Below are 288,358 nucleotides of genomic sequence, written 5' to 3' on the forward strand. Positions count from 1 at the left end.
AAAAGAAGGGAGAAAAATACAATAAGAAGTTTCGTAAGCCACTATATAAAATGCTTATCAAACATAAAATTTTTCAATTTTCTTCCCTATCTAAAAAACTACGACCCCTTTTATATATATATAAACTCTCAGCTTAGAAATAATAATAATAATAATAGGAAAAAAAATATTAATAATTATTTATCAAGGAAAAGATATGTTTAAATTTATAAATTTATCTTTTAAAATATTTTATAATGTATTTTTTTTTTATTCTAAAATGTGTAAGGAACTCAGACATATCGAATTTTAAAGGAATTTCCAGTAAGAGCTAAGCAAACTCTCCTCGCTCTAACATGATTGTGGAAATGGAAATTCGTGAGCAAGCATTCGTTTGACCTGTTATTAACAATATATCATAAGTGTTCTACTTAAATATGAACTTGTGCACATCTCCAAACAAGCTTGAATTTTATTTATATATACAACATCAAAATCAGAATTATATCTTTCGTATATAAAAAAACACACACAGACACACATACAGACACTCACATACACACACACACACATATATATATATCTGACATCATAAATAAACTGAATAAGGATGAATCTTAGATAAAAATTTGAAATTCTAACCCTCAAAATATATTCCTGGAGTCAGTTTATGTTATGGTAAATTTATTATAGCAAGCATTCAATTTTTTCCTCCTTTTAATAATTATAAAATATACAGAAATAAAAATTTTACAAGTTGGATAGTCCGTCTGTATGCTGATACGTTTCCTATATATATATATATATATATATATGTCTTTTTTAATTATAAATTAATGATGCCAATTTTTTATGTTAACAGAAAGATTTTCTTATCTATACAATATTAAACCACGATAAAATTTTAAAATTTATTTAATAATTCTAAAATTATGGTTTGAAATTATTATATAATATCAAGTTAATATATAAGCCCTACTACAGATTAATTTCCTGCAAATATAATAAATTATAAAGAGAATTTAGCTTATAAAAATAATATTTTTTTATAGATTTTTAAGCAGGAGAAAGTAATTATAGATTGAAATTTTTTAAATAAAAGATTCTTATTAAAATTAAAAATTTTATGACGTAAAAAGCTTAAAATTTCAACAAATATAAATACTTTTAAGCTTAAATACGAGATGTATAACATCCAAATTATTCAATAATTCTAAATATATATATATTATATATATTAATTATAATAATAATTAGTATATGTTTGCTTAATTCTAATTAATTCTATAATTCTAGTTAATTCTATATGGGTTATATAAGCCTGTTTGAGACTACGTATGGTATTATTATTATTATTAAAGGTTCATGTAAGAAGGATATTTGAGAATCGTTGTCTTATTGACCATAATCAATCTTAATAAGGTTATAAAAATTTAATTTTCTTCAATAAAATTTTATCTGGTGGCAATTAATTATGTAAAAATAATATAATCTTCCTGGTATTTTATTATGTTGATGAAGAGTAGTTTGTTATGAAACTTCAATGTAAAATTTATAGGAAACGATTCTGTTTGTTGGAATTAATGTTGATGAAGATAAATCAGAAATAAATTAGTAAATAACTCGGGTTGATCGATAAATGAGTTATTCATCACTCATCTTTACACTCGAATCAATTAAATCGTTACAGAGAAGAGGGGAAAAAATAATAATAATACATTTTTTTACTGAATTATGTCGTTAATTATGATTAATCTTTACCAAGTTTAATTGTAATTAAACTTTAAAACGCATTAAATAAACTTATATATTTTATAAGGCGAAAGGAGCACCAATTTAATATATTATTAATAAAATTTTACAAGGTTTTAATTATATAATTGCATCTGATTAAGTTCATCTTGATCCTAACTCATAACAAAATAATATAATTACAATTAAAACTCAGAATTTTGCATATAAGAAAGGGGAATTTAATCAAGTTTATAACATATATGAATGTCCACATGCATAGTTTTATTTATGCATAAAATTTTATAGATTTTAATTATAATTACACCTCATTAAGTTTAATTTAATTACAATTAACTCTTACATACTTTAATTAGAATTGAACTGTAAAAGGTTAATTACATATTACACATAGGTTATAATAAATTAAAGCACTATTTTAGGGTTTAATTATAATTAAAACTTGTAAAATCTCACGAATGAAAACGAATGAATTTATATTAATTTTATACGTTATAATGTTAATTACAATTAAGTTCCTGTCAAGTTTAATTATAATAGATTCCTTGCTTGAAAAATATTGCAAACACTAGTTATAAAATTTATATAAAAGTTATATTGTAGACGTTAAAAGAGAAAAATTTATTATATTTATAAACGTTACGTAATCGTTATTTATAACGGTAATCTTACCCCTTCATCTTGATTAATATCGCATCTTCATTGTGTTTTCTATAAGCCACTCACGGAAAAAGTTTTTATCAAAAAATAATAATAATAAAATAAGTTAAAAATCTTTATCATTGCTGTTAAGAAACTTTTTATGATAAATAAATAAAAAACGAGCTGAAATTTTTAATCATATTTTTAATTTATTTAATTTAAAATATATGCTCTCCATCTCAAATTGTGCCTTGCCCCTGTACATCATACTTTTCCTGATAACAACAGAGTCGTGCCGGTCATTTATGTAATTCCGTTCTGGGAAGTCTCTCGAGTTGAAAATCTCGTGACTTTCGGTCTAGACCAGAAGTTAGTATACAGTTAATTGGGGCCTCATGCCCCTAAAATTTCTATATCCGATCTCGACTTTCATTTATCTAACATCAATCTCGAGATTAAGGAAGGACAGACAAACAGTCAGACAGACGACAGTGGGAATTTACGTCTGCAATTTTTTCAAATTGAGGCTCAATAATTTTTTAAAATAATGAATATAAATTTTTAACGTAAACGTCACCCGTTATTAAGCTTATAAATATTTTATTCGAGTGAAAAATATTAAATTAATTTATTCTAATTACTTAAATTTATATCACATTAAAGAATTTTTATCATCATCTAAATTTAGAAACTTAAATCTTCATTCTCCCTTCTTTCTGCTCCTTATTTAAATATTAGAATTAATTTATAACATAAATAAAGATAAATTAGAAAATATAATTTATTCATCTGAATATATTTATTTTTTACTGCTTTTAAATATATTATATATGAGCAACAAGTTTATAAAATATATAACGTTATACAGGTTATTTATAATTGATACGAGTATAAAACGTTATATCCTGTTAAATTCTCATTAATAAAATATTTAAACGTAATAAAGTATTAAAGAAAATGAACTAATTTTAATTAATTAGCAATAATTTTTAAGTCATAAACGATCAACTTGCATAAATTACAATAATTTCTTAATGAGGATTCCTTGATAATGTATGGATTTTGGTGAATGTCAACAGAAGAAATTATTTCGTATATTTTGATAAAAATATTTAAATTATCCTAAAATTAACTATTCCTGTGTTTGTTTCTGTTTTAATTTAATTTCTGGTATTTTCCAGCTCATTAATAAACAAATTAATATAAATTCGTTTTTAAAAATCTTAATAAAAGTTATACGAAATATTTGCCTTATGGAATTTCCTCGTTACAATTGAGATTCTGAAGCTTGGAAATCTCATTGGCCACGTGTATAATTACTAGAAAAATTTCAAGTTTTAATATTCTATAACTTATAATTGATTTATAATTATTTTAAAGTGCTTTTTTTATCGCTCATCTTTAATTTAAACGGATATTTACGGTATAATTTCTAAATTGTTCTCATGTTTAAATTCCTTATGAAAATTTAATACATTTTTAAATAATTAGCGATGCTAATTAAAGAAATAAAAGAAAAATCGATTTTCACCGAATATGGAAATTTTTACCAAATATAGAAAAAATGACGTAGAAATGATGCAATAATGGTTTTCGATTTTTTTTTTCGAAATTTAAACTAATTAATCGATTTCAAAGTTAATCAATCAGTTTCAAATATAGAAGAAAAAGTGACGTAGAAATGACGCAACAATAGTAATCGATTTTTTCGAAATTTAAATTAATTAATCGATTTCAAATTAATTAATCAGTTTCGTAAGCAAGGTTTGTAAATGAAATATATTAAATTAATCTATTTATAGAAACTTTTAACGTATGTGTAATACGATATCACGAAAGGTTTACATTACTCTATAGAATTTATTAAAGTTATAAATTACTTATTTAGAATTTTAAATAGAAAGATAATGCTTTATATATATATATAAGGCATTAAGTGAAGGGAACAAAGAATAAAAATCTGAAACACGATCACGATGAAAATATAAAAATCTCTACAACAAAAGCCATTCTTATAATCATATCATTGAACACGCCCCATTCTAAAAAACACTAAACTTCCCACCTCCGATCGTGTAGTCGCACGTGCGGAACACTAAAGGTGTGAAAGGGGGGACGGAATGAGCTGACAAATGCGCATGCGTTATAGTTTCGATCAATGTTATCCCTTGGGGAAGTTTACCAGAAACATTAAGTAACTTCTTTTATTCATGTGCTGAGGTTACCATTGATTTGATGCTAGCGTTAACAAAACCGGGTTTAAAGGTTAAAGAAAGAGTTCCCTCTTTTTGTTTTTTCTTTCTCTTTTTTTGTAATTTGATTCAATCTAATTGTTAAAAGTTCTCTCTATTTTTGTATGATTGTATCTTCTTTTATTTATTTATTTTTTTAAATTGTGCAGTTTAGTAAGGGAGGAAGGAAGGAAGAAGAGAAAAAATTCAATTTGAGCTCTTTATAATCATTAGAGTGTTTGTCTACAATGAAAATTAATGATTACTAAATAAACATTTTATAAAGATGTTTATGTACTTAGCAAGACGATAGAATTTTTCCTAACAACTACAGTTTATATTGTGTAACGATTAACAAGGAAGATGCACTAAGAACTACATAATAATGGAAAGCAAATTAGACTATTCGAGGATATTATACATTTATATAATTAGAGAGAGCAAATGTATAACATAATTATAACAGTATAATTTATTATAATAGGTATAAGGTAAGTTCTTAATGAATTAAATTTCAAGCCGCGTATTAATTTATGTTTAAATTCCTGTTTAAACGCCTTTAAAATGCGATGTTTTCCCTGGAATTAAAAGAAAATTATATAATTAGAATTAGATTTAAGAGAAAAAAAAATTATGCATGAAAGGTTGCCAGGAAACTATTTTTCTACGCGTTAAGTAGTAAATTTATTTATAATGGTTAGTCGTAATAACATTGTGTAAATTAGAACGAATTTTAAAATAATAATAATAATAATTCTTTTTTAAATTAGTATTTTTACGACGAAAGGAATGTTAAAAGTGGCATTCACGTCCGAGATGATGTAAGCGTTTACATGTAATTAAGAAAGGGTTTTAAATGGGAAAACCGTTTGTGTTTGCCCTCTACAGGGTTAACTGTAGTTGAATAATAATGAAACAATCTCTATTGGTAAAAATAACATAGCCTATTTAACTTCTGGTGCGTAGAAAGTTTTATGTCGTTAAGTGAATGGATACCAGTCAAGCGTTATATTCCATCAACTCATCTCTTCTATTCGCTACTGAATTCGTTATAAGAATTTCATGTTTACAGAAGTCCCCCTCTTTCAGTTTTGACTTAGAAATTCTAATTATTAAATCGCTGATTCTAGAGATTCTTTTCAATTGATGAGAAAACTGTTTATTTTGTCACAGTGGAAAAGTCTTCTTTAAAGATTACATGTTGCAAATTTGTAATTGTGACTAAACAAAGAAACAATGCATAGCCATAGCCAGTCAAATAATCGCTTAGTTTTCTTTTTCTCTTTCTCTACCCATTTCCCAGAGGATCAATACCTGCTTCATGTTGGTAGTTCATGTGTCATCAGTTTAGCGGTATTTCTTCTCTTTCACCGCTTTCTCGATCATTCCCTATTCCTTAGTTATATTACGACCAGGTTTTTGGTATTATCAGCTTGTTTATCTGCTGTATCGGCTTGTTTATCACACCCTCTCATCTGCCTTTTGTAGCAAAACTTTCTTAAATAGCGGAAGATCTTAAAAGTTACTCAATGGAGAAGGGGAAGACATTAAAAATTATACAAGATCCCTGATAGATATTAATTAATTAAGCAGTGTTTTTTCCTTTGTTTAGCATAAGATTTTTCGGTTTTTTAACGGAATTACATTCGAGTTTTTGACTTTTACGGCGAGTTATTTTAATTTTTTCTTCGACGAATAAGTTGTTAAAATCTTTATAAATTAGATACACCCTCTTAATCGGCGTATAGAATTAATACTACATCACTCCACGCTAACATAATTACGAAAAAAATCGCGCAAGAAGTGTCAAAATCTGATAGAAACTACCTCCAGAGTCTTATACATTAAAATTCTAACGTATAATGCGCAGTCGAAGGAGTGTATATAACTCCATAATGGATAACCAGTAAAGAATTATATGACGATAAATATTTAAATAGACACAGAAAATTTCCGAATATAACAGTTTTAAATATTAAGAAAACGGTTTATAATAATTTAAAACAGGCCGGAGAAAACACGAGAAAAACTTTCTCAAATGTATGAGTAAATATGGTAATATAGACACTTCTAGGTCAGTTCTGCTGATACTGATGCAATGAAAACTTTCTCCTGTCACTTTCTCTTTCTGACACCAGACGGTTATTTGATAAATTGGCTTGCACATGAGCTATCCTCCTTGGCGCACAAAGAGGACAGAGTTGCATGCTGGGAGGAATATCACCATTATACTTACTGGGGTATGGGAGGTTGAAAACTGATCCATGTCAGCTTTTCACGGGGTCATAACTATATAGAAATGTTGTATTGAACTCGTAACAGTTGTCGGGATGTAACGTTATGGTTCCTAAAGCCTCTTTGACTTTACCTTATATGTATTGATAAGCTCCATATTGGATAAAACACGTCTTGTCATTGGTTTCCGTTCGAAGGCGTATCAACAATATGTTGATCAAAGGGATAAATTCTTAATACTTCCAACTGAGAGATACGTTTCTAGTGGTTATATAAGTGTGGATAATCTATCAATTTATCGATTTTTCTTAATAAATCTTTGCTCAAGCTATTAATGGCTACGGATAGAGTTGATTTTCTCTTCGTAATAATATAATAGCCTTAAGCTCTTTATTGTTGCGATCAATGTTTCAATACCGTATCCAAATATCGTCATTAATAATCTCTATGGTCAATAATTGCTTAACTCGGAATTTTATTCCTGGAATATTACAACGTTTGTAATATTTTTCAATCAAACGGCCAATCCGAATAAAGCTTCGACGTGCTATTTATATTTTCGATGAAGTTCATTCCGGTGGTGTCGATTAGCTATATGGCGCTCGAGGTAAAATTAATTGAAATAATCTTAAATTTTTTTTAAAAAATCAAATGTGTAAGGGAGGAAGAATGATATTTTAAAGAAGTTTTCCGCGCTTAATAATAAATTCCGGAATTAAACGTAAAAGTATAGGAGGGAAGAAAAAGTTTATTGTTATACGTGTAATTAATAGATGAGACGAATTTTGTACTTACGTTCGTATTATTAATTAAATTTAGTTTCTTTTTTTAAAAAATACATTCATCTCAATTTCTTTTTATCATTCGTTCAATCGTTATTACTGCAGAAAATCGTCTCATTATCTTTTAAAAAAATTTTTACATTCTTTCAGCATTGGTAATCGAGCACGAAATAAAAGGAAGATTAAAGATTTACAGTTAAAAATTGAAATTAAAAAAAATAATAAAAATAATAATAATTAAAAAACAAATTTTATATATATTTATATATATAATTAAATTCAGGAAATGACGAATACTCATGCGTCATCTAATGACGTTGTAATTATACGTCACTTCCTGAACAAGTTTAAATTAGTTGGAATATAAATTAAAGATTTTTGTTCATGAAATTTTTTTTATGAAATTCTATTCTTTATTTTTGTGTTACGTAAACTATTTTTTTTAATGGGATGATAATTTAATGTAAAAATAGATCATTTTTTCTCCTCTTCCTCCTCCTCCTCCTCCTCCTTTTCTTCTTGTTCTATGATTTTTTTTTAATATCTAATTCTTCAAAAGCTTTTACGAAATTGCTTTTATTTAGTATAAAAACGGGTTTCACTTTATGTTATTGCTTCTGCCATCAAATAATATTGTTAAAGGCGGATTTTAAATACAACGTAAGCTTAATCAGGATTTTCTTAAGAGGGGAAAAATCCCTTTTCTCCCCAATTTTTCTAATTTTAAAAAATTTCCAGTAGAACCACGTGATAATAACGTTTTTTACCCTCTCCACAAAAGAAAGGGCCGACTTAAGGTGATTAAAACGCATTCAGTAACACGTCGATGAGTATTAAATCCCGTCACGTGACTACATTACCCGTTTAAATGCGCTTTTTTTTCATTATTACCCGGTTTAGGGAATTTTTTTTCCCTCCCCTTCGGTTTAGATAATATCGAGATTTAATTAAAGTAGCAGCAACAATGCATATGTAAATCCGTCTGATTGACGTTGCAAAAGTTTTAAACAAACTAAGTCGTTACTTAATTATTCGTACACTAATAGGATACTATTAATTACTGCGATCACGTGAACCCCACTGTCGAAGTGGTCAACGTTACTTTTACTGAAAAGTTGAATTTAGTTAGAAGAATTTACAATTCCGAAAACGTCAATTGATGATGTCTCCTTAATCACCCGACACCAATATCATTATTCATTTAAACTCCTTTTGAACCATTTTAAAAGAAAATGGAGTTGAAAATCGGGAAGAAAGGAAGAAAGAAAGGGGAAGGAGACAGAGACAGAGAGGAAAGGAAATAAATAAAAAATAAAAAAATAAAATCAATTTTTACAGAACTTTTCTACTCGTCACGTGAGTCTAAATCATTATAACCTAACACCGTGTGATTGTTGACCCTTTATAATTTAAAAAAAAATGGCGAGAATTCATTCGTGATAAATCCGAAAATGGTTAATTCTCACGCAAAAAAATAGAATAAAATAAAAATTAAATTAAAAAAGTCCAAAGCGCCCGCATCACTCGAAAATGCCTTTTAATTGTCTCGTTCGTTTGATTAATTAACGCGAATAAAAATTTTCGTAAAGCATAAAAGAATCGGGTGAAGAGAGATGTGAACCCGTTTCACACTTTATTTCCTGCCTAATCACGTGACAAGAAATTATCCTCTCGACCAAGTGATCGGGTAGCGGTTACGAGACCGCAAATAAGAAGCAATCTACAAAAGAAAAGTAAGCAAAGAAAGTTAAAAAATATATATATATATATAAAAGTCAGACAAAAGATTACAACTAGTAAAAAAAATAGAGAGAGAGAAAAGGGGTGGTTAGTTTTAGAAGTGTTTACACATCTTCCTAACCGAAACCAGTGATTTTTTTAAGAAAATCGACGGTGGAAAATGCCAGAGAGATGATAGAATCTTTAACTTTTCATAATATTAAATATTATTTTGGCGAAGTGGCAAAAATAAATAAAATCTCCCCCCCCGCTCCCCGACAATCTTCTCTAAACATGGCAACTTGTTTTCATTAGGCAATTGCTTTTAATTAAACGAAGTGATTCTAATTAAAACAAACTCATTTAGAACGATTGAAGTAGCTTAATTATTATAAAGAAAACTTTTATGTATGATTAAAACATAATATTTCTACCCTTTAATGCTGCTTAACTTTACATAATTTAAACTTTGATTTACTATTTTCACATTTGCTTTGACGTTCATGCATCGAGATTTTTCAAATATTTCATTCGAAAACTTCCCCCTCCTTTCTGTAACAGTCCAGTGAACATTTCAACTATGTTTTCAACATTTTGAAATCGCATTAAATATTTATCCCAACGTTCGTATGTTCTTAACCATTCAAAGATGGCGATGGACTATTTTTCATATTTTTTCCTAAATATTCAATTTTCTCTAAGAGTTTCGGAATTAGTTATTAGAAAAACATTGAAACATTTAATTTTTAATCGTTTAGTTTAAAAAAAATTTCGGAAATTTTAATAATTATTTAAATAAATCGTTCGAGTTTTAAAACACACCACTGAATTTAATTTTTGCGGTAGTATTTAAATTAAGCGCGAGCTAAATTCTGTTTCGTCTTTTATAGATCGTTTATTGTGTAGGAAATTTCTTCACTTATCTTTTTTTTAATGTAATTTAAGTTTAAAATAATGTAAAATTAACGATAAATTGTATTAAAAGTGAGTAACTTTTGGAATATTTTACGATTTGATGCATTTATTACGGAATGATAATATATATAAAAATTCATTATTATTCATTTATAATTAAAATATATATTCGAATTATTAAGAAAAACGTTGGAGAATTTAATTTAAAATTGTTTAATTATGAAAACTTTTATTAAACTTCTTAATTTATTAAAATAACGTGAATAATTTATAAGAACACCATTGATATTATTATACACTACACTATTTAAACATAGCTCGAGCTTGCATCTGTTTCCTCTTTTTTTTTTTTTTTTAAATTTTTTGTTGAAAAATGCTAGAACCTCCAATAACGGCAACCTGTAAATGGCGACCATCTTTCCAGTAAGACTTCTTTTTGGAATGCACACAGAACAATCTCCGAAAAACGGACGATTTTTATGTTTCTATCAGTGGCCGTTGTTCACAGGTTTAACGTATAAAGAAAGCGTTTTTCTTCTTAAAATTTTTTTTCCTTTCTTTTGTAGACACTTGGTTTATGTATACAGTTAAACCTCTGATCAACGGACACTAACGAAAACATAAAAAAGGTCGCTGTTTACAGGTTATTTCTTATGCATTTATGCAAAAAAAGATGGCAGTTGTTTGGAGGTTATTTTGTTTAAAAAAGAAGATATTGAATAAATGGCTATTACTCGAACTAGCCGTTTTTGGGGGGTCAATTAATGTAGAAATAAATTAGATGACGAATTATAAAGGTCACGAAACGATGACGTCTGATTAAATACGGGACCTTTAAGGTCGACATGTACAATAGAAAGCCTTCAGAAACGTGATATAAATGCAAAAATATATATTTTTGTTGATTTCATTTAAAGAAACACAAGAAAATATGTGTTATTTACAGGTGAAAAGAATCAAATTTTTAGATAAATTTATGAAAATTTCATCCCAATAGCCTGGAAGTTTGGAGAGAAAAATCAAAAAATAAACCCCATTATTTTTAATATTATAAGACATATAACTTTAAAATACTACCGCAGAGTGGAATTTTTACTTTATTTATTATTATTATTTTTTATGTATTTAAAGGAATAATAATCCTAAACTTAAATTATATTTTAAGAGAACGGCATCTCCATTTGCTCCAAGATATTAAATTCACTTTCTCCAATCACCAGATATTAATCTGAGAGAATATCTTTGATATCTTAGCTACCATTCGCGTGTTTTCCGATGTAATTGCATCCGAAAACACACGCATACTAATCAGAATGAATTTAAACGAACGTATTAGTATAAAAATAAAAGGAAATTGTAGAAGAATTTCGTTAAAACATAGAGAAATCCATGCCAAAAATATTTAAAAATGCTTTTCTGTAAAAAAATGGATATGGAACCAAATACTTGTCTTTATAATATTTAATTCTAACATTTCTATTTTTATGAGATGAGGAGGAGGAGAAGAAGAAGGAGAAGGAAAGAGGAAGGGGAAGAGGAGGAGGATGAAATGGAAAAGGAAGGTGAAGAGGAGAAGAAAAAGAAAGAGGAGGAGGAGAAGAAGAGATGAAATTTTATACATCTGTATTTAAAAGCATTTTGTAATTTATTTTATAATATATTTTAAATTAAATTTTATATTAACTATTTTTTAAAAAAATGTTTAAAAATACATCAAAACTAAAATAAGTTTAATAATAAAATAATATCTATCATGAATAAATTTATATTTTGTTTCATTTCTTTCTAGAAACTAACTATAAATGAACTTTCTCTGTACAAATATTTATAAATACGTTTAAATATTAAAATTTAGAAAAATAATGAAAATTTTTAAATATTTTAATGTAAAGACAGCAAAAATTATTGTGACATCTTAAATTTTTAATCACATTTTAATTTTATTTAATTTAAAATATATGCTATCTATCTGAAATTAGTAGTGTCTTGCCCCTGTACATCATACTTTTCCTGATAACTGCAGAGTCGTGCCGGTCATCTATGTAACTCTGTTTTGGAGGAATTTTTATAATTATAATTACGTGATTTCCGGTCGATACCGGAAGATCGTACATAATAATCTGGGGTCTCTTGCCCCTAATTTTTCCATATCTGATCTCAACTAATACCGTTCTCAAGCTCAAGGAAAGACAGACAGAGGGAATTTTGTAGATCGAAATTTTTTTCAAATTGTAGATTTATAAATTTTAAACAATACCAAACCGTTAATAAGACAAATAAAAGCATAAAATAAAATAAAAATTATTCACGTAATAAGTACATTAAATTATTATTATTTTCTTCCACGATCATACCTTAACAATACAGTGTATGATAACATTTGCAATCACCGAAAGAAAAAAAAAAAATCCGATTAAAAAAACGAAAATCCCCACCGAACATCCTTAATAAATATATGTTAACACCACCCCAGACTATCACAAAAAGCAATAAGATAAATTTAAGACGGTGGTGTATATTTTTAAAGCTGGGAATTGATTTGAAGAGATATTTTTTCTTGGCCATCATAAAAAATAACCATCCTTGACGTGTAATTAATTTTATGTTCTCGACTAAATGTGTCTTGGGGTTGAAATTTTATGCGAAAGTCGAAAGCCAGATACAGGAACAATGTTCTTCTCTCTGCAACTAGTTTTCTGCTCCAAAGAAACTTCTTGCACTTATCTGTTCCCAATTAGAATTCCAGAGTTTCTATTCTCGATCGAAAAACTATTCTTCACCCCCCTTCTTCTATCCCCAGACCGTTGCTTCCTTCCTATTTTTTTTTAGTTTATTTTATTTTTTTTTTATTTTATTTCCTCTGCTGCCATCCCATTCACAAATTGGAATCGGACATACTTCAACGATTTATTGTATTGCTTTGGGTTAATGCAAGAGCAACTTAGTCGGGTAATGTGGATCGTAATTTTGTACGATATCCTGTCGTGAATATGGCATCCTATCAGGATCGTTGGAGATAGCCAGATATTACCAGAAAAATCCAGGATTTGTCAATCACGGTAACTCGCATTGACTAGACAAGGGTTTAAGGATGGATAGTTGCATTCTCTTCTTCTTACTGATGCAGCTGCGAGGGAAAGTTTTTTCTTTTTTTTTCCTCCTCTTTCTCTCAATGATTACATTAAGAAGGAAAGTCGTAAAAATGAGCCAAATTATATATATATATATATTTTCTTCTTACCCGAAAATTCCACTTTGATTGGCTGGTTGAACATTTGTAAGCCGGAATATTCTTCGTTTTTTTATTGTTTTCTTATATTATTTGACAGTATTTTGATATATTAAATGCCTTAAGACTTTATAAAATAGATCCTAATCCCTATATAGCGACTCCTTAAATAACACCAACCTCGTAAAGAGCGAACGGATCTTCCTCGTGAGTAATACAGAACCATTGAGTATCTGCGAATTACTAAATTTTTTTGCATTGTTATCACCTAATTTGAGGTACTTCGATTTAGCGTCACACTCGATTTAACGCCAGTTTCAGACGGGAATAAATGGTGTCGCCGAATCGAAGCTCGACTGTGACAGACAGATAAGCAGACAGACTAGCGAGTGTAAATTATATATATAAAGGAGGTAATATATATTTTAAATTAAAATTACGAATTATATTTAAGGTTAAAATATAACTTGAATATAAGGTTATATTTTAAAAAATATATCTTCCAAATAAATAAATAAATAAAATGGATTTAGTGTCTTTCTACTAGGACATTTGATGCAGTCTTCGAGAGATCGAACTTAAATCCGTGGATTTGTTTTATTCACTTACTGTAAATCCACTATTAGTTACTTACACCTTTCACAAAAAAACTTTTAGCGGGATTTCCTACATCTTTACTGCCAACATTTTAGGCAGGTAATGTCCGAATTACCTAGAATATCTATAAAACTTTTTAGAGACACCCGTTCTTTTCCGTTTCAACAAGTAAAAATCGTGCTTAAAATAAAATCGATGCCGCTCATAATTTCGTATATAAACCAAGAAACGTTTTTTATATATATAGAACTTAAATAATGCTTTAAGTTTATGGATTTTTTTATAAAATATCACTTTGAAATGGAGCGAGACGAATGCGAACTGCTTCTTCGCATCCTTCGAAAGTTTCCTTTCTCTCTCCTTTCCCCCATTTTTAGGTAAAATTATACTGCATTTTAGTCTATTACGCCCATTTCTAGTGTTGTTTAGTATTATCTGGAACGTGCACACACGGGGTGGTACATAAAAGACATTTTTTAAACTTTGAAGTGCTCATTTGATACTTCAGGAAAACTCTTCTCTTTTGACATTTTATCAGTAAAAAACCAAAGCAAATTCGTGGGATAAAACCAGATAGAGTAATTCTTTTTATTTCTATCGTCAAATCAGACAATTCTGTCGACAGATTTGGGAAAAGCAAAGGTGAAAGAGGGGTAGAGAAGAGAGGAAGAAAAAAACTTGATACTCCTGGGAATCTCTAACGCCAGCACTCGTGGCTTTGCTCACACAAATCAAGAAAACTCTTCCCTGAGATGACAAATCAAGAGAATTTAGAAACTTACTACATCATTACATGGCTTCGACTTCATGTTTTATCACTTACTCTATCAAAGACCACAAAAGAGACAAGTAAATTAATCTTATAAGACTATTTTTGAACCATTTTAACAATTAAAACGTTTATTAAACGATGTAGAAAATGGTCTAGACTTAAATTATATTAAAAATAAATCTCTGAGACAGAATAAATTGATTAAAATAAGTTAAATTATCCCAAAGCATCCTTTGAATTCGAAATGATTAAATAAGATTACGTTACACAATAAATTACAAATTGTCTATCGTAGACGAATATATCCCTTTAAGAAATTAAATTTTTAAGTTATTTTCCGTGTTTTATTTAAAAATTCGATTTAAAATCGGCAACAATTGCTATAAAACGATAAAGTCGTATCCGTTTCCTCTGCTTAATCAACAAGATTCACCACTTTATACTAATTATCACACGTCACACGATACCTCATCCATCATAAATTGAATAAGCATGGCTTGAAGCTGGTAAGAATTAAAAGAACTTTTGTCTAACATATAAAGTGGGCGTTTTATGAGCCGAATAATCGCCTAATGATATCAACTCTAAATGAATATTGCTGATAAACATCGAAGAAATATCTCCCTTCCTTCTTCTCTTCTATAAAACGATTTACTGTATATTTTCCCTATTTTAATTATAATAGCATCGTTCTTTAGATTAGACATATAAAAAATAAATTTCCGTTTTTATTCCTTCCTAACAAAAGCAGTATTTTTTTTTTACTTTATTCCCTAATATCTCTAAACGAAAAAAGTTATTTTTACTATTTTATCCCTTAAGAAAAATTTCAATCCCTATTCGATTCTCAATAAAGATCATGTTATCCGTAAAAGAAAACCAATCTCACTATTTTATTCCTAAACAAAAAATATTATCTTCAATTTTTCCCTAAAGAAAATATATTTCTTTCTTTTATTCCGATGGAAAACGTCATTTTTTGCATTATCCCTAAATAATAAGTTAATTACTTTAAATTACCATTTTAACCAAAATAACTTCCATAACGTAACATTTTTCCTGTTTTATCCTTAATGAAAAAATATCCCTATTTCATTACAATTTCTCACTTTATCCCCCTCCCCCAAAAAGAGTAAAATTTCCCTATTTCGTTTCTAAACCAAGGATTAAATCTCTCATTTTATCCCTAAGAAAACAGTGTAATTTCCCTTTCAGGCGATTTTACGCCACATGAGAATACGTTCGAACAAATTTAGCAATTAGAAGGCTCTAAACAAACATCAAAGTAACTTAACTCTTTCACGCAACATATTCTAAAGGACAAATAGGCCTTTGAGGGAAGATTCGACCTCTTTGACGACTAACAAATTCTCATTCCAACTGATGAATCTTCCTTTATTCTCAGTTAAAATTCCCATTCCTAACATCCTCCAATACAATTAAAACCCTTAAACACCACCTTCCTACGACAAAATTCGGTCCCAATATCGTATAAACATATCCTAAACCATTAAGTTTCGTCGAACTTATTTATTATCTTACCAACAAATATTCTAATTTAAATTTAATTTCTGAATTAACCGAGTAGAGTAGACTTTCAAAACTAATAATTAAACAACAGGGCTACCAATTTGGAGTTGTTAAATTTGTAATTCTCCAGGTGGAAGCCGTGATCTTAATTAATAATTAAACTTGAAGATGTTATATGGTGGATTGTTATTGCTGCGAAAGGGGGGACTTACAATTCCTTAAAATGGGATTTTATTCTTGTTTTTTATATAAGAATTTTTTTCCTGACAATCCCCTTTTTCAAGAATGACAAGCTGCCTTAAAGAAGTTTGTAAGTTGCGTGGAGTTTTTGAAACATTTGTCCAATCAATCTTCCAATCTGGAATGGTACAGAGTAAGGACTCTATTCCTCTTGTTGTTACCGATCATTCTCTAACGTTATTGAGTGATAGACATTTTTTATATTCTAACAGAAAAAGGGGAATCACTCTCTTACTCTATACAACCAAAGAAATCTTCAAAGAATAAAGAAGATGGCGGCGAAAGAAGAAGAAGAAGAAGAAGAAAGGGTGATACGTATGAATTATTTAGTGATTTTATAACTATAAACGTTTCTTTTTCTCTACGTTAATTTATCTATTTACCACGAAGATATTGTAATTAATTAATTTTTTTTTTCTTCTGACTTCATTCCCCAATTCCCTGATGTGATTTCGTAGAAATCCCCGAATGGTCCCCCAGGAGATTTTTTTGTTTATCCCTGTATTACCGGTTGCTTTTCGTTGATGTTTAGGTAATATCCCCCGTATCAGGGAATTAGCACGTGTAGAATTATTAAGCACAGTTTCCCTTGAGCTTATTTAAATCTCTATTTTGGGGTTTATTATTTCTAATCTCGAAATAACGGGATATCTGCTCGTAATAGTAGACCTAATAATTCATCCGTGACTTTTTCTTTTTCGTATAGAGTATGCTACTAACAAAGAATTACTTTATCAGAACAGGGAGAAAATTCCCCGTTTTGTCTGTAATGAAGAGGAAATTTTCTGTTTTATCCCTGACTAAAAGTTCCCTAGTTGTCTCTAGTAAGGAAAATAATTTCTCAATTTAATCAGCAATTAAAATTCTCAATTTAATTCTTAATTAAAAACTTAAATTACCTACTTGATTATTAATAAAAATAAAACATAATTTACTTATTTAATCCCTAAGAAAAACATACAGTCTTCGAAGAAAAACATTTTCCCTAGTTAATCCTTACCAAAGTATAATTTCCCTATTCTATCTGAATAAAATAAAAAATACACTTCCAAACACGAAAAATCCGTAAAATTTACTAAATTAAATTAAAATTTTAAATCATTTAATTATCAATCCTAAAATTATTAATACAATATCAAAAGACTTAACACTACATCACATCCCTTGACTCCGCTCTGTAGGGAAAAATCCCTACAGAAGGATAAAAACCCCTATTTAACTTAAAACATAATTTTTAACTTTAAAAAACATTTCCTTAAATACGCTTTCAAGAAAATCTATAGTTTAAGTTAGCTTATAACTAATATTTGCTCTCCTTTGTTTGTAACACACGCTCTTACAAATAAAGATAAATTCCTCAGATTTAGTAGATATTAAGAGTTTTTTTTCCCCTCTTTCCCCGGATATTTAAATAAATCCCTATATTACTTAATGTTACGGTACGTAATTTGAGGATATTGGAAATGTCCATAAGAGGTCGGCAGTTTCCCTACAGATCATGTAAATCCCTAAACCACTATCTAAAGTATGGCATTACGCTTATTACTGGAAGGCTTTGAATTTTTTATTTATTTATTTACATTTATTCTAGAATTTTAAGTAGAAAAGAGTAAGAAATTATCTATAATTTGAGAGGGAATTTTTATCATATTATTTATTTATTTTATTTTTTCCATGTTATTTATATTTATCTTTCTATGACTTTTTAATGCAAGTTTCTGCAGTTTTAGATTAGAATAAGGTAAAATATGATGTTTAAATTTTTAAAAATGGTATACGAGATAACTTAAAATAGGGAAATATGATTTAAATATTAATTTTAAATGAATTTTCTCGATGACAGATTCTTTGTATGTATATATAAATGCATTTATCTTCCTTTAAAATTCGTGACATTTCTCACTTTCAAATGTTGAATTTTTATGGAATTTTTAGGGAAAATCAAAGCTTATTTTTTTGGATTATTTTATTAAAAAATTAATTAAATTTAACTTAAAAAATTTTTAATTTAACGAAAACTAATTTACAGTTTAAAAATTGTAAAAACGTACAGATCGACGGACGTATTTTCTACATTAGAAAGTAGATTATTTAGTTTAATATTTATAAAAATATCATCGATTAAAATAAATAAGAAATATTCTTTCCTTGTTTTTATGAGATTAAAGAAATAAATAAATAATAATAATAATAATAATGATAATATTTATTAAAATTTCTGTAAAAGATTCTTTCTTTTATATTTTAGTTGATTAAGTTATAAAAAAATTATGCCTAAATTAAAGTAACTTTTTTAAATTTTACAGTAGATTTCCCTAAATTTACTAAATAAATTTATAATTCAGTACAGTTTTTAGGGATTTTTTTTCGTTTAGGGAAATTAAATGAAACAGAAAAATAAATCTTTGGTTGATGGCATTAAAAAATATTTTTTTAAGGATTAATTAGGGAAAATATGCTTTTTTTTATATTAGAGATAGAGTAGGAAAATTGATTTTCTTCAAGGATCAAATAGGAAATATATATATATATTTAAATTAGGAATTAAATAAATAAGGAAATTAAGTTTCAGTGATCAAATTGAGAAATATATAATTGTAATTATATAAAAATTAAGGGGAGAAATCAAAGAAAATATCTAAGTTTACAGCATTTTCATTTCGTAATACTCAAAAAACTTAATTAAAAATTTTAATATTAATTTTTAATTATTTCTACAGTTTAAATATATATATATATGTATGTATATAAAAAAGCATGACTCTACGCAAGATGGCGAACGAATTTTTGCTGTTTTGAACTTTTTATTTTATTGGGGAAAAAATGCATATACATGCAGAGAACATCAGTCACAACTTGTATTAAAAAATATCAGAAAATAGAGAAATCCTAGCTGCAGAATGCGGGGAAAAAAGAGTAAGAATTTCAATTTGAAACCGAAAGAACCCGAATGTATCAAAGTTAAGAAATAAATATTTGTTCTAGTAGTTCCGAAAATGGCAAAATATTCAGTAAACGAATAATGGCTGTAAGCGATGAGAAGGAACAAGTAAAGTAAAATCGATACAAAGACCAATCGACATATACAATTACTAACTCAACGTATATGAGGTTTTGCATGACATTTTACATGAAATATCCCTAAGAACAGGGAAATAAGGATGGGCCATCGCAAGATGAAACGGCTATTTTACGTCATAAATATATTTTTTAAAAGAAAAAGTGAACGGAAATTTTATCTATAATCCATTTTACTTCTTTGATCGCGGATGAGGATGCTTTAATTCGATCTGCAACGTCTTTGAAACATAATAAAATATAACCTCCCGAGAATGTTTAATGCAATAAGAATAATAAAATATGAAATTCTGTTCATATAAAATGAGGTTTTATTATATTTTTTTCGGTTTTTTCCCTCTCTTCTTCGTACGGATGCACTCTTAGTTTGCTAGGATAGAGAGAAGGAAGAGGAGGGAGAGGAAAGTTGCTCGTTACGCGCATTATGCACCAGTTTAATTATTTTGTCGCTTTAATTAGGTATGTTTAATCACTAATTAATAGTTAAGAATGTTTATTTAAGATATTACACCTTGGGACATTAAAATTAGCCGGTTGGTTGTACTTTTCGGAGGATGCATCAAAATCTTCTCCTCCATAATGGTGGCAATTTTATGAGTACTAAAAACAAGAAGAAATAAAAAAACGGGCAAAAATATTTTCCCTTTCTTCACTTTTCTTTGTATTATCTACATTGCAAAGAACAATAACTTAAATTTAATTAAAGAGCATTTGCTTTCATAGTTTTTTCCTCCCCCTTCTAAATTCGTCTCTCTCTATAATTAGAAACACTAAGTAAATTTTTTTCTGTAAAAGAAATCCTGCTTATAAATTAATTATTACATTTTCTAATCGATCATTTTTTGAAATTTTCGGGCAAAAATTAATTTTTAATTTTCTCTTAATTATATTTAAACTTAACAGGTTTTCATGGTAGAAGTTAAGGGACAAAAAAGAGAAGAGAGAGAGAGAGAAGAGAGAGAGACATTCTTTATGAATGGAACATCGAGGTATTATTAAAGATTTTCTTTTCTTTTGAAAAAAATTCTTACTCTGCATGAAAGGAATAAAAGTTTTGATCGAAGAATAAAGTTTTATGATATCCATCGCTTTTTGGTGCAGATATGTGGATTGCATGGCTTTTGGCCCTTTGCGCTCCTGCAATTTGGCTTTCCAATGGACAATTGCTGCCGCTAACCACAGCCATACAATGTCAAATCCAAAGGATTTTATCGATATTTCTGTGGAATACTGTGCGTTCCCAACATTGTCACGCATTTCTCCTCTTTCTCCGGACATCTCCCCGGAGATTGCTAGGAATTTGATACGACCCGTCTAGCAAACTACGATCGCCTTCGTGCAACTAAACGTTCCAAGCATTTCTGGAAATTTATTCACAAACAAACACCAACAATCTACAGATTAATCTCATCGAGATAAGATAGCATCATCGCATCTTTAACTTACTTATGAATTAGCTCGAGCGGGACTCGTAAAAAAAACCCCGTTAACGTACTTAACTAATCCAATTTTATGGAAACCGAAATTCATTACCAAGAGCAACGCGTATGCAGGGGCGAGGAAAGAAAATTAACTTATCCGCGGGATACAAAACGTCGGAAAAAATCCGTTATCTTGGACTATTCATCTATCTGAGTCGCGAGCATCTGTTTTTCTGGCGAAAATCCATGGAAAATCCTAGCGATCAGCTAAACATATGCTGCCTCGGTAATAAACCATTTACAAACTATAGCTTATATTGATGATCTTACCTGCCTCCTCACAAAGAGAACCGAAGATAGACACTGAGTGAGGTCTCAGCATGGTCGGCAGGCACACTCGCCTCTCTATGTCCCGGATGTTCTGCTATCCCTGTGTCGTCTGGACTCCTGGCGTCTTTTAACGTGGCGCCAACGACGGACCACCGACTCGCTACCAAACCAATCCAATAAACAAAGCTCGGCCACCAGAACTCTTCTATATACGGAGGTGCCGGTGCTCCGTTCCACCCGACAAGATGGCAAAGTCCGAAAAGGTGTCGAGTGAGAGAGGGCCAGGACCATTCCCTGTCACGTGTTTCTAAAGCAGGCGGGTTCTCCTCTCCATCACCGTTCGAGTGGTACGTTATCAGAAAACCTACCGGAAAATCGGTTAGCCTGTGCTCCTCTTTGAAGTTACGGCTTGAAAAGACACCGTTTAAGTTTTATTCCTACTCCAAATATCTTGCGCCTTTTTAACTTATTCCTCTATGTGCATAATTATATTATTATTATTTTTTAATTTTTATTTTAAATAATAATAATTTCAAAGATTAAAAATAATCAAAATCTGATACACACCAACTCGCTCGTGTAATATTTTGATAAGTTTCTCCATTGCTGCAGATTACAACGATTTCCATTTGTCACTTTGCCATCTGAAAATGTCAAAATAGCTATGTAATGATTATTAATACCATTCCGTCGCTGAAAATTATAACTTATACAAACTTGACAACTAATACTACATTCAGAAACAAACGTTTGATACATAACCGGATGGTAACAGTTTCGGAGATGGTATCGATCTCTGAAAAATTGGCGCTCGATGGCTTTAACATATACGTCAATATACCAATAATACGAAGCGTGACGCTTCAATATTTTAAGATACGCATCGATATGGCAGCAGAACGTGGCTTTGCTTTTCGGTATCTTAATAAATCGGCGCGTTGTGCCTTATCGTCATCACGCATCTCGATAATGGGCATCAATAGTGATGCGCAAGGGATGCAAATGCGCTACTGGTGCATATGTTGCGCCATTGTTGGCATATTGAGCTAGCAATATCGATAACCCGAGAGCCTTTGCCTTGTTTCAATATTGTAACAAGTATATCATTATCAATCGGAGCGTTATGCGCCAATATTGATATCGAATCTTCAATTATCGCCCGTGTTGCAATCGATATCGGCTCGCTTAAAAAAAAAAAAGAAAAAAGATTTCAGTGAAGAAATAAGCAAATTATCCAATTAAATATGTTAAATTTATTCGTATAATCTGCATCTTTATAGTTTAAAACATATACACAAGTATCGATCATGCCTCAATTAACCGTTCAACATCTCCATTAATTGGCATTCGACATTATCAATTAGTACTCGATATCCTGGTTGTTTGAAGTCGATATTTCAATCAACAGAGTTTAGTTTTAGTTGAAGAATAAAGAAAATCGGTGTCGGACTTTAAAAAAAGAGAATTAAAAAAGAGAGAGAGAATTATTTAAATAATTTCTCGATAAAAAAAAAATAAAAAAACTAAGTAAAATACGTCGATCAATATAGATTGGAGCAGCGGTGTAATTCTGCAAGTGGATATGACAGTAACTGGTCTTTGACGTAGCAAGTGATGACATGAATCCTGTATCTCTTCTGTGATTGGTTGTCAGAGGGGTTCTTTTCTGAACTCTGAAGCTTTCAGATGACTGACAATATCTCCATTACTTGGCTGCAATGGATAGGGTATCTTTGCCGAACATGTGAACTCGCAGGTGGATCTTACTCTGTCATATCAATAGATATTTGAATATACATCAGAGATTTTTCTTAATATTTTTAAAGTTTAAAAAAGTTCTTTTTCTATTCGAAATCAAGTTTCAATTATTTAAAAAAGAAAGAAAAATCGTTTTTTCTCTTTTTGAATTTTTAAATATTCTTCTCTGATTGGTTACTTATAACGATGACGATTTTCAAAAAATGTACACTCATAGATTCGGTATAATTAAAGAGGTTTAATTATAATTATTTTTGGTTTATGTATGTGGCGAATTAAATTTACTTAACTGGCTTACATGTTGCAGTTAAGAGACTTTTCTAGAGGAAGAAGGGGGAAAAAAATCTCATTTTTAAAGCTGTTTCCATGCTTCTATTATATTAGGGCTGTTACTACATCATGCTAGACAGGGATGCTTCCTTATCAGTTTTCCTTATCTTTAAGAAGAATGGCTGACGTTGCCTTGCCAATCCTACCGCTTCCTAACAAAATACAGAAAATAGATAATACCAGAAATTCTACATTTAGATTAGGATAACGAAAGGGGAAAAAAAGAAAAAAATTATCGAATAAAATATTAATTAACATTAAAATATATCCCTTTTATATTATTAATATTCGTAATTAAATAAGTATTAAATTATAAATGTACAATTATAACTAAAAATAAAAGTAAATATTTAATCAATATTATTCAATAATCATTTTTAATAAATATTATACCCCTGATGATGTCACCATCTGGTGCTAATAATGAGAAACAACATCGGATTATCTTTTAAAATTAATTTCATAATTTATTAAAAATTATATTAATTATAATTAATTTAGATAAATTTTAATCTTTATTTTACATTATAATTTTTAGTAGTAGTAATAATAATAATAAAAATACAGGTAAAATTTTTTAAAAAACGAAATTCTACACATCACGTGTTTTCTCGTAACCAATCATAAAGCTGAAATTTTTTTTAAATTTTTAAAAAGTACCTTTAAATTGTTTAAGATGTAATTTATTATTGTTAAAGGAAACTGTTGTGGTTGATAGATTAATATTTTAATAACTAAAATAAGTACTTACCTGATAAATAAATCGTGACTTTAAAAAATGTTATTATTATTTTTTAAAGACATTAATTTTAAAATTACATCGACGACATTTTTAATTTTTTAAGTATTTTTTTCTTATACTGTATACTTTATTATTTAAATAATAAATCAAGGACGGGATAAAATATTAAAAAAAACAATAAATTAAAGTCGAATGTAATAATTTAATATTATTTAATTAAATTTATTTATTTAAATTATTATTATTTTTTTATGCATATTTATGGATGATGTGCCACAAAAATTGAAAATATATAATGCTCATAAATTAAATATAATAGGCAATAAAAGAATTTCACTTAAAATATGTTTATTAGAATTCTATTAAGCCCTACATTTAAATAGGTTCTTACTAAATTAAATTATGATTGAAGTTTAGTAAATCATATAAATTATAAGCTATACCTTTATATATTTATCCCTACCTCCTAACTTTTATAATAATAATCTTAAATATATATATATATAGAAAAAAATTCAAATGAAAGAACCTTCACATAAATGATAAAATATGATGCGAGAGCAATTTTAAAATTATAATCAAGGAGGAGAAGTGGATAAATATATTATATACACAGCATAAAAGCTTTGCCGATGTTTATAAAGAGAAATAAATTTTTTTTTAGCCTTTATTTAAAGAGTTATTAAATTAAAAATTTGATTTATGTGAAGCTACGTATACTGCCGAACCTGCGAATAACGGACACTGACGGAGACGTAAAGAAGATCGGTGTCCGAACAATGTATGGCAAATAACAATTGTTTGCTACGCATTTTCGTTCGGCTTTCCTGAAAAATGGCCGCCGTTTAGAGGTGGCCGTTGTTGAGAGGTTTTACTGTGTGTATATATATATAAGAGAACAAAATACAAAGAAAAAAAAACTTTTACAGGAAGCCATCTAGGGATTAAAAGCGTTAATAGCTTCGAATGCTTCTTTGAAACAATTGTTAAGTATAGAAGACAAAGAAAAAGATTAAAGGAAACGTCAGTTCTGAGTGGTTTCGCTTTTAGGTTTACAATTGCAACAATTTATTGGCACCAATTATATCATTGACAATTTAATTTTTATCAGAACTCGTGGAAGTTTTTAAAAGTTTAAGCATGTAAGCTATAATAAAAGTGGTAAAAACCAACTATTTTTTTTTTAAATTATACTCTAAAAAGATTAAACAGAAACTAAAAATAACGCGAATAAATCGCTTAATTTATACAGATTTTAAAGCTGGAAAACTCATTAAAACGCATCTTAAAAAAAAAGAAAACCTGAAACACCATTTTAATTAAATTTCGAGAAATCAAAATAATAGTTAATTATAATTAAATGATTAATTAAAATTAATATCAAGGTTATTTTTAAATTCGGTTTCTTACGAGGATTAACGTGATTTACTGTGAGGGAGGAAGTCTGTAACAGAAGAAAGAGGGGAAGTCTGTAAATAATAAAAGATATTTGCTATTTTTAAACATGTCTTAACACTGAACCTTTCAATATTTTCAGATTGAACAGATCAAGTAAATTAATATGGTGGCCAGTCACGAAAATTAACAGATATGCTGAATGCGCAAGATATAACCTTATTGTAATTATTAATAGAAACATTATTTCTACTGGAATATTGATTTGACTAACAATCAATATGGAGTTCATCAGATAATGTAAATCTGCAGGGATATCAAATTTCATACTATTTCTAACAGAGGATACAATGAAAACAATTGATTATCATACGAGTTATATTGTTAATATCCGATAATACTCTGAAATGTAAAGGATACTTTCATTGAAATTCCGTTCGAAAATGAAGCAGTGAGGTAATTCCCACCATGAATAAAAATCAATTTGTAAAAATAAAATATTACTTACTGTTGCGAAACTTTCTGGAGTAAAAGTCATAAATATATCATGAAGTTGGAATGTGAATTTTGTATAAAACAAGCTTTCAAACTTCACTCAATTGAGGGGAGGGGGAATTCTTTTCTATATGAAGATAAAGATGAAAGATTTCAATGCGGTAAAAGTGTAGTTTCATTACGCGATAGAACGTTGTTGGTTGCAATTTAAAAAGAAAATTGTGATCCATAAATTCCCACTGTTGTCCGGCTGTCTGTCTGTCCTTCCTTAATCTCGAGAACAGTGTTAGATAGATAAAACTCGATACCGGATTTAAAAAGCGTAAGAATAGGAAGCCCCGATTAATTATATATGTGATTTTAATTCGAAAATTTTATCCGGAACATGGATAACCGGCATGACTCTGCTGTTATCGGGAAAAGTATGATGTACAGGGGTAAAACACTACTAATTTGAGATGGAGAGCATATATTTTAAATTAAATAAATTAAAAATATGATTAAAAATCGTTATATATAAAGGGGGTGAGTTTTCCTGTATAAACAGCGCGTGCATCAGATAATACCCTACGTCATATATTCTGATGAGGGTTGATGCTTACTAAAATCAATTATTATAGTTTACTTTTTCTTAACCTTTAAAAAACCGAGGGGGGGAGGGGTAAGGTTTAAATTCTCGATCCGGAAACGTGCACGCGGGGGTTGACACGTGCGCAAATCTGTATTCAATTTTCTCATTAAGATTTTATAGCTTACTATGGAATAAAATTTATTAGTTAAGCACCCATACAAGCGTCACCTTTACGACTAATGATCCTTCTGCCTTTTACATCCTTTTTTTTATTATTAAGTGTTTCTGAAATCACAGAATATGCAAATTAACCATTAAAAATATTTATCGCATCGTCATCTCGGGAATTTTCATCAAGAACGGACATACGTTCAGCCGCATTAAAAAAAATATTCGTTTGTGTGTTTATAGCTGTAAACATATAATTAATTAGGAATAATTTTAATATTTTTTTTACATTTTTTAATTTTTTTTTCGCGAGGAAAACACAAATTAAAACTGAATTTCTCAATCGAAGCGGCTTGACATATCGCCACTAGTGAATAATGTAATGATTAATAAAAATTAACGAAATAAATTTTCGTTGGAATTAATTGAGAATGTTTAATTAACAATTTAAATAACTTAGATATATTATTATTTTCTTTTTTCTTCGTCATTAAAAACAATTTATTTAGAAATTTGACGAAACTCGAGCATCCTTCCCCAGAATCTTAAGTAGAATCGACGCAATACTCAATAAGGGTGTCCAAACTTTAAAGCGAATTTACTCGAATTCGGTGGAGAATTTTTATAAATTATTCGGTAAATTTATAAAAAGTACTATAAAATTTAAAATTGTTTAAAGAAATTTACAGTATTTTTAATTATTTTGTATATTAAAATGTTTTAAAATATTCACTCCGCCATCTACTGTAGGAAGGTGATACTAACATTAAAAATTAGTTATATAAGTTGTAAATTTTGCGCAAATGGAAAGTTTTTAATAGCCGAATCACGTTGTAAAATGGTAGAAATAGTTTGTTAAATAAAAAATTAAAACTCGGCGTACAAATTTTTAAACTCACACTTCAATAACTTTGATCGCTCTCCATTCTATATGCTTCGATACACAACCATCGTAGCGTATTTTAGAGACTTAATGTATAAAAATATCATGAAAAATTAGGAGAAAGGTGCATAAAGGGGAGAGGAAGAAGAAGAAGAAGAAGGGCCGCGAATAGTTTTTGGTGAAATTATTTTTCACCATTTGAAAGAGAGAAAGAGTGAAAGTGATGCTAAATTCCTACTGTTCCGCATCAATCGGAAAGAGTGATACATGGAAGCTAAATTCGGCAATAACGCTTGACACGTCATCTTCTGATCGCTGGAGCGAAAATAAAATTAGCGCCAACGAATCCCAAAGAGAGGTTCACTAACTCCATTGATGCAACCAAATCTCTATATTTTCGTTTCTTGTTAAGTTAAATATACTCAATAATTAACTTTATCCTTATTGCATTAACCATTATTATTCTATATCGTTATCCATAATAGAAATGCCACCATGAGGTTGTTGCCAAGATGAAAAATGAGAAGTACATCGAGCATTTTCTTCTTCCTTTTTTTTGGGAATTTTGTATTGTTTTTTTATATTATTATTTTTGTTAATTCCTGAAGAACCTTACTTTGCACTTTCTTTCTTCGTAGGGGTATATTGTCGTTTTGGGTATTTTGTGAAGTATCTAAGACACGAGTACAGTACATTTTTAATTTGTACTTTTATCATTGATTAATTTGTACTTTTTATCATCTAAAGAACTGTAATTTTGTACTTTATACCTTTAGAGAAGAGTAGTTTTGTTTTAAATACTTTAAAGAGTGGCCAAAAACGAAAGAATTTATTTCGAATTTTACCTTTTATAAATCTTCTGTAGCCGGACAAGAGAAGAGTGAGCGAGAATATTTTAAATACTTTAAACTATTTTAATTGATAAAGTTTAAAGAGGGGTTTAACCAACAGGATTTGCAAGCTTGTTGAAACATCCTGATGTCATTGAGCTGCGCTCTATCTACTTGTGTATTGGTTCATTAAATTTTAGTTGAGCGTTTCGTCGCTGAGGGAAGAGACAACATTAATCATTCCACTTCATTCCTGTTGAGAGACACTTGCTAGTCGTCCGTACATATATTTGTAGTGAGGCAACGGCAATTAAGCTTTGGAGACGTAAGCTCTAGAAGTATAAAAATCAATTTTTTTTTTAATATTTTAAAAAATCGACCGAATATTTCCTTTTAAAATATACTTGTTTAAATATGTGTAATTTTAAATAATATAATTATCGAATATGTAAAGAATTTTATCGAGCGGAAACTTTGATATATTCGGTTCGTTAGCGTGCATGGATGCCATTTTATTTACTGAAAATTGCATGGGATCTGTTAACTAAATTTTATTTTTACTTTGTAGATAAAATATTTACAATTTTCTTCGTATTTAAAGTAAGCTTACAGAATATTTTAGCGCTTAATTTTTTTTAAAGAATTTATAAAAGTACTCTACACAATTCAAATACTTTTCAGTGAAAGTAGAACACCCCCTCCCAATTATAATTCTCTACCTTTCCCATTCTTTAATAGAGAAGACAAATGGAACCAATTTGTTAGGTAAGAGGCATGCAAATCTATTCTTCTACTAAAACGAAAGTTTTTCCTGCAATTTTAATTACACTCTTTAAGAATTATCCTTCTGTTGATGCAAATTCTCCAATGACGTCTAAAGAGAATCCCCGGAGACCCCAACTAACGTTCCTTATTTGAATTTATCTTTAGGTGTACTCAGGTCAATAAAAGCTCGTCAGATGTTCTTAATTAGTTCATCAATTATCTTCTGAGTAGTCGTTCCACCTTTACTTTTTAAATATAATTAATGCTTAATTTAAAATGATTATTTCCTACGGTATATATCTTATGGTAATTATTAATTCCACGGTTTTCTGTAATATTTAAATAACTTTTCATGATTATATCTTTTCGAAAGTTTGTAGTTCTTCACTAACTTTAAAGTTCAAGTCTCAATATAATTAGGCCTTCGTGAGGGATTTTTTTCCTCTTCTTTCTTTTTCTCTTAGTAAATAAAGTAAAATAAACGAAGGCTATTACTTTTTTGTTTTGATTTTAATGGTTATTACTTTCGTTTTTAGTTCAGTAAGTGAAAGAATTCGTCGTAAGAAGAATTCTTAGTAAGAAATTGTAAGTTTCAATAAAACATTTTTTTTTTGGATTTTGCAAATTTATTACAAATACCCAAGTCTAAAATTTATATTGAAACACATAATATGAATGCCAACAATCGTTAGAACGTCACTGAAGTTCCTTCGATATAAGGGTACAATTTACATGATGAGACTGGAAAAGATTTTGTTTAAACATTAGAAAATCCCCCCATTTTTTAAGTATAAAAAAATTAAAGTTCATATTTATTTTGTGCGTATAATACATCAGATATCTGTCTGGTAGATTTCCCAGAAAGTAGTTAGAGAATTGAAATTGTACTAATTGTGATGAGGGCAGCCTCTCCATAGAGTTTGATAGGAGCCTCACTTATGTCTTCCAAATACTTCTAAACACAAAATTTACATTTTCCTGCAAAGTAAAAAGATTAGAAATTATTTCGTGTGCAACATTTTCACATTTATCTACAAGATTTTTCGAAAATTAAAACAATTGATAGTGATATTATCAGCATGGGTATGTGCTTAAAGTCTATGGATAAAGAACCAGAATTTTAATTATGTATATAAATTTTTCCACCCGAATCACTTATTGTTATAGGAAATTGTCATACTATAGACATAATTTTATAATATACCTTTCAATTAATTGAATAATTATTAAATTGCACTGAAAATATGAGTCCAGGAAGACACGAAGCCCATACCAGAAACTGGATAAACTTAAACACCCAAATCAAAAATCCTATTAAACTTGAAAATTTTAAATCACTTATCTTCTGTATAGAGGGGAGGGATGAGAAATCTCACAATTTCTTAAATTAAAATTAAATCGAAGCATAAATAATCTCTTCCATCGGTAAGAAGAAGAAGAACTTTATTAAGATTCTTTAAAATTATTTTGGAAATATCATTATCGATAATTCTGATGATAATTAAATCGTTTAACATGTTGATATCATAATGAATATATTTAAAGACATTAACCAATCGCATAAGGTTTAAATTAATTGAAAAATCTCTGTGAGAGAAATATTGGAGTTAACTCTGCTTCTACTTAAAGATACTGATGATGATTGTAATAAAGATGGACGAGGTTCATGACGTTGGTTTGATAAATGTGAGAAATGAAAACTTACTCTTTTATCTTTCACACCCTCTCACAAACGGTGTAATTATGGTAATGGATTCTTAACGATTTATCTGGGAGCTGGGAATCTCTCTTTGCATTTTTTTTCACCTATTTTTCTAATATTTTTAAAACAGGGATGCATACAAACCATTCTCCTATCGTTCTGCCTTTTTGCAAGTTTCAAATCATTACTCTTACCTCTGATAATAGCAAGAAATATATATATACTGCATACACACGTGAAATTTCTGTGTTTTAATCAATTCTTATAAACTATACAGTCCTAGAAATATTCCTGGCAAATCCGATATTTAGCTTTAAATATAAACAGTGAGTCAAATAAGTAAAAACCGATATCACACGTGGTTTTGTTTCTTTTTTAATTTGAAATTTAAATCAACCAATTAATATCTAGATTTGTCATTACGTAAACTGTGATTTCGGATATAAAAATTTAAAACCTAGCGTAAATGCAATCATAACTTGAAACGCCGTTTATTTGAAATTTGAATTCAGATATCGACCAATGAACAGTTCTTATCTGTCAGTTTCACTGATTTGAATTTGAAACTATCCAATTAGAGTGTTCGAGTGTTTAATTATCGTTTTTTTTCGGTTGAATATATCTTTCAATCAAGGAAGAGCTTTTAAATATCTAATTGCATAAAAATATTGATAAGATATACGCAATATTAAGTTTTTCGGGCTTTAAAATAACCATTTAGAGTAGTTTATAACTTTAAACACAAGTAAATTTAGTATCACTTATGGTAGTTTCTCTATGCAAAATTCACTAAGCACATCTTTTTTTATTATAAAATAGAGGTTAGCTTTAGGTTATTAATAACATCTGTCAAGTGGTATTCTAGCAAAAAAAGTCCCAAATCACTTTTGATATTTTGAATTGATCCATTATATTTCTAAAACTGAAAATCTCTTTTAAATGGAGAGACTCTGATTTGAAAATATAGGGTTAGAAAAATCAATTCTTGATGTATTTTCGATATTGGATTTAAAATATTGTAAAGAAATTCAGAAAAAATATCTAGAGGTCTCTCTCTTTCTTTCTCTCTTTTTTTTTTTTCCTCCATCTTTAGATTATTTGGCATGCATTGAACTATTTTGTAAAGCATTAGTAAAGCCGATATATTATTTACTTGATATTTCAAATAGAAAAAATTTAAATTTTACTTCTTCGAAATCTGTAATTAACTTGATAAACAGCCCACACAGAAAACACTATGCAGCATTTATTTATCTTCCTCTACACGAGGAAAAAAAAAAACATATACATAATCAATCTTAGTTGTAACTAAGTGCGAAATTTCTCTCAAAACAACTTGCAAGATTTAATTTTCAGTATTAATCCCGTAAAAAAGAGCATGTGGATTTGTCACACCACTCTTCTCTAGCTCACATCTAAACAAAATTAAGGAAAATAAGCTGTCTTAACCTAGATTAATACCCATCGATCGGATGAATACCTTCTTCCCCCCCTCTGAAATGACGTAGAACACATATGTTGGACCGCAACTTAAAGCATAATTATCCTTATACTTACGATCAAAAATATCGTCCTGTAAATTTTCAAAGCCATTTTGTGGCTCCGTTAATTATATTGAAGTTATCTCGGAAACTGCTACAGTAACACTGTGTAAAGAGAACCTATAACCCTCCCATTATCCTCATAGCTCTTTTTTCTATCACACGATAAAAGTAGATTGTTCAAACAATCGGTTTAGATCGAACTTTTTCTTAAGAAAACATAGCTATATTTTACACCCACTATTCAGTGTTTTCCGCATCCCACAGAATCGAAGAGGTATCTTCCGTTGCTATAGTTACCACACGTTTTCCACCATCCCATCTTCGGTTGAAGGTCTACAAGAAAATCAAACTAGAAAAAAAAAAAAAATATATATATATATATATATATATATAATAATAATAATAATAAAAAATTCCATTTCTCCAAGACTAGTGGACTTTGATCTTTCTCCCCCTTCTTCTTTTTTGCTGTTCTGACCCCAGGAACACTTCCGCATTTTCAAAATTTATGTGGAAGTTAAACGAAAATTCTAGATTTATAGCTTTACTTGTTCCACTGTGTCATAGTCTGATTTTGAAGAGATTTTAAATATATTTCCAGATTTTTATTGAGGAGAAGACACTGTAGACAGGATATTTTGAGTCTGAAGTGCTCTTACGTGTTGTATAATATTTGTCAGGATAGACAGTAACATTACTTATCGCCACGTTTATGTTTTTTGTTTACTTTATCTTTCAAGGTACATTAGTCCCGAAAATTAAATTGTAAACAATAAAATTTTATGTATATATATTATTAAATTAAAGGGCAAAGTCTTGATTATGTACTGTGAGAAATTTAAGTGTAGTAAGTACGCACAGATTATAAAATATCGAATGAAAATTTATGTTTCAATATAATATTTTTCCACAAAATTCTTAATTTCCAAGGCGAATTTAATAACAATAACGATAAAAAATCATAACCTCTTTTACAACGTCGCTTATTCTACTTGTATACCAAGAAAATATTCATAAAAAATGTAATTTTTGATCGAAGGAAGTAGATCACTGTCGTAAACTGAAGCAGAAATGGTGTCATTCTAGATCCGAATTACCAGAAAAAAGATGAATTCATGATTTCACGGAGATAACTTAAGTGAATTTTAACAGAATAAATAAAAAAAAGAGGAGACGTTTATACATTTTCACGATAGCTTGTATAATATTCTTCGCACACATCTTGTCTGGAAAGGTGTATTAAAAGGGTGAATTCGCTGCTAGAAAACTAAGGAATTTCATTCGGAAGGATGAAATTTCTAATAATTTCACTCTTAGGAATCAATCACGCTCAAAACAACACTTCCAGAACCAATCGCAAATAGAAAAGGGGGGAGCAGAAAGGGGAAAAAAGAAAATAGAGATGGCAAAGACGAGTTTTGAAAAGAAGGCTAAATTACCATTTAAATCAGTTGGCAAAGAAGGGAGAGGAACGGTGTTGTGTCCCTGACGGATGAAGTTTGATGATTGCTTCCTACCTTTAAAGGTCCAATTGTCTGCCTCCGATTCTTCTTCGATATTTTCCTCTTTTTATATATATTTTTCCTCCTTATTTTCAATTCCGAAATGATAGAAACCTTTGAGAAACCTTATTCATAATTTCTGTTTACAATATATGACATTTTAAAATGTTATTTATAATTAAAGAAGGGGGGAGAAAATTGGAAAAAAACACCGAGGAAACCTCTCAAGAACGTCGTGCCATTAATAGCCTTCAGACTTAACTGGCAGTATTAAACTTGTGTAGTAGTTACGTAATTGGTGGAACTTTCCGAAAAGTCGATAAGATTGATCTTCATTAGGAATTGGACGAAGATAGGATGGAAGAAAGTGGACCAAACACTTAAAAATCTCGAGTTTAACGACTCTAGACTATTCAGAATGCTTTACTTCTTGTATAAACAGTCCTAAATGGGGTCTAGAAGGATGGAAAGCCAATCATGTAAGCAAAAATTTTCTCCAGAATGGAACCAGACGTAAAAAAAATAAATTTGGTAAATGACGAAAACTAAATAGAAGAGCCAGAAAAGGGGGAGGAGGATTAATAATTTTGTAAGTGACTACGTTAGGATAGAAGTAAGGAGGACACTTTTCTACATTGTACTTGTCGACATGTGGGGTGAGTATCGTAAAAGTCGCTGCCCCATGTGGTACTTAATGATGGAGTGGGAAGCAAAGTACAAATATATAGTGACACACTGTCATATTGTGATTTATAGTAACATTCGGTATTACAATAAAGTTTGACGTATAATAACAAGAAAAGACATCAATTGCTTACAGTGGCATCCAGAACGGTTTCAATAAAACAAAACTAAAAATAAAAAATATATATATATTACATCCCTCTACATTTCCCAGTAGAAAAATAGAAAAATAAGTAGTTTATTCGTTTTTATTCAACTTTTGAAACAAGAATTTTTGAAATTTTCTTTATTTTTTTAAAAAAAATATCTTCTTTATATATATATATATATATATATATATATATATATACAGTAACAATAGATATTGTGAATTGTACAATCGATACAGAGATTGATTTTCTTTCGCTCTCTCGCTTATAAAGCTCAGTTCCAACCGACAGACTTTGAATACAGAATTGATGCATGTCGCTAAAGATTCGGCTAAAGTTCGGCTTGGTTCGGCACAGAACTTTATTTACTTTCACTTTTTTTTTTTTCAAATTATATCCAGGGAATGGAGATTTTAGTTCTAGATGGTTGCTACTTTATACGTTCTCTTTCTCTTCTTCCATCCTCCGCATCACTTTCTCCTCCTCGTTTCTCCCACTAAAGAAAAAAAAATGCATTTTAATGCAAAATTTCGAGACGAAAATAATTATTATTAAATATATTTTCGAGTTTAATTTCTTGTAGTTCGAGTGGACGACTGAAGATGTCACTTTCGAACATTTACGGCGCCATATTTATGTTGGCTACGTCAGCCATTTTGTTGTGTTAGGTCGTTGGTGACAGATGCTCAAAAGAAAGTGCATCTATCTCTTAGCCTGTGTCAGCAAAAATTACTCTATTCTACAATAAATCCTTCCAAATAGAATTTCCTATCGGTATTGAGATGAAAATCTTTTATAAATGCGTCGTATATATTGCATAGTCACGGTGTAGCCCCCCTACGAAATTCTTGGAATTTATACTCGATACGCTTCCCGACTTATAATTTATACTTAAAAATTTTGCTGAAAATCGTACTTCTAACTTATAGCCCAACGGTGAATTTTAAAGGATTGATGCAACTCAAAAAAAAAAAAAAAAAACCAAAATATATATGCTCTCCTCCCTCATCTGCATCTTCATAAATGGCCGATGCGGGATGTAATTCTCAAGAATCAAAGCAAAGTTCTAAAGAGTCAAAAATAACAATAAAAAATTCCCGAAATATATTTAATAACGCCTAAAAAATAGACCATACTTTCCTGTTTTTTCGAATTACTTTAGCGTCATAACAGTTGTTATTTGAATATCATGTCTCTTAAATCATCGATGTGATGCATATTTTATGTATCTTTTATGCAAAGACACTTACTCCAGGGCTGTAGAACTTACATAGATCGATAATAGTAAAAGAAAAAGCAGGGGGAAGGGAAGAAGAAAAAAAAAATGAAAAATAAAATAATAGCAGAAAGACTAAGAAAATTGTACAAACCTCCACCATAAAAAACAGCAAACAATAATGGTTTTTTGATTATGTTGTAAGATAATCTAAAATCATTTATTATTATTATTTCCTTGTACGAATCTAGTTTTATTATATTCTTATATGTAAAGGAAACAAAAATGTCAACAGAGAATCTATATAGGACTCGGACCATTTCAGTCACGTTTATTTTAAAATATTATAATATTTTCTGTACATTACTACTGGAAAAAATAAAGCTTACTGAATATTTCAAGAATTTAGAAAACTAAATTGAAGAAGAAGAAGAAAATATCATTTTATGTTTTAAGAATAAATGTTTTATTTATTTATTTATTTATTTTTCTAACTTTCCCTTTTTTTTATGTGGAAAACAATTGATAAACAATACATATATTTATTTTTTTTATTATAAAAATTCGAGTTTAAAATTGAATTTTTTAAAGTTAAAATTAACGTTAATTATAATTACTTAGCACGTAATTAACTCGTTAAAAAATCCCCTTAATATTCAGAAATTGTAATAAATTTATTATTTTATTAAATGAAAATAATACGCTCGAACCTGTAATTACACCACACCTAAATGGCGGCCATTTCTAGGAACGTTTCTTTTCAAATCCATACAAAATAACCTCCATATAACGGCCTTTCTTGTGTATCTTTCAGTGGCCGTTATTTAGAGGTTTGACATTTTAATAAACATTAAAAATAATTAATTTACCGTGCATAATTTCTGCATTTTTAATGCTAGTTATAGGCTGATCTTTATTTATTTATACCATGCATCAGCTATGATATAATTTATGGTACAATCTGTTATAATGTAATTTTCTCCTTAATATATATTCTTATTTTTAACTATTAATTTAGATATATATATATATATTTTACATAATCATATTCTGGAATGGCTTCAATCCCTGCTCTGGCTCTTCATCATGGCTGACAAAAACAAACAAAAAGTGTTTTTTATATGGAAGAATCTTCAGAAGGAAGAGAAAGATGGCATAATTCTTTATACAAGAACTGAGTGTGGTGTAATATATTATTAAATTATTTGAAATATGAAGAATATTTATATATACTTTCATTTTAAAAACATGCTTTAAGCTTCTGGATCTCTGTCTGTATGCTGTAAGCGAGAGGACACGTAGCCTGATTTTCTACAGTTAAAAATGATCAAAAATTTGAGAAATTACATGCAAATTAAAGAATATTTTATGTAAAAACATATTTAGCTCTATATGGGTTATGTATGCATACACTGCTTATAAAGACACCACCTATAAAAGCCATAACCAGAGTTACACAAAATTCTACCATTAAATAGACATTATTTTTTATTTAATATGAAGGCCATGATAGGAGGGCCTTAGCGATCGGGCCCAGCATAAAGAACACTCCCAAAACTTAGTGTTTTATGTAAAAATAACCTGTTTTTTGTTTGTTTTATTCATACGTTTTTCTGTCTTCCGGAGAAGGGCCCACATTTATGACTGGCTGGGGCCTCATCTCATCTATCTTAGGTCTCGTTTGTGCGTATATATAACAGTAATTCTTATTTAATGTTGAAACTTGAAAGTTAGAATAAATATAAACACGAAAATAATAATTTTCATTAAATTCATTACATTTAAAACACGTAACTACTAACTAAGTCACTGCATCTGATACGTTTATAAGGCCTTATAAATTTAATTCCAGGGTACAGTAGTCACATACGTATTTATATTTTATTAGCACACTCAAAAATCCAGTTTAAATCCCTTCTTTTTAATTAAAATTACCTTTATTGGGGGTGTTAACAGCCCTTATATCCTCTACTACTGTACGAATAAACAGGCTTCTTCAAGCATATTTTAAATAAAAACAAAAGCAAATAAATTAAGAAATTTCGAAGATTTATTCTCCTTAAAATCTTATAAATCATTTTTAATAAATCAATAACTACAAAAATATTAAAATTAAAAAAAAAATAAAATAAAATAATAATAACAACAAATTTTAACAGGGAGGAGGAAGAGGAGAATCTTCTTCACGCTCGCTTCCGTTTAAGAAAATATTAAACTTAGCTTATTAAATTAATTTTTAAATTTAATAAAAGAGAGAGAGAGAGAGAGAGAGAGAAGGGGGAAGTAAAAGATAAAATTCTCCATAATTTATAATATAATAATCTATCCAAACTAATTAATTAACCCGAAGAATATTCATGAGAAGGAAATTATAAATCAGAAATTTCTGGGTGGGTATAGAAGGATAACAAGGTTTAAATTCATTATAAACACAGGATATGTCGTAGTGTTTTGTATTATTAGGAAGAAATGATGTCAACAATAAGTTATATGATGTGGTCAATACTTTTCTTTCTTGTTATTGTTCGTTTTTCTCTTAATGGACTGGTCATCCATCTCTCAGGATATCGTCTCGTCGCCCTATCAAGCTTGAAACCAATCTGTCGCTATAGATAGGGCAGTGTTTATGAGTTGCATGCCTACCACCCGTTGGTTAGGAGAGTTTACTGTAAAACCGAGATATTACGGGTCCATAAAATGAGTAGAAAAACAACGCTTTTACAATCTCTATAGCCTAGATTCTAGATAATTTAGATCGTCTCTTCTTCCCCTTCTCGTCCCTCTTCCACAGTAATAAAATTCGACATTTTCTCACCCTACACATTTAGACTTTTATAAAACCCGTATTATCTGCCAGGATCCTTTAAGTACAGAGGGATGGAGTGAGATAATTGATGTGACAAATTGGTTAGAATTCTTTTTTTTTTATATATATATATTTTTCTAAATTTTATAAAATATTTAAATGGCAATTAAACATTTAAAAAAAAATTTGCAGTTTTAACCCACTTTCTTAATTTCGGCCCTTTTTTCGTGTGGTGCCATCTAGTAGTGATATTTAGTACTGTTTTTAAAAAAGTAAAAAAAAAAAAAATTAGCTTTAAAAAGTATATAAATTGGTGTAAATTTAATATACTGAACGTTTTAAATTATTTTATTTAATTTTTTTTTAATTATAACGAGTGTGATTTATATTAAATGGTAATTAAATTCAGTTAAAATTATGTGAAAAAATTATTATAAAGTAGTTTAATAAAGAAATAAACGTATAATATGCGTACATTCACTTCTATATGATTTATATAAAGCTTGAGGCTGTTAATATATTTTATATATTTTGAAAGGAAGAAGAAAGTCCTTATTATCATTATTTATCACGCAATTTATTTTATTTTTTTTATTTTTATATAAAAAAATCGTCTTTTTGAAATATTGTTTAACGAACTTTCGAGTTTCTCTTAAATATATAAGTATCCGTGCACTTGAATATTTATTTATTTATTTATATTTTATAAAAATGGAATATTTTTATTTAATATTTAAAACGTAATAAAGTTATATTTATGTATATATATTTTTTTTCTTGTAAAAATTTGAAATTTTAATATCTGGGAGATTATTCCACAACGGACACCTCTATATGGCGGCCGTTTTTCGGACACTATGTAAAAAAGATTTTTTTAAAACAGAAATGTATACAAAATAACCTGTAAACAACGGCTCGTTTCTTTCTTTTAACAAAACTGCATACAAAATAACCTCTAAACAACGGCATTTTCTTTCTTTCTTTTAACAAAACTGCATACAAAATAACCTGTAAACAACGGCATTTTCTTTCTTTCTTTTAACAAAACTGCATACAAAATAACCTGTAAACAACGGCATTTTCTTTCTTTCTTTTAACAAAACTGCATACAAAATAACCTGTAAACAACGGCATTTTCTTTCTTTCTTTTAACAAAACTGCATACAAAATAACCTGTAAACAACGGCATTTTCTTTCTTTCTTTTAACAAAACTGCATACAAAATAACCTGTAAACAACGGCCGTGTTCGTTCTTTTAACAAAAATACATACAAAATAACCTGTAAACAACGGCCGTGTTCTTTCTTTTAACAAAAATACATACAAAATAACCTGTAAACAACGGCCGTGTTCTTTCTTTTAACAAAACTGCATACAAAATAACCTGTAAACAACGGCATTTTCTTTCTTTCTTTTAACAAAACTGCATACAAAATAACCTGTAAACAACGGCATTTTCTTTCTTTCTTTTAACAAAACTGCATACAAAATAACCTGTAAACAACGGCATTTTCTTTCTTTCTTTTAACAAAACTGCATACAAAATAACCTGTAAACAACGGCCGTGTTCTTTCTTTTAACAAAACTGCATACAAAATAACCTGTAAACAACGGCCGTGTTCTTTCTTTTAACAAAAATACATACAAAATAACCTGTAAACAACGGCCGTGTTCTTTCTTTTAACAAAACTGCATACAAAATAACCTGTAAACAACGGCCGTGTTCTTTCTTTTAACAAAACTGCATACAAAATAACCTGTAAACAACGGCCGTGTTCTTTCTTTTAACAAAAATACATACAAAATAACCTGTAAACAACGGCCGTGTTCTTTCTTTTAACAAAACTGCATACAAAATAACCTGTAAACAACGGCCGTGTTCTTTCTTTTAACAAAACTACATACAAAATAACCTGTAAACAACGGCCGTGTTCTTTCTTTTAACAAAAATACATACAAAATAACCTGTAAACAACGGCCGTGTTCTTTCTTTTAACAAAACTGCATACAAAATAACCTGTAAACAACGGCCGTGTTCTTTCTTTTAACAAAACTGCATACAAAATAACCTGTAAACAACGGCCGTGTTCGTTCTTTTAACAAAAATACATACAAAATAACCTGTAAACAACGGCCGTGTTCTTTCTTTTAACAAAAATACATACAAAATAACCTGTAAACAACGGCCGTGTTCTTTCTTTTAACAAAACTGCATACAAAATAACCTGTAAACAACGGCCATATTTCAAAAAACTTTTTTAAAACAAATATGCATACAAAACAATCTCCAAACAATAACCACCTAAATGGCCATATTTTTTTGGTGTTACCTCAGTGGCCGTTACTCAGAGGTTCGACTGTACTGTACATAAATTATAAATTTACTTAATTATAAAGAGGCCAAAAATCCCATTTGAAAGTTAGTGTGAGTTTATTTTTATATCTTGAAATCAATCAATCCTTATTGTTATAAGTAGTAATAACTCTTAAACAAGTTATACTATAACAGAATATATATATAATTAATTTTGCTAAAGTATTTTCTAAATATTCCCCCTTTACATTAATTTATTTTTAAAACGTAGTTTTGTGTTATATAAATGAATGCTCGCAGAGAGAGACAAGCTAAGGAAGTATTAATGGCATAGGGGCCCTGATCTACAGAGGGCCTCATTCCGGAATCTGTGTAATAAAGTTTTAATCATTATTAATTAATTACATTACAGTTTAATTATAATTAAGTTTAGAATATCAATTTATGTAGTTTCAAACGCGTAAAGGGAGAGGAAAAATGTAATAAACGAGAAGGATAGGTATTGGAGGACCTAATCTCGGGACCTTTGATGACTCTCCAAGGCCGCGTGCCCCTAATGCACACACCCTTCCCTGCACGTGAGTTATTAAGCTTCAAAGTAGGTCCCCCCACACGAACACCTTTAGACATACACACACAAAAAAAAATAATCCAAATTTTTTTGAATTTCTCGACGTTTCAAGTATAATATAAAAACCTTGTTGAGGGGTGATTTTTTTGACCGATGGCCATACTTCCCCTTTGTTATAGGGCCTACAAAACTGCCGGGAAAATGAAAAAGAATTAATTCTCAATAATAAAAAGACAAGAATGTTTTCCAAAACACGATGACAAAGCCTAAACATCCCTCCTTTCCAGACATAATTCCAAAATATCGTGTTACTACAATTGTTATGAGATAATTTATATTTTAAAGTTCCCATGAGTCGTAAAGTGTGTGTTACCAACATTATCCTGAGATAGTTTGACATTACCCCTTTAACATTAAACTAGCCCATTGACTGCCAGATGTTTATTGTTTTAAACGTCTTTATCTATAATTGCTTATTATTATTTATTTTTTTATTACTTAAATATTTTAGATTCGACCAAATTTATACTCTGATAAAAGGGTTATTTTGAAAGCACAACTTAATAATGAGTGCTGCGCTTATACGAAGAAATCAATGCCCTCTGGCGTTTCGATAAAGAATTATCAGATTAGAATTTACATCCAGACACACGCATCGATTACGATTTTTTTGTTTTTTTTGGAATAAAAGCAGAATTTTTTAATATGCCGAACAATTGTTATTTTTTTTTGTTGTTTTTAATATGTTTAATATTAATTTAGCTCTTACAATTTTTAAATAGATAAAATATTCTTTTTAAAATCCAGCAATCAGTTGCGTAATTTTCCTGGAAAAGAACAAGATAAAATTGTGTATGGCGCCATCTGTTATGAGTTTTATTTAAAATTTGTTATTATTATTTTAAAAGTGTAATTTTGAGGGTGGAGACGAGTTATATATATATATATATATATATGAGTAAAATCTTCATTAAGTCCGACCCCACTCAAGCTATGACATAAGACCACCTGTACTCCTCTACCCCTAGATCTTTAACCTCCAAAATTTAGTGGCATTAATCCCCCTAAAACAGAAACCTCCCTGAAAAATTTCAGAAATTTTTGGAAGAAGGTACGTGAGTTATTAAGTTTCAAAGTGAGTGAGCAAAATCCTGTCCTCCCCATACACACTAACATCCATACATATAGGGAAAAAACCCCAAATTTTCTTGAATTTCTCGAAGTTTCGAGGTCCCCGAGTTCAAAAATGTATAAAATCTTGGGGAGGATCAGTTTTTATATAACAGAGGCCGTAATTTTCCCCTTGTTATACATACTAGACAGAAAATAATTAAACAATATCGCCTATAATATAATAAAACAATATAACGAGAATAATAGATCTATTCATAGATTCTTAACGCATAGTAATCTTTATAAACATGAAAAGCTGATACTGGGAATAGAATCTACTGGGAAATTTTCGTTACTTTTAGTGACAAAGAAAAGATTAAATGTAAACAGCGTCTAAAATCAAACAAGCAATATTTAAGAAGCGCATTATCCGAGTGAGAAGAAAAGCCAGATAAGTTGTAGAAACTAATAAAATATCTTACCGTCTTGTGAGATCATCCAGTAAGAATGACATCTAAATTTAAAAGAAAATGATTTAATCTTTAAAAATTGAAATATATAATCTTTATAAACTATATTATTTAATTTAATTCCTTTCGGAATATATAAACAATTCCAAATACCACAAATTTTCTATTCTATCCAACCTACGAGAACTATTAGGGCCTCTTTTCAGCAATCCCATTATGGGTTCTGCCAGGCCCACAATAGAGTGGTGAGGGACGGGGCATATCCGAAGAATAAGTCCCGGGGATTTTTTGACCCGTCGGATTCGAACCCGGTTCCTCACAGCCACCTCAAATGTGTGGGCCCTCTTTTCTAAAGCCATAAAAATCAATAAAACAAATGTAAAATAGATTTTTCTCTATCAATAGAAATCAGGCAAGAATTTTTCGGGTCCGTTCTTCACCCGGCTACCCCATTGTGGGCCAGACCCAACCCGTAATGGACTCGATAAAAACGTCCTCTATTTAAATTTTATTTTCAGAGTTCGGGGATTTCACTCATCTAATCCCCACATAAATAACAAAATAAAATACAGGCCCAAATATAACGATAAAATAACCAACCATTTATAAAAATAGAAAAGAAAAATAATCGATACAACAATTTCAATGTATTTTTTCACTACTTTACGAATTAAAATAATAATAAAATTATGTTCTATTACCTCTTTTTTATATGTAAAATTCCTGCAGTGTTGAAATATTTAAGTATTGTGCAGTCTCTTCGCATAATTTTCTATCGAACAGTAGAAATAGAGTGGCATTTGTATGTACTACGCACTTCCACGTCTCTGAATGTAAAACTTTATCTTTCTCGGAAAGTAAAAGAGCTAAAGGTGATATTTTGTATTCACTTTCGTGATGTGCCTTTCATGAACGACCCGTTTTCTTGAATGCATCCCCCCTTCTTTTTTTGTGAATTGTGAACGATTCGGGGTTCTTCTACAAATGCCTTTAACTCCTTTTTAGCACGACTTTCCATTACAATTTTCTCTAAAATATTTTAAAATTTCGACTAAATTAACGGACAAAATACGTTTTATTGGTAAATTTTCCAAATATTTCATTGGCCTAAAAGTATGTTAATTGTTATAAAGACTAAATTGCTGGTTTACTCAAGCATAAAAAGTGAGTTCTTCGTGATCGATACACATATTATAATGGTTTTTATAGTGATAAACACGGTTAACTGGGGCCACTCTTCCGAGCCGTATTAAGAAAAATTTTAAAGATAAGACATTAATATACTGTATCATAATACTGAAAAAGTTATTTTACTGCACTATTTTAAATTTTTTTATTACAGATTCCATATAAATAATTACAGTTTCGAACATATGTAAATACACATCAGTGTATACAAATACATAAACTTATATTTACTTCATTAGCCTACACGCGAATGTTACCAATACAAAAAAGTAACACAAATATTCATTGTAATAAAGTTTATAGACGAAAATATCTTGATAAAAGATTGCTGTAAATTTAATTTAAACGTAATGGCATTACACGTTAATTTGAAGGCGTAAATCAAAGGATATTAATAGATTTGTAGTGTTTGATGTGAAACGGTGTAAAGTTTTCGTCGTATTGTCTATCCAATTTCCGCGGACTATCGGACAGAACTTTACATCCGGTGATACGTATAAGCGGATATAGAGATAAAAGGGCCTTAAGACGAACAATAGCTAGAGTCGTATGATGTGTAATTGAAAATTGTCTATACAATTATGAGAATATTTTCCTGTACTCTATCATTAATATTATTATTTCTTTCTATTTTTTCTTCTTTTCGTTCTGTGGGCACTTAGAGGGCCTTTTACAGACCTATTATGGGTTTGGTAAAGCCCACAAAGGAGTCGCATCCCGTTGTAGATTTGGTTAGGGCCCGAAATATCCGAGAGAGATATTCAATGAAGACTTCTTCGAGTTCCAGTAAATGCAGATTCTTGAGAGCTCGAACCATTTACTAGGACGGCCTCGACAATCTGGCTGTCCTAGTAAATGGTTTTCAATCTCTAATGCTATAAAAGATCCTATATTCGGTCTATTTATTAATAGTTCTACTTTATTCACCCGTTCTGGTCGATCCCATGGCAGTTCAGTCCATAATAAATAAACTCACCAGTGGCCAAGTGTATAAAATCACTAAACACTGGTAGTTGGTCGTGGGTTTGCGCCTGGCCAATAGGCTGGCCACATGGAGTTTTTTGGGCTTTTTTTTACGTTAGTAATACCTAAAATAGGGGCCAGTTTCCCGTAAAAGTCCTCTCGAGAGGATCCCATTTTGGGCAGATCGCCCACGTATAGCGTTGTCATAAGCAAATACACCAAAACCATAATGAATCAGTCCAGCCAAGTCCATGACACGCAGATTCTTGCAACAAAAATCGGATTCAACAATAATTCAGTTATATAGAAATACAACCATATTAATATTTCCTGTATGAATTGAAAGACGCTCCTTTGAAATTGATTTATTTCTCGTTGAGAATATAAAATGCAATCGACTCGAGTTTTAGTTAATTTTTTTTTCATATTCTTAACTAGGATAGCCTTAAATAGAATATAAGTTAGTATTATCCCGAAATTATCTTCGAAAAAATCTTAAGAACACCAATTGGACTGAATTTTACCACAAGACAGCACACCAGATAAACGATTAATTTCAATTTTTTCCATTGCAACACGCCAAACCTACAATAAGGTCATTCAGCATGAATGAAGGACCAAGTAAAACGGTTTTATTCCAAGTAAAGATCAAAACAGGTTGGAAGTCTAGAACTCAGTTTCCTTAAGCAGGAATATTTTAATGTATTGGGATTCAGGGCCGGCGCTAGGGTGCTTGGCACCCTTGGCATCAAGCGCCCCTAAATCTTCCGCCGGCCCTGTTGGAATTTATGCATGAAAATAGAGTTGATATACACAAGATAGGATTAACATATGTCTAAAACATAGAATTTATTAATAAAGGACAAAATACTATGTATATACTCGGATCTACTTGTCTTGTTTAGATTAAAAAACATTTAAAAAGTATTAATACTACTAGGATCCAACTTTAATTTTCCTCATCCATGCCAGAATTTGGATTGATATACAAGGATAAGCATATGTCTGTATCACCATCGCTGTTACTACATTGAAAAATAAAAATAATGGACATAAAACATCCTTTCTTGTTTTAATAAAGGACAAGGACTTAGGTAAAATGAAACATAGAATCCTGTCTAGGTACGAAGTCACGTTAGAAACAACTCTCGGCTATCTGCCCACCAGTGGCCAAGCGGTTCCGACCCCTGAATACTGGGAGTTCGGTTCGTGGGTTCGCGCCTCGCCAGGACGGGCTGGCCACGTGGAGTTTTCCGGGTTTTCTCCATGTTTGTAACGCCTAGATAGGGGCCAGTTACCCTTAAAAAACCTCCCAGAAAGCACTCCCCTAGGCAGATCGCCCAAATGTTGCGTTGTCATAACTTAACTAAACAAACAAACTTGGCTATCTGTTGAGGCTATTAAGTCATCGAGAATTTTGTCCTTAATTATTTCTGAGGACAGACTCTATTAACATTCTTAACTTGATAATTATGCTATCGTTGGAAACTTCCCATATTGTTCTTATTTATTTTTACTAATTTACACAAAATGTGTAAAGCCATAGGTATCTCCATGAGTGCAATGAAAATTACACTACACACATATAACTAGGACAGTGGCAATTGCGCTTGCATTTCCTTGAAATTGTTAGTTATATCACACATGCTGATCTCCTGTTTATTCGGGTTCCATGTGTGTACAGTAGTACATTTCAGCACGCCGAATTATTCGCCCGCCTGTCTCCAAAAAAGAATATTACCGAATGGCGACAGGCCACGCCAGCCGTAGCCTTCAGACAGGCTTTAGGCCTACACACTCTCCGTAATCCGGTACTCTCAATAATCTGGCAACCTTTCTGTGCTTAGAATCGCCAAATTAGCGAGAGTCGTGTATTTCATTTTCTACAGATCTAGATTTTGACTTTAATACGGGCCCTCATAGTTACATCGATATTTCTAGTTTTTCTCTAGTTAATAGTTCTTTGTTTCGTTCAAAAAGTTAATATTATCAATAGTTTTGTAATAATTTATTTTAACAAGAAATAGCCAATAATATAACATAATGCACACACTTGTACTGTACACGAATAGAGAGAACTGTAGATAAATGCAGACAAATATGGCAAGAACTGAATTACTCGACGTCTAACACAGGGTAATAATACATTTGGTGAAAAAGATACATACAGCAGTTGAACATAGGTGAACGATGGAAAGTGTTTACCAATACCAGGCAGAAGGACTTGTCAGTATGGAATATGTCCAATTCGAATCGAGATGCTGCACTCCTAACGTCATGGCAGGCTCGTCAGCAAATGATTCGGGTATTCTTGGAGCCAGGGCCGGCCATCGGGGGGGTGCAGCGGATGCTACGCACCGGGGCCCCGCGATTGAGGGGGCCCCAACATTATCAAGAATGCAGTATTTTTAGTAATTTTTCTGAAGTAATTAATGTATTAGCAAGAACAAAATCACGCTTTAAATAAACATGCATTAATATATGTTCGTGTTTGTAAATTTTTTTTATTTTAAAAAAACATTTGGGCCCAAATAGTTTCTTGCACCCGGGCCCCTTTATCGAGAAGGCCGGCCCTGCTTGGAGCAGATGGGTCCACTTTTCTATCAGAGCAATTGTGTTGGTCTCTACGTTTTGGACACTTGTGTATAACAGTGAAGTTATTTTTCTAATTTATAATTGAAACAGTTATAAATTTGGTATACAAATAATGCATTATTGATCAAATTTATTATTCTTTATTGAGAAAATGAAATTTTATTTGTAATTTGTTATAAATTATAGTATCAATAATGATGAATATATTGAACTTTTGTTTAAATATAGAGTAATTAAGCTTAGAAATGTAAAGAATGAGAAAATATTTTTTATTATAAGAAATTTAAGCTAATGCATTACTGCATGAGACTACTTTCTCCTTTAACAAATCCCATAATTAGACGAAGTATCATTATCGTAATCTGCTTATAGATTATAATAAATAAATTTCAAATTTTATTTACATTATAAAGAATCATATGTATAAACAGGTTAGTTTGTGCAGTATGTTTAAAAGGAAAGTTTACTCAGATACTGATATAACTATGTGATTAAAACTACTTTAACCACAATGTTTTAAATATTTATAACTTCTTAAATCTATTAATAACTTGACAGTTATAAATTACAGGTTTTTTTTTTACTTAAATATAATTTCAGTAGATTTACTGTACTTTATCAATCAGTACTGCTCTGTTTTCTATCCTGGAATAATTGAATATAGAGTTGAAGTTTCTGCAAATTTATTAAATAAAATTCTGGTTATAATTATTCATTTCTTTATTATTATATTACAAGTTTTGTCTGTTTGTTTATAAAGATGAAATTTGAGAATATTTGAGGGTGAATAATCACTGCAATAAATTTTTTCTATATAGGCCTACATGTTTCTATTCTTTTCTATGTGTTTGTATGAGTCAATATGAAGATTTATAAAAGAAAAATCAAGAGTTTAAAAAGTAAATAAATAATTTTGTATAAATTTTTAGTATTTTTACTGTAATTCTGAAAGTTTATATTCAGAAAATAAACAAATAAAAATAATAGAATGACATATTATCTTACTTGTTAGATGCAATAGAACATAATTTTCCAAATCAAATTAAGGATGAAACAGATACAAAGGCCATATTTTATGCTTATAATTAAATGAAGTGAAGCACAGAAAGGAAGAAATGAAAGCAATTGAAGAGTAAATGTAAAGTTGCACAGTAAGACAATCATGACATTTAGAGAAACAAGTCAAAATACAGGAAAATTGGATCTACTTTAAAACTAAGATTAAAAAAAATAATAATAGAAAGAAAAAAAAATTTCCCTTTTATACTCTGTACTAATACGAGAGTAATTGGATGGTTTAGACAACCATGTGGCCCTACAATCAACCAATTATCTTAGGATTGTATTTTCTAAAGATTTCTCCTTTTTATCCACCGGTAGGATGAAAGGAGAATTCCGTTGCTATGAACGTAATAAATATTTAATAAGAGGAAAAAAAAAGCTTTAAAACTAGAATTTAAAAACCCCAATATAGTTGTTTCTATTTGAGAACCTGTCGAATAAAAGCCAATAAGTTATAAGCTGAAATTAATACAAAAATTCCTTTCTGACACTCTAATAGCTCCAAAATATTCTGAAAATTTTAATAAATAAAATTAATTTATAATAGAGAGCATGGGAATAATAAATAAATGCAAAGAATATTTAGAAAATTCTTTGAAGAAGGACAAAGAGAGAAAAACTTTTCAATATTGAATAGCTGTCTATTGTTAAATCAAAAACAGCATGCCATCACAATAATATTTGAAAGGCTTCTGGTAAACATCTGGAATTTATAGAATATCATTGGCTTCTTGGACAATGATTGTTAAATATAAAATTAAAAAAAAAAAAAAAAATTGTTTATGAAGATTTTCTTTATAAACAGACTGACATTTAAAGTGGTTGGCATTAAATAAACTTCCTTTAAATATATTTCATATTTTAAATTAAATATTTACTTAAGAATATTTCCTCTCCACAAACACTGATTTTAATTATAATTAAACACATTTATTTTCCAGAACATTTAATTGTATTTAATATACTTAATTTATATATATAGGAGAAATCATACGCTCTTTATATATTAATACAGTCGAACCTCCAATAACGGACACCTCTAAACAGAGGAAATTTTTCAGAAAAATACATATAAAATAACCTCCAAATGACGGCTAATATTTGTTTCCGCCAGTGGCCTTCATTTAGAGATTTGACTGCATACTAATTTTCTCGAAGCTTCCCCCCATAAAGGTAGTTTTTTTTCCCCATCTTGAAGTCATAAGAAATTAAAAAAAACTCATAAATTATTATAGATTTTAGAAAATACACGAAAAAATAATGATGCAAACATGCAGTAATCATGAGTCGGAACTGAACAATATCATAATAGTTTTCTTGGCGTGAAGATGGAATTCAATAAAAATTGATTACGTTGGATAGATCTCAAGAAACGAAAGAAAAAACACGAATCATACGAAAGTTAGATCATTTATAAGCGTTTCAAAGTAAATAAATCTATATAAGTGACGTATATTGCAATTTAAACTCACAAAATTAAAAAAATAAACCAAGAAAAGAAATTATAAATGAGAAATGTCATTACTTTCCCGGCTGTTATATACAGTATAATAGAGGAAAAGTATGGCGATCGGTTTAAAAAAATGACCCCCCCCCTTTAATAGTTTTACATTTTTGGACTCAGGACACCTTGAAACGACGAGAAATATAAAAAAAAATTCGGGGGTCATTTCTACATGTATGGATGTTAGTGTGTGTGTGTGTGTGTGTGGGACAAAATTTTGTTCACCCTGTTTGAAGCTTAATAAGTCCTGTGTCTTTTGTCGAAAATTTCTGAAATTTTTCAAGGAGGTTTGTTTATTAGGGGGATAGATGCTATTAAATTTTGGTGGTTAAAGGTCGAGGAATGGGGAGATAAGGGTCGTGTGTATCTCCAGTAGGATCGGACTTAATGACGATTTTACTCGTTATTTTAACATTTACAATTTTTTTTTATATGTATATATAAAACTCATCCCTACCCACAAAATTAAGGTTTTTGCTATTTTATAATAGTTAAAACTATAAAAAGTTTTTTAATAAAATATGATAACAGATGGCGCCACCAATAAATGTTGCTGGAAAAGTTGAGCAACTCGTTGCTGGTATATTCTTCATTCTGATTGTAGTTTTTAGATCATCCTCCCAGATCACCTCAGAACAAAATCTTAGTTGCGCCACTGAATCCATAAAGGACTCGAGTTTGTATCTGGTTCGAATGCTCGTGAATTCTTTCTTATAAGTGACTCATTGTGACTTTCATATAAGTTTAATTTTCACCTACACCCATATTAATCTATTACCCTGTGGTACTTTGGCATTTTAATAATTTTACCCGTTAAAGGGTAAAATTAAAACCTACAGCCAAAGCACATTTTAGTATCGCCATTTGTTTGCCTCCGAAGTTTTCACTAAATCGAATATGGCGCTGAACGGAAGTACGGTACCTCAAATGATAATAGTGCGAGGGCTTGTAAGTCACGTGATTTGGTTTACAATATAAAATTGTACATTTAGTAATTCGTTCAGTATATGCTGAAGAGTTTTCTCTTTAATATCTACGGGAAAGATTCGTTCAGAAGGATCCATTCAAGATTTACGTGTGATGCTATTAGAACGGCACTAATTCGAGGCTTGACTGTATAGGTATAGGTTCACTTTCGTAACAAAAATTATATAATTCGTTAAAATTCCTGAATCATGTAAAATTTTTACCGATTGTCATACTTTCCCTTTGTAATATAACAGCCGGAAAAGTAAAAATTATTTTCATACGTAATGTATCATAGTAACAGATTACATAAACGGAAATTTCTAATAATTACAGATATTTTATTCGGAAAAACCATTGTACATTAATTATGAAAGGAAATTGTTTTAAAATAACTTCCTATTACACAACTTTCCTAATAAAATTTTAAAATTAACATGTGCAGGATTGGATTGATATAAAACAACGCAACGTTTGGGCGATCCTCCCTGGAGGAAATTCTATGGGAAATTGACCCAAATACGTGAAGTCAGCTCGTTCTTTTGGTAGTTTTATCCACTGTGCCGTTGGTGGGCACATTTTAAGGGATGAATGCTTGACGCTTCTTTTATTTATAGTATAATCCGTTTATTGTATCCGTTGGTTCTATATGCTGATAACATTAAGCAGAAACAATGAAATAAGATTGGAATTAATAAAATTCTGGTTTCATTAACTCATTAAAACATTTAAAAATTGTTTTAAAGATTTATTAATAGTAATTCGCCAATGCCGTTTGCTGGATATTTACAATTCATTATTAATAAAGCGTTCGTATCTGTATTCTTGATTCTGTTACCGGATGAAATTTTTAAAGCATTAATAAAAGTGTTAACGAGAAGTAAACACTGATAACGTTGCCAATTATCAACAATATGTTGAGGTTAATGGATAGCTAAAGTACCTATCTACTTTATGATAACGTTAACTATAGGGTGGTCTATGAGTTTGCTATTACAGTATGTGTTTTTAAATTTTTGTTTCAAATTTTGTTTCCCGGAAATTAATTATGAAAAAATTCATGACGGAGCAATGCATAAAAATCTTTGAGTTTTATTTCCAAAATCTGTGTTCCAAATGAAAAAGATTAGGCCCACATACGCTCGCCCGATCTGATAGCACCAGAGTTTCTTATCTGAAATTAGGAAGGTCCGATTGTATGTCAATAAATCCGTAACCATCTGACAACTTGATGCTATTAGGGAAGAAATTCAGACCCTGGGACCAAACATGTTAAAAGCTGTTATGGAAAATCATACAGAAAGAACCAATGCTCGCGAAGCAAAAACAGAGGCAGAGGCAGACGACCACCATTTTCCATAGTTTAAAATTTCCGTTTTCTGTACTTTATTATACATTATATGTGTAATTAACAAACAAAAATATAACCAATTTTTAAACGGTAAAACGATTTATAGGTTTGTATAACTGAAACTCTGATTACAATACCGAAATTTTTGTCTTTTATATTTTGGAACGTATTAATTCTGATAACGTTAAATGACTGAAAACAATAACCGTGAATACAATACGATGATTCTACAGTGGAATCCGTTATGATCGCTGGAATTTGTAACTTTTGTTAACAATAACTGTACACATTATAAACAATAACATTAAACAGAGGATAAAAAATTTTCATTATTGAACTAAATTTGTTAGAAATGATTACAGTATAAATGTGCATAATCTATATTTACCACAAACTGTATACTAATACACATTACACATTTATATATGCTACATTTCTTATAAACAGATCTGTTTTTACTCAACAGATCACAAAAATAAACTAGAAAAGTAGCAACAGAAATGGTCATTCCCAAAGATACGCTTGATGTAAAGATCTACAGTATAGGTATTTTCTAAGAATTCATGTCGTGCCCTTACGGTATGATAAAGATAAAAGGTATACTTCGATTAAAAGTAAGTTTTGAAAAGAGGTCCATTTAGTATTTTCTAAGAATTCTTATCGTTTGTCCCTAAAGGCAATTATCACAACTAATAACAATAGCCGATTGATAACATTATCTGTGATTATAGTGACCGGATTCCACTGCATAAGACAAGACATCGAAGAAAAAATGCTTTCTTTCTTGCTAGGCTAATAAAGAATGAATCACTCATAGTACATTTAATCAGTCCTAATTAATCTCTTGATGATTAATCCTCTAACGTCTTCAGGAAAAACAGCTGAAATCCTTCAGGCAGAATTATTAATTCTAGACAATCATGTTCACAATATCCTATGGGACACTAAAAAGATAAAAAGAAAAATTTATTCGCATTCTATACCTTTTCTGTAATTATGGGTCATGTTAGCGTTGCAATTTTGCAATATGATAGATGTCGAAGTTCTTACAGAGTATGCATTTACTAGCAAGTTTGACAATTATCATCTCGTAAGGTTCTACATTACTGGATCTAATTTTCGTCTGATAATTTCACGTTTATTTTCTAACCAGACCTTCTTTTAGATAATCTTTAGAATGAATTCTAGCATCTTTCTTATTCCTTTTATGAGAGAATACGGTGTCATTCAACGCTAATTTTTTGCATTTTCCAAGTTTAGAAACGCATACTTGAACCATGGATGAAATGATAAATGCTGTACAGATGAAATTCTGGCTAAATTTCGTTACATCGTAAGAAATAATGCTGCGTTCTTTTTTCTTCCGAGGTCAATTCTTGTAAAATCCTATCGACTTGCACGACACTGAAGAAATGGCTTTCCTATTTACTAGTCTAACAAAGAATAAATCCTCCGTAGTCCGTTTGACCAGTTCTAACCAGTTTTCAATTCCCTGCTAATCAGTTCTCTCGCCGTCAAACAAAACAGATAAAATCAGCTCTGGACAATGATGGTGAGGAACAAATTGATTTACGTTCTCTGTAGGTGCAAATACACTTTCTTTCCTTTTTTTAAAAAATTTTATTACAAGTTTATTCGCCTTAAAATTATTCCTAAAAACACTATTGAAAACCATTAACGAAATTTTAAAATTTTACATTAATTAATTTTGAAAATTTGAAGAAAAAGTTGAAATCTGAAGAATTCGCAGTTTGATTTCTCTGAAGTGACACATTTTGGTACAGAGCGAAATCATGTTTTATGTAAACAGAATCGCTTACATAATTTAATTAAATCGTGATTTTATAGAAGTAGCTCCATAAAAACTAAAACTCAATATTTATTTAATTTTGCAGGATTATAACAAAATCAAAACATTTAAGTCCTTCTTATTTTAAGAAAACATTTCGCTCCCTTTGCCATGTTTTGATCTTAACCACGTGATGTGACCTATATAGATGCACGTTTTTCATTTTTGACTCTACTGGTTTCGCCTCTGGTTACGCAGCAGCGTAAACAGAATGGAGCCCGGGGTCACTCATATCTTTGTAAATAAATAAAGAAGACATAGATAAGTACAGGTAAAATATTTGAATGTGACAAATGCACTTATTCACAGGGACATGCAATGTATAAGTTTACTCTTCATCCAAGCGCTAATGGCTACATCCACAGTGGTACAGTACATATAAGTACTAATTTAGACACACCAATATTAATTCTAGTTACGCTATGGCTTCATTGTATAGAAACTGGTAATATTAAACGAAAAAATTTTACGAAGTAAATAAGTTTAAATAAAAAAATTGATAAACTTTTATTTCTGAATTTATTATTTTTATTTATTATGAGCCTTTGCGCGTCGCAACGAAAGGTAACGCGTCGCGCAAAGGCTCAAATATATGCTTTCAAATGGCATTTAACCAGTTAAAAATAATTAATTTTATCCTAATTTATTTAACAATAAACAATTAACAAGCCTATTTCAAACAACAATAAGCAAAACAATTCTATTTTTACTTCATTATATTGAATAAAAGTAATGTGAAAGGTGACATGATAAACCAATTACCTCGTATAATCTATTTTAGAATTGTCTTCTCATTTTAAATAGTATAATAAATCATTAATTCATTATTTTTAATAAACTGATATTTCAAACTCCGGACTAAATTTATAGTCTATATAACTGATAAATCATGATAAACAGTAAAAATTAATTTCAAATATCACCTAAATCTTATAATAAATTTAGTATGGCCAAGCGGTTAAGGTGAAAGCTTATTGCTCTGGGCGAGCTGCCCATGAAAAATTCCTGGGGTTGCTCGCCCTGATCAACCACAAAAATTTTTCATGGCGGTAAATCCCGGATATTTCGGCCCCAGTTCTCTCAATCCAGTGTCCCCCATTGTGGGCCTTTTTTTTTTTTTTTTTTTTTTTTTTGTAACTCTTTCCGCCCGGTGGGCACTAAGAGGGCCTCTTATAGCAAGCCCATTATGGGTTCGGCCAGGCCCACAATGGGGCGGTCGGGTGGTGAGGGACGGGGACCGACATATCCGGACGGACCTCCCCCCGAAAAATTCCTGGGGATTTTTCGACCCGTCCGGATTCGATCCCGGGTCCCCCAGGGCGGCAGGCTGCTAACCTTGCCCATTGTAGGCCCATTGTGGGCCTGGCCGAATTCACGATGGGTTCGAAAAAATAGGCCTCTTAGCGCCCACAGGGAAGATCGCTAATAATGAAAAATTTGCATCTGTGTAGAACATATAAAGCATGGTTACTTTGACACACACACCTTACGCTTCTGAGAACCAATATTTATTTTCTTTCAAACGTTTTCAACTTGATCTACCAGTCATCGTCAGGTGCTTTGAATTTTTCTAGAACGTTTTTGTATTGGTTCCTGGTTCGAACGATTATGTGAAAAAAATTCAAATTTTCATATCCGTTCGAACAATTCGTTTAAATAACAAATATACAGTTGAGTCCGCATAAGTCGACACCCCAAGGGGAAGTGGAAATGTGTCGAGTTATCCGATGTGTCGACTAATGCGAAGTTGGAAAAAAAAAAAAAAAACACAAAACTACAATTAATAAAATACAGTAGTGCTTTATACAGTAACATAGACTTACAAAACATTGTGTTCTCCATTTACAATTATTCTGTAGATGATAAACTGAAAAGTTCGTTTAGTGTTGTTTGTTTTGAGCACTTAACTATCTCGACTTTCTTTTTCAACGAACATAAATGCCTTGAAAACATCATCTTCGCAATTGTCAATTGTTGGCAAGTAACGTCTAAGGATTCTTAATGCCTCTGGCATGAGAAAATGCAAAATTGGATTCCGGTGTGACGTTGATGTAGATTGTATATTTTCTATTTATCTGTTATTATTTTATACATAAAAATACATAAAATGTTAAGGCATTTTTATTAATATGTATATATATTAATAATATTAATGTATTATTATATTATTAAATATATTAATTATATATTAATAAATAATCGACTCTCCCTCCTGAAAAAAATGAGTTCGCACCACACGTGCGGAGTGAATTCATTTTTTTCAGGAGGGGTGTCGACTTATCGGAGTGTGGGACAGCAAAAGTATGTCGACTTATCCGGTGGTGTCGAGTTAAACGGTGTCGAGTAAACCGGAGTTTTTTTTTAACATTAATGCCTATGTAAGTCGGCCGGGACCACAGAAAACTGACTACTTAACCGAGGGTGTCGAGTTATCCGGGTGTCGACTTATCGCGATTCGACTGTATATAAAAATGTTAAATTAAATTAATTAGTATACATGTATTCAAGAAAAGTAAAATAAAATAAATAAAATACTGTATAAATGTATCAATACAATATACTTAGGCCTAATTATATCGACCGAGTGCGTGCTATATATTATACTGGGTTATTATTGATCATATATGTCCATGCTGATGGTAAACTTGTGGCATCTTTGTGGTTCAAACATTTACCAGTAAGACTGGATCTATATATTTCAAATTTTTTTGCAGTCATTGCTAAAGATGGTGAGCACACCTGTTTAACAATCTCAGCCTCATTCCATTCAACAGCCGAATCTTCTGCGTTACTCTGGATAGTGCCGTATTATAGTGCCCTTTATTTATAGCGTATACATGCTCTTTAAGCTTCTTGCTCAAATTCCTGGTGGTGACACCTATATAGAGTATTCTTTATTCATGTCTAGTTGATCATTTTTATATGGTATCCTGTACACACCAGATTGTTCCTCCTTCTTGACCTTATCCTTGTCGTTTCTAAGTAGACTATAAACCGTGGGAGCCCGGTTTGTATATTAGTCTTGTCTTCTTGTAGTTGGCAATTTCTTTCATGATATTGGACATTCCTCTGCTGTACGTGAATTTAGTAATTTCTTTGTTCATATTCTCCTTTGTCTTCTTTTTGTTAGGATCCGAGTATGATCTTAACTCCTCAACGATTTTTGCTCTAAATCCAAAGGATCTAGCAACGGTTCTGATCCTATTTAATTCTTGCCACCTGTCGTACACGTTGGAGAAATAAGTAAATGCCCTTCTAATAAGAGCTCTAAATGCCGACAGCTTATACGTGTGAGGATCATTGGATGAGGAAGGAATGTATAGTGGGTCGTGGGTGGGCTTGATATATACTTTTGTGCTTTTGGTTTAATCATGGACGTTGAAAATCTATATCAGTCCATAAAACTGGATTCATGTTATAACGCGTTAATTGACACCTTACGCACATTAAACCCAGACGTGACGGCTAAAAATTTTTGTGGCTTTTTTTAATTAAATAACTATAGGCCCAATGTAAATTCTTTCCAGCTTGAAAGCACTAAGAGCGGTGTTTATACACCGCATAAAAAGGTCCTCATGATGCACACAAAGCTGGAAAGAATTAAAAAAAAGTCGTGGAATAATCCAATCCAATAGAAAATTCGCGTGAAAGAATTTTAATCAATTTATATTAAAACTGACTTTAAAAAAAGCAATAGTACAAACTTAAAACATAGTGTTCATTTCCAAAATTGCTTTATTTATTATTTATAATACAACAGATACACTTTCTTCAAAATACTTTATCTGAAAATAAAGAACTATTCGGTTACGAATAAACAAGACGTTATGTAATATATATACAGTATATATTATAGTGTTTTCATACCTTTCGAAATACTGACAATAAAATTACAGACAATAGATGACGAATGTATTTTATTATACACATTGAAAAGATATCCATCATGTTTGCAATAAAATTCTAGAGATGCCTTAACAAAATGTAAAGCTATACATTTATTTTTCTATTGTATATTGTATTAAATATTTCATTTAATATTTAGATATCAAAACTACTCTTGCACATTTCCATCTAGTTTAATTATTGTTAATGCAATATCAGTGTTAAATGTCAGAAAGAAAAGTTTTCTCAAGCTCTAAATTATTAATAAAGTAAAAACTTTATACTCTAATATTTTAATATGTTTTAAAATTATTTTTTAAATCTAAACTTGTGTAAAATTTAATTATTTTTAACACAAGGAAATTGTTATTCATTTTTTTTTTATTTTTACAATAACAGAACTAGAGGATAGAATGGTTCTATATTTGAAAATAACTTTTGTGAAATTTTAGCTAATTTAAAGGAATTTTTAAGAATTTATGATGATAAAAATATACTCAACTCTTACTAAATGTCGTACTTAGTTTAGTAAATCAAATTTCCTTAAAATTTAAATCAAGAAAAAGTCACGTAAAATTAAGACTTGTCAAAAAATCTTTCGGAATTTTTACAAAATTAATATGCATTTAGAATTGTTAAATTTGAAAATATTTGAATAATTTAAACTGTTATGACGTAGTTAACGTTAATTATTATCCTATTCGATAACTCGAGATCAATATTGCGTGAGGAAAAGCCTCAAGGTCATCCAGAACATCTGGCAGATTTCCATTGATTTCGTATCACATGACTGATATGGAACATCATAGTTTGACAAAGTCCTTCTCTAAAAAATATTTATATCTACTTAAATTCATACGCAACCGAGTAAACCTGTTGCTGAATTCACTTTTATTACTTAAAAAAATTCATTCCTTATTTAGAATCTGCATCATTTTAGTAATTAGATGGCAGGTTTTTTGCTACTTGTCCTATTTTTTTGTTAGCATTCGACTGGTATAATTATATGTTAAGCTGTTTCTGTAATGTTAATTGTGCTATTACTTGACGTAATACGTATCATTTTATAATAAATAGAAATTTTTTAAAATCAATTCTTTATTGCGTTGTGTAAAACAATCAACAACCATTAAAGCAACCCTTCTGCATACTTTCTTCATTTTTCCTTGATCTAAATAAACTATTCATAATCAGATATGTAAAAATAATAAGGTTGTTTATCTATTCATGTGACCAGAATGATAAATTAATATTTACTCGTTAAAGTTTTATGACAATTTATTATTGTGATGGAAATTCTACATGTTTTTGCTACGGGCAACGACAAAACACTGTTAATGCTAACTAAACATAAAAAAAAAGAGGATGATTAAATTGTGTTATAGTTAGACATTATAACACAGTAGCCCAGATCAATATCATTAATTTTTCATCCAGTTTCTTGGTCATTAATGAACATAAAACAAAATACTTTTATTTTATTAACTGGTAACATTTTTCAATAACCAGAAAGAAAGAATAGAAAATAATTTATCAAAAAGAATTTTATTTTTCTAAAATGTAAATTTAGAAACATTAGAAAAACTGTGCAATATAAATGATGATTTTATTCACATCATAATGAAGAAAAACTTAAAAATGTTAAAAGCAGAATTTAATTTTTATTATCTACATTACTTTTTTCCCCCTTTCAATAACAATATTCCCTCAGTGATAATCATAAAGTGATTCCATCATTCTTGATAGTAGTAGTTTAACAGAAAAATCAATATGAAAGTCCAATGATTGATTAGACATATTATCAACTTAAACATATTAAGTAGTTCAGAGAAGTACAGAGAATGTTATTCTTTATAATTTCAATAAAAAAAAAAATTTAATAGATTTTTTGCTATCAAATTTATCTTATTCTGGATGAAAAAAAATTTAAACAGCTATTACAAAATGATCAAGGTAAATAATAAAGCTTATTATCTATTAACAATGTTGATAATTATGATTTAGATGTTTTAAAAACAAAGAATTTTTATTAATTTTGATGGAGTGGTGTAATGAATTCTGTGCTGAAATAAATATATTTTTAGCTCTTATTTGTGTATATATATATTTTTAAATTTATAAACGTTTAAATAAAAAAATGATGTAATGTAATTTACAGGTTTATAACATATTAAGTTGTGTATTAAAAAGGTTATAAATATAAATTATTAATGATTTACATTAAAAAAAATTATTTAATATTTTGTATATTTCTTTAATCTTTTAGAATTATAAACAGATTTTAATCAAGCAAGATTAGAATGTTGTAAACATTCACCAATACTCATGAATAGAAATTATAATTAATTATCATCAATTAATGCAAATTCATATAGCCTATAACCATTTGTAATATTAATTATGTTCAATGTTTGCTTTTCTTAAAGTAAAAATGTCATTTTAAGTATGAAGAATGATAAATGAACTTGTGTGCCTGTTCTATTGAGTACAGGAGCTTATTAAATTACTTGATATTGCATAGCTCCATGTTTCATTTGGTTTCATCCAGAAAGATTCTTACTAAAATAGCTTATACGAGTAACATTATACAGTTACCTTTTAGATAGGGTTGATTGATATAAAGCTAGTTGTAACGGCGTCATATACGTGATTTCATCATCTAATGATGGAAATGTTGTATAAATTACGTCAATCGTTAAATAAATAACGTTATCAAATGTAATCCGTATTATATTTCTACTTACCACTTTTAATTAGAAGAATTAGCGTATTAAATCTAACAGTAAATTAAAGTACAAATTTATTTACTTAACTTACAAGCTAGTGAAATCATATACCAATTTTATATTGTGATTTAATATAACGAAATTCAAATCGGTCACGTGATCGATTTAAAAATTCAAATTATTGTTGTTATTATTTTATTTTTAGTCATATTTTATATAAAAACTAATAAATTATTAATTTTTATAGAATTTTTGAATTTAGAAATTTATTATTTTTTACTTTTGTTACAAAATTTTATTAAACATAAATTATTAATTATTGTTATATTTTTATAATTGTATAAATATATCTTTAATTTGCGTTTAGTAAATATTTTATGAAATAGATAAATAAAAGTTAAATAAATATTTAGCAGACTATATGTAAACGTTAAATTAATTTCGAGATTTACGTTAACATAAAAAGAAAATTAATGTTATGGTGACGCTGTTTAGCCTACAGAGTTATGACGTCATTGAACTGGTTTACTGACGTAAATGATTGTTGAATCTGATTAAATTTTTTGCTTATTTTTACAAATACGCCATAAATAATACATTATAATTTTTTTCCGGAATTGTATATAATACTATCATTGCGGAACGATTTACCTCTGTAGTATAATATTTAAAATAGAAAACATTGTTCGGTATTTGTATTAAAATTATTGCCTCATTAAATAAAAGCGAAGTACTGCGTGCAAAATGTTTATTTGTCATAATATATGAAAAAATTGCATAATTATAGATTTTTTACATAAAAATTCAATTGTGATTAATTATTCTTATAAAACATTCTGTCTGGATGCTATACATAGTTTTTATGATACACATTTACACGGCCATTTTTATTACGGAGTGATGTTCTTATATTTCGCATTATCTTTCGTTGATTGCTTCATTAAATGCCTATTCAACGGATATTTTAACTATGTTTGTTTTACTTTTGTAATAATAATTATAGTTATTACTTTTTTCTTTTTTTTCCTTCACTTTTTCAATATAAAATTTTATTTATTTATTTATTTTAAGCAAGTTTAACGAAATTGTACATCAATTTTAAAAGAAAATTTAATAAATTCTTAAATTAAATATATATTTTAAACTTTTACACACTTTAAAATATATTTTGAAATCGATTTTAATACATTTTAAACATATTAAAATAGTACAACAAATTTAATATCCAGATTTCAACTCGCCATTTTAAACAATTTGAAAACAAAGCAATATTAAATTAGATCTGAAAACAACTGAGAGGAGCCTCTTATTATGAGGAAAAATCGTCTCTCAACCTATTACCGTTTTGCCTTTGGCTTTACTTTCTTTAAGTTAAGATTAAGCAACTATTGCCCTGTCCACATTCATGACCTGTTTTGTCAAGGTTGCTTACATAACTATCATTACACCCGATTAAATAATACATATATATTATATGTATAGTTTTTTTCCTTGTCTAGTATCTATTTTAATATAGATATTCCTTTTATTTGTTACATAAAAGTCAAAAATGTGGATTAATCTTTAGTTGGAAAGACTTTTTTTTAATGTTTCGGAGCATATCCATTTATCAATATCACTACTTTTTTCGCACATTAATGTTCTTTTGTTTATTAAAGTATCATCTTTTAGAAATTGTTCGGTAGTAATTTAATACATTTTTTTCCCCCATCCTCCTTTCTTACCATTTATTTTTAGTCGAGGAATTCATTTTCTCTATTTATAACCATTATCATTTTATGTCAGTTGTCACTTTTATCTGTTTAGCGGTGTTTTATATTATTACTTATTGAAACATTCGATGTTTTGTTGATAAAGAAAATAATTTTTCCTGGGTGCTCTTCATTGGTTTCATATATCACACTCATTTAATTTCACTATTAAACATTTAATAATACAAAAAAAAGGTGACACAACTTAATCAGAAGATGATACAGTGGCATAAAATTTTTATTTCCTAATTATTAAGCAAAATTCTAAATCATAATTCGGTATTAACGTCATAAAAATTGATAAATTGATATTTTTATGACGTCATATTGTAATTACTGTATTCAAGTTCTGTATATAAAATAGTAATAATAATATAAATATAATAACTTTTAAATTTAATTAAACAAACAACTTTTGATGTTTAACTATTACAAAATTTGTCCCAATTATATAATTTTAAACATGAGTCACGTGATCACATAAATTATTATTATATTGTGGACCTTATACCTTTACATTAATATTAGTCTCACATAATTAGCACAGGAAAAGTAGAAAAAATTATCTGATGGTTTATAAGTAAGCGCATATTATTTTTATTTTATTTCTTTTTTTTTCTTCAAAAATTACATCCTGTCTGTTGATATGAAATGAAAGGCAAATCATATATTTAGAAATAAAGTTATGAAATCTTAAATATTATATATACAATCTTCTTAATAATAATATGTAGTGTATTAAAATTATTTTTTTGTACTGAACATAAAAATTTCATTATCATTTTTAAATGATTAAAGTGATCACGTGACTTTGTTATTAATTGCTGTTTTATAATTATGAAAATAAAGGTATGAAATGATTTATATTTTACTTATTATTTAAAGAAATAAAAATTTAAAACAATACATTAAAATAGTTAAAGTTGATTTACGAAACTAATTATTTAAAATTCCAATTAAATTTAATTGCAATAAATTACTTTTCAAAGAAAGTTTTTAAAAATGAAAAATTTAATTAAGTATTATTTCATAGCGTTTATTGATTTAAAATAATAAAAAGTAAAAATAGTTTAAAACACTAATATTAACAAATTAATTTTCAATTTATATTACGCATAAAATATTATTACATTACGTCATAAATAGTGAAAAACGTTTATTAAATTTAACAATAAATTAACACACACACACACAAGAAAAAAATATATTATAAATTTATTATAAAATTTAAAAATACATTTATTCAAATTTATATTTTTAGTCTTTATAAAATGAAAATTTTTAAAGACCAATCGGCGATTGGAATTATGGGTGGAAACGGAAAAACGGAATTTACTAGAAAGAGTGCATGCGCACTTCGATGATAGTCGGTCATCCGGTTGGAACTGGCTGGAGTTCCATAGGCTTAGCGTTGTTGGTCGTACAGGTAAGTCAACTCATTCATTCTATATACAATATATACCGGAGGCGTTATTAAAACTAATAAAAAGCATTTATGCTTATGTACGAGCTTATTTATCGCGTTTATACATTATATAATACACTGTTAAGTGTTATTGTGTCTATGAACAATAGGATTTACACAGCTTTGTGTTTTTTTCCTGTGTGTTTTCCATATTATACTGTACTTTCTGACATAAACAAAAAAATATAAAAAAATAATCATAATTACTGTGATTTAATCAAAAATTACATCACATTACACTTTATATATATAAAGATGTTATATATTTAAACCTGTTAAACCAATCTTGCAAGGTTTTTGACCTGTTTTTAAGGTCATTGTATTAAAAAAGAATCATTTTAACTGTTAATAATACAAAAAAAAATTCACTTGGAAATTTTTTATGGGTGTTTTTGATTGTAAAAAATTGTTTTGCAATTAAAATTTTTAATGTGTTACTTAAATGTCCCATGTTTTTATATTGTTATTGCTTGGAGAATTGCATAATTTGATTGTAATTTGGAAGGATTTGATCTGGTTTTAATGTTTGAAATGCTCTTTTTTTTGTTTGTTTGCTGATGTAACTTAATGAACAGGGTTATGAAAGTTTTTGAATTATTTCAGATTTGTATTATATAAAATACAGATAAGGCACCCTTTTTTTAATTTTAAAAATTGAAACTTCGTTTCGGTGATGCTCGATACAGGGGCATCCTTAAATTTCGGCCGTAACGTATATCTGAATTTTATGATTAATATGAGATATATATTTTGTTATTCTTATACAAACTATAACAAAAAAGCTAGATAATTCCTATTGACATTTCTTAAGCAATTTATTAATTATTATTGAATTGTAAAGTATAGTCAATTGTATCTTTATTTCATGTATTTATAACATATAAAACCTCTTTATTAGGTCAATCAGGAAAATATATTTGAACATATTTTTATGATAGGTTAAGGAATACTTATTTAGTAATTCCTTTTAAGGAAAATTGCATGAAATGTGATGTCAGTTTTATAAATTCTGTGTTTAAATAACAACCACCTTTTCGTATTAATTATTATTATTATGCCATCAATTAAAACTGTGTCAGAGAATGTTTCAGATTGTTTTGATATTAAGTTTATATTTCATTTATCTGATGATATTTTAAGAAAATTACAGGATTTGATTTCACAAATTCATATTTTTATCTGTTCAATATATTTATTATATTTATATTTTTTATTTATATTCAAATTATAAAGCATTTTATTTGTTTAGTAATTTCTAGTATAATATACTGTACAGGACATATAATTGTAATTTTTTCTTTACTAATTATTTTTGTAATATAAATTTAATTTATATTTTTCATTAAAATTTGAAGGCATTTTGCTTATTAGTTTCTCATTTTATTAAACTAATTATTAAATTTTTAATTGAAAATTTCAAGCATTTCAGATAGATATAAATGAAAAATAAATAGATCTTGTAGAATGCTGATTAGATTTAAATGATTTCTGTATAAATGTTATCAGACATTCTTCTTGTAGTTCTAGATTTGTTACATATAGAAAGAATTGCATGCATTCAGAAATCTATTTAATTTGAAATACTACTATATGCTTAAAATCAATTTTTAAAATTTATTTTTACATAAATTATAGAAATATATAAATAATAAATTTTTTAAATATAAATATTTGAGTTTAAAAATATAAAAACAATTTCATATTTATTTAAATTAATTCTATAAAATAAATATTTTCAAACATGAGTGAAAGAATGTTTTGTTTTTACAATGTGTTTTATATACTTTTGAATAATTTAAAAATACACAAATATATTTAAATTTCTTGTGTGTGTGTGTGTATTAACTGTGATGATAACGACTGCTTACAAATAAGCATTTGTAATGTTAACTGGAAGAAGTAGAAATGACTTTACACACAGTTCCTAAAATAAAATGGAAAAATAATAGTTATTGTTCTTGACTATTGAAATGGTATTAAATTTAAAATGAATGTTATTGCTAGGAAATTTTATTTAATGCAACATCTAATGCTAGAACAAAAATAAAAAAAAATTCTCAGATAATGTAAAACTATTCCAAGCTTTCTGAGAAGGATGTTTAAGTTGATTTAATTATTCTTTTTCAAATCTTTAGTTGAGTAAAGGTTTATATATATGTTAATTGGTAAATTTATTTTATATAGTAAGGTATTAAAATAATTAATGGGAAAATATTCTTATGTTAAAATGAAGTATTTTAAAGTTTTATTTTCAAATCTTCTTTTGAATTATTGCAATAATAATAATAGAGGAAAATTTAATCCCATTTTATTGAATTTTGTTTCTTCTCATTTTAACAAATTTAATTTTGTACGCTTTCGAAATATAATTTATCCAAAAAATAAACTTAAATATTTCGGCGGATGTGATAAAAATTATTCTATTTGTCTAATGATTCGTTAACTCTCAAAAAGAAAAAAGTTTGTTTGAATCTTTCAAAAATTAATGCATAAAATATTAAAAACAGAGTTATTTAAAAACCTGTTTTCATTATTCATGTGCTTCATGAAAATTTTATAAATTTCAAGAGAAACTTATGAAATTTTTAAAAACTGAGTTTGCTCTAGTAACAATTGTTTCGGAAAATTTTTATTATAGTCCAATAAAGATGTATTTGTAGAAAATGCCATAGAATATTTCGTTTTATTCGATAAAATATACATATTACTAGAGAACTTCTTGGAAAATTTGCATATTGTATTTACAAACATCTCGTCCAATTGAATTATTCAAACCGAATTTTAATATGTTGAAGTTTCTGAGTTTGCATCTTATGGATAATAATAATAGTTTTAAATGTATAAATTTAGTTGAGTTTTTTAATGAAATATATCAAATTTTGACAAGAATAAAAATTATAAAGTTTAATGATTAAGCTTAGTCGTTGTTTTTAAAGTATAATAGTTTCTTTAAGGTATATTGATTACTTTGTTTTTATAAAAAGAAGTACTATCAAGTATTGTAGCCAGAATTAAATTTTTAATTATGGACAGCTTAATTTGCATAGTATACTTAAAGAATTTAATTCAATTTAATTCACTTTAGAAAAAAGTTCTTCCATTTTATATGGAGATGTAGTTTTGTAACTTAAGGATTAGTTAATTTCTTAATTTTAAGTTCAGATGATAATGAAATTTTAAGCAATACTTTCTAGAACAATCATCATTCTAACAAAATTAGAAGTTTAATTGTATTTCAAAGCATTATCTTTTTCTGTTAGCTTCCTGATGATGATTTGATTCCATGCAAAATGATTGATTTATTCTAATCCAATATATTCATTCTGTTAATGCCTTGGAACATGAAAACTAAATTAGAATTGTGAATATAACAATTTGACCATTTAATTCTGCTTTTATGAATAATGATAGAATGACTCATTCCCTCAAATGTGAATTTTGTGATTAGAAATGCTGTAGATCGTGTTTCTTAGTAACAATATTTTGCAGTTTCATGCAAATTAAATTTGCCTACTAATGCATATACTTGACGATTTTCTCTTCTAAATTACTACTGATTTTTATTTCCTCTACCCTTTCCTCAGCGTAGGATTAAGGTAGCAAACTATAAATTAAAGAATTAAATGCATTTTTATCGCATAATACTGAAGAAAGGGAGATGAGATAGAAAAATCGTTTAGGCGGGACAATGGGCGTTATCAGTTTCACAACAAATTATTTTTAAATCCAATTTTTGCATTACATTCAACCGGATTTCTGCTGATTGATATAAATTTCATACGTAAGCCTCGGTAATTCTCCTAGTTAATTTAGTGATCTACACGTCAAGAATTACCGGCATCGGTTATTGGATAAACTAGTAATGGAATGACGTCACGAAATCGTACGTCTTACGTAATCCAACATATACACGATCCCAACTCTAGACGATATTTCGTAAGTCGATTTTTCTCGGATTAAACGGCTTTTAAGTTTAGAAAGGTGAGTCTAAATTGTGTTAAACTGTCTCGGTGGTACCTTGTTTCCCAAAAGATCACGTGCAGCTGTCACTTGTTGGTAAGTTGCTAAGCAACCTTGTGCAGCTACGCGGGTTTACACGTGGATGAAATATCGAGCGGTACAAAAGAAAGCCGAAGAAGCCCGAGAAAATGCGTTTGATCGTTTGCACGGCTTCAACTTTCGATTGGGTTTGCACAATTACTAATCGAGCTGAGTAACGCAATTTATTTTCGCGCGTGTTTGTTGTTTTTTTTCCGTTTCCCCTCTGCATCTTTCAGGTCAGACGGTTGCAGGGGCTAGGTCGCTAGCTCGTCTGGGTTATCATGGCGCCCGAGGTCGAATGTATGGTGACTAGTGTCTAGGTCGTTTTCGGCTGTGTAAGCCATCCGTTAAAAAAGGCGCACTTGAAACTTCTTGACAGCAGCGACCGCATCCGAAGTCCTTCAGAGTAGTCCAAAACGAAGGTCAAAGCGAAAAGACAAATGGATCACAGAAGCGTTACATATTTTGGCGCCCTTTCAGGGGTTGATAAACGCTTAAAAAATTCTTTTTAATTTGGACTAGTCATCGATCGACCTTTACGTAGAAAGACGTGCGGTAGAGTACAGTACATCACACGTGTTCTTTTAAAACTGGTATTCTGCCAAATTGTTACATCACAATAATGCATTCCTTATTCGGAAAAGACATCGGGCTTAAAATTTGATGGTATGGATACGAATTCGTTTGCTTGCAGTTTATATATACATATATAAATAAATATATACGGTTTTTTTGCCTTTACTATTCCGGATTTGTAACCATTATGCGTGACTGATATCAGTGCCTTATTTATGAAAATTATCTAAACGGAAGTAGTCACTCGGTTTGTCCCAAATGAAGAGGTGAAAGACCTTTGTTAACTTTCAGAAAAATCTGTCATCGGATCTGTTCTACCCGTTTTTCCCATTGCCAAGTCTTCACCATCCTGCATTAGCGTTAATTAGTATATTATTTGTTAACCAAAAAAACACAAGCTTTCTTCGCGTAACTTAAATAAACTTAGATTCGTTTTAAGAATTACAATAGAAAGTTTGAGACTTTTTTTTTAAAATCTAAATTTAGAAGCACTCGCGATACTTAAGTTATAGATAACTCGCCTGTCTCCTCTTATTAAGACACTGCGATGAAGTATAACGTTAACGTTATCAGGTAAGCTTTTCAGTTTTCGGGATCAAGAATTGTACTTTAGTCCAGATTTTAGTAAACGAAGAGGGGGGAAAAAGATTTAATGTCTAAAAGGAGGACGTGCAATTTGTAGTTAATGAGTATTGATCTGCAGTTTGTGTCGATTCACTTGTAATTTCACCTTGTCTGGGGAAGTGGAAAGGTTACCTTGCTTGTTCCAAATTTCATAATTTAAAAGTAAGTTTAAAGATAGGCAAGGAAAATTTTTATTTTTCCTTGATAGGAGAAGCGTATTCGAAATTTTTATTAATTCTGTAAAGATATTCCATAAAACCCAATATTCTGTATATTGTAGACATTCAAGAAGGAATCTATTTTTTTTAATAGAATCCCCGAAGAAAATGAAGTCAATTTATCTAATAATAAAAAAAAAGAGGAAATGTTTTGGGGCAGTTGGAATTTCATTTCTAGGAAAGCTTACCAATTCCAATAATTTCGTTGAGTGCATCCTCCATATCACCCGAAACCGAAATTTTTGTGTGTATGATAGCTTAATATAATTTTTGCTTTTCAGAAATACCACTTTATAATATTAAGCTCTTAAAGTATCCTTTGATCATATACTTAACTAGTAAAAAAAAAAAGGAGTTGATTTGCCTAACAAGCAAATGAATTATTTTAAGTAAATTCCGGCGGGAATAAATGAAATTACATTTAACAAATTAACAAGACGAATCCTCCGACTTGGCAGATGTGCCTTGAGTGAAATGTTTGATGGCCTTTTGTGTTTACTTCTGTTCATCTGATTGCTAAGGGTCACGGGTTCAGTAATTTGAAAGTTATCCGAGTGTATGATGGAATGATTCAGTTAATTTCCTCCGTAAGAATTGCCAATTTTTTAAAACGCTTTTATCGCCCTAAAGTGCAAATTTATCCAAAACTAATTATACACTGTGTCGCCGAAAACGGAGATTATAAATCAAGGCTATTAGTTTAATCCCTAATGATGGGACGAATTACTTCAGGAAATTTAATTGAAAATTATTTATAAACATACGTTGCTAATCTTCTAATTTCTCCGCCCTATTTTAAAAGTGATATCGAAGAAACAATGATGTCACCTATACTCAGGAACAGAATTAAAACGGTTCTTAGAAAACAATACTTTATCTCATGGCTTTCATTTTTTTTTTTAAATTTCGCATTGTTTGGGAACTTTTCAAAACATTAAAATAGTATGAAATCGTAGTTGTTGCTATGAGATTTATAGCAATCGATTTGTACTATGTTCTTTTAGATTGCATGAGATATAACGAAATAGCGATTGAATTGATAATCACTCTTGCGAAACTTCTTACACATAATAATAATCATACATACGGACGCCACTGCTTTTTTTGTGTCTTTCTGACGTTCAGTAAACTCGGATTAATCAGTTCATAATTCATAATTAATATATACATTTTAGTTTTGATTTTTGTTGTAGTAATTCAGTCGTTTTTTTAGTTTTTGTATTTTTCCGTTCTGGTTGAAATGTTTGCCAGAAAATTACGCTGTTCTTAGTATTGTAAGAGAGCAGACTGCTTGTTCCATTAAAAATAGCTGATTCGAATAGAGAGAAGGGGGGGAAAAACTGTGACAAATGCAAGATGTCTTGTGTACAAATGTAAGTTAGGATTCGTACAGGGAAAGGGGGATATTTTCAACACTACAGTTGTCTTTTGTGTAAAAAAACATTCCGTCTTGAATTTTGTATCTTATCTTTCTGCTAAAGCCCGAGGAAGTTTTAACTTTGGCATTCTTTCCTAATTGTTTAGTTGATTCGAATATCAGCTTAGCCTCTACCTGATTGGACATGAAAGGATTTATTTAACAATGAAAATGTTACTATCTGCGCAAACGGTCTACTGATTAAAATCGAACTCTGGTCCACTTTTTTTCTCTTCTCTTTCAGGATAACCTCGTGGTTGGACGTGCAATTCTACGCAGTCCGAAAAGACAGTCAAGGTATACAATTTTTTCACTTTTTTTATTTCTCTACGTAGTTCTAATGTCGAAATGCGATCAATACTAATCGAACAAAGACGTGTCTGTACTTTTTTTTTCTTTATTTTATTAGTTGGAATTGCCAATTGCTGAAAGTTTCGATCGTTCTTTATAAGAACTGGAACGCGAAACTTTCCGATGTTTCGGTTCTGTGAAAAAACTTTTCCACTCATTGCTCGTGTGTGACTTCATTAAAGCTGATGCTATCATTAACTTGAATTTTACCAGTATATGCTATTTTTGTATAACTTTTAATAAGTTTCCAGCGTATATATATATATTTTTTTTTAACTCTTTCCGCCCTGTGGCACTAAGAGGGCCTCTTTTAGAAGGCCCATTATGGGTTCGGCCAGGCCCACAATGGGGCGACCGGGTGGTGAGGGACGGGGCCCGACATATCCGAACGGACCACCCCCCGAAAAATTCCTGGGGATTATTCGACCCGTTCGGATTCGATCCCGGGTCCCCCAGAGTGGTAGGCTGCCACCTTGACCGCTCGGCCATCCGGCCACTTCCAGCGTATATTAGCAGTGGATTTGTTAGAATCCTGCGTAGGTTAGTCTATTGTAACCACTCTGTTTTTTGGTCGAACAGAAGTAATTGGCAGGTTTTAAAAAATATTTTTTCCAATTTTTCAGCATTTAAGAGTTATTACAATTATTAATCGCGTATTTATAGCGTTAGATTTTCAAAAGATTTGGAATTTTATTGTTATATTTAACCAGTTTAACATTAATTAATATTGATAAATTCTTTTTAATATAATTTGTAATTTCAATTGTAAAAAGTTATTTTATTTTTAAAAATAAATATTTCGTTTTTAAAAATATTCTTATTTATAAAACCACAAGTAGTATGACCTATAATAGTTGCTTCCTTTGTTCAGCTTAATTTAAATTTTAAGAGAGTTTTCCAAAATTATCTCTGTCTAGTCTATAAACTTTTGTTTGTGTGCCACATTTTACCTTCGGTTGTGCTTTAGTCTGAGAAAATTGAAGTCGTATGTATGTATATGATTTTAATAATATTTATATATATATTTCCGAACAATATTTACACCAAAGTTTTAAATGTTAGAAGTAGTCAATAGACAAAAGTCAATGTATTATCTATAATTATAGAATAAATAATTTCAAATATTGATTTTAATAGAATATAAGTAGTATATTTGTTTGACTAACAAATAAGAAAATAATCTAAATTTTAAGAAATACGAATCGATTTCAGTAGAGGTCAAACACGTGTTAAGGACCGGTTATACCACGTGTTTGACCATTGTCAGCCATTAAGTGTTCAGCTAGTGTTAAGTGTAACTTCGAAATAATAACGAAGTATTTTTGGTGCTTGTCTCGTGCTCCAACTAAACACGTGAAATATCGCATTTAAAAAAAAAATCTTTGTCTCAGTTAAATATCTAAATCAGAATGAATAAATTAGAAATAATAAGCCGTAACTTTAATAGTTTTAAGTTTAAAAATATTCCTGAAAGAATATCTGATCAGATCGATTATCTTGCAACTTGTCACAAATTACCATATTCGAAAAAAGTACGATATTTTATTAAATTGAAATACGTAAGGTTATCTTAAAGGTAATACAGTGATTTTATAGAAAGACGTTAATAAGATATTTTTTTTATTATAAAAAATCGAAAATATCGATCCTTTTCGGAAGTCGGCTGTAATAAAAATACAGTGTACGGTGTGTATTAAATTTAATACTGTTTATAACTTACGGAATAAACAACTTAAGTAATGGATTGAGAAAATGTGACGTTAATTAAACGATTTATTCCGTAATTATTCTTTCAAATTGTGCAAATATCACACACCTACAACTACATATACAGTGGGTGTTAACAGCTTCGTTGAAAATAATTTATTTTGAATATTTTCCATTCTTATAAAGGAAATATTGCATAAGAAGGAACTTAACAATTTCCCAAACTTTTTATTAAATATTAATTATAATAATTTAAATATGACGTAAAAATTAACGTATTTTAACTTGAAAACCTATCATATTCAACAGAATTAAATTGCTGCAATACAATTAACATCATTAAAAAACTGTACCAGAATTTAAAGGTTCCCCCCTCGAGTGAACGGATTTTATGCATATTGGTAAATTTCAATTACAAATATTTATTGAATTAAATATAATTAGGGAAGTTTTTGAATTATATTGCAATTATTGCATTTTTTATATTAGGATTTCATACAGTGAAAGATATGTTTATAGAATAGTAATTGGTGGTGGTTTGCATAATATACCTGTGCGACATAATTGTTATGTTATGTATTATACCTTACAATGTGATTTCTTGATCTACAGTATTTCTTTTAAGGAAATATCTTAGATAAAACATTTTTCTTAACTAGAAAAGAATTACTAAGTAGTAATAATTTGTGGTAGATTTTTACAATTAGATCTAAAATAAAAATTACTTGTATTAAAGTAATTTGTAAGTAAAATAAAGACTAATACAAAGTATACGATAGAAACATTATTTCTAAATGTTCTGTTTTTGTAGTTGGAATGTAGCCTGTTTGAAGCTTTTATGGCAGATTTTTATCTTAAATGAACTTGCTAAAAGGAAAAGGTGAAATTTAATATTATTGTTTCTCTAATTACTCAGTTCAGATGCCAAGTCAGGAAATATATTGAAGCTATCATATAAACATTTAAATTTTTGAATATTGTTATATAAAAATGGAGACAGTTTTATATTTCCTTCACATTGTAGGCATTTCAGTGCAATTAAGCCAAATATTGACACATTAATTCTTTATATGACTATGGTATTTTTCTTTTGATAAATATAATTGTTTACTTATATCTAGAATATTCTTGTATTAAATTAAAGCATTTGGCTAATACAACACTTTTCAATTGTATCAACGTTTATTTTTGGTGCTTGTCTTGCTTTTAAGGGTTTTTCTAGCTCTATTGCACATGTAATAAATATTTTTAGACTTTTATGTCATTTACAAGTGGAGGGAGAAAGGTAGTTTTACATTATGGTTTTGGTCAAGAATCTAACATGCCTCGTTAGCAAAGTATGTCTGTATTTTCTTCTTTAAATTCACAGCACATCTTAATAAAATTTAATTATCTTTTTTAAATGTGAAATGTTTCTATTGTGATACTTTTAATATTAAAGTAAATTGAATTTAAGATTAATTTTTGATTAATTTCAAAGATAACAAATATATCATATACTGTAACAGATTATCATTGCATAGTTTAATTATTATTGAATTAATTTTGAAGAGATTCCTATGCTATAATTGTATATTCTCTTATGGAAAACTAAGTTATTTTCATGTTTAACAATGTTCTTTAAGATACTGAAAGAATTTTTTTAGAAAAAGAAAAAAGATTGCTACTTATTCCTTTTTACTTTAACATTTCTCTCCTGTCAGATTGAATTATTAATTATAAATGTAGTATTTATAAAAAATAAAAAAAAATGCCAGACATGCAATTTTTCTGTTCAGATCTATATTGCAGATATGCTATTACATTTGTGTTTGTTGAAAGGTTTTAAAGTAATGCAGTAGAATTCTAGCAATAATTTGAGATTTATAATCTTTAAAACTGATTAAGTTTTTTACATATAAATTTTCTCCAGAAATTTATTATTAGATGAAACCAAAAATTTTCATTTTCACACTTTTCTCAAGACTAAAATTTAGTTTACATTAGCTTATGATATTTTTAAAATGAACAGAATTTCAAGTTTCTGCATTTCTCAAAACTTAAATTTTGTCAATAAAGATAAATGTACTACAGGCATACTTTGTAAATATAGTAGGCTAGGTTCTAGACCATTGCTGTACAGCAAATATTGCCTTAAAACAAATCACAGCTGTTTTCATTCGCTAGTGAATATAAGAAGCCTAAGCACATATTTACACTGTCATTAAGTGTACAGTAGTGCTAGACAAGAAACTTTATTCAAGAAGCAATAATAGTAAATAAAAACATCCCTGAAAACTCCCTTAACAGCAAGATAATTGTTGAAAGTAATAAATATGGTGTAGTTTTTTAAAATTATATTCATATTAGCAAAGAGCTTTAAAGCAAATCATCTTAAAGTGAGGTATACCTGTACATTAATCATAATTACTTTTCAGAAGCTTTCCTTTATTCATTTAAAAAAACTCAATATTTTTTATTTAAATATTTTACTGTGTTTCAATCTTACAATAAATATTTTGTATTTAGAGTAATAAACACCAACTTTACCAGAAAACTGGAACTGTATATGTAGAGAATCACACCAAAATTGCTGGAAATTTTGTATTTAGAGTATTAAATTGTTTAACTATCATGCACATTTAACAAATAATAAAGTTTAATCTTTATATGCTCTGTAGTATGTAAACAATTAAAATTTTACATCATGTACATCAATACATTAGAAAACAATTTTTTAAAACCTTTTATAACAAATGTTATGGAATGTGTTGTTCTGAAGATATTTTTAATAAGAAGTTTGTGTAATATGATTGGTTGAAACTGAGCGTGGCTAAATAGCCAAAAACTGTTTTGATAAGATTAATGATTTGGCTTCCAAAAAAAGTGGTATTGGAAATTATTAAATCTGGTGTCAAGCTTTCTGAAACATGAAGATTAGTGCCATAATTCTGAGCAAGATATAGAAAACTAGAAAACAAACTTTTCTATAAAGAGAAACAATGTATATTTCCGAATCATGTGAAATAAATGTGGCTTTTTCCAATGAGGTGTTTGTTTTCCAAACAGCTGTGCCTAAAGACTGCTAATATATTGAAAGGCAGATTAAGAAGAATGTTTAAATGCTTCACTTTTGTGGCACAAGTATCTTTAGAACAAAGATACAATTACAAAAATCATAGCAGAATTAAGAGTACATGTGATAGAAGCCTTTGAATTTCTTGTAGTTGATATTACTTTGAAATGTTCATCATAACAAAGCATTAAATAAAATTAAGCAGAAATATATCAACAAACTAAAATGGATAATTAAAAAGCAAGTGCCAAAAAAAGGATGATAATCTACCTGCAGTGAAATAGGTAGTATGGGAAGGCATAACACTGAGGGAAGATGTTACTTGTGTCTTAAATCTAGAGCATCTTTGTTCTGAAATGGAATAGGAAAATGTCAGAAGTAGCTGTTAGAATATATTTGTTCCAAACTGTCATCAGCAGAAGCAGAAACTGGTAGGATAACATTAGCCTTTAAGATTTCAGCTGAAAAGATTGTAGACATTAATAAAACTATGTTAACATTGTCATATAAAGCAGGAAATTAGTGGAAGGATGATGATAATATTTCTGTTCAGATAAAACCAACATTCCATCATTCATTAGAAAAGAATCCTACAATAAGAAAATAAGCATTTATATAGACAATATGGTTTATGCAATTTCCTTATTGATATATAAATCTTTATTTAAGACATAAACTTATTATTTTGAAAAATAAAATTTTTCTAATTTTAAAATATTGAATTTTAGAAAAATTCTTTCAGAGGACACTAGTATTGGAAAAAAATCCATCCCAGAAAATATTTTTTTGAAAGTGTTTGTATATTTTGTTTCTTAAAAATAAAACCATTGATGTATACAACATGCTTATAGATAAATTCTTATCAAGTAGAAGTGCATTTGTTATTGACAAAACTTTTATAAAATATATTGGCCAGTATTGGCAAATAATCAAATGTTAAAATGTGAAAAAATTAAATATTCAATAGGAAAATCAATACTAGTAATAATTCAAAATTAATGTAATGCAGTAATTATATAATGTAAAATGTATATGCTGACTTTTATTTAGAAAGTATTGTTTTTAAAAATATTTAAAATGGAAATGTAAATTCAAAATTATATTTTTAAATTTACATTTCATTATTATCACTATCACTAAAGTATTATTATATTTGCATTTAGTTTGTTTTCTGACAAAGGTCACCAAAGATAAATTTATTTTTAATTTTACTTAAATTACCGTTGGCCATGTTAAAAATATTTTATGTTTAATAATAATTATTATATTATGATATTTGTTGCAGTTGATATTTGATTCAAAAAGTTATGTAAATATTTCTAGAATGGTTTAACAGTTTTTAGGAAGAAATATTTAGTATATTAAAAAGAATAAGATATTTTGAAAAAGTTGTTTTAATGCTTAGAATATAAAACATCTAAAAATAAAATAGGAGTCTTGAATCTTCATTTACTGTGTTCCATATTGTATTCTGAATTCATCACACTGATAAACACTGTGTATATTATACTTAGTTGAGTATTCTGCTTGAGCTATAAATTTGAATAGAATATTTTTAAAGAAACACACTATTATTATTATTATTATTATTATTTTCAGATTTTTACATTAATGCTTATATTAAATTTTCAAAATATTGTAAGAATGATGCATTATAAACAACAGTATACTGCTTTATCTCTGTAGGAACTGATAAAATTTAATGTTTTGATGAGAAAAATTAATACTTAACTGGTGAACCTGAGTTAGTTGAATGGCTTTTACTGATTCAAAATACAATATATTTGTGATTTATGCTTGGATTGAATTCTTAGAGTATTGCGTAAATGATAATTTATGTGAATTAAGACCAATAATCTTATAAAAATTATATTGAAATTTGGTGGGGTATGGATCTATAAATATGTAGTCACTAATAATTTTTAAAAAACAAGATGTAAAGATAAATTTTAAAATTTTATTTAATTTTTTTGACATATAGTATGAGAAATTTTCAAGAAAATGTAACCAGAAGTTACCTGTACAATACCGTATAGGTACAGTACCTATAATTTATAGATACCATTCATTGTAATCTTTTGATCTCTGGAAGTAAGTAATTGATTTTGTTAGGATGTTGTTTTGCATGATCTTACAATATGTTATTCAATATTTTATATACAAAATTTATATGAAATTTGTATTTAAGGTCATACTATTTCAAAGTTTTGTCATCATGTATATTTTTATTGATAATTATTTGTACTGTGTTTATTACTGTTCAATTTTAAATTGAAACATGATTATTTTCTTTAATTTAACAGCAAAATGATTTGTTTTTGAAATTGTGCAAATTTTTTTTTGACAATTTTATGACTTTGGTTGCTTTGTTTTATAATTCAACTGATTTTATTGTCATAGAATTGGGTTTCAACCATTATTTTCATATTGATCTTGTATTGCTGCAGATCAAATATAACTAACAGTATATCTTATTCATTATATAATATGGTATTATTTAGTAGATGTATTAAATGGCATATGGTTTTTCTTATTGTAAAGCATAAAAGTTATCAAAGAAATATCTTATATTCATAAAAGATAATTTTCTTCTCTTTATAACAAGGAATATACAAGGTAATTAGATTATTTAAAAATTTGTTTCTAAAAGGAGGAGTTTTTAAAAATGTTTAATATTTCTGACTAAGAAAAGTAGATGGCCTATTTCATTATGATTACAGTTAAATTATCTTATTTTCTAGATATACAGTAGAGCATCGATTATCCGACCCCCAATTAACTGACTGCGTTCTAGTCGGCAAGTTCAAATGTCCGCTAGTGATGTGGTGCTACAATATTTGGCTATGTCTTGGCTACTTTAATATTATTTTTGTTAAATTTTTGCATGTTTTAGCTGGCAACACTGGCTCAACCATGAAAAGGAGGCTAGTATTTAAACCAGGCCTAATACACTATACTAATAATGTATTTTTTCATACTTTTCGGTTATCCGACTTTTCAGTCATCCGACCAACCCCAGTCCCCAATTAAGTCGGATAATCGATGCTCTACTGTATTTTATTAATACAGTAAACCCTTAACTCTGACCCCACTAGTTTGGTTTTTTTTGAACAATAATTTAAAGTTTCTTAAAAATGTAGAAAAATAATGAGTATTTTTGATGTCTGGAAGTCTTTGATACCGGCTATAGTAATACAATGCACAGTAAGTTACTGGACTGTACAGTACATTGTATATTGTACTGTTAGATTTTTTGAGCTCCTTTCTTGTAATGATGAATTTGGAACTATAAGGTCAATTCATTAAGACTCTTGTGCAAATTTCATTGTAATGTGTGTTCTTGTTTTCACATTGCAGAAAACACCCTACTAATGCTGACTTTCATGAACTCTGACCACCTTTACCCCCCTATTAGTCTGATTTAACAGGGGTTTACTGTGTAATCTGAATATTTATTTAAATTTCTAATTTTGTTAATAAAGATTTTTTTAAATTTCAAGTTCAATAACTAATGTTTAGACATTGATATTTGTCAGCTTTTAATGAATATTTTCAGAAAGCCAAAATCTGAAACTCAATTTAAATGAATGTTATTTACTTTTTAATTTGATTTTTGTATTTTTAATACTGTTCAAGATGGTTGTTTTTTTTTTCTATTTTATATATATATATATATATATATATATAATTGAATGTATGTTAAGATATGAAATGAAATAATTTTTGATTTGGATACTAAAACTTCACTAAAATATATAAAAATGGATTTGATAATATCTTAATTAATGAACTCCAGGATTTACTTCCCGTTTATACTAAATATTACAGGTACAGAAAAAATAAAGTAAAAAGCAAGAAGAAAGTGACAATTGGATAATTGGGAATAAAATTAGCTTATGAGTTCATAAAAAATTTACATCTTTATAAATCCAGCAAGGAATTTAATAAAAATTAAGAATGTTTTTGACCAGATTCACTGATCTTCCTCAGAGCATAATGTAATGGAAGAATAAAAGAACATAAATACAAATTTAAAAGAACAAGATTTGAATTTAAGGATGTTATGTTAAAAATAAATTACAAATACAAATGTATTTTTATTATTATTATTATTATTATTATTATTATTATTTGTAATGTATTTTTAACATAACATCCTTAAATTCAAATCCTTGTTCTTTTAAATTTGTATTTGTTTTTATTCTTCCTTTATATTATGCTCTGAGGAAGATAAGTGATTCTGGTTGAAAATGTTCTTAATTTTTATTAAATTCGTTGCTGGATCCATAAAGGTGTAAGTTTTTTATGAACTATTTACCTCCCAGTTATTTTTAATTTCATGGTTAGTTTTATTGTCTTTAAAAATAGTCATCTTAGTTTAAGCTTTTTAAATGTTTTATTCCCAATTGTGTGATATACAATTATTGCTGTAATAAGATTATTAATTTGTTTGATATTTGAAATTTAATGTTAACTTTTATATAATAGAAATTTAAAAATTTAGTTATTGTATTATCTAATTTTTAAAGATAAAAATGCCTCCAAGTTTAATTGTATGTAAAATCAATTCTTAAAATTTATTTTATCATTTTATATAACTACAAGTTTTATAAGTTTTTGTTTCTTACTGTTTAAATGTGTTTTTATAACATTTTAAATTTTAAAAATACTCCATCGTCATCATTCTAGCTAAAAAAGTTTTCTGAGCAAATAAATTTTGAAGTCATGAAAATGACTTTACATTTTATTGATGATGATGATGATAGAAATCAAAACTATATATGAAAAATTTTTATAAAAGGTTAAGACAGTAATGGCAGAAAATAACAACTGTTTACTGTTGAATATAGTATTTATTATTACATTTCTACATATATGAGAATGCATTACTGTGTTATTAACCTTTTGGGAAATTTTATGGTAGATTGGGTGCAGTGAATATATTTGATTGATGTTAAAAAAATTTTTTTTAATAACATCATCGATTTTTGAAAATTATTAAAATTATGTAAATATCTTCGTTTACTGAATATTAAAATATGACTGCTCATTTTATGTGCTTTTGTAGAAATAATGCATAGTTTATTAATAAAACATTAATATAATGTCACTAGTAAAATATTTTAGATTTAATATTTGCTTTTTTAATTTTCTACTAATGCAAATTTTTGTGTACTGGTAATAATTGTTAATTGCTGGACATTAAAGTTAACAAAGATTTTTTTTAATTACAGTTTTCTTTGCAATTGCTATTATTATTTATTTAAAATTTGAGAAATTCTTAAAAATTTCTTCTCGTCGTAAATTGGATGATAATTAAATATTTTAAAATAATGTTGTTTAATTTCTCTCTATCTCTAATTTTCTATTTTTGTTCTTCCTTCCTCTTCTAAGACTGATAATTTTAAAATGTAGCATTATTATAGGAATATTTTCCTTTTAGTAAAATGATAATTAAAATATAATTGTTTTGATATAGTATAAAATTAAAATAAGCATCTGTAGTTTGGTCTCAGTATTTTTTATATAATATCAAATTATAATTGTTTCAGTATAATATTAAGTAAATAAGATTGCATATTAAAAAAATATTTAGTTTAATGTCCGTATCAAATGTTTGAATATTACATGATATAATGATCTATATTTAAGCTGCTTCATGTATATAAATGTAATTAATAACAAAATTTTGGTTTAATATTCTTTTATATATAATATATTTATTCATAGAATTTAAAATGCAATTTAATTATTTATAGTTTAATAATATACTGTAACGGCTAGAATGTGGTGAAATTTATTGATTGTAACATTTCTGTATTTAAACAAAGTGTGTCAAATGCCAAATTCTTTAAATTCTTTACAGAAAAGTTTAATGTAATAGCAATATTCTAAAATTGAATATAAAAAAGTACATGCAATTAGTGTATTTATACCAATGCTTAGATTTTCGAACAAATTAATTGCAGTTACAGTCAATATTAATGCTATGTAAATAATTAGTAATTATACAAAAAATACAAAGTATATTTGACAGCTTATTTATAATTTATATTAAATTTCTTACATAAAAATTAAATTATTATAATATTAATTGTTAGATGTAAGGAAATAATTACTTAATAAATAATGTCTTGGCATTTACATTAAACATTACTATATTTCACTTCTCAATTTATGAAAATAAAAAATTGAATGATTTTGTATTCAGTAATTTAATTAGAGGAGAGGACCTATGATAAATCACAAAATAATTAAATTATTTAAGTAAATGAATTAAGATTCTAAACTTTTTTTAAATTAAATATTAAAATATTATTTAAAAATTTATATTCTTAATTTATATTTATAAGACTAAATTTTTTAAAAATGTGGATAATTTTAATATTTTTGAGTTTTGTTTGGTAAAAATTAGGAAGTTTTGTTATGTATAAAGATTAATCAAAGCTTAAAAAAATTTTTAGATTAAATTTATCATCACACAGTTACTTACATTCTATCCAATTACATATGCTTTTCTAATCGTAACAAATTGAAAAGATTAGATTAGATTATTTCCATATTAAATTGTATAATCTATAAATTTTAGTAAACAGTAGATAAATAGAAAATTTTTATTAAAGTTTTTCTTTAAATTTTTATAATGTTAAAGAAGCATTTGTTCTTAGAGATTTGTGAAATTGTGCAATTACTTTGCAATTTCTACTAAAGATTACAATTTTGTTTTCCTTAAGAGACAAGTTAATACTATAAATAATAGTTTATAATAGATGCTTACTATGCAATTGAAATTCTTGTTTCTAACAGTCTTAAAGAAATATTACAAAAGATCTTGTATTCTTGAAGATTTATGCTTGTTAAAGAATTTTCTTATATTGAGTTTCAAGTAGAATGTGGTCATTGAAAGAATAAAGTTTTACCCCCCTCTCTCTTTTTTATTCTTGAATTTAGTTTATCTTTAAACAGTTTTGAAATAAATTTTAATGTTATTTTTTTCAATATTATAATAAAACTTATTTTATATTGGAAATAATTGATTAATTTCTCAACTTTCTATGATTCAAGTGATTATTTATACTGTGTTTTATATATTGTATTTCTTATAAATGCTTCTGATTATTTTCTTTGTGAAAATAACTTAATATACAGGGGAAAAGCTTAAAACTTTACCATATTGTATACCGATTATATTTCCAACTAATTCCTTAAATATAACTACTTTTCATATAAAATTAGTGTAATATGTAAGCAGATCTGCATATTTTTAAGTTTTAGATTAGTTTCTACAATTTTAGATAAATTACATAACTTATATTGTATCTTGTTTAATTTAATTGATAAATTAAATGGAAAACAAGATTATGATTTTCTCATAAGCAAGGTGTTGAGTGAAACTGTAAGAGCATTTGAATTCAACATAAATTATTGCATATTTTTTTTATTTTGCATTATGCAAGGTTTTTGAGTGATATTCTATTACTATTTAAAACATTGTATATTTCTGTAGAAATATACAAGTGTGTATTTCATAAAATGGTATACATCAGAGATGGGAAACCTTTTGATTGGAAGGCTATATCCTATTTTAGAAAGAATTCATTAGTGTGCATATTGTATTGCAGGTTGCTTAAGTACTTTATTTTCTTGATTAAACTCTGGTCTTCAAATAAACCCTGGAGATATTTGTTTTAAAAATAACACCTTGGTTATTTTTTAAGGAATCAAGGAAATATAGTATATATATTTAGTATGCAAGCACCAATAATACATATAAATTGTCCTTAGATAAATGCCTTTTTATTGGAAGAGAACCAAAAATAGTTTTAGATTAAATTAAATTTTGTTGCCATATGTTTTACTGTTTTATATTTTAGTTAGTTTTCTATTATGTTTACTACCAAAAGATGTTCAAGTAAATAAGCTAATATACAGTACAGTGTATCTTATTTGCCCAGTATCATTTTCTGAGAGATTTCCTGAAGGAGCATTGTTTTTGTTGCTGGTGGCACTAAGATTCTCAGGAAAGAATTTTAAATGAGGGTTTAAAAAATACTTTTAAGGATTTAAGAACCTTGTCCCAATACTTAAAGCATTGGGACAAGGTTAAATATAAAAATTTCAATATTAATTAGGTGCCTTTCAGAAAGATTATGCACTATTTTATGGTATTTACTTTGAGTTTCCAAAAAATTTTGTAGTATTTTTGAAAGATTGGATGAATGAAATGAATATTCAAATATGACAATCTTGAAATTGTTTCTTTATTAAGAACCTACAAATATAATCTTTGATTCTTGCATCAGTCAGTTTCCAAAATTATTTTTCAAGTACATTCATACTGATGATACATTTGTTTCATTGCCTTGACAGAATTTTTCGTAAGCTTTATGTGAAAGTAGATAATTTTTGAGGATTAACAAATGGCTTATGCATTTTTCTTTTCTTTTCTGGGTTGAGTGATTCTAATTTTGGCTAATGTTTTTGCGCACACTTTTTTTTTCTCTTGTCTGTGTTATTCCACTTGCATAGAAAATAATACTTTGCTATTTTATTCAGCTTTGAATTTGATTACATTATCGTGCTGTTTCACAAATATGTCAAGAGGCACTTCTTATTTTCATATGACTCCTTTAGATTACTCGTGTAATTTAAAAGCAGCAGTGTCTATTTCTGCTACAGATAGGCAAGCTTTTCAGCTAATTTTGGTTGATTTAATGAACAGGTGCCATTTGTGTGTAGCATGTTGATGTCTAATGACCTCCCTGAGAGAATCACAAAAAAATAGTTTGATGATAATGAATGTGTATTTAAAATTCATCAAATCTTGAATCTAAAACAACACTTTACTGATTTTAAAAAATGCTAAAATTTTGTTTGAATTGAAGTTAGCTTATTGTAAACATGGCAGAAACATGGCATTTACAGTATATATTTTTTTATGGTATAATCAAAGCCTAATGAATAGTTATGAATCTAGACAATAATGCACTTCCCAGATCAACAATGAGTATTATTAAATGCCCACAAAAAAATGTCTTGAATACAGTTGGCAAAACATTATCCTTTAGATTAGAGGCATATCTGGATGTGACAACATGAATCAATTTGTCTTGATTTATAGCGTACAGTTGATTAGGATGTCAGTTGTGTTGTAATTAAACTGTTAGAAATTAATTTAACTTCCTTAAAAGTATAATATAAGTTAATCTAGATCTGTCAGCTGTCCTGTAACTTGCAGATTGCCATGCATTTTACTTTACTGTCCCACCTTCCCTTTGTATTGACAGTCCTGCAAAATAAGATTTTTTTTTTTCGTTGTTACATATACATATTTATAAACTTATTTGAATTCAAGATCTTACCACTCTAAAAAGATAGATTTATATGTATCTTTCATATAAATCTAATTTTTGCAATGAAATGGCAGTTTAATGAAGGGCCCACCTCTTGTATCTAAAAGTCTAACCTGCAAATTTTCAATTTGGCTTTCTAACTTGTGATTTTTGGTTCTCTAACATATTTTTTTATTTAGAGAGAAATAATTTGAAAAACCATGAGTAGTTCTGATCATGATGATAAATACAGCACACTGTCTGAGCAGTTGAAGTCTACAAAAAAAGCAAAAATGGAAGCAAGGAAAATTAAATTTTAATAATTCTTTGTGTAAAACACATCTATGTATAAAATCAATTAATGATGACTGTGATACAGCTGTTATAAGCAAACCAGTGAATTTTCTAATGAAACAGTTGTCCATTGGTTTACTTATTCAGCTGTATTTATTAGGTATTGCATTTGATGTTTTTTTTTGATTTTATTGTATATGTGCATTATAGTATACTATAATGCACATATACCATAAAATAAAAAAAAATTGGAAAATAATATATATATGTATTGTAATATGTTTGTTAATGATTTTAAATATTAAGATTGTTCCTTGAAATAGTTTGTCCTTCATTTCAAGCATCCTTGCCCTCATTATTAAAAAATTTTGTTGACAGGTCTAAATCCTGATATAAATATTTTGCATTAAATTATTTATTAGACTATAATTTGTACTGTTATATATTTTCAAATGCCTCAGATGTCACAGAAAACAAAGGATGTTAGAAAAATTCTGATTAAATTTTTGGTTTCATTATAAAATTGCTGGAAACACTAAAAATGTTAAACACAATTAAAGTTATATTTAAGTGGTGGTATTATTTGAATATTTATCTGAAATGGTACATAACACATTATAAGCTATCACAAATCAGTTTCTGGTGTAAATTTTATATAAACCTATAATAAAACTCACTCTTCATTTCATGGCAAGAAGATTGAATTATAGCTGTTCTCGGTGCATAAAATTAATGTTTGAAAATGTATCTCAGTTACAGTGTATGTTCAAATTAGTTTTGATGGCAAACAATTTGCGTAATAGGACTTTTATTTAATAAAGATTGTCTAGATTAACTATGTTGTTTTTATAATCAGTATTTATTTTATTGATATATTTAAAGCTTACCCAAGACAAATTTAATTACATTTAATGTTTTGTTCTGATAGGATTAGGCTGAACAACTCTTTATATGAAAATTTTGAATTAATAAAAATATGTAAAAATACAGATAGGTTCTTAATTTAATGGACAAAAAATTTGTCCTAAAGGAAGAATATGGAACTTTTTTTTTTTCTCAAATTAGACATGGTAAAAGGCTAGGTCAGTCAGCATTAATGGTGAAAACATCTACTGTTAGTTATATTGTATAGTTTTTGTCGTGTTTAAAGTTTGACTCCTTCTGTAAGCCTGTTATATAATTTTTAACATTTTACTAAAACATGTATAAATTACACAATGTGTGTTATTTTATTCATACTTATGTCAAAACAACATTTTAACACATTTTTATACATAAAATGCATTTAAAAAATATTAATAATGAAGTTAAGTCTTGGCAAAAGTGGACACACCTTCTCATTAGCTGTTTGATCTGAAGGCCTACTGTATTGCAAATGTAGTGTATTGTAGTTATGATTTGAGTCTGTTTTCCTGTGACAAAAGGACATTTACATATTTAATATTTTTTATTTATAATATAAATTGATGATATAAGTAATAAAAATCATGGTTGACTAAATTAAAATATATTTTGTAGTGTAAACACAATACCCAAAAACTGCAGGAATAGGCAAACAGATTTAAACATTCCCTCCAATAACAGAACTTTAATAGCATCTTCAAATATTTTAAAAATTATTGTCAAGTATTTTATCTTTAGTTTTTAAGTTTGCTTTGTAAATAATATGAAATTTAAATATTTAAAGAAAAATGAATTGTTTTGAAACTTGTTCATTAAAATTTTATTTATAATACTTAAATGTAAATTACTCTAATTAATACTAAACAGATGGATGAATAATTTTTGTTAATCTATTGTGTAAACTTGTAATTTCATTTGTAAATTAATTAAGGCTTAAAGAAGGTTTTTTAATATTTTAAACAACATATTTATTATTATTGCTATTAATTAAAGTTTCTCAAATAATCCTCACTAAAATTTAAGTCATATCAAGTATGTTTAAATGAATTAATTTATAATTTAAACCAGTTGTTCTTTTTAGGTGAGATTATTGTGTTGATTTTACTCTAAAAAATATGTATTTGTGCAAATTGAAAAATTTATTTGGAAAGTTTTATAAGAAAATAGCTAATTTGTACATTTTTTATAGATAATTTATATAAATACTTGTTCTGACTGAAGTTTTATATAATATAAAATTGGCCCCTATTTAGGTGTTAGACATGTGAAGAAAACCACAGAAAATTCCAAATGATGACCTGCAACCAACTACCAGTATTCAGTTATTGTTTTATCCAAATATAAAATTCTTTCTATAATTGTCATTGTGATTGAAAATAGTTTTCATTACAGTTAAAAATTAATCTTTCTCTGTATTTGATGTTAGCAATGTCATGTACAGTACAGCCTGTTTGTTTATGGTGAAATTTGTCAGAAAGATCTTCATGACTTGAAAAGACTCGATGGCCTTGCACTGCACTTGGATCAGCACCGGTTCCAAGTGGCTCCTCCTCAATTGTATTACCCTGATTTTTTTTGTACAGTTTTTCAATTGTACATATCCCAGATGTAACAAGTGCATCGTCAAGCTCTACAAATTCCTGGGAACACCAAAATATTAGCTATATGTTGAAAAATCATGAAGTTTACAATAGATGGGTCTAGAAAAAAAATGTGAGTTATAGATTGCTTAAAGAAGGTAAAACCACATTGATTTGGTGGGATCTGGGAAAAAAAACTGTCCTGAGAAAGTTGTTGTTCTACAATTGGTTAAAACAAGATTTTACTGTATATACATTTTATCATTAACGTCTTAATTCGAAAAATTTAAATTTACAGTAATATCTTGGTTTTCGTTGACTTTGGTTATCGTTGGTTTCGGTTTTCATGGATTTTTTTTTGCAAAAAATTTTTCTTGGTTTTTGTCAGTTGCCTTGGATTTCATCGGCGTGCCCATGTGACCTCCTGCTAATTTTGCAAAAACAACGCCACACTGAACAGGAAAATGCGACCCTTTTCTGCTCAGTGTGGTGTTGTTACCCTGTGTGTGTCGTAGCCAAACAATTCCATTCCTTTTAGCTCTATCATGTGACCAAAGAAAGCCAGCAGCCCTTTGAATGACATGTTAAATGTTCATTTATATTTCACATTCTTTTATATTCATTTCTTATTGTTTTTAGTATTAAACACACTATTTATGCTTTATGAAATGTTTTTCATATGCATTTGGAGTGTCTAGAACAAATTAACTGGATTTTAATTGGATTTGATTCATATGGAAATAATTGCCTTGGTTTTCGTCGGTTTCAGATTTTGCCAATTGTTTTCAGACAATTATTGACGAAAACCGAGGTATCACTGTATTTATTAATTAATACTGATTTGCCATTCAATACAAAGTGCTGTACATTACATGAAAATTTGAAAATACTCTTGAGCTTTAAAATAATTCAAACTGTACATTTTTGCTTTTGATAGGTGTTAATTCTGTTAAAGAATGTTTGTGTTTTATAGACTGTTTTTTTTTTTTCTTTTTAGAGAAAAAAATTTTATCAAGAGTAAATTACGGATATGAGATAGTTTAAAAACACATTTACATAAATATCTGTGCAAATTTTAATTGTAAAGAAAAACAAATAAATTATAAACTTAATTTTTTAGTAATAGATTATAATTGATAAAAAGTCTTTAAACAACATATCCTACGAACCAATGACCAGTGTGTGATGAAAAAAACAGGAGAAAGTTCACCACGTGGTGAACTTTCTCTTGTTTTTTACTACACCCTGGTGTTGTGTGTTGTTGTTTACTAAAAAGTACTTTAAAAAAAGCTTGTTTTACAGTCAGTCCAGTTAAAATAAAGTTTAGTGTCAACTTGAGCTTCATTGGATTAATGTCAAAATTACAAACTCTACGAGTATAAATAAGTAATTTAAATATGTAGAACATGATACAATAAATTGTTGTCTTCTAAAATATTCGATGGTTTATTATTTGTTCTTTTGCTTGCAATGGTGTACTTACCTACTTTCAGTTAATTTCTGATATAATGAACATCTATGTAATGTGGTGCCACACTTACTTGGTTTTTCCAAAGTTGATTTTAAAGTATTTGTGCATTGTTAATTTTCTTCTATTTAATCCAGATTTGTTTGTTTGAAATTATTCAAAATAAATTTTTCTTTTTCTTTTTGTATTCATTATTTGAAGCTTATAAGATAAGATTTTACTGTTTTTAAGATTGTGTTTACTAGATTTCAATAGAGATACTCATTTGCCAATAAAAAATAAAATAAGAATGTATTAAATATACAATAATTAATGTTTTAATTTCTATAAAATATAATACTGAACTGTTTGAATTGTTTGCTATTTATATAAATATTATGGGTACAAATAATTTTTCCTAAATAAAATTTCTTTAAGATAATTTTAAAAAGTTTTTTGAAAATTAATAGATTTTTTTTTATTTTTATTTTATTAGGTTTTCATTAGTTATATATGGAATAATATTAACTCGGAGGGACAGAAGTTTGGTCTGTCAGAACAATGAATAGTATGAAGAAACAAGCTGAAAAGGATTTTCTGTTTGAAGATAATGACTACTTAGCAAAGACATTGGAGAGCCTGAACAAGTTGCGACGTAACAGGCAGTTTTGTGATGTCATTCTGCTAGTAAGTTGTGGACATCATTGCCTTGAAACAGTGGTATTTAGGAAGTGATTGAAAGTGTAATAACTTTCCAATCATACATTAATCAGACTTAATAATTATAGGTAAATATATTATAAATTAGTCTGTTTTTAATAAGATCCATGGCATGCGGAGGGCATTCAGATAAGAAAGTTCTTGACCCCTTTTCAAAATTTCTAATATTCAGGATATATTATACAATATAATAATCTCTTTCATTAGATAGCATAGACAAAGCTGATGTAAAAAATGTAGGTTATGATGAGATTTTTAGGTAGTAGTAATATTAATTTTTATTTTTTGTAATTTTATCAAGATTTAAAATTTGCTTTTTTGTTTTTTTTTCTTTTTCTCTTATAGGTTGGATCAGAACCTGACATACATGCAATCCATGCACACAGAGCTGTTCTAGCCAGTGCGAGCCCTTATCTACTGGAATTATTTTCCAGTGAACCTCAGGTTGGACCGACTCACAAATATAAGTTGAATGGCGATCTCAATGTGGAAGCATTTGAATGTCTTGTTGATTATGCTTATACTGCCAGGTTAGTATATATCCATTTAGTCTCAAAAACTTATTGGTTATATTAGAAGTCAAAGCAAGAATATAACCTGTTCTCACTTGTGGTATAATTGGTTAAAATACATGTTATAAAAAATAATAATAAAAAATTTCACTAAGCCTTTTACTTTTTTCTTAAGATTGGAAGCACCTCGGGATAAAGTGAGAGATATATTTATGACTGCAAAGAAACTGCGAATGTCATCTGCAGCAAGTAACTGTGGAAGATTTCTGGCTAAGAATTTGAATCCTGAAAATTGCATAAGTAATACATATATTGTTTTTTTATGAATAAATTTGAAAATTTATTTTAGCGTTTAAAGTCACTATGCCCATTATTGAAACAGTTTTAACAAGGTTTACTATTAATTAAAAGATTTCTAAATTTTACATAGAATTCATTTACAATTTTTTTTCAATTTTGAGGAACACAGATTAAAAATTTAATGTTTGAGGCAATGTTGTTATTGGAACATTTGTAAATCACTTTAAATAATTATATTTATTAATCATTACTTCATTATAAAATATAGTTATTGTTTGATGTACTGATTAAATTTGATTTCAAAATGTTTTTGCTTTTGTGTAGATGTGCGTTGTATTCCTGGTATAACAACTGATATTGAATTGGTAAAACAAGTTGATTTATATATAAAAGAAAATGTAAGTTGCATTGTTTCATTATTTAGAAATGTATTTTATGAAATTTTGAAAATTAGATATGTAAATATGTTACTTTTTATTTAATAATTTGTTTTCTTTATAGATGGATAAGCTTGTTAACAGTAAGGTATTAAGATCTTTGCCATTGGTACAAGTAGAATTACTTCAAAACAGCAACAAAGAAATTGAAGCCACTAATACCAAACATTTATGTAACATGGTTTTGGATTGGATAAAGCAAATGTTTGAAACTGGAGAAAATTTTAGCATTTCGAGATTAAGTGAAAAGGTAATTGAAATTTATTAATTACTTGTAAATCATTATTTATTTTTATTCTTTTCATTACATGGGCTTTTTATCAGGCCTGTTATGGGTTCAGCAGGTTACAATTAGGTCCAGGTGGTGCAAGGAATGGGGCTTCCAATTTATTCTTGGAGTTTGACTGCCTGGATTCTATTTTGGTCCCCAGAGCAGTGTGATGATACTTCAACTGCTTCTGGTCATCTGACTGGCAAAAAATAGAAATTTATTTATTACTGTTGACTATTTATTTGTAAAGTGATAAACTTTAAATTCTAGGTTCATATGTTGTATTTAAATCTGGATCACACACTTCACGACTGCAGTGATATTGAAAGTGGTGATAGTAAAGATTCTGAATTGATTCAAGACTATAAGAAAATGTCACGTAAGATATCACCAACAATGCATAGAGCTGGAAGTAAAAAATCCATTCCTATTCCAGCAAAACCAGCAGAATTTTTATATACTAAAGATGAAATTATAATTGGCTCACCATCTGATCTGGAAAGTAGAGAGGAGAAGGATTGGAAAGTTATTGCAACTGTTCAAAATGGTGGTAAGCTTTGTATTTTTTTAAATATCTTATTTTTTATTTTAAAAATAATAAAAATTACAATTTTTTAATTTATAAATTACTTTACAGAACATGTGATTACTGGTTTAGCTGTTGTAGCTAGTAAGTTGATTGTTTTATCAGTTGTTCAACGTCTCAACACTCCTTGTAGTAGCCCACCAACTTCAAGAAATACATCAGTTGAAAAGGCTGATACATATTCTTTACTTCCACCAATGAGTTCTGCAAGATGTGCTGGTGGAACAGCTGAATTAGAAGGAAAATTACTTGTGTGTGGTAAGTTTTTTAAAGAAGTAAAAAGTGAGATTTGAAGATTCATCATGTTTATCATCTCGTATATTTTTTAAAGGTGGATATAATCGTGTAGAATGCTTGAGAACTGTTGAATTGTATGATCTAGAAAAAAATACATGGTCTTTACTTCAAGCAATGAATATTCCTCGTGGAAGATTTAATATTGCTGTTGTTTCTAATAAAGTTTATGCTATTGGAGGATGTGATGGTACAAAAGATTTGAATTCTGCAGAGATTTATGATCCTATTAATATGAAATGGAAGTTAGTTCCATATTTGCCAATGGCAAGATCAAATGCTGGTAAATAATTTAGTTAATTAAATTTATGAAATTAATAAATCATCAAAACTTGTTTATTAATTACAAAAATTTCAGGTGTGTGTAGTTTGGATGGTAAAATATATTTAATAGGGGGTATAAATGGTCAGAAAGGAGTCACAGAATGTAATGTGTTTGATTCTGCCACAGAAACATGGAATACTGTTGCTTCCCTTCTTGTGGGTGAGTATCTTTTCTATCAATATAATTTTTAAAAAAATTTATTTAACACACTATTATTTTATCAGGGAGATATCAACCTGGTGTTACGGCTCTGAATGGACAAATTTATGCTATTGGCGGTTGTGAATCTTGGAGTTGTTTAAATTCTGTTGAAAAATATAATCCCGACACAGATACCTGGACTATGGTTAGCAACATGCATACTGCTCGCCGTGGTTGTGGAGTGGCTGTCTTCAATGGTTAGTGTGTTTTCTTTAGGTGGTGTTCACTTGTTATTTCAGTTGTTTACTTAAAATTTAATACTTCCAGTGCATATGGTAAATTTCATTTTAGAACTTTGAAGAATTCCTTAAAGTAAATAATTGTTGATAGTTTTAACAATTTTTATTTGCTTTAATTTTTTCCAACATAATTTTAAATTTCAGATAGTTTAACTAGCGTTACATTTCTTAAAAATGAAAACAAACCATTGAAACGAGAAAAGAACACAGCCAGAAAATAACTGGTTAATTTTAGTTGTATGAGGTCATTCCAGTTAATTGATTAATGCAATTTTTTTTTAGCACAATCATTTATCTTATCATGAGGAACCAAGTTTCACAAATTTAGGACCCTCATAATTTATCTTTGAGAACAATAATCCTGAACTAAACTATTCATTATTTATATTGGCTAATCCTTTACATATCTATCTGCCTGTAATGGATACAACTGTGCATAACCACATACCACATACTGAAAGTATTGGTATCTTGTTTTATTTAACCGGTTATTTCTTGTAGGGCAGATGATGCGCAAAATCTCAATTTTTTTTGGATAGCTTTTTTTTCTAAATTGATGAACTGCTTTTAGTTTGGTCTTTTTTGTAGTGTTTAATATTTTAATTTAAATCTGTGTTTGGAATTACATTAATTATAAAGTTAAGATTATGATATTTAAGTATCAATACATTGTAATTTGAAAATACATTAAAATAATTTTCCATAATCTCTAATTATTTAGGACTAAGGAAACAAACTATTATTTCGCTGATATTGCACAATAGAAAGTTAAGTTGGAAATGGATGTTGGATTTTTGTGTAAAAAGTTATCACCCTTTTTTTGTTGTGGACAGTGAGCTTTGTGTATTTGTATTAAGTAACGTATAACTTTTAAAAACATTTAACACTCAAATTTTAAAGAATTAATTAAAAACTTTATTATTAAAATATTATTAATGATGATTTCTAAATATGAGCAATATAAGAAGGAAAACAACATTCAAACAAAATTCAGATTTTATTAAATTAATGACAGATTAATTAAAATTTCGTTATTGACTATAATAATCAAATTCATGCTTGAAAGCATTACAATTATATAACGATCTAATATATGTGACCTTAATAATCGTTCATTTCAGAAAAAAAAATTGTAATTAACATTAATATTTGTATACATTGATGTGTATATAGTTTATAGGGTAGCTATAGTGATGAATTGAATGACTGGCTGAATTAAATGGAGGAAAAAAAATATATATATTGTAAATCTCCTCTATTTTTATAATTTCAGCAGGAATTTTATTTTAAGCTGTAAAGATAATTTAATTTTTGAAATTAGGTTTTCTTCTTACTGATGGATTTTTTTGAATAAAAAATATTTAAGAAAACAGGAAGTTATTAGCTATGAATTGTCATTACCACTTAATTTATATTTTTCATTCCTAATCTGTTTTAATGGTAATGACTGTTAGTCTCCATTCCTTCACTTGTAACAATGGACACAGAACCAATTGCCATTGCATATAATACACTATATACATAAAGAGCTGTAGATGTTCTGGCATGTTGCACATCTGAGATATGCTCTTGTATTCTCCTTCTCATAATGTTTAGTGGACCTGATGTACAGAAGGTCCCTATTCCATCTGGTGTGTCTGATAGGGACACCATATATACTGGGAAGTCTGATAGGGTTCTGAGGGTCCTTTCCATTTTGAAAAGTGGTGAAAATAGATGGGCACCTCTAAAAAGTGATACTAATTGCATGTTTTCTGGCAATTTTTGCAAATAATAAACTGGAATGGGTTGAAGGTAACAAACACCCATTTCACCTTCCCACCATGATGTCTAGGGGCTTAGGTATGGATTCTGGTAAAATTGATCCACTAATCAATGTACTACTGTTCAGTAACCATGAACAATGACTAATTCTTCTATTTGCACTAATTCAACATCAAGTGCTTGGGGGTAGAGGAGTGGGTGAAAGCCCTCCTAACCAATGCTTTGTAGGCTGTGATCTTGTAGTGGTGAGGATCACATGACACCACTGGGATGTATGAAGACATAGAACCTAGCTTGTGAAATACTGAGGTGCAAATCTCCAACCCGTTTATAGTGATATTGATGTTCAAGTTGTGCACTTTTGAGGAGCTAGATTGTTCTGCTGCAAGGACCAACCTGTATGGGTTGTTATTGACTGAACTGACAGACCCTCAAATTCAGAACAGTCTTACAAAAAGTAACATCATTGATGTACCTTCCACAAAGAAAAATGTTGGAGAGGAGCTTATTCTCTGTCGGATCTCCATCTTGCATAGGTTTCTCAATATTGGGCTACCCATTGGGACTTCCTTCCCTGATGGTACACTCTTATTAAATTGAAAGATTGAATTATAACAAATAAAGTGGGCCAATTCTAGAACATGCTGATGAAGACTGTCATCATTTCATCATTGATGAGGTGAAATAACATTCCACAAAGCACACAAAATATGGTGGAAGTTTTGAGAGGTATAGAGATTTAAAGTCTCAGTGATGTACTGGGTAGGGAAAACCTCCCCAGTACCTCACTGAGACTTTAAATCTCCTGAGTATATCACTGTTTGAGATGAAATCTCTATACCCCTCCATCAAATTCTTCGTTGGTGTATGAGCTCCATTGAACTTGTAATCATGAAAGGATACCATTCTAATTGAGCTGCAAGAAGGGTGTGGGTGGCTTTCTCCACTACTGGATGGAGTTGTTGCCCTTATTTGTGCATCTTGGCAAATGCAAACAACCTGGAGACGTCTGGGAGTCAAGAACAACGTTACATAGAACCATGTGTCCAGCTAGCTTAATACAGGTGAAATGTTTAACTCTAGATTGAAATTTATCAATGAATCCATCATCAACTCTTTCACATTATATTTGTTCAATGTATTCTTGCAAGCACTGTGTATGTGTGTTTCATTTCATGACAGCCAAAGCTTTGGTTTTGTTGGCCCTGACAAGAGTAACCTTGTTTTCTCGCATCCCACAAATGGTACATTGAAGTTTGTCCCTTAGCTTCAACATTTTGGAGCTCTCTTGCTTTTTTAATCTTCATAGTCACCATCCAATAGTTATACTCTATTGTCTATCCAGGAGATCTTGAAGGAGGATCTTCAAGTCTGGGATGAAGCAGAGAGTATCTGCCTTGGGAGAGGATGCAAATGTGGGTCCATATTTCAAGATCTTCATCACAGTCTGGAAGTACTATATCATTTCATACCAAAAAAGGGAAAGAGGGGATGGTTATGACCCTTCAGAATTTGAAAACATAATATCCATTTGAATTTCACCTTGTATTGTGCTTTCAGGTTGAATCTCAATCTATCTTGCATATTAACAAGTTTGGTGTTTTCAACAGTGTCACTGGGTCCTGGTGGAACATGTAGTTTTCAATTTCCACAACCCTTGTCAGTTTAGAATACATCTTCCTAGTTGAACAAATGGCCCTGTTAAAACACTTTAGCATCCTTTTTTTTGCAAGAAGTGGTTTACATCCAAATGGAAGATGAGTATGAGAAATCAACATAGACAACATACTGTTTCTTTTACAGTCCATCAGGAATTTGAATCGATCTTTGGCCTTAGACCTAACAGTTTTATGGTATACCTTAACCAGCATCACTAAAGAAGAATTATATACACACACGTGCACATGTGTGCACACTACTCCATACCAGAATATGTAACAAGACACAGAACCAATTTCCTGTGTGTATAATATAAAAAACAAACATGGCACAAAAGTTTTCCAACTTCTGAGTTCTTCTTCAGGCATGACAGGAGGAAATGGTTTGTCCGAAATGGTATCCAATGGAGGAAATGGTTTGTCGATGGCCTGGCAGGCCCTGTTTGACAAAACATTATAGTCGTCAATTGAATGAGTGTTATACGTATGACAATGCCAATATAGCATTAAATTTATATTTATAGTTTCAAAAGGTCATTTAAATTACATTGTTTTAAAAATTTTTTACAAATAGATGTTTGTTCTGAAAATGTTCCATCAGGTAACTGTTCTGATGTGCCTGAAGAACAACTCAGGAGTTAACAAACACTGCACAAACATTTTCTTTTTGTATTATATGCACTGGAAATTGGTTCTGTGTCTGTTGCTTATATCCCAGTGTAGAGTGGTATACATGCTATGGACCAAGTTGTCCATTATGAAAAATGACTAACATGGCTGTGCAGCCTGATAAATATTAATTTATTAAATTGACCAGACATTATGAATACAGCTACATTCCCTTTGGGCAATTTGATTTTAAAAAAAAATCAAAATTATTAATTCATAAAAACTACACTTTTTTTATTATTTCCAAGTACTTTAAAAACAGCATGATCTTTTTAAAAGTATTATTAACTGTATTAATTAAACTAATGTTAACAAAAAGTATTATTAACAAATTTATACTTCAATCGAAAAATCAACTTAATCGAAACTTCTGTCATTTTTGGTATGAATTATATAAAAAATTCATTGTCTTTAGTTTTGAAGAGAGTATCTAAATCGTCCTCTGTATTATATTTCTTCACTTGTTTTTTAAATTGACAGAAGTTCATATATTTTCTTAGGATAACATTAAAAAATAGCCACAATTTAGGAAATTTAATTTAAATTCTGAAGCTACAAAGAAAAATTAGACAAATTATTTAATTTGAAAAATTGTTACAAAAAGTTTAGCACTTTCTCCTTTTATATTTTATGTCCTGAAACAAGATACCAAATTAAATTTTCTTAATTAAATTATGTAAGTCTAGACAGAAGTTAATAAATTTTAATACTCTCAAATATTGTTAGTTATATATCATCTTCACATGAAAATTTACATTTTAATGAGTAATAAATCATGTGAAAGCATTAGTTCTGTTGAAAGTAAACATATGAATTTTTATTGCTGATTGCTTTATAGAAGAAATTCACTCTCTAAATGTACTTGTATTGAGTAAAATAGATATTCAGAAATGTAAGTAGTTAAGTTTTTTTGCCTCTCTTCTGAAGGTTTGTTCTAGTAATTTAAGTAAAATATTGTGTCTTTGTCTTAAGCATTCGTTCTTCTTCAGTGTGTTATTGTGTCGTTCTATTCGATTAACTGTTCTTATTATATAAACTCTCTAGGCTTTTGCATTCTAATATACATAGTAACACCATTTACAAATTATGGGTTGTTTTGAAATTTGTTTAGAAAAATTAGCCCAAAGAAATAATTTGAAGAGAAATGTTTTAAAGAATATTAATGCGATTTACATTTTAAAGTATATGTAATTTTTTGGACAAATCTGTTTTAATTATGACAGAATTATACATTAGTTTTTATAAACTCATAAAATATAATTATTACTTTAAAAGGTTTATTATATTTTATGGTTGGATATGATAGTCCAAACTAACATTATATCCACCGAAACAAATCATGCCGTGCATTTAAGATGTAAGTAATGAAATGAGATTTTATAGTAATAAATATTATTTAAATATTAATATTTGAAAATATTTGGATTTAGAAAGCATTTAAATTTTCTTTTATGTATAATACAAATTATTAGTTATTGAATTCTTAATTATTCAAAACTATGCTTTATACTGGTGACGATAACCAACAGATAACATCAAATGGGAGTAAGTAGACTGAAATTAGTGAAAATTCTGGTTTTATTGACTGACTACAAGAATATAAAATAGTTTAATAAATTTTTAACTTGATTTAATTAATAATTGCGTTGACTAAGCAAAGTAATAAAAATAGAAGAGGTATGTAATATCGCATTTCAATAGTTTGGCATCAATAATGGTTGTGTGCACCAGATTAATTTTTTTATAGTGAAGATTTGGTTACTGTACATTTATTTTCCATTTTACAGAAACAGTTTAAATTTAATTTGATATAATACAGCAGAAGTGTGTTAATCTGGCAACCATGTGAACACAGTGGTGCTGAATTATCAAAAACGTTGGATTACAGGACATTTTGAAATTTTTACAAGGTTTGATAAGTTATGTAAAGTCTTTTCGGAATCCTCAAACTTCAGATGATCCTTAAGGGTCCAATTCCCAAAAACCATTTGCATGGATTGGGTTCAACAATTGTGGTATAAACGCATGTTAAGCACAGGAAAGCACCATTTGAAAGCATCTAACAAGCTACTATAACGGGAGTAGTTTTTCTTGATCACACCACTTTTGATCCTGCAGTTGACCTCCTGATGTATAACAGTATGCAGGACTACGTCTTCACCATTGTCTTGATTTCTCTCCGGGGACTTTGGCACACATCAAAACAAATTCCGACCTGTGGAACACTTGCATACCAGATTATCGATGCTGAATTAACCAACTTCTATTGTAAATGCACAACTTTTTATAATTCTGGAATAGTTAAGAATTATTCTTGACAGTTGTGTATTCCATTCCAGTGTATATTTTTGAAGAATTTAGATGGTTTGTTTTGCTAAGTTTTTTTTAACTAATAGAGCATGCAGGTGAAAACTAACATCAAATTTTGTAGTGAAACATTTTTTCCCCATTATTTAGATAAGTTTTTTTGCTTGCTTTATACTAAAATTTATTAGCAGCAGCTAGCTATTCCATGGAGCTGGTAGTTGTTGCCTTTTTATATTAGTATCATGATTTTTCCATCACTGGGAAGTATGATAATTCAATATTTTTCCACCTTCCCCTACTTGTAATTTTGTTTTTTATTGACACCCCTTCTTTATGAACATAATTATTGCTGATGATGTATTTTCAATAATACATAAGTATTTTGGCACTGCTTGACACTATATTTTTGCAGCATCCAACTTGAAAACTGATCTAGTTAAAGGAAGAATTCTTTGTAGTAAATGGTAAATCAAATCCATTGACTTTTACATTTAAGTCAATGTAAAAATCAATGGATTTGATTTACCATTACCAAGTTGTTAATTGATAAATATCACAAGCTGAAATTTTTGTAAGAATGACTTTGCTATAATTTTATAGAGCTCAAGTTATAAACTTTTATTAAAATTGTATTTTCTAAAATGTCTTTAAATTTAATGTGAATGTTGTATATGCATATGTATGTGTATGTGAATGTTGAATGTTTAATATGCAAAAAATTTTGAAATGTCATCATCATATAATGGAATTTTCATTGACAGGAATTTAAATACGGAATTAAGATTGTCGTATTGTTCTTGTACAGTACCATGCACTTGTTTATGGGGGGAATATTTAAATTACAGATTCTACCTCTACTCGATTGATGCATTTTTAAATTCAAATGTTCTGTTCTTTCAGGAAAGATATATGCTGTCGGAGGACACGACGGAATCCATTCTCTGTGCTCCGTGGAAGTGTACGACCCTGAGACCAACACCTGGAGCGCGGGACCGTCTCTCACCAGCTGTCGCGCCAACGTGGGAGTGTGTGTGGTTGGAAACCGTCTCTTTGCCATAGGCGGCTTCAACGGTAAAGCATTTTTGAACACTGTCGAATTTCTCGACAGTAGGACAAACGAGTGGACCACTTTTGTTTCCAAAGAGTTTCCTGATCAAAACAGTACAAAGGTCAAAGAACAAAACCAGAATGGTGTATATGAATATGAGAAGAGGCAGACAAACGGATTCATCCCTCCCAATTCCCATCAAATAATCTAAACGACCGGAAAGCGGAATTACTGTTTGGCCGAAATATCTTAAAAGTTGTGCCACTTGTCCTTTCCTGTTCATCTTTTTAGATCAAAATATTTTATGTATAGAGTAATATTGTGCAAAAAAAAAAAAAAAGACAAGAATTCCTTCCTCACATTCTAGAGTAGCATTTACTCTGCGATTCATTTAAATGACAATAGTATTGATAACTTAAGCTTGTTTTTATGTAGTCTGGTGACTTCTGTCAAATTTCTTTTCGTTTTACAGTATAACAGAATAATTCCACACCCTAATCAAAACTGGTCTATATATTATATTATATTATATATATACATATATATATCCATTGGCCCGTGTGAATTTTTCAAAAGTTTTGCATAATACTCTAGTGTTAGGAATAGGAACTGGGCTTTAGGGAAGTATGACGTTTCTTTTCTCCGATAGTTTTTTTTTTTGTTTTGTTTAGTTAACCTCCCAATGTGACAACATTCTGTTGGAGACCTCTGTGATATACATAAATTTGACAGCTGAATTGTTCTAAAGGGGCCATCCAAGAATCTTATCCTTGTTGTTGTAGTATATTGAGCTGTCCTCGACTGATTCTGGAATAGTTAAATTGTCTTGTTAAGAAAAATAACAGAATGGGAATTTAGAACTTAGTGAAACGAACATTCCAGTTTTAGTCAGTTTTTTATATATAAATAAATAGATGGGAAAAAAGAATCATTAAAAAAACCTAGTCATGAGTTCATTGTTCTTTGAGAATTTAGTGCCATTTGAAACTAAGATTTAGCAGCAGATAAACCAAAAGTTCGGCGTGTTAAAGGGTATAAAAAAATAATTATTACATATTCAAACTTTTAAGTCCGTGCATTTAATAAACAGATGTTTTAATGATTTTTACGCTGGGATTTATTTGGGAAGAAATATTTATATTTAAAAATAAAATGAATTTTAAAAGACACTTCAAACAAAACTTAACTCAGAGGAGATGCTACTCTTAAAAATTAAAATTAGCTTTTGTGAAAACTTTTTTTTATTTATTTGATTTTTTTTTTAAATCCATTTTTATAGTAGTAATTTCCATTCAGTATATTGTTGAGACCCGCAATTTATTTTCTGTATATTAGTCTACTCGACAGTAATCGACTCGGATCATTCCAAATTTCTCTTCTAGGTGTACAAGAAGAGTATACCTCGTAATTTTGTAGTATTAAGATTGAATTGTAAATAACTGAATTCCACTTCTTTTTTTTTGTTTTCACCATAGGTTTTAATGGGCACTTGAAAAGATTCAGTGTAAAAAAAAAATTTAAGGAATATTGTTTTGTAACTTTGTGTTTTGCAAAAGTAAGCAAACTCAGATGCAGTTTAAAACAACAACAACAACAAAAATTGCATTGTCTGTAATTCTAAGTTGAACTTTTAAATATTCAGAAGAAAATTATTCTGAAAATGGACCAATTAGAGTTGTGATTACATCAATAAGGAAAAGTTTCCGTGGTTTTAAAATGTATAATTTTGTAACGAGTATACCAAGAATGAATTTTTATTTGTATTTGAAATTCTACCTACTATAAAAAAAAAGAAAAAAATTTGCTTGGATGAAATGGATGTGTTTTTTCCATTTAACTTTTATACAAATTCCTACATATGAACTTTATTCTTCAGTTTTTATTCATGCTTGCTGATCTTAGTTCTCTGCACGATTATATACATATATATATATTATATATATTGTATAAAATTTGTGACAATAAAGGTTTAAGTACCACAAAATATTGCAAAACTGTATCAAAAAGTATGTAATTTATTAATCGTTACACTTTGTTCCTACACTCAAACGTACATCCGGCTTCGACATTCTCGTCTACGAGTTTATTATCGAGCCTTCACTTGTTTGGAGAAGTCGTCGAAAGTGTCGATTTTATTTTTAAAAAAAATCGAGTTTTATTCCAAGTGTTCTCTCAAAAATTCTTCCACGGTATCAGTGTCCCATTTCTGGATGCTTAGTTCCTCCTGTACATTACCCTCGTCGTCCATCATCTTTATGACTGGATCCGCTCCCCTGACATACTGTATTGTCAGTCCGGGAAATTGATCCGGGCGATCACTTTTTACAAACGCTGATGAAAAAAAAATTAAATGTGCTATACATAGAACTTGTAGAGAGTAGTGTTTTACTTTTTATTACTACTTACCCTGGATCTGAGGGTAATGTCCAATTTTTCATCCACACACCTCGAGTCTAGCCGAAGGATACTTCTAAAAAGAAAAGAAAGTGGCTTCTTATCATCATAATTAAAATGAATGGCACCAATAAAATTTTCACTCACTTTTATAGGTTGTTTGGAACCACTTTGTTGACAACATAAATCACAATTAGTTTTAATAACATCTAAATTAAATTTAGGTAGTAAATCGCAAGACGTGCACAAGAGATCCGCTCGACGGAATCCCAACTGTAAACATTCTTCCGTGGATAATTCGCTTTTCACGAAAGTAATCTGTAAAATTAAAAATTAACACTTTTGTTACAAAATATAGCACATAGGGTAGATGTACCAGTTTTGGCCAGAAAACAAATTTAACTTAAAAATATAATCACAAATGAAACAAACTTTTATTGTTAACTGTGTGAACAGCTAACAATAAAAGTTTGTTTCATTTGTGATTATATTTTTAAGTTAAATTTGTTTTCTGGCCAGAACAGGTACTACACTGGCCAAAACTGGTACATCTACTCTATACATTGTACATTTTCCATTTTAGTAATGAATTAGTTTCCTAGTATAACTTTAATTTTATAGAATACAGGTACTCCTCCTCACTTTACGACCAAGTTCTGTTCCGACAACTACGTCGTTAAGAGAATTGGTCGATAAACGACGAGCTTGCATCGGGACTATAGTATCATTGTAAAATTATGCAACAAACTTCAAATTTATTCATAAAAAGACTATTATAGTATGCTATCAGCCTATTACAGCATTATAAGACTATTATAGTACACTTAGTGTGCATGTCACCATCTGCCCATGACCGGACACTCAAGCTGAGAAAGGGGATTCCCCGAATTGCAGATCGAAACTTGAGTGGTTGTAAAGCGAGGAGTACTGTACCTGTAGTGAAATTCACTTCATTTTCCATCATTATCTTAAATGACTAGTTCTCTAGTCTTTTCTGGCAAATATTTTGTTAAATGTTTTCAGCTGACTGGGCAACCATTTTTGGGATTGGTTATTGATTTGATCCAAGGATGGTCAAAAACATCCAATTTAATAAAATATTTCCACTGGAAAATGTAATTCAATAATAATCAAAATAACAGTAAATACCAAATAAAATTGATGTTAGTATTAAAGTACCGGTAGATGACTAGATATTTATTTACCCTCTTCACTGTTACAAAAGAACTAGAAATTTTTAGCCTCATCTTCTGATAGACAGAGAATATTTTTTCCTTCTAGAAAAATAATTGTATAGCTTATTCACAAATCTTGAAGTGTGTAAGAGAGTGCTGTGGCAGGGACTAAGATTCATCAAACAATCCATTCCCTTCCCTTCACTGTGACAAATTTTCATGAAAAGTTAATGCATCATAAAATGGTCCAAATGCTCCAAAGTACTGCTGCTATGGTAAATATTTGCATACAAGCAAATATTTGAACAAAAACATTAAACAGGGCATATAACATGTTTTAATTTAAACTTTGTCGTATTTAATTAGGAAATCTCCGACGACAAACCAGGAGGCTTGAAAGTGCTTTGATCCTGTTATTTTTACCGACGTAAGTTTTTCCATAAAGGAAGCATTTTATGGAATAAAAAGAATAAAAACTTTGAATTTAAAAAAATTAAATTTTCTTGTCTAAGTTTTTTAAATAAATTAAAAATTCAGAAAAAACATCACATGTAGCATTTAAATTTCATGAATTAGCTACTACTGTAATATGTGTAAATCACTAAAATCAGCTATAAATTTTAATTAATATGCAATCAAAAACAAGGACATATAATTATCAGATTTTAACTTATAACTTTAAACAGGCATTAGTTCAAATTATCTCTAAGATTCTATCATTTGCCAAAAAATTTCTTGTATAAATCCATTATCTCAATAGGACGTGGCACATTTCAGCCTTATAAACTCTTGTCGGACAGGACAAAAGGTAACAGAATAAAAATTAATGAACTGTTTGTTTTTAAGGGTGAACATGTCATGCAAAGTCTGGTACAGATTTACCCTTTATATGAATTTTTCTGCAAATGTTTGAACTGTGTTAACGAAATATGTCTGTTAAATGAAAGCTAGTTGATGCACGAAAATACCCTCAATACAGTAAGTTCATATTCTTGGTACATTTTTCTGCAAAAAAGTAATGTTGGAAACAAATTATTGCATCTTTAGTCAGTCATTCAAAAAGCTCTGACAAACTGAAAGATTACCTTATTTCTTCAACTATATCTAATTGTAAAATACAATTCAGTTTAGGTGGAAGTTAGACAGCTAGCAAGAATGTTTATCGTTGGTCAAGATGTGCAACTTGAAAGACTATATTCACACCAAATGCCTTTTTATACCTTCATTTTCCAATTTTTTAAATTTTATGTGAAATGTGTATCCATTGTATATTTATATTAACAAGTTTTGATGATTTTTTAAAATTATTTTTTGCCGATCTCTCAATAATTTATAAGAAAAATTAAATTAGACTAGCAAATTTGTAATGCAAGAAGAATACACCATATTTTCTAATACAAATTCAAGGTGCACTTGAGTTCAATGTTCCCTCTAAGCTGCAGGTGAGCATGCACACTGATTTGAATTATTGTTTACTTATTTCTCACTTTGTCTGCAACATGATTATTGCTATGTATATTTCAATTAAAGACATTAAATCATTGACAAAAGATAATATTTTGTATGGAAGTATGTTTTAAAATGAATTTTAATCTCTACTTTATAATTATTTTAATTTTTATAGGAAAAAAATATTATATATATATATATGCTCAGCAAAAATTTTTTTTGCTCAGAGAATTATGTTCTACTCATCTACAAAAACAATTAGAGGGAACATTGCTTGAGTTACCATTTTATTTCCCTTTACAGTCAAATCTTTTTTATGACAGCAATACTAATAAATTTTACATTCAAACTATATGACTATCAAACTAAATCCAATTCTGAGAGACATTATTATACAGCATATTTAAATAAATTTAGAATATCTATAATAATAAATTTTAGAATTGCAAAGTAAATCCACCAATTCTAATCCTAGAGATTTTTGGCAAAGTTATTACTATTGTCATGCCAGCTCCAGGGGAGACTAGCGCCATGGTGCAGAGAGTGGCAAAACGGAAAAGAAAACGCAATGAAAAGGAAAAAAGAACGTTGGAGAATTTTTTTTTCTTTTAATGAGTTACACTAACAACAAAAACCTTATATATCTAAAAAGTGTAACTTTTGGTAAACTGTGCTGTCAATTTATATCCCAAGCCCCACAGCTCGTAACACTATTAAGATAACTTCATTGATTCAATTCAGTAAGAATTCATTTATATAAAATTTTCCTTTATTTAATTATCATTTGACAATTAGTCTACTTCTATTTGTTTACATATGTTAATTTTTTTTTACTTTTTGATTTTCCACCCCAAGGGCACTAAGAGGACCATAATTATAATAGGTTTGGCCAGCAATAAGAGATGGGAGCCAATATATCTAGGATAGGATAGGCCATTCTTTGAAAAATTTGAGAAATGCTCGCTCGGATTTGATCTCGGGTTCTACGGAGCACGCGGCCGACACCTTAACCGTTTCGGCCCCCTCAGAAATTAAAAACTCTACTCGCAAGTTGGAATTACCAAATTTCAAATTCAGTTTCGACTCACCTTTGGAGAGGGTTTGCCGTACCGGCCTACCGCTCCGGGAGACTTGGGATCGAATCCGGGTAAGCTAATCCGGGAATTTTTTGCGGGAGATCCATCCCAGATATGCAGTTAATCTCCCACGATCCCGCCGACATCACCGTGGATTGAGCAAACTGAAATTATCTGCACATTTGTCTTTTCCCTTCTAATAATTCAACTAAGCTAGGGTGACCGGATGCCCTCCGATTTTGCCTGTTTTTAATATTCGACTGTAAAATCAATCTTTGAACGGAGCAATTTTATTTAACATGTCAATATATCATCATCAGTTTAAAAAATACCCAAAGTTCAATCAGTTTTAGATGCCATTTTCACCTATTCTGAAATGCGTCCCCAGTTGGATCTTTAAATGATAGTCCAACTAATTAAACATAGACATAAATAAACTTATGTTCTAGAACATAAGATTCATTATTGGGCATTCTAGAATTGAAAAAATTCTAGAATGTTTGTAATGTTAAAATGGTTTGTAGAATTGATTCTACAAACCATAATTATGCCAATGTAAATTTGACACATGATCTTATTATAAGATGACTAGAAAACAAAATTTCATATTATATTTTTGTTTAAATAAATATATGTCATTACTTTTTGATCTGGTTAATGCTTTTATGTAATTTAAATGTACATAAAGCATTGAGAGGGCCAATCCAAGGGAGCCACATCAACTTTCCTGCTTAATATTCACAGTAAGAACATAAATTATAATTAAAAGTTCTCTACTTTGACCAAACTGTATAACACTATGTGAAGATTGAATTTTAAGTTTATTCTATATTTTCATATTCTGTTAAGAATAATACGCAAATAATGTTTATAAAGTTGTATAAGCCTATAAAAAGTTACAAACTACATTCTCACCAAAGTTGCCCATAGAGGAAGCAACAACTCCGTCACGTCCACCATTTTCTACTGCTACTCGCAGCGACTCGTGAGTCATCACTACTTTTTTCTTTTTAATAAATTTTTAAAGCTTTAAAATAATAAATATATTTTTTTATTTCCTAAAATCGATTGAAATGTAATAAAATAATATAAAACGTAGGCATTATAAACATTTAATATTAAAAGTTACGGAAACGTGATTGTGTACTTTTTTTTTTTTTTTTTTAACTCTTTCCGCCCTGTGGGCACTAAGAGGGCCTCTTTTAGTAGGCCCATTATGGGTTCGGCCAGGCCCACAATGGGGCGACCGGGTGGTGAGGGACGGGGCCCGACATATCCGAACGGACCACCCCCCGAAAAATTCCTGGGGATTTTTCGACCCGTTCGGATTCGATCCCGGGTCCCCCAGAGCGGTAGGCTACCACCTTGACCGCTCGGCCATCCGGCCTCCGTGATTGTGTACTGTACTGTACTGTACATTGCCATTTTTTTTCCAATTTTCTCTTTCCGCCTTAAGCACTAACGAGGCCTTATTATTATTATTTGTCGTGGGTTCGGCCAGACCCACAATGGGTGGCAGGATGTTGAGGAACGAGGCCCGACACATCCGGGATAGGCCACTCCTAAAAATTTACCGGGTTTTTTTGGTCAAATTCTACTGAATACTTTTTTCATTCCCGAAATTACAGGAATTTTAATAAAATGACTTTAAAATCTTTTAAAGCGAAAACTGTAACAAAAGATAAAGCAAAGCTACTAATAAAGTAAATAGTTTTATAGTTATACAATTTAGTATAAAATAAATTATATGGGATCCGTCAGAAAACATGTTATTTACATTGTTTTTGAATGCTGCCAATTTATGTGTAAATCACGTAAGCCAAGCTTCAACACTTATATAATTTTAAACGTACATTTTGCAAGAAGAGTAATGACCGAGAAGGCACAACAAAAATATATATTGCTAAAATTGTGTAGTATTTACTAATTTTGATAGCGCGTTTGAATGACGGTATAGCTCCAAGGTGGTTCATCCGATCTCCCTTGACAGATTTCAATAAAATTACAGTAATACCTTCATGTATACCAGTAGTGTAGCTAGCATGGGTGACACCCGGTGCGGATATCGTGGTGTCATCCTTTTTAACTCTTTTATAAAACACTGTTGAATTGTAATATCTTCGCACTCGAGCAACTTGAACGCTATTTTGAGTATGCGATGACGCGACGTATAAGTTTAGATTTATAAAATAAATCATAGTAAGATTTTCAGCTGGTGCGAGCTCTCGTGGCGTCTCCTCATAGCGAAGAAACTGTCATGGGAGGCGAGCCGTTGACCTTTTTTTTAGGTACAGGCCTACCTGGTGTCACCTGGGGCGGGCCCCCCCTAGCTACGCCTCTGATGTATACTGATTGCGTGTAAATGGTGCCGTGGAAAGATGCTTAAGATAGGAATGTGTTCCATATTCTCAAATACGGTATTTTTTATTCTTACTGAGTTGCTGAAGTAGAAAACAATTTGTTTAGAAAATAGTTTTTTTTAAACTTAATATAGACGTAAGTTACATCAAAAACATTTTTTGGTTATCAGTATAGTTTATTTCCACACAGTTAATTATCTAAAAAATTTTCAACCACATTAAAGTGGATTCGCGTAAATGGCACGATGACTATACTGGAAATTTGCAGAGAGAAAAAATGAATTTTGTTTTTTGCAAAGAATGGATTTCATTACTTAAAATTAGTACTTCTAACAAACTTGCTTATTAATCTATATTTTATACAATCAATATACATAATCGAGATGAGTTGTTGATAATAACAATAAGTGCAGAGTCCAAAAAGTTAGGAGTTGAAACTTGAAATTTGGTACACAGTTAGGGTACATCATGAGAACATACACTAACAAGGAGACCCTACGGCTTTGGGGAAACGGATTTTGATGATCTTTGGTGTGGAGGTAGTACACCATGTGAGTGTGCTACCTGTAAAATACTAAAGTGCAATACTCAAATGTTATCGAGAAAAATGAACTTAAAGTTTTCTTTAGCACTTTATGTATAAGTTACGCGTACTATGTCTCGAGCGTGCTGTAGCGTGAGTGGTAACGCTCCTGACTCATGCGTTTGCATGCTCGGGTTCAATTCTCTTGTGTATAATTTTTTTTAATTCATAAATACTTATAATGTATTTATTATTTATTTATTTTAATTTAATTTCTACTGTTCCAAGCTTAATATTTTTACTTCAAAAACCCACCTTTTTCAAGTTGAGAGAGAACTATTAATACTTATGCCGGATTTGAACATGGGTCTATAGCAGGCATGTCAAACTCATATGATATTACGGGCCACATGATCTATTTTGTATAAGTCGGGACCGCATGTTTTCAACGTTCAAAAAATTAATAAAATACGATTTTTAGAATGATTATATTATGTATTTATTAGACTCAATATATTATATATTATACGTACATAGACATTTTATATTTCATATTATTTTTTAAACTAAAAATAAAAAAACAAAAGTTATAATAAGAAATAAATAAAATCGCAGTTTAATATTACTGTTTAGAAGATATTTGACAACGTTTTTCACAAAGCGAGTCATCAAAATTTGGTTGAACATATTCAGTTGATGCAATTTTTAAAATTAATGATAAATGTCGATCGGTTAACCTTGACCTTTCTGAATTTTTGTTATTTTTCATTAAAGAAAATAGTTGCTGGCATAAATAAGTGCTTCCGAACATAGCCAGTATACGAGTAACCAACGATAACATTTTAGGAAACCGATCTACAGATAAATATGTATAAAAATCTGGAATTCCAACTTCCATATATTTTTGCTTCAGCAAATTATCACATTGGATTTTAATTAATTCAATTTGTAAGTTTTCATCAACGGTTTCAATATCGATAGATAGAGGCGAAGTAAAAAGACGAAATTGTAATTTACAGCTTTTAAAATTAGAAAATCTTCGATCGAATTCTGTTTCTAACAATTTAATTTGGTCAGCGTATTCTGTAAATTTTAATTTCGGTGATTTAAGCAATAGATATTGGCAGCTTTCATAGCTTTCTTTTCCTATTTGTTTTCGCCAAGGTAATTTTTGTTTGAAAGCGTTAATATTATCAAATAGCGTTGTCACAACACGATTTTTGCCTCGAAGCTTAAGATTAAGTTGATTAAGATGACTCATAATATCAACTGAGAAAGCCAGGACCTTTATCCTTTGTCCATCTTTTAATTCAGCGCATTCATAATTTTTTGTTTCCAAGAAAATTATGATTTCGTCCAGCAATTTGAAGAATCGGTTTAGCACTTTATGACTCGAAAGCCAACGAACTTCCGTATAATATGGTAGATCGGTGTATTCGCATTCTATCTTCCAGAAATGAAGCGAATTGAGATCATTAAATCCATCTGCCCGAATATAATTTACAAATCACAAAAATTATGACGTTTACAAAGTAGATTCACACAAACAGTCAAAGTTCCAAAAGTCACTATTCCTGAACAGATCCGTCGAAAAGACACCTCGCGACGTATACTTCGGATACAGTCACTGGTCACGGCAATAGTAGACGAAACACCTTACGGCAGAGCGCACAAACGTCCGCCTTGACGTTCCAGCAAATACTTGACTTTCGCGCCAAAACCTTTCCTTTTATATGGATTGTAGCAATCGCTGATGGACAAATCAGCACGTAGCAGTCTTCCACGACGTCTGCTCTCGTACGATGTTCGCCGGCCAATCATCGTTCGTAGATTCAAAGCCGCGGCCGTTATTCAACCGTCTTTCCTAGCGTCGACCAATTTGAATTGGTTGGACGAAATACGGAACGGACAAACACAAAAAGGGCGGGAATCGTACAGTTCAAAAAAGTTCAATTTTTTCAACTTCGAGAGTCAAAGCTTGATATTTAAAAAATTTTTTAGTCTCGGCGGGCCGCAACCCAGGTGTTGGTGGGCCGCATGCGGCCCGCGGGCCGCGTGTTTGACATGCCTGGTCTAGAGTCTTTCTCACTCTCTCTAATTCTTTGTTGACCAATTTCCACGCCCCCTTGTTTACTTTTAGTTTGTAAAACAACCGAAGGCACTACTCCATCTTTTAGCCGCTGCTTCGATACATCATGTATAAAGAGTGATCATCAACAGTTTTTTCGTCACAACGTGAATAACTTGCTTCTCTTGATGACATTTTTGTAATTATAAAATAACTTTTCAAAATAAATTTCACTGCACAAATACGTCTATTCATGTCGAAATTCAGAAACGAACTGTTATTTAGAGTTGTACAAAACAATATTCTACGTCTTTCTAGCGTAGTAGTGCCAAAAAATAACTAGACAATGTTAATTTTGACAAAAAGTTACAAATAATGAAGTTTAAATGTCAGTTCAATATATTATATATATATACAGTGGTGCCTCATATAACGTACTTAATCCGTTCCAGGTGCACGTCCGTTATACGAAACGCATTTTCCCATAGAAATACATGTTAAAACATCTAATTCGTTCCGCAGCATAAAATAACCGTACTGTATCATAAAAAATGAACACGGGGTGCGTTCTTTTATTCCTCCGCGTAACTCTGCGCGAGCGACATCCGTTTAAAAATTCTTGCGGAACGTGTTCCTAAATTCCGGTGGGAGTGGGCACTGTCAAACGGCAAAAACGGCCGCTTGTAGCAGTAGTTTACGGTGGAAAGCGACATGGCGTCCTCCGTGGCTCAGATAGTTTCGTTTCCGGGTCCATTATGTTGTTTAATGAATGAAAATTTAGAAACTGTGAAAGCGAGAGTTAGCGCACGCGGTGATGCGTCTTTACGAATTTTTTTCGAATGGTAGCCGGCATTCAAACTTTTTTCGTGGCTATTTTGAATGTTCTTTCAACAAATAATCCATTTTATCGTTAAATTTTACAATTGGGACCCTTTTGTTTTTAAAAGCTCATATTTCAGAATTATAGATTCCTCCAGCACGATACGATCGATAGTGCGGGCGCCGCCATCTTTCTTTCTTTCACCGTCGTTTCTACAAACAGCATCGCACTCCCGTAGTAGCGGAGACGCAGAGCGACCGCTATTAAAGAACGCACCCATGGAGCAGTCACCAATTATGCCGAAAAGTCCGTTGTTCGCAGCCAGTCCGTTGCTCGAGTCACGTAACGGCCAAACAGAAAGTCCGTTGTTCGCAGCCGGTCCGTTGCTCGAGTCACGTAACGGTCAAACAGAAAGTCCGTTGTTCGCAGCGTAAGTTATACGAGGCACCACTGTATTTTCTTATTAATTTCTCTAACAAAATATATTGAAAAATATCGTATTTAAAACTAAAGATATTAATAAATATACCTGATTTTCTTTCATACGAATATAATGATAATTTGATTTTTGGTGAATTTTTTAAAATAATATTCCTGACTGACCAGTATTGCCCTCGGTTGTTTTACAAACTAAAAGTAAACAAGGGGGCGTGGAAATTGGTCAACAAAGAGTTAGAGTGAGTGAAAAAGACTCCAGACCTATGTTCAAACCCGGCATAAGTATTAATAGTTCTCTCTCAACTTGAAAAAGGTGGGTTTTTGAAGTAAAAATATTAAGCTTGGAACAGTAGAAATTAAATTAAAATAAATAAATAATAAATACATTATAAGTATTTATGAATTAAAAAAAAAATTACACACAAGAGAATTGAACCCGAGCACGCAAGCGCATGAGTCAGAGAGCGTTACCACTCACGCTACAGCACGCTCGAGACATAGTACGCGTAACTTATACATAAAGTGCTAAAGAAAACTTTAAGTTCATTTTTCTCGATAACATTTGAGTATTGCACTTTAGTATTTTACAGGTAGCACACTCACATGGTGTACTACCTCCACACCAAAGATCATCAAAATCCGTTTCCCCAAAGCCGTAGGGTCTCCTTGTAAGAAGGAATTTTTTGAAATTTCCCCCTCGTGGGAGAGGTTGTTAACACTTCCCCCGCAATTTGCATCTCTGTGCTCCCTTATAGACTTCTGCTCTAAAAAATGCCACCAAGGTACCATTTAAACGGACTATTCTAGTATCCCGTGCTTTGTTAACAAGAGTCCTATTACATGTAAAAGTCACAGGAGCTGCCAGATTGTAAATCATGCATTAATGATAATCTTTTTAAATTTTTCTGTTGCTATTACTTAATAAAGAAGTAAATAAGTTAGTAGTTGATTTTTAATATGGTCAATAACTTATGACTTAAATTACATCGTATAACATTCTTATTTTTTGAACATTTTATTCTAATACAGTGTACAATACTTCACACTGAATTACTTCAATACAGAAAATTTTTTATAGATGTTTAGATGTATATGATGTAAATATTTACTTTATTTAAATTAATAAGTTATGTTTATTCATTTATTTGACTCTTCAAATAAGTAACAAAAATGTACCTCAATTTAAAACATTAAATATACTGATTACACTTTCATTTTTACATTCTATCATATAATATACATAATAAATCATATTTACATGTATCTGTGTGTATATATATATATTTCTTGAAGTATGAAGTGTTCTTTTTTTTAATAAAACAAGTCTTTTGGTCTTTAATTTTCACTGGCTATTATATAAATGAAGTTTTCAACGCCTGCAAGATAAAAAAATAAGAAATTAAATTATTTATTCAACAATACAGAATATCGTATCTTCAAATGCTTTAGATTATTAAATTCTCAATATATTTATTAAGTAACTTGAAAGTAGAAAAACCTTTATACAAAATAATTTATATACACTAAACTATATTAGCATCATTTATAATACATATACACTGGTCGACAAAAGGATGGATGCTATTTTCAATGATTACAGTTAGAAATTGAACTACAGCAGCCTGTTGAAATATGCATGAAATCGTGATGTACTCTGTTATGTAAAACTTTATGCAAATGTTTGAGTTCTGCACGTGTCGGTCACATGACGGCCCAGATAAGAAATTTCAGGCAGTCTGTATGTGTAGTCAGTTCTCATTGGATGTGAAATTCGAACGAGAAGGAGCGAAGTTACGATAATGAAATTGTCGTATATTAAATGTCGTATATATAAATTGTCGTATGTCTTCCAGGCATCATTTAGATGATTTTACTCATGGAAGAATAATCGGAAAGCTGGAAAAAGGGCAGCAAATAACAGATGTTGCCTGTGAATTTGACATCGCACACAGTATTGTTTCTAGGCTATGGGCAGCATTTCAAACTAGTGGAATATGTAGCAGGCGCAAGGGGGAGGTCATCCTAACAGTATGATGCCCCAAAAAGAATAGTATATTGTTCTTTCAGCAAAAAGGAACCGATGCGGCACAGCTGATGAAGTGGCAAGTCATTTACAGGCAACCACAGGAACTAAGATATCCCATAAAACTGTTGCAAGACATTTATGAAAGAAAGGTCTATACACCTGAAGACCTATTGTGTGTGTCCCACTCTCAAGAGTTCACTAAAGCAACCATTTGAAATGGTGCTGTCTGCATCGCAATTGGACTAATGACTGGGCTACCATGCTCTTCTCAGATGAGAGTAGATTCAGTCTGTCATCTGATTCTAGACAGCAACTGAAGCAACTGATATGGCACAAGGTTGGCAGTGCTTATCATCCCCAAAATATTCAGGAAAGGGATTGATATCCAACTTGCAGTATCATGGTGTGGGTCATCATGGTGTGGTGCAGCATCATGGTCAATGGCTGTACGGATCTTTAGGTGCTTGATCAAGAGACCATAACTGGCCAACGGTACATTGATGAAGTTCTTTTGATTGATTTAAATTAGATTTCAACGTGCATATGGAAAAGATACCACCACATTTTGGGTACGTGATGCAGTTGAATTTAAATCAAATTAATTAATAAAACCTGCACTAACCTGCAATAATATTATATACAGGGTGGGCCAACGAAAACGAAATGGCAGAGTTATGTTCATCCAAGCAAATCGCTCGAACAGGTCGATTTTATTCTCTAGGGGGACATCTTTTGCAATAAAGTTTTTGAGATTCTGAATACAACAGACAACAAAAAATTTTAAAAACTCATTTATTTTTTATTAACTAAACAAACATTTATTTCGGAAAAAAGTAACACAAACTATTAACAAACATAAAAAAAAATCTTTTAAGCTAGACCACATATGCAAGGAAAAAAAATTAATAATAGTTTTTTTTAAACTCAACGGTTAATCGTCACAATTGTTGATATTGGTCAGATGATAACCCAAGCATATTTCATGAAGTTCATAGCCAAACTCCGCAAAGGCTAAATGTGTGGGCCGGAATATTTGGAGATCGACTACTTGGCCTCATTTTCCTAGATGGTAATCAAATGGGAGAAAGTTATTTAGATTTACTTGAAAGTGTTATACTGTACTGTACATCCATTACTTATTGATATCGTCGAACATGACGACCGATACTTAGAAGACCGCCTTACTTTCCAATAAGATGGAGCCCCCCCATTATGCAAGACCAGTTACAGAGTTTTTGAACACTGCTTTTTCTGGGCATTGGATCGGACGTAGAGGTCCTTTAGAATGGCCGGCTAGATCCCCAGATCTTAGTCCTCTTGATTTTTTTCTTTGGGGACATTTAAAAAGTAAGATCTATGCAACCGAACCAGGATCTCTTGAAGAATTACGACAAAGAATTATAGACAAGTGTTGTCAAATAACACCCAAAACTTTCCGAAGTGTAAGAAACCATTTTGAGTACAATTTGTATTACTGTATTGTATGGAGGCTAGTGGTGCTCAATTCGAACATTTATTGAATACTTGATAACTCTTTCTTATGTTTGTTACTTTATTTGAAATAAATGTTTGTTTAGTTAATAAAAAATAAATAAGTTTTTAAAATTTTTTGTTGTCTGTTGTATTCAGAATCGCAAAAACTTTATTTGAAAAGATGTCCCCCTTGAGAATAAAATCGACCTGTCCGAGTGATTTGCTTGGACAAACATGATAATTCTGCCGTTTCGTTTTCGTTGGCCCACCCTGTATATATATTATTAATAATATAAAATTGCATTTGTAAACATTTTTATGCATCAAATACAGCTAAAAAGGTAAAAAAGGCTTTATTTTGGAGAATCAGGAATGGATTAATCCATTTTATATTGTTTCTTATGAGCAAATTTGTTACAGTTTTACAACAAATTGACTTTAGAACAACTTTTAGGAATGAAATATGTTCAAACACCAATGTTTCACTGTATTATACAATTTTGACTAATGGAAAGTGTTATACTGTCATTTTGTATTTAATAATTATGTTTTTTGTCTATATATTTTTTAATTTTGCAATTTTAAACTTTATTTTAGATGGTATAAAGTTACAAAAAAAAACACATCTTTCAATCTGGAATAAATTAGAAATAAAAAATATTTGATTGATAATAATTATGAGGATTTTTTTATTTATAATAGTATCTGTACTAAATGTTACAGAACATTATGTATTTTATATGTTTAAATCCATTTGAATTATCTATTAATTTCAATCATCCATGGTAATAGTGTTCCATTCAGAATTCAGTTTTTAAAGCATCTTAATACATACAATATGAATTTAAAATAGTAGTACAGTGAACTCATGTTAATATGAATTGCTAGAGGAACAGTAATTAGTTTGCTTTATCACTTTATCGAAAACGTCAAGGTTGTATAATTTATGGAGTTAAGGATTAATAGGCAATTGAAATCTCTAAATTATAATATTTTGGATTAATTTACTAAATAAAGTTAAATTTATTTTACAAAAACAAATTAATATTCTAAATGATTTTCAAATGAAACAAAATGAATATTTGCCATTTAAGTGTGGAGTAGTATATCAGAATGATTAAAGAAAACAAAACTAAAAAAATGTGTGATTTTTATTCTGTCAAGGATTACTTGAAAAAGTAGAAAACATTTTTTGGTGAGAAAAGAGTAAAAAGTAGCCAAACTTGGCATCGTCATATGCACCTCCCAATATGCAAACAAGCTTGTGTTTGCATGAGATTGCATCCATTTAAAGGAGTGGGTCTTTAAACTTTAACTCCTATTTTCTGAGTACAGCTAAAACCAGATGTTTGAATTGCTCTACAATCAGAGGTCAACTCATCTTTGCTTACTAGGAAAAGAAAGTCTATTCTATTCAAAATAGAACATTTATTACAGTACCGCTTTGCTTTTTACACTTTTTGACGTGAATAATAAAATCATTATTGGAAATAGGGTTATTTCTTGGTTGTTGTGAAAGTAATTTACAGTTCAGTTTAGAGAATTCTGGTAAAATTTTTGTTTGCTTTATCACATGAAAATTAACATTGTGACAAGGACACAATGATCATTTTATTGGTGTTCCCTTTTGGGCTACTCGACTACATTATGCAACATGGTTTAAACTACACTAAAATATTACTTGGTTACATAGTAATTGATTAATTGAATCCTTAAAATTAGATTGTGTATAAAAGTATTTCTCCCAGAATGTGTTTTGAATTCAGCATAAGTGTTCAGAACAAATATATAATTTATAAAAACATGTTACGGTTTTACTTACCATTCATTATACATTACAGTCAAAACTGTTCCACTTAACTGTGGTCCAAAGAGAGGATTCATCTGCATCATATAGGTACACAACCAACTGAAAAATTTGATAATATAAATTTAAATAACTTCAATTATAACTATCTTGCTTATAATTATAAAGTTAACTTATCATGTGTAAAGTTTGCCATTTCCCATTAGATAATTTAACAGATGAACTATTTTCATAGTAATTTTTATACTCATTTATTTATACAGTCATACCTCGGTACTCAAATGTTTCGAAGTCCGAACAAATCGGTACCCGACCAAAAATTTCGAAACAAAAAATGCCCCTGTTCCCGAACAAAATTTTGGTACTCGAACGGGAAAGCCTGCCAAGCCGACGACGACGCCACGGCGGCGGGGCGTCAGTTACAAGACAGTCATTGTTTTGCATGCACATTAACTTACGCTGTATTTTTTGGATTAGCATCCTTTTCTTTTGATTTATTAGCCCTTAAACAAGGGTCCCAAGAAGGATAAAAGTGAAAGTGGTCAAGTGAAAAGGAAAACAGTGAGAACAACAATCGAACTGAAAAAAGAAATCATTGTTAAACACGAAAATGGAGTGCATGTTTTGGATCTTGCTGTCCAATATTCTATGGCTAAGTCGACGATATCGACTATTTTAAAGAATAAAGAAACAATGAAAAAAGCTAATGTTGCAAAAGGAGTGACGACGTTGACAAAGCAATGGCCTCAGATACTTGAAGAAGTGGAGAAGTTGCCACTTATTTTTATAAATGAGAAACAGATACGAGGTGATAGCATTAGTGAGATTTATTTGTGAAAAGGCGCTAGAAATCTATGACGATTTAATGAAGAAAACCCCTGGTACAAGTACGAGTGCTTTTGTATTCAAGGCTAGTAGAGGGTGGTTTGAAAATTTTAAGAACCGAAGTGAAATACATAATGTAGTAAAGCATGGAGAGGGAGCTTTCAGACAAGGGGCTGAGAAATTTGTCGACGAGTTTAGTAAACTTATGATGGAAGAAGGTTGTGCACCTCAACAAGTGTTCAATGCAGACGAAACTGGGCTATTTTGGAAGAAAATGCCGAAGAGAACCTATATTACAAAGGAAGAAAAAGCACTACCAGGGCACAAACCAATGAAAGATAGGCTTACTCTTTTGCTGTGTGGTAACGCAAGTGGAGATTTTAAGGTTAAGCCATTGTTGGTTTATCACTCCGACAACCCAAGGGTGTTCAAAAGGAACAATATTATGAAGAGTAAATTGCCTGTTATGTGGCGTGCTAATTCAAAGGCCTGGGTGACTCGGCAATTTTTTGTTGAGTGGGTGCACGAAGTTTTTGCACCAAGTGTGAAAGAATATTTGCAAGAAAAGAACTTGCCAATAAAATGCCTTCTCCTATTAGATAATGCTCCTGCTCACCCTCCAGGCTTGGAGGAGGATTTAGTCGAAGAATTCGACTTTATTCGGGTTAAATATCTGCCACCTAACACAACCCCTTTGCTACAACCAATGGATCAACAGGTCATTTCTAATTTCAAAAAATTGTACACTAAATCCTTGTTTCGAAAGTGTTTTGAAGTCACTAATGACACTCGGTTAACTTTGAAAGAATTTTGGAAAAATCATTTCCATATTCTTAATTGCGTTCATCTTATTGACAATGCATGGAACCAAGTGACATACCGCACCATGAATTCAGCATGGAGGAAACTCTGGCCCGACTGTGTACCAGAGCAAGATTTTGAGGGCTTTAATGAAGAAATTGTGGATGACATTGTTTCTATTGGACAAAGCATAGGCTTGGAGGTCGACAATGAGGATATTGAAAAGCTCGTGGAAGACCACAGTACCGAGCTTACTACAGAAGAGTTGGAGCACCTTCAAAATGAGCAACAAAGGATTTTGGCTGAGGATATGTCTTCGGGGAGGAGGAAGGGAAAAAGGATATCCCAAGTTCAGTGATTAAAGAAATTTGTGCTAAGTGGGGGGATGTGCAAGCTTTTGTTGAAAAATCTCATCCTGATACCATGGTAGCCAATAGGGCTGTACACCTTTTCAATGAAAATGTCATGTCTCATTTCCGTAAAATTCTGCAAAAAAGGCAGAAGCGACAGACAATGGATAAGTTTTTAATTAAAGATTTTCCTGCCCAAAAGTGACAGAAAAGGGAAACAACCCCCGAAGTTCCATTACCAGATGTTTTTATGGAAGGGGATTCCCCTTCTCGACAGTAACTCCCGCTCTTCCTCCTCACACCTCCATCCACTTACGCCATCATATCGCAATCAAAAAGGTAAGTTTTCGTATGTTAAAATGACTTCTTTAATGTTTTTACTATTTATTGAGAGTTATATATGTGTTATTTACTACTTGCCTAAAAACGAAATATCATTTATACTCTAATCTGTTATGTTACTAGTGAATCAACTAGGGATTGGAACGCATTAATCCATTTTACATTATTTGTAATGGGAAAAAATTATTTGGAGTCCGAACATATTGGTACTTGAACCTCTTTCTGGAACGGATTATGTTCGAGTACCAAGGTACCACTGTATTCTTAAAATAAGAATATAACGAAAATAAATTAATTTCAAATGTTTATATGTATAGTGATTATCACATCTGATAAATCAACAAGCAAGAAAATTCTAATTTATTTAAGGCATTTCAAGTATATCTTCATATTTAAAACTGCATTACACAAAGAAACAATCTATTTAACTTGCAACAATGTTTTATTTATTTATAAAGAAATAGAATTCTTATTAATATCGTTTAGAAGACTTAAAAAAAGGAAGAAAAGCTTTTGAAGTCTTCAATGTTGTCTCTCTGTACAAACTTTCAAATAAATCTTTTGTTTATTATAGTAAAATATTGCTGTTTTGAATAATTGGAGTTTTAAAAGTCGCAATAAAATAAGCTTTTCACCTATTTTTTTTTCATAGAAAAGAATATATATCTACAATGATAAGAAATATAAATTCTATACATATGTACAGTTTTTAGAATACAGAAGGTTGTTTTGGCCTTAATGTTCTTAATAGCTAATGTTCAGGAAAATCTCTTCCTCCACCAGTTATCATGCTCTATCTGCTTCCTCTGCTTTTTGGTTATTGCCTGATATGAAATTTTCTTAGGCAGAAGGATTCTTCTTAAGTGAAGTTTGATACAATGTCTCCCATTCATCATTGCAAGCTTTTCAAAATCTGTATAACATTCGGAATCAACAATTTCCAAGGCCCTTTATAGTAATTCCAAAGGCACAAAAATCCATGGGTGATGCATCAAGTGATTTAACAGGCATGTCAAAAAATGGTATTAACTTTACACTGGTTTCTTCCTCCAGCATTTTCATAAATGTTAGAATTGAATTGAGGTATGACTTGATGCTTTGAAACCAACTTCTCGCACAATCCCCGGGAAGGATAAATCAACACACTAAAAACCTTTTTTATATCCTGGTACTATTTGTACTGGGATATAAAAAAGGTTTTAGCTTTGATGTTTTGTTCTAATGGAACCATACCTTTGTAGTCTTCATGCCATAAAACAAGAGAATTTCATATTTGAACATGGGCTCCAGTACTTTACTCTGAGAGTAACTAGAGTCACTTTGACCTTTGAACCAACTTTCGGCAGTTTTAGTTTGCCATTATAGTAAAAATCTGTAATGACCATAAAGCCTTTTGCTGAAACTTTCCTTGCATTCACAGATCTAATTGAAAAGTGTTTCTGATCCTTTGGGTAGTAGTATTTTGCTCAAATTTTGTGCGAGTTTGAACTATGACAGGTGAAATGTGGAGGTTTGTTATAACTCTTGATTGTTGGAAGATAAAGTACCAACTACCTTCTGAAAATGAAGAGTAACAACTTCCACTTCTCACCTGTCAGGTACCGCACATCTACAGTTTTCAACAGTTGGTCTTTTTTCTCTCTGTATACGGTGAGGGGGTAACTTGGGGTTTGTACACACATCCCTAGCACAACACTGTTTGAAAATTGGGTATATCCCATTTTTTGAGGATATTATGGGATATCCCCCCCCATATAAAATTTCACAATTTTTAAGTGTAAATTCCATTATATGATTGTTTAAAAAAATTCAAGCAAGTGTGCTTGTTGGCTCAAATTTGTCAGTGGATTTTACAATATTGAAATTTTCAATTTGTTTTGTGCCTTTTGTCAGGTTTACTTTAATGAAAACTGATAGCACAATTTTTCTTTCTTGTCCTAGCTTTCCTATCAACCAGGTGCCATTGTTGCTGCTTTCAGATTTTAGCCTTTAAGACCCAATGTGTTTTGTTTTTATAGATTAATCTTTGCATTTAGTAACGTTTATTTAATAGAACTTATCTAAAAATATTTAAACTCTTTTTTAACTGTAGGTAAGCAATCATTTGTAAAATGACAAACAATATATGGAGGTATCTTGGTACTTGAACATAAATTCTGGAAAAAAGTTGGTACTCGACTGAACAAATGTGACCTGAAGAACAAATTTTCGATTAATAACACATTCTTATTTCGTCATCCATACAAATTTTTTTACGATAAAAATAAAAAATATCTGATACTCTAATCAAGATCAACAAAAAAGCTGAAATGACAATACTTTGTAAAGAGAAAACATCCTGGTTTAACTAAATATTAATGCAGAATTCAGTACTTTTAATTGTAATTGTTAATTATTCATTGGAAATAAATTATTGATTTTTTTAATAAACATATTTCTCTTAGTAATTAAAAAGAATAGTATACTTTTGCTAACTTCTGAAACCTAACCCTTTGTTTCATATAGCACAGATTTGCATAACACACACTTTTTCAGAACATAACTACTATGTTATATGAGGGATACCTGATGTTTTTTCTTTTGTAGCTTTAGATTTTTGAAATTATGTGATTAACTGTTAATAATGAAGTGTGTAATGTTTCTTTGGTTACTAGTGTTTGCTCCATTTACCAAGACATTCACATTCTTCATTATGACAGGTCTGACTTGGAGAAGGCTGCAGTTTACAGGTGCCATGGTGCTCAAACTTTCAGCTTCTCTAAATTTTCCTTTACCTATGACAATACAATAGACTCCTTTCTTTGAAATGTCAAAATTCTTCATTTTATGCCTATAGTTATATTTTTGTCCTTCCCTTTGGAAAGGACAAAAATGTACCCCTTAAACTAGCTATTAATTTAGGATGGCATAATGTGAAGTAAAGACGAGTATTATATGATATTTTACTTAGCAGTCTATCCTTTATCATTACACTTTCAATAGATAATAATTGGCACATGCATACAGAACAAGCGCAAATTTTAAATTGTTTCTATAAAACTGAAACAATCCTCTATAGCTGCTCTAACATCAAGTTAAATATTATACAAAATGTAATTCTAGCTAGAATTTTTCAAAATTAAATTTTCTTTTTAACCATAAACTTAAAAAAACCTTACCTTTTCCCTCGATGTTAATAGAAAATGCAATAAACAATACCTTTTTTCCAGTATATTTGCCAACAGAAACTCATCTAAAATTTTCCAAAATAATAACAACTATTTAACTCAAGTAACACTCATCGTAAACTGCATAACTTATCAATACAACATACTCAGAACACGTTAGTATTTAATAAACACGGCTGCAAATTTACAAGGTGTTCTGAGTATGTTGTATTAACTCAAGTAACTTATTGAGTTAAACCAGTCTTATTAACCACCTGTAAATCTATCACCAGTTTCATGTCAGCTATTTCTTCTGATAAATGAAATACAAGAGTAGTTTAACTTTTGTCTGGAATTTCAGTAATGGCAATGGAGCTTTTGATGTGATATAGTCCCTATTTACTGTATGTTTCTTTCTATAGGTACTACCTTTCCATACGCTGACATTTCTTCCATTTTTTTGGTGACATCCAAAAGACTGAAACTAAAAGATCCTGTAAGCAAATGCCTGTGGAATCTTTAATATTAATAATTAAGAAACATTCTCTATTTGAAAGCAAACATATACACAGAATGTCCCATTAATTTTAATACCATTAGCACCATTTTAATACACATAAATATCTTAAGAAATTTGTGTCCTACCAAAAATATGTTACAGACAAAATTTGTACTGTATTAAGGGGGCCACAAGATGGTGTTATTATTGACAAAACCGATATCAACTTCAATTTTTCAAATGAAAATATGTATTTTTTAATACACATTTAAACTACAAAAAAAAATAAATAAATAAAGATGTTATCTTCTTATAACTTTACTTTTTAAATATGAAGGTTTGAAGTTAAGAGCTGACACTTATGGAGGGTCAGACATTTTGGTCTCTAATTCAAACAAAACAAGGCGAGCATGTGGCCCTAAACACAAACAACTTCTTGTCAAATAATATAACTCATTTCTCAAGTGTTTTCAAAAAACGAGCCTCTGAAATTGAATGTTTAGCTTATAAGTCTTTTGAAGTTTCATATCTCCTCAGAATAGTGATAGCGGATAAGATGCTAAATACTGGAGCTACATGATATAAGTTTGACCTTTGCAACTTTAGTTTTCTTTTTTAGTGTGTAACCAAAACATTAAGTTTTGGAAGTGATCACCTTAAAGAGATTTTACTATATATAAAATAAAAATTTTAAGAACACATTTTTATTTATAAGAGGGAATCCATAAGACTTGACATTTACTGATGTTTCAAAATTACAAATTCAAATAATCATATTTAAATGGTTATATTCAGAACTAGAAGAAAAAGTATAATAAATCTTAATACTTACAATAGATAACAGCAAACAGATGTGGTTATTAACATTGTTTGTATTATCCTAAATAAAATAAGAAAAAATTTATTAATTTAAAAAAAAATAAAAATTTAAGAAATTAAAATTCCAAATTTTTATAATAAATAAGTTTATATCAAAAACACTCATGTGGAATAAAATAAGTAAATAAATGCAAGATTTAAAAAAATGTTTATTTGATTAGCCATGAATGAAAATGAATTCATTGGGATTCCTGACTCTGAGAAAATTACTAATACTAAAATGCTAACTTCAGGAAGCCTTTTATTAAATAATAAGGAAATCTTTAATTGAATAATAAACATTTTTGTCTTGATGTAAGACAACATCAGCTTTCAGTTTACATAAAATGAACCAAAGTTTCAAATATGTCCTGTGCATTAATGACATTCAGATATTTTCCGACTATATTGATGAAACATTGTTCAGCTACTCTGATAGTATTTGTCGTACTAGCTTTTGAGTACTATCGTTCCAACTTACTGTGGCCTCTTTTCTACAGCCCATTGCAGTAATACTGTGCTATTACTGGGGTTCTAGCTAATTTGGATCCTACATAGAAAAATTCATTGTTCTCTTTGTTTAATTTGATCATGTAAATACTGCACCTGTTCTTTGATAAAATATAACCATCTAATCCCAATTTGAATGTCATATTTTTCATTAAACAGTGTTATCTTATGTGCTATGGTTTTACCAGTAACTTTGCACTGCTTTTTTATTTCCCTCTGACCTATTTCAATATTAGATTGTTCATTATGTTTACATAGGCCTACTTGATTTAGGTTGGTTTTAACTAATCCTTGTATAACCTTCTGTAGGACTCCATGTATACAGGCAGAATAAACAATTAAACTGATTTCTTGTTCTGTGTCAAGGGTGATCTTTTTAGAAAGGTACAAAATGTAGCCAATTTATCAGCTATCAAATCATTGGAATATCAGTGAACATTCAAATTGATGCTGCCTGGCTTTCTGTACACTTTGGTACATTATTGCTTATTTGCTGCAAAAACTTATGCTTAAAAAGTTCACTTCCAATGGACTTTTAACTTTGTTAACAAAATCTTCTATTGAGCCATTGTTCCTCCAAATAATAATCAAAACTTCCACATACCTACGAATTAGTTTGATATTATTTCTGTATTTCTTTACCACTGGTGCTTCTACCTAATCTACCACTATTTCCACTAAGTCACCCAAGGCTGGAGAGCCCATTTCTATTCCATGTGAGAGATAAGTCAAATATTATAATGTTCATAAAACGTGCCACCACTTTATCAATACTTAGGGTGCGACTATGCAGATGCAAATTTAGTAACGAGCAAGAGGTTGTGAGCAATATAGTTCTCGCAAAGGAAGACCATGCACAAGTGAGAAGCATCGCGGGTGAGACCAAATTTCTGGTTCTCGCACATATCCAACAGGGTTTGATATTTATCACGTCGCATCTCTTCTCGACACACATTCTCGCTCACTCGCCTCTGCATAGTTGCACTCTTATTCTCCTTCAGCTGCAAATTATCCCTCTAGTTAACACGATGGCTGCTTCTATTCTTATGGAAGGAAAAAGACTAACATAATCTACAAGTGATAAAATATCGTCTTGACCTACTTCCACACATAATGGGACTTTTATAAACTTTGTTGGATAAAAGTACCAAACAAAGTTTATAAAAGTCCTATCCAACAAAGGTGTTGGGCTTTTTATAATACAACTGGAAGAAATATCTAAAATACTTAATAAGATATGCAATAAAAGTAATATCTATGTATGTTGCATAAGTGATGTTTCCCTTCCTGCTGAATATACATAAAATTTTTTAATCATTACATACATTTAATTAATATATAACCAAAACATAATAAAAATTAAACCCAATATTAATTTGCAGATTTGGGAATGATTGCAGCTTCAAACAAGACGGTCGAGACCTCACAAGAACCGAAGATTGCCATCGTCGAAGTAAAAAAGTCAAAGTACCGTTGAGGATTTTGCGGGTCATCAAACGCAATCGTGAAGATTTGACGATACACATAGGATCTTTGATGGAAATCAAGTGGAGGCAGAAGTGTGTCATTTTACATGATAAAAGTACCGTACCTAAGGAGTTTATTTATGCAAAAAAAAAGCAACATGGATTTTCTTTTAGATGCGCCACTATCAAAGCAAAGCAGAGATATGATAAATGATGTAATAATATTAGGGAACCCTATACTTTTACCAAGCTAGATTTTAGCATACAAATTAGCATTAAAATACATTAGATTAAAGGGAAAATTTTTGAATTATGTAGATTTTGATGTTATATCGTTATTTTCCGAGTATTAAACGTAGAGACGACAAAATGGCCATCTCTATATCTAATAAGACTACTTTAAAGCACAAATATTACAAAAAATAACGGAACTTACCCTCTATTTTCGCTTTTAGATACGAACCACGGAACCGCCCCTCCTACAATTATCCAGAATACCGTAAATAATATTAAAGGTAAAGGTGAAGCGGACATTTTACTCGGTTGATTTATAAATAATTTAAACGAATTAAAAAAAATTTCTTTAATAAGTTGTGAAATAGACAAATTATTCGACTCTCGATCATATGATTTTTTTAGCAAGAGAGACGACGAAAGTTAAATCTGATTGGCTTACGCGTATCACGTGATATTATGTGTCTTAAAATAATTATGTAGTTAATAAATTTTGTAAAATAATTTTTTAGAAAATTTATTTTTAAAGATATTTTATTTTAAAATCAATTATTAACATAAAATCATTTAAAACACTATTTTTACGAAACTAAATATATCTTTTCAGATATTCAGAACTAGTTTCGAATGCATATTTCTAGGCACAATTTTGAAGAAATAAGTATTAAAATTTAAAACACAATTTTTTATTAAGGGTCTATACTTTATATTTATTTTAATTTCTTCATATTATGTATTATTAATAAATAGTGATAGTGCGAAAATGACGATAGGTTTAAACGAGTAGTTCTGTATGTAATCACGTGTCAAGATCACATGCTTTGCACTATACGTAACGTAAAAACATTTTAATTATAATTTGTATGTGATTTTTAAGCGGGGAAGATGGTTTTAGCCTTTATAATCGCTTCGGCAGCTCAATCGCCAGTTATTTTATATTCAGTGATGTACGGGGAAACGTTTATAAATACGCAATGCGAGAAAGAAGAGGGACGAGAAGGAAGCGACTCCATTTCTTTCATTAGAAAACAGAGAAACTTATTGGAAAAAGACGTGGTGAGAAAAGTTAAAGTAGAATTCGATTTTAATAATTCGTGCGTATTGCCTTCGCCGTTTGGAACCATCGAACCCTTTCTAGATTCGAGAGAACACGAAACAGGTGGAGTGTTTTCTTATCGATTTCAAAATGGAGAAGAGAAAGTCATTTGTTGGCACACGTTGAAAGGAAGAATTTATATCCTTCTTTGTGAAAAACACGAAAATAGAGTTTTGGCAGGACGCATTCTGATAACGCTGGTTGCAAAATTGCAGGAGTATTTGCCGGCTGCAAATGTTATACTAATGGAACCGATAAACAAAGTGGAGATAGTTGCTTCTCTTGTTAATACTTTCTTACCAAATGGACAGTTATTATTTGTGCATCATCGTCCTTTAAAACAATTAGATAAAAATTTACATAAATTAGTCTCCTAGTTCAACAATTCGAACCAAAAAGTTAAAAATATGATTAAAAAAAACCAAAATTAAAGTCGATTTTTTATAATGGATATTTCTTTTAAATGATATTTATTTTTATTAAGTATATTTAAATATATGATGAATATATGATGATTATATACTTGTTATAATTGTTGATTGAAGGTGTAAAGAATATGTACTGTACAATTAATTTATGTGTACTTTTTTAAATTTAAAGTTAATACAAATTTATATAATAGTTGCTTATTCCTTTAGTTTCTGAGTATTTATTACGTTAGCTAAATTAAAGTAAGCTCTCGTTCTCCCTTCTAAAATCTTGCGCCAAATATGTCCTGTGAGGCAGGTCCACTAGTATATGGTTTAATTTTTCACCCACATCCAACCATCTTGCAGTGCGGTAATATCGATCTTATATTGTGACCGAGTTCTGTATATACATGTTCCAATTCGTATATCTATGAAACGTATTCAGATGGCGTGCAGCACATTTGTATGTGTTTCTATTTTCGAGACAATTGTAACCAATTTGGTAATAATGACAGTCTTTTATGGAATGAGTTATCTAACCTAAGTTATTTGCCTCTTATCATGAAAGGATACTGTTACTGTATATTTCTCAATCTAATATGTGCTTCAGCCACAGGCCGACTGGATAAAATCACTGAACACTAATTTTGGAATTTAGGACCCCCAATAAAGTTTTTCTCTTCTAATACGTATTTTTATATAACAATAACTTGCATCCCTCCACGTAATCACAATGATCATCTTTTAAGAATTCACAAAATCAGTCAATATTTATATGCGTTATATATCTTGTTATTATATTAAAATTTAAAAAGTGTCGAGAAGATTCTAAATGTCCATATTTTTATATTAATTGACAGAACTTAAAGTTGATAAAAAAGTACTTAGTGGTTTAAAGACTACCTGATATGTGGCGACCTCTGTTAACCAATTTTGAAAACATTGTTATTACTTTTTCGAAATATTCGCTTATTGTTTATTACAATAAGCTTTCTTTTCTATTGTACGAAAGCAGAAAAGAAAACTTATTTTAAACCGTTTAGGACACGATACATTCTCCGAAAATATTACATTAGATTACAAAATGACTTCTTTATCAGATTACCTGGGCACAGTATTGAATACTAAAATAAATCGTTTACTTTTTATATACTTCAGTGCTGCACCGCTTGAAATCTTTTAATTCTATTTTATTTAATGTTTACATATCTAAATAAAAGCAACAATAATATTTACTGTATGTATTATTAGTATGTGTACTATACGAAAAACTTGCAGCGTTTCGAGAGACTTTTCCCGTATTTTAGTTATTTATAACAATTTTTTTGTAAACAATGTTAGCTTTTTATATTACTTACAATTGTTTAGTTTACAGATAAAATTTTCTAGTTAAAGAAAACCAATAATATGCATCAGGGCCATGGAAAGGTAAGAGACACGTGCCGACATGATGGAGCGTTAAAATTCCAAAATTATACATGGGAGAACTAAATTCATAGAAAACTGCCACGTACTATTATGAAAATGTACATTGAAATGAATTTTGAAGACCCTCAAAAATAGAATAAAATTTATTTTATAAAAAACTAAATGGTACAAGTAAAACCTTTGTTAAGTCTGGCTCCTCCACTCGAGATATGGCACGTGACCATCCTCTATCTCTCCACCCCAACGACTTTTCACCACCAAATTTAATAGCATCAATGCCTCTTATACACAAGCTACCATGCCAAATTTCGTTTCTTATTATTTTTCCCATCCTGAGATATTAAACGAAATAGATGCCAACAAACACCCACATCCACGAAATTTTTTACTTTTTTGGTTTAAGGAGGTCTCAAAATGTGGAGATTTGCAAAAAGCTCGAAGTGTCAAGTTTGTCACGATTCCAATACTTTCCCTTGTTATGTAAACACTCAATTCGTTGCTGTATTTTTCATTTACTGGATCTTCTGACAGTTTCTCTTATTTTGCCTTCGTCTTGCCATTTCTTGTAGAATGTATGAAATCTCGATTGTAAATCAAACGTGAATTGTTTGATTTACATTCGAATTGTTTGAATTTATAAAGAACGACAAGGAAAATTGTTGAATAAGAATTGAAATTCTTTGTTGGTATTGTCACAACATTTTCTCGATTTATGATTTTTTGAGAAATAAATATATTCAAAAATCATAAGTGCCAATATAAACTTTAGGTTGTAATTTTTTTAATTTTTAGTTACTTCGCCCTGTGAACAGTAAGAAGGCCATTTTAATCATATTCATCGTAGATTTAGTCAATTGGTGAGAAAAGTATTTTGACTTATCTGGGTCGAACCTTTTCCCAAATAAGTTTTTTGAAGTTTTGGTCGAGTGGATAAACCATTGAACACTGGTAGTTAATTTCGGGTTCACGCCTGAATAACGGGCTGGCCACGTGGAATTTCTGGGTTTTCTTCACGTTAGTAGCCTCTAAATAGAAGCCACTTTTCCGTAAAAGACGTCCCGGGAGGCATGCCCCTTGCCAGATCAACCATGTACCATTTTTTAATAATTAAAAATATAAAAATATTTAAAATAAGTTATCGTAATAGATGGCGCCACACGCAGTTTTAAATGTTGCCGGGAAAGTTAAGCAATTCTTGGATTGTTTTTTCTTGGAATCTTAAGGCTCAAACGACGTTTCAAGCAGACGATCCAAAATACAACACTTTCATTTACAGAGTTACACTTTACATAAAAACTTTTAAATGATTTATGATAATAGAAATACAAAAATCACTAATGCAATGTTGTTTTCAATAAGCACGGGAAATAAAATCTCTTATTCCAGAACGTGCACAAAACACAATAATATGAGAGGAACACGAATCTGCAAGATAGTCCTATCAACGAGTCAACTAAAGGAGCCTTGAGGGGTATTCAGGTTTGTTCGTGGAAGAGTTTAACTAAACGATCGCTAAACGATCTTCGACTTTCCAGATAAATCGAATGATTATTTTGGGGTCTCTTGAGATCAGGTTAGAAACTCTGGTTTAAATAATAAAATATTCAAAAGTTCAGTGGCGTACGGTCATTGGAAGCGATGGAAGCGCCGCTTCCACCTTCCAATGACCTTCCCTTGTATTTTATAAAATATAAATTTTCATATTTTAACGTACTTTGTATTAATTAAAATTAATATTTTATTATAACTGCATTATGTATCTTTTACAAATTTCTATACTACATGTGAAAAAAACGATAAGATTGCTATTGTATATTCGAATAATTCAGTGGCGGAAAGAATGTCGAAACCGGGTCAGTTTCCAATCAGCCAGATTATATAGGCATTAGCACATGCGGTTTACAGTGCACCAACCTCACCCGGTTTAGCTGGTTGAAGCAACACACGCTTAAAGCGTCCAATTTTATATCCCGGACCGGTTCTGAGCTGTTAGCCACCTGCGTGTCAACTTCCAAGCAGCCAGATTATAGGCATTGGCGCATGCCCTTTACAGAGCACCAACGTCACGGTTTAGCTGGTAGAAGCGACACACGCGTAAAGCGTCCAACTTTATATCCCGGAGCGGTTGTGGGCTGTCAGCCGCCTGATAGATATTCGGCCACCCTCGCCCGATTATGTGAATCGTGAGCAGACTAGATTAAAGCGGGCAACCCCCGGCCCGCGGGCCAGCTACGGCTGGCGAAAAGTTTCTATCCGGCCCGCGAGATCTTTAATAGATTATTAAATTGGAAAAATAAGTAATTAATAGTTATTTTTCCAATTCTTTGTAATTTTCGAAAACGATAAGAGAAATAAATGTAGTAATTAACTTTTTATTTATTTATTTCATATTTGCAAACTTAAAAAATTACGAGTCACAAGAAGGCGTCAATTAACTACTACGGCCCGCGGAAATAACGTAAAATTTATTCTGGCTCATGTTATAAAAAAGGTTGCCCACCCTAGACTAGATTTATAACTTAACCCAACCGATAGGAGTTTACTGGCATGTTTTTATGATAGTTCTGTATAGTTGACGGGAGTTTTAAAAAATCCATTAAAATATTTGATATATTTATTCCGCGTTTATTCTGCTCTCCCATCTTATATTACTTACGGATTTCGATGTTAAACCGGTGATATTACGATTTAGTATGTCCTATCTGTAAGGGGATGCAGATAAAACGTGTACAATTCTTGTACAATGTTAAAAAATTAACTGTTACTTTGGCGTCATCATTTACAACCAAATTTAATGAATGAAACGCACAAGGTACAAAAAAGCTCTAGAATTTATTTTCCTTAAATTTACGATCTAAGTATCCGTTGTCATAAAAATGTGTCTTTCCAATGTTTTCCCAAGACTACAGATATTCAAGTACAAAGTAACTGGTTTCGACTTATTTCTACTTAAGAAGTGACTAAATAATTAAGAGAATAGGGAATGGGGACATAAATAAAACCCTGTTGAAAGAGCCAGAATTTTACTTAAACAAAAGCTTGACCGAACCAATCACTCGCTCAGTACAGTGGGAAACTGATTTCCGTGTACACCTGGTATTAAAACGAAATAGTTAAAAAACAAATGACTATTAAGTTTAACATAGTTAGATTTTTACAGCTACGGTGAGAAACGTTTAAAATTTACAACAGCCCTGTGGCGTCCTTTGAGATATACTAGTGATGCGACAAAAGAGGCATTTGACATTGACCGGTATCGACACCTTCGGGATTTGGACACACTACATACGCACACACTACATACTTACCTGGACCGTCTCTGATTCCATCCATTAGCTACTCGTATCGAGCTATTTGACTAAGTGGATTGTTTTAAAATTTAAAAAGTAAAGAATATTTTATGCTATTTTTATGTACGTTTCTTTACAAAGCTATATTTTAATTATAATTTTTTTAAAAGTATATTAATACAATTGAACAATATATTGTACCAGGTATGTATATCCATCGCAATTTTATTTTACCGAGTAAGTTTTTATAATTTATCTTTAATTTTAGCCCTTATATCGTGGCTAGCGATTCAGAATGTAATTGTGATATTAAAAATACATTTACAGAAGTCTACAGTTTTTACTGACTTATCGAACAAATGAATACGAATGAACCCTAGAGCAGTGATTCTTAACAGGGGGGCCGCGGCCCCCTGGGGGTCCATAAGAAGTTTGCCGGGGAGCGCCAAATTATGCAAAATTTCCTTCGGAATATAATAAAAAAAAAATTGATGTATAACCGAATATCGTATTGAAAAGTGAAATAAGAAAGATAAAATTTTCCTATTTAGTTTTTTTTATTTGTTTTTTATTTCTTCCTACATACAACTTTGTTAGTACAAAAGAAATAAATGCAAATATGCCACTTACACCGCAGTATTTACTTCTTTTATTCCAAAGTAATTCTAAGAAACTATTAATGCTTGGAATTTTAAAAATAATTATGCAAAAATAGTAGGCTTAGTAGTAGGGTTAGAAAATTTAAATATTTTTGCAAAAGTTATGCAAAATCTTTACGACAAGTTGTGGGTGTTTTAGTTTAGTTTTAGCATCGGCTTTGGATCTAATAATAGTGCATTTCTTTCTTATATTGTGTGTTTAGTTTTAATTATTTATAATTAACCCACAAAAATGAGCAAAAAAACAGAAAGGAACACTAGAAAATTTTTTTAATGTAAGTAATCACGGACCGGGACTTTCAAAAAGAAAATATACTGAAGAAAATACTAGTGAAAGTTCCGACGATGATACAGTGAAAAACGCAACGGAAAAAAACCACAAGTCCTAAACTAAAGGTATAAAATTAAGTAACATTATGTGACGGACGAAAGGACGACGGTGTTCAATGAAAAATTTTTCGAGTTTGTCCCTCCATTTTATCAAAAGATCTGTTGGAATTCTGACCCATAAAAATTATTTCCCACGAACTTGCTTCCTCGTTGAGGATGATCCATCTAGTTAGACGTATGCCACCTGAAACTTTTAGAAGAAATTCACGTATTGGACACCCGACCCTTAACAACGAGATTCTGACCTCATGGAAAAAACCCGAGTGGAAAAATAAAACGAACGAACGATGACAAATCCAGCAGTCGTCGTTTAATTACCGCGAATCCAACCCTGAACCCTTTCCGTCATCTTCCGAAGCGACCCCACCCAGGAGACCGGGAATTTATACCGAGAACATAGTGCCGTGCGGATTATTTTCTATTGTGAACTGTTTCTTCTGATTGTGAATCTCCGTGGACCATATCATCTCAGGGATACCCGACGACGGCTCCAGGACTCTCACCTTTGCTTAACCAAGGTATTTATCAACTCGCGAATCGTTTGTAAACTCTCTCTCTCCGCGTATCTAAAAATACGTCCGTATTAGCTATGCGTCTTGCTGTAATTTTGTTATACTCCCTTATTAAAATTATCCTTGTTACTTAGCCGGTGTCTTGAGTGACTCACTTCCTCGGTTCTCCTACCTCCACCGCGAACGTACCCGCTCCCTCGCGACCGCTCGCGTGATGTAAGAACTCTGCGTCGCGATTTCCGAGTCTCGATCGACTCGGTGGTGTCACATCCTGACGAGGGGTCAAAGAGACTCCAACCCTCCGGTCCTCCAAATTGGAAAATACGATCGTGATTATATCAAATATGGGTTCGTAAGAATAGAAGTTCAAGGAATTACAAAATCACAAGAAATCTCGTTAAATTATTTTCCAATATTTTTTGTTTTTTCTATGAATTTTTGTTTATTTTATTTTTTGTTAAAAATGAATGAGTTTTTATATTTAATTGTGAAGTTTGAATGTTATTTAAATAGAAAATGAAATAATAAAGTTATGATTTACATTTATTTTATAAAAAAATAAAGCAATAATAAAATATCAATTTATCAATATTATAGATAAATTATCAAATATAAATTATTATTTAAAAAAATGAGGGTCAGAAAAAATTATGAAATATTTGGTGGGCTGCGAGTATAAAAAGGTTAAGAACCACTGCCCTAGACCATCACTGACGCGCAATTAACTGATAACCCCTGGAAGTCGGCTTCTTACAGAAACGCAGCTTCCCTGTCATCAAATGTCACGGCACGCCACTGCAAAAGTTAAAAACAAGCCTATACAAAATTTATATTTTAATTTAGAAAAGTTCATGTTTACATTTAATTATTTTTATTTTAAAGTTTACATTGATTGATTCCCTCACGTTCGCCAGTGGCCGAATGAATAAAACTACCGAACACTGATAGGTGGTCAAGGGTTTCTGTCTGACCAATCTGGAGATTTCTGGGTTTTCTCACGCGAGCACCCCTAAATAGGAAACAGTTTTCATAGAAATTCTTTGCGAGAGACATCTTTCCCCTCTAAAATTAAAAAAATGCTGAGATAACGTCAACAATTTCAATTCTTATTCAACAATTTCTTTTGCCGTTCATTATAAATTCAACAATTCAGATTTGATTTATAATCGAAGTTTCATACATTCCACAAGAAATGGCGAGACGAAGGCAAAATAAGAGAAAGAAACTGTCAGAAGATCACGTAAATAAAAAAAAGGACAATAATAAAGAAGACAGAGAAATAAAAGAAGTTGAGGTACGAAGTGAAGCGAATTTTGCTAGGTGAAACGACATCCATTTCAAAGGAAAAACGAATCACATCGGTGAAATGCCAATAACGAGTAAGAATTTCATTAAGTTCGACCCTGCTTCAGATACGACATGACCTCTCTCGATTTTCCTACCCCTCGACCTTTAACCACCAAAATTTAATGGCAAAAATGTCCCATAAACAGAAATAAATCTGCGAAGTTTATAAAGCTATTAATTATATATGAATCTCCGATGTAAACTGAAGGTTACGTTATTTCAATTCAAAAATTTTCCCTGAAATGAGTTAGATAGATGACGACTCCATTGCTAAAAGAAAAGTATGATGTACAGGGACAAGAGACTATTTTGAGGTGGTGAGCATATATTTTTAAGTTAAATAAATGAAAAAAAATATGATTAAAAATTGCAGTCCGACATTGTGAGAATGTCACAATAAGTCTTTGCTCGTTTTAAGGCCATACAACGCTTATATTCCGAACACGAGGGATAAGTTAAATAACAAAGTCAACAGTGATTTTTATAACACTTGTAAATAAAGAAAGAAATAGCTCACACATTTCTTTTTCAATCTATTTTTCTTTCTTTCCGGGTGATAAACTGTTCCATATTTTATTTTTAGGTATGTAAGAAATCGTATTATTAGCGAAATGGAATCGTTAGAAGTACATATGAGTACTAACAGTGTAATCTCAGAACAATTTTGGATAAGCAAGAAATGGCTATTGTACAGGTCCGGCAAAAATGGGCGATTATAAATAGATAGTTATTAACTTTTGAATATTTTAAAACGAATTTTCGTGTACTGTACACAGTTTGCCGTTTATGTTTTGAAGATGGCATCATGCAAGTGACCTTCCTGTGCGAACATACTTTACATCTTCGAAGTATGTTCTCGGGTATGTTATTGATTGCGTGACAAATTCATATACCACATTCTTTGTCCACAAAGTTATTAAAATTCTTAAGGCAATAATTTGCCGCTCAATCAATAACATACCCGAAAATAAGTTGATTTTACTGCTACTGATTATAAGGGCAACCTTCGATTCCAACTTACGACTCGCAATTACTACGAATTGCAATACGTACCTCATGCTATTGCAAGAAACTTTATATTCCATTTACAATGTTTCTTTCAAGAATGTCACACCATGGTAAATCCCCGGGCTGCATGTATACCTATCAAAAATTTTGATATAGAAAAGAATTTCGGGCGTAATACGTCATATTACGTCATAACATAGGCTTATATTAAAATATAAATTTTATAGAAAAGTCTTTAAAATCTGTAGTATGCAGCATGATATGTTTGAAGAAGTTTAAAGAAGTATTAAATTTTAGACAATAGCTAGAAGTATAATCAAATTATTTTATTTTAAATTCTAAATGTTAAAACATTTCAAGAGGAAAAAATACAGAAAGATATTTCTAGTTTAGATTTATTTCATAACTTTCTTCTATTGTTCTCGGGAACAATTGCCTTGTTCCTCACCTCATTGTCCGTCCTCGTGTTTTCGTTGCCGTATTATCAGTCAACATTTGACTAGAAAATACAAGAAAACAATATTTTTGGATATTTTAGTAAAATATTTGTTGTATCACATCAAGTATTGAAGAAAATTATTTATAAAACTACAAATCAAAAGGGTTGATATAGTTTTCAAGTATTGTTTTTCCATAATAACTGAATACCGTAGACGTAATTTATAAAAGTTATAAATAAATAAATCAAATATGTTGTATATTCAGATCGTAATCTTCATTATTTTCCGGAGAATTATCATCTTTTACATAAAATTTAGCATACACACACGCATATATCACTGATTGAAAATACAAGATTGCAGTAATTTGAACTCGCGATGTTTCGGAAAGACATTTCAATGAAAAATAAAACACTTTATTTTATAGATGTGGAACAGAATTTTTTAAAGTTACACTATTTCGTAATCTTGCTATTAATTAGCACGATGTAAGGCACCTTACATTTCTTAAAATGTCTTCTATATATTATAAAACACGAATTTATTTTGATAAATATATCACATATAGTATATGACAGTGCTTTTAAAATTAAAATTTTAGGCTATTGTTTTCTTTATATATATATATATATATATATTCTGTGATATCAATGAAATATGTATTTAAAGTTTATTAATCAGATGAAAATTTATCGATAAAATTTATACATTGAATTCTAAATTTGGACTTTTACGAATTTCTACGTTAGTCATTTCTGCTAGTGCAGTTCTGACGTTGGAATCGTCAAATTCCATTCGAATATTACTATTTCCTTTCATTGATAAAAAAGCAGTTACCATGCGAATTAATTCTTGTCTGATATTTGTATTAAGCCAACCATAGAGAATAGGATTAGTCACAGCAGAAGTCATAGCTATTAGGTGGCAAGCTGCAAATGCAACATACAAATTTCTCGGTGACATAGAGGAGGGATGAAAGTCGGCTACCAAATTTAAAACGTTCCACGGCAGCCAACTAATTGTAAAGACAATAGCTATAGTCGAAAGGATCATAGTGGCTCTTCTGTTTCTCGATAGTTCTTTATTGAGTCGTTCAGAACATGAAGAATCATGCTGAGCAATACTCATGTTAAGATGGGCTTTGATACGAAAATGCATTACTGCTAATACTGTTGCTGGAATTACAAGTTGGACGGTCATAATCATTAAAGTGTATAAACCTTTACCGTGAGGCCATGCCCACTGTTCTATACATTTTTCGTAAACCAAAATTCCTGGCAGACCTACCGACTTTATAGTTTGCGATAGACATATCGGTAGAGATAAAATAAGCGAGATAATCCACATTGCTCCCGTGTACAGGCTAATATACTTTTTGTTCTCCTTACATCTGTTTGGATTCTGATTTACTATAACGTAATGGCGATCTAACGCTATAGCCGTAACTGTAGCAGCAGAAACAAAAACCGTCGATCCTTGAACAAAAGGCACAAGCTTGCACATAAGAATACCAAGAGGCCAACTACGTCTTAAGAGTTCGAAAAGAGTGAAGGGCATACAGAAAGCACAAAGAGCAATATCAGATATATTCAAATTAAGGATAAAGAGATTTCGATACGATCTATCTCGTCTGTTAGCTAAAATAACGTATGATATTAAAATGTTGCTTAAGATCCCCACGGCCATCAAAAATACATAAGAAATGACAACAATAATTTCGGTTACTCCGTCGAAATTATGATCTCGCAGAAGATACTCTTCTAAGATGCCGATGGCTTGATCAATGCTGAAATTGAAGATATCCACTGGCGAAGAATTGGTGATATTCAACACCTGATTTAATGTCATCGTTGAAAACATTTAGAGAATCTGAAAAGATATAATAATCGTTACTATAATTGTTTAAATATAGAAATAACTAATAATTAATAAATTCTATAAATTATATTTATATCTTACAAACAAAATATGGATTACAGTATACTAATATATCAATACCACAATACAGTAGAGTTGCCAGGTATTTAGGGATAAAGTCAAGGACAAATTGAGTTCTTCCCGAAAGATATTGGCACACTTTAATATCAAGGCAGAAATACGTTTAAAATGTGGAAAAATTTTTTTAGAATAAAGTCCTGTCGTTAGATGAAAGTCGGAAAAAATCCAGAATAATCGCAGAAAAGTGGAAAATCTGGCAACACTACTATAGCGTATAAATAAAAGATATCGGTGTAATAAGAAAATATAGTACACGTCTGAAGTGTATGTTTGAAAATAATTTTAATTCCTTTTGCGAAGTAATTTACTACGATATATAAGAAATTTATGTATATGTTACAGTAAAAACCCGTTTTTAGTTAAAACGCGTTTTAACTAGTTGAAACTAGTTTTTACTGGATGTCATTGTTATAACCCGTTTTGTCTAGTTAAAACTAGAATTTACTGCTGTACATGTTTTGATTTTAGATGAAACTAGTTTTAACTTTTAACATTAGTTAAAACTAATTTTAGCTACATAAATATGTTTTGGGGAAATAAATAAAGTGATGATTGGGATTAAAACATTTGTATTATTTAATACGATATTTATTGAAAATATTGGTCACACATCTGTGTTATTAACATTAATTAACCCTTTGTCCCCAAAGGCACGATCGATCGGTACCCTGGCTTTTTAAGCAAAACTTCGAGGATACCGATTCATCGTTACTTTGGTAAATATCGATTTTTGTAAAATTTATTAACAACAAATATAATCTCGTTCGATACGAAGTGAATAAAGTATAATAATTCATTACAGTCAAACTTGTTTTTATGCGCTCTTTTTATGTGCGATTTTTATTTGTGCGATTTTTTTAATGCGAATTTTTAATTTGTGCGGTATAGTTGGCGACTAGTCTCGTGCGATTCGTCATGTCTTACGTTGACTTATTATAGCTAAATAAACTTATTATAGCATAAATGCACTTATTATAGTAATATTATTGCATGAATATGCGAAAAATGAAATAATTTACTTTTTAAGTGAACAAAACACCACCTGGACAAAAATATGTAAAACAGACGATAGACCAGACGATGCAGTCAAGTGCTGACATCTGTTGTCAATAAATTCTATTTCGTACGGTTTTGAGTTATTTTCTATGTGAGACTTTTTTTATGCGGTCCCTGTTGACCGCATAAAAAAATATTTTTAATTGTGTTGCGAAAACTTATTATTTACAGCCATTCGTGAAGTTTTGTGAGATTTTTTTATGCGTTTTTTTAATGCGGTCCCTATCCCCCGCATAAAAACAGGTTTGACTGTATATTAGTTGATAGCAACATAAAATTTTGATTTCAAACAAATGTTTGATATAATGTGCGATAATTTCACAACGAAAAACATACATGCATAAGTGTTATATCGAATTGTACAAAACAATACTCTAAGACTTTCTGGTTCAGTGCCAGCAAACAACTATGTAACTAGACAATGTTAATTTTCACAAAATGTTACAAATTATTAAGTTTATGTGTCAGTTCTGATATATATTAATTTTTTTTCTTATAAATTTTTCTAATAAAATGTATTGAAAAATATCGTATTTAAAATATCGTAAAGATATTAATAAATGTAAGTGATTTTTTTCATATAGATATAATGATAATTTGATTTTTGGTGAACTTTTAAAATAATATCGCCCGACTGACCTATATTGCCTTAGGAGGGATCGCAAAATAAACGTAAACAAGATGTCGGGGGAAAAGGGTTAAAGCGATACGAAATTCATCATACACTATAGGAACGTGTTAGCTGAATGACCTTGGTCGAAACAGTTTTTACTAAGCCATTTTGTTAAAACCCGTTTTGTCTAGTTAAAACTAGTTTTAACTCAAATTCATTTTTGACTAGCAGTAAATTCTAGTTATAACAATGACATCCAGTAAAAACTAGTTTCAACTAGTTAAAACGCGTTTTAACTAAAAACGGGTTTTTACTGTAACATATATAAACGTAAATACATTACAAATAAAATTTTTGTAGCTATTAGAGAACGACAAGATCATATAACCGTGATTAATTCCATGCGCTTTGTTTATTGTGTGCTTTGAATCAATTTAATTGTAAGCACTCTCATCCTATTGATATTCAATATATCACAAAATAGTTTGGAAAATTAATTCATTTTTAATTGGAGAATTGCGTAGTTCCTAACAATTTTAATTTTGTCAACAATTTTAACACTTTTTACTTTTCACGTTGTAATATTGATTTTTTTAATTGTAAGTTTTCAGAATTTTAAGTGAGAGCTGTTCTCGTATAATTGTAACAAAACTATTTTCATTGAAAAGTTAAACAATTAAAGGAGAAAACACACTCAGGTGTCGTGAAGCACGCGGAAAAGAATTTGAAGGAAACATTGAATTGCTGAAATTATATGTTGAAAATATTTTCTGACGTAACTTATTTGCTTCTTGATTGCTGACCAATCAAAAAACTTGAATATTTCTTTTTTTAAACTGGGATTTGCTTTCGTCTTTGTGTTGTATTTATATAATGTTATAAATAGGCTTACCAGACGTCCCGCTTTGATCGGGACTGTCCCGGTTTAATGATGTGGTCCCTGCGTTCCGGCCAGTTTATCATTTTGTCCCGGTTATTTAGTAAAATTTTAATATACAAGAAGTAAAAATAGTGCAGCCTCGGCAATTTGGCAACTAAAATATCCCCTCTGTTACACTCACTGTTGCTAATCTAAATATTTTGTATCTAAATCTAAGTACTTTTAATGTTGTCTAGATGTTTTATTTTCTGCTATATTTTCTCAAAATTGTCCCGGTTTGAAAAAAAATATTATGGTAAGTCTAGTTATAAACTTTAAAGAAGAGGATAACGTTCACTGCTTTTATTTTTATTATTAAATCTATTTATGTAACTTATGTAAATTAATATTCTTTTATTAAAAATATTCTCAAGTAGACGACAAACACAAATTTTGTAGTATTCAAATTCCGTCTTTTTCACGCACCACAGAAACACAAGATTACACAACGGATTTGGTTTATTTAGGCTCTTCTTTGCCCAAATATAAAAAAAATTGCCAAAAATGTTTTTTTGGCACGAGCTTAATTTTGAAACACGTACCGTATTTTACGGCATATAACAACTCAGGTTATTCAGGAAGAAGTATTTAGTGAATTTAAGCTATCCGCACCTTTGGCACCAAGTCCCAATTTTGGTTAAAAGAAATAAAATTACAATGCACAACTTTAACTCCTCTTTTTTTCTAATCAATAAATATTTTTGACTATTTTTGAGCCTTGCTTTTCGACAATGGTTGAGCTTATAATTTGAAAAATCAGAATATGCAGGAAACTGAAATATTTGGATGCCCCAAGACAAGTATTTCATCTTAATGTAACCCAGGATTGGCTAATTTTACAGACTAATTACACCTTGTAGGTTAAGTGACGAAAAGGGGTCAGAGATCCAATTTTTACAAGTATTTCAGTAAACATACAAACAGACGGTCAGTCTATGGGTTTTTAAATGTTAATGTTTACCATGAAAACTGTTATTCTATAATGTCCAAGTTAGGGTTTGGCAAAACTCGGCATTTCGAGGTTCTCCGAGACCTTTACGTGACATTCCAAATGTGTTCAGAACGAACTACTGTTTAAATAAAAGAAGCTATCTTAAACAGAAATAAATCAACTGAATATTTAGAAAGTTTATTGCAAACACGCAAGGTATTTTACTTAAAATTTAATTTTGTTTTGATCCTTTTCGCCCTGTTGCGCTAAGAGGGTCCTTTTTCATACCCATCGTGGGTTCGACCAGACCCACAATGGGGTGCTCGGATGGTGATTTCTGTCAATAATATACATGCAAATCCTTTGTTTACTAATTGCGTTCTAAAGAAAAAGTATGGTATTTGCACAATAAACAGTAATTAGATTTATTAAATAGTGTTAATATAAAATTTACATTATTTAACACTAGCTTTTAAAATTTCACTAGCAAACAAGCCATTGATACAATATATTTAATACGAAAGAATATAAAATCCTGACATTTAAACTCTGGGAAATGCCATATTTTTCATACGCCATTATCTTTCTAATAATTTGACAACCTATGATAACAAATTACGCTCGTTATTCTGATTAATGTTTTAATATATTTCGTTAAACTTGTTATAAATCAGAAAAACGTATTGCTTCAAAAATATAAAAATTTACGATAAAAAGAATTGAATTGAGATTATTAATGATTTCTATGTCACATAGCTTTGTTTACTGTTTTTATCCTTTCTGACGCATTGTATTTGCCATGCCTTGAATCGCTTGCATGCTGATTAATGGATCGTTATAACGTATAAAAAGCAGTTCTTCCGTAAGCTGTTTTTTCATTGAAATATTTTCTTTACACATTTTTTGTGTTTTGTTTTCTTTTCTCTCTTGTTCCTAGAGCCGAAGAATTTCGCAGCTGCGATAAATCTTTCCTTTTCCTTTAAAGAAATTCTTGATTATTTTGTTTAGTTTAGTTAATTTCGGCAACACTTGGGCGATCTGCCTAGGGGGAATGTTTTCCGGGAGGACTTTTTAAAGGTAACTGGCCCCTATTCAGGCGTTACAGACGTGGAAAAAACCCCACGTAGCCAGCCCATCCCTGCCTACGACCGAACTCCCAGTGTTCAGGGAACGGAACCGCTTAGCCACTGATGAGCCAAATTCTTTATTAATACCCTTGAATGTGTATAAAACAATGAACATTATCATGACATTGAACACTATTACTAATAAAACATCCGTAAACGATAGTTTACAGATGTAATTTACAGAGTTTTCACATTAATGTAGTTTACAGATAGTTTACAGATGTAAATAAGAAACCATCTGTAAACTATCGTTTACAGATGGTTTCTTATTTACCAGCATAGTGTGGGTAATTACCTTTCACATATATTTTATATATTGTGATCAATTAAAAATTTCTATATTGTTTAACCTAGTTTAGTTAATTGTTTTTAATTATTTATTGTACGGTTTGTATTTGTAATTGACCATCTTCTGATTGGTTTTTAAGAGCAAATTCGCTTTGTGTCGTATTTTCTTTCGCTTAGTTTAATAATATTTCTATTTTCATATGAATTTTTTCATCTACCTTTTTTGTTATTAAAATTTTACTTGTAATATAAGTGATATTTTAACATTTGAAGAAGATTAGAACGTGAAAACCTACATTCACCCCCCTGTACAACTGTTAGCTAGAAATACATAATAACAACTACACGATAATTAAATTCCAAATTTCTGTTGAAAATGGGATTAACAAGTAAATTTTCATTACAATTAATTATATTTTGAGCTGTAGAAATATGATATATAATTAATTATAATAGAATTTACAATTATAAATTCTTCAAAAGAAAAAAAAATGTTCGCTGTTCGATTAATTACTGTAAAATTGAATAAAAGTATTTAAAATTAGTTGATTATAAATAAAAAGTTTTAGATTTAATCAACAAATTATATGTTTCAATTGATATATTACTCATATCAGTAAGTAGGCTTTTGTGTGTAGTGAGATGAATTAATCATTTTTGATTGAATAATTTTTAAAATTCAATTTGGAAAAGTCAATTTAACAACTTTACAAAATATAAAATTGGTAAAAATATACATAAGATTGTTAATTTAAATTATATTACATTAATTTTTATGTGTAAAAATTTCAAGATTTATATACGTTTATTTCTCGAAATACTGAAGAAACTAAGAAAACATGTGATAAAATTCATACTTTAAATATTAAATAATGGTTAAAAATGAAAATTTTTAATGATTTTATTATTAGAAAGACAGAAAAGAAAGTTAGGAAAAAACTTATTTTGAGTAGTCTTATGTTTTTTTGAATTGTTTCTTAATTATTTAAAAAACAATTTTATATTTTCCAAATTAAAATCGATCGTATTATTTAAGAGAAACTCTTAAAAAATAGCTTATAAAAAATTAATTAAAATTTGAATTTTTAAATTAAACACGAAACTATATTTACTCTTTTTTAATTAAATAAGAAAAAATATAGTTTTTGCCTTAAATATGTACTGTTGGCATTAATTTTTATTTATTTATTACATTAATAATTCGCGAGGAATTATTAATATACCAAAAGATGATAATTTTAAATGTCAAAGGAACTAAAATCTTAGTCTGTATACGTTATAGTAAATTTTATTTAAATCGTTAAATTTAGATTTTTAAAAATAACTTATTCATTTATAGAACATAAATTTCTTCTTCTTTATTCTATCAGATACTGGAGGAAGAACCTCTTTACTTTTACAGATATATGAATTAAGAAAAGAACAAATAAATAGACGAAAAAGATTTAAATGCGGTAAATACATTTATACATATGTCGCAGTGGAGTTTCATATTTAGTGGTTTCTGCAAACGAGGCAATAAAGATCTTCCTGTAATCTTCTGTGCCCTTTGAATACTGAAATTACCCATTTCCAATATGTTGTATTTTTATGTATGATTGTATATCTTGTTCCCTAATCTTTTACCCCTCTTCTTGACAGAATGTGCCCCTAATCAACTTGGGTCCCTTTGTAGTTGCACAGACTGCATCTATTGTAGTTACGTTACTGTACACGGTATATATAGTATCTAAGAGTTTGCTCTTCATTAGCTACGTCCACAGTGGTACAGGAATGAATGTACTGTAGGTTTGCACGTTCTAACTCGGACACCCTAATATCAGTACTAGTTATTCTACTGCTTCTAACTTCTTGAATCATGTTTACGTATGTATTATCATCTGAAAGGAGGAAAACTGTTCAATTTTTCCCTTTTCCTCTTATATGTGACAAAGAAATACTAGACAATTTTTCTTCCTTTCTATAAGGCATAATATTTTATAGTAAATCTTACGTATTGTAATGTATTTTTTTCTTTAAAATTGTTTTTCTACAAGATCCGAGTTCGTGCCACTCGGTTCTCCTATTCGGTTGCTTTTCCTATTGTGTCTTTGGCTCACTCTTTCCTTCGTCATCTCTCGCAATCGTCAAAAGTAGAAGTCCCTAAAAACCGGCCTTTTTCTCTGACCAATCACGTGGTTATAATGCGGCCATTCCCTTCTGGAAGATATCAGCACAATGGATTATCAGACGAAATAAACAATTAGCGCGTTACATCTATAATTGCTAATCTTTTCCATCTTCTTTTGGCAATTTTGTTTTAGTATCCACGTTTCATATAATAGATTATATTCCAAATATAGAATATTAAAATATTTTCAGTTTAAAATTAATTATTATGTAGGCCTAGGTATTATTTTTTCCTAACAATTTCTTCTTTAAGCTAATGTCGTTCCTATTTTTTAATTTATTTTTGCCAATCGATCGTGGGTTCGGCTATTGTCAATATTTGAATTCTTCAACTCTTTTTTCCCGAGAGGAAAAAGGAGTTGAGGAATTCATTTTATGATTTATTTTTATGATTGATTTCCATAATTTTTGTTTCCATCAATTTATTTCTATTGTGTGTTTTATTCAAGTCATTTCCAGATTTTTTAACAAATTCTTCTTCCTTTCATTCATCTGGTTTGTCAAGAGCACTTACACCATTTACAAACTTCGATTGCAGTGAAAATAAGAGAGAATTTTCAATAAAAAATATTACAAATTCTGACGTAATAATTAATTACAGAAGTTTTAAACTTATTATAAAATCCGTTTTAAGGCTATTTTAATTTGAAAAATCTTGAAACGAATGTACCGTACTTTGATCTTTAATCATCTTATCTATCTTGTGATTAGTTTTTAAGACTTTCTTTGAGATATTTTAAAGTTAAGTAACTTAATATTGAGACGTATTCCACTAAAATAATTAATTAAATTAAATAGAGACGATTAAAAATTATTCAAAAATTCGGTTAATGTGAGTCTAGGTATACAAAATGGCGGCGCTTCCGGTAACCTCGATGGCAAGTGTTTTTAGAAAAGAAATGTAGATGGCGCTGATAGTAGTGATGCCTTCGTATGCAAATATCCATAAAAAAATTCCGTTCAGGAAACGTGAGGAATAATGTGAATTTCGAATTTTGGTTACGTTGGATTATGTACGTTGTTAATTTTTTAAAAGTGTCTGTGTTTTTTTCAAAGTTTGTACAATTTACTCGAAGTCTAAAGTTATCGAGGAGGAAAGTTTGTCAATGGTAATTAACGTGATAAACGTGACATTAATGTGTTTAATGCGTGTTAAATGTCATAAAAGTGCATTAAAGGTGTGTTAATATTGTGAAAGCGAGGTAAAGGTTTTGTAAAGGGTTTACATGTGGTTCAAATTTGCGTTTAAAGTGTGTAAATGTGTTAAACGTGTTTTAAAGTGTGCAAATGTGTGTTAGACGTGTTAAATTTGTCATAACCAAGGATATGTAATAGTGATTTCCGATACGAAAGACAACGTGAACGACACATGTAAGGCTAGGTGCCAACCTCTATGGAGACGCTGCCTATCGTAGATGAAAAGTCGAGAGATGTGAATTTGTAAGACTGCAGTTCTTAAGAGGAGTAAAATTTATGTACAACACAGACGAATTTTGTTCGAACCACTGATGTATAGAATCTCGCAATTCACTTCGTCCATGCATCGATTGAATTTATAGGTAGTATGACGACTTTGTTTTTCGTTTCTGGTCCAAGAGTAGGAAAAGTAACCAAAAGCAGGGGAAAAAGTAAGTAGCAAATTTACGTTTTAAAAATGTCTTAGTTTTAAAAAAGATTAAATATAGGCGCGTTTATGTTATTGTCGACGGTCGCCATTTTTGTATACCTAAGCTCACATTAACCAAAAATTCTAAATAGAAAAAAAAATTACTTAAATAATTTTGCTAAAATAGTATGAAGTGATCCTATTTTCCCACGGACTTGCTTTCTTGCCCAGAGATGACACATCTGACTGACTGACTGTATCGGGAACATAACACAAAAAGATCGTTATCGATCTAACTAGTCAACATTGCCTAAAAGGGCTTTGAAATTAAAGTGGAGGACCCTCAAATAAAAGAAAAAGGGATCGATGACGAGAGTTCGTTCGTCGGTTATCGAGAGTTAGTCGACACCAAGTGCTCGCCCCATTGTGGATAAACATCGCCGTCGATAGCCAGTGACCAGAATCCTACTCACCAAGGACAATAGCGTTTCCTACGGGACAAATAGCCTGTGCAAGTGTGCGAACTCTTCAAAGAGTCTACCCATCAGGAGCATATTACAATCTATTACAAGCGTATCCGGACACAGTGGTGTCAGTCCTAACGTAACATTTTGACGTGGTGCCGACCCTTCGGTCACAAATTTACTGAAATTTCTAAATATTATTCGCTTAAGGATATGCTAAAGTTAGTCATAGAGTGCCCAATGGTGCGTTATAACTTCACGAGACCCAGGAAAACTTGAATTGGGTCTCGTAGTTGACTTCAGGCATTTTTCTTCGGAGGAATTTTTTGGGGAAATATTTTTTTATAAAGATTAGTTTGGGGCCCCTGCTGGTGGGGATCCCAGGCAATTTCCCTTTTTGTCCACTGATAACGCGCCACTGATAGTGCTACTTTTATCTGCCTATTATATTGATAAGATATCGAAAGCGGAAATTTTAACTTCTTCTGTCAATTATTTGAATTGTATTATTTATTATTTTCTCATCATCATTAATTAAATTTGCCTAGTTTTTATACATTGCAATTTTTTTACGATATCTTTAATCATATTATAAATACGGCAAGTAAATAAATGTAAAAATTTATTGACTTATTGAAAAGATATATTCGCAAACATTTTCTTACGAATTTATTATTTAATAGCTTATAATATATTTATATTTATTTTTCTTTTAGAAAGATAAAAATAATTTCCTTCAATATTTTACATATTTATAAATTCGTTTATTCGTTATCATTTCTTTTCATCAGTAATTCAAAATATTAACTGTATTCAACTTATCATTCATTAACTTAATTAACGATATTCAAAACATTTATTTATAATTAAATAGCATTTTCTAACACAAATATTTAAAAAAATTATAATTAAATATTTAAAATTCAAATTCAAATCATTCAGTTTGGGATTTCCACACAAACACATGCAGACAACACTTGTATGTGTGCTTGTTTGTGCATATCTTGTGTGTGTAATTTATATGTATGTGTATATATAACACTTATAAGAATGGAAAAAAAACAAAGATTATACCAAAATACCAAAATTTTTGTTTGAAATTGAAGTAAACCAAGTTTAGTAAAACGTATTTATGATTTTTGAAAATACAGACAGCTGTTCTGTGTAAAAATAATCGATATAGTTCATGTAATCAATATACCGAAACGTAAAATTAATACAGTTCATTAAAGTAAAGAAAAAATATAGTTTTTTTTTTTAATAATCACATTACCTTTGTATTTATTATAAGATATACATTTATATATGCTACAAAAATGAGTGTTGCGATAAAATTACATTGAAGATGTTAAAAAGATTTTGATGTAAACCTATTTCGTAGTTTACTAAAAATATTGAAAATTTAAACTGTCATTAATTAAATCCTGGCGCTTTGAAGGGGTTAATAATCGGTTCCAGACCACGCGTGGATTTTTACGTGCGTAGGGGATTGAAAAGAAAATGAGAATGTTTTGTATGATTTTGCGTTTTATGTCTCCGTGCTCCATAGGATTCTGCTGCGCGGTAATTGCTTGACATGATTGAAAAAGCTGCGATTGCCACCGTATATTTTCAGGTGAACGAGATGTCGGATATATCAGTTCCTGCCCTTCAACTTCCGATCGAACCCAACACAATAATCCCTTCTAGACTGTAATGTTGTGTGTCCTCTATACACAACCGTCAAAGTTTCATATAAACTTTCGATTTATATCTATTTTTAAAATTTTTATTTATTAAATTTTTGATATGAAAAAACTTTCGGTAATATTATAATAATTCTAATTGTCTTTTATGTCTACTTTTAATTATTTATTACAGTTTTTTTTTCTTGTATAAATAGAAGAAAAGCAATAAAATCAATTTTACTCAATTTAGGAGATATAAAGTTATAATTATATAAACTATAAATTATATTCTATATTATTATATTAATAGTATATATAAGATATAATATACAGTTGATAGCGATAAGCTTATGTTTACCAAAAAAAAAAAATTCTGACCTTTTTTAAAAGTATTTACACAAAAACGTCTCTGGGTTTGTGTCGTCATCTAATAATATACAGGGTGCTTCAAAAAATAAATAAATAAATAAAAATAAAATGTTTTATAAGAAGATTCCCATTCATGGCAGCAGTAATAGTAGGAGAAACTTATTAGAACTCCAAAATCGGATTGTGAGTGACGACCTTATTGTGGAGTTATCAACAATAGTGTGCAAGAATTCAGAAGTCGTGACTTCTTGTACAACCGTTGACAAAAGAGTCTGCCACTTTAAATTTGCACTAGAAATCTATTTCTAATGCAAACAATGTTAGTCATATTTAACAAAGCTCGTGTAAATATTTGAAAAATGTGGATAGTACCTGGTCGAACCCACGATGAGCCCGAAAAAGGCCTTCTTAGTGCTCACAGATAATCATCAGTTGATCAATATTTCAATTAAGTTTTATATAAAATGAGTTAATTAATTTTTCGGTTAATGTTATCTATGGTTCCAAAATGGCGGCTCGTCTCTGATTTTAGCAAACAGAAGAAAGAAAACAGTGGAGACACACGTTCTAACCTAACCTACCTTTCTATATAATTTGTTGGCAATAATTATGGTAATTTATTAGAATAGGTTAGGTTAGGTTAGAACGTGTGTCTCCACTGTTTTCTTTCTTCTGTTTGCTAAAATCAGAGACGAGCCGCCATTTTGGAACCATAGGTAACATTAACCAATTTTTCATAACGAAAAATTCTTTGTAATGTTAAATATTTTAATTAAATTGTACAGCAAACTATCGATAGTATCGTGCTTGAAAGACGATATGAATTTTTTAAAGCAAGTTTATTTTATAAAGAATCATTAACGTAATTTGTTATTTAATACGTGCAACTTATAGCAGGGTCATTATTTATAGACATGTGACTGTGAGAGAGAAAGTAATGGCTTATTAGTGGATGGCGAGAGAATAGAATCCAATCTCTAAGATCAACTTTAATAGTTGGATCTCATAATAGGCTTTTTTTTTGTCTCTTAAGAGCATTAGAAGGGAAAAAAAAAGGATAATAGAGAGAAAGAAAGGGGGAACTGTGTGTCAGTATCTGGACAAATATATTTCGAAATACTCTAAAATATTTACTATTTAATATATATTTTACAAAATTACTTTAAATTTAAATATACATATACATATAATATAGGCCTACATATTACTTTCCCGATTGTTGTATATAATAGAGAAAGAGTATGATGATCGGTCAAAAAATAACCTCAAAGATTTTTAAATTTTAATGGTTAAAGCTCGAGGAGATGGAAAGATGGAGGAAGTCACGTATTGAGTGGGATGGAACTTAATGAAGATTTTACTCAGTATTGGCATTTACAGGGCAAAACAACGCTTAATATCAAAATTAAGCTTGTTTTTGCCATATTCTAATAAGAATATAAAAAGTTTTTAATATAAAATCTCATAATCGATCGCATCATACACTTAATTTTTCGCCGGGAAAGTTACGTAAGTCGTTGCTGAATTTTTCTGGTGGCAGTCGTTTATTTTAATGAAGCCACACACACACACACGAAGCCCTAGATCGAATCCGGACGGGTCAAAACCCCGAGGAATATTTCAGGAACGGTTTGTCTAGAACATTCAAGGCCCTCACCATCTGGTCGAACAATTGTGGGCCTGGCCAGAAATATAGTCGTAAATTAAAAGATGTCGGGGCGCTAACTGGCGTCCCGAGTTTGAATCGCCACTGTCTACGGAGTTTTAAAGGGCATAGCACAACTTTCTGGCGCAATATTTATGCAAAACGGCTTAAACGCGCCAAAATGATCTACAGTACATATTCGTAAGCAGCGCAAAAAAACTGTGCATGAAGTAAATTTTTGTTTTTTGGCCGAGGTATGTAGTTTAAATTCAACCTAGATGTTCACAAAGTACAAGGGTTTTGCCCTATTTAAAAAAAAATCCCTAGGGCGGCCCACTGGTATGCCCTGGCACAAATACAACGCTGAGCCTGGCCTAATCTGAGGTAGACTTTTAATTAAAAAAGGCCCTGTTCACGAGGAGGAAAAGTGTCCTTAATATATATATATATATATATATATATATATATATAAAAGTTATAATATATTAGCTCTATTATTATTAAATTAGATAACATATTATATATAATTTAATAATAAATGTATAAGACGTAAATACAATTTAAAATATTTTCTAAATATGTAGAATTGTTCTTTTTATTTATTGTACTTTATGTCTTTATTGGTAAATACACGTATTATTTAATTTACTTTTCTCCATAAATCAATTTTGATATCATTTTAAATATTTAAATGACGAACACCGTAGGCTATAAAGACAAATTACTAAGTGAAATTATTAATGTCTATTTAATGGAAACTATTAATTTTTATATAATAAAAGCAATAAACTTTAACATTGACACGGCGATGACAGTTTAATTACGTGTAAAATCTCATAATCACTGCCTTATTTTACCAAAATTGTCGACGTTAACAACAGAGAAATTTGATTGTGCAACTAAATAATTTAATTTATTGTAACTTTTACTAAACGAATATTTTGATTTAATACCGTGTAGTTTCATTAAATTAATTATACGAAAAGGGTGTGATACCAATTGACGTATTAGTGTAGCGTTGTCAAGACAACTATCGAATTTCGTATTTCGCAGCAACACAATGTAGATACTTGTCACTTACTCTTACATCTTCTTATAATAACATTTTTATTTTATAAATAAATAAGACAAACTATATCCTTGTTTCCAAGTTTAAAAGTAATTTTAAATATTATATTAAAAAGTTTATAAAACTAAAATTAAAGAAGGTTTGCATAAAACACTATGAACAAATATTTATTTATAATTATATAAGTGAAATGGAATTAGTAGATAAAAAATATGTTATTTTATTACTTAAAATTAATTTTAAAAAATTATTTTATTATTCATTAATTGAATTTCCCACTGGTAAAAATTAATGTCAAGAGATTAAACTACCTTAATGATCATAAATATTCAAAGTGTTTATTATGTTTTCCTCTCTTAATTGATATTTTCAAGATTATCTCTAAATATTTTATCATTTTCTAATTATTTTTTAATTCGAAAATAATTAGAAAATGATAAAATATTTAGAGATAATCTTGAAAATATCAATTAAGAGAGGAAAACATAATAAACACTTTGAATATTTATGATCATTAAGGTAGTTTAATCTCTTGACATTAATTTTTACCAGTGAAAAATTCAATTAATAAATAATGAAATAATCATGGAAAAGTAATTAAAGAAGTGACGACGAACGATTAAGCTAGAAAACGGGAATCAATTGTTTTCTTAACTTGTTCAATCGATAAAGAACTCTAACGTATGAAGTATGAGTCTAATTACAGCTTGTACAATTAACTAATTTAACAAATAAATATATTTAAATATTTTAGTTAATATTAGATTATTTTTTAAGATTTACCCTTAAGAATTTATAGCTTATTTTACTGTATTTATCTTTGTTCTCACCACTAATTAATAATAATAATAATAACATAGTTCAAGAGTCAGAGCTCCCGTTCCGAGAGTTATATCATTTAAAAACATTTTATAATTGTTCGTTAATATATTTAAATTAAATTACAGAGTTTTAATTACTTGGTGTTATTTTTAAATTTGTTTTCTCCTTCAACTTACTCAAATTTGCAATGTAATAAGTGCTTTTGAACTGTAGTAAAGCTTACAAAAAATTACAAAAGCTTATAAAAATTTGAATACAAAGTGATAAAAATAGAACAAATATTGTTACATTATAATGTTATAAAAGAAATTTCTATGCTTTTACTTTCCCGGATGTTATGTATGCATAACAAGAGAAAGTATTGGATTTGTCCCGCCACGGCTTTTGTAAATCTCCACGTTTTCAGACCTCTTGAGCCCCCCAAAAGAGAGCAAGAAATTCCGTGTGCGTGTGTGTTAACGTCTACTTTATTTAATATCTCAGGATTGAATATAGATTAAGAAACGAAATTTGTCATGGTATCTTGTATATAAGAGGCATTGATGTTACTAAATTTTAGTGGTTAAAGGTCGAGGAGGTGGAGAGATAGAAGGAGTCCTGTGTCATAACTCGAGTGAGGTCGAACTTAATGAAGATTTTACTTATTAGCATTTATTATATACTGTATATATATATATATATATATATATATATAATTTATATAAAACCTTCGAAATTAATCTTTTTGTGTCATTTTATAATAATTAATTATATAAAAAGTTGTTTTTACAACAAAATCTCTTAACAGATGGAGCTACTGACAATTTTATTTATTATATTCTCCATGTCTTTAATACCGGAAGCATACGTAAACCTTTTTATTTTATAATTACAAATGCAATTTTTAAATTAAATTTTTTGTATGTAAGAAATCAAATAAATAAATAAAAATCTGCAAAATTATTAAGCTGGTTTAAAATATTTTTTTTCTTAACAGTACTCAATTATTTTAGGTGTTTTAGTCGATATTTTATAACTGGACTTGTAATTTAAGATTGTTTTATTATCTTTGTCTGTTTTCGGTTGATTATAGTTAGGGATAATTTATTTTTTCATTTTCTAGTTCGAAAAAATGGAATGTGAAAAGATTTTTATAATTGGATATCCAGTTTTATATTAAAAAAAAGTATACGAAGTGTAATAACAATTTGAAAAGTTTTACGTTTTTAATATTTTTATTAAAAGCTGTTCATTCGAACTTTATTTCTTTATTTATATTATATAAATTTTATATTAAAATAATGAAAAAATTCCACAAGCAGTTCTTTAAATCTATTGAAAATTTAAAAAATTATTTAGAAAAGCGAAAAATATGTCGAGAAAAAAGAAAATTAAAATCTTTCACAGCATCGGTCCTTTTTCAGGCTGCTCATCCCTTTTAAAATAGTGTGTCATATACGGAATAGGAGTCAAAATTACTTACAAGAGCGCCTATAAAGTTTATATTTTCGTCGAGTTATATAGTAAATCTGTCTAAAACGGAAACAACTGCAAAACTGAGCGATTTTCTGTTAAATTTTACTATGAACCAAAAACCTGCTTAATGCGGAACGGAAAAGTACTGAAAATTGAGATTCCACTTGTGAATAGTTAAGAAAAACATGGCAAACTGTATTCCGAGAACCATTTGAAAATCCTTTTAGATAAACTGTCATATGCTAAGGGGACGTACGGACGTAAAGTTTTTGTTAATATTATTATCCGAAAAGTAGAATTAAATACTTTTAAGAATTGATAAGTTTCAAAATTCCAATGAGTTTTCTAGAACAAGCATTGTAATTCGTTGAAGACAATGAGGATAAGAGAACACAATGTTGCCAATTCTTGTAGTAGTTAGTAAGTAACTAGTATCGAGTATTCGAGAAGTTGATTAACAGTGTTGGTAATTACAGAGATTAATTAGAGTATTAAAGTTCCTGGTGAAATCAATCATAGAATAATTTGGTCTCTATATTGCTGTAATGTGATTAGAATTTCCGATGGCAAAGCGAGGTAGTGTCTTGTTCTTGATGCTCGAATTGGCTTCTGTGGTAAGATTAAGTTCTTCTTTATCCTCCCCCTTTAATTGTCGTCTAGCACTCGACCGTTATAATTATTTAGATTAACGGATTCGACTCTTAATTCTGTTACTTATTGGGCTGCAATTTAAAAAATTGTAGACATAAATTCACACTGTCTTTGTCTGTCCTTCCTTCATCTCGAGAACGGTTGGGCTAGATGAAAATTGAGACCAGATGTATAAAGCTTATAGGTAAGAGGCCCGGATTAACTATATAGAACTTCCAATGTAGACCGGATAAGTTATTCTATAATTTTTTAATATTTATGTTTAATTTATTTTTAATATTTATAATTTAATACTATTGTAGCCTGGTAAATTATTAATGAAACTATTGAAACCTTAATTTTAAGTGGTTATAGAAAAAATTGACATCATCCCGTAATCTCAATCACACTATTTGTGTTCATATTATTTTACGACCTTCTTTGGTTTAGAGGTTCAAATAAAACTAGCAAATAGACTAGACTCGCTCGTTTGTACACAAAATACTCCCACGATGTCGCATACAAACAAATAAACGTTCTCTGTTTGTTTGTATACGGCAACGCGACACGTGGATGCCTCCGGGAAGACTTTCTACGGAAACTGGTCCCTATTTAGTTGTTACGAACGTGCAAAACCGAAAAACTGCACGTGATCAGCACGTTGGTGAGGCGCGAACCCACGACCAACAGTCAGTGGTTTTATGCACTCCACCACTGTTGGACTGCAACCATACGGTAATAATTTGCAGTAATATTACGGTAATAACCAACTAAAACGGTAATAATTTGGTACTGTTCGATTCCGATCTGCACAGGTTTTACTGTATAATTATGTATCATATAGCCTGTTAATATAAATTTTTAATGAATGAAAGGGATAAAATAAAAGATTATTAGGAATAAAAATGCATTTTTGAGAGGTATACAAAGAGAATCAGAGAAAAAAACATCATTGGAGAAATAACAACGTTAAATTTCTTTAATAAAAATGGTTCGTTTATGTAGAAAGGAAGTGTTCAGATTGGATGCAAGAGAGACTGATAGACTAGCAACCGCCAGGTTAAAAAGGAGAAAGGATTAAATTGGATTGATGGGATATGGCAACTTGACACACACAGCAATCTGTCATCTCCAGAGAGAACATTAAAAAAGTGGCTCTTGTTTAGGTGTTAGACATGCGAAGAAAACTTAGAAAACTTTACGTGGTCAGCCCATTAGTCCGGTGCGAACCGACAACCAAATACCTGTGTTTAATGATTATCTTGACTCGGTCACTGATGTGCGTAAACGAGAGAACCTAACAGACGTTGTGTCAAAGGAATTAGAATAGTAATGAGAAGAGGTTTAGTAGTTGGACACTGAATAGATGAAGTTGGAAACTTGGAAGTGGACACCAAAAACCGGAAGAACTTTAAATTTTTAAGAGATTTTTAACTTAAGATATATTTTGCTTATTTCGTTCTTTCTAAACGTAGACTCAGACGTCCAATGCAAGTATTATACATGTGTAAACAGTGAACAACTCGTTCAGAGTTACACCCCCTCCACCTCCCTACTCTCTCTCAATATCATCAGAGTTGCCACTAGTCTGTTTCATTTGAAGGAACGAAATACATAATCTTTTAATATTATATAATATTCATTTTTATTACGGCTGGTATATTTATTTTATACTTTCATTATTTTTCATTGGAGTTTTACTCGAATATATCTTCCCGTGATGGTTTTTTTATTGCTGATCTTTGCCATTTTAAGTTTAACTTCTCAAATAGGCAGTTACAGTACTTAAAAAATTGTTAATAGCTCACAGTATGAAATATTAACAAATTTTTTTTATAAGAGTAACGTCATTAAAAATCAAATTAAACATTTAAAATATTTTTAAATTACTTCACATATGAAAAAAAATGATTTTTTTTCAACTTTTAGAATTACTAAATTTTTTAGAATAAAATCTTGAAATGTTTTCTTGCATTTAATTAAAATTTACAATTTTCAAAAATAAGCAAGTAAAAATAATAAAAATTTAATTCAAACTTAAAAGAATAAATAATAATAATAAACGGCTGGCAATTTTTAATCCTATTTTTAATTAATTTAATTTAAAATATATGCTCTCCATCTTAAATTAGTAATAGCTTACCCCTGTACATCTTGCTTTTCCTCTTAGCAATAGAGACGTGTCGGTAAGCTATCTAACTCCCTTCAGGGGGGTTTGAATTGAAATAACGTGACTTCTGGTACAAATCGGAAATTCGTATACTGTATAGGAAATCTGAGCCTCCTGCCTATAAGCTTTCCATATCTTATCTCGACTTTCATCTATCTAACTCCGTTCTCGGGATTAACGAAGGATGGACGACAGTGGGAATTCTACAGGTCTACAATTTTTTCAAATTACAGTCCAATTAGAGAAATATAATCTTAATAATAGATTAATCGATTTATCTGGCTTTAAACTTATGTCTGAGTGATATTTTTATAAGACACTAAGCAAGAAGTTCAAAGATTATTTATTTATTTTTTAAGTAATAAATCTTCTTAAACTTGTGTTTAGATAAGGCAGTTTAGAAATTTTTCTTTAATAGTTTTAGTAAAATAATAAAAATAAAACTTTTTATTTATGGAAGATTACTTCAAGACCACTGGGGTCCAGTAAAACGTGGTTCGAATATCACTGATCTAAACCATAATCTTTAAAATTTGCGAGTGCTTTAGTATATACAATTAAAATCTGAATATGGTAATAAATATTGACAATAATTATATTATTTTTTGGATATTATTATTTAACGACGTTGTCATCGTCTTAAATACTACACAATTATTGATATAATTTAATTGTACAATCTTTAAATTACACTCCAATTTTATTCGTTAATGTAGAAAGTAGGATGATATTAAATTTTCGTTAATTAAAATTAAAAAAATGAATCAAATACATTAATAATAATTATTGGAAAACAAAACAAACAAATTGTTATAAAAATTTAGTATTTAGGCTATAACAAATAAATGTGCTATTGTATTTATTTATTTAAAATATTTTAAATTTTAAATTAATTTTACGTTATTTATTGTTCAATTTATTTCACTTATTGATACTGAGCTTAATTATCATAATTATGTAAACAAAACAGCTGATTTCCCCATTCATTGTAATCAAAATGGTAATTTTGTAAATGTCCAATATTTCAACGAAATATCTTGTTTTAATATTGTTATTATTCCGCTACTCGTGCATTATTATTATTATTTTATTATTTATAGATCTTTGCAATCATATATTTGTAATATGAAAAGTTTTCTAATGTAATTTGATAAAAAGGAAATAAACTAAAGAATTTTCTTTCGAATAAAAGTATCAATTTTTCTTCATAAAGATAAATGTTAAAGCTCATTACTTTGAAAATAAACAGCAGCTGAGATCGTTTTCGTATACAAGAACGGGGTAAAAAGTTTTGCCTCCACTTTAATAAAACAGGAATTGATCGAAATAAATTAATGAAAGAAAAATGGAAAGTAGCCTTACTAGCCTTACTATAATCTCTTCATACTGGCAGAAATTTATCGAGGTTAGTCACAATTCAAAGTTAATTCTTTACTTCAAGTAATTTCACTCCTCAGAGTTTTTCAGTTTAGTCTTGTAAATAAATAGTAAGGCTGAATTTTCATTAATTAACCTCGACCCTTAGCTTTTTTATTAAAGTGTAGACTAAACTTCTCAGCCCGCCTTCGTAATTATATCACCGTTCTTTATTTACTATTCATTCTTGATAACTTGATAAGTATCAGTCAAGAAACTAAATTGTTATCAATGCAATTCGATGTCGTTAGTCAGTGATGTTAATTAAAGAAGACCCTAACTTGCAAGCTTGAATTTCAAGACCAAAACACAGAAACAGAGTCCAAAATGCGTGTCAGACATATTGGCATGCATTCTGGAGTTCAAGGATTCATCATCCAGAGCTTGGAATGTTATGTTCATTGTGTAGCTCACAGCTTAAACCTAGTCATAAACGATTCCATAAAAAACAAATGAAATGTGAATTTTTTACTAGATGATTGAAGAATTTTATGTATTTTATTCACACAGCAATAAACTATGGACGGAACTTAAATCAGAATATTCTCAACCTATTTCTCTAAAGAGACTCTGTTCTACTTATTGGAGTACCAGAAATGACTGCATCAAAAGTCCGTTTCCTGTATCTTAATGCAATGAAAATTTTGACTCGGATTACACCGACCAGACGGTCATCAGAAGAGACAGACAAAGCAGCTAGTTTTAAAAATACGTTGAAGTATTTGATCAATGGTGTCGTTTTTATGATTGCCATGGAGGTAAATATATTGTCCAGTTTAAACCTTGCATCAAAAATGTTGCAGTCTCTCAAGTAAAGAGTTAGCAAAGCAGCAGCACTCCTTAAGTACTCGCTAGACGACACAGAGAAGCCTCTCGATGACTTTGATGAGGTTACAAAAGTCGCTACATTGATTTACAACAATTGGGAATCAAGCCTCATTTCAAGTCGAAGAAAGTAAAAAGGCTTTGGTGAACTGATCTAAGACAAAAGAATACGAGTAGAAGATCCTGCCAAGCATTAATACTTTCGAAATAAAGTGTTTAATGTTATACTGAATATCATCATAACCTAATTGAATTTTTGCATAAAATAGTCTCTTTTGCCCTCTCATTCAAATAACCCATTATTTACAGTACGCGTGTAAAAATTACGTAAAAATAAAATATTAAAAATATAGAAATGTACTGTACCTACAAATGAATTTAATTTATTTTCTACATTTAAAAAAATAATTACTTTTCATGCACATTAAGCGCATATACATACACACTTTTTTATTTTTAATAACGTTCGGATAACTGGCGATCCGGATAATCAAACTCCGGATAATTAGAGATCTACTGTATTAGTCAACGGTTATTTTTAATGAATGGCACATTTTGCGTACTTTTTTTTAAAAAGTAATTCCTCACAGTTGCTCTATTTCATTACGTCGAGAATTGTTAAAACTTATCTGTGGAATTCTATGCCAGAGAAAAGATTTTCCAGCCTGGCTCTGATTTCAATTGGGCAAGATCTTGCGAAGAAACTAGATACGTCGGGTATTATCTTCGAATTTTTCAATAAAAAAATGCTCGAAGCTACAGTACTCGTCGGCAAAAAAAGTGGTAAGTAAATGTTCGAGTTAAAATGAAATAAAAGTTGGAAAAAATTGAAAAAAGGGTCTATTTAAAAACATGTATTTCGATTTTCACCTAGTTCACTGCAAATTTTCTCTATGTTGGTACTAGTTGGTACGCAAAAATTTATTCTGAGACGTTCTAGATATGAGAAAGGGGCTCCTTTCACCTACTAACTACCAGTATTCAGTAGTATTATCCATTGGGATAAATTGCTGCGACACTTCATACATTCTTTGACGTGTTACTTATCATGGGCTACACGACTGGCAATAGTCTCTACACGTGTGTGAGAAATGAGAAACTCTCGAGCCATAAAAAATCATGAAAAGATTATAGGTGTCAACTTATTTGGTGTGGTCGGGTCAAATCCGAAACCGATTGAAACGATAATTTATCACATTGTCCATCTGGCCGAAGCTTAAATTCTGTTATCAAGGTCTGAAAGTTAATTTCAATTACATTTACGTTTCACCGTAATAATAACGTAATAATCACGGTAAAGATAGAAGTTAATACTTCTTCAATACAAAATACAGTATAACCTCCGAATAGCGGACATCATCGGGACCGAGTAGTTTGTCCGCTGTTTAGAGGTATATATAGAATAAATGCCTTATTTGAAGGTCTGGGAATTGTAGAAATGTCCGTTAATTAGAGGTATCCGCTAATGGAAGTGTCCGTTAATGGAGGTTTCACTATACTTCAAAAAGAGCTTTAAAAAAGTTATTTGAAGTTGTCATTCAGTTTTTATGGTGTTTCTTTAACCCACGTTAGTTTATCATCATCCTTTAAAATCAATTTTTTAAAATTTATTCTAATGAAATGATGAGTAAATTTACTTTGTTTTCTTTACAAATAATTGTTAGAATATTAAAAATACAACAATCATAAATTTTTCAAATACGCTAGGCCAATTGGGCGCGCATATCCGAAAACATCCGCCGTTCTCGTCATAGATTTTCGATATAAATACGCCTGTCTAGAATATTTATTTTCTGAAGTCGGAAATGTGATGGTAATTACATGTAATTGCACTTATCATTTATAAAAATTAATGTTTTGTATTCATAATTTACTTAATTATCGCACTATCTAATTCAATTCGATGTCAATGCTGCTCTTCTCGGTTCAGTTAGAAACGTGTCACATATTAGTTTTGTAAAAGTCGAGTTAAATAAACGTTTATAAAAATAGTAAATTAGAAAAATTTACCATTATATTACAATACGAATATAAATATCTACTTTCAAATTTAAGTTACACAGCCTTCAATGAACTTCATAATGCATGTTATTGTGTACATTTAATAGCGTGCGCCGATGATGAACAAAACAAAGAGTTTAACAATAGCATAACTTATAAATAGTAGTTTTATAAATTACTGTATATTAATGGAATTCATAACACCTTTATAATTTAACAATGGAACCATAAACCTCCTCCTCTTCATTTTACGTCATCTATTTATGGTTTCATTTTTACATCAGTATTTCTATATTATAGAAACTAATACAAATTAGTATAGAAAGTTCTATAATATACAATCTACTTGTAATATTTCTTCAATATGTGAACACCATTAATTAAGACAAAACCGCCCATGTGTTACGGTAACGCAACACAAGGGCGATCTGCCTAGAGGGAATGCCTTTTTAAAGGGTAACTGGCTTCTACTTAGGCGTTACAGACGTGGAGAAAACCCAGAAAACTCCTGGCCGAACTCCCAGTGTTCAGGGAACGGAACCACTTGGACACTGGTGGGCATTAAGACAATATATCTCTAAAATTTATAAAACTCTGATTATTAAATTTATCTGTCTCTCGAATTTTAATAATGGCTATATATAGTTTTCTCTCTTTCGTATGATAGACGTTCAACTTGGCAGACAATGCACTCATCTATTGATCAATATTGTCGGTTGAATTCGTGTCTGGACTTAAACGATTCAAATCACAATCAAACCGAGCAGAATTTCATTGGCTTAAGAATTATAATACAGAAGAATTTATCATATGTCCAATGCATTTGATTATCCGTTATTCATCATTTATACAATTATCAAATAAAAGAAGATTCCTCTCAGACATCATGTGTGAATGTTTCTAAATTTTTCATTATTTTACGAAGTGTTCCAGTTCCCTTATATTGGTTATGTTAAACAAACCACAATTCCCCAATTATTAAACAAATGAAATTTGTCGTTACAGAGTAATTTTATAATTTAAATTTATTCTTGTCTGAACTTCTAAAGAATTAATGTTAAGTTTAGACAAGTAAGAATATTTAATGTTTGTAGTTACCTGTGCTAAATGCTATGTTGATAAGAGATTTTCCCCTGAGAAAATCAAGTTTTCTACTGATATATTATGTATTACACCTGGGAAATTATATGCTTTCACCAGGTCGTGGCCTAAAAAATCCATATGATTCCTCATGAGAAAATGTTTCTGGATTCAGCATTGTCATCGTCTGAGCAGAAAGATTATCTTAACAGATCTTGTATAGTTATTTGCAGTACTTTTATTATTGCATAAACTAATAAATATATATATTTTTTCTGATTTTAATGTTAATTTTTCATGTTTACTTCTATTCTATTCTTATATTTTGCTTACAAGTATTTATAATTGGAAATCTTTTCGTATAAGTAACATAATTATTGTGTTCCTAATGTATTTCGGATGATTTAATACTTTTCTACTCATTTTTTTTGCTTACTTTTCTCATATTTGTTTACTTCCTGCATTTTCTCTACTGTTTCGGAAATGGGACACAACATTATCTCATGTTTTTCATTCTATAAATCTTGTAAATGTCTACTTTTTCCTCTGTAAATGATTTGATTTTTGAGTTTCGAGCATTCAAGATGCAATAACAGCATAATTGGCTTACGTGTTGTGTAGTCCTATATCTTTTTCGTTTTAAAATATAAAACTGTACGTTTCAACACCTGTTACCCCATTCTCCTCAACCCCTGTATTCCTTCCTTATACTGTTTTATTTCTCTTAATTCCGAAAAATTTGCCGTTATTATTGTCATTTTTTTTGTAGCGTGACTTTATCGATTGTTCGTTGGAATTTGTCGACATTAGGAGGAACGAGATGCCACAATCCTCCTCTGTATCTTCTTCCCCATTCAAAACACGTGCGAAATTACGATGTTTTTACATCAGCATTCCTAATAAATGTAGGATCGTACATTAAAAAGTAGAAATTAGTATCATTATTTTCCCAAAATTAAATTTTTGGCACTAAAACTAAAGAAAAAAAAAGGCTGTGTATGTACGATACAATTTTTTATTGTGTATGATGGACAGAAATAAATAAAAAAAGCTGTAAAATTGTATAATTTGTTTACTAGTTGGCACGATAAGCCCTCATTACGGATATTTTATATTTTTATCAATTTTGTGAATTTCAATATCAAATTATGTAAAGCTTTTAACCATTGAATATTAATAATATTTAAATAGGATTAATTCTGATACAGCAACGGTGTAAAATTCGATTTGTTTACTTTGCTTTTAAGGAAATCGCCTCTAATTAAAAAACTAAACAAAACTTTAAATGATAAAAACATTTTTTAAAAATAAAGTAATTGATTGACACGATTTGGGTTTAAAAAGCATAAAATATTAATGGAATAACTTAACTATAACACCTTCAATAAGTTACGTTTGAACAAGTGATTAAGGGAAAACATTCGAATAAATTACTTAGATACTTACAGAAATTACACTTTCTTCCTTTCTAGGTGATTAAAAATTGTTGTAAAATAGCAAACAAAAGGAAAATTCTTTTTAAACTTAGCTTGATTGGACTGCAATGTAAAAAAGTTGTAGACCAATAAATTCCCACTGACGTCGGTTTATCTGTCCTTCCTTAATCTCGAGAACGGAGTTAGATAGATGAAAATCGAGAGAAAATATGGAAGTATTAGGGACAGGAGACCCCGATTAACTATATACGAACGTCCGGTGTAGGCCAGAAGTCACGTTATTTCAATTCAAAACTTTTGTCCTGAACGAACGATATCACAATAAATAATTCGTTTTAAAATTGCTTTACTCGTTAATTATACTATTACGTCTATTTCTATTATTGATAAGAGATGTGCCAAATATGTTTCGGCCCAAGGATTGTTTGAGCACCACTGATTTATTTATAGAATTTGATGTCCGCCTGCAATGTATAAATAGGTGCCATCTTCCCATTCTTGTAAGCAACTTACGCCTTTCTAACTTGATTTGATTATTGTGTGCATTCTAGTGATAAATATATGTCGATATATATATAAATTTCGTATTTAATAATAGCATTAGTTAATTTTAATGAAAGGTTCACACTGCAAATAAACCACTGTTACTTATTGGTTTAGTGTGTTTGGTTATGGCAAAGCGACACATGGACCATCTTTCGAGGTGGGATGCCTCCCAGGAGGAGGTTTATAGGAAACTGGCCCCTATTTAGGTGTTATTAACGTGAAGAAAACGCGGAAAACTTATCGTGGACAGCCCTTTGCGAAGGACGAACCCACGACCGGTGTTCAGAGGTTTTATGTATTCGGAAACTGTCGGGTGTTACTTGTTAGTAAGAGTGCTTTAATTAGTCCATCGTTCCAGCATTTCAGGTTAGACGTACTGTTGAGGAGAATGATGTATTTCTTTACTACATTTAATTTGTATGAGAATGACGAAGATTTTGTTCGTATTCTTCAGGAATGTGGTAACGCATTACGTTCCAAAAGCTTTTCAGAAAAGGCAATGAAAAATTGTTCTGCCGTGTTAAGAGGAACGTAGGTGTGCAGGCTAATATATAAATGCACAGATCAAAGGTTAGTTTTATCATTTCTTTCAGATTCGAATTATTTAGGCTCGGGGAATTGCTGCCATTAGGTTTTTCCTGCAAGTTTTAAATACGACTTGCTTTTATAAGTGTAGGAAAGTAAGTAGAATTCTTTTAAATTGATATTCGAGTAGTAATAAGTAAATGTTTTAATGTAGCAAAACTAACAAAAAGTACTTAAAGTTTTAGGAAAATCCGATTAATTTTGAAATAAAGTTCCATTTCGATTTTTTAGAGAGTTTTAACGTAAAAAAGTACTTAATTGTAAGATTTTAGAAAATTTGTTTCTGTTCATTCCAAATAAAATTTAATTTTTTTAATTTTCGACTTTGACTCGAAGCGACGCTTTGCGACGCGGCGCGACACATCGAGACGCGACACGACGCGATCAGTGAGAATAAAACGAAAAAGTATCATTTAAAAGATTATTTGCAATTTTAAAAAATTATTTACATTTTTAATTCCTGTATTAGCTAAAAAAATTTATTCAAGCTGTGCAGGTCGTTCGTTAGCTGCCAGGACAATTTTACATTTATCCTGTCTACGACATTATCATTGGCACGTTATAACTTCGTAGGGCCAGGAAAATTTACATTAAATACCCCATGTATCCTACAGTGTCGACTTCAGACATTTTTCTTTGAGGAAATTTTTGGGGAAACATTTTCTCATGAAAGATTGGTTTGGGACCTTCTGTTGGAATTGCCCCTTTTCCTATAGGATAAGGCCACTGGACATTATATATATGTAGATTTATCTACAAGGGAGATGATAAAGAAAATGAGGAGAGAGTTCGTCTGCTATTGGCTGGATGGAACACATGCGATATTGTTGCTTGTGTGAAGAAGTTGTTTCCAGTTTAAATATACTTGACGATTGAATTGTTTTGTTTATTTACTTTAATATAACTTACTGTAAGTGTCGGATTATATGTCTGTTTTGTATATAAACTTGGGATCTGACTCTGTTGATCTCGAGGACGTGTCAAAGAGGATGGAAAATTATTTCTGCAAAATTAAAAGGGAGTAGGTTCGTTTATCGGTTTAAGTATTAAATAATTAAAATTTAAACCTGTATACGAATTTTTTCCTTTTCTTTACAATATCCTTCTTACTTTGTGTTGAAATCTTGTAAATACTTAAAATAATTTAAAATAAGTTGTTTACATTTTACCCGATTTAAAGAGATTTTTTTAAAAAAGTTAATGGTTATAACGACCGTTACTGCAATTAAAAAATAATATTTTAAAATAACTTTTTAAACAAATGAAAAACATTTCTAACGCATACTTTCATTTATACACGCTTTAATCTCTTTAAATAATGCTGAATTGATTAGATTACAGAATTTTCTGATTTTTTTTTCTTTTAAAAATATTTCTTGACAAAATAATAAACTAAGTATTAAAGTAAAAGGGAACGTATAATTTTTATAAATTCTCTTTCGTATCTAAGAACGACATCAAAATACTTAATATATATATATATATATTTTCTTTAATGTTTTTGAATTACGCAGATGTATTTCATTTTTGGTATTTTATGTAATTAATAATTATTATATTTTATATTGATAGTTAATTATATACATAGCTAGAAATTGGGGGCAATACAGCTATGAAAGTTTCAGGTTACGGGTGTATTTGTGAAAACTGCTGTATATATGAATACGAAACAATAATACAACCGTATTATGAAACAGAATGTTGTTTTTAAAACTGGTTTTAGAAAATAACATTTGTAGTATATGGTATCTTTTAATAAATTTAAAACAATACATTCTTTAATGGTGTGTTCCTACCCTTTTACTAACAACAGACCACACTTCTCTCTTATCAGAAGTAACTAGATCATCCAGAAGGTTGTTAATTGTATTCGATTCTTTCTACTTTTTCGAGCTTTATGTAACTTATAACACACATGAAAACGTTGAAATTCATTATCTCATAATTACACTATACTTACTTATTTGTTTCCATTATATCGCCAGTTTTATTGCTCTATCAAATAATCAGTACATTACATTTACCAGTACACAGTACATTTACCTGCACGCTACTTTCACTTCTCAGAAATATAATACGGAGCTTAACTGAAAAAATGTAAACATCTTAACTCTAAAATTTCTGAATGCTCTCTAAGCGAACTTCTCCCTTATCCTATCCTCTATTAGGTGAACTTGACTGTGTAACTAATTTTTAATTTTCAAAATAAGCAATTAATAAAACAAAGTACAAAGTTTTAATAAAACCGATTGCTGCCTTCTACGTTTTAAATTCGCCAGATTTTCTTTAAACCTAGTAATTAACTTTGTCTTGCTTCTCTAATGTATACTTTTTCACTATTACATGCAGTGTACAGTACAAGGTATACTGTATGTTAAATTTACCATGTTGCAAAATTTATCATTGCTTGTATTACTCTCTACATGAAACAAATACAACATTTTGTTTATCAGAATTTTAATTCTTTTAAATAAACCTTGAACATATCCTAATCTATCAGAAGTTTATTTTTTTAACTGTCGTCTACATTTTTATTATTTAATATTAATTCTCTTCTTTCTAATAACTTTATCTCATTCAACTAGTTAATCGGTTTCTAGTAAATTACCTTAAACAATTAGTAGAGAAATGGGAAAGACGTGAGCTTTTCTTCCTAATGGCATTTTGGAAAGTGAACTATGAAAATTTTGTGAAATACTTTTGTATCTTTTTTAATAATTCATTAAATTTATCTTTTTGTTAGTGTTTTGCACAAGCAATTATTTGTTTTGACATCGTCACAGTGCTCTCAATTTTAGAAGTGTCTTGCCCCTGCACATTATACTTTTCCTGTTAACAATAGAGTCATGTTTAACTCCGTTGAGAAGTTTTTAAATATGAAAACTAAAACTTGAATAATGGTTAATTGATTTATTAAAACATGACACGAGACAGCGTACATTCAGAAGAACCTGATCCCTATTGAGCTTCCGAGTTTTCCATGAAAAAATATGACAATTCATTAGAAATCGAATTCTGAATCTTTACGATAGATTTATATTTGCGTAACAAAACATATAAACATAACTGAAATAACAAAACAATACACGCAAAGATTTATTTTGTTATATTTAATTTAAGTTTAAAAGTGACAGTGGCACACTTTTCATTTATTGCATATCGAACAATAAATAGCAAATTATTTTCAGTAAATTTATATTAAAAAATTTAATAAGTATTGAATTTTAATTATGTTTTCAAATAGCCAACAACGAGTTGCGTAACTTTTCCAGCAAAAAATATTAAGACATTAGTACAAAGTTAAAATGGTATGCGGCGCTATTAGTTACGATGTTATTAAAAAATAACTTTTATATTATTAATTATTACAAGAAGACAACAATGGCTTAATTTTGAGGATAGAGATGAGTTTCTAAAAATATTGTAAACTCCAATAACGAGTAAAATTTTCATTAAGTCTGACCGCATTCGAGATATGACACACGACCCTCTATCTTTAAACGAAATAGACGCCAACGCACACATACACATACATACTTATTTAGAGTATCAGTTTTTTGGATTTTTTCCGTTCAAAAGGTCTCAAAACGCGGAGATTCCAAAAATCCGGAGGGTCAAACGTCACACGATTACAATATTATGTTATAACAGCCGAGAAAATAACCCGCGTTACGTTGTAACAGCCAGACAGACTTACTAATGTACTTTTCGATGCGTTTTTTTGCATATTCGTTCTCTTAAACTCGTTTACAAGAAAGAATTTCTCCGAATTTGATACTTATTAGCACAATTAGGTGACACGTTAATTATAAAGTTTAATAAAAGAAGATAGAAATCAAATTTGAAAGCATAATTTAAAAATAAATGTTTTCGTTATTATTAAATTAACTTTTCTTATTATATTTTCATTATTAACTGTGATATTTTCACTAAGAAAAATGACACGAAAAAAACAAAAATTGTAAGTAAAATTCTGATAAGAAATTTAATTAGTTCTGATGCAAATAAATGAAAGTTTTTAAAGTTGGTGTTATTAATGTAATTGTTAAATGACAGAATTAAGCATAAAAATACGTTCAAATGTCTATTTAATTACTCATTATTTCGATATGAATTTGTCGAAATCATTAATTACTTTAATGAAAGTAATTAATTAATCCGATAAAATAATTGAATTTAGTCACTAATTAGGCAAATTTCGAGATTTATTACGTTATTAGTTACTAAAAAATACGTATATATATCGTCGATAATTCACTAATAACTTATATAAAAATTGTTTTAACGCGTCTAACGAGTAATAAGTAAGATTAAAGTGCAGAAAATTATAAATAAATAATTGTAAATGAGGTTAAAAAATTAATACTAAATGTAGAGTACGGGATACATAGAAATGAAGTTTATGCAGGAAAATTGAAAGATAAAATCGAAGGCGAAGAGATTAACGAAAGACTTATAAACTTTGCTAGAACAAATTAGTAAAGATTACAGTGATTTAGACATATGAAAAGGATAGGAGGATAGAGGTTTCCATGACAGGCTTACGATAGCCTGTAGAGAAGTGGTTGGTCGATATAAGCAAAAGAGGAGATTTAGAAAAAAAGGAAGAAAATTCATACTCCAATCTCGGGATGAAAGAGATAATAATACTACTAATAATAATGTAATAATAAATGTAAAACAAATAATTATATTGTATGTAACGCATTTATCATGATGTTTAAACCATAATTCGAGTTTTAAAGGATGCAGCTCATATAACGAAATTTTACCTATTGAAATATTCTAGAGCGAAATAACGTTTCTAGAAATTATGATTGGAAAATGTTTTCTTCATGTGTATCTGGAATGTGATTAGAGCATGAGTTTCCAAAGTTTTTTCTTGTATCCCTTTCAATGTTATTATTATTATACTCTATATTATTATATAGGCCTTTATAAATATGATAATAATAAGTATACATTCAATACCTCCTGCATAATTTTTAAAAGGCCTGTACTTATTTGACAGCAAAAATATATAAAATTTATATATTGATATATATTTTTTAATTTACTAAGTTTTATCGACTCCGCTGAGAACCCGAAAGTATCTTCATGGTCTTTTATATTTTTTAAAGCTAATAATGTATATAAAATCTGGATTATCTAAAAAAATTTCTCTTTTTTAGTATTAAAAAAAGGGATTTTCCTTTTATTTATTTCTTTATCGTATAAAAATAGTAAAAGAAAATATACTTTCTATCTTGATCGACATTTCCAGTATTACAATTATTGAAAGGTAAAAGCAAATAGCCAATTCAAATTCAAAATAGCAAATAGCAAATTCCAAAATTACAACGAAATTTCTTTTATTTTACAAGACATTTTCTAATTTATTGCAGTGAAGTCATTTTAAATGAATCTGAAAACGAATGACAATATTATTGCTTAATTTGAATTTCAATGGTGTTGTCGGAAAATAGAATAGTTTAAATCAATCGATAAAATTTTTTAAGGTAGAAAAAGAACTTACTGACGTACTAACACAACAATTGCAATGTAAAGGTTTTTATAATAGAATTTCAATTGTAAGGTTGCCGTTAGAAATTATATTTTGTTCTTATATTTCTTATTAATATGGTAACAATTTTATCCAATGTTGACATTTTAAACAATAGTCTGTATAAATCGTAGGTGTCAGCAAAAAATTTTTCAGGGCAAAGCTTGGAGATAAATAATCACATAAAGAATAATTACACAAAAACTCCCTTTTTGGGTTTTTTTCATGAAATTATTCTATGTATTCTATAATCTACTTGTAGAAAAACCCACTTTTTGGGTTTTTTCTTCTACAAATAGATTATGAGCGACTGAAATACTTAATAATAATAATTATTATTAACTCTTTTCACTCTTTCCACACTAAGTGGACCTTTTTAATCATACCCATCGTGAATCAGAACTCGTGACGGGTATGATTAAAAAGGCCCTCTTAGTGTGCAGTCTCCCAGTACGGACCCTGGCAGACCAGGCCCACAATGAATATGGCTGAATATCGAGGCACGGAGCAGACTACTTGTGAAAAATTCTTGTGAGATAAATGTCTGGGATCCTGGATCCTCCATAACATTAACCAACCGCATATATATACTGTATATATATAGAGAGAATCTTCAAAATACATGGCTAACTTAGAATAACAGGGAGTGAAGTTTGTCCAAGTTAGTAGGGTGTTTACTGACGATATGGAAGATGAGGACGTGGATAAACAGTACAGCAATTTATTACGACCAAGCTCTGTACAGAGTTGTATTGAACTTTTGTAGGTTATACTGTTGATTTTATTATTATAAGAAATGAGCTCAAAAGATTTCATTACACTACAGTATACAGCAATGTACAGTACAGTACAGTCTTTAGTAACTTGCCGACTACAATAATACAATGCAACAATCGCGTACACTTCCGGTCATCGAAAACACTCGCTAATTATAATATTTCTACTGCTAAGAAAGTTTAAAATTACCGTACAATTTTTCGAAAAATTTTGTCCATGTTGGCAAAGATTTACTGTGTTGTTTTATTAAGAATTTCAACTGGAAGGAACCAGAGATTTAGTTGCAATTGTAATCAATCATATAAAATTATGCCGAAAAATCGCAATGAAATATTTTAAGTGGATATATATTATTAAATATTTACACGTAGAAGAAAAAATCCATGATTTATTATCTCTGTGGTTCTTACAAATCCTTATAAAGTAGATTTATGCACGTATTATTCCTCCGAATAACAAATAACATTCATGTATGTGTAAATACCACACTAAATCGGGATTTTCTACAAAATTTAAATCGGCTTTTAAAGTAATATCATTTGATTTTTATGCGATAACAGTCTTTACTTTAGATTAAAATTTTTGGAGAATGCATTTGCGTGCCACTTGATGTCTATTTATCATAAGTTTCTTAGGTATTAAAAGTTATTTTATACGCTAAAGTACTGAATAATCTGTTCAAAATAACTTACTTTAATTTTAAAGTTATGCGATAACTGAGATAGTTTAATTAGACAATATGATTTTTTTTCCTTTCTTTTTCTTAAATTCTTTCCGCTCCGTGGACACTATTAAGTAGTACTAATAACTTTTACTTTCCCAGCTTTGTTATATATAACAGAGAGAAAGTATGGCGATCTGTCAAAAAATAACCCCCAAGATTTTTACATTTTTGGACTCAAGGACGTCGAGAAATGGATGTTAGTGTTTATATAGGGCGATTTTGTTCACCCTCTTTGAAGCTTAATAACTCCTGTAATTTTTGTCGAAATTTTCTGAAATAATGCAGGGCGGTTCGTGTATTAGGTGGATTGATACTAATAAATTTTGGTGATTAAAGATCGAGGGGGTGAGGAGATAAACAAGGTCGTGTGAGGTATCTCGAGTAGGGTCGGACTTAAAGACGATTAATTACTCGTTATTAGCATTTACAATTTTTTTAAATAAAACCCATTTCTCTCCTCAAAATTAAGCTTTCTGCTATTTTATAATAATTAAAAATATAAAAAGATTTTTAAATAAAATATCTTAAAAAAAAGGACAAATAAGAGAGAATCCGTTAATTCTTTCTTTAAAAAAAGCAAATATTTTAAAAGGACAAACATCAAAAAACAATTTATTTTTAAAATGTTTAGAAACCGAAATTCTATTTTGGCGAGCAGATGTTTTTACTAGAATATTCATTTTCTTACAGTTTGCAAGATTTATGGATTAAGATTAATATACAGTATGTGTAGTATTTAAAAAATAAAAAAAATTATTACTACTTTTTATGCGTAAAATACTTAATACATTTAGTTAAAATAAAACTTTAATTATAAAATCTAGTTTTGTAATCACATCATTTATATCAACGGATATCGATGTAAATGTGGATGCGGATGAGGTGCGATGCAATTAATAAGAACGTTCATAAGTAAATCACTTTCCTTTCTGGCACCAACTTTCCGATCTGGTGTGGTACTTTATAGTAAATCACTCTCTTTTTTTTGGCACTAACTTTCTTGTCTAATACTTGAGTTGAAAACTAATAAATGACATCAATGAAATGAAAAGCATTTTATATTAACTTAAGTTTTATTTCATCGTTCTGTTTACAAGAAAACAAGAAAAGGTGAATACTCTCTTAAGTAGTGTTTGATAAAATAATTAAATAACCTGTCATTTGCAGCAATCGATACAAAAAGTATGATGTGACTAGTATATCGTTTCAGCCATTAACCTCCGAATGGTACCTATTTAATCGAAGAAAAATCCGGAATAATTTAAACTGCAGATTCATGGAAACAGAATAGATTATCTTTCGAATTACAATAGAACTCCGATTATCCGAGGCGAGCATACAAATGAATACAGTACTTTTTATACTATGATTCATAAAAGAAAGTTTAACATTCATTAGAAAATAGTTTGCTTCTGTTGATTTTTATCATTTAAGTGAGACAAATCGACATACAAGTATTAGAATGTATAATGTAACTACAATAATATGATAGTTTTAAGAATATTAATATATACTTTTTAGCCATATAATATAATAAATAATATAAAAATTGTCGTTGTTATATTTGATTAAATTCGAAAAAGTATAAAAAGATGCTTAAAAATGATACGCATATAAAGAACTTATATGGTATAATTTTTAATTCAAAACATAAAAAATATGATAAAACTAATAATGATTTAATAATGAATATAATTTGATAGATTAATAGATTTGAAATAACATTTCGTTTCAATATTGATATTTATAAACAACAAAAGAATAATAATTATTCTTCTTTTAATTATAAATTAAAAGAAACCAAACAGTAGAGTGTTTTTAAAATTATTTTCATTGGAAACAACATGTAATTTATAATTTATTAATGAAAGTCGATATTAGATATGGAAGTCGTAGGGGAAGGAGGACACGATTAACTATATATGAGCTTCCGGTTTGGAACAGAAGTCACGTTATTTAGATTCGAATACTTGTCTCCTGAACGGAGTTAGATGATCGGCAAGACTATATTGTTAACAGGAAAAGTATGATGTACAGGGGCAAGACACTACTAAGTTTGAGAGCATTGTGAAAAAGAATTGCAGCTCCAGCATTGTGACGACATCACAATAAATAATAGTCGTTAATTAGACGTTATTTTGATCTATTGTAACTAAATTAGAAAATTTAAGTTTTGGAGAAACTATCCGAAGAAAGTTTATAAAAATATTATTAATTAAAGTTTACTCTAAAATTTCTGGATAATTATTACTGATTTGTATCGAATTAAAATATAAGAGCAGTTATCTATTGTGACATCGTCCCAATGCCATGCTGCAATTTTTAATTGCATTTGTAATTTATTTAATTTAAAATATATGCTCTCCATCTCAAATTAGTAATGTCTTGCTCCTGCACATCATACTTTTGCTGATAACAACGCAATCGTACCGGTCATCTATATATCAGCGTTCTGGAGGAATTTTTTGAATTGAAATCACGTGACTTCCGTTTAGAGCGGAGGTTTGTGTATAGTTTATCGGGGCTTCCTACCTCAAAGCTTTCATATATCTAACACCATTCTTGAGATTAAGGACGGACTGACAGTGACAATTTGTAGGTCTACAATTATTTAAAATTGCAGCACAATTAGGCAAGCTTAGGGACATATCTCACATATTAAAGGATTAAACAATCGTTTAATTTGTGGAAGATGCTGAAATCTTGATTGTACTAAAAAGATAAATTTTAGTTGATACAGATACCTTCTCTGAAATTTATATTATAAACGTGTATTATTATATTTAGAGAAATAACACACTTATTTCACTAAGTAAATTGAATAAAACAGTATTTAAGCAGTTAAAACCTTAATTTTCGGCCGTGTAAACGACCACAAATCGAACTGATGTGAAATACTTGCTCTTACAAAACGTATAAATTAAATAACACAATGTATTAAAAAGTTTACAAACTAAACACTTAAAATGATTAAAAACACATCCAATATTAACTTAATTTTTCACTTTTTATTTCATTACTTTGAAATGTTCCTTAGGGAGGAGAACTGGATTAATAAGAAAGATGCCGATACACTCAGCCTAAGGTGGGTGGAGTATAGCAGCATCTTTCTTATTAATGCATCCAGCCGTAATGACTTGCTTATAAACCCACAGAACCTTCCCTTATACACTCTACTATTGCAAATAAAAATATTATAAACTTATTAATTATAGGTATTTTTATAATAAAAGGTTTTAATCAGTACTATACTCCGAAGAAGAATAATTATCTTATTTTTCTCCGGTGATTGTGCTGATTAATGGATATTTACTTTGTTTTCCGAATGATGTTTAATTTCAAAACTGTAACCCTTTATAATTAAAAGTGTGTTGTAAGAAATATATAAACAGTTAAATATCATTAAATCATTTAAAGAAATTTATATCAAATTATTTTACTACATTAAGTCTTTAGCTTTTTCAATTAAATATCATTGTTTTTGTATGGAATCGTTATAAATATTTATATACAGAAATTAATAAATATTGCTGCTTATTACTACTATGAATTTCGTATGTCTCGTAGTTTAACTGAATAATTGTTCAAAACAAAAGATTTTATTTTTTTATTATATAACGCTGTGTGACATCGTTTAACTTGAAGCTTTCATCAATGATTGCTGAAAATTACGTCGAAAGATAAATTCTTTTGATCTTTTTGAAAAATTGTACTAATTAAATTTCTTATCTCGTCTCTTCTAGTCTTACTTAGCATTCGCCGGAGGAATTTCATTTCTGCTGCCTGGCTCTTCTCTTCTCTCCATGATGTAGTCCATGCTGCAGCTCCATAAGTCAATATTGGGACAAAGTATTGTAGATAAAGGACCTCCTTACATTTCATTAGCACTTTTTTTACTAGATCAAAGTTCTCATACTCTAGTATAAGTCGTCAGTTTGCTGTATTCTACTTATTTATTTGCTTAAGTTTCCATCCTTTGATATTTCTGTACTCAGGGATCTAAAGTATCAACATCCTCTAATACTTATCCATTCAGTTCGATTTTCCCTCTCTCCCTTCCTGAATTCTCCTTGATCAAAGATACAACAGACTAAATTAAATTTAATGTTTTTTACATCTGTTATTTTTTGGCCTCTGTTAACTTTGTTATAAATTCGTAATCAGGATTTATTTATAGCTTTTTCTTCCTCTTCTCTCCAACTTAATTACATGTTTATGAAAAGGCAAAAGGCAACGAGCAATTATATGCAGCTTCTGAATGTAATTTCTGTTGTAAAGTTACTATCCCTCTTTTTATTTTGCATCGTTCTTCTTGTGTGTATTATTCGATGGAATATTTTGCTCAATTCTATGCGATATTTCTCACTTAAAGAAAATTCTTTATCGCTTTCACTGTTTTCCTGAATTAATTTGAACTAAATTATTTTGATTCATGCATTCATTTTAAGCCCCAGGATACTTATAGATTTATTCTTTCTAAATTAATTTCGTTGAATATTTATTTATTATAATATCCATTTTTCGCTGATAACTGATCATTGATATATTTACAATGTCACACGGTATTGTGATTACAGAATGTACACAAGTATATCCTTCTGTAACTTGTTTCGATTCGAAAGTTCCAAATAATGATTGATTTACATTAATGAAAATAAATTATTGTGCTGCAATATGGAAAAAAATTGTAGACCTGTAAAAAAGTTATATATGTGTATTATAGGAAGAGAGAGTATTTAATATTTCAAATCTACGTTTATAGTGCCAACTTTGCCTACTGAAAAAAATATTCTAAGGCTGATGACCGACCTCACTTCCGTTCCTTAGAATTGACATTTGAGGGAGGAAAGAGAAGCCGAATCTTTCTCATTTTACTGTAATTCTAATATTTTGGCGGCATGGATAATTGAGAGTTTATAGGAACAAAGTTGAAAAGTAATAGATTGATGGGCTTGCTTGTTTTGACCAAAAGCTGAATGAAAGAAGAGACCAGACATGGAAAGCTTAGGGAAAAAGAGGCCTCTATTAATTATATAAGAACTTCTGGTTTACACCGGAAGAAACATTATTTCAATTCAAAAACTTTTTCCTAAAAGGAGTTAGATAGATGACCGGCACGACCCTATTGCTAACAGGAAAAGTATGATATACAGGGGCAAGACATTACTAATTTTAGGTGGCGAGCATATATTTTAAATTATATAAAATAAAGATTAAAAATTGTGACGATCTCACAATAAATAATTGCTCGTTATACTTACAGCAACTTATAGAAGTGCATCTATGCACCATTATTTACGCGTAATTATCTTCAGACTGATCTTATGTAACATACTGATATCATCGGTGGGGTCGACTTTAAGTAGGATACACTCTATTTTAAGCAGAATAAATAATAAAGAATTCATGACGTTTATTGCAAAAATATTACAGATTTTTGAGATTCTTCCGCCGGTTTGTTTTTCTTAAAAATAAACAGAGATTGTAAATTTAGAAAATAAAATAAAATAAATTTTACAGCATATTTTTTTCTTAAATAATTCTGTTAATAAAAAGTAATTGTGGTTGACTTTAACCGTTTTTTCTTGTTGAAAACATTAAATGAAAAAATTATTATAAATTTATTTTTTGAGGTTTCTAATTCTTCAGTTTAATTAAAAGTTTTACACTGTTATTGAAAAAATAACAGAAAAGTAAAGGAAACAAAGGAAACTTATTTATATTTAATTATCACATAGGTTAATTGTAGCGTTTCTAATTTAAAAAGCAAACATAAAAAGTAGAAAATAAAACATGAAACCTGGCCGAAATTTAATTTAACTAATTTAGAAATATATTCAATTATAGTTTGTAGCTTAATGAAAGAAATAATCTGTCTATAACGCCGAGTTAATTTTCTATATATGTCTTTATATTACAACAAACTTTAAATTACACAATTTCTTAATACTTAGACTTGTTAAACTACTTTTAAATTTTGGCAATCGTGACATTAAATTCAAACTTTTCTCAATGATTTTATTAAATACAGACGATTCTATGTCAAGTTCATGCTTAAAATTGACTGTAATCAATTTCCTAGATTCGTTGTAAGAACCAATCAAATATTGCAGCGACAAGGATATATTGAAAGTGGATAGTGAATTTAATATCTAACTATATTGTTTTCAATGCCTTAAGGTTAGTGAAGAATTTATTATTGCAAAAATGATTATTTAAGCATAGAAATTTTCGTTTTTCAATTCGATCTTTGTACGAAATATTTAATATATGTATATTTTTTTCTCCCTGGTAAACACACTATAAAAATTCCAATATGGAAAAGTCCATCTTAAACGATATCTCTTAAAAACTTTATTGCATGTTTTTAAAAATATGCATCGATAAATGGGTAGACAAAAAAAAGTTACATACTAAAATAGCCTAGGAACCTAGGAATTATTTTAAAATGTGAATTAATAAATGCTTATAAAGTGAATTAAAATATACCCTTAAAAACTTATATCCTGAGGCTTTCACAATAAGTGTTTCTATGCCCTTTATGTAAAATGTTAACTTAGATCTTTTGCTGTTTCTTTTTTATTTATTAGAAGTTTTGCGTAAAAATTATTTAAAATCTTTTATGTAAAATTCAAATCAAACTAGCTAGAGGTTGAGAATGGAGGATAATGTAAGGATAAACCTGAAAGATAGAAAAGAATGGAGGACAATAGTGAGGATGGTAATAGATCTACATCAAATATGCGTGAAAAGTTTTCATAGTCCATGCGCTTGGAAGGGTAACTTCTAAGCCTATAGACCATGAAAACTTTCTATGCATTCCTGGTTAAGAACTGATGGTTCCTGGTTAAGAACTGATGGTTCCTGGTTCCTGGTTACATCGAACTGATCCAGGTTCCTGATGTAGAGCCATTACCATCCTCACTATTGTCCTCCATTTTTAAATCTTACTAAAAAATCAACTTATCTTTGCGTTATTGTATTAAGAAAGAAGCATATACATTACTATATCATATGTTATATATATATATTAACCAGTTATATAGATGTACTGTACATTTATTAATATATATATATATATATATTAATAAATGTACAGTACTTCTATATAACTGGTTCCTTTTGTAATTTTATTTTATGCATTTAAAAACATTATTCTGAGGAGATCGTGACCTTCTCCTGACTAGAAAAGGGGTCGTGGAACAAAAATGTTTAAGAACTCTCGATATAAAGGATATTCGTCTGATCAGTTATAATGATGGTTTTCCACTTAATCTTCTAAAATATTAGATAGATATATCATATATTACGTCATATAGTCATATATTACGCTTACAAATAAGTTAATTTTATTTATAATTACTTATAAATTAATAATAAATTGCAAATACATGTTGTTAATTTCAATTAAACTGAAAGCTAAAACGAAGTTGTAAGTAAAAATATGTCAAATATAATTACAGAGAATCTAAAATAGCAAAAAAAAAATTGAAAAATATAAGTTTATTTCGGTTTTTTTATTACATGACTTAAATATCAGTTAGTTATTCATTAATTCAGATAAAATGTATAAAACATATTTTAAAAAAGTTATTTTCAGGCTCATTAAATTTGTTAGACGTAATCTGATAGCGTTATTAAACAGGAATATATATATATTATATAAAAAAGAGTTTGAAATATTTCAAAAAAAATTCCTCGTTTTATATAACATTATCGACTTTTCACAAGTAACTACTTTAAGGTAAAGAAAAACGTAAGAAGAAAAATTTTATCCTGAAAAACTTCTGAAAATAAAAATAGTTTTATTCATAGAAAAAAATTCACAGGGCGGAAAGAGTTTAAAAAAAAAAAAAACACACGTTCTAAACTGTATTATTGTTAATAGGAAAAGTATGATGTACAGGGGCTGGACACTACTAATTTGAGGTGGAGAGAATATATTTTAAATTAAATAAATTAAGAATGTGATTAAAAATCGCAGCCCGGCTTTGTGACCATGTCACAATAAATAATTGCTCGTTTGTCTTTAAAATTGTCAGTAGATCTGGATCTTATGCCAATTTCAACGAGAAACAAATGGTGGTGCTAAATGGAAGTTTGACAATGAATTATTCGAAATAAACTTTCGTACAAATAATCATTTAATATATTTTAAAATACTTCAAAAATAATTTATCGAAAAGTATTGTTTTTAAAGTAACGGTAAATATGTATCCCAATATAAATTAACATTATAAAAAAAAAACATATAATACCACAAATCTCTTCTAAGTATCCATTACAGAAGAGAATTGCAAATTTATACGAATAAATAAAAATACATCTGTAGATAAAAGACGTTAAATTTACAATTGGAAACTAAAGAAAACAATGCTTTTTTTTAATTTTAAAATGTTATGGACAAATTAAATGATTGGAACTATTAAAAGAACTTCACGAATTTCGCATGATATAAAAATTTGATATACGAAAAACAATGGCTAATAGTTATAAATTAACCAGTTGGATAGTGAAAGTAACAAATGCAATATCAAGTAAAAACTAAATTAAATTAATTTTTCTTTTTTACCGATTGTAGTTTATAGATTTACTATAAAGTAAAATTTAATCCGATTTGATTTTTACTTTCCCGGCTCTGTTATATACAATAGAAGGAAAGTATGGCGATCGATCAAAAATTAACCCACCAAGATTCTTTTACTTTTAGAATCAGGAGACTTTGAAATGTCGAGATATGCGAAAAAATTCGGGTTTTTTTCTGTATGTATGGATGTTAGTGTGTGTCATGATTTTGTCCACCCTCTTTGAAGCTTAATAAATCCTTTGATTTTTGCCGAACATTTTTGAAATTTTGTAGGGAATTTTGTATATTAGGGGGACTGATACTGTTTAATTTTGGTGGTTAAAGGTTAAGGGGATGAGAAGATAAAGAGGGTCGTGTGTATCTCTAGTAGTGTCAGACTTGATTAGTTTACTCGTTATTAGCATTTATAATTTTTTAAAAATCCCATCTCTACCTCAAATTTAAGCTTTTTGCCATTTTATAATAATTAAAAATTTAAAAAGTTTTAATAAAATAAAATATCATCACAGATGGCGCTACACGTGCAGTTTTAAATGTCGCCGGGAAAGTTGAGCAACTCATTGCTAGATTTTTAAAAATAAAATATTTGTTCAAAAGTACAGTGATGAAACAATAGTTAAATAAAACAAAAATTATTTTCATTATTGTTTTTATTTATTTAAAACGATATTTTTATGGGGTTATTTATAAATATAATAATTTTATTTTTAAACTATAAATGACTGAAATAAAAAAATATATTTTTATGAATATCTATACATACAAATATTGACTTATACCTAATTATCTGGTTTGAATTTTTATCTATTTAACTATGTTATCGAGATTAATAAAGGACGGACAGACGGCTATAGTGACAATTTTTAAATTGTAGCCCAATAAAAGTGGGTATAGCTTATATTCTGAAATATCTATTAAATGTATTGTTATAAAACTTATTTTATGCTACAATTAAAATAAAAATAATTAATAACAACGACGATAATCGTGTCTTTTTTTAAAATTCTGAATTAAGATGTTATTTTTAACGATTGTGTTTAATCATTTGTAAATTCTTCAATTATTTACTGCTCATTATTATATTTTTATCCATCTACTTTTTCTCTATGTATTTATAAATAAATTTTTTCTGCATTATCTTGTCTATTGCCTATATATTTAATCATTTCTTCTTTATCTATCCTTTGTAATACTGTTTTTGTATTACACTAAGAACGGAATTACTTTTCTGAATAAGTGAAGTGAATATATATAGCCTATATACATAGGCTATCTATCTAAAAAGTCATTTTATAATTCATAGGATGAGGTGACCATCCATTAATGTGTATAGTTTTTGAGTCACTTTGGATCCCTTCTTTGTCGTGTACCAATGGTACCTTTAACAAACCCTCTTCCCTTTAATTACGTGCGTAGAATAGACCTCTCGTTGACATTGACTAAATGATTCTAAAAGTTCCGAAAATATTTTCTAGCTGATAACTTATTCACATGACTAGTAAGTAGGCTTATAAGAACAAATCCGTATGCCACTAATACCACTAAAAAATTCAACGTAGACAATGCCTAGACTCTCTCGCTATTGTGTACAACTATAATTTTCGCTAACACTCTCCCCTCTCTTAAATTGTACACATAACGGGTGACCCCTGACCCCACAAATAAAACTCCAAAAGGGTTCAAGTCTGGTAAACTTGGAGGTCTTATTGTTCTCCTGGGAATAAGCTGGGGAATCTTAAAAACAGTCTTTTAGCTACTTCTATATTTATTTTAATAACATATATTTGGTACTTTTTAAAACAGTCATTAATTTCTATTAAAATGAAAATTTTCATCTCGAGAAAGATTCGACTAAAATTTGCTTAAATTCTTGAAATGCCGGATTGGATTTGATTAATCAAATAAAGCAAGGCGAAACTTGAGCCATTTGCCGAGGGAGGACTTACTTTAGGAAATTGGCCCCAATTTAGGTGTTAGACACGTGAAGAAAATCCGGGAAACTTCACGCGACCAACTAGTGGTTTTGCACTGTTTGATGAAAGTGTTGTGTATTGTTGACCTGATGTTAATATGGAGTTATTTACTTGTATTAAATTTTAAGTCTAGGTTTATTAAGCGTAATAAGATATCATATTAGAATTAAGTTTTGTGAATTTTTAAAAATTTTGCTATCAAATCCTAAAATCTGTACTGAAATACATAATCTTCTTAGTACTCGAAACTACGCTGTCGCTTTTATTTTTCATTTTTTCAGTTGTGAAATCACTTTTTTACATCCCAATGGCAAATAAGGGACTTGTGTAATTCTTTTATTTCTCTAAAATACACTTATGTGCAGCAACTGTTAAATATTTTAGAAAAGTAAATTGCGTAAATCTATCACTAGTCGTCGAAAAAAGTGGTTGGCAAGTAATTGAAAGTATTGATATAAATCTGCTATTTTCAATTTGCGGACCTATACTTTTCCAGTATCGTCTATCTGTCCGTCTGTCCTTCGTTAATTAACCTTGAGAACCAAGTTAGATGAAAATCGAGACTAAGTATGGGGGCCGGAGATCCCAACTATATACGAATTTCCGGACTGGACTGGAAGACACGTGAGTTCAGGTCTGAATTTTTGTTTAAATTATAATATGATTAAAACCTTGCAGGCCGACATTGTGACCACGTCACAATAAGTAATATAGATTTTTCGAAGTAGATTCGCAAGTGAAATAAGTAAGAAAGCTTTTTATTTTAACGAGAAGATTTAAATTTGGAAAAATATAATAAATTTATTTCATTTGAGCTAAAAAAAAGTAATAAAATTCTTATTGTTGAGCATGACCGTGTTATTTATTAAACACTTGGCACTTTTCCACCTCTATTAGTTGATTGAGCATCAAACACAAGACCGTGTTATTTATTAAACACTTGGTACTTTCCCACCTCTATTAGTTAATAGAGGTGGAAAAGTGCCAAGTGTTTAATAAATAACACGGTCTTGTGTTTGATGCTCAACATATAAGAAAACACGGTTTCAAGAATACCTAAATTAAAAATTCTTATTATAAAAAGTTTTATCTGAAGATCTTGAAATAAAATAAATTCTACTGTAAGTAATAACTAAAGTCCGGATTTTTGGGTGCAGTTTTAGAATGGGTGCTCGTTTGGGTGCTGTTTTCTCCGCTTTGGGTGCCAGTTTGGGTGCTTTTAAATGCTGTATTATTAAGACAAAAACCAACAAGATGTACTATATTTACAAACTACATAATTGTTTATTGCAATTTAGACATAAAGACGAGCATTGTAATTAACAACAGTAATCATTTCAATGTTCTTAAAAGTGAAGTTTTCTCGTTTGGAGGATAGAATGTCTTTATGTAAGGAAAAAGATTTTTTTACATCGACCGAGATTAAGGGGACATGTTCCAGTTTTACTCAGAATTCTAGTTTAGTGCAATCCAGAATATTTTTCAAATTGGGATTTTTTGATAAACTAGATTTGAGTTTGTCCAGGGCAAAACCGTCCAGTACATCAAACGCCTGACTTACAACATTCTACTGATCCCGCATATCAGTTCCACGTCTTTCCAGTTCGTTGATTTTATCTACCAATAACTTGTACAAATGCACGGAGTAGAGCTCTGCGATCACTACTGGATCAGCGACCAGTTTCTCGACACTGTCGACGGCCGCAGAATCACCAGGAGGAAGTTCGTTGATAAACGCATTAATTTTCTCGAAGTTCTCGCAGTAGAATACCACACTGTTTCTCCAAGAACCCCAACGGATTACCAGATATTAGAGTTCGTATTTTCAAGTTGGTACATTTTGAACAACATTGGTTGTACATAGTATCTGGTCAGTGGTGAAACAAGAATGTTCAGCACGTACCGTTTTGTGGAATCCGTTGTTTCTTCCAGTTATAAACACTACAGGATTGTCTCCAACAACGTCCAGGTGCTCCTATAAATAAATGCTCGAAATTCCGCCTTTTTTGTTTTCCTTCTCTATGCTTTTCCAAACTTATGTGTCGCCTGATTTTCGTTTCTTGGTGTTTCACATCAACCGAAATTACATAATCGCAAATGGAACAGCAAAGAACTTTTCCGTCTGTGCATACGCCTTCATCTTTAAACTTATTTGCTAAAATGTTCAGTTTAGATGCGGACAGTTTTGCCATTTTCTAACGTCGCCGACACCGAACAAAGGAAATTGGAACTGTTGTGCTCACAAGTCAGGTAAGGTGACCTCATTACAGAATTTTCTAGATTGTTCTTTTCTTAGAAAAGAAAACACGTGTTGCAGATTTTCAGTTAATTTGTTTACATTCTTAAAACTACCCTAAGGCTTAGTTGTTTAGTCCAGAAAATTCCGCTTTACCTCCTTATCTTTCAACAAAAGAAGAGAGTAAGCTAATTATCGTATTTTTTCCTCAGCATACGTGGTCTAGTTTAACGAATTTGTTTTCCTCCCCTCAAGTGAATGAATAAAAACAACCAAAAAAGAGATAATTGTCAACATATTCTTTGAAAATGTAAAAAAGGGGGAAGATAGGTGCAAAATATATAGTTTGGGTGCTAGTCACTGTTTTGGGGGTGGGTTTTCGATTTGGGTGCATTTGGGTGCTAAAAAACTTGGCAATGAGTGGGCCTATTGCCTTTTAGTGGAGACCCCTGGAAATTGCCCATTTTGCCCATAGGATAACACGTAACTGCTTTAAAGTCCCTTAGAAAACATCCAAGTAATCATCTGCTACACATATTGCAGTATTATCAAAAGCAGAACAATGCTTCACGAAATAATGCAACTATGAATGCTTTCAAACAACATTTTAAAAATTATTTTGTGTAATACAAAACCTAAAACCAATAATGTTTCTACTTCCTGTAGCTCAGATTACATCAGAAGTCAACAGTGCTTTCAAGGTATGATGGATCATTAGGCTCTCTACTCCCAGGTATGATGGATCTTAGGCTCTCACTAACAATACATCAGTAACAGAGGAGATGCAGCAAATTGGATTTTTTTTACGTTGGAATGAGTTATTATGGATTTCACTTTAACACTGCTGCAAATTGAATCTTTATACTATATTTTATATCGATATTAATTTAAGGAAATCGTATTAAATTAATTGTGTCGGAAGTACTGTATTTAAATTCTTTAATACTTGTGACATTTTTTCATATTTAAAAACAATCTTTCGTATGTAAAATACCATAAAATTCCTTTTAATTATATTATTATTTCGTGATAAATAATTTTAATAACGTACTCATCTAACTAATATATCAATTATTGAAGGTGTGTAATAGATCGTAATGTACCCTATCGAATTATTGTGCACGTGTTTCTAATGACATAATATTAAAATCTAGATGGGAATGCTGTGAAATATCTAGAGCAATTTTATTTAATTATACTATTAATTAGCCCAGTAACTGAACTTCACACCCGTACGGATTTAATTAATTTCAACACTACAAATACATCGAAACTATCTTATACGTGATCGAGATATAATTAAATAATAATTAACTTATATTTATAAATCGAAATTTTATTTTTAAAAATTCTCTGGACGTACAAATTCCTCGATTTTATTGTGGATCGTAAGCAGCAGTCAATAGTACTATCGAGGAATTACATTTATATTTGGTACTGGTTTATTAGTTTGTGTAAACTATAAACCGATTTCTTTTAATGTGAATCTCCTATTTGGGAAATTTAAGTTCGAACGAAATTTTTGCTTCAATGCCTTCTGTAGAAATAAAACATGCGATTAAAACAGCAAACTAACACCAAATGATCTCTCCAAAAATGAAAAAAAGACATTTATTTAAAATAATTAAACACGTTCATAAATATTTGAAAAATGCATATAAAACGTTGAATATATTTCAATTAACATAAATAATAATGTTTTTTTTCTCATAAAAGTACACGATATTAAAAACTTATAAAGTAAATTATTTATTGTGACATGGTCGCAACGCCGGAGTGCAATTTTGAATCATATTTTTAATTTTTTTAATTTAAAATATATGCTCTCCACCTCAAATTAGTAATGGGTTGCACCCGTACGTCATACTTTTTCTCTAACAATAGAGTTGTGCGCGTCATCTATCTGACATTTTTCAGGAGAAAATATTTGAGTTGAAATAACATAACTTTCGGTTTGCATCGGAAGTTTGTATATAGTTAATCGCTCTGCCCCTAAGGTTTTTATATCTGGTCTCGTCTTTTATCAATATAACTCCTTTTTCCTGGTTAAGGAAAGACAGACAGAAGGACGAAGGATGACAGTGGAAATTTGTAGGTCTACAATTTTTTTTTTTCAAATTGCAGCTCAATTATCATCGCGTTCTTCGCAAGATTTTAGCAGACTACGGATCATAAAGTCGGCCTCAATATTTTATATCGACTTTCTTTTATTTAATTTTTAAAATTGGAAATGCCATGTATGACGTAAGATTTCCATCCCCATTTACCCGAATACATAAAATAAAATACATTATTCGCAAATATTCGCGACTTATAGAGAAATCGATAATCGTAAGAAAGTGTAAGAATTCAAGAACCATGTAAGAATTCAGCGGGTTCGCGTGACATTGCCACTTTGATCCCACTATATCTGAGAAACGAAGTCACGGATCCCGATTTTTATTGTATTTTTTAATTTCTTCGTCTCGTATTATGTAAAATGGCAAAGTTTAATCAAAATCGACTCATCAAATTTTGAGAACTCAATTCTATAAGTTACATAGAAGAGGCTTCTCAAGGCTCCGTCACAAAAATCTTGACCTGAATCATCTGTAAAAAAGTTGCCAGATTTCGGAGAGAATTACTTAGGTGCGGTTATCATGCTACGGATATTAAATATATTGTTTTGAAAACTATTAATATTAAAAGGTGAACAATGTTCAAGTGTAGTACTTACAGCGAATTAGGCTAGATGCTGTAGAGTACTCGTAGAGTGCTTTGCTTGCTCCTTCCTGTTCGACTGGACAGAGTAGAGCAGTTGCTTGAATCACCTTTCTAATGTGATTAGTTGAGTACTGTCTTTCGGAGTTATCACGTCTATAATCTACTTCTTCCGCTCGTTAAAGCAGCCAACTGAATTCGCCATTAACTTTATCTTGTGTAATACTTAATTTTATCTTTAGTTTCTTTTTATTGTTTATCAAAATTTCATTATTCAAGGGTCATATTGCTGTTTACGTGACGTAATTATACATTAAAGTATTACTTTCTATGTTGTTAGAATAAAGAATGCTAAAGAATGTTATGTGGAATTACATTAAAAATATAAATCTTAAATATATAGCCTATACATATAAAATCCGGCAACGTTGCTTAACTTTCCCGGCAACGTTTAAAATTGCATGTGTGGCGCTATCTGTTAAAAATATAAAAAGATTTTAATAATAAAATATTATAATTATTATAAAAAGAAAAAAGCTTAATTTTGAGGTAGAAATGGGATTTATAAAAAATTGGAAATGCTAATGACCAGTAAACTAGTTATTGGAGATACACACGAACCCCTTTATGTTCCCACTCCCTCGACCTTTAACCACCAAAATTCAATATCATCGATTCCCCTAATACACAAACTTCCGTGCAAAATTTCAGAAATGTTCGACAAAAAGCAGAGGAGTTATTAAGCTTCAAAGTGAAGAAAATCATTCCCCATACACACACTAGCATCCATACATACAGAAAAAAAAACTGTTTTTTTCTTTCTGTAAACGTAAAGTAAACGTAAAGTAAATGTAAAGTAAACGTAATCTAAAGTAATAAATAATTGAACTGTGGTAATTTGCATTAGTTAATGTAAATAGTAAATTGAATAATTGATCACACTGTAAAGCTTATCCACTATTTTTGAAACATCAAGTGTATATAATATATATACACAGGGTGTTTCACATAAGGTGTTAAATAACTGGGAAAGTATGCTTCTAATTAATTATTATTTTAAAATTTATAAATTATATTTAAATTGGGAACAATATGATTAAAAATAAAAATTTCTCTATTTAATAATGTATTATCCCTCAACTCTAAACTCATTTTAAGTTGGGGGATAATACGTAATATTGGTTAAAATTACTATAGTTTCTATTTACAATGAAATTTTTGGATTCTTACGTGTATAAATCGTCTCTGCAATGAATCTTTAACTCTAAAATCCTAATAAATCTGTTTCCTACATTCTTTTTCACTTGGTTTTATCTCACATGTAGCGTTAATAATTAAGATACTCTTCGTAGTTAATGCAATACATCTACGCGACTTTACAGGAAAAATATAACGTCTTATCATTTATAATTAATGTTTTCAGAGTGGAAAAAATATTCGTATTAATCACATTATTAAAAATTTTCTAAATTAATATAACTGAATAATTTTTAAAACATTTAGCATTATTATAATATATAAACTACTGAACACTGGTAGTTGGTCGTGGGTTCGAACCTCGTCAACGTGTAGTTTACCGGGTTTTGTTCACGTTGGTAACGACTAAATAGGATTCAGTTTCCCATAGAAGGTCTTCCTGGGATGGACAGATCGTCCTCGTGTTCCGTGTTCGTATACAAACAAACAAACGAATTTAATGAAAAAAAGAAAATGTTTGATTTTATATCGAGGGACACCGAGTCGAACTGTAGATGAAGATTTTACTCGTTATTAGCATTTATAATTTTTTATAAAACTCATCCCGACCCTAGAAATTAAGCTTTTTTCTATTTTATAATGGTTAAAAATATAAAAAGGTTTTAAATAAAATATAATAACAAACGGCTCCACCAAATGTTGCCGGAAAAATTAAGCAACTTGTTGCTGGAAATTTTTTTATTAATGTAATAAATATACATATAAAATTAAGAAATTTTTACATTCTCGAGCGAACAAATGAATGTCTTCCATCTTTGTCATTCTTCATAAACCTTTAACTTTTATTTTATGAAATTTTATGAACATCATAAAATGCATTATTAAAATCATTATTTATAAAAATTTTCAAATAAATTTTACAAAATTAACCGAGTTTCTTTTTTATCTTCTTGACTAAACAGTGATTACGAAAGACGAAAATAATTAGAAATCGTGCTTTTATAAGTTTTTTTTCTTTCTTTAAGAGAAAATTTCACTAAAATTTTGTAGAATCAGTGACAATTTAATATTTTCACATCATTAATTTAGTAGTTTATTGTACTAAGAACGCCGAAATAGAAAATTTAGGCATTCTTACTGTAATAAACTACTTTTCCGCTCGATATTAGACGTTGATCAGATTTCAGTTTTTAATCATCCAATCTATTTTCTTTTCTATTTTTTCCCCTTATTTTATAAGGGAATCAGATTAAAGATCAGTCTGAAAGTTCGTCTCCTGTTATTACAATATATCATGTCAATTTATTTCGAAAAATTTCATGTTTTTTACAATGAACGTTGCCAAAAATAACTTTGTTTTTATAATTCTTTAACACAATACAATAAATTTTTGTATTTATAATTAACATCAGCAAACATAAATTTGTTAATGTTTTTATTGACAATTTACTTCCTTATTAATTTAGTTTATTAAATTTATAATTATTTAGTAAACATCCCGTCTTTTAAAAAAATGTTTAACAATTTTTTGAAAATGTATGCTAATGATATGTTCTTCAGAACCTTTAGAAATGTCACCTTTTATTTTAGCAAAGATTTACAATATGCTAATTTTGTGTTATTATTATTATATATTTTCAAAAATTTTGTAAGTTATTGGATAAATTAAAATATTTTAAAAATAATCAATTATGGTAGTCAATAAAATTTCATATTTTTACTGAAATAATTAAATAGTGTAACGTTTAAAATTAATAAAAAGTTTCATTTTTTATTTTTCTTTGTTAAAAATAATCGCTAAAAATCTTCAAGAATCTTTATTAAGTATTGTGATCCACCGAACGAATCCTTCAAGTTCTGATTGGTTCCTTCTAGAATGGAGACCAGACTCACACTGGAGGCACCATCAAGCTGCCTCTATTGTGAATCTGGTGGAAACTATAATGGGTACAGAAAAAAAATCCGTCTTAATATCCCAGAGCGGAAAGAGTTATATCATCAGTAAGTTAATTTTTAATAAGTGCAATATCACGGTTTTTGTTAATGGACTTGAAGCATCTTCAAATAATAATTCCCATTAAGTCTGACAAGAGACACGAATGCTCGAGGCAGAATTCGAACTCTTACACATTCAGCACGAAAACAAAACCAACGAACAATTATTTATTATGACATGGTCATAATGCCAGGCTGTAATTTTTAATCATATTTTAATTTATTTCATTTAAAATATATGCTCTCCACCTCAAATTATAGTGGCTCGCCCCTGTACATCATACTTTTCCTGCTAGCGATAGAGTCGTGCCGGTCTAACACCTTTCGAAAGGGAATGTTTGAATTGAAATAACACGAATTCCGATTTGTATCGGAAGTTCCTGTATAGTTAATTGTGTCTTTCTGTCGCTAAGGTTTCCATATCTAGTTTCGAATTTCATCTATCTACCTTCGTTCTCGAGAATAATTTTTATAATTTAAAATAATAATACTCATTAAAATCAAGTCGAACCTCTGTATTTTGGATGATTACCTGGTGTAAAAAAAGGTCAAGCGAAGACGCCATTTTAAATCTAAGTACATGATTTTAATTAATTTTTATTATTAATCATACAATGTCTTATACTTCAAAATGCATAAAAGTTTGTTTTAATATCATTGATTCGTTTTCAATAGAGGCGATATATGGCTACTAATCGTGACGAGGTGTGGCCAACTCTGATACAGTATATACAATATATAATTACGAGTAATTTATTGTAGTTTGTTATTCGAATACAAATGCAGATAATTGTATTAATATAACATATAAGCTGCTTTGGTCATCTCTTAATCCAGGACACACTATAACTGCAGCAGTTTTGTATTGAAAAATCGATTGAAACACAGATTTTAAAAAATTTAAGACATTTTTAGAAAATATTCCAAAATAATGCGATTATTTATCACTTACAAAAATTAAATTACCGAAAACTTTTTAATATGAACTGCTATAGAAAATTATTAAATTCCGCACAGTTTGTACTTGTCTTAAGTCAACACATTAAAAATTTATATTGTGAAATGTAAAAGCAAAGTGGCAATGATCGATTATTCTTAAAAGTTCGAAAATTTTAAAATTTTCTAAGAGTATTTTAACATATTTTAGTATAAAGTAAATTCAAATACAATACCGTAAAGGTGTTTAGAATTTACTCGAGTTTCTGCAACTGAAAAGTGATCGCCAAAATCCTTTATATTATTTTCCTTGACGACGAATACAAAATTACTTCATTGAATTTTAAAATTTCGGGCTTAAAATAGAAACTTTTACTATTATATTTTTATTTTTACGTCATTGACAGGTCAGGTCGAAATACATTTCAGGTCTGTTCTGTCCCTCCTCGGTTGCTTTTCTTTATATATATTATTGATTATTAAGAGCACGCATTTCTTTTCTAACAAAATAAATCCTTCGAAACAGGATTTATTGTGTTAGAAAAATTGTTATTTTAAGCTCGAAGTCTGTACCTGGTTTAAAATTCCCTCAAGCAAATAGATTCTAGTTGTGTTCAAGAAAATACGCGATATGCTAGTGTCCAACGTTTAAGAAATCCCTTATGTTATTTTAGGATATATTTTAAAAACTTTCTTGTGGTTTAGGAATAATCGGTTTTTGCCACTTCGTTTTTTACAGTTCATTTTTCCTCATTTAACTTTTTTTATCTTTCCACTCTGAGAGGACTTTTTAAATCATACCTATTGTTCTTTCTCCCCCATTGTGGGCCTGGTACAATGGGGAGAGAAGGGGCCCGACATATCTGGGACCTAATGTTATAAAAATTCTTGAGGATGCTGAGCCAAGCATCCTCAAGCATCCTGCCGGATGACGTTTTTACTATGTCGACGATTCGCCTGCCAATTTTAATCATTATAAAGAAGCAAATAAACGTTAATGTATGGGATAAGACAACACGAGGACGACCTCCCGAGAGGACTTCCTTTGGGAAATCGGTCACTATTTATGTTTTGGATAAGAGAAGAAAACCCGGAAAACTTCACACTAAAAAAGAAAATAAAAGCTAGAAGCATAAAAAGAGTTTAAAACGTTTAAGCACTATCAAATAATTGAATTTACATTGACACTATGTTGGATCATGGTAAAACAATTCCATTTTCTCAACACAAGATAGAACGACTTATAAAAAGTTACTTAAAGGAATATAAAACAAAATAGTTAGTATATCAATGATATAGAATTGAAGAGGTAGCCTTTATCTATAAATGTATAAAATAAAAAAACATTGAAGACAATGAAACAGCGACGTAGACATTATTTTACAAAATTAAAATACGAAAAGTATTGTCATCATAATTAATCCTCGTCAGTGGCATTCATTCCATTTGAACTTCCTGTAAGATTAAGATATAATCTTCGGAAGCTCATTAACGTGACAAATTTGGAAGATAGATTATAATTAATCATAAATCAGCGGGGAATTTACGTTAATTACGGTTTTAAAAAAGTGCTAATTTTACGTAAGTATAATTATTTACTTAAAACAACAAAGTTCTTTAATCCGGAGGATTATTATATATATAATAAAATTTCATCTTTAACTTTATAAATTTTACATAAAATGATTTTAAATTATTGATTAAACAACATTATTTTAATTTAAAATCCATTTATGGATTTCTTTTCTTAATTTTATTTTCTCAAGTTATAAACTTCATAGATTTATTTATTTACTTAAATGCATGAATGGATTTAAGAAAATATTTTTCGTTTTCAGTAATATTTACAGAACGAAAGATAAATACATCCTTCTCGTGTATAACAGACTTAATACCAACCAAAAACGTTTGCAAGAAGTTTTTACATTTATAACTCTTTGCAAATAGAGTTGTGTGAGAGAATTCTAGGACAAAGCCTTAAGGTAAATCTATATAAAGCTTAAAAGGTTAGAAACTAAACCGTATTTATTTATTTCAATATAAGTTTTGTATATGAAAAGATCAATAAAGACTGTATAAATCAATAATTTAACAATCTTATAAAAGTTTTAAATGAGCTCACAGTTTACGTGGACTTATATTAAATAATAAAAACATTGAAGAGAAAAAAAAGCTATAAAAGTTTTAATGTACAATGTTTAGTTTTATTATTAATTAATAAGATTGAACAAGATAAGATATTTAACGTAAAATACATCAAATAACTCGAAAAGTATTTGAAATTTTTGCACGTAAAGAATTATAATATTCTATAAAATATATTTTCATGTTTGAATATAGAAGAATAAAATTCTATTTAAAATATTTCTATATTTTAATGATTATTTTAAATTAAAAGTCTTTAAAAAAACATTTATTTGTTAACCTTCATAAATTTTCCAAAACAAATTACTTTGTAATTTTCATTAATTTTAGATTAAGTAATTAATTTAAATATTTAATTAATTTCTGTATAAATAATTTCTAAAAATAATTAATTATATGTAAATTAATGAATTAATAATCTTTATAAATAAACGTGGAACCTAAGAGTCAACAATTACAGAATTTATTTTAAGGTGAAAGAAAAGTGAGAAATTGCTTCGGGAAAAAGATATAGGATGTCTATTATTTCATTTATAAATCCGAGAATCAAATAAATTAGCAATAGCGAATGTTAGATCAATAGGAAAAATTGACTTTACGTTTTTTTATTTTATTTTTTTAGCAACTTTCGGAGAGTAAGCTGACATGGAAGAACTTTGTTTATCTTCTTCTTTATCTTTCCGACTAGAAAATTAGAAATTTTATGAGATTGAAATCATATTTAGTAAATTATAAGATATTAAATCAAATATATTTTTATCTTTTTTTTTCCTATCCAATCCAATCAGTCGATTTTCCTATTTTTCCATTCTCAATATAATTTGATATTAAAATAAAAAATAAAATAAAAACAATTCGGATGTAAGAATAAAGAGATATAAAGTATATTTCTTTCCATTATTATCGAGATTATATAGTCGACAATATCATAAAAGAAACTAAACAATGACGTATAATTGGATTTCACGTGTTAAAATTATTTATTCCAATCATAAAAATTATGCCATACACGTTTATTGTTAAATTAGTATACAAATGTTATTTAAGTGCGAAATGCCTTCTAAATTTTTAATTATTATTGATTTTTACAATTATTATTATAAATTACATAGACTGTAAGGAGTTTATATTCACTCCTGATTGGTGATGTGCCCATCAGCGTCCGAGTGGTTACACCTGGCTACCACTGAACATCGGTGGTTACACCTGGCTACGTGGACTTTTCCGGTTTTTTTTTTTTACGTTAGTAACACCTAAATAGGGACCAGTTTCCCCATAAAAGACCTTTCGGCACATTACCTGTATACGAATAACACCAAACCTAAATGGTGGTATCTATTATAAGAATGGTAGCAATCGATAAATAGATCTAGTACCAAATTTCTTAAAATTTGAATATTTAAAATTATACAATTCTTCGAAAATTTAAATTTTAATACTATTTTTCTATATAACTTTTACTTAACTAACTAGAATATTTTATTGACTGGTGATTTTTTGTCATAGTTTTTGGCCCTCCAATACTTTTTGCTTCCATAGACGAAAAGCAATGAACAACAACAGCAATTTATATATAAAAATATAATTTTATTACTTTTTAAATTCTTCATTTAAATGAAATTTTTTCTCCGAGAAAGTACTAAAAAGAGTCATTCATAATAAATTGTATTTATGTTAGCAGGCAATTCATGGTGATTGTTATGTAAAATAAATTTTATATAAATTATAAATTGCATACTTGTTTTTACAAATTCTTATAAATATAAAAACTAACAGGTTAGTAATAAATCATTTATGCATAAAATATAAACATTTCGAAAGATATTTTATTGAAGAAAGTAAAGACGATGTCTTTTAGCCAAAGGCATTGTAGAACATCATAGTTTTTTACTTTGTTTACCAAGTTTCCTTTTTATTTCCGAGAAACAATATATTTATTCTTTGTATTTTATAATAAACTTTGATTGTTTTATAATTACTTTTAAGTTACTTTTGGCAATAAACTCGTACACGTCCTTAATTCAGTTTAGAAATTTGCTAAGAAAAGAATTTTTAAAAGAATTTTAACAAACTTTTACACTTTATATCTTAGAAAAATAATATTTTTATTAATAAATTTCTAACTTTATGTTTAAATTACACGACTTTCTCCGAGTGTTAAGAAGTAAGTGCAATAGTCTCGCAGTAATATTTATAGTATAATTTTCGACACTATCAAGGAAAACAAGACTTTAATCAATTGCTTTTGATTTTATTTCGAATATTAAATCTAACGTGGATTATATATCATTCATATTTATTGTTTTCCTTTCTGATAGTTACCGACAGATAAGATAAATCAATGGAATGTATTATACATTAGCATTAAATTCTATTATTGAGTACTTTGAATAGACAAGTAATTTAAATTTGTAATTTTCGTTTCGAACGAAATTAAATTTGTTCTGTTTATTAATTATCATTATTTTTGTTTTAATAATGATATTTTCATACAGTTAATGTTATACAGAAAGATTTGTGATACTAATAAATCTTTAAAAAGGTTAGTATATTAAGGATTTCTTTACTTTTCCTTACTTTAGAGAAGAGAAAAATTACCGTATAAACATGAAAGAAAAATAGCTGGCTGAACTTTCCCGGCATTATTTATTTGTTTTCATTTCTAATAATTGCTCTCATTACTTTTATAAGCTTTCAGATTGGTTCGGGAGATATTAATGTGGGTGGGGACCATGTCTCAATGGTTTCCATTAATACACAAACCTCCCTGCAAAATTTCAGAAATTTTTGACGAAAATAACAGGAGTTATTACGCTTGAAAGAGGATGAACGAAAGTGTCCCATACACACACCCCCACTCGCACTGATCCATACATACAGAAAAACCCCAGGATTTTTTTTGCATTTCTCGACGTTTTAAGATATCCCGAGTCCAAAATGTAAAAATCTTGAGGGATTATTTTTGACCGGTTGCCATACTTTCCCTCTGTTATATAACAGCTGGAAGAGTAAAATTCGACAATTTACTTAATCGAAAAGTGATCAATTCTTAATAACTGTAAAATTCTAGTTATTCTAAAGGTTATCACAATTATCACACTAAAAGACTTGAGAGTATTATTTTATTATAACACTATTCGTTACAATATACAGTAAGACTCCGCTTAATGCTGCCTCGATTAACGCTGATTCGATATAACGCGGCCAGCTCGAAGCCTAAAAAAAAGCTCAAAATTTACGCCGATTCAAATTATCGCGGCATTTCATTGATTCGTATAATACGATTATTTACGAACACGAACCAATCAGCAAAAGGTGGCAATTCGTCGTAGCGCTGTACTTCCCTTAATTCTACGTTTGTTTTGTGTAATTTTGGAACGAAGTATGGAAGAAGTTAAGGCTGAAGGTATCCAAGAATTGTCAACGAGAAAAGGCTATTTCTGTATCGTTAGATTGACCAAACTCAACCTAATCGATACAGTAGGACTAGGAGAGGTAGACGAGCAGGATATTGAGAAGTTACAGCAGGTTTCTGACGAGAGTCTTACCAACGACGACCTTCGAGAACTGGCAGAAGAAGGAATTCATGTAGAACTGGAAAACAGAGATTCTGAAAACGAAGAACCCAAAAAATTTCTCTACAGAAATCCTTAGTAAAAATTTGGTAACGATAACCAAAATCGTTGATTAAATTGTAGTGAATGATCCAGATTTTGAAAGAAGTGCAAAAGCAAAACGAGGTGTTTTGGTGGCAAAACGATGATTTACCATTTTCTGTGTTAGTTTTTTTACATACCTGTTACTATCACAAATATATACATATATATACATTGCAGTAGTTGATTATTTTACAGTACATGATTTTACATTTACCCAGTAATTATAATTTATGAAGTGTCGCTTCATCTTCAATACTGCTGATTTCAACACAGTAGCTGCTCTCTACACATGTGTAACTGGTCCGCATAAGTACATTATGGCGCTAACCCTGTCACATACACCTGTATTTGTACGGGTGTATGTGATGGGGTTGGCGCGATGATGTCATCATTCCGGGTACTTGTATGTGGGCGGATCCACCTGGAAACGGATAGAAGAGCGGTATCTCGGTTCCTAAGACCATCGGAAATGTCTGTTTTCCGATGGTCTTAAGCGACACCTGTGAAAAGGTCGTTCGACCCCCAAAGGGGTCGCGACCCACAAGTTGAAAACCGCTGGTTTAGCGCTTTGTCGTCCAGGAACGCATCCCCCGCGTTAAGCGGTGTCTTACTGTATATCATTTAACTCCGACATCTAAAATACATTTCGGCATTTTTTTGTGTGCCCTCTTCAGTTAATTAAAATTGGTGTACTCACTATTAATTGTTTGAAATTATATCACAGAAAAATGTCTTAATATATATTAAGACTTCCTTCTATATCCAATAACTACCATGGAAACATAATTAGATCGTTTTATAGAAACATTGTTGTTTGTAACGCACTGGAGATCTTATCCAAATTTGCAAATAATTATATTTACTCAATAGATTGATTTATCCTACAATAAGACGATAGAGTAATGTATTATGTTGCGATGTATTGTTGATGCTCAGCAATAATGATTCTAATTATGAATTGTAAGCGAAGTAAATTCAAAATAGTTCAAAAATTAATTAAGTAAATTAGCAATTGATGACGGATTCGATATCATTCCATTATTAAGCCGTGCAATTTCTCATTTATAACTTTATATATATATATACTTAAGAGTAATAGAAATTGGTAGAAGATAGGGAAAAAGGAAGGAAGATGGAAGGAAGTAGTAGAGGGTGGTAGAAGACTCAAGGGGTGTTTAGAAGACAAAGAGCACAAATTTCATTTTGAAATAAACAAATATATATATATATTTCAAAATGAAATTCTTCTACCACCCTCAAAGGGATGGTAGCCCCCACTTTAGGAATCACTGATTTAGACCAAGTAGCCAACAACAATTCTGTATATTATGACTGACTAGACTTGCAGAAAAGATAGCAAGCATGGCAAATGCCTCAATTGGCATTACATTCACATATTTAGGAACGTCCCGATACTGTCGATACCAGTATCGATGCTTTCCTTCGATACCGAGTACTTTTTGTCCTCGATGCTTTTGGTCCGATACCGATACCGGTATCGATACTTTTCTTCAAGTACCGGATCTTGTATCGTTACATTTTTCACAGACAATATCCATTCAGTCTTCATTGTAATGAGTACAGTACCTACTCAGCAGTGGAAACAACTAGGGTGCATATACTTCTGGAGTCAATCGGATCCAAGATTACTCTGATCGTATACAAACGAACTGTAATGATCTGCTCAGTCATCCGCATAAACAAATGTCATCTAGGATCAACTGGATCACGACTAAACAAACCGAGTGGAGGGTGGATCGGATAAACAAGGTTAAAGATGGCGACCTCGATGGGTAAAGTAAAGCTTATAGTTGACAGCAAAAAAAAAATACGTTTAACTGTCGACAATAAAAAGTACTTAAAAATTATAAATGGAAGTACAATCACTATTATTAAAATCCCCGATAAACTGAGATGAAAAAATAACTATTAAGAGACAATTTTGAGATATTGTACTGCAAGAATGAATGGCGTGCACTCTTCCATTTTTTCGTTTTGTGAGCAATTTTATTAACGGTATCGGTACTTTTATGATACCGAGAAATCAAATTATGGAGATTATATTATTTTATAAGTTTCAGTTATTGAAACATTAAGATATATTTTGATTACAGAAGAGAAAAAATAATACATTGAAGCAAAAAAAATATATCTTTTCAACAGTAGATGTAATTTCAAAAATAGTAAGGAAACAAATTCTCAAGGTTTAAAAATTAAATTTTGTTATGAAATAAGAAAGAAGCATTATTTAACAAAATTTTTCTTAATAACTTCTATAATAAATATATTTTTATAATAAAACCTGTGTGAACCGAAATTGCGCTGTACAGTCAAACCTGTTTTTGTGCGGTCTTTTTCTGTGCGATTTGTTTTGTGCGATTTTTTTTGTGCGGTATATGAAATTTTCAATCAAATTGGAACATAATTGACTCCTGTAAAATTTTTTAAAACTCTATTGGATGTTTTCTATGACATCAGCAGGTTTTTTCATTTTTTATTCAGTAAAATTTTTTTCTCATACGTTTTTTTCGGTCCCCTCTTATTTTAATAGCATAAAAATTATAAATATTATGTTATATTTGAACAGATGAGGTAAGTTAGCTCCCCTCCAGCTTTAGACTGCAGGTGTGAAATTTCACGCCTTGTTAAATGAAATAACACTTCCAGCAGCTATATTTTTCAAATAAATTCATTTTTTAACGATTATTTTTAACTTTCTAATGTTAGATTTGTATTTAAGTGGAAATAATTAATTAATATAAAAAATAAAATTCTTAGAGGATTTTTCGCATTAGGAATTGCAGAAAAAGGCCCAAGGAGTTAAAAAAGCAATTCCTAGTTATTTCGTACGGTTTTGAGTTATTTTCTACGTGAGACTTTTTTATGCGGTCCCTATCCACCGCACAAAAACAGGTTTGACTGTACTCAATTTTTTTTCGTTTTGCAGTTTTATCATTCTTTTTGGTCTCCAATTTGAAAAAAATTGTAGATCTATAAATTTCCACAGTTGTCCGTCCGTCTGTCTGTCTGTTTTCCTTCCTTAATCTCGACAACTGAGTTAAATGAAAATATGATGTACAGAGGGAACACACTACTAAACAAATTGAGAATATTGTGACAAAAATTGCAGTCGACATTGTGAGATGTGGAAATAAATAGCCTAATTGCTCGTCCATCTTTAAATTTTGCCTGAATAAAAATAGCCTAATTTTTACGTATGAAGAAGTGATTTTTAAAGTAAATACAGTAAATACATATGTAAAAATTTTACTACTAGCTTTCGTCCAAATTAATCGAAAGAAATTAGAAGTAATGATAGAAGTACTCGATTACGAGAATTGAGAACTATTAGGCTTTAAGAACTTGTGCTAGAAATTCGAATACTAGCAGTTTTCCGATACGATTCTTACAAGCTCACACACAACAAACAAACCAATTCAAGATCAAAAACTAGTGTCTCTCTCTAAATTCGGAAATTATAATTGCATTAATGCAATACAGAGACCAAGTTATTCTGTAATTGATTTCCCGAGGACTTTATACTCTAATTAATCTCTGTAATTACCAACACTTAATTAACTTGTTCTCGAATACTCGGTATTAGTTACTTACTCTTTGTTATCCTCTTTGTTTTCATTGCTTGTTCTCGAAAACTCGTTCTCAAAAAGTCATTTGAATCTTGAAAGTTTTCAATTCTTAAAATAATTCAACTCGAACTTTGGTTAATTCAAACGAAAAAATTATATCATATTAACAAGAATTTTGTGTTTTTATCGTCACGTAACCTTCGTACCTTTGAAGAGGCTGGAATACAGTTTGCCATGTTCTGAGGTAAATTTTATTGGTAAAGGCGATTTTACCTGTTTCTCTACAAATAAAGTCTTAATTTTCCGTTTCAATCAGGTTAAATTACCGAACCAAAAGCTTTTACCGTGTCCACCTTAGACAGATTTCTGATTATAATTAGATCTAATGTAGAAAATCGCACCGGTTTGAAGTTTTTTCGGTTTAATTCAAGTTTTACTAAACTTACCGGTGTTTTGTAAAAGACATTATGTTATAAATAATGGTGTCTGTTGCGTAGAATATCCACTTTCAATAAGTATTATTTTCAGTGAACGATCAATAATTATTCGTTTTCAATACGATTTATTTCAAACTAACTGTCTTCAGGCTGTTATATTGATCTGTAATAATCGTTTAAATTTACATCGGTTCAAATTAATTTAATGAACAAATGGCACATTTCTGTGAAACTGTGATATATTATATTACAATTTCACTGATTGTATGTAAAAAACAAACATGAGATGAAAGTTACATTATGATTGGTTGAGTTTTTAACGAACTATCAAGTCACGACTATATTCGGACAATCAAATATTTCGTTATTTCGTTAATGAAAACTTCGAAAAGTCTTGCAAAATTTTAGAAATATATCCCTGATATCAATAAGATGAAATTCTAAATATGGAAATGTTTCCTTTTCTTGTTAGAATTTTTCTTTGAATGTCTAGACTCTAGACAAATACATCACACAGGTATAAAACTAAAGGTTAAATTAAAGCACACGAACTGGCATATCAATACACGTGAAAGAAATTTTATCACTTGTTCATTGGGCTGCAATTTGAATAAATTATAAACCTATAAATTTCCACTGTCGTCTGTCTGACCGTCTTTCCTTAATCTAGGAAAGACGAAGTTAGTTAGATAATGAAAAACAAGACCAGATATGGAAACCTTAGGAGCAGGAGGCCACAATTAACTATACACGAACTTCCGATGCAAACTGGAAGTCATGTTATTTCAAATCGAACATTTTCCCTCGAAGGATGTTATATAGATGACCGACACGACTCTATTGTTAAAGGAAAAGTATGATGTACAGAGACATGCCACTACTAGTTTGAGGTGGAGAGCATATATTAAAAAATTAAATAAATGAAAAATATGATTAAAAATTGCAGCCTGGAACTGTGACTATGTCAGAATAAATAATTATTCGTATCCTATAAAATCCAATTTTTTAAAACTTGTAAATTTTTGTAGACATGATTTGTATCAATTTGTCAATTATTTAACACAATTATAATTGTTTCTTTTTTATTAGAATCAATAAAAATAAAGATTCTTCTATAGAATCCCCTCGTTGTATGTTTTATATGACACACTAAAATATTCCGAAACTACTCCACAAAAATTTTTCCGGTTCGATATTAATATAAAAGTTTTGTCATTCTTATGACACGAGAAAGGTGTTTCTGATGCTTTTTCCCAGACATTCGCTATAAATAATATATACAAGTGAATATATGAAATATACAGGGTGTCCGAGAAAAATCTTTATCATTCTAAACATTAATAATAAAAATACTAACAGGTGAAATGAAATGCAGTTTGCTGCAAAAGAATGAAGACATCTGAGAGTTTTTTCTGGTATCGATTGTCTGAGGTAGATGGATTGATTGGTCGTGGAGGACCCATATCTTGGCCTCCGCGATCGCTCGACATAACTCCACCGGATTTCTTTTTTTTGGGGTTATGTTAAAGACAGGGTTTTTCAAACACCTGTTTCTGATATATTCGTTTTAAAGGAAAAGATACAATTTACGTACAGTGTGTGAGCTCCATTAGTAGCATGAACAATGGCGAGTCTGCTCGATTTTCCTCCAAGTGTTTTTTAACATTTGTGGTGTAACAGTGAGGATTGCTAATTGTATCCTTTCCTTTAAAACGGATATATCAGAAACAAGTGTTTGATAAACCCTGTCTTTAACATAACCCCCCCAAAAAAATCCAGTTGAGTTATGTCGGGCGATCGCGGAGGCCAAGATATGGGTCCTCCACGACCAATCAATCCATCTACCTCAGACAATTGATACCAGAAAAACTCTTAGATGTCTTTATTCTTTTGCAGCAAACTGCATTTCATTTCACTTGTTAGTATTTTTATTATTAAGTTTAGAATGATAAAGATCTTTTTCGGACGCCCTGTATATACAAACACTGGAATATATAATATATTAAAATGAGCACATACAGATAATTTTCTGCCAAATAAAATAAAATATAATTAATAATCATAGCTACTCTTTACAATTAATTTTAGAAAATCGTAAATAAACAATTAAAAAAGTCTAGCAATGAGTTGCTTACTTTCCTGGCAACACTAAAAATTTTGGTGGCGCCATCTGTTATGATATTAAAAAAAAACTCTTTATATTATTTAATTATTATAAAATGACAAAAGTACTTAATGTTGAGAGTGAAATGGGTTTATAAAAAATTGTAAATGCTAATAACAAATAAACTAGTCGTTAAGTCCGATCCTACTGGAGATAAAAACGACCCTCTTATCTCTCCATCCCTCGACCTTTAACCTCCAAAATTTAATAGCGTCAGTCTTCTTAATACACAAACTTCCATGTAAAATTTCAAACATTTTCGATAAAATGCACAGGAGTTATTAAGGTTCAAACTGGGTGGACAAAATCGTGCCCCCTACACAAACACTACCATCCACACATACAGGAAAAAACCCCGAATTTTTTGCATTTGTCGAAGTTTCAAAGTCTACTAACATGTAAGGCCAAAAATGTAAATGTCTTGGGGTCATTTTTTTAAACCGATTGCCATTATTTCCCTCTGTAATGTATAACAGCCGGGAAAATAATATAAATTATTAATATAATTGTTTTTGTTAATAACTACACACCAATATTATGTTAACCCAGACGTGCTGGCATATCAAGTGACATGCTGTCAATACACATCGAAGTATTAAGAAACGGTAAACTAATCATTTAAGAGGTTTCATCTTACAGAAAAAATGAAGGTTCTCATTTTAACGATATCAATATATTAATGTTTTATCGAATTAAGCAAATGGTAGAATCAGAAAAATGAAAATGACAGAGCCATTACTATTCAAACTATTTAGATAATTAAATATAATTTATAATCTATTTAATAATTTTTATTAATTAAAATTTTTTTTGAATTTAATATTAATTTGTAGAATTATCCGGTTTGTAATTCCAGTGGCGTAATTAAGATTTTGCTCTGGGATTACGTGGGAGGATGATGTAAGAAGGATACTCAGAATAAAGAAATGTTAAGCGTATCATAAAGTTCAGTTTATCTATGAAAAAATAATGTATTTATTTATATATTAAATAAAAGTTTGTTTAGATTTTATTCCTAAAGCCTCTGGTGATCAAACATCCACATCATATCACCCCCGCAATAAGTTTGCCACAGCTTAAATCTATACGAAAATAATATCACGTCAATGTTATTTTAATCTATATAAACTTAATTTTATACATTTAATCTACATAAATTTAGGCATAATTTTTTAATTAAACGAGCAATTATTAGGGTGACGATGTCACAATGCCGGGCTGCAATTTTTAATCTATTTTTAAAATTTAATTTAAAATATACGTTCTCCACCTCAAGTTAGTGGTGTCTTGTCCCTGTACATCATACTTTTCCTTTAACAATAGAGTCGTGCCGGTCATCTAAAACTCTTTTCAGGAAAAAATATTTGAATTGAAATAACGTAACTTCCGGTTTGCATCTGAAGTTCGAATATAGTTAATCAAGGCTTCCTGCCCCTAAGGATTTTATATATGATCTCGTCTTTTACCTATCTAACTCCATTCTCGAGATTAAGAAAAAACAGACATAAATTCCACTGTCTGAGTCTACAATTTTTTCAAATTGCAACCCAATAATTACCGTTATCACGTTCTTCATGTAGTGTAAAGTAAATGAAACCATTGCTGATAAAATTAATTTCTATTATCTATTTTATCCTGTAAAACCCTATAACAAGAAATTGCAATAAATCATGATCTAGATCAATGTTTTCCAAAGTGGTTCTTGCGGACCCCTGGGGGTTCTTGAAACCGCTGATGGGGTCCGTGGCAAATTAAAATTAATTTGGGGTGCGTGGACAACGTCAGGGGATCTGCGAAAGGTTTAATAAAAAGTAAAATAACTGTGACCCATTTTCATTATTATGAAAGTTAAAAATAAATAGTAATAAATAAATTGGCAGTCACATTTTACGTTCCGAGTAAAATATAAGTATAGATAAGTACTGTATACGAAAAATACAAGTAATGGCAAGCATTGCACGGTGAGAATACTAGCTAAAGCTTGCCCATTTTGAAAATGGGCTCTATGCTTCATTTATTGCATACATTATGACATTTTAGAATTTATTTTGTTTTTTTAATAGAATTCTACACATTTATTTAACTTTTCTTTCCAAAACATTGATAATTATTGGTTGTTTTTCATAATTATAAAAAAACTAATGACTAAAAATATATAAATAATTCATTTATTTTGATCGAAAAGATGTTTTTTCTTTGAAAATTCTATCAGTAATAATAACAATATAACACTTGGAATTCTCTTCGGTAAGATCCTGCATTGTAATAAACCTCAAAATCTGGTTAATTCCTATAATACTTAATTATCTTCATTAATTCGTTAAATTAGATTTAATTACAGAATAAGGATTTTATTAATTTTTAATTAAAATTTTCTTTTTTAATATTTTATATCCTTCAGGATTACGTAAGAGTAAATGAACTGTCTCTTTAAAATTATTTAAAGTTAAATTTGAATGAGCTTATCTGGCAGAAGTCTGTAAGTATCTCTACTTACAGACTTCTGCCAGATAAGCTCATAGAAAAGTTCAAACGAATACCGAATTCCTGATTTAACATTGATTCATTCAATTAATTAAGACGTCACGAAATAGAGCAAATGGAAAATTAAATACGCTTAGCGTTTACAATTTAAACCTTAATTTTATATATTTATTATTTATTTAATTTATATATTAATTTTAAAATATTAATTATGTTATAACTTATATTGTATGATTTTAAATACTGAACTGTTATATTGAACACGTTTATTATTAATAATAAATAGAAATAAAAATAAAAAGAGTAAAAGTTATTGAAATAATATTTTTAAAAATTTTATTTTATTAAAAACCAGTAAATCTTATTAAATATTTTATTTTCCCAGCTCTTGTATAACAGACGTAAAGTATGACAACGATATTTTATTTATTAAAAAGTTTTTATATATTAAACTACTATAAAATGTCGAAAAGCTTAATTTTTAGAGTAGGAATGGGTTTAATAAAAATTGTAAATGCTAATAACGTGTAAAATCATCATTAAATCCAACCTTACTCGAGATACACACGATCTCCTTTATCTCCCCACTCCTTCCATCTTTAATTACCAAAATTTAATAGCATCGATTCACCTTATACATAAACCTCCCTGCAAAATTTCAGAAAGTTTCGACAAAAAGTAGAGGAGTTACTAACCTTCAAACAGGGTGAACAAAATTGTTTCCCCTCATACACTAACATTTATGCATAAAGAAATTACACCCGAATTTTTCTGCATTACTCGACGTGTCAAAATCCCTTGATCCAAAAATGTAAAAAATATTGGGGGTTTATTTTTTGACCGATCGCTATATTTTCTCTCTGTTATATGTAATAACCGGGAATGTAAAATTACTCCCCACGAAGATTTTTATATTTTTTGACTAAGAACTTGAGACGTCGAGAAATACAAATACGGGGGGTTTTTTCTGCATGTATGGATGTTAATGGGCGCGTGTGGTGGGGAGGCACGATTTTTCACCCAATTTGAAGTTCAATAACTTTTGTGTCATTTGTCAAAAATTTATGAAATTTTACAAGGAGTGTTTTGTATGGGGGAAAACGTTTCGAAAAATTTGCCAAAAAATCGGACCATTGGTTCGAATCGTTTGTCTCTAAAATTATAAATAAATCGAATGTAACGACTAAACTAAAAAACCTTAACGAGAATTGTATATAGTATTTAAAAATAGCGTGATTTACTGAGGACTTTTGCAATGAAAAATCGTACATTTAGAAATTTTCATATGCTAAGTGATTCTTTATTTAATATTTACGAGAACGGCACTATACTAACTTTAACAAACAAGAAAAGTATTACGCATCTTAATTAATTTTAATATAGACATTTGTAATATTTAGAGTAAATATAAATAATTTATTAAAAATATTTTTCGTCGCACTCGACATTTTAATTGAAATTATAAACAAATTCAGTTTATTTTGATATTTCATTAATTATAATCTGTTTTTTACTTGATACTTAATACTTACTTAACACGTATCAAATGACCTTTCGGCAAATTTGTTACAAATGTTCGATGTATGCAAATCTTATTTTTATATCAGAAATGTTGATAAAAATGAGAGTTGTTGCGCTGCAATTTGAAAAAATTGTGGACCTATAAATTCCCACTGTTCCCTGTCTGTCTGTCTTTTTTTAATCTCCAGGATGGAGTGAGATAAATAAAACCCGAAACAAAATATGAAAGGAATAGGCGAGGAGGCCTCGATTACCTATATAAGAACTACCGTTGCAGACCAGAAGTCACGTTATTTTAATTTAAATGTTTCCCTCAAAAGGTCTTAGATAGCTGACTGGCACGACTCTACTGTTAAAAGAAAAGTATGATTTACAGGGGCATGCCACTACTAATTTGAGGTGGAGAGCATATATTTTAAATTAAATTAATTAAAAATATGATAAAAATTTGTTATCCGGCATTGTAATGATGTCACAATAAATAATTATCCGTTAAAAATCGAATCTTTGTGTATGGTAAGCAAAAAGTATGCAAACAAACTTTGTGAATTATATCTTAATTGTATTCGTGAACTTATTGGTTTATACTTTCTTTATTTATTTTCTATGACAATAGGAAAAGTCTTCCCTCTAATTAACATTAAAATACACTAAAAAAAAACAATATAGTATAACAAAATAAAATCAATCAATCAATTAATCAATTCTTTATTGTATGAACTATTAGTTCGTTACAAGAGGGTAACAGAAACAAAAATTAATGATAATATTTAACAAATTAATAATTTAATACAAAATAACGTAATTTTCGGTTTGCATCGGAAGTTCCTATCTAGTTAATCGGAACTTACAGCCCCTAATCCTTCCACGTATTGTCTCGGGTTTTATTCATCTCACTCTATTCTCGAGATTAAGAAAAGACAGACAGATAGTGGGAATTTATAGGTCTACAATTTTATCAAACTGCAGCCCAATAAAATAAAATATGACGTAAAACTATTTTTATAAAGAAAATAATGTAAACTTTTATTAAATCTTTACTATAAAATCTTTAATTACTTTAATTATTTTATGTAATTTTACTCATCTTCCATCAAACCATTTAAGTATTAAAAAGTACATGATATTGCGATCTCATATTTCAGCTACGTATTGAGTGCACTTAACATTTCTTTTACTTTTAGGTCTTTTAAAAGATAAAAGAACCTCTACTTTCCGACGGATAAATAAACAATGTATTGTTTTAGGTTAGTACCAGTTATTATTAGCTACTTCTGTAACTGGAAATCCATTAGCATTCATCTATTACTAATATCTTACATCTGTCGTCTAAACAAGTACATAACTTTTATAATTCACGTAATATTCTACGATAAAAGTTTTTTAGAACAATGCAGTTTTTCTCATTGAAGTCATCATTTTCCTCTAAAAGATTTCCACTTCACTTAACTATTCACTGGAGATTACATTTACAATCAAAGAACGAAGCTACTGATTTTTTAATCGAAAATTTCCCTTTTCGATATTTTTAAATGCCGTTTGAAGTCCAATCTTTATCCCATATTACTTTTTACTTTCTCTGCTCTGTTATATATTATGGCCGTCGGTCAAAAAACGATTCTCCTACTCCCCAAGATTTTTGCATTTTTTGGACTCGTGGTCTTTGAAACATTGAGAAATGCAAAAAAAATTAAGGTTTTTTGTTGTGTGTGTGTGGGGCACGATTTTGTTCATCCTGTTTGAACCTTAATAACTCCTGTGCTTTTTCTCAAAAATTTCTGAAATTTTGCAGTGAAATATTCTGTATTCGGAGGTTATTACTATTAAATTTTGGTGGTTAAAGGTAGAGGGGTTGGACAGATAAAGGGGGACATGTGTATCTCGACTAGGATCGAACTTTTATTAGCATTTACAATTTTTCTATAAAACCCATTCCTACCAGAAAAACTAAGCTTGTTGCCATTTTATAATAATTATAAATATTAAATAAAAAATTTAGTAATAAAATATCGTAACAGATGGCTCCACACAGAGTTTTAAACGTTGCCCGGAAAGTCAAGCGATTCGTTGTTGGATTTTCTACTTCGGATTTCTTTAATCAATGTTCTGTTACATAATCGCTGGACAAAGTTAATCAGTAAATAAATAATAATTGTCTACCATTTAATAAATTAATTTATTTTCGAATACTTTATTTATCTTGCAACAAATGAAGCTAACCTGATTATATATTCTTGCAATAATATTTTCACTTCGAGCTATTTCGGGATAACTTAATGAAATTCTATATTTGTTTATATATTAAATTTAATTAAAATTTACAATCGTTTGACATATATATTTGATCCTCGAATACGTTATCGTTGCTGTTATTATATTACGACTTAACAGTATCGTGAAATTATAAATAGTTCTCATTCTTCGAAGTATCTCTTCCTGCTTAAGATGAGCAATTAAAATTGTATTCACATCGATTTTCAAATAGTTATTAACAGCAGTCAGTAAAAGCATTCATTTATTTAGGATTTCAAACATGATTGCCTTCAATTTATAACGACTTTCAGCCTGTCTCATAAACGTGCAGATTGTATATATTATTCTCGCTGATTAATCAGCTAAAAAAGGTAATTATATTCTGTCTTATATAATATCTGTACACAAAAATAACATTCAAATCCAACTTTAATAATAATAATAAATATTTAAAATAGTTTTACACGAATGAAATCTATTAAAATTCGAATAATTATTAATTGAAATTATTAGAATTTTTCAGAAAATTTTCTTATATTTCAATGCTTCAAAAACACTAATGGATATAGTTAATTTAAATTATATCTATAAAATAAAATAATACAATAATAAGATTTTAAAATAATTTTATTATAAATTAGCGGGTGGGCCTGGCGTTGCTCGGGCAAAAGTAACAATACCGAAGATTAAGATTATTACCTTAGTCGTTTTTACAGAATGCAAGAATTGGGTCCCCCTGTTTCCAGATTAATTAGAGAATTTTTAGATGAATCTAAAAATATGTTTGATTTCCCGCAAAAACGAAAAAAAACTGCATCTGCATCTTTCACGTCGCTTTCTCTTAACAATTCCATTGTTACGTAACACTTTCATTGTTGACACTTCCATTGTTACTTGACACTTCCATTGTCACTTAACACTTCCATTGTTGATGGAAGTGTTAAGACTTAATCCTGTCCCTCTCCCCCGTGGGGAGGAATTTCGAAAAATCCGTTCTTCGTGTGCGTCCTCGTGACGTACTCTAACTGTGTACCAAATTTCAACTTTCAGCTCCTAACCGTTTGGGCTCTGCACTGATTATTATTATTATCATTATTATTATTATTATCAACTCGTCTCGATTATATATATAGATTAAGTATATGATAAAAAAGAAGACTTTTAAAGCTCTTAAAGTCATCAGTATCGTTTATATAAAGATAATGCAGCTACTTTTAATTTTTAAAACTATTTATATAATTTTCACATCAATAAATAGTTTTATTTTTTTAATTCTTTTATAAATAATTTAATTTACTTATTAGCGTTTTATTTTTATTAGAAAATTGCGTCATATTTTTTCTTTTCAATAAAAATTTTACTTTCTCAACTGTTATATATAACAGAGATAAAGTATGGCGGTCAAAAAATGACTCCCACTCAAGATATTTTTATACTTTTGGACGTTAGAAGCTTAATAACTCTTGTGCTTTTTGTCGAAAATTTCTGAAATTTTACCGAAAGATTTATGTATTAGGGAGATTAGAACTATTAAATTTCGGTGCGTAAATCTCGACGGGGTGGAGATACAGGGAACACGTGTCACATCTCCAGTGGGGTCGGATAATAATGAAGATTTTACTCATTATTAGCATTTGCAACTTTCTGTAAAACTCACCTCCACCCTCAAACTTAAGCATTCTGTTACATTATAATAATTAATAATATAAAAAGTTTATTTTAAATAATTAATAATATAAAATCTATTAACAGATGGCACCATACGCAATTTTAACTTTATTGCCGGGAAAGTTACGCAATTAGGATTTTTTAAATATAAATTATAAGTATTTTATTATACAAATAATTTTTATTTGTACTTTATATATAGATAACAATTACTTATACAGTGAAACTTACATAAAAATTATATTTAAACGGAGAAAAAGATGGGAGAAGTTGATAATAAAGATAAAACTTTATCCAGCGAGTTAGTTTTTTATTTTTATTCTTATTTTTTTAACCGTTAGATCAACCCGTTGCTCATCACAATTCTGAACTCCTGGTTTTTTCTAATTACGCGTTAATTAAAAGACTTTTTGCATATTTGTTTAACGTGAATAAATTTAAACACTTAATCTTATTATTTAAACAGATGACTTAAGAATCACTTTTAATTCTTGAACTATACTATTTTGATTTTTTGAATCTGTAATGAAAAAGTATGTACAGAAAATGATTACCTATACAGAACGTTATTTTTGTTAATTAATAATTAATAATAATATAAATAAACTGCAGGTAAACAGCACGTGTTCGGCGAGGACCTTACAAGTTTCCGGATAGCTTTTATAAAAAGTAAAGCAGAATTCCTCTATTGTAATCCAGATTATTTTTAAAGTGGCCCAAAAAGTAGTAAATATCAAAATCTGCAACTTCTAGGCCAATTTTGAAATCCCGAAAATCAATTGTATTTTATGATATAAGAGGAAAATAAATATAGTCTATGGGTAAGGTGACACCCAAAAATATGTTACAGTAAAAGCAAAGTCATATTGATCAAATTACAGTTGTCCTTGGTCTATTGTTCTCTTACAGTATGGAGGCACTCGATCTAAACGAACGAGTTAACGTAGACATATCACAGTTTGGACAGAATTTTCATTTAGAATTTCTAAATAACCGAATTACTTAACATGTAAACCGCTATATTCTCGGCAGGGACAAAAGTACAGTTACTACTAACGGGATTTCGAATTATCCGAGTTCGAATTAACGAGGATTTTCAGTGTTAATGACATAAATGAAAGACGAATAAAAATTATCGTGACATCTTCACAATGCCATGTTATAGTTTTCAATTATATGTTTAATTTATTTTAATTTAAAATATATGCTCTCCATCTCAATTTATTAGTCGTGCCACTGTACATCATACTTTACCTGACGACAACAACAAAACTCATGCCAGTCATCTAGGTAACTCTATTCAGAGAAAAATTTTAAATTAAAATAACGTGACTTTCGGTCTAGACTGAAAGTTAGTCTGGACCTTATGCCTCCAAGCTTTCTATTTTTGCTTTCGACATTCATCTATCTAACATCGTTCTCGAGATTAAGGAAGGACAGTTAAATAAAACAGACAGGCGGTCGATAATGGGGATTTATAGGTCTACAATTTTCAAATTGCATCCCAATAAAGATAATACACGGTTTTTTAAATAATTTTTTTGTCGATATTGCAGCATCAATCTCGATTTTTATTTTACGATTGCTCCACGATGAAATCTAAAACCGATTGTAATCGTCCAACTCGTTACTTAATGGCGATTGATGGATTTCTCGACAACAAAAAGAAGAATAAACGTGAACATCCGACGGTCTGTAGGTATAAAAGAAACCCAGGACGATAGTTGTGGAGGCCTTCCACTACTCATCGTTAACCCCAAGCCTGTCAGTCGAAGTTGGTCCCCCTTAAGAATCCTAACTACCCTGGGATGTAAAATTGAAAGAAGTCTCGTGATACTGGAGGACAGGTAGATTGGACCTTATACTGATCATTTTTGTATAGAATTCAAATTTGATAAGACCTCATTGATTGCATTTTAATTGAGTAAAACTGTCGATTCCGACAGGATTTTTATTATATACTTTTGTAATCTTAACTGATTATAAAAATATAAAAATGTACACACCTTCCATATTTAAAATGAATAATCATATAATTTTTATTTCGAAAATTAAAGAGTAATTTTAAAAAAAGTATAATTTATATGTACAAAAAATAAAAATAAATCGAAATAATTTTTTACTTTGAATTTAAACGAATTTGATCATATTTTATGAAGAGAAATAACTTTTCTTTTACAAATAATTAACTAATTTTTAATAAAACTTAGCTAATATTTGAAAAAGTTAATTTAAATGTAAATATTTAATGGTAAATACAACACGATTAACATGACATTAAAAAGTATTTCAATTAACTCGATAGTATTTTTGGATAACTAGAATTTCCTCAAGTAGTTATTTATATAAAAAAATAAATTAAAGATAATTTTATCCTTTTATATAATGTAAACATTTTAAATGAAATAGAAAGAACTCTTATATACTTTTTGTATTTAACAATTAAATATTCTGCTACTTAATTAGTTGAAAGAAATCGCAACTTAAATATGCTTAAAAATGATTATTTTAAAAACAAAAAATCCACAAAATCTTATCTATATTTTAAATTTGAATTTAAATGTTACTAAAATTTATTTATTTCAAAAGTTTTAAGCGCAACTTTTCCATTAAAAATAATCAATCAGAAAGCTATTTGTAAATCAATTTTAAAGTGAAAACATTCGTACCATTTGTATAATCGTTAATAGATGAGTGAAATTCTCAATTTAATCTTAACAAATGAAGAATTTACTCCTTTGTTATTTTTATAATTGCTTAATGCTAGTTACATTAAAGTAAATTTTACTAATCTGATTGGAAAAACATTGTTTAATCATTAACACCTTACGACAATTAAGTATCTTAAGCTTCACGATTTAACATGAAATAACAAACACTTAACACATATAAATTGATATTATAATTTAGAAAATATTAAAGTTTGAGTGTTAGTATTTTATTACGAATTTTTATTCTACAGTAGAACCGAATTTATATGATAATTAGCCATTAAAATAACGCGATAAAGGACTTACCATTCGAGGGAGGAAGTATCAGTAGATCATCATTACCGGATAGCAACGTCCTTTATGATAAATACTTCTCTATCTCTTCTTGGTCATCCCACATAAACACTGTTGCGCTTGCGTCGGAAATGACGTCAATTTAAAGAGAAATGTACTTCCGTTATACCGAAAAGATTCTTAAGTTTAAAGATGTTAAATATATATATATATGTGTGTACATATATATGGAGTAAAATATTTAAAGCACGTTAAAATCTAAGTACGAACTAAAATCACTTCCAATCCAATCGCCAATCGAGTTTGTCGTGTAATCAATTTATCTACGAAACGACTGACTGAAGGGTTGCTATGGAAAAATGTTATCCACATTATACGAAAAGAAAGAGAATCATCAAAAGCAGCTGCTACACCCGCAGGAAGAGAATTGATATCAATAATTCTTAAGCAAATAATAAGAAGTTTTACAATTGTACCATCAAAAATATACTTCAACTTCCCAAAATGTATACATAATACTTTTATTTTTTTATATATTTTGTTTAATAGTTAATACATATAATTATTATTTTTTACTGGGTATTTTAGCGCGTTTTACTAGACATGAAGTAAATTTTTTACCAAACCAGAAATTAATTCATAAAAAAGAAATTCTATTTACATTTTTAACCTCCCCCTGTACTTTCTTTTCTTTAGGAAAAAAAGACGAAAATATTACTGGAATAAATGAGTTTTATTTATTTTTTTATATTTTTCTCTTGGATTTTTTCTCTTGGATAAATGTAATGTCAAAGGAAATCATTGGGAAAAGGAGAAGGAAAATTTTAACGTGATACATCGACGTAGACGTAACACCGAATGTAAAGAAAACTTACAACTTCCTTTGTTTACACATTATATCCAAATTACACGCACATATTGAATTTTCGTGTTATTAATTTTTTCACTATTTTATCAAATTAAAAAGAAATATATATTTAACATCATCTAAAAATCATTATATTTAATCACCAGCGTTGATAAATTCGACTGGGTCTATATTAATTAATAATTTAAATAACATTATTTAATTTTTTTAAAACAATTAACAGGTCTAACCTTATTCATTTAAATATAATTAATATTTCTTGTCGAAATTTAATAATTTGAACATGCTGTGTGGTAAAATTATAATGGAGGTGGTTGAATTAATTATTAAATTTAATTGAAAACATTAGATTTTAATTGAAATCTGTTTTATTTAATTAATTAATACATAAATTTCTAAATGATGATGTTTACGTATGGATACTAATAACTTTATTTACAAATGTTTACGTGCGTATGCTACGTCATAACGTTGGTTACGAATGCCTACGACTGTATGCTACGTCATAATAAAGAACAACGTAAGTACTTACTTAGTCTGTATCTTAAAATTTTAGTTAATTGGGCCACAATTTGAAAAAATTGTAGACCTATAAATTCCCACTTTCGTCTGCCTGTCTGTTTATCTGTCTGTCCTTCCTTAATCGCGAGAACGGTGTTATATAGATGAAATTTGAGAACAGATACGGAAAGACTAAGGGTAGATTGCCCCGGGTAACTATACAGAAACTTCCGGTTTGGAATGGAAGTCATGTGATTTAAATTCAAACATTTTCTCCAGAACGGAGTTACGTAGATGACCAGCACGACTCTGTTGTTATCAGGAAAAATATGGTATACTATATAGGGGCAAGACACTACTAATTTGAGGTAGAGAGCATAGATTTTAAATTAAATATATTAAAAATATGAATAAAAGTTGCAGCCCGGCTTTATGACGAATAATCTTTGCTCGTTTAGCTAATCTGCTTCGATTAACTATAAGAAAAAGTCGAAAAAAGTATAGATATTTTCTAGTACCATTTATTGTTTTCATTTCTTTATTATTAGTTCATTACGTAACATTTCAGTAGTTATTATTCTAACGGCTAATTCGTTAAGTACTTTAATGTATTAAACAAAATACGAGTTCGTTGACAATGAGTGAAAGAAAAAATTTTGTAATTTATTCAATTTCAATAGTTTTTGAAAATAAAATATTTTAATTAAATAATAATAAAAGCAAGGATTGCTTACATTGTATTTATGTAATCAATTCATTTACATTCTGATAAACCTAAGTATTAAATATATAATTAATTGAATTATTGTAATCATTTAAATTAAAGTTAATGCTGAATTGTGTAATTAAACAAAATTTCGATAATTTTTATAATTATAATAACATTTTATAAGCATTCTAATAATCATTATGTATAGTACACATTTAATAATTGGCATTCGAATTTATTATTTCGATTTTATTATTTTACAAATCATTGAAATACAATACTACTTACATCTACATAATAACAGAACATTTATTTGTCCGGAATTTAATCAATGGAAACAAAAGCTTGCTTTTATTTTCTGAATATTTCTGAAAGAAAATCAATTTTACTACAAAAAGTTTGAAAGGAGTAGGTTAAAAAATACATTAAAAAATAATAATTTAAAAATTAGCCTTTATATAACTACAATTGTTTTCTTAACAGTTGAGTTAGGAACATTAAGGAAGTGATAAGCAACTAATAGAAGACTATAATTAATATTGTGAAATTGCAAAATGAAAACGTAAGTGGTTAAGCGGTGCTTGAAACTATGTACTTCACAAGACGTCGAATTTCTTTATACTTTTTTTTGTCTTGCTTCACAAAGTAAACATACTTCAAAGATGTATAGCAGAGGTTTTAAACTCTTCAGATTATAATTATCTAAAAAATTTTGAAGGTTTTATTAATTAAACTAATGATACAGCACATTTTTTGTATTCATTTTTACATACAGGGAATGCAGAAGTAGGTGTACAGTTTTTATTATGGAAAAAACGGAAGGAAAGAAACATCAATTCTTATGCTTAAATCACAAATAAGGAATACAAAAATAATATAAGATTAAAAAATAATGATAATAATAACGAACACTGCACCAAACATCTGCATTTCTCAACTGATTAACAACTGTATACTTACTCTTGCATCCATGTATATTTACGATTGAATGGAAGAAATTAATTGTTGAATATTTTCTTCTGCAATTTTCAAAAATTGTAGACCTATAAATTGTCACTGGCTCTGTCTGTCCTGCTTTAATCTCGAGGACGGAGTTAGATGATCAGCATGACTATAGTCTTACAGGAAAAGTATGATGTACAGGGGCAAGACGCTACTAAAATTGACAGCATCGTGACGAAAAATTGAAACCCGGCATTGTTATGATATCACAATAAATAAAAGCTGGTTTGTTTGGAAATTTGGTTTAACTTACTATAAATATATGTATTCATATTCATATATTTATTATATAAACTTTTAAATATATTATGTTAAATATGTTACTTAATTATAAAATAACTAATTAATATCACGCAAATTTGAATATCTTTCATATATTATGAAAATATTAAAATATGCATGAAAGATTTTTCTATGGCATAATAATATGGCTCAACAAAATATTTATCTTTGGAAAAAATGTATAGGAACATTATAAAATACTATAATTTAAATTATAAAGAAAACTGATAATTATTTTTAAATGTTATACATATATATTTGCTTCTTCTATTCAATTTGTAATTCATAAAAAAATGCAATAGTTAATGTAAAAAAAACTTGAACTTTCAAGGATATAAGCTATTTCAGAATGAAATCATCTGTATTTATTTTCTCTTCTTTCTTCCGCACGCTTTATTTTCTTAGTTTACATTAAAGTTGAGTATTGTTGCTTAGGAACTTTTTGAAGTTACTAAGCAACAGTTTAACTGTATCCTTTTTATTTATTTGCGGTTCTGTGAAATGTTACAGCCATAGCTTTATATACAGAAATCTATTCGATTATATTTTCAAAGAGATTTTCCTACAATGACAGATTTCAAATGAAATCCTTTTTGGCAATGATTAATTTAAAACTGTAAATATTTGTACAGTAGACTTTTCTATCAATTTTCTTTACAAAATAAATATATAATAATTAATTACCTTTAATGAGATTACTTTAAATAACCTAGAAATCTCTTTTAATCCTGCTTATGATATAATCATAAAAAAATCTGTTGTATATAAAATTTTTAATATATATCGCTAAAATTTTTTATAAGCTATAACAATTTATCTATTGAAAAGTTTGTAAATATTAATTCCATGGATTATTAATTACTATCCTCGGGCTGTTATTCTTGGTATTATAAACTCAATACATTAACACAACAAGGAAAAATATAGATATTGACAAAGCTTTTGACTATAAATGTTCTGTAAATAGGATTGTGTAATACATTCTAAAAGATAAATTTAGATAATAATTATCATAAAAACATTTTATACTTTATTGTATACAAGAGAAAACAAGCACATTTATAGTTTTTAATTAATTTTTTATTTTAAAATTAATTAATTACAGTATTTGTATATGCTTGTCATTAGATAATTTTTAAAATTTAAATCCCTTAGGATCCAGAAGGTACTAGGCTCAGGTTTAAAAAATTAGATTGATATTAATAAATCAGAAATTTATCATAAATAACTAGCTGTTATTTATTTTGAAATCGTCACAATGCTCTCAATTTTAGAAGTTTCTTGCCCCTGTAAATCATACTTTTCCTGTTAACAAGGAAGTCATGCCGGTAATCTATCTAACTTTGTTCAGGAGAAAATTTTCGAATTCAAATAACGTGACTTCCGGCCCAACTCGAAAAGTCACGTCACTTAAGCACTATTACCGATGATTTAATAAATGAACAACAGCGGAAGCTTGTGCATAAACAAATTATTTAATATATATTCAGAAAAAGCGAAATAAAATGGTAAAAATAAACGTAGTAATTATGAATTATTGAATCAGTAGAAAATGTAAACTGCAAAAGTGTACGTTCGTGTGAGGAAAATGTATATTGGTGAGAATCTTATTCAATTATTTTATAATTACATTAGATACGTAACTTTCTACTTTGGAAAGGATGGCGATCGGTCAAAAAATGGCCCCCGAAATTTGTACATTTTTGGACTTAGGGGACCTTGGAACGTCAAGAAGTTCAAAAGAATTCAGGGTTTTATTTCTGTATGAATAGATGTTAGTGTGTGTAAGGGAAGGCACTTTAAAATTTAAAAATTCCGTTTTTTTCGAAAATTTCTGAAATTTTGCATGGAGGTTTGTGTATTAGGGAAATTGATGATATTAACTTTTGGTGGTTTAAAGTTGAGGGAGTGAGGAGATAAATGGGGTCGTGTGTTGTATCTCGAGTAGGGTCAAACTTAATAAAGAATTTACTCGTTATTAGCATTTACAATTTGTTTTTTTTTAAATATAAAACTCACTCCTACCCTCAAAATTAAGCTTTTTGCCATTTTATGATAATTAATCATATAAAAAGTTTTTAAATAAAAAGATAGTATTATAGTAACATATGCTGCAACACGCAGTTTTAAATGTTGTTGTCGGGAAAGTTAAGCAACTAGTTACTAGATTTTTAAAATCATTAAATAGAATATGGAAAACTGATAATTAAAAGTTTCGAACTGATAGGTTAATTATGAATTACACAAATGACAGACAATGCGATTTATATTCGGTGTGATTTCAAAAGAAGGAATAGAAAACTAAAAACTATTACATTTATTATTTTTACTAAAATGATCGAAATGACATTTGTTTTGAATTCATATGTCATATATCTAGTCTGAGTTTAACACTTTTCGACATGTGTTTTCCGATTAAATTTTTTTTCTGTTTATATAAGATTCTACCATTGAAGTAGAGCGGTATACGTTATTATATTTATTTATATTTTAAAGTAACAAAACTGATTGCTTTGGTATCAATGGAAGGCTGCGGCATCATAAGCACCCCTCTCCGGATAAACCCTTTACAAGTGACTTCGAATATGTCTCACAAGCCTCCTGTTGTTAGTCGATACCAAACTTTCGGTATTATCGAAAGTATAATTATTATATTAGTTACTCCTGGTTTCAATGCCTTGCAAAATTAGGCATAGGAGCGCACTGTTGCTCATAGTAATCCCTGATTATTGAACTAGTACCAATAGTGCATTCCTAAGTGTAATTTCTCCTCGCGCCATTTATCTATGGATCGACTTATTTATGGTAGAACACGGTAATAAATATATATATTTTTCTGGTAAATATTTAGTTTTTCTATAATCTAAATTATTATTATAAAAATAAAAATTAATTTACTTGATAAAATGTTTTTTTGTCAATGAGTAATTCGATTGGTTTGATAAAATTATTGATGGTTTCTGACCTCTCTGACAAAGCTTCTGACCTTTCTGACCTCACAAACTTGAATCCCGTGGACCACTATCATGAATTTTTTAAAACGATACAAATATCTATACAATAATGATCACAAAAGTCCCATTTTACTTTATTAATATGAAATTTACTTGTTTCATTATAACAAATAAATGTGAAGTTTGTTGCTGCTTATTTGAAATATGATTGTGGAGACTTGCTTCTTTTCCACAGACGACAATCAAGCGCATGACATTATTTACTGTTGATTATTTATTGATTTATTGACATTATTATTTATTGATAAGAGTAAACAGTAATTTCGTGTTTGGTTTTGAATTTGAATAAAAAAAAACCCAATGAGTGAGAAAAAGCAACCAAGCATTTTGCATTTCTATCGTAATACTTCGCGTAATCTTGAGTTGACTAATGTCCAAATTTCTTCACGGACCACCGATTGGCGACCGCTGCTTTGGTATATACTCGTATTGACGTCGATGGCTATTAAATAAATTGGTAGATATGTAAACAGTTACAAATAAACATATACTTTAACTCACTCGAACCCACATACAGACGTTCTTTCTGTTTTTAATACCTGCATTATATATGACTTTATATAAGAGTACCATTCAATATTTTGAATACTGTCGCTGCTTTTTATTGAAATATTTATTTATTTCGCTAATAATGTATTAAATATTGTTTTTAGAAACGTTTACTTCATTTTATTTTAATAAAAGAATAACAAATAAATTATTTCATTATAAAATTAATTGCTTTTAAATGAAAGAAATTAAGTTTTATAAGCTTTAACATAGAAGAAATTTTTATCATATTAACCATTATTCTTGGTTAAATTTTAGTAATTACTTTTCTAATTTGAGTTGTATTTACTGAATATTTGTGCAATAAAAATACGAGATAAATTTAATCATAATGAAAATTTCTTAACAACTTAATCGTTTTATCGATTATTATTGAATTTAGGAGCAAATCAATAATAAAACTCTAAAATAAATACGATGTGAAGATGAAGATCTGACAGATTGAAACTTATTAAACGTAGTTTGATGAAAAACAAACGAATGTTGTCAGTTTTCTGTTGTTAAGTTGTATTGTTAAAATTAATCTTAATTTGCCATTATTCAGAAGTTTAATTACAAAATTAACTTTATGTTTTAATTAAGCGAATAAAAATTATAATTATTATTTATATTGTTCGGAATTAATGAAAAAAATAAAAGAATAAATTAAGTGGAAGAATTAATTCTTTTGAATACAGTAACTTCAATTTATTATTTATTCATTTGTATTTTATGTATTGAATAAATTTAATACAATATTACTATTTTAAGTGAAATTACTGTTTAATGAATTATATTTTAAATTTCAATAATCTTAAATTCAGTTTCAGACATTTTTTATTTATTTAGAAAACAAGATATTAAATTTTATATTTTTCAGATGTTGAAATTTTAATCAGTTGCTCCAGTTGTTATTTATTTAGTGTTTTTTATTTACATTACTGAAGTTTTATAATATTAAAATAATGTAAATACGATTAATAATGTAAATATTTCAGTAAAAAATAGATATATATATAAACGATATAGTAAATAAATTTGGTCAAGTAAATTATTTTTGTATAACATTTTGTGCACATAGATCAGTAGTAGAAGCTTGTGGAATTTTCAAGTATGTTGTTTTTAATTTTCAAATGGAATTTAGTGGTTTCTCTGTTACATAAATAGAGATGAAGCTTGTTGATTGATTGTAATTTTATTATAACTGTAACTATTTGGATTTTATTTGTAAGCGTAAACTGAAAATGTAAAATTTGTCCACATGTATATTACATTATACAATCATATAATAATTTTATTTTTTGGATATTTTAGATAACTTGCCCATTACTTTCGTTCATTTTACCGTTAACGAAAATTATTTGAAATGAAACTGCAAGTACAGATTTTTTTTTAGTTTCTAATAACAATAGAAGAGTTGCTTATATAATCAACAAATTCCATTATATTTTGAATGAATGCGGAAAAGATAGAAAGGAATTCACATCTGCAGCATCTCAATTCTACAGATATATTAATTAAAGTACATCGATATGTATTACAAACATTTAAGTAACTGTGCAATTGTTGACCTTTGTAACGTGGATAAAGTACAGTACAGTACATAAGAGAAAAATATTCAAGAAAATATGGAAAAACAAACTAAGTCAATATGGCTTACCTACTAATGTTTAACGATAAAATTTAATTGTAATGGACGATTCATTCAAAATCTCATCTTGTTAACGCAGGTAAGATAATAATAATGCAAAATTTATTTCCACGAAATAATGTAATGAGGAATACACAGTATCAATTTAAATACTCTTTATTTGCTTTTATTCGAAAAGAGTCGAAGTGAATAGTCTGGCGAGGCAAGCTTTTACTAGAAACACATCGATTTTTTATGGATGCATATAAAATAGCAAACAGGAAAGGATTTCGGTTATTTGTTGTTGGATTCCCATCCTAAAACGGATAAAAATTTGTGTGAAAGACGATAAAAATAAATATTTTGGATATATTTACCGACAAAATAAAAAATATTAAAAATGATTTTTGTATGCTATCTCTTTCGGCCAAAATCAATCCTGCACAAAGAAAAGCGACACTGAAAGGAACCGCAGCAGATCAAGTAAAAGTTTGATAAATGTGTAATAACACATTGAGAGGAAATATACTTATTAATGTTAATAAACATGAAAAATATAAGATTATGAGAACACAGAGAAACGAACGAATTTCTATAAATAGAAAGGTAAAGGTTGTTTTTAATAGGGATTAAAACAAAAGTTGTAGTTTGCATTGTAGCACCTGTATAACTTGTACCAATATTAAAGAAAGTAACATTCTCAAATTTGACTAAATTTAGATGAAAGACCATAACAGGATTAGCATTGTGAATCGACCTCCGAACAGATAATGGGATGAAAATTGGTCCAAAAGTATCATCAGTGAGTGATTACTGCGCAATATTAGATCAAATTTTTACGAATTGTGATGTTACGTACGAAAATGTGATTTATGTATTTTTCAAAATATCGCTGTGTCTTTATGTAAAATCGCAAAATACTAAAAAAAAAAAATTGCTGATGTGGCCTTTGGAGGCTGCTACCAAATTTTGAAACATTAAATTGTCTTTAAGCAAAATACAAAATGATTCAGTACTGAGCCTATAAAATTTATAGTTGATAATTTCATGATGCGATTTTACAAGATGAGCATAAAAATATATAAAAAATACTCAAACAGTGGAATATTTATTGTTATTGACAAGTGTTCTTTTCCTTGTCTGATTATCTCTTCCGGTGATCACTGACAACTCACAAAATAAATTGGTTTTTCTGTTTATCCTGAGCGTTCAATCGATTGTATTCTTTGAAAGATAACTCCACGTTCTTCGGAGTCGCTAATACATTTATTGGTCTTGAGGCACATTTGCGTGGCAATACTTTCGCATCAGGTCAGTGTTGAAAGATCCAGTTCTGTGAATTTCGAGTCAAGACCCCAAGTATGTCGAAATTCTCAGTGTTAGCTGAAACAAAATAGTCTAAATTTTCACCATGAAGCAATCCTAATCGATTGTCACTGGCTTTGTGATGTTCTCATTACTTTCATTTTGGAGTGGCTTTTGTATTTATTATCAAAACACTTTAAGGCAACCATTCTTCGTTAATGCACCACAGGTGACCAGCAAGCTTCTTCGGAGCAGCATCGGAAAATTTGGACTTTGCAGTCTTATACTGTTGGAGGTTTTTAAACATAAAACCATCACATTAATTCAGGCCACTTGGGATAGTGAGTTTAAGTAGCCAAAGAGTGCAGTTGACCAAATGGGGTCTTTTGTTTAAGAACCTCTAACAGTGTAAGACTGCAAAGTCCACATTTTCCACATTGTTTCGAAAAGCTCTGGATCGTTCTGGAAGGTTGTAGATTGTTAGAAAAGATTCGATATGGTCTATTACAAAACATGAGATAACAATATTGTGCTGTTACTTCTGTACTTACGATTTCTTTTTCAACGGTGAGAGGATCTATGCATAGTATTATGATATATTATGATTTCTCAAATCATGGCAGCGACTCGTAAATATTAATCAAAACTAACCAAATTTTATCAAAATTATTATTATTTACAGTGGAACAAATTCAAAACGTGCCCCGTCCAACTTTCCAAAGCTTAAAATGAAGACCACACTAACTAGTTTTTAACTTATTAAAGTTAATAAGTTAAAAACAAAAACGAAAGATCATCAGAACACTGAGTAACAAAAGAATTCCTATAAATACAAAGGAAAAAGTTTTGGTGAATCGATCCGGCAGCTTTTTACTTCTGGTCAGACCTTTGTTATCATTTACTAGCGGTTTACTTGGTTAAACAACTGATAAAGCAACATAATGGAGAGACAGATGGCATTACTTCCACAAAAATTACTCACTACCCACCAGAAATTAGAAATTAGAATTGATGATAATATCGAAGGATTATACTAGAAAAATATTGATTTGTCAGATGACAGCAAAGTAAAATTATTAAGTGAATTATTTTAAGATAAACAGTTTACGCGTCAAAGAACCATTAGAGTTTTTTCGTTTCAAATAAACGTTAACTTAAAAAGCAATTCCCGAAGGCAGAGGAGACGAGTAAGATGAACTATCCAAACAAGTGTTGCAACTTCTCAATTGTATCAGAACTTTATTCTCTGTTTAATTATAAAACCGAATCAAAATAAATGAACACGTTTTCTTGTAAAGAAATTTTATCAATAACTCAGCAGTTAAGCAAACCAATTGCGTAGGCTAATTTATTTTATTTGAAACGAACTACGAAAACGCGCATAATACAGGTAGAGGTTTTAAAGAAGAAATAACACTCGATGGTAAATCAGTTTCCGTAAGTCAAACAGTAGATTCGATTTTACACTTTATTAGAAATAGAAAATCGACACTAGCACCAATCAGTTTTAACGAAAATGTATTGAAGAAATAACTATTCCGAAGGAATGAATAAAAAATAAAAATCTTTCATCCCTGCTCGATATTGGTAAATATGAAACGAGAGTCCAGAAGAAATTTTTCCATCAATTTCGCCTGGAGTATTTTATCAGTGAAGAAAACGATACAATAACGAAAAAGATTTCTGAATGAAAAACGATACAATAACGAAAAAGATTTCTGAATGAAAAACTTTTGAGATAAAACTATCACAAATCAAAATATTTGACTTCATTTGTTAATGTAAGTAAATTGCCGGCGAGATTATCTGCGGCTCAAAATGCCACTCTGGGATATCCGAGATCGAATCCAGATATGTCAGGCTCCGACTTTCACCATCCTGCTGTTTCGTTGCCAGCCATTTTTTTTCATTGAATATTCAGCAAATTAGAAATCTTAACTAATTCAGTTAAATTTTCCCGTTTTTAACTCTGCTCTGTAGGCACTAAGAGAGCCTTATTTCTAGGTTCATAATGGATTTTGCCAGGCTGGCAACATAACGGCCGGATGGTGAAGGTCGCGTCTGACATATCTGATACAGACTGCTGGGATTCGATCTCGAGTGGAGTGGAGCCAGAGTGGCAGTTTGATCTAGCTGTCTAGAGCCCCGGATATTCCCGCCGGCAACTTACTTACATTAGCAAACAAAATCAAATATTTTTATTTATAATACTTTTATTTCAAAAGCTTTTCATTCGAAAATATTTTTTTCGTTTTTGTATCGTTTTCTTTACTGATAAAATACTCCGGGCGAAATCGATGGAAAAATTTCTTCTGGACTCTCGTTTCATATTGACCAATGTCGAGCAGGGACGAAAGATTTTTATTTTTTACCATTCTTTTGGGATAGTTATCTCTTTAATTCTTTCTCGAAATTCGATAAAATCGACTGGTGCCAACTCCAATTTTCTATTTCTCAAAGAATATAAAATCAAATCTACTGTGTAACGTACGGGAACTGGTTTACCATCGAGTGTTGTTTCTTCTTTAAAAACTCCGTTTTGATTTGGATTCAGTTTGTCTATTAAATACCGTAGAAAGTGTATTTTTGGTACGCTTGTTGTACCAAAAATACCAATTATTTCTTAAATAAATAGATTTTTTTTCTTTCTGTTTTCCTCTGCTTTCGATGTTTTCTTCTTTTGTTCCAAACACCTGATTCTTTGTGTGCACAAAACTCTATCTTAAAATTAATTGACGTAATAATTTTACTTTGCCGTCATCTGATAAGTCGACATTTTTTCTAGTAATTCTTCGATATTATCATTAATTCCAATTTCAAGTTTCTTGTATGTTGTCAGTTTTGGCGGAGCTAATGCCAAATGTTAACACCTAATATCGCTTTACCGGTTGTTTCATCAAGTAAACCGCCACCAAGTGATGACAAAGATCTGATCATAACAGGTAAAATGTTGCAGGATCGATTTACCAAATCTTTTTCCTTTGTATTTATAGAAATTTGTTTGTTGCTCGGTATTCTCATGATCTTGTATTTTTCATGTTTATTGACATTAATAAGTATGTCTCCTCTCAATGTGTTATTACACATTTAGGAAACTTTTACTTAATCTGTTACGGTTCCTTTCAGTATCGCCTTTCTTTGTGCGGGATTGATTTTGGCCGAAAGAGATAGCATACGGAAATCATTTTTAATATTTTTTATTTTGTCGGTAAATATATCCAAAATATTTATTTTTATCGTGGAAACATGAGTCTTTCACACACAAATGTTTATCCGTTTTAGGATGAAAATCCAACAACAAATAACCGAAATCCTTTCTTATTGCTGTTTTATATGCACCCATAAAAAATCGATATGTTTCTAGTAAAAGCTTGCCTCGCCAGACTATTCACTTGACTTTCATGTCGACTATTTTCGAAAGAAAGCAAATGACGAGTACTTAAATTGATACTGTGTAATCTTCACTACATTATTTCGTGTATTCCTCATTACATTATAATGCAAAATAAATTTTGCATTATTATTATTATTATGTTGGGTTAAGTGAGATATACTCGGTTAACACCGGTGGCTGTGTACTATGCCGGACCAAAGTCAAGGCATAGTAACCAAAACAGAAATTAAAGAAGTGTATCAGTGTGTGTGTGTCTGTATTTAGGAATTTTCTCATAATATGACATGTATTCAATATAGTGGCCTTCTGTAGTGTGATGTATGTGTTTCTATTCAATTGTAATGTGCCCAGGCTTTTGTGTAGTGTGTGTGGTATGACACCTGTAAAGGAGAGAACAACAGGTACAATAAGCACCCTATCCATCCTCCACAGATGCCTTATTTCCTGGGCGAGATCTGTGTACTTGCTAATTTTTTCAGTGCATACGTTTTGTACATTGTAAGTGTTTGGAATGTTATGTGGAATTTGGAATATGTTATTTGGAATGTTATGTGATTTTATTGTGTTTGTCAATGAGTGCGATGTCTGATCTGTTGTGGTAAATTGCTTTATCTGTGATTATGGCTCTGTCGTAGTACATTTTGTGCGTGTTGTTTTCCAGTACTGTCTGTGGAATGTATTTGTAGTACGGTTCGTGAATGTCTACTAATTTCTGTTTCTTTGCAAGCTCTTGGTGTATTACATTTGCTACTTGATTATGTCTATGAAAATAATCTGTCTGTGTCAAGAGCTTGCAACCAGAGGTGATGTGTTGTATAGTTTCTGGCATGATGTGACATTTTCTGCATGTGTCATTTGTGAGTGTGTAAAGGAGTCAATGTCCGATCATTAATTCTTGTTTTGGGGCGTTATTTTTATTTTGTTCTTTTCTTTTTCTTGGTTCCTTTTTTTTGTTGTTACGGACAAACTCCCAAGCACCAATGACCAAAAGAACAAAAAAAAACGAAAATTTTTAACTTAGTTTGCATCGTTGCCCGATCCTGGAACATCATCCTATGTAAATTAGACAGTGCGGAGCTACACTGGATGAACAATTAAAAGCGGAACAGCCAGGACCAAAAGGAGAGAGAGCTTCAGGTGACCAAGGTGGTAAACGTCAGTGATAAGTTCGAGGAAATTGTGTTTGGCTGTACACTATTTATAGCTTGAGGAGGAGATAAAACGTTTTCTTTATTATGAGAAAGCTGTACAAGATTTTGATATTGTCTGTGGTTTGTGGAAATTATTAGTTTTAAATAAAGTCCTGGTCTGGTACTTGCCTCATTATTATGTAACCTATTGTTGTTTCCGAAAACGGTGAGTTACATAACTGGCGCCCGAACAGGGACCTTATGGGTCATAAGCAAGTTTTTTTTTGAGTTTATTTCAGATCGAACCGTTGGTGTATTTGTTTTGTATGGACGAGAAAATAATGTCTGAGGAAGATTCCATTACTCGTGAAGAGTTCAGGACTTTACAAAACCAGCTGACAACGTTATCGCAGCAAGTCGCTGCACTGACGCAAAGTATGGCAAGTATCTCTTCTGCCTTATCTTTTAAGCAGGCGGAGCCGCCAGCCGAGAACCGACCCGATCCCAGGGAAGTGAGCCAAACCAGTCCGGGGGGAAGCATTCCCAATAGGCCGCCAACAGGTACATCTACTCCCCTCCCACCAGTGACACCAAATACCTCGGTGGTGATTGTCAATGCTCAACCTACGCCATCTAAAACATTTAACGGGACATCTGAATACCCGGCGGCCGACTTTATCCAAGATATGGAACAATATTTTTTCGTTAATCAGGTCTCAGCTAATCGTTGGGTTGATACAGCCGCCTTCTTATTAGAGGGTTCTCCAGCTAAATGGTGGAGAAACGATGGACGGAAAAGAGTAGGTAATAGCTGGCCTCTCTTTTCCCATTTACTTAAAGAATTGTATTCTCCTCTTACAGACGAAGTCGCTCTAGCAAAGAAATTATTCAGCCAATCGTATGATGGTATGTCTGGTGTCGAACAGTACATTTGGGACACTGTTCAGCTGTACCGTGCGTGGAAACCCTACTCCAGGGACGAAGAAATCGTCCAATGTATAACGACTCAAATGCCTTTAAATTTACGTGAGTATCTAGAAATTAGACATTGTTATTCTATTAATGACTTAGTGCGAACTGCCAAGGAGTACGAATTTCGGAGAAAGCCGACCAGTCACCGATCTGCGGAACGAACCGATAATTCGAGAGAAAGTTTACCTGAACGCGCACTAACTCAACCCCTTAGTGCGGAAAGAAAGCCTCAGACGACCCATAGAGTTCCGGTACGATGTTATACTTGTGGAATTACTGGGCATTATTCAAGGAACTGCCCCCAAAATAAGCGAGCCGGATACCAAACAGTTCCGAAAACGTCTGACCCTATACAGGACCAAGGTAAGAGGGGAACCCGGAAGTTAAACTAATACCGAGGCCAAGAAGGGGGGCTTGGTCCTCGAGGTATGAAAAATCCTCTCAACTGGGGCTAATACTAAAAACTAAAACAAACTTACCAGGACTAACATTGATTATTAACGATATAATGACTAGTGCTAGAATTGACACTGGTGCGGACCATTCGTTAATAAGTGCGGACATATGGCGCCAAATTATTCGAAAATCTCCGGGGATAATTCTTCGCCCAGGCCCTGATATTAAATTAGCCATAAAGGGCAGGTATTATAAAACAAAGGGCAGATTTGTGGCCAACCTTCGATTAAATGGCACCTTATTGTCCCATGAACTCGTTGTGATTGACGGACTTTTACTTCCATGCCTGCTCGGAAGAGACTTCCTACAGAAATATAAGGCAGTGTTGGATTTTAGTAACTCAGAAATGGAAATTACTATCCCCGAGACAGGGGTAGGGATTAAATACAACTTAAAGGAATTGCAGACGCCATTGAAAGGAGAAGAGTTAACAAAACTAAAAACTGTTTTGAATAAATTCTCACATATTTTTAGTGACCACCCTGGACTCACCAACTACGTAGAACATGCCATCGAGACGGGGGATGCCCCTCCAGTTTCGAGCAGACCGTATAGGTATTCGCCTGTAAAGCAAAAAGAAATGCAAAGGCAAATAGCAGAAATGCTAAAAGAAGGGATAATCAGACCTTCCAATTCGCCATGGGCGTCGCCTGTAGTGATGGTGAAGAAGAAGACGGGAGACTGGAGACTGTGTGTAGATTATCGTAAGTTAAATAGTATAACAGTAACAGATAGATTTCCTTTACCTATCATTTCAGATTTGTTGAAGTCGCTAAAAAAGGCCAAATTCATTACTACACTGGATTTGTCGTCAGGGTACTGGCAAGTACCGGTAAAAGAGGGCGATAGGGCCAAGACAAGCTTCATTACTAGCGAAGGACTCTACGAGTTTTTAGTAATGCCATTCGGATTAAAAAACGCACCGGCAACTTTTCAACGCCTGATGAATAAAATCCTGAATGGAATGAGGTCCCGCTATTGCGAGGTATATTTAGATGACATAATTATCTACTCGTCTACCTTTTCAGACCACCTTCAACACCTTGAGAACGTTCTGCGGCGACTGTCGGAGGCAGGCCTGACAATCAAACTAACCAAAAGTCATTTTTGTCGACCCGATGTACATTACTTAGGGTTCCATGTAACTGAAAAAGGGTTGTCCACAGACCAAGGTAAGGTGGAAGCAGTCAGACAATTTCCACAACCTAACAACACGAAGCAGCTAAGCACGTTTTTAGGTATGTGTAGTTGGTACAGCCGCTTTATTCCACATTATGCAACTATAGCCGAACCACTGTACTGTCTGCGACGAAAACGTATCAAATGGAATTGGAGTCCCGACTGTGAGAAATCCTTCCAATTATTAAAAGAGCACCTTATAACTGCTCCTGTTTTACAGCTACCTGAACCCAACGTCCCATTTGTACTCTACACCGATGCCAGCACCGTAGGACTTGGAGCTGTCCTCTGTCAAGACCGCCCCATAGCCTATGCAAGCCGAACCCTTCAAAAAGCTGAGAGAAATTATACAACGACTGAATTGGAATGCCTCGCCATCGTGTGGGCTGTGGAAAAGTTCCGCGAATACCTTGATGGGACGGACTTCACAGTAGTTACCGATCACGCAGCTCTGCGATGGCTACAGAGTTCGAAAAACCTTTCAGGTAGGCTAATGAGGTGGGCATTACGCCTACAAGAATTTAACTTTTCTATTAGACACAGGGGTGGCAAAGATAACCAGCTTCCGGATGCTTTATCTCGCTTACCACTCGAAGTGGACAACGTAAAGGAAACGGATCTTTCTACGAAGTTACTAACCATCGTAAGTATCACTAATAGAGAGGAAATAATCCAGGCACAGCGAAACGACGCCGAATGGAAGGAGTTGTATAAATACTTACAGGAGGGGGATTTACCCTCAGATCCAAAAATGGCATCCGAATTAATTGGTAAGTCACGACACTATGAAATTATTGATGATTTATTACATTACCATCGTAGGAAAAACGACAGAGGATGCCCGCGACCCGTAATTCCAAAGGCACTCAGGCCAGCAGTATTAAATGAATTACACGATCATCCGACGGCAGGGCACCTCGGATCGAGAAAAACGGTCAAAAAAATCGGGCAAAGATGTTATTGGCCCGGTATGAATAAGGAGATTAAACGATATGTATCCAGCTGCCACACCTGCCAAACTACTAAATGGATACAACAAAAACCTGCAGGGTTCCTGCAAAGTACGAAAACGTCAGAACCAGGGGAGAAAGTAGGTATTGACATAGTAGGACCGTATCCTAGATCTAAAAGAGGTAATGCCTATATGCTCGTAATAGTTGATTACTTTAGCAAATGGGTGGAATTATTCCCACTAAAAGACATTACAGCACCTACTGTTGTAAATTGTTTTGTTAATGAATTTTGTTGCCGATACGGCATGCCGAAAAATCTAGTATCCGACAACGGACCCCAATTCATCTCAAGACTTATGAGTGAGGTATGTGAGAAACTAGCTATAAACCACATATTAACTACTCCTTATCACCCACAGTCGAACTTCACGGAGCGAGTGAATAGAACCTTAGGCAGAATGATCGCAGCATACGTAAAGAAAAACCATAGGGATTGGGATCTACACCTCCAGAAGTTAGCTCTTGCTGTACGTACCAGTGTACAAGATTCTACGAAATTTACACCCTCGAAATTACACCTCGGCAGAGACATAACACTTCCTTGGGATCGTCTCATAAATCTGCCTAACCAACCTCAAAGTGTAGAAGAAAAATATGACGAACTTCAAAAGATTCTAGAACAAGCACAGAGAAACATAAGAAAGGCTCAACGCCAACAAGAAAGAACGTATAATCTAAGACGGCAGCCACTCTCATATAAGGTGGGTACACCTGTATTATTAAAAACTCATCCAATTTCTTGTTCTCCCAAACGTTTTAGTGCAAAATTTGCCCCGAAATGGTCTGGACCTTATGAAATTTCCAAGGTGATATCGCCATTAGTCTACGAACTACAGGACCCCGCTACAGGAGCCAAACATGGACGACATCATATATCAAACCTTAAGAAATACAACTTATTTCCAACCGTATCACCAGTTCCTCTTGATCAGACGTCACCAGCACCCCGACGACTCCGGCCCCGAAAGAAAATAGACTACCGACAGACTGCCAAACGGAGGTCTAAGAAATGAATAAAGAAAACAATAGCACCGATAATGGTTACAATTTATTGTCAATCATCGATGTTAGGAAACTGTAAATCTCCTCCTCATCGACAAATATCTACAACAACAGCTTTATTACCAATATTACGGCACCAGGACGGGCACCCTTACTGGTATATAATATTTTTCAAACCCTATAAAAGAAATATCCAGTATTTCTTTTTTTTTAAGAGGGGAGGGGTGTAAAGGAGTCAATGTCCGATCATTAATTCTTGTTTTGGGGCGTTATTTTTATTTTGTTCTTTTCTTTTTCTTGGTTCCTTTTTTTTTGTTGTTACGGACAAACTCCCAAGCACCAATGACCAAAAGAACAAAAAAAACGAAAATTTTTAACTTAGTTTGCATCGTTGCCCGATCCTGGAACATCATCCTATGTAAATTAGACAGTGCGGAGCTACACTGGATGAACAATTAAAAGCGGAACAGCCAGGACCAAAAGGAGAGAGAGCTTCAGGTGACCAAGGTGGTAAACGTCAGTGATAAGTTCGAGGAAATTGTGTTTGGCTGTACATTATTTATAGCTTGAGGAGGAGATAAAACGTTTTCTTTATTATGAGAAAGCTGTACAAGATTTTGATATTGTCTGTGGTTTGTGGAAATTATTAGTTTTAAATAAAGTCCTGGTCTGGTACTTGCCTCATTATTATGTAACCTATTGTTGTTTCCGAAAACGGTGAGTTACAAGTGTTGCATCTTTGAGTATGGCGATCATGAATCCTTCCGTCTCCCCAAAGAGGCATCCCCGAGCTAACCAGCTGTTTGACTCAGTTTTGTCAACAAAATCCTGGGCCAGATCATAAGGATGTCTGCCATGGAGGATGCCTGCCATGCCTGCCTGACCAGACCATAAGGATGCCTTTCGAGCCCACGATTGCTTAATGGTGTCTATGCTTCTTATATATTGTGTTGTGTCCATATGATGTGAGTGTAAGTTTAATGGTGTGTTATTCGAGTCTGCTAGAGTTACTGCTTTATGTAATTGTGATGTTTCTTGTTTTTTGTAGAAAAACTCTCGCAGTGACTGTATTTGTTTGTAGTGAAGGTTAACTATGTCAATCAGGCCACGTCCGCCATCTTTACGTGGAAGGGTTAATCTTTCTGTGGCGGATTTAGGATGATGATGTTTATGCTTAGTACGCGTTGTTCTTCTTTTTCTTTGGAATTGCTCAAGATCTGTGTGAGTCCAATGTATAACTCCAAAAGAATATGTGAGTACTGGGATGACATATGTGTTTATTGCTTTAACTGTATGTTTTGCATTTAACTGTGTTCTGAGAATAGAATTTGACCTACTTTGGTATTCTTTAATTAATCTTTGCTTTATTTGTGTATGTTCTGTTAGTTTGGCCTGTTGGAATCTTAAATACTTGTAGAACTCGCCCTCTTCCGTGGATTCAATAACGTCTCCATTTCCAAGTGCAAAATCTTCTTTCTTCAGGATTCCTTTTTCTATGTGAAGTGTTTTGCATTTATCTAGGGCAAATTCCATTTGTTTGTCATTGGTGTATGAATGTGTGATTTGTAGGAGTTGATGAAGTTGTTTTTGTGTAGATGCATAAAGTTTTATGTCATCCATGTACATGAGATGTGACAGTGTATACTGTGTTGTTTTTTCATGCCTGATATTGTAACCATATTGTGTGTTGTTTAACCTGTTGGATAATGGGTTCAGGGCTAGGCAGAACCAGAGAGGACTCAAGGAATCTCCTTGAAAAATTCCTCGCCTAATAAAGATTTGGTTTGTTTGTATGGAAGTGTTATGAACCCTGAGATGTAGTGTTGTTCTCCAGTGCTGCATAGTGTTTTGGAAGAATGTAATGAGTGATGGATGTATTTTGTACATGTGTAGAATATGTAGCAGCCAACTGTGTGGAACACTGTCGAATGCTTTTCTGTAGTCTATATATGCCATGTGTATGTTTCTGTGTTGTCTGTGTGCTTGCCGTAGAATGACTGAATCTATGAGTAACTGTTCTTTGTATCCCCTGTGATTTCTACGGCAACCTTTTTGTTGTTCCGTTAGAATGTCGTGTTCTTCAACATGTTTGTATATTTTGTTTGCGATACAGGATGTCAATAATTTTTAGAGTGTTGGAAGACATGTAATTGGTCTGTATTGTGTGGGGTCTGTGGTATTGTTGTTTTTAGGTTTCATGTAAGTGCTGCCCTGAGTAAGAAAATTTAGCATGTCTTGTGGATTGATGATGATGTGTTAGGTGTTTAGCTAGTTCCTGGTGCAGTGATGTAAACTTTTTGTACCAGAAATTGTGAATGTTGTCTACACCAGGTGTCTTCCAGTTGTGTGCTCTGTTAACAGTGTATTGGAAATCATGTATGCTTATTTCAGCACAGGGCGGCATAGTTGGTATGTTGTGCAAGTTTCTGTTCTCCTCCTCGATCCAGCCTGCTTCAGCATTGTGCGTGACAGCACTGGACCAAAGAGAAGACCAATATGTTGTGAGTTCTTCTTCTGTTGGTGTGCCACTGTGCTGTGTATCAGTGTTTGCTTTGTTATTAATTTGTCTGTAAAAGAGTTTTTCATTGTTTGTAAATAATTTATTTTGTTGTTTTCGTAGTGTACATGTTTTGTATCGTTTGAGTCTACGTGCTTTGGCAGCAAGTTTTTGTTTTAGTGTATCAATGTATTCTGTAATGCGTGTGTTGTGATGTTCGTGTTTTGTGTGTGTTTTTATTTTCTTGAAAATGTTTTTGAGCTGTTTCCTTAATTTCGGTGTTATGTTGTTTTTAGTGTATTGTGTCAGCCTGCCTAATTGCTGTCTAATGTCATTTATTTGTGTTTCTATTCTTCTCTGCCAGACAGGCTTGTGATAGAATTGTGTTTTCTGTGTATTTGTCTGTGATTGTACTTTCAGTCCATGGTGTGTCACTACTGTGACTGCCCCAGCATAAACTAATGCATGAATGTCTACGAGTGTAGAAATTGAATGAATGTAGTGTGGTAGTAAGTGAGTGTTTACATAATTTAATGTTTTTCCTACTTCTTTTGACGTGTTGATTTTTGGTATTCGTGGTCGTTGTGTGGGATCTGTGCCTGCATATTTAGTGAGTGTTTCCTGAAATTTAAGTGAAAGCATATTAACTAAATTCATGTCTCTGTTATCAGTGATGGATGAAGAAGTGTCTGTAGTATTATTAGTGGTAATTGTTGTATGTGTGTTATTATCAATGCTTGTTGCTGGATTATCCTGACAGGTTACATGATCTTCATTAATGTTAGATGTTTCTGTCTGTTGATGTATTTGGTCAGCAACCTGTTGTTTGATAAGTTCAAGTGTTGTTTGTGGAATAAGGTTGTTGTGTATAATTGTTCTTTTTTGATCAACAACTCTTTGTTCGGTGACAGTGAGATGAGAATACTGTCGTGTGAATTTATGGTGTAGTTGTTGTCTGTATGCTGTCATGTTTTGTTTCGAGTGTTGTCATAGTGTAGTAAGTACGGATGATAAACTCGTTCATTTCTACTGTACATTTCATCCGTTGGCGTGGTTTTCCAGCCTTTGTGGTCTGTGGATGCATTGCCTCAGAAACACCAAGGCTGGGTTGGTTCCTCACATCTGTTAAGGGCATTGCAGTAGCCATGCTTGGGCCGGTGCTGCTTTCGCCACCGGTAACCAAGAGAGACTGTGGCCTATTTTTCGAACGTGAGCCTCTGCCTAACCCACGAACGCGGACCTTGTTAACTCGGGCGACGTCCGAGCCGGTATCACACTTTGATCTGGTTATTACCATAATAAATATCTCCACAGAATGTGAGTGTGGTCACTCTTAGCTTCATTTTCTCCCCATAGACCTTACTGGCATGGGTGTTCCTACCAGGAGCTTGTGCTCCAGCCTGCATTACCCTATGGATCAGTAAAATTACTGGGCTCTCCCACCACGACCAGGTGGTGACCACGGGAGAGTTATTATTATGTTGGGTTAAGCTAGATATACTCGGTTAACACCGGTGGCTAAGTACTATGCCGGACCAAAGTCAAGGCATAGTAACCAAAACAGAAATTAAAGAAGTGTATCAGTGTGTGTGTCTGTATTCAGGAATTTTCTCACAATATGACATGTATTCAATATAGTGGCCTTCTGTAGAGTGATATATGTGTTTCTATTCAATTCTAATGTGCCCAGGCTTTTGTGTAGTGTGTGTGGTATGACACCTGTAGAGGAGAGAACAACAGGTACAATAAGCACCCTATCCATCCTCCACAGATGCCTTATTTCCTGGGCGAGTTCTGTGTACTTGCTAATTTTTTCAGTGCATGCGTTTTGTATATTGTGAGTGTTTGGAATGGATATGTCTATAATGTATGTGATTTTATTGTGTTTGTCAATGAGTGTGATGTCTGGTCTGTTGTGGTAAATTGTTTTATCTGTGATTATGGCTCTGTCGTAGTACATTTTGTGCGTGTCGTTTTCCAATACTGTCTGTGGAATGTATTTGTAATATGGTTCGTGGATGTCTACTAATTTGTGTTTCCTTGCAAGCTCTTGGTGTATTATATTTGCTACTTGATTATGTCTGTGTAAATAATCTGTTTGTGCCAAGAGCTTGCAACCAGAGGTGATGTGTTGTATAGTTTCTGGCATGATGTGACATTTTCTGCATGTGTCATTTGTGAGTGTTGCATCTTTGAGTATGTGTTTTCTGTAGTTTTTAGTATTTATGACCTGATCCTGTATGGCAATCATGAATCCTTCCGTCTCCCCAAAGAGGCATCCCCGAGCTAACCAGCTGTTTGACGCAGTTTTGTCAACAAAATCCTGGGCCAGATCGTAAGGATGCCTGCCATGGAGTGCCTTTCGAGCCCACGATTGCTTAATGGTGTCTATGCTTTTTATATGTTGTGTTGTGTCCATATGATGTGAGTGTAAGTTTAATGGTGTGTTATTCGAGTCTGCTAGAGTTACTGCTTTATGTAATTGTGATGTTTCTTGTTTTTTGTAGAAAAACTCTCGCAGTGACTGTATTTGTTTGTAGTGAAGGTTAACTATGTCAATCAGGCCACGTCCGCCATCTTTACGTGGAAGGGTTAATCTTTCTGTGGCGGATTTAGGATGATGTTGTTTATGCTTAGTAAGTGTTGTTCTTGTTTTCCTTTGGAGTTGCTCAAGATCTGTGTGAGTCCAATGTATAACTCCAAAAGAATATGTGAGTACTGGGATGACATATGTGTTTATTGCTTTAACTGTGTGTTTTGCATTTAATTGTGTTCTGAGAATAGCATTTAACCTACTTTGGTATTCTTTAATTAATCTTTGCTTTATTTGTGTATGTTCTGTTAGTTTGGCCTGTTGGAATCCTAAATACTTGTAGAACTCGCCCTCTTCCATGGATTCAATAATGTCTCCATTTCCAAGTGCAAAATCTTCTTTCTTCAGGATTCCTTTTTCTATGTGAACTGTTTTGCATTTATCTAGGCCAAATTCCATTTGTATGTCCTTGGTGTATGAATGTGTGATTTGTAGGAGTTGATGAAGTTGTTTTTGTGTGGATGCATAAAGTTTTATGTCATCCATGTACATGAGATGTGACAGTGTAAACTGTGTTGTTTTTTTGTGTCTAATATTGTAACCATATTGCGTGTTGTTTAACATGTTGGATAATGGGTTCAGGGCTAAGCAGAACCAGAGAGGACTCAAGGAATCTCCTTGAAAAATTCCTCGCCTAATAAAAATTTGGTTTGTTTGTATGGAAGTGTTACTAACCCTGAGATGTAGTGTTGTTCTCCAGTGCTGCATAGTGTTTTGAAAGAATGCAATGAGTGATGGATGTATTTTGTACATGTGTAGGATATGTAGCAGCCAACTGTGTGGAACACTGTCGAATGCTTTTCTGTAGTCTATATATGCCATGTGTATGTTTCTGTGTTGTCTGTGTGCTTGCCGTAGAATGACTGAATCTATGAGTAACTGTTCTTTGCATCCCCTGTGGTTTCTACGACAACCTTTTTGTTGTTCTGTTAGAATGTCGTGTTCTTCAACATGTTTGTATATTTTGTTTGCAATACAGGATGTCAATAATTTGTAGAGTGTTGGAAGACATGTAATTGGTCTGTATTGTGTGGGGTCTGTGGTATTGTTGTTTTTAGGTTTCATGTAGGTGATGCCCTGAGTAAGAAAATTTGGCATGTCTTGTGGATTGATGATGATGTGTGTTAGATGTTTAGCTAGTTCCTGGTGCAGTGATGTGAACTTTTTGTACCAGAAATTGTGAATGTTGTCTACACCAGGTGTCTTCCAGTTGTGTGTTCTGTTAACAGTGTATTGGAAATCATGTATGTTTATTTCAACACAGGGCATAGTTGGTATGTTGTGTAAGTTTTTGTTCTCCTCCTCGATCCATCCTGCTTCAGCATTGTGCGTGACAGCACTGGACCAAAGAGAAGACCAATATGTTGTGAGTTCTTCTTCTGTTGGTGTGCCACTGTGCTGTGTATCAGTGTTTGCTTTGTTATTAATTTGTCTGTAAAAGAGTTTTTCATTGTTTGTAAATAATTTATTTTGTTGTTTTCGTAGTGTACATGTTTTGTATCGTTTGAGTCTACGTGCTTTGGCAGCAAGTTTTTGTTTTAGTGTATCAATGTATTCTGCAATGCGTGTGTTGTGATGTTCATGTTTTGTGTGTGTTTTTATTTTCTTGAAAATGTTTTTGAGCTGTTTCCTTAATTTGGGTGTTATGTTGTTTTTAGTGTATTGTGTTAGCCTGCCTAATTGCTGTCTAATGTCATTTATTTGTGTTTCTATTCTTCTCTGCCAGGCAGGCTTGTCATAGAATTGTGTTTTCTGTGTATTTGTCTGTGATTGTACTTTCAGTCCATGGTGTGTCACTACTGTGACTGCCCCGGCATAAACTAATGTATGAATGTCTGCGAGTGTAGAAATTGAATGAATGTAGTGTGGTATTAAGTGAGTGTTTACATAATTTAGTGTTTTTCCTACTTCCTTTGACGTGTTGATTTTTGGTATTCGTGGTCGTTGTGTGGGATCTGTACCTGTATATTTAGTGAGTGTTTCCTGAAATATAAGTGAGAGCGTATTAACTAAATCCAAGTCTATGTTATCAGTGATGGATGAGGAAGTGTCTGTAGTATCATTAGTGGTAATTGTTGTATGTGTGTTATTATCAATGCTTGTTGCTGGATTATCCTGACAGGTTACATGATCTTCACTAATGTTAGATGTTTCTGTCTGTTGATGTATTTGATCAGCAACCTGTTGTTTGATAAGTTCAAGTGTTGTTTGTGGAATAAGGTTGTTGTGTATAATTGTTCTTTTTTGATCAACAACTCTTTGTTCGGTGACAGTGAGATGAGGATACTGTTGTGTGAATCTATGGTGTAGTTGTTGTCTGTATGCTGTCATGTTTGTTTCGAGTTTTGTGATGGTGTAATAAGTACGGATGATAAACTCGTTCATTTCTACTGTCCATTTCATCCGTTGGCGTGGTTTTCCAGCCTTTGTGGTCTGTGGATGCATTGCCACAGAAACACGAAGGCTGGGTTGGTTCCTCACATCTGTTGAGGGCATTGCAGTAGCCATGCTTGGGCCGGTGCTGCTTTCGCCACCGGTAACCAAGGGAGACTGTGACCTATTTTTCGAACGTGAGCCTCTGCCTAACCCACGAACGCGGACCTTGTTAACCCGGGCGACGTCCGAGCCGGTATCACACTTTGATCTAGTTATTACCATGATGAATATCTCCACAGAATGTGGGTGTGGTCACTCTTAGCTTCATTTCTCCCCATAGACCTTACTGGCATGGGTGTCCCTACCAGGAGCTTATGCTCCAGCCTGCATTGCCCTATGGATCAGTAAAATTACTGGGCTCTCCCACCACGACCAGGTGGTGACCACGGGAGAGTTATTATTATTATTATTATTATTATTATTATTATTATTATTATTATTAAGGGTTTGTTGTAAACGTTAAAACTGTTTTTGACGACGATTCATTTATTAAATAGTCGATCACAATTAAATCCTATCGTTGAATATTAGTAGGTATGTCACATTAAATTTAATTTGTTTTTTTTTTCGTATTTCTTTAAGTGGCTTGAATTTATACTACTTCTACATACGAAGATAAAATGAAGAACATTGGTAAGGATGTAAAAATCTTTCGAATAAAAAATTTATCAGATTATAATTTTAAAAATTTATAACTTAGTTAAGGGAATAATTCGGAATAAACGGAAACACATCTTACGAGGAAGATGTGTTTAAGATGTGAAAGTAAGATGCGTTTATAAATCTAAAGAATTCTAAAAAGTTAATTAACAACAGACAAGCAAAATCTGCTTAAAAGGATTCTCTCGGCAAGACAGAAACCTACCTAAACATAAAATAAATTTTGGAAAACAACGAATTGGTATGTAAGATACTATTATGAGCTGGAAATCTGTCTAAAGCGGAAACACAAATATTTCCGGAAGTTAATTGAATAGTGTGAGAACGAGAAGTTTCGGTCTATTCCATTCCATATACAGGATGGAAGTGAATGAAAAAATAATCCGTGAAATCTTTCCATATTAAAGTCCTGACATTAGTTAGAATTAAAATTGGTAGCGTCCTAACTCTCAATTAAATTATTTTTCTCCGAGTGGCTAAAGAATAATTTGAAATGACCGAAACTTTAAGAGGGCTTGTCTTAAACGTTAAATGACGTGAGGTGTTTGAGATACGTAAATTACATAAGTTACATGAAATACGTTGATGGACGATGGAGTTAGGCATTAAATCAACTGAACATCGAATACGTATATAACTATTATTTATTATAGGAAATTATTATATATATATATGGGTAAAACTTTGATAAATCAGAATGATTAAGTTCAACAATCAAATATGCGAGGATATCTAATTCTAAACCTCAAAGTCTATCCTGAAGAGAGAGAGTTTACATAAAATAATCATATTATATCATAGATATCTTGATGCCTAGAGTTCACTTGAAAACATTGATTCCACTTGAAAGTTTCCAGCGAACATGCAAGCCATGACTACAAACTTTCAGCGGAAAAATTGCCGAAGTTTGCTGTCTGAGGCTATAGCAAGAATCCTGTTAGAAACGCTAATACGTTAACCAATTAGGAGCGCTGTCACACTTTCGAGCGTTAGCTAGATTCCATTATTGTGGCATCAGACACGTACTATCACTGGAGAACTATAGAAAAGGTTAAGTGTTAGTAGTAGCGGCAAATATTCCCTATGTTGAAAGCTTCCTTAGCGTGACAAGCCGCTTGTGGGATTTTTTCCATAGTAAACGATCCATCGCTCACCACAGTCACTTGAAATTTTCATTGGAGTGAAAGTCAAAGGATTTATTTTTAAAATGTTATAAATAATATGTTAAAAACAATAAATGTTTTCAATGATTATAAGTCTGTTAATAAGAAATCTTTTAGATTTAGATTAAAAATAATATTCGCAAATAATCTTTATTTCTGAATACATATTGTGAATGATGTACAGTATATACGGCAGTGTAAACAGAATAAGAATTCCTTTTTGAAAAATACATATTTATTTCAATGCGGACTTACAAAACTGTGATTCATGTTCAATTCTGTACTGAAAACTTAAGAGTTTCTAATATCGTAAGAAAGAATTTTTGTTTATAGAAATTTCTGCAAGAATTGAATGTACCACTTTTGAATGTATTGGACTCTATATATATTATATATATAATATCATTTTTATACTAGAAGAGAAGGATAAAATGACTCCTACGTTTTCAATAACACATGCAACAAACTACACAACCTTTTATCCTTCTCTTTTACTATATTGGCTTCATCCAAATCTCTGTAAACATACCATTATTATGTTTTAGATTCCTATTTATAAATATAAATTTATTTACATGTTTAAATTAGTTGTATTTTTAATACTCTTATAAAACGAGATACTCTCGATGGATATTCAGTGTTTTCTGGTAATTAGGCAGAAGAGACTTCTGCCTAATTACCAGAAAACACTTCAGCAATAACAGCAAGTCTTGGTCATTAAACACTTGGTGATCTTTGATCAATACAGTAAATCAATCGATGACGTTGGGTGGTAATAGCAAGACGTCTAGTGGTCGTCGTGCATAAAAATTTTTCCTTTGCTAGTGATTTGCTTATGGTACAAGAAGGACCATAAGCAAATCACTATGGAATTCTGCACTGAGTCTTTAACTCCTCAGTTCAATAATGTTTGCCAAACTCCGTCAGTTGTTCTTAATGTAAATCGGACAAGTATGTCTGACTTTCAAAAACAGGTACAGTACAGTACATTGAAATTCCCAACAGAACATTTTCGAGTCTTTTGTAGGATACTAGGGTAATGACTTTAAGGCACTTAACTGGCGTACAATAGATCATAACTTTAATAATTACATGTACTGTACATACGTATTTGAGACATAGCTATATGCAAAGCTTTTAATAACAGATAATTCTGTCAATGAGTGTGTGCACGCTAATTTCCCAGCCTGTTTTAATAATATATATATTGTTGGAACAGGCTGGGTAATATACAAAGTACATTTATGTTGCAACAGGCTGAAATGTACTTTGTATATAAACATAAAAGCCTAGCAAATCTAAATAACTCCATATATAGTATATATTTATATTCGTAATTTATCTGAAAGGGCACAGTTTATATTACATCAAAAATTTAACAAGTTTATTTGGTATGTTGTCTTTGAAACCGTGTTTGATGAATTTGTTGGACTACGAACTCAAGATTGAGTTTTAAAGTAAACACTTGGCTTTATTTCCATCTCTATTTAGTTGACTCAACTAGAGATGGAAATAAAGCCAAGTGTTTACTTTAAAACTCAATCTTGCCATCAAGCCAAGTGTTTACTTTAAAACTCAATCTTGAGTTCGTAGTCCAACAAGTTTATTTGGTTTTATCGGTTTTATTTTCTTTATTTTCTTTGCTTCCTTATAAGCCATGGTAAATTATTACGAAATATATCGTTGATAATGAAATGATTTGTTTCTGTAGTCCATCACTCACCAGTCCGACACGTCAAATAATCCGACAGTTTGCAGGGCGCTCACGTGAAATTTTCGTGTTATCGTTGTATGTAACAGAGAGAGACTGATGTACTGTACAATACAGTCAGTACAGTACATATGTACTGTCATTCACTAGTTGCTTATTGCACGTGCAATTCTTTTTCAATCTTACCAGGGTTTTTTAAGCAGATAATTACGTATTTTTTAATTATCAAAACCACCAATAAAAACTATTTCTACACAGTTTATTTATTCAGCGAACGAATAACAAGAACAATATAAAGTTAATAATAAATCTCAGATTTCTTATCAATGATCTGTTGAATAGTAGATAATGTATTTAAAATCTTTTAAAATTAGAAAAAGATGTCAATTTTCTCTCCGACGAATTATTTATTTTCAATATTATATGATAATCAATTGAGAAACTAGCGCATATAATTGAAAAACAAAAGTAATATTTTTTTTTCTTTTTGTTAGTTGTTGATTTTAAGATTTATTCTTCTATTATCAAGGAAATTGATTAAATAACTAATCTAGTATTTTTATAACTATGATCGATGTTGTTTTCCGTGTTACCGAATACATTATGACACTATACATTATTAATACACGGTACAACATACAGCAGAGTGTAGATCATCAAAACTAATTGATGCCAAAGAAGTTTGGACAATCAAACATACCCAAAATTTGCATTAAATGACATTTAAACAATAACAACTAAATATTTAAATAATAATGTATAGTAAACTAAATTTATTTTAAACTTATTTCTTTTATTCAGTTTCAACAACAAATTCACACTTTTTTTTAAAAAAAAAAGTAAAATAAAATTAACAAATACAAGTAAGGTGGATCCAGGAGAAACCAATGGAATGGCTAAGCTCAAGACTTAAAATATTTGAATAATTATTCAAATTAATTTTGAGTTAGACCTTAATAAAAATCCCTTTAATTACAGTATTAATACTTTATTAACGGTTCGATAAACCATATTTGCCATCATAAATGTTTTTAAAACAAACTTCGAACAAAAAATTTTTAATTTTTGAATCAATGAGGAGGGATTTCGGTGGTTCTCCTTGGGTATTAGTCTGTTGGCGTGAGGAAGACAAGTGATAATATAGCTAATAAGTGATCAACAAACATGTCTATTATTATTTTAGAAGGTATTCCTTATGTCAAGTCTCTGAAAATTTGAAATATCCGAAAACATTTTCTCTAAAACTATAAATATTGGCAAATTTTTATTTATTTTTAGAACACAATGCTGTTTATTAATTTTAAGACTTTATTGTTTTGCCTGTACAGTAGTTTGCCTGTGTAGTTTATTGATGTATCAGCCAGTGTGCTAATTAATGACAGTAACTATTGTCGTTAGTGTATGCCTGTTATAATTTCCTGTGTAAACAGTGTTTCTGCGTCATAGATTCAAAAATAAACAGAGAATTGAGATTAAATCTTATTTTAAAGCGGGTTTTTCTGCTATAGAAACCTAAAATCAGTACAAAAGGTATAAGGTGACAAATCTCTGAACTGATCTATCGTCTTCAGGTGGAACTTACGATTTCGTAGCAAGGGGATAAGTAGAAGTTGACGATAGAAGTAGATTTGAACAAAATAAAATGTTAACCATCGTTAAGTTTATGAAGAATAATCACAGATGACAGCTGAAACTTTGAACATCCTCAAAACCGTCGTTCTTCACATTTTGAGTGAAGATTTGAGGAAGAGAAAGGTTTATAATAATTTCATTCTACATGTCTGCACAACTGAACAAAGAGAAGATCGAATCATATCTTCTCAGAATGTTATCGTAATGCAGAGGAAAATTTCTTTGAAAAATCTGGAAAATGACACTTGGTGTTTCGCTTAAAGTCCTGAAATCAAACGATAGAGTTTTAAATGGATTTATAAAATACATAGAAGAAACTAAAATGTTTTCACTTTTCGTCATGTCTTGTCACCAGAAACAACAGTCTTCCAGTGGTTGGACATGACGAAAATTAACGAACATTTTAGTTTCTTTTATGTATTTTATTAAGTAAATATCTTCAGTTATTTTTAAATTGTAATTTATTTCTAAATAATTGTTTAGACATTTTCCAGACAAAAGAAATTGAAATCCCAAAGTCACGCATTAAAACATGTTGTTAAACTGTTTTTTACTCAAAGTGTGGTTCACTGAACGTTTTTTCCCATGTGTACAAATACACGGATTTCACGTGACAGCCACTATTTACCAACTTAAGACGTTCACACCTACCGGTACCTGAACTTGTAGATGAAGAAAACTCAGTTCTGTCATCCATGCGTTCAGGTATACCGGACAAGTGCACCTATTCAATTATACCTACTAGATATACGGTACTTGTGTACCTGGCTTTACGGTTCATTTCGCTCAGACACTCCCTACCATCCGATTTTTCTCGTCTTTTTTTAGTATCAAGCACCCAAACCATATTTACGCAGTATTACGGTGGCAAATATAAAGAAACGAGCGGCAAAATATTGCATATCGAGCTAATATTATATCAATACACCCAATGTGTATGTGTTAGTTTTTATGTAATTCATGTTTTATACGCCGTTCATTAGCATTCTGTTGACCTAAAAGAAAATCTGTTTTTTCTTTTCTGTCGCATGAATTGTTTTATTTATAATTACGTTTTTTTAATCCCTTTTTTCAGTTGTCTAAGTATTTAAGGGTTATTTTGTTAAATTTCAACTGCTAAACTATCTGATAAATAGATTAATTGCAGAATGTGTTGATGTAATTATTAAAATTGTATTTCATTCTTAATTTTTAATGAGTATTTATTTATTTATTTATTAAAGTTAACATCATTAATACAATATTGTATTTGTAACCAATTTAAAATTCTTTGAATTTTGAACTTTTAAGCCTTTGGTGACGTCGAATTAATTTATAATCAGCTTTTATACATATATAAAGCTGACAAGATAGTTTCTGGTAAGCGGAGTAAGAGCTTAAAACTATTGTGTGGTGGACTGACGTGTTGATAAACACTTCAACTTAGAATACACTTGGGATTTTGTGTGTCAACTTTCTATAAATTAGATAAAGTTTAGTACTGGCAAATGAAAAACAACTTTATTAAAACTAAATTTATTAAGAATTTTACAAGAATTGTTTTGGATCTTGTTTGGATACGTACTAAAAAAATTCGAATTAAAACAGTTCGGTTAAAATGAAATAATCTCCTGTTTATCATCGTTATTTATGAAAATTAGTTTCTCCAATTTGACTGCATCACATCCCTTTGGGGTACTTCCTCACGAGGAGACACAAGTATAATTGTGAACTCAAGAGTTTACACGATAACCTCTCTACTGGCATCCAGATAATCGATGCTCTACTATATCTCATTAACGATATTAATTTTACATTTTCCTGTTTTTATCATTTTAAATTGTGAATTTCTCGACGAATTTCTATCTTAGCTCTCTTAATGACAAAAGTATTGTGCTAGATTCTTTTATAATGTATTGATATAGTATAATATTAATGACGATTTAAAATAATACAGCCCACGCGATATTTAAAATTGTAAGTAGTATTGTAAATTTCCTTAACTCTAAAAGCAGTTTGGAATTATTTATAAAGATAAATGACTTAGCCAAAGCTTTATTTTCTTTACTAACAGTAATATTTTCACGTTTCGATGCTATTTTATGAATCTTTCGTAATATAAAATCAATAAATAGAACTCCTTTAACGCCTAATAATATATTACTTCTGCATTAAAATGCTTAAAATTAAGAATTTAAGTGTAAAAGATTAAAATATACTCTTTAATTTATAACAGATTTATCTACATACAGTTTACACTTTTACATTTTCTATTTTTATTAATTAAAGATACACTTTAAGAGTTATAATACAGTGAAACCTGTCCAAAACGGAACCTGAAGAATACGGAAAACTGCTTAATGACATCTGCTGCTGTTAAATAATGACGAAAATAAAGAATTGATTATAATATTAATTAAATTTGAATTTCTAAATACATGAAACTTGTCGATTCGTTTATTAATTAAACGTTGGTTTAATTTTATTTCATTTTTTTATTTTGTTTGCACTAAAAGAGCCTTTTCTTACACCCATCGTGGGTCTGGATAGCCCATAATGAGAGTGGTCGAGTGATGAAAAACGAGGCATATCTGTGACAGAATGCTCAAAAAGTTTTTGGGTATTGGTCGCCCGGATTGGATACTGGATCTCCACAACAGTAGGCTGTGGGGAATCCAGAATCTAATCCTAGCTGCGAGGAATCCAGGATCCGATCTGTGGGTAATCCAAACCTTCAATATTAAGTTTTTGATATCCATTCAAATTATAATACTTGTTTTTATACTTTTTTTACATTCTAGAAATAATTCTATACTTATTTTCCTACAATTTTCATTTAACTTTTCAACGTTGAAACTCTTAAACAGAAAATTACATTATAAAACTGATGTACTGTATGTATTATTTGACATTCCAGTTTAAACCGACAAACCGTGTTGTGTTTATTTAAATTGTTATTACATTATATTAAAATTGTGTCCTTATTAAAAGATTAGACAGAATCCGTCTCTCGATTAATACCTGTTGCTAAGAGTTTAAATTCTCGAGAAAATTTCCTGATATAATAATCAGTATTTTTTGATTATTCTAGCTCAGTTGCCGGAAGGCAATTCGGTATAAGTAAATATTAAATTAAAATTATTTTGTTGAAGAAAGTTCAAAGATGTATTATTTTTCTTTTAAAAAATTTATTTCCCTTTAGAGAATATTCAATTAAAAAGAAACTTTTCTTTGTAGAATGTTTCAACTTTGTCAGTAGTTATTTATTTATTTATTCATTTATTGTTATACAATGTTAATAGTGCTTTCTTCTTCCATGTTCTTTCATGATATTTTTTAAGTAATTTAACATTATTTATCATTAAAATAAAGGGAACAAAAGGTTTTCATTTTTTCCATTTAACGACAGTTATTAAATATAATTGTATGTATATATGAAATGAGGAATTACGTGTTTCCAATTGTTTAACGTTCATTAGAATTTATTGTTAGTGGGTATATATGGGTCGAAAATGTAAGGAAAATGTTGTGTAATTGATACAGGGTTTGAGATTTTACATAATATTGTTTACTTAATGACGAATAATTTGGAAAATGTTCAAAACAATTACAATCAAATCTTCAACACTTCTAACAGTCATTTTTTCAGGAACATTTTTTAAACAAAAAGGTATACATCCCCTTCTGAACAACCCGCCATTTTTTATTTTCTCGTCATTATTCAGAGGGTTGATGGAAATGTCATGATGTTTTCTGGTGGCATGAATCATGTGCTGAAAAATTTCCTATATACATGATTGTGTCCTTTTGGAATATCGAACACAGAGGAAAATTTATTGAGAGATAACACTAGTTAAACTGAAAATTAATCCTAAATTTAATTATTTTTAAGGAATAATCATTAAATTTCTGAGGAATTTTTCTGTGTCGAATGATTTTTCATTATCATCGACTTTTCGTGTTTTTAATGATCATATTTAATTAACCCGCAGACGGTGTGCTGGAAAATAATTGCGTGATCAGTGTCATAGGGTATGATATACCCTATGATATCTTTAATTTTTTTAATAAACTGCACTAGAACTTGTAATTTATTAAAACTTTTTATTAACTGATTATATTTATAGCAAAATCAAACAAATTGCTTAATTCTATGAGCTAATGTGTAAGAGTTAAAGGTAAAAACGCAAAATATTACAGAAACGTAGTTTACAAAAACCCACTCCTATCATACTCGCATAAAATAAAAAAAAGCCAGCAACGAGTTGCATAACTTTCCCGGCTGTTAAGAGATTTTACTTAAAAATAACTTTTATGTTATTAATTATGCTATTAATAAATAAATTGTTTGTGGTGCTATCTGTTATGAGATTTTGTTACAAAAATTTTCATCTTATTAATTATTATAAAATGAAAAAAAAAATCTTAATTTTGACGGTCAAGATGAGTTTTATAAAGAGTTATAAATGCTAATAACGAATAAAATCTTAATTTAAGTCTGGCTCTTCTCGAGATATGGCATATGACACCCCCGTATCTCCCAATTCTTCCACCTTTAACTATCAAAATTCAATAACATTAATGCCCCTTATACACAAGCTAAAAAATGCTTCAGTTCTCGGCAATATTCTTTATCTACACTGGCAAAATCATTCGACTAAAAGTAATTCTTTTTGCTTTTCCTTATAAGATTGGTTAGCCCGTGAGTGAAACATCTTACGTGTAATTTTGTTTCGACACGTTATAAATAAAATATTTTCATCCTCTTTTTTTTTATAAATATTAAATGTTAAAAGAAATTATCCAAATAAAAATTCAATAACTGAAATGCTCTACCATCTGAATACAAATATAATTGAATGAAATTTTAATTTATTTTCCATTTTTATAATTAAATTGAGATATTTCATAAGATTTATTTCACGTTACAAGTATAAAAAATATTTCTATATATTTTTAAGTATATATTTATGTATTAAAGTTTTAAGTGTATATAATCTTTGATTAAAAATACATTCCTATTATGTCTCGGAGGCTTTCCATAATATACAATTATTGCCGAAATTTCTCATTTCGTTCTTTATATTGGTAAAGTTAATCCCTCCACTTATATAAAGAGCATCGATATTCCCAATAGATCATGTTTTTACAAGATTAACAATATAATGGGGACTTAATATAAGTACCTGGTAATATTACTCACAACATACTGTTAAAAAATTAATTGTATTTAATGATGACATCTTTAATTAGCTTATGGACCTGGATGAACCTACGAGGGCTTGAAAAAAGGTCTCTTAGTAACGTTTGTTTTAGTTACGTTCCTGAGTTTTAGTTTTAGTTTTAGTTTCGGTAACTAGATGTGCTCTAGTAGTTTAGTTTTAATTTATTAAAACTAAAATTACGGCTCTAAAAATGGCCATTCTTAGTATACCATTTTAGGCTTACTTTCCCGGCTCTGTTATATATAACATAGATTCTCTCTGTTCGATCGAACAAAAAATGACCCACCCCAAGATCTTTACATTTCTGGATTCAGAGGATCTGGAAATTTAGAGAAATGCAAAAAGGCAGGTTTTTCTGTATGTATGGGGAGTCAATAGTTTATTCATCCTTTTTGAAGCTTAATAACTTCTCTGCTTTTTGTCAAAAATTTCTGAAATTTTGCAGAGAAGTTTGTGTATAGAGAGGTTGATGCTATTAAATTTTGGTGGTTAGAAGTCGACGGGGTGGGGAGATAAAGGGGAGTCGTAGTTCGTATCTCGAATAGGGTCGGACTTAATGAGCATTTACAATTTTTTATAAAACCCATCCTACCCTCAAAAGTAAGCTTTTCGCCATTTTATAAAAATTAAAAATATCATAACAGATGACGACATACTCATTTTTAAATGTTGCCGGGGAAAGTGAAGCAACTCATTGCTAGATTTTTTAGAAGGGCGAAAAGAATAAGTAATTTGGTATCTGTATAAATCGTTCTGTAATTTCAGCATAAAAATGTATGTTTTATGCTAAAATTAATTTTATACGTACTATAAAAGTAATGCATGTTACTTGAATATGTCAGAAAGGAATAAATTTTGTTCACGTCTTTAAAATATTCAATGTAAAAACAATAGATGTGTTCTTAAATTTTAATATCTGAAATCTATTCCTTTATGCAAATTAAGAGTTCTTTTGCAATGCATCTTTATTAGTTATCTGTTTTCTCATTAAATTCCAACGAAATTTGATTTGTTACTTTAACTATTTGTTCAGATAATGGATGAATCAATTGACTGCTTGTACAAATAACCCGTATTACCAATACAAATACGTTTAGACTGAGACGTATCACATCAGAGAAATAAATATTTTATTTTTCTGATAACTTTTTAATTAGCCTAAATAATTCGAAAAAACCTATCTAAAACGTATAAATTTGGCATACAAGAAAGATCAATACAATACTTACAGAACTTATACAATAATAAGTATTGTGTTTCTTAAACTGAATTACGAAAAGTGCCTGTATTATTATTTATTATATTCTACAATAAATAAATACCAAAAGTTATTTTGAATAGTATGTTTTAAGGAAAATTAAATTTACTTTCTAAAGAACACTCCATTATCTATTTTTATATATACATCGAGAGTTTGATAGCATTTGTTTTATTCTATCGAAAACAAAGATTATATTAACTTATAATAAACGAATAATAAAAATTTTGTATTATATTATCTAATATTATATTATAATAACAAAAAATACTCTTAGGAAAGTTTGTTAAGACAGAGAAAATTTAATATAAATTTAAAATATATACAAAATCAAATTTTATTTTCTGATTTAAGCAAATTTAAAGAACTTCAGCGAATGTTGGCAAATCTTATTTAATACTACATAAAACAGTCTCAAACTTTTATTACATAAAAAATTTTATATTTAGTATTTTAATCTAAATAATTATTAGCAGGAACCCTTTGAAATCGACTAAAATACAATAAGCTCATTTAAAATTTGGCGCTGTACATTGGAGGAACCAGTATATTTCCGGATCTGTCTGTATGTGATTGGCGCCTACCTGTTATCCTGTACGATGTTACTTCTTTTAATTTTGCATCAGGGTCACGGGGTAGCAAGTTAGCAGTCTTGAGGAGGAACCAACTTCTGCTGGTGTTGTAGCTATTAACGTTGACTGCACGTCTCCTGGCAATCACCGTGTCCTGGGCATTGTGAATAAAAGTCTTAGTTCTACCAATAGTCGGATGTTCAAGTTTACCAATTGCCGCTGCGGTCAATATTGACATAACTAACTTATTTTGAAATATTTTATTGTCTTTTCTTAGTGTTGGAAAGTGCATGTGTTTATTCGCTAATACATACTTTTTCTTATAGGTTTTAGTGGAAAATTAAAAGTGAAATTTTTAATTATATTTTATTATTTAAATAGATAGCATACTCTATATTTTAAAAATAAGCAAAATGTGTTTTAATTAATGCGTAATTAGCGAAACTGGTTATTCTAACGGTTTAAAAGAGCTAAATTGCAGTGGCATGCGGTGGTGACATTTGATGCGGTTTGAGGGAAGGTGTGTTTGCATAAAAATTATAAACAAATACTGGGAATGACAAAAATAAACAGTTTACTTATTTTTAAATTTTAAAATAGATACATTGACATGAAACAAAAGATATAAGAGGTTGTTTATAAAAATAATCGCACAATATGTATTTATATTTTAGAAAATACAAGGGATGCGGCGCATCCACAGCATCCATGGACGGCACGCCACTGATAAATTGCTAGATGGTGTGCGCCTTTTCGTAGACTTAACATTATACTTTTGCCACTCCATCATGCTTGAACCGTTGTATCTTTATCAAAACTTTCTATCTTTATCAAAACTTTCTATCTTTATCAAAACTCTTGTATCTTTATTTTGATACTTGAACCATGATTGTACCTTCAGCTGTTCTCTCAAACGAAACTGGACAGTATTTGAGGCTTACCGAATTAATACATAGATTCACCTAAATTTATTTAAGTTTAACGACTTATTGAAAATATGATCCAAAACACTTGTACAAAACTAATAATAATACTTCTGCATACTTAATTCTATTTTAAATTAAATAATTTTAATATGTTTTTAAAATTCTATAAAACACTTTTATTGGTCGTGCATATACATCACTACAATGCATTTACACACATACACACAGGATTAAATTCTATATTTGGTTACTTTTATTGTGTTTCGGGGTAGGGGTGAGCCACTCCCCTATTATTAAAATGCAAGTATGTCCTGAAAATTTCACTCTTTTATCTTAATTAGAAGTGAACAAATTTAAGCTGCAAGATTTGAAGACATGGAGCGATTAAAATCATTTTGTTTCTTGTTACTAGGCCAGATAACGTCACGCAACACACACTTTCAAGCTGAGTTTAAAATGAAGAATACGTGTTAAGATAACGGTTTAAAATGTATGCGCATACATTACATTATCTTATATTTGACTTGCAAATTAAATTATGAAAAAATCTGACTAAATGTTGATTTAATATAACCTACGATAATAAGTACTTGAGCAAATATTTGATACTTGAAATAAAAATAAATTAACATCCTATTTTTTTTATTAAATAATGTTTATTTAGAAGAAAACATTGCATGTGTTTGTTTAAGTTAAATGCCAATATATATCAATAAATTACCAACACTCGTTACATTTAATTCAATAAACGTTTTTAAAAAAGCATCAGCTATTGTTATTCGTTTGTTTTTTGCAATTTGTTTTCTGTTTGTCATTTCACCTTCTGCATATAACACAGAAACATTTTCTTGCTAAAGATGTACGGTTAATTATAAATTGCAAACTCTATTTCACGTTACAGAGAGCAAACCGAGTTTTTCTATTGTTAATTGGATAATAAGTTGCTTTCGTCTTCTCCTGTCTCAAAAGTTCCTTCATATTTTTACTAACATTTAACTTTTGAGATATATGCAATACAATTTCTGTTGTAAATTCTGTAGATCATTTTAATTCTTCTCTGTCTAAGTCTTATTTTAAATTTCAGTACTTAAAAAACATAAACATAAAAAAACGAGCTACTATTAATGCCAGGCTGCAATTTATAACTCTATTTTTAATTTAACTTAAAATATATGCTCTCCACCTCAAGTTAGTGGTGTCTTGCCCCTGTACATCATACTTTTCCTGCTAGCAACGTAGTCGTTCCGATCATCTATCTAACTCCATTCAGGGGGAAATATTTGAATTGAAATAACGTGACTTCCGGTTTGCATCGGAAATTCGTATATAATTAATTGGTGCCTTCCACCCCTAAGATTTCTATATCTCGTCTTGACTTTCATGTTGAACTCCGTTCTCTAGATTCAGAAAGGACAAACAGATGGACGGAGGGACGACAGTGGGAATTTATAGGTCTACAATTTTTTCAAATTGCAGGCGAAGTATGATGTACAAGGGCAAAACACTACAAATTTGAGATCGAGCAGATATATTTTAAATTTAATTAATTAAAAATATGATTAAAATTTGCACTTCCTCATTGTTAATAATATTTCGTTTAACATCGTTTAACAATATAAATGTTATATTGATATGATTAATTTTTAAAAATTAAATAACATAAAATTTTGAATTTCTAATATTTTACATTATATTTTAGTAATTTTAATAATTTATTGCTTAAATAACTTTTTGTATTTTTACAGGTGTAAAAGATTTACTTTTTCACCAGTAAAAATGGAAAAAAAAACTATTTAATACTCTATTTCCTTTCACATTAATAGTCTATATTTCACAAGTATAGTCTATTGTTTTACCTTAATTTATGTATTTATTAGAGAATATTTTATAATTTTCTGAAGAATTTTTTTTTATTTTAAATTTTCTTAATTAACTTGTAAAATGGAGAATTAATATCCGAAAATTTCCATTTTAATTACTATCCGTATTATAATGCTTGTCTCGGAAGTCTTATTAGTCTCAAATCTATATTTATTTTCATTTATTATTAAATTTTCAAATAAAATTTAATTAAAATAAATAATGGTTTCTTCGAAAAAATATTTTTTGAAGAAACCATTATTTTTAATTAAAATTTTTAAAAAAAATTTCTAAAAGAATTTCAACTGTAGAAGACGTTAACGAAATTTTATTTCTATAAAAATATATTACGTTTTAATTATTGAAACTACGATATTTATAAAAAATTCATAAATTTTATGATAATTTTATATATTTAATCATTATTATCATGAAAAAGTTTTTGATCCTTAGAGTATATTAGTATTTGTTTTCTGAAATTTCTCTGTATCGAATATAAGATCATGTTTATTGGGCTGAAATTTTCAAAAATTGCACACCTGTAAATTCTCACTGGCATCCGTCTGTTTATCTGTCTGTCTGTTCTTCCTTAATCTCGTAAACAGAGTTAGATAGATTACTTTTTAGCTTAAGTCAGCCCACGTGTTTTCCTAATATTAATTGTAAATTTACATATATCCAGATAATAATTTACATTATCTAAGATCAAACTTATATAAATTCGATTTTTTCACTTATTGTGTTCGAATCATTAGTAAATAATTGATAATTAGTTCTTTATAAATTTTCTACTATTTAATTTTTTTTAATTTAATTGAATTCATTTGCACTACTATAATGTTCTATTGAGTTAATTTTCCTACAGTTGTAAATACTCGTAATATTTTTTCTGTCTTTACCTCAGAAATAAGTCTAGAAACAATTTTATATAATATATCTATTACATTTTCATCCAATAATTTTTTAATTCCTTTTCTTTTCTCACCATTACCAATATGGCGACTGAGCAATTGCCTGCAATATAGCATTAAAATATGCAAAAGTAGAGATAGAACGACGTGGTTCTCGATCAGATATTACTGTTGATCCGATAGTAATATCGTGTAAACAGAAGAAAAATTTGAATTTCACCAGAAAAACCTTACGATTAAGATTTTTGCTCAATTCACATTTAATAATTCTGTATTGTGTAATGGGTGATACTAATCATGATACGAGAGAGCCGCAACTGACAAAACATTTCTCAAATTACTGAAACGGTAACATAAGGTCTAAGGGATTTAATTTTGGGATTCTATCCACTGCAGTGCATTCACAAATACCGGAGGTATGTCGAATTATTCCCCAGAATGCTACAATGGGGTCACATATTAAACGTTAAAACTATGCCGTTTTGAACATATATTCGTGTGCACGTTTATGGTTCAAATTATTCGAAGAATAATCAGCTTCTGAAAACTTTCATTTGTCTTTAGTACGAGTTATGGAAACGATTATTTTTTTTCATGAATTCTAATGTGTTTCCTCAAAAGGCCAAATGGCTACAGTGTCTTTTCTTTATAAATAAATAAAATAAAATATCAATTCATTTCATCGATACTTTTATGTTTAGTTCTCTTTTGTCCTTTCTGACTTATTCACGATTCTCTTCTATATTTTTGTTAAATTGAATTAACTTTGATCTTTTCCTATAATTATGAAGAACAAACATATTGCTTTTAAGTAAATTTAATTGAATATACTTAAGAATCAATAAAGAATTATATAATAAAGAATTTAAAATTTTCAAATTTAATATATTGGGCCTTAGTCTATACTTAACAATTCGTGACTTGAATAATTTATACCCATTACTTTAGAAATAACACGTATTAAAATATTTTCAATTATTTATATTAAATTCTATTAAAATTTTAAAGATGTTTTTGAAATAAACGTAAACATTGATTCGAAAATTTTTCTTAAAAACCAATATGTTTTAAGAGCAATTATAAAGGTTAATATGGCAAAAGTTAAAGCAAGAAACGTTATTATTTTTGTTCTATTCCTATCAAAATTTGATAAAAATATAAATACAATAAAACCTGTTCAAACGGAAACCTGCCAAATCGGAAATAATATTCGTTGCCGTGTCCTGTTTACACAGGTTTTGCTGTATAAACGTTAAGAATGTAAATCTATTATCTAAAGATTACTGCAGAGTGATTCATATATAAAATTAATATTAGTGTTTTAAAAAGTAAAATAGACGTTTACGTTAAGGATAAAAATGAATTCAGAAAATTATTATTTAATGTTTTAATTTTTCATTCATAATTAAGACAAATGAAAATAATTTGTAGTTTGTCGTAGAGAATTCCATCTTCAAAAGATAAAGATCAATTATTAATGTAAGTATCCTACTCATTTTCCAGTTCATTTTCAACTTTGCACTAATTAAATAAAATTTAAAATAACCTGCTTGTAAATGTAATAAGTACGGCTGTCAATAATGATTTATTAATAGTAAATTCTACTTGACAAGGAAAACAGATCATAATTACAAATCAGTAAAAAATGAAAGGTAAATCATAATTAAGGAAGTGAAAAAATATTGTCTGGAAATTAAAATAATGATAATAATAATAAAGTTTGAGTCGCAGCTTCTATAAACAATTCTATTTTATTTAGTAACGAGCAATTATTTATTGTGACATCGTCACAATGCCGTGCTGCAATTTTTTTGTCACAATGCTCTCAATTTTAGTAGTGTCTTTCTCCTGTACATCATACTTTTCCTGTTAACAATGAAGTCATGCCGGTCATCGATCTAACTTCGTCTAGGAGAAAATGTTTGAATTGAAATAACATGACTTACGGTCCAACTCGAAAGTTTGTATATAGTTGTCCATCTCTTATCCATGAGCTTTCCATATCTAGTCTCGACTTTCATTTATCTAACACCGTTCTCGAGATTAAAGAAGGACAAGAAGACAAACAAGTGGACAGATGACAGTGGGAATTTGTGGGTCTACAATTTTTTCAAATTGCAACCAATAATATAAATATTTTTAGTAATAAAACAATTTTATGTGTATATATATCATTTTACTGAGGTGAAAGACAGAAGGAGCTAAAAAGGATTTTTTAATGTGTCCTATGAAGTAAAGGACAATGATAAATATATTGTTGAATTCTTTTTATTTTATATTAAAATTTTTTAAACAAAATTATTACTTTTTGTTTTCTCAAAAAGGACACAAATATGTTTTTATTAAAGACATTGCATTTTCTTATACAGACAAGAAAAATATTTAAATAATGAAAAGGTTTTTATTTGTCGAATACTTTGATGTCTGCATTTTCCTAATTTCCTGAATGTTTTGTTTTTCTTGATTGCACGTAAAGAAAATCCACATAAAATATTCAAAAAATTGAAAATAAAGCTTTAAAGATTTTTTTAAAACGGAAAAATTATTGAAATGTTTTTGAATAAAATTTAGATACATTACTTCTTTGTTTTGCTTTGTTATTAATTATTTAAACAAAACGAAATCTGTTTCGTTTAATGTAAAATAATTTTCTTTTATTCCAAATTTCTCAAATCAAATTCAATCAAATTATAAATAAAAAAGGATTTATATTTAAATTTAAAAAATGATTTACTAACTTTGTTTATAATTTAATTTATATATTCAGTAGATTTTTATTGAATTTAATATTTTATTTTGAAAAAATATATTTGTATTAAACCAGCAATTATTTATTATAACATCGTCACAATGCCTGACTGCAGATTTTAATTTACATCATTTAAAATATACGTTCTCCACCTCAAATTAGTAGTGACCTTGTACATCATACTTTTCCTGTTAGCAGTATAGTCGTGCCAGTCTATCTATCTGATTCCTTTCAGGAGAAACTTTTGAATTGAAATTACGTGACTTCTGGTTCAGACCGGATGTTCATATATAATTAATCGGGACCTCCTGCTCTTAAAGTTTTCCTATCTGTTCTCATTTTTCATCTGTTTAACTCCGTTCTCGAGATAAAAGAAGGACGGATAGACTGACATACAGACAGACGCAGTAGGAATTTACAGGCCTACAATTTTTTTAAATTGTAGCCCAATAAAGTTGCATTTAATATTGAATTTCTATACTAAATTTTATTCAGTTTGTTATATTTAGTCGGATAATTGTTATTGATCGAAATACCTATTTGTATTTTTTAACAACCATATAAGTCAGTGGTTCTTAACCTTTTTATACTCGCGGCCCACCAAATATTTCATAATTTTTGTGACCCCCATTTTTTTAATAATAACTTATAGTTGTTAAATTATCTATAATAAATTGATTTTTTTATTATTGTTTTATTTTTTTATATAATAAATGTAAATCATAACTTTATTATTTCATTATCTATTTAAATAATTTTGTTTGACACAAATGGTTCAAATAGTTCTTTACAAATATTAAACCTGACAGGTTTTAATAATTCTTCGGCTATTGTAAATGGTTTTTTTGCTTTAGCAACGTGAAGAGCTGCAATAAATAAAGCTTTTAATAATTCTTTATTTTTAGTATTTGTCACATTTATGAGCGTCTTTTGATTTTTTAATTCGTTTTTTTTCTAATAAAAAATCCTGCGTTTTGTTTTTATATTGTTCGTGCTTAGAATTTAAATGCCTCAACAATTTATTTGGTTTCATTGCTTCATTGGAGAGAACTGCACCGCAAATGACGCATTGTGGTTTTGTAATCCCTTGAACTTCTATGCTTACGAACCCATATTTGATATAATCACAATCGTATTTTCTAACTTTAATGTTACTTAATTTTATACCTTTAGTTTTAGAACTGGGGTTTTTTTCCGTTGTATTTTTCACTGTATCATCATCAGAACTATCACTAGTATTTTCTTCACTATATTTTCTTTTTTAAGGTCCCGGTCCGTGATTACTTACATTAAAAAAATTTTCTAATGTTCCTTTCTGTTTTTTGCTCATTTTTATGGGTTAATTATAAATAATTAAAACTAAACACACAATATAAGAAAGAAATGCACTATTATTCGATCCAAATTCGACGCTAAAACTAAACTAAAACTAAAATACCCACAACTTGTAAAGATTTTGCATATCTTTTGCAAAAATATTTAAATTTTCGAAGCCAACTACTAATCCTGCTCTTTTTCCTAATTATTTTTAAAATTTCAAGCATGAATAGTTTCTTAGAATTATTTTGGAATAAAAGAAGTAAATACTGCAGTGTAAGTAGCATATTTGCATTTATTTCTTCTGTACTAACAAAGTTTCATGTAGGAAGAAATAAGAAATAAATAAAAAAAGCTAAATAGGAAAACTTTATCTTTCTTATTTTCACTTTTAAGTACGATATTCGGTTATGCGTCAATTTTCTTTTTATTATATTCTGAAGGAAATTTTGCATAATTTGGTGGCTCCACGGCAAACTTCTTACGGACCCCAAGGGAGCCGCGGCCCCCTGTTAAGAATCACTGATATAAGTAACTGTACATCTCTTTGATACAGGGTATTGTTTCAGCAAATGTATCATCATTATCACGGATAACTTAGTAATTAAAACAGTAAAATGTTAAGAAACTGAAAGAAATATTATAATCCCTAAATTAGTTTTTAAAAAGAATTTTTTTTATGAATACAAATGCTCTAAAGATGATTTAATTAAATAAAAAACTACTTTGTTTAATTATTATGCCTTTGTGTCTTTTATCTTAATTTAAACTTATGTCGTCTACTGGTACTTTATCAATTAACAGGACTTTAAAAACCTAGAATTTGTAAGAATTGTCTTTTAAATGCCTGCTGATGGGGGACAGACGGGTCCGAAACACAATGTTAAAATGTATGTGTACGAGTGAATTAAATAAACAATATTATTTCTGATCTGTAAGACTTAATTTCTGCATCCATCAATCCAGTATAATAAGTCCTATTAACTGATAAAGTTCCAGTAGACGACATATGTTTCAAAAACTACTTTGGTTGCTATAGAACCGTGTTTTGTATTATCTACTATTAATACATTACACTTTGAATTAATGTTTTTTGAAATTTTTCTTATTGCAGACACGTTTTTCTTATTTCAAGTGTTTATGTTTCTAGATGTGAATATAATATAGAACGAATAAAAATTAATCCTATTTTTAATTATTTAATTTAAAATAGATGTTCTCCATCTCAAATTAGTAGTGTCTTGTTCTGTACATTATACTTTTTCTGATAACAACACTCTCGTCAGTTATCTAACTCTGTTCTGAAGAAAATTTTTGAGTTAAAATCACGTGACTCTCGGTCCATACCGGAAGTTCGTGTATGGTTAATCGTGACCTCCTGTCTCTGTGCTTTCCATAGATAATCAGGTTTTTTATCTATATAACTCAGTTCTCGAGATGAAGAAAAGACAGGCAGATCGATGCCAGTGGAAATTTTACTTCTCCAATTTAAAAACTATGGCCCAAGTAGATTATACAACTGTACATTATACAAGATATTTTCTATATAATGTTTAATATTATATAGTGGTCAGCAGACATGGACTATCGCACAGGGGGCAAACTCAATCTTGACGGGGGCATTCATCGAGTAAAAAATCTCACAAATTATAACTGTAAAAGTGATTTAGATGCAAAACATTACACGATTTTGATGCAATGCTGTATTCTATAATGTACAGTGGTTGTGAAAAAAATGCAAAAAATAAAAAATTTCTTGATATAATTATTTGTCTCCAAGCTTTGCCTCCTTCTGGATAATTTTCCACTTACTCCCATGTATAGGAGAAAGATAGCACCACTGTGTGTGTATTTATTCTCTTGCGTGTTATTTCATATAATAAACTGATTGATAAGTTATATACAGCCATAAATAATTACCGACAAATAATTTTTCGTGATTCCATAAAGGTTTCATTTTAAATTAGTTGCAGGTTATTCTAATCAGCATTTTGAAACAATCATCCCTAACTAGGGACGTCTCGATACCGGTATCAGTATCGAAACGTCTCCCTGTCCGTAACGTTGCTTGTGCTATCCGTAAATTAAATTTTAAAACAGTAATTAATATATAAAAATATTCACTCAAAATTTAATCTGTTATTAGATAAATGTATTTGTTTTAATATAAATTTTTGCTTTGTTTTCATGTTATTTTTTTACTAGTAATGGTTACTTGTGTGATACGTGACATTATCCAATTATTCGAGAATGAATAACACTGATATAATAAGGATTCCAGAATTATGTTCTCAGTATTTATTAATCCGACTATCCAATATAATTTATTCTACCGGATGAAATAAACTACAGTTATATAAAGAGATAATGCCAAAGTTAATAATGTACAGCTGTATAAATTTGATTGTTTTCATATAACTTTTGGTTTTGTAAGAAATAATAATAGAAACATCAAACTTTATTTAAACGAGTAATAATTTTTCTGTTAAAAACAATAAATTGCATAAATGCAATATGTATAAAATTTTTACATACATAATTTAATTTATAAGATAAGTAATTATTTAAAATTATTTATCTTTTAAATAACGAGCAATTATTTATTGTGATGTGGTCACAATGCCGTGCTGCAATTTTTAATCACGTTTTTAATTTATGCTCTCCACCTCAAATTAGTACTGTCTTGCCCCTGTACATCATACTTTTCCTGCTAGCAATAGAGTGGTGCCAGTCATCTATCTAACATCTTTCAGGGGAAAAGATTTGAATTGAAATAACGTAACTTTCGGTTTACACTTGAAGTTCGAATATAGTTAATCAAGGCCTCCTGCCCTTAAGGTTTTCATATGTGGTCTCATTTTCATTTATATAACTCCGTTCTCGGGATTAAGTAAAGACGGTCAGACAAACGACAGTGGAAATTTATAGTTCTACAATTTTTCAAATTGCAGCCCAGTTAAGTTTCACTTTCCCGTGTCTGTAATATTATAACAGAGAGAAAGTATGGTGATGAGTCAAAAATGACTCCCAAGGTTTTTACATTTTTTGGATTCAAGTGACCTTGAAACGTCGAGAAATGGAAAAAAAAAATGATTTTTTTTCTTCCAATTTGAAGCTTAATAACTGCTGGACTTTTGTTGAAAATTTCTAAAATTTTGCAGAGAGATTTGTGCATTAAGGAAAAATATTTCTAGAAATTTTTAGCAAAACTGCACTATTTAGACATGATCTTAACCCCCTCAATACCTTCCCAACCAATCTCAAGACATAAAAGTAATAATAGCAATTATTAGGGATGAAAATAAGTAACGAATGCTGGAAATGTCCAGCAACAATGTTTCCAGTTTTCTAACACCTAACATCACTATATTTTCAATAAAAATATTATTATTATTATTATATTCTATGCAGAATTTTTATTTTAAAAACTTTAAAAACAAATGCAGAGAAAAATCTATTAAAATTAACTCATTTATTTAACAAGAAAAGATTAGGAGAATATAACAATAAATAACATCACAATAATTTGATCTATTATGAAGACTTGAAAAATTGTAAATAAATCTAATATTTTAATAAATATGTTCATATAAAGTTTGAAGAAATTTAAAGGAATAAATAACTTAGAAATATATAAATATATTTATATCTATCAACAGTTATCTTAATATGAAAATTTTCCACTCTAAATGCTGAACCAATTACGACATTTTATTTTTCGTATTATAACACAAAAAATGTATTTATTCGAAATATCTTATTAACATTTCAAACAAACTTTTTAATAGATTTTTTTAAATTTATGTCAATCGTTTATTTATTTATTAATCGAAAACAGCAGGAAATAATATTACTTTACAAACTTTTAACGCAAATAACGTTTTGAAAGTATCAACAAGTAGTATTAATTTATAGTAAATTAAATTATGATTATTAAACAATCATACCCAAGATTTATTGTGTTGGAATTTTAAAATTACAGACTTATACATTTCGATTTTCGCCATCTGTTTGTCTATTTGTCTTCGTTAATATCGAGAACGGAGTTAGATAGATGAAAATTGAGACCAGATAGGGAAAGCTTAGGTGTCAAATACCTTATAAACTATACGTCTTTACCGGAAGTCACGCATTTTTTTAAAATTAAAAGATAATTAACAATTGCAGTCCGGCATTGTGATTATGTCACAATAAATAATTGCTCGTTTGTTGTGATATCATTACAATTTTATATCATATTTTAATGTATTTAGTTTAAAATAAATGCTCTCAATTTTAGTAATATCTTGCCCCTGTAAATCATACTTTTCCTTTTAACAAGGTAGTCATGCCGGTCATCTATTTAACCCCACTCAGCAGAAAACTGTTGAATTGAAATAATTACCGAGCAATTATTGGGCTTCATTTTTAAAATTGCAGCCCAATAACTGCTCGGTAATTATTGGGTAAGTCTTCTCCGTAAATTTGATCTCATTTGCATCTTAAAATTTGAAAATTTTAGTCAAAATCACGACCTTTACGTAACAATAAAAAATTTCCATAACTTAAATAAATCTTAGAAAAATAGTATTTATTTTTATTCCAAATGTATTATTAAGTATATTAATTAATTATTAATTTAATAAAAAAATATTTTTGTATAATTTCAAATATTTAAATTTTTCGTTGAACCCAGAAATGTATTTTGAAACACATTGTATTTAATCAATGTATTAAATACAATGTGTTCACAAAACACATTCTAAAGTGTTTGTTTCAATTAATAAAAATAAGAAATAAGGAATGAAAGACAATTTAGCATTTTACGTTTATTTCATTATAACTAAGTTAACTTTATATAAAGTAATTGGGTAATTATTTGTATAATGTAATCTTACTGGAATAATTAAAACTATTTAAAAAATATAATTTAATTTATGAAATATTCTTGCTGTAAAAAATGCAGTAAAATACCCATTGCTGGATATTTTTAATGCTGAAAACAATTAAAAATATCCAGCAACGAGTTACGTAACTTTCCCGAAGAAAAAAGTTAAAATTGTATATGGCGCCATCTGTTGCGAGATTTTATTTTTAAAACTATTTATGTTATTAATTATTATAAGAGTACAAAAATCTTAATTTTTAGGATAGAAATGAATTTTACAAACAAAACTGTAAATGTTAATAACGAATAAATTCTTGTTTGACTCCGCTCGAAATACGACACGTGACTCCCTCTATCTCCCCATCCCCTTGACCTTTAATCACAAATATTTGATAGTATGAATTACCCTAATACACAAACATTACTGCAAAATTTCAGAAATTTTCGATAAAAGGCACAAGAGTTATTAAGTTTCAAAGAGGATGAACTAAATCCTGTCTCCCCACACAAATACTAACATCCATACATACAGAAAAAAAATTTTCTGCATTTTTGGACGTTTCAAGGTCCTCCGAGTCCAGAAATGTAAAAACCTAGGAGGAGTCATTTATTTTATCAATCGCCATACTTATACTTACCCTCTGTTATATATAACGAGCGGAGAAGTATGGAGTTTGATGTTACAAAAAATTAATAATTTTAAGAAATTGTACAACAGAAACTTTTATATGAGCTTTTGATACATTTTTCCTCTTAATAAAAAGAAAACATTGTAAAAATTGTGAAAGGTATTTAATTAAAGTTGAAATGTAGTTGAATATATTACCAGTGGCCGAGTGGACTCCGTTCCCGCTCATAGCGGCGGTAACCAGACACTAAACACTGGAAAGTTCGTGGGTTCGCGCGCCCCGGTCGGACAGGCTGGCAGCTAGGAGTTTTCCGGGTTTTCTCCTTGCAGATAACGCCTAAATAGGGGCCAGCTCCCCATAAAAGTCCTCCTGGAAGGCACTCTATCTCCTCTCGCGTACGTTAAGGCCGGCTCGTCGGTCGCCTAGCGATCAAACCAAGCTCGTCGGAGTATAGCGCCTAACTGTGCCATAAACTCCATATAAACACCCTGTCCAAGAAAGGAAAGTTGAATATATTGCCCTGGCTTTGAGCTGAAATATTTTAAGAAATCCTTTCATATTTTTATCGTATATAAAAATTTAAATATATATTATTCGAATAAATATTCCTCAGGAAATTTCTTCTGATGATAGATTTTTGTGAATAAAGTATTGTATCAGATAATATGAAACCAAACCCAAAGAGCGATTATGAAAACTATTTATCACTCTTACTGAAATTTCTTCAGAACTTAATTGTAATTGCGGCAATTATTGTAATAAATTTTAGTTTATTTTTAGAAAATAACTGTTTTATTATGACTTTTTTCTACGTAAAACATTTATAACAATCTCATTTTTAATTAGTAAAAATCACTTACAGGTTTCTATTTTCTGACGTATTAGGCTCATTTTTATCAATTTATTTTAGGATCAATTGCAAATGAAATCTTTAATTTCTAAATGTTTCAATGAGAATACATAAATTAAAAATGTAGAATTTTGAATAAATATTAACAGAAGTCAACTATAATTAAAATCTGTCCTATGATAGCTTTTCTCTCGTATACGATAGGAAATACACAATTAATTTTGTGGGTTAAATTGAATTATTGTATCTTCTTTCATATGTGAGAAAAGACGAAATGTTTGGATGCTTACCGTACTGATAAATAATTCATATATCGTCCATTATTACTGTAGCCTACTCAATGCTGTTTCGTGAGAAGAAAATTGTATAAAAGACTAACAAATGAATATCAATACATAGAATGATAAATTTGGTTATTTTATTAAACGTTATTTTTAAAATCTAATATACTACCGAATAATTTCTTTCATGAAAGTATATTTGTAGAAAATTCCTGTAGAATTTAATGATAAATGTAATATAAAAAGAATACTTTTATGATAATAGAATAGTGAGAATTTGTCTTTTCTTGTGTCGAAATATGTCTTTGTATTAATTTTTATTATTCAAATTAAATTAATTTTAATTTAATTTAAATAAAGATTTGCATATATATATTACATGTTTAGAGGTTTTCCCCTTTCAGAGAGATGTTCAGGACACGAAGAACGATTTCGAAGTTGCTACCGAGATCGGAAGGAGTTTCACCATTGTAAAAACTTTACAGGAAAGGAAATATGTTTTCACGATTTGGCTGTACGGTCGCTATTTTCGGATAAAGAAAAGACAGAAGTAAGTTCTCCCGATTTTATTCTAAGATGTCTACCCCCTAGAGACTACCCCCTTGTTAGGAATAGTCTAAATATGCCAACGCTTCTGCCCTTAGTGACGAATCTAAGAGTTTGCTCTGGGGATGATCTGCGAGGATGTTCTAAAAAGTTGTCAGAACGAAGAAAAATTAAGCGTCCATACCCGCCAGACAAGCGTTCTAGAAACAAACCTGCACAGCTTGATAGTGGGTAGAGGACCAAAAGTAAAATAAGCTAAACTTCTTCGGAAACATTGCTGATTACTTTCTACTTGTCACCGTGTCCGTAGTTAAATATTTTATTGATTCAGACAATCTGTGTCAATTTTTTTTTTCGCCGAAATAGTTCTGCCTGATGGCTTGAAGTCGGATAATTGCAGGAATTTATAAAATAACTCATCTTTGTGTACCAGAAAATTGGAATCGCAGCCTTTATTGCACGTAAACCATAGTCACTCACTGTCACTGGCAGATTTTTAACGGCTCACATTTCAAGTGAGGTCTCGGAGATCCAACATTCGCATCACCCTCCATAAATACTACATAGCCACAGTGGGCGTTATGGCTTTAGGGGTCCAAGCAGATTTGAAATAGGGGAACCAAGTACATTGTTGACTTCAGACATTTTTCTTTCGGGGATTTTTTTTTTTTTGGAAAATATTTTTAGGGAAGTTTGAGGAGGTGGTCAAGTTTGTGCGGTTGAGATTTGTGATAAACGATTGTTAATGGGTATCACCAAACATATATGTATATATATATTGTTAATTTCTTAAATGTATACAATTTTACTCTTTTATATTGTACTGTACGTTGTAATGTATTGTACAGTACAATATGTATTGTACTTAGTGTATATAGACACTGACATCACGTCAGGTGATCAAAATCGTTCCGATGTTGTGGATGATGAGACAAATAGGTCAAAAAGAGAGTTTACCCAGCTACTATGTTTTAAAATGGTTTAAGTAGGCCAATCAGTTAAATCTATTTGATAACAAAGTTTAACTGCATTTTCATTCAAAACGAATGTTAACATTAGGAGACGTCCATTAATTACTGTACGTGTCCGCGTAATTAATTTAAATAGATTTATTTATTTATTTTAAAACAGTATTTGCTGCAAGGTCTATTAGTTCTAGTTGACTTTTCAAAAGTAGTTTTCAAAGCGGTAGTTTGAAGACTTCTGACACTCTTAATTAAATGGGAGGGAATTTGTCGAAGGTACATCATTGTACACAATGAAGATGGAAAGAAGTAAAAGTGGATTAAAAACTGTACACGTAGTGAATGGACGGCCCCTTAAAATCGAAACAATGTGACTATTTTGAACACTTTTGATATTGTAGATTTAACACTTATCAACACTGGAGTGCGACGGCCGGATGGCCGAGCGGTAAAGGTGGCAGCCTACCGCTCTGGGGGACCCGGGATCGAATCCGAACGGGTCGAATAATCCCCAGGAATTTTTCGGGGGGTGGTCCGTTCGGATATGTCGGGCCCCGTCCCTCACCACCCGGTCGCCCCATTGTGGGCCTGGCCGAACCCATAATGGGCCTACTAAAAGAGGCCCTCTTAGTGCCCACAGGGCGTGAACACTTTTGATATTGTAGATTTAACACTTATCAACACTGGAGTGCAATGATGATCACTTTCTTGTATATTTTGTATTTAATTCTTTCCTATGTTTTTCGTTTATTTTTTGTTTTCGTTTTACAATAAGTCACGAAAAAAATAATTATGTTATGACTTTCTTTGACATTATTTCTATATTTTCATTTTGTGTGTATCGTGTTAATTATGTATCTTTTAACAAATCTTGTCAATTAAATTAAATTAATCAACCTATAGACTTAAGATAGTTAGCATTCACACTTTAATAACAGCTTAATTGTTTACACGTTTAGAGTGCTTCTCCATAACAATAAAGGTTAATCGATGCGCTATCTCGATTACTGCTGTGAGATACTACTTAGCTTTATCTTATCAACAGAATTACAATTATTCTAAGTTTTCAGCTAGTATGCAGCAAGAAAATGAAATTTAGATATATTTACTTTCCCATTGTTGATTTCTTTTCATTGTCACAGTGTCGATAGTTAAATTTTTCGTTGATTCGGACAATCTATACTATTTGTTGTCGCCGAGGCAGTTCTGTCTGATGGCTTGAAGTTGTATAATTGCAGGAATTTTGTAAACGAACGCTTCTTTGTGTGCCAAAGAATTGGAATCGCAGCCTTTACTACACATAAACCATTGTCACTCACTGTCGAATTGTCGATTAGTGGGGCACAATCGATTGTAAACATTTGACTAGTCAATTATTTGGGACAATCGAAATTTCTTTTTCTTAAAATTGACAGAATTAGTCAATAATTATACGGAAATAAAAAATCTGAAGTGATATAAAAGACAAATATTTTCAAATTCATAAATTTTTATTATATTACAATACATTTTCTTATATTATTTTATTTATTTTAATTAATTAAACAAATTAGAAAATTTGCAATTACTGTACTTAATCAAAGCGTCATTTACTTCATAGTTCCAATTTTAGGGTTTTTTCATGTTAGTTTTATTGATTTTTTTTAAATAAAAAATATTATTATATTAATATATTAATATGATAAGTAATGTTTTTTGTAATCGTTGGATATATTAAAAGTTTATATATATATAAAAAAATAGATCGAGTGTGCGGAATCATTTTGGAAAACATGCCTCAATCTTCTGCGAAGTAAAATATTTGTAAAAATTGAATTAAAATGTTGCAGTAACACCTCTAATTTCTCTAAGACTAGAAATAATCATGCTGACTCCTGAACAATGTGTGGAGCTTGTTTTCATCCAAAACATTAGAAGCTTTCTTAAATCTCGCTAATCTTGCCAATAGTTTGATGTGAAAGCTCTTGAAGGTCTGGTGGCTTCCTGTGCTGTTCCGTATATGACCGTTTCGTATAGTAGACTTTGTTAAGTCTTACTTTACAACAAAGTCTACTATTTTGTGTTTATTTTATTTGTAAATGCAAAAAACATAAATTTTTAAGAATTGTTCATCAGGTAATGTCCATTTGATACTAGTATACTGTTTATGTATTTATATATTGGTTGCTTATTACAAACTAGATGTACGGAAATTTCGAGATGGTGTAGCCTGTTTTTAAAAATAGCGTATTCGGAATCTCACTAACAAAAATAGAAAGATTGAAAAATTAAGGTATATAATATTTAGAAAAGTGTTTTAAAAAGATATTTATAAAATTATAAAGCAGTATTAAAAATCTGTAACCAAGTATCTGTATGTAAAATTTCTTTAGACAGATGTAAAAAACGTATCATCCTTTAAAGGTATACATGTGTATACCTTTAAAGTTGATAAAGAATCTAATGGTACGTCTCGGAAAACAATTTATACATTTAAATATATATTTGTAAAATAGTTTTCTCTGTAATGTTGTCTTGTAAAAAGAATTTTATGTATAACCTTTTTTAATATTTAGTTGACTGAGGAGGAGCATCGCCCGAAACGTGTATTAATACTCGTATTAACTAAATAAAGATGGAAAAACGCCAAGTGTTTAAATAGTAGCACGATTTGTGTTCGAGAATCATAATTGGAATATATTAACATGAATGTTAACGCTATTCTAATTCCTTGTTTATGAACCTGTACTGACTCGTGGCAATATAGTCCAACAGACCGTCATATAAAAAATAACAACTAATCAATGTTTTCGTCACTCATAAAAAAGCTTTCAAGTTATTAAGAAATGCGTAATATTCCTGCATGAAATTCGAAAATATTCCTTCTGGATTGTTTGCTTGTATACGGCCACTGGACACGTGGACGATCTGCCGAAGGGGATCTTGGGAGAGTTTCTAGAGGAAACTGTCCCCTATTTAGGTGTTACAAACTTAAAGAAAACACGGGAAATTCTCCACGTGGCTAACCTTTTGATCCCACGACCTCCCCCGACCACTGTTGAGCTCTATTCGTTTCAGACTCATGAACTATTGAATTTCATAGGTATTCGTATTTCAGTAAAAGTACGTATAAAAGGTAAATTATTTAAATGAAAATAAGCTACAATTTTCTAACTGTTCAAATAACTTACACCCTGAAACAATTGTTAATATAAATCGCTCTTCGTTACATTCTATATACTATCTTGTAAAATTCGCATTGACAAGTGTCGCACGACCTCTTATGTTTATATATATATTATTAAATTGTTTTTCATGATAAGTTATTTATAAAATAATGCTTTAGTATAAAAATTTAATGTTAGTTTTTAAAGGTAAACTAATTTCCAAAAAATATATTAATCTATAAATTTTCTGTTATTGATTAAGCTGTTAAACAAATTATTTACAAATTGGGACTGAAATTTCATAAAATTGCTGCATAGAACTTATCACACAGTAACACATTTGATGAAGAAGTTAAACTTTATTTTAAAACTTTATGCTTTAAAATCGCTAATCAATTTGGCTGAACGTTAGAATTTCATGCACAAAGTAAAGCTCAAAGCCTTTTACTGTAACGATTCTTATTTTTCCTACTTATTATCATGGTGACATTGCTTCATTCAAAACTTCCTGCAGTTGTAGTCTGTGTAATGTGCACTTTATTCACATGTTGAGTCTTGTCAACATGTGAATAAAGTCACTGTCAAATCAGGTTGCATATGCCACAACTTTCAAGAGTTTCTTTTATTTAGTTGTTTTTACTGCGCTTTACGTTTTAAACCTGGTCTTAGCAGATTTTTACTATGATTTCATGTATTTTTCATTCATCAATAACTTCATAAGAGAATAATTCTATGTTCATTTGACAGTCACGCGATTGCCTGCAGATTTTCTTCAGTGTCTAGAAAATAAATATTAAAAAATTCGGTGAGGATCGACCAAAGGAACAGAGAAACAAAAACATTCTCTCGTAACTAATTATTTTTCTGTGGGGGAGTATGATGTATAAGTACAATCAGAATAATTATGCGTAATATAAGGTACGATTTGTTTATTAAAAAAATATATTTATTTATTTATTCTTTATAAGTCTTTTTAGTTTAAATTTTATACCAAAAATCTATGGGAATCCATCACCTACATCATCCCCATAAGTACGCCAAATTTCGCAAAATTCTAATATAGAAACGATATTATTTTATTTTTGGATTAAATAAAGCATTGACATATTCAGAATTATCCCATTTTCTAAAAATTTCGGTTATTTGAATATTTAAATAAAATATTTTGATGTAGCGAAGAATTAGACATGTGACATGGAATCGTCAGAACGTCACAAACATAAGCCACATCACAATAGAAACTTATGTAACGACTTGCATCATGGTTTACAGAGAATGTTGACTGTTTACACCCTCTTTGATGTCCCTACACGTTTTATTGACGCAACAGATATCTTCTCTTACAATTGAAATTTTATGTAACGTTGTTTTTATCATTTACAATACACAATTCAAAATTATTTTATTAATGTAAAAAATAATGTTACTTGAATATCAATTTTTTTCATTAATAATTTATTAAACTTAAGAATTTTAAACATTCGCATTCGAATTATTTCATTTTATATAATTTAATTACTAATTGGTATCAATTATATCTGTATACAGTTTAATTAGATAATTAAAACTACTACAAATGTTGAAAGTGCGGGGGTTTTCTGAGCGTGGGGTCCTGGTCTGAGACCAGAAAAACCGATGTTTGAAGCACAAATTCTCTGTAATGTTGTCTTGTAAAAAGAATTTTATGTATAACCTTTTTTAATATTTAGTTGCAGTTATATTTATGTTAATGAAAAGTTGACTATGAACAATATGATAAATCTGATGATTTTCCCGACAAATTTTTCGTGAAGATCACGAGATAGGATGTAAACTTTTCTTTTTCTTACTATAGAATAATGATTTTAGTACAGTAAAATCATTTTAAACAGAAATTTTGTCAATAGTATAATTGTATTAGATTAATCATGCAATTGATATAACGTGATTCTATTTTCTACGTGCCATCCTGGATGTATGTACTAGGGCTGTGAATGAAAAGTAAACTCTTAGCTATTGTATATTTATGTGAATTTGTCACATTCAAATATTTTCCTGTAATTATTAGCTTTTTTCCTTAATTTATTTACAAAGGTGCTGGTTACTCTACTGCATGGTTTCACTGGTTCCCGGTTCTATCTTTCCTTTATAACGTGATCCTGTAATGTATTAAGTGAAAACTCTTATTAACGCCTTATAAACTGAAAAAAGCTTAGTATCTTTAAAGAATGTGTAAAATTCAAACTTTAAAAAAACAGTTTATATTGATATGGACGTTAGCGCTATTCCAATTGCTTATGATCTTTTACTGACTCATGTGGCAGTATGGTCCAACAGACCGTTGTATAAAAATTAGTAACTAATCAATGTTTTTATTACACATAAAAAAGCTATCAAGTTATTAAGAAATGCATAATATTCCTGCATGAAATTCGAAAATATTCCTTCTGGATTGTTTGCTTGTATACGGCCACTAGACACGTAGACGATCTGCCGAGGGGGATCTTGGGAGGGTTTCTAGAGGAAACTGTCCCCTATTTAGGTGTTACAAACTTAAAGAAAACACGGGAAATTCTCCACGTGGCTAACCTTTTGATCCCACGACCTCCCCCGACCACTGTTGAGCTCTATTCGTTTCAGACTCATGAACTATTGAATTCCATAGGTATTCGTATTTCAGTAAAAGTATGTGTAAAAGATAAATTATTTAAATGCAAATAAGCTACAATTTTCTAACTGTTCAAATAACTTTCAACCTGAAACAATCATTAATATAAATCACTCTTCGTTACATTCTATATACTATCTTGTAAAATTCACATTGACAAGTGTCGCACGACCTCTTATGTTTATATATATATTATTAAATTGTTTTTCATGATAAGTTATTTATAAAATAATGCTTTAGTATAAAAATTTAATGTTAGTTTTTAAAGGTAAACTAATTTTCAAAAAGTAAAAAATAGCAACCTATAAATTTGTTGACATTGATTAAGCTCTTTAATAATTAATTGAGTTATTTACCAATTCGGAATGGAATTTCACAAATTTATTCTATTCGTAGGCTAAACATTGTTAATAAATAGTAATCAATCTTAGTTATATCAGCTGCTATACAGATACAATTCAGATAGAGTAAACACACAACTACAGTTATTGTACGTTGTGTTTACCATCGAATCATTAACAACTTTATGACTATTACATTAATAATATATTAGTGTATCTCTCTAGTTTATTAGATATTTTCGGAAACGGCCGGATAACCGAGATAATAAGACGAAAACCTACCATATGCTGGGCTCGTCCCTCGTCACTTCACTTGATTTTGGGCCTAGCCGAACCCATAACGAGCTTGCTAAAAGTAAGATCCTTTTGGTGCCCATAAGGCTGAATTTTAAAAAATGTATTATGGAGAATATTAAGCGCACGTTTTTACAGAAAATTAAATTATACTTCGACTCTGTTGTGTTGCAATTTAAAAACTTATAGACATAAATTTCCACTAGCGTCCGTCTAACTGTCTGTTCTTCGTTAATCTCGAGAACGATGTAATGTCGAAATCAGATGTAGAAAGCTTAGGGGATGGAGGCCCCGATTAACTATACAGAAACTTCCAGTTTGGAACGGAAGTCACGTGATTTCGATTCCAAACTGTTTTCCTGAAAGGAGTTAGACAGATGACTGGCACGACTCTACTGTTAAAGGAAAAGTATGATGTTAAAGGGCAAACCACTACTAACTTGAGATCGAGAGCATATATTTTAAATTAAATAAATTTAAAATATGATTAAAAATTACAGTCCAGACGAGAAAAATTTTTGCTCGTATTCTATTTATCTTTTATATTTTAATTTAGTGATGATTTTTGCATTTTTTTTTATTGGCATAAAATCTAATTTAATGATTTTGAGCTATATTAAAATGTGTACAAACGGTTGTCGAAAGTTTTTCACTGGAGATCTTCAATTTTCTTACGACACTTGAACGATAAATTACATTTTAAGTACTGATAACTTGATAAGTTACTAAAATATCCGAGAAACATTCGAAATAAAATTAAATCATTATTTAAAAATTTATTTTTACTTTATTGATATTCTTTAATTTTAAAATAAATTTGAAGTGATTTTTGCATTACATGACATAATAATATAGATCTTTGCCTTAAGGGTTTTTGTCTAGACTTGAATTAAAATTCGTTCGTATTTTTTAATAATAGAAGTATTAATAAATTCATTCTATATTTCAAATATCGTTTGCATTTTTATTGCCAATGAACATTATTTTAATCGGCGTGTAAACGAGTAACTCGTTCCATTTAGTAGTATAACTTACCTCTGGTTGCTGTAAGGGAGAAGGAATTCATTAATTTGTGTAATTAAGATTGCGATAATTGATCCAACTGTATTAAATCTATTAAATTTTACCAAATATACTAACATACAGTATACTCTCCGTTAACCGGAACTCAAACAACCGGCAAAAAAATCAAAGAAATAATACTTTAGAAATTAAAATAAAAACAATTTCCAGTGGAAATTTAAATTAAAAAACTATGTTAGTGAAGTTCTGTCTTTAACTGAAACTGCACACTGCATTCACAATATTAATATAAAGTAAATACACAGTTTATGGTATGGTATAATACGGGATATAGTATTAGTTAGGCCTTTTTTTAATACTAACTCTCAATCAACCAGAAACTTCATTTATCCGGCATCTACCAATCCCCACAGGCTGTATTTGAGAAACAACACCAGAGATGTCAAATTCAGAAAATGATTTTATTATAAACCGATAGAGATCTTTAATGACAAATTTAAACAGATCTGTAACGAAACATTTTCTGGACTCATTTAGATAAATGTAGATAAGCTTACGTTTTTATATTCTTAATTTATTTAATTTAAATATATGATCTCGATCTCAAATTAATAATGCTTTTCCCCTGTACATCATACTCTTCCTAATAACAGCAGAGTCATGCCGGTCATCTATGTAACTCCGTTCAAAGGAATTTTTTTGTATTGAAATAACATAATTTCTTACACAAACCGGAAGTTTATATAAAGTTAATCGGGGCCTACTGCCCCACACTTTCTATATCTGGTCTCGAATTTCTTGTATCTAACAACGTTCTCGAGATTACGAAAGGACAAACAGACAACCAACGACAGTGGAAATTTATAAGTCTACAATTTTTTTTAAATTGCAGCCCAATAAGCGGTATCAGTATTATATTCTTTTGTTTTGACATATTATCATTAAATTATGTAATTAACTCATGCTTCAGAGTTTTTAGAACGATTGCAACTATCTACATATAAATTCCGTTCTGCAGTATGAAAATGTGTCTAAATTCAGATACTCGATTTATTAACTAGATTTAGCTACTGTACTCGTATAAATTAGTCATTAGAGTTAGAAATGAACGTGTAAGTGTTCACATATTGAAAGTAAAGTGAATTATAATTGGCTAATTACTAATTAATAATCTAACTCTTGACTTTGGTCGTAAATACGGCCCTAAGAGAATCATTTTGGTAACCATCATGAGTTCGATCGGGTCGACAATGGAGACAGCGGAATGGCGAGTGACATATTTAAATTAATCCATTCGTTAAAAATTCCAGCAACGAGTTGCGTTGCTTAACTTTTTCGGCAACATTTAAATCTGCATATGGCGTCATCTGTTATGATATTTTATTAAAGAACTTTTTATATTTTTAATTATTATAAAATGGGAGAAAGCTTAATTTGAAGGTAGGGATGGGTTTTATAACAAAAACTGTAAATGCCCATAACAAGTAAAATCGTCATTAAATCCGACCTTACTAGGAATATGCACGACCCCCTTTATCTCCCTAGCCACTCGACCTTTAATCACCAAAATTTAACAGCATCAATCCCCTTAATACAAAAAGCTCTCTGCAAACTTTCAGAAATTCTCGACAAAAAGCGTAGGAGTTATCAGATTCAAACAGGATGAACAAAATCGTGCCCCCACACAAATTAACATCCATACATATAGAAATAATGATGTCAAAGTAAGTAATTTACAAAGTAATTTCAAATTGAGTAGACTTGAATTGCGTAACTTGATAAATATAAACTCTGTTTGTCCTTCCTTAATCTCGAGAATGGAGATAGAAACATGAATGTCAAGACGAGATATGGAACCTTTGGGGGCAGGATGCCCCGATTAACTGTATATGAACTTCCGATCTAGACCGAACGTTAACTGATTTTAATAAAGAATTTTTCCCTGAAAAAAGTTAGATAGATCGGCCCGACTATATTGATAAGAGGAAAAGTATGATGTAAAGGGGCAAGGCACTACTAATTTGAAATCGAGAGCATATATTTTAAATTAAATAAATTAAGAATATGATTAAATATTATGACGATGTCACAATAAATAATTGCTCCTTTCACATCGCATCATTTACATTTCAAATTAGTGATTCACTGCCCTTTTCATCAATTCTCGAATATTTTATTTCATGTTTTTGTAAGTTTACTTACGCAGTGAACACTTGTTTAAACCGGAAACACACCGTAACGAATTAATTTCCGTCTTGGCGAATTTGCGTTTCGAACAGTGCAAGTTCCTTGGGAGAAACATAAACTGTCCTAGTTAAAATTTATTTTTAAGGCCCATTGAAAGAACAATGGGAAGAGAGGATGAACTTATAGGTTTCCAATTATATGAACAATTTTTTTTAAATATAGAAACAGACAGTAAACACACAATAAAGTAACAAGTAAAGATCGAATTTTTATTCACGAGCATGTTTTTTTCCTCGAATGCTAAACATCAATATAACAAGATTTGGGTCAAGTAGACCAAATTAAAGTTATATGTTAATGCATATAAAATACGCCTTTATGATTTTTATGCTTATTTTGTAGACTTGATAATTTTCGGAACTAAGTAAGTGCTTCACAAAGACTTTATAGCTTGTTTGCAAGCTATAGCTTGCAAACAAGCTATAAAGTCTTTGTGTTATTTATTTTTTCCGAATGATCTATAGTTTTTTTCTAGTGCCTTTTGTCTGTCCGGTCCTGCTTAATAGTACTTATCTAGAAGAAACTGTCTACTGGATCATGCACCACTAGCTAATGGCTAGAGGTACATGTTCACGAACCATTTTTTAAACAGCCGGATGGTCATGATGTTACGGTGGCATCCTAGCGTCACTTACATGCCCATAGAAAGTCAATTGTCAAAATATATCTGTGTCAAGAACCCCTAACTCCTTCCTGCTGATTTCATTTTCGCTACAAACTCCCAAACTCTATGACCGATCTGGACTAAATTCCTCATAGTTACTCTCTGGTACTAGGCAAAGCATGTACTACCACAAAACTCGAACCTCTAATTTCATCCACATAAATTGCAAATCCCCTCGATTGATTTGAATAAAATTTTGGATATTTACTCTCTGACACCCTGATACGCTATCTTCTAACCAGGATAGCTAAACCCTTGCTCTGAGTTTAAAAAATTGAATGTCAACAATAGAATCTGACCAGATATTGAAATTTGCAACCGATATATGCCGAAGAATATAACATAATATAATAATAAAATTACCAACCCCAGAATGGGTACAGCTACGCCCTACGCACTCCCTGAATTTACTAGAATTCACTATCAGGCCAAGACAACGACTATATCATAGCATCTTTCATTTCAATAATATATTAAATATATAAATGTCTTAAATTCGTTTGTAGATCGTTAAATACAAAAATTAATTATTATTTTTTATGTTAATTTACATATCATGTAATTACTACTACATACTTTATAAGCTAATTCATTATTAATTCAAAAAAATTCAAGAGAATTCGATTGATGAAGTGTTCTTATATCTTTACATTGAAAAAAACAAAGAATTCAAGAAAAAATTCTCTTAAAATAAAAAATTAATTTAATTGATAAACTAATTGGTAATCATCAAAGCACGCGGATAATTAGTTTTACATCGAATAAATAAATTTTAAATTTAATGAAAAACTGTTTTGTAGATAAAAACACAGAAAAAGTTCACTTTTCGGTCATTGGTAAATGATTAAGAATTATTCAAACGACTACTTGCGTTAGTTCATTAGTCAATCCGATGGAACCAATAAATCTTTTATTCGCGGATTTCCATTCCTAATTCAAATTCAATTAGTAAAATGATTGTAAAATTAATTTCGGAGCGAATAAAAGGAATTATTCGAAAATGAAAATCAATTAAATTTCAAATTAGGATTTACTTTGCAGCGAAAATTTATTCGGATAATTTCAATAACAAAAGATAAGTTTAATAAATATCTGCGAATTACAATTTGTAATTTCCGTAAAAAAAGCAAATTAATTTATTGACACGGGATTGCGATTATAAATGATCGAACGATTTTAATAAATATTAAGTAGAAAGGTTTTTATGGAGAAATTTCAGAGAAATATTCGTGATTAAATGTTTGGTCTCAGATATTATTAATATTCTAGTAAGATTGTCCGACGGCAATAATACTTACTTTTTAATTAATTTGATCACTTTTAATTAAACGTGCATACGAAATTATATATTATTTAAACAACTTATTAATCCGTCAAATAAAATAAAAATAATATTCTGATTAGACAATAGAGAAACTGTTATACCTGAGAGCACTTTCTGGTTTTTCTTTCTTAACAAAGCAAAAACAATACTTTTCTATCGTTGTGTTTGCTAAAACGGAAGAGAATTGCCATATTTACATAATGCACGTACTAAATTTATTATTTTAGAATCTTCTCGCGTAAAAAACGTTTGTTTTTATTTTAAAAGTGTTCCTAGGTACGACATGGGAAATACCCTCTTTTACCTTAAAACGTTATAGGCCTACTTCATACAGTAAAATTTGTACAGTATAATGCATGAAATAATTCCAAACATACTTTCATTTGTCTGGCTACTTTTTACCATTTGCAATGGAATATGTAAATACTGGAGTGGGTCATTCATGTTAGAGGACCCGTAACGGCATCGGTGGTGTTCTTCGAGGCTTTTGCATCTGTTGGTGGCCTTTCGATACCGAATTTACAACTCGGCATTTTTTGTGTAAAAATAATGTGACGTTGTTTTAAAATAATGTATTTTAAAACACCGAATATAAACAATTTGTAAAAATACAAGATGCTTGCGCGTTTCAAGATACAAAAGGATGTACTTGAGAAGAAAAGTAAATTTGTTACCTGCAATTAAATACTGGAAACCTGAGAATTCCTTTACATTTTGCTTCCATATAAGCAGTGAACTAATACCACCGAAGTTTTTCTGTGATGATATGTGTTTATCTACTTTCATCTATATAATTCCATAGATTAAAGAAGAACAGACAAATAGAAAATAGACGTCAGTGGAAATTTTCTAATACGTCTGCAATTTTGAAATTGCAGTCCAATTAGACTTATTCAGATCACAGGTACTAACAAGAAACAAAAATATTTTGAGGTTCAGTTAATCTTATTAATCTGAACACAGTTATAAGCACTTTACTTCAACTCTTCCTGCATTAGCCAAAAGAATCCAAAGAGGATGGAAGGGCTTTTCTTATTCCTTTCTGAGCACTTCTTATACTGTGTTTGCATTGTAAATTAAATTCATTCACACGTGTTTACGTTTGAAGTTAAAGAAAATAAAATTATAGTTCATCCGTTCAACAATATTTAAAAAAGAAATTTTATTACTTTTTTTAAAAATAATTTCGAAGACAGACAAAATTTCGTGAATGAAATTGTGCCTCTAACACACATACTAACATCCATCAATAAATATAATTATTGTGAAAGTTTTGGCCATGGCCAAAATAAAATTCAGCTCTAAAAATCAAAACAAAAAATTCATATTTTTGATATATTTATGTGAGCAGTGGTAATTGTATGTCAACACACGTGTCCAAAACTTAAGGGCGAACATTAACTGTCCGTCTTTAAGTTTTGGCACGCATGTATGTACTGTATTATAGGCATTGACCTAATCGCTCTTAAAGAATAAAGCATTCGAGTTTTATATACTTGCAGGCAGTTTTTTTCACATTGTACCGTTAGATAATCAATATTTGAATTATAAAGACCTGTAAATATTTACAAGATAATAAATAAACAACATATAATCATTGATGTTTTCTCTGGTAAATCTTCGTGAAATTGCTGCCGAAATATAAATATTTAATTTTTTATGTAGTGGCAAATATAAGATATTTAATAAATGTAAATATTATAAAAGAGGTCAGTAATTACTTTATAACGAAGTGCGTATCTACATGCATTTTAGTATAACATTTATATTAATTATTTTTTTAAAATCTAAACAATTTTTAAAAAGTCTGAAATATATTTAATGAATTTATTTAAATCATTAAATTTTGAATAAAAAGAATTCTGATATATTTTAAAAGTTTTGTGTAAAAGTTACACAAAAGCAAGTTTTTATTTCCTAGTATTTAGTGTATAAAATATCTCAATTATAACTCCATTTATCTATGAATAAAGATCACAGCAGCATTATATTGTCATTAGCTTCTAAGTAAATTGTATGTTCCTTTTTTAATCTCAATTGTGTTGTGTGTGGAGTAGCACAGATAAAACTGCTTTTTGACCTACTTCCAGATATAAATCATCATTTAAAAAAAAAAATTCAATAACAAATAATTATTAATTGAAAACTTATAAGTATTTAATTTCCATTAATTATTTGAATATAAATTAATTTTTAAGCAATTATGTTAGTTAATATACAGAGAGAAATAAAAGAAGAATACCTCAAATTACAATAGTAATATTCATTTCTTTTTTAAGAAATGAAAACATAAATTAAATGAAAACATAAAAGTGTTGTTATTCTACATCTAATGATGAGGAATTTTATAATTTAATATTATATTGTGTCATATTTTTTTAATTATTAAAAAAAAAGCTAAAGTTAATGTTAATAAATAAGAAACTGCTTATCAATACACTATCTAATTTAATTAAAAACAAATTCATCTCGTCTAATTCGCTTTGATAGAAATGAATTAATTCTACAGAACATTAGAAAAAATTATCAACTTGATTAATAAGTTTGAAACCATTAAACTGAGTGCCATTTTAAAGTATTTCATTATTGCAATTAATTTTTATTAAATCTTACAAATCACAAATGCAAAAGTAGCGAGAAGTGATAAAAAAAAATGGATGCGAAAGATGTAACCTCTATAAAATGGCTCACTAGTGGCTGAGGGAATAAAACCACTGAACACTAATAGTCTCGTGGGTTCGAGCCTGGCCAACGGGCTAGCCACGTGGAGTTTTCCGGGTTTCTTCACGTTTGTAACACTATTTACGAGGCCAGTTTCCCATAGAAAGTCCTCCAGGAAGGCATCACCCTCGGCAGATCTCCCAAGTGTTGCGTTGTCGTATACAAACAAACAATGTCTACATTATAACATTCCATAGAAGCTTTTGTAATATAAATCGATTTATGGGTTGCTACACTCCTGTATAGTGTAAGCAACAATATATAAATTAATTTCCGAAGAATCTTTGATACTATTTATCATATAATAATACCGTTTAGAAATTTTTATTTACTCGTAATACATTAAAGTATTTATATAAGCTTATTTTAATAATTAAAATTTGTCTTAATGTTCTTAGAATTCTCTATTTTATATATTATAAAAAGTTGTATCAACACATTCGTTTAATGAGAAAGTTATAAAAATATTAATTTATTTGTTTTCATTTCTAAAATAGTTTGATAGTTTTAATCCCAGCAATTTACACATTTTTTTCTTACTTTATATCCTCGATTCTTGTTGATCTTTCCCATCTTTAATCTTTTCCAATGTAGATTTTATTGTCTGGTGTGTGTTTCCAGGGACCTTTGATATTTTTGATGAAAAAAAAAAAATTCGATACATTCAATCGTTGATTTTTTATTATGATAATTCGGCATTTTTATGTTATCCGACTTTCTCTTTCAATGGTACTTCAGTGAATTCCGTCTTTGTTAAATGATTTTCTTCATTTCGAAAGACGATTTCATTTCCGTTTTAACTTTCCGCTAGAATATAATAGTTTTACATTCATAGAATGTAAATTTGTTGAATCTATCTACACCATCTATCAGATTGTAAAGGTAAAATTTAGACACTTCGATTTTTTTTCTAGAAGCGACTGGAAAAACATATAGAACATTCGATCTACATATGCGATAACCAAAGAACGTTTATCGCATATGTAGTTGGAATTAAAGGTCTGACAATATGAAAATGTCGAAAGAACAATGGTGTGCTGCTGCTCTATCACTTCAAGAATGACCACAACGCAACGAAAAGGCTCACGACTTCATCTTCAACGTGTTTGTTAAAATGTTCTTAGACGAACATAGGCCAACCTGCTGTTGCAAATGTGCAAATATCTAAGGACCGAAGTGAAGAAGATAATTTGGCTTCGTCATGATGGAGATGCTTCCGATCAACACCACTCTCACGAAAGAACTCTACGTGAACAACTGGATAGTTTGAACACCGAGATAAAAAAACTTCGTCCAAAAATTAAAGAAGTCCAATACCAACACGACAATCGCTAGGACAGAGCAAAAATGATCTTAAAGAAGCTGGCCAGTCTGGCTGGGAGGTTTTTCCTCATTCACCTTATAGTCTAGGCTTAGTGCCAACTACCTTCTAGTGCCCAGCAGAACCGCGTTTCAAACATACAGTTCGGTGACAATACCCAAAGTGTGAGATTCTCTTCGAAGAAAAGCCCCAGTTACGCTTACGGGATTGAAAGTTCGCAGCAAAGGTGGCGAGACGTGATTGATATTGATGATGATTACATACAACACTAAACTGTAATCCTTGTTGAGTTAATTTTCTGAAAAGGTCTAAATTTCACCTTTACAACCTGATGTTATAATAAATCAAAATTTATTTTTAAAGGAATAAGAATAACGGCCTTAGTTTATTTTGGTAAGTAGTTAACACCACATATTTGTATTTCATACAAAACAATTAAGAGTCTCGCAAATCGAAATGGAATTTTATACTATTTTCAGTTACGTTAAAGTTATATAAAATATAATAATCACCGAAAATCAATAAACGTGGTCAAATTTCACATCCAGAATCTGTATATGCCTAGAGTTCTGATTATTATTTATAAATAAATATTCAGTTAAACATTGTGCAGTACATTTGTTTGTTAATCGACTTGGTCGATCAGTGACGCTTAAAATGAGTTACAATTTGTATATACT

General features: G+C 30.0%; 5 protein-coding genes and 1 long non-coding RNA gene across 11 annotated transcripts in view; 2 read left to right on the forward strand and 4 right to left on the reverse strand.

The window, feature by feature from the left end:
* The window catches only part of LOC136983718 (uncharacterized), a 105,640-nt gene extending 83,897 nt beyond the window's left edge, over nucleotides 1-21,743 (reverse strand). Inside the window, exon 1 of the long non-coding RNA XR_010882079.1 lies at nucleotides 21,453-21,743. This is a non-coding gene — a long non-coding RNA (uncharacterized lncRNA). The remainder of the gene's footprint in view (nucleotides 1-21,452) is intronic.
* Nucleotides 21,744-64,595: 42,852 nt separating this feature from the next.
* Nucleotides 64,596-102,859, forward strand: LOC136983700 (influenza virus NS1A-binding protein homolog). Of its 6 annotated transcripts, XM_067280516.1 has the most exons (13): nucleotides 64,671-64,726; nucleotides 71,886-71,938; nucleotides 90,807-90,997; nucleotides 91,376-91,560; nucleotides 91,718-91,842; nucleotides 92,167-92,240; nucleotides 92,344-92,529; nucleotides 92,821-93,100; nucleotides 93,188-93,394; nucleotides 93,468-93,713; nucleotides 93,789-93,914; nucleotides 93,980-94,153; nucleotides 101,494-102,859. In XM_067280516.1, the coding sequence occupies exons 3-13, from the start codon at nucleotides 90,872-90,874 to the stop codon at nucleotides 101,850-101,852; spliced, it is 2,088 nt and encodes a 695-aa protein (XP_067136617.1). In that variant the 5' UTR covers nucleotides 64,671-64,726; nucleotides 71,886-71,938; nucleotides 90,807-90,871; the 3' UTR covers nucleotides 101,853-102,859. The 6 variants fall into 6 exon arrangements, with proteins under 6 accessions (XP_067136616.1, XP_067136617.1, XP_067136618.1 ...); XM_067280515.1 differs by lacking the exon at nucleotides 71,886-71,938 and having other exon boundaries at nucleotides 64,596-64,726; XM_067280517.1 differs by lacking the exons at nucleotides 64,671-64,726; nucleotides 71,886-71,938 and adding an exon at nucleotides 68,642-68,746.
* Nucleotides 102,860-103,636: 777 nt separating this feature from the next.
* On the reverse strand, nucleotides 103,637-108,741 carry LOC136983702 (selenoprotein F). The gene is made up of 4 exons (XM_067280521.1): nucleotides 108,651-108,741; nucleotides 104,183-104,353; nucleotides 104,048-104,111; nucleotides 103,637-103,972 (listed from the first exon to the last, which is right to left on the reverse strand). The coding sequence occupies exons 1-4, from the start codon at nucleotides 108,693-108,695 to the stop codon at nucleotides 103,797-103,799; spliced, it is 456 nt and encodes a 151-aa protein (XP_067136622.1). The 5' UTR covers nucleotides 108,696-108,741; the 3' UTR covers nucleotides 103,637-103,796.
* Nucleotides 108,742-114,882: 6,141 nt separating this feature from the next.
* LOC136983717 (V-type proton ATPase subunit e 1-like) lies at nucleotides 114,883-128,714 on the reverse strand. Its single transcript, XM_067280547.1, has 4 exons — nucleotides 128,484-128,714; nucleotides 126,046-126,093; nucleotides 119,266-119,352; nucleotides 114,883-115,320 (listed from the first exon to the last, which is right to left on the reverse strand). Exons 1-4 carry the CDS (start codon nucleotides 128,579-128,581, stop codon nucleotides 115,314-115,316), a joined length of 240 nt encoding a protein of 79 aa, XP_067136648.1. The 5' UTR covers nucleotides 128,582-128,714; the 3' UTR covers nucleotides 114,883-115,313.
* A 370-nt stretch (nucleotides 128,715-129,084) lies between these two features.
* LOC136983614 (uncharacterized) lies at nucleotides 129,085-129,790 on the forward strand. Its single transcript, XM_067280406.1, has one exon. The coding sequence runs from the start codon at nucleotides 129,167-129,169 to the stop codon at nucleotides 129,752-129,754; it is 588 nt and encodes a 195-aa protein (XP_067136507.1). The 5' UTR covers nucleotides 129,085-129,166; the 3' UTR covers nucleotides 129,755-129,790.
* Nucleotides 129,791-139,563: 9,773 nt separating this feature from the next.
* Nucleotides 139,564-217,457, reverse strand: LOC136983719 (neuropeptide F receptor-like). The gene is made up of 2 exons (XM_067280548.1): nucleotides 217,351-217,457; nucleotides 139,564-140,730 (listed from the first exon to the last, which is right to left on the reverse strand). Exon 2 carries the CDS (start codon nucleotides 140,719-140,721, stop codon nucleotides 139,564-139,566), a length of 1,158 nt encoding a protein of 385 aa, XP_067136649.1. The 5' UTR covers nucleotides 140,722-140,730; nucleotides 217,351-217,457.
* Nucleotides 217,458-288,358: the final 70,901 nt, after the last annotated feature.

This window comes from Centruroides vittatus, unplaced genomic scaffold, assembly GCF_030686945.1.
Source record: "Centruroides vittatus isolate TY-2023 unplaced genomic scaffold, ASM3068694v2 contig_884, whole genome shotgun sequence".
In the NCBI taxonomy this organism is placed as follows: Eukaryota; Metazoa; Arthropoda; class Arachnida; order Scorpiones; family Buthidae; genus Centruroides; species Centruroides vittatus.

Coding starts and splice junctions, on each gene's coding strand:
- LOC136983717 (XM_067280547.1), bottom strand. CDS start 128,581: ATGTCCGCTTCACCTTTACCTTTAATATTATTTACGGTATTCTGGATA. Junction 126,094..128,483: donor TCTAAAAGCGAAAATAGAGG/GTAAGTTCCGTT, acceptor TATTTTATTTAG/GATAATACAAACAATGTTAA. Junction 119,353..126,045: donor TCTGTTTGCTGTTATCTATT/GTAAGTATTAAG, acceptor CAAATTTTTCAG/TTGGTTGTGTACCTATATGA.
- LOC136983719 (XM_067280548.1), bottom strand. CDS start 140,721: ATGTTTTCAACGATGACATTAAATCAGGTGTTGAATATCACCAATTCT.
- LOC136983614 (XM_067280406.1), top strand. CDS start 129,167: ATGGTTTTAGCCTTTATAATCGCTTCGGCAGCTCAATCGCCAGTTATT.
- LOC136983700 (XM_067280515.1), top strand. CDS start 90,872: ATGAATAGTATGAAGAAACAAGCTGAAAAGGATTTTCTGTTTGAAGAT. Junction 93,395..93,467: donor AGGAAAATTACTTGTGTGTG/GTAAGTTTTTTA, acceptor TATTTTTTAAAG/GTGGATATAATCGTGTAGAA. Junction 93,915..93,979: donor TGTTGCTTCCCTTCTTGTGG/GTGAGTATCTTT, acceptor TTATTTTATCAG/GGAGATATCAACCTGGTGTT.